The sequence below is a fragment of the Podarcis vaucheri genome (assembly GCF_965113315.1).
Source record: "Podarcis vaucheri genome assembly, chromosome: 3".
Taxonomy (NCBI): domain Eukaryota; kingdom Metazoa; phylum Chordata; class Lepidosauria; order Squamata; family Lacertidae; genus Podarcis; species Podarcis vaucheri.
Window position 1 is genome coordinate 125,328,406 of NC_138761.1, and position 288,358 is coordinate 125,616,763.

The window sequence follows — 288,358 nt, forward strand, 5'->3', positions numbered from 1 at the left end:
AACATGGCTGATTCATTACAAGTCCTCTGGCACATGGTGGCTTATTTTATTGTGTTATGTGTTGGCTGCAGCATCCAGCTGCCAAATTCCCATATGCAAGACTGGTCCTTGGTAGTGCGCTGCAGACTCACTGATTATCCACTTAGAGCCATCTTTATGCAAACTGGTTGCCTATTTGGAAGCTGCCTAGAAGCCGAAAAACTGCTGTCAAACTGAACTTTAAGCAGCTGTGATCCATCAGAGGTTCAGACATGCTAGTCTTGTGATGCTGCTGTACACACTCACCCTCAAAAACAATTCGGGGAATTGAAGATCTTCTTTGTCGGTCAGAATCACATGTAAATAAAAGTTGTCACTGAAATTTCACCTACATTGAAATTCAAAGTGAGCTTGGGGATTGCTTTTGGGTGAAGCCATGTGAAGAGTTTTGGGAGAAGTCAAAAGAATTTCGGGTACACGGTCAACCTCAAGTGAAATTCAAAGCAAATTGGCAGGCTCCACCTCATCTAAAACTTTTAAGGAAATTGAAGGAAAACTGAAAGGCTTTTGATAAAACTAGTGGTTTTGCTTTTAAAATGCGGGGGTTGAGATTTCACCATCTCTGCTATTAACTCTTGAAAGTGGGGGGGGGGGGAGTGGGGAGAAAATCAATTCAGTTTTCAGGCACATAGCTGTCAACTTACAGATTTGAAAATAAGGGACCAGCAGCCTTGAAAATAAGGGACCAGCAGCCAAAATAAGGGACGTGCAGCCTCACCTGTTCCAGGCACTCCAGTCTTCCTGTCCTCCTGCAGTCTGGTCAAACTCATGCTGGTAGCTTCGAGAACACTGTCCAACCAACTTTGTAACCAGAGGTTCAGCTGAATAGAATCTGAATCACATGCATCACAAGGCCTATGCAGCCTCAACTTAAGATGGCTCCCCGGCCTGGCTTTGCACTGCAAAGTTTGCAGCAGCACGTGCAACAAAATGGCGTCCAGCATTCAAAAAACCTCTCAGCTTGCATTAACTAGCCACACACAAGGCATGCAAGCTCCACCCCCCAGTCGTTCTTAGACTCCTTACTGGGTGAGCAACACAGCCAAGCAACACAGTTGGAGCCACCCTCCTCTCAGGCCAGCAGGGAGGGAGGGAGAGGAGCTGCTTCCTTTGAAATTTAAGCAACATCATTTAAGGGACATTTAAGGGACATCTATCAATAAGGGACAGCAGCGGGACATGGCGCTGGAATAAGGGACTGTCCCTTCAAATAAGGGACACTTGACAGCTATGCTCAGGCAGCGCTACCTACATAGTATGGAAACTGAAACACACCCATCCTTTGGCATTCACATTCTCCAAATTTTACAATGAAGTTCTCCGAAGAATGTGTGCTAAGAGACTGGTAGAAAACAAAATTGACAGTTTTGCCCCTCTCTACCTGCCAGTGTGCCAATACCCACCTGTCCTAAAAAGTTAATTACTGCTTTACAGCGGCTCCGATGGTGATCATCACTTTGCAAGGGAGCATGTTAATAAGCCATCTTCTTCCTATATCACCCTCCTGGATCGTCACATGTGTGGCATGCCTATCCTCCGTTCGCTCTTTTATTTAAGTGTTTGTGCGTGGGGGGAAAGAAGCCTCTGCAATGTGCTGAGGTATGTTTTGTCAGACTTCATCAGTTCCATTGAGCTTTGTCAGCACCATGCATGTTATGTCAGTGTGATGAGTCCCAACTCAGCTTGTCAATTGCACAGCTGTCTAGTCTTTTTCTCTCTCCCTGTTTAAAATAAAAATGCTACATGGGAAATATGTTGAAAAAGCATATTACTCTTGAGTCAGAAGAACAATTTGATGGTAGATGAAATTAGTAAGCGTAATGCTTCCTATAGGAACCTGTCTAACCCAAATGAACGGAGGGGCTACTGGAGACATGAAAGAGATAAAAGAAAAATGAAAAAGAAGGGGAGATAATTATAACGAAGCAAAAATTAAGAACTGGGTAACATAACCAAGTTTTTATTCAGAAAACTATAAGCCAAACTTATATCCTGGGTGGAATGCAAATCAGTCAGGATACCTTAAGGAAGAATCAGTTATCAAATGACGCTGGAGAGTTTTATTAATGGCTATAATTCTGTGCCCATAATAATTGCTTACTTGAAATCAAGTGTCTTTTGGGTTGCAGTATCAGTGACCTGGTTTCTGATTTGATCCTGGAATGTCCAACTTTTACTTAGGATGTCCCTTTTTTCATTGGAGAAATGTTAGAGGGAATGGAGTTATCCAACCCCCAAGCCATCTGAAGGCAATCCTGTGTAGGGGAGGGTTTTTTTTTCATGTTTAATGTTTTATTATGTTTATATGTGTGTTGGAAGCTGCCCAGAGTGACAGGGGCAGCCCAGTAAGATGTGTGGGGTATAAATAGTAAAATTATCATTATGGAATGGGATGCCCCTATTTTCATTGGAGAAATGTTGGAGGGTATGCCCTCAGTTTACGGAATCTACATTCTTGGTTTCCCATCTAGAATACTTGGTAGAAAGTAATAGAAGATCAGCTGTCAATGCAAAAACCTTTTTCCCAAGTACACTTGTTTCCCTCGAATTTCTACATTTTGAGGGTGACTTTAAAAAATGAAAACAGATCTGTAAAATATAATAAACACCCTCCTGAAAATTAAAATGAGAGTTACAAGTAAAAAATATTGTAACCCCCTTTTAAATTGCAGGAGAAAAAGCTGAAAATGCTTTTTATCACCTTTAGTTTTAAGCATAGAATAAGTGGGACCTGCCTGCATACTTGTCCCTTCATATATTCTGAAAATGCATCTCCGTTGAATTATGCATAGCAACCCAGACTGCAATTCTAAATGCATTTGTGCAGATGAAGCACCACTGAATGGGAAGCTCAGTCAACGCCAGTGCGTTTAGGATTGCACCCCCAGCCTAATGCACAAATGGGAAAGTAATTCTGGAGATTTCAAATAAATTATGCTTGGACCAGTCAATGAGCACATTTTTTAAAAGCTGTTGATGATGTTCTTCATAATAGGAGAAAAACCTGATGATCCAAATCCAAAGGGGGTGGGGAATCAGAGTTTGTCCATCAAAGAAGATTATGGCTTGCTTCAGAACATTACAGAGCACTAAAATCTAAAGTCATTGCTTTCTTTTGATTGAGCAACTGCTTTAAATCAGTTCGGCGTGTAATGCTAGCAGAATTTATGATTCTGAAAGGGACAGGCACGCTAAATGTTTTAATGAAAACTGGGGGAACCAAGGGATATGCATGTTTGAAATACTGAGCTTCACTTTTTGAAAAAGAATGTTTAAAAGTTACTTTGTTTGCTTCATTTGGATGACTTGGATATGTCAAAACTGGTTAACCTTACAAAACTGGGTTATTTTAAAAAAATATTATTACATCTATATGTAATAATAAATTATTACATCTATATGCCACCTTTTCCCCAAAGAGCTTGAGTTGGTGCACGTGGTTCTCCTCCACTCCATGTTATCCGCACAGTGACCTTGGGAATGAGGTTGAGAGACGGTGACTGGCCCAAGATCACTCTCTTAGCTTCATAGAGAAGTGGACATTTGAACCCTGGTCTTCCAGGTCAGAGCCCAACACCCTAACCCCTGCACCACTGTGATTTCTGACCCACTCCAATAGCCACATCCTTAACCATCCTAGTCAGGTAACAGAAACAGGTTTTACAAGTCCCTGTTGATTTTGTTCTCCGGGACTTAGATTATCTTTAATCTAACAAAATCTTGTTTTTCAGGCATATCAGACTCACTGTTGCCTCTGTTAGATGCACATTCCACCTTTGGCTATGTGCTAGCATTGTGAGGCAGCGCCTGTACTAAAACATCCCATCTGGTCTTGCCATGTAGTTACTGCATTTTGAGCAGAGGTCCTTATTGCTATTAATTTGGTCCTAGGAATGTACTTAAAATTATCAGGCGTTTATGCCACACTTCACTATTGTCCTGGCATCCTGGAGTTTGCAGAGGGACAATGAAGCCAAGTAGTTGGTTTTGCAAGACTGAAAGGACTGCTCCCCCAATTGCTCATTGGCTGGAGGATTTTTTTTTCTCTTGCAGCTTATAAAAAAGCTGCCTTTCCCTGGAGGCATAAAGAGCATAAACTCAGGGAGTCCTACTTGGAGTAGTTTGTGTGGTGTGCATGCCAAATTGACTCTGCCAGAGTCTTTCTCCAACCCACCCCTCTTTCTCTCTTCTCTTGGCTTTGATTACATCTATCTGACCTTGTATCGTGCTGTATATTACAAACTGGCATGCTTTGCTGATTTGTTTTCCTTTATAAAATGCGCATAAAACATTTGACACAAAACAACGTTTTAGGGACCAGAGGAACCCAATGCTAATCATTCTTCCAATCCTCTTATTGCTATCTCTCTCCATGTTATTTCATGTATTACATTTTTTGAAAAGGATGCACAAAACATTGTAGGCATTTATTAAGTTGACATACCTTTAAGGACTAAATTCTCATGCTCTGTTTGTGAGCTTCCAAGAAGCATCTAGCTAGCTGCTTTTGGAAACAGATGCTGAACTAGATTAACTCTTTGTGCAAGGATGAAGAACCGAGGAGGCTCCAGATGTTGATAGACTCCATCAGATCCCTTCAGCACGGCCAGTGGTCAGGCATCGGGGAGAAGCAAAGCACAGGTTGATATTTTGGGAGCCTGAACAGAAATGCACTAAAGAAAATATTACTTCTATGTGTCCTGCTCCCAAGTCCTTGCACAAGAAGAAATTGTAGCATTCTTCAAAAATTCCTACTCTTATTAGAACTGGTTGTCAATACTTCTGCAGCTCTGTAAAAGTGCTACCTCAGCCAAATGGTAGCGATACAGCTCACATTTTCCACGTGAAAGCTGCAATCATTGTGCAATTTCTTGATTCAACATAATGTTGATACCTGAGGGTGATTTTACTGCATGTTGTGATATTTAGGAAAGCAGTATAAAAAGGAGAGGAAACAAATGCAAATTTCACATTAATGTAGCATCAGTCAGGTGGATGACAAGCCAGTAACTAAAAAGTATCTGGCAAAAATCAGTCCATCCATTTAAAGCCTTATGATAGCACCTTAAATAGCCATGACTTTCATCAAAGAATAAGGCACCTACTCCCTTCACAAAGCTACAATTCCTAGTGTAGTTTAATCATCAGTACCTTTTGACTGGGAACTCTGGGAATTGTCACTCTTTGAGGGGAAAAGGAGTATCACAACAACTTTCATCAGCCACAGAAGACAGTGATGGCTTTAAAAGAAGAATGGGCAATTTCATGGAAGAGTTCAATGTCTCCTGTGGTTCCATCAACTGGCATTCAGAACCACAGGAAGGGAGAGAGCTGTTGTGCTCAGATCCGGCTTGGGGGATTGGCCATTGAACCAGGCATCAGACTGGCCATTGAGTTGCAGTAAAAGGTAAAGGTAAAGGGACCCCTGACCATAAGGTCCAGTTGTGGCCGACTCTGGGGTTGTGGGCTCATCTCGCTTTATTGGCCGAGGGAGCCGGCGTACAGCTTCCGGGTCATGTGGCCAGCATGACTAAGCCGCTTCTGGCGAAACAGAGCAGTGCACGGAAACGCCATTTACCTTCCTGCCGGAGCGGTACCTATTTATCTACTTGCACTTTGATGTGCTTTTGAATTGCTAGGTTGTCAGGAGCAGGGACTGAGCAACGGGAGCTCACCCCGTCGCGGGGATTTGAACTGCTGACCTTCTGATCGGCAAGTCCTAGGCTCTGTGGTTTAACCCACAGCGCCACCCACGTCCCAATTGGGTTTTAGTAGATGGGCCATTTTCCTGACCCAGCAGACCCTTTTTGTGTTATTAATGGGAGAAATTCAATGTAGTGCCAAGGTAGAAGTTCTTAAACTTTTTTCTCTGGGCCATGCTTTCTGGGAGGGGGGGGGATTGTTTGCACCACACCAAATTGTTTATTGATAAGAAATACATTAGAAAACAAAAAGCTCTTCATATTCTGCAAATAAATATATATATACTATATGACACTAAAATGTTTCAATGTTTCTTTGTCCTCGAATCTCTCCCCCCCCTCCCCTCCATGTGCTGTTCTGGGGGCTCTCCTGACATTCCCTCCTCCAGTTCTTGGGGGTGCAGGAGGAAGAGGGGGAAATCCACATTGTATTAGAGAAAGCCAATGTGTGGGATTCTTCTAGGACCGGTTAATTTCATCCTCAAACCTTTATTGGCATCGCTTACAAAAATTCAGAATAAATAAGCCAGTGCAATCTCATCGCCATTTCAACAGTACAGTCATTTGCCAAAGGGAAGAAGAGGCGAGCAATCTATTTCATCTCTGTGGGTTTCCAGCAAGGGCAGGATCCTGTAGCACACTTTGGCGACAAAAAAAATCAAATAGAGGAACTTAGCTACTGTCTTGGTGAGCTCCTGGTCTCTCCCCTGTAATAAGAAGCGCATAACCTCCGTCTCTGGTTTCCATGTTGGAATACATAGATGGTCTAAAAATTGTCGGCAGAGATCATCATATATTTTACATTTAAGGGCCACGTGAGCTGGAGTTTCCACCAGGTGGGCATCGTATGGGCAGATCCTATCTCCTTCTGCCATACCCACAAACCTACCCCAAAGGAGGTTAGAAGGATTAGAATTGAACCTAGCCAGCAAAAAAGCCTTTCTTTCTTGCGGGTTAAACAAAAATTGTAAATAATTAAGGTTAAATTCCTGCGCCCAAGAGAGTAAAAAATAAAGACCAGTTAATTGCATCTGACCCAGTGATTGTGTGGATGGGCTACTTGCGGTGCAACACATGCAGCCGCTTTGATTTATGCTATAGGAGCAACAGTTACTGGAGCCCCTACATCACAGAAGGGACTGCAGCCATACAAAAACAGGCCAGCTGCAAGGCCAAACACTTGCTTCCTATGGGGAGGAACAGCACCACATAAAAACTGACCTGTAGGGGGACATTTGGACTTGAAAGGAATAAGAAACAAGATTTGGGCTCCACTTTTAAGTATGGTGGTCTGGCTGGAAGAAACATTGTCCCTATCGGGCCAGAGCGTCTCCGAGATTTGGTGTTTAATACTAAGGACTATCAAAAAAACCGGCAGAGAGGAACTGAGAGAGAATTGAGAGCCTCGGACGTGAGATCTCCAGGCTGATAGCAGATTAAGACTGATGGACATCTGTTGGGGATTGAAACCAGGAAAGGGAATGGGGTGGGGTTTGGGGATCCAAAGGGTGCATAATTATAATCCATCTTTTTTCTTTTTATTCTGTTTTGTTACTAGTATGAAAAGTGGGGAATTCGTGGAAGGGAATTTGGGTCGACTTTAGAAAAAGGATATAAGATTTAAGAATGAACATTGATGCATAAATTTTGATGTTGTAAAAATGGTCTTTTAAATTGAACTAAATATAAAAAGGTTAAAAATTGGGGATAAGAACTTGTTGAATTAACAATTTGAATTGGAATATAAGAAGGGGAGGTGTGGGGAAGTCAGAGAAATATGTTGTAGAAAAAGAAGAGTTCTAAACTGTATATGTTTTCTTTTTTTGTTTTTTGTTTTTGGTTTGTTTGTTTTTTTTGAAATGGAAAATTCTTAATAAATATCTATTTAAAAAAACCTGACCTGTAGCTACCCCACAAACTAGGGATTCAAATTAATTTTTATGACATTTACCTTATATAGCTGTTTAGCAGCTTGAATTTCATACTACTGTATCACAGCTGTCATTCATATTAAAAGTTTGAAAAAAAACGAGACAAATCCTCCATGTTTATTGCTCTGTATAACTCACTCTGCCAGTCTGCTATATTCTGTTCAGCAGAATTCGTTCTTTCGCTTCTGACCCGTCTCTTAAACTTACTCTGTTCAAGCTGCTTCCCATTTTACTTTCCACATTATTCATCTCTGCTTTGCTCTACTGTCAAAATCTCTCTCTGTGCACTTCAGTTATCACATGGCTGAAAATCGTATCAAGACCCGATGATTCAGTGATCTACATTTCATCCTATGCCTGACAATCAGAACATTATGGTTTGGGGAAGCAGAACCAACCAGGGGTTTTCTACATAGATTCCTGCATGAAACCTGACTTTACTGAAAAAGCTGGTTCTTCAAAATGTATATTTACCACCTGTCAAAATCATAATGTGCTTGAATGCATGTGTTAAAATAAGCAGTTGTGAAGACAAGTTTATCTGGAAAAAAAAGTTCTTCAGCAAAAGCATTGTAAAAGCAAATCATCCACTAGCCACTTGAGTATTTGACAATACGCCTGTATAGCACATTTAATCTGAGTTATATGTAGACCCGATTCACTTTGTGAGGAGTTCAAGGTCACACTGAGGTGATTGTTCCACCAGAGAAAGCATTTCAGCTTGCCAGACGGAATTATCCCCCCTCTCCTCCTGCCGCCTGCTGTTCCTGGGGTTCTCCCAATCCCTCATAGCCAATTTTGTGGGGCAGGGAGAAGAGAGTGAGGAAAGACCCATTGTGCAAGCAGAAGTCCTTGGGCAGGGCTTCTACTGATGGAGCTCTCGGGGTTTCAAAGGGGCATCTTTGCTAGCCCTGCCTGGAGATGCAGGGGGCTGAACCTGAAACACCAGACATTCAGAGCATTTTCTCCAATACAGAGCTAGAGTCCTTCCCCTTAAATGTTTCAATAGATGTCTGAGTCATACATGCTGAGTTAATTTTGTTCTTTTCTTTTTTCCCAGATGCAGAGAGTTGTGATCTGGACACCTGATGAGGCAAGCATTCACAAGACAGTTCAGCACACCAGTTTCACCAGAATGCAATGCCCACTTGATGACTTCAGTGGGTAAAAAAAGAGTATATGTCCAAACTGTCATACATTTACAGACTCCCAAATTAATGTGAATTATGCAATAATCAACTAGTTAGGACCACTTCAGATAGCTAGTGTCAAGAACATGGCGACCCAGAGCTCAGGGGATGAGTTAGACTCGGAGAGTGAAAGAGAAATTAACTCTGCAGATGAGAATTGCCTGACAGAATCGAGAGAGGGCTGTCTGGCCCCCCCTTCATGGGGAAGACTCATTTAGCTCTCAAGGGTTGGAGGATGGATGGTGGCTAATGGATTGAAGTTGAATCCTGACAAGACAGAAGTACTGTTCTTGGGGGACAGGGGGCGGGCTGGTGTGGAGGACTCCCTGGTCCTGAATGGGGTAACTGTGCCCCTGAAGGACCAGGTGCGCAGCCTGGGAGTCATTTTGGACTCACAGCTGTCCATGGAGGCGCAGGTTAATTCTGTATCCAGGGCAGCTGTCTACCAACTCCACCTGGTACGCAGGCTGAGACCCTACCTGCCCGTGGACTGTCTCGCCAGAGTGGTGCATGCTCTAGTTATCTCCCGCTTGGACTACTGCAATGCGCTCTACGTGGGGCTACCTTTGAAGGTGACTCGGAAACTACAGCTAATCCAGAATGCAGCAGCTAGACTGGTGACTGGGGGCAGCCGCCGAGACCACATAACACCGGTCTTGAAAGACCTACATTGGCTCCCAGTACGTTTCCGAGCACAATTCAAAGTGTTGGTGCTGACCTTTAAAGCCCTAAACGGCCTCAATCCTGTATACCTGAAGGAGCGTCTCCACCCCCATCGTTCTGCCCGGACGCTGAGGTCCAGTGCCGAGGGCCTTCTGGTGGTTCCCTCATTGCGAGAAGCAAAGCTACAGGGAACCAGGCAGAGGGCCTTTTCGGTAGTGGCACCCGCCCTGTGGAACGCCCTTCCAGCAGAGGTCAAAGAGATAAACAACTACCTGACATTCAGAAGACATCTTAAGGCAGCCCTGTTCAGGGAAGTTTTTAATGTATGATATTTTAGTGTTGTTTTTTTTGTTTCTATGGAGGCCGCCCAGAGTGGCTGGGGAAACCCAGCCAGATGGGCGGGGTACAAATAATAAATAAATAAAAGGGGAGGAGGAGTTGGAAGGCATCCAGGGTGTTGCTAGGCAATCAGCAGATAAGCAGGAATCTGAGGCTGGGTTGAGTGAGAATGGGCAGGAGATGGAGTGTCAGCCTCTCAGTCCTTGATCTAGACGTTGGGATAAAATCAGATGGAACGGAAGAGCAAGAGGAGGAAGGCGGGAGTCTGACGCCCTTCCTGTTGTGGGAGGAGTGAAACTTCAGACTGACCAACAAAGCGAGCAAGGGAGAAGCCGGGCTCGGGATGTGTCTTTTGTAAATAAATGTACATAAACTTGCAGGGAGTCATTAATTCTTATCGGAAGCTTGCTTGCCTGCCAGAGATCAGTACAGCCAGAGTATCACGAAGCAGGAATTTAGGTTATCCTTCTGAAGTGCTTTCTGAAGTTGCTTTACTCAAGAGCTATCACCGTGTACATTATTGTGATATCTCTTGAACTATTTGTCTATTTTTGAGAGACTCTATTCACATGACATGAAAAATTTGGGGAGAGGACAGGAACACACCAGCTAGCTCCGTCTCCTCATTGTCTAACTTAACCAGCTACTATGGATGGAGGGCAAACACCACAGCAGAGAGCCTTCTGTATTCACAGATGCTCCCTGTGTGGCTTAGAACCCCAATCTAGCCAATTTCTACATGTGGACCCTTCACAAGAGTCACAGCCAGTCCACTGTCTACATTATTTGCACTGCTATGCATGGAGGGGAGGAAGGCGATGGAAAGGGCAGAATGAGCATGTCCTTGCTCCTCTCATTCTGCTTCTCCAGGTGAGGAGTAAAAAATGCCTGTGTAGGCATTAGGATTATATTATGAAGCATCTTGTCTTTGTGGGTTGAAGGAATGGATGACATTGGAGAATCCACGTAACTTAGATTTAGAAGGTCGTGATAATATTTTTGGTTGGCATGCCTATTTGTGGTATGAAAAGGTGAAAGTACACAAAGGATTTACAAATCACATAATTGACAAACATTTTTATAGAGTATGGAGATAAATACAAAAAATTATTGGAGACAAAAACACCATTTTGGTTCTCACCATTGGTAAAGAAAAAGAATATGATAGAAGGTTGGACAACATGTTGAAATTTATTAAAAGAAGAGAGAGGAGAGTTTAAATTAAAAGAATTTAAGGATTTAAGTTAACAACATGGATACAATATCAACATTTGAATGAAGTATTTAAGAAAGATAGGAAATGGGGATTTGGGGAACAAATATCACAATTGGAAAGAGATCTATTGGAATGTAATGTTAAAGTGCTGCCTAAAATGTATAAGATATTACTGGAATGGGAGACAAAGGATGAGGTAGTAAAATCTTCAATGATACATTGGGCAATAGATATTGGTTATAATATAGATATGGAAGCATGAAACCAATTGTGGAATATGGATATTACATTTGCAGCATGCTATGGTTTAAGAGAAAAGTACATGAAAATGTTATATAGATGATATCTAACACCAAGTAAACTGGCAAAAATGTTGAAATCAAACTCGAATAAGTGTTGGAAATGCAAAGAGAAAGAAGATACTTTCTATCACGTGTGGTAGTCTTGTAGTAAGGTTAAAGCTTACTGGGAAATAATATATAATGAATTGGAAAAGATGTTTAAAACAACATTTGTAAAACAAAACAAAAAACAGAAGCTTTTCTTCTGGGAATTATAGGGGTAGAACTACCTAAACAGTATAGAGATTTATTCATGTATGCGATTACAGCAGCAAGAATGTTATTTGTCCAAAAATGGAAAGAAGAAGTACCAATGAAAGAAGAATGGATAAAAAAACCTATGGACTATGCAGAAATGGCCAAACTTACTGGGGGGGGGAGAAATCAAGATAACAATTTTTTAATAAAATAATGGAAATAGTTTATTGAATATTTACAAACAAATTGTAAACAGATAAGGACATTGGCAGGATTATTATAATAAGCTGCTGTTTCATAAGTTTATATAATTGAAGAAGATGAATAAAAGAATAAGTTAAGCTAATTTAGAATAGGCAGAAAATAATAAAAATAATTTTAAGAAACCACAGAAAAAGGAGGAAGGAAGTTGAGTTTTGAAATGTTAAAATGACTGTAAAACTATTGAAATTGTATATAACTGAAAATCATTTTTTAGAAAGTAAAAAAGAATGCCTGGGGAACCCCCAGCCCATGGCCCTAATTTGGCATGTCAGGTCTCTTTATCCAGCCCCCTTTCTCCATCCCATTCTTCAGCAATCAGGCCTTGCAGGGAGAGACATCTTTAGCACAGCCAGTTGGTTTAGTTGGCTTCTCTGTCTCAGCAACAAGTGAGGAAACCCAGGGATTTAGTCATGCCAGGCTCTCTGCAAGTCTAGATTGCTTTCCCCCTATTTCTGCTGAGAAAGGGGAGCACAGAAATGAAACACAAAGAAAGCAAAATGAGTGAGAGAATGGGGTGCCTGTATACTTCATCCCCACCCACTGTGGGTGGTGGTTCCACACACTTGGACATGCTCTCCCTTTTCTCCCCTGACGATATTCAGCCCTGTGGAGAGGGACATTTTCTCACCTCCAGGCTAAATTAGATAGTTATGTAGGCATTTAAATATCAAGTAATAGCAACAATGAAAAAATGGGTCTCTCTTGATTGTCAATTGGAGGTGTGCTGGAGGTTAGCAGGGAGCAAGCAGACCCCCTGCCCTAGTGGGCTTTATGTACAATTTCTGGATTTCTTTTGATAGCCCTGTCTTTGTTTTCATTTTCCTTGGGAGAGTTGGATAATTTAAATTCACTTTGATTTCTTTTAGCATTTCCACCTTGGAGTATAAAGCAGTAGGAGTGCAGGAAGGAGAAAGCTATCACTAGGGATAGAGATAGATAGATTAAGTAGATAGATGATAGATAGATAGATAGATAGATAGATAGATAGATAGATAGATAGATAGATGATAGATAGATAGATGATAGATAGATAGATAGATAGATAGATGATAGATAGATAGATAGATAGATAGATAGATATAGATAGATGATAGATAGATAGATAGATAGATGATAGATAGATAATAGATAGAGATAGATATTCTTAAATGCAAGAACCTAAGCTGCCTTCCTTTGTTCATACAATGTCCCAAGTAAACCCACCAAATACAGTTTGTCTCAAAGGACTTTTCAAGTTAATACAATACGAGTGTTAGGTGTGTTTTGAGAGATGAGTTATTTGCACTTATAATATTGAACTAGCGGTGGAATATGGGATACAGTATTTCTCTTCATGCTTACATTTGGGGGATTTTAAACTTTGCCCTCTTGCAGTTTGTTAGAAGCATTTAAGCTCATTTCACCACATTTATTTATTTATTTCTCAAAATTTTATCTTGTCCTTTTCTCCCAAAAGAGCCCAGGGTGGAAAACACATCCGTAATAAAAGCAAACTTTAAAACTTTAAAAACTGCTTAAAAACAATCAAACACAAACATGTAACGAATTGTCTGTGTGAAACAGACGGCATCTAAAAGAACACCATGATGGTGCTTGCCGAATGTCAATAGGCAGGAAGTTTCAAAGTACAGATTGTGAGACACTAAAGGCAGGACTCCTGACGAATAGTACAGACACTGCATTCACTTGTAAGAGTGCAAATTTGCAGATTGATCGAGTTGAGTGCTAAATTTGGCTGCATGTTAGAAATATGGCTAAGTCAAGAGAATGCTACAAGAAGGTAAGAGAAGAGATCCTCACCCTTCACAAACAAGCAAGAGGATACAGTGGTACCTCAGGTTAAGAACTTAATTCATTCTGGAGGTCTGTTCTTAACCTGAAACTGTTCTTAACCTGCGGTACCACTTTAGCTAATGGGGCCCACCACCACCACTGGGTTGCCGCTGTGCAATTTCTGTTCTCATCTTGAAGCAAAGTTCTTAAGCCGAGGTACTATTTCTGAGTTAGCAGAGTCTGTAACCTGAAGTGTCTGTAACCTGAAGCGTCTGTAACCTGAAGAGTATGTTACCCAAGGTACCACTGTACAAAAAGATAGCAAAGGCACTGCATGTTCCTAGAGATACTGTTGGAGGCATAGTTTGCAAGTTCAAAGTTAAAGAGCAGTGGTTATACTACCTGGATGGGGCAGAAAAAGGAAGCCATCTGTGGATTCAAACCCAATTTGTAAGAAGGCAGGCTGGAGAAACCCCTGAATGACTGCAAAAGAGCTGCAGCAAGACTTGGTGGCAGTAAGCACTGAAGTTTCAGTGAGCACAGTAAGGCGTATACTAAACATAGAAGGTTTGCATGTCAGAGCTCCAAGAAGAACACCACTACTGACCCAAAAGCACAAGAAAAGTCACCTCCAATCTGCTCAGAATCATATAAATAAGCCACAGAGGTTTTGGGGTTCTGTTCTGTGGAGTGATGGAACAAAATGGGAACTTTTCAGCCCCATGGATCAGCGCTATGTCTGCAGGAAGAAGAATGAAGCATACGCTGAAGAGAACACTCAGCCTACAGTGAAGCATCAATGATGCTCTAGAGTTGCTTTGCATCCTCTGACACTGGAAACTTGCAGTGTGTGGAAGGCAAGATGGATTCGTTGAAGTATCAGGAAGGCCTAGCAGGTAGCGTCATACCATCTATGAGAAATCTGAAGCTGGGGAATCACTGGACCTTGTCCAAACAGGACAATGATCCCAAGCAGTGCTTTTTTCCTAGAAAAATAGGTGCCGTACTCACTTCAAAGTTGTTACAGTAAGTGTCACACTTTTTAACTGCAAAAAAGAAGTACCAGTACTGTGTACCCCTGTGTACCCTTGAGTACCCCCTAAAGAAAGGATTGTTCCCAAGCATACCTCAAATTCCACTGAGACTTAGTTGCAGAAGAAGTCCTGGAAGGTTCTGCAGTCATCACAGTCACCTGACTTGAACCCTATAGAAAATATCTGATGGGGTTTGAAGAAGGCGGTTGCAACATGCAAACCCATGACTATTACTGAACTGGAGGCCGTTGCTCATGAGGAATGGGCTCATATTCCTCAGGAACGCTGCCGGAAGCTGCTGTATGACTATGCATCCCATCTGCAGCTGGGCATAGCTTCTTTGCTAAAGATGCTTGCCATGAAGGGGCTTAGCAGTGCATGTGAATTTTACCGAGTTTCTACACACTCACAAACCTTTTGATATCCCTCTATCCAAAAAACCAAGAGACATTATCAGAGTTAAAGGACACATTCCAGGCAGAAAGACTCAAGGGGGGGTGCAGAGTAGAATCACTGGCAGAGGAAGAGGGGGGGAGCACACCGCCCCCAGCACCAAGATCCCAGTGAGGTGCCATCGCAGCTCCCCTCCCCCCCCCCGCGCTAGACACCACACCCCCGCAGGTGGTGCACCACGCCCCCAGGATGCATGCCACACACCCCAGGACACATGCCAGCAACACTCGCGCCTGCTCTCTGCCCCCGGTGCCAGAGTTCTACTCAGCTCCACCACTGAGTAGAATTGCTCAGCATTATGGCCAGAGGAAAGCCCCAAGGACCAGAGAGAGAGGACTTGGAGAACCACCTTTGGCCCCCAGACCTGAGGGTCCCAATCCCTGAGGAATATTATCAACAGAACCTGTTAGGGATGGTACTTTGACACAGCCGCATCCAGGGCTTTTCTTCAGCCAGAGTTCCGGCACCTCTCAGGTGGGCGCCATTGCCAGTATAAGAAAACAAGGGAGGTGTTCATCGTGAGTTTCAGCATCTCTTTTTCTAGAAAAATAGCACTAGCTGCATCAACTTCATTGTTTGCGCCACAGCTGGGTTTTTCAGGTTGCCCTGTGAGAAGTAAGTCATTTTGCCCCTGCATAGTTATGATCGCAAAACAGAAACTTAGCTCTTAGTTTTCTTCAAATTAGCAGCAGAAGACATAATGGTGTCTTTATAATGGTGCAACCTTTAAAAAACTCTTGTTCCAGGTTTGAAATTGCATATAGCATTTGAGAGTGATGATGAGAGTTTATTTCAAATTGTACCAACATTGCCACCTAGTGTTCTTGCATCATTTTGAGCTTTGCATACTATTCTATTAAAAGTTAACAAATACCGGTATATTTTGTGAAGCACAATTAGCTGGGAAGAAAGAAGGGAGCAAACATAGAAATTGGACTTTAATATACGCTGCTTGGCACCTTGTCCCATGCCAGGAGAGTGAGAGAAAATGAAGCTAAATGTTCTGATTCAGTTCATCCTTGTGCGGGACTCCACAAAAAAATCATTGAGCACCAATAAGAAAGTGGGTGCAGAAAGCAACACATAAGATCTACTCAAGTCATGAGCCGTATTTGGGCATTCTAAAATCAGGAAATAAAACATGAGGAGATGCAAGCACTAGCACCGCCTGACAACCTCCACAAATCAAAGGGTGATTGTCTTAGGTTTGTGTACACACTATACCTTTTAAAACACATTCAAAGCTTATGTTGTCCTCAAAGAATTCTGGGTACTCTTAAAGGTTGCTGGCGATTGTAACCTTTGAGGGGTGAAGTTCAGTGCCCAGAATTCATGCGGGTGTGTATGTGTGTATGTGTGTGCTGCTTTGCATACCCTCCAACATTTCTCCAATGAAAATAGGGGCATCCCATTCCATAATGATAATTTTACTATTTATACCTCACACATCTTACTGGGTTGCCCCAGCCACTCTGGGCAGCTTCCAACATATATAAAAACATAATAAAACATTAAACATCTAAATAGGCCTTTAGGCCACACAGAAACCAACAGAACTGTACTGGTGAGGTGTGTTGATGTTTTGTTTCCTGTTTTTATTCCACTTAAACATCTGTCCCTTTTCTTACAGTCCAAGTAAGGAATATATTTGTAGTAGTATACATTCCTACGTATGTAGAATACATTGTGAATCAGACACATTCAGATAAGGGAAAAGTCAACAGTATCTCTGTCTACTGTCCAGCCAGTAACACGATCATTGCCAGCTAATTGAAAGGTTTCTCAAAATTCTCAACTTCTAATACTGTTGATATCACACTGATAATAAAAAAGTGTTCTTGATATTTTAAAGAAAATGGGAGGGGGACTAGCTCACATTTACTTGATATATTTACCTAAGTTGTAAGATGTCAGTGAGAAAATGCTCTTTGCATCTGGGTACTATAGGTTCTATAGTTGGAGGCATTGACTGATTTCAGTTCATAACATGTCTCTACCACCATTTGTTTTTTAAACATTAATTGCTAAAAGAATCAAAAGTTTAACAAATATATTGCATATAAAATAGTGGTATGCACTGATCACAAGAACTGGATCAGATCTCATCTGAGCACTTCAGAATACAACCCACCTCTGTCTTGGGGTGCCTTGTAGGCTGCCAAATTTGGTTCAGAATTCATTTAAGCCTGCTTCATTTCCCACCAGTTGCATTCACCAAGAAACTTACTTGACTGGCTGCATATGTTTATTGCCTGCTGTTTTGGGGGGATTTGATGGTTTTATGGTTGTTTTAATGCTAATATTTTGTAATTTTTACTTGTGCAAGCTTTCACTGGAAAGGTGGGCAAGCATTTTTTAAATAAAATTACATAAACAACCATTCAAATCGGCCACACTTCTTTATAAAATGGTTGAATGTTCTCATTTCATTAACATTGTGAAATGCATTTGAAAATTGACAAAGTGACATCAGTTTGACTAATGAAAGAGTGACCCACAATTTTTCCATCCATTCTTGTTTCAAATATATTTCCAATGATATGAAAACATTTATCTAGCAACTGCTGGTGCATTTAGTAATACTTCATGTTTCTGTCTAGAGACCAAAGAGTGCAAATGTTTATGTTGATATTGCAAATAGTACTGATGGCCAAGGTACAGCCTTGGTCCTGAATCTCTTCTGATATTAATATTTTTTCATCAACCATTTATTAATATGGTAGAACCTCGGCTTACATTACCCTTGGGTAACGTAAACTTTGGGTTGCAAAAGCGGCAAACCCGGAACTATTTTTCTAGGTTTCGCCGCTCGTGCATGCGCAGAAGCACTCTACGGGCCATGTGCATGTGCAGAACAGTTGCGGAAACCTCAGGCTCCGACCAGAGCTCCAAAACGGATCCCGTCTGCAACCAGAGGTACTACTGTAAAGACAAACTGATGGATATGAATGTATTTTATTACAAAGCCAATAACCTTATTGTCAAAACTTTTTTGGGGGGGGGGGGTTGGAGGGGAGTTCACATTGGAGAAACTATTTCCATTCTAACCTATCAAATGCCCTTTCAGGATTGAGAACTAGAATCAGGAGGAAGGAGCCAATGACCTGTGTTACTCCCAGCAACTAGAAAACTCAAGAAGACCTTAAGCAAAGTTGCTGGTCAGTTTGAGCCCACTAGCATCTTAGCTTTTAACAGTTATGTATACAGTTAGGCATGGTGTGCATAAAGCGGACAGGAAGATGTCTTTCTCCCTCTCTCATAATACTAGAACTTGGAGACATCTGAATGTTGCAGGATTCAGCACAGCAAAAGGAAATGCTTCTTCACAGAGTGCATGGTTAAAATATAAAATTCTCTCCCATGCGATGTAGTGATTGCCACCACACTGAACAGCTCTGAAAGAAGATTAGAGGACGATTGGAGGAAAAGGCTATCAGTGGCTACTAAGCATGATGCGTCTCCTTCCTTAGAGGTTTTTAAGCAGAGGTTGGATGGTCATCTATCCTGGATGCTTCAGCCCTGATTCCTGTATTGCATGTGGTTGGACTGGATTATCTTTGGGGTCCCTTCCAACTTTAAAGTTCTATAATTCCGTGATTCTAGAACCATGTTTTGCCTTTATTGTCAGAGGCAGCATGCCTCAGGATGTAAGTAAAGGTAAAGGACAGTTAGGTCCGGTCAAACTTGACTTGACTGGTGTGTGGTGCTAATTTCGCTTCAGGCCAAAGGAGCCAGTGTTTGTCCACAGACAGCTTTCCAGGTTATGTGGCTAGCATGACTGACTGAGGACTCAGCTACACTGGCAAAGAAAAAGTGCTTTCTGTGTGTTATAACACTGAGACACCAGGTGGCACTGTGGAGTCCCGTCTTTCGCCAACGTGATTTCCCTTTATGAAGCTTAGAACGCGTTTTCCTGAAATGCATTTTCAATATGTCTAGATCCAGCCTAAACCACTTCTGGCGCATGGAGCACTGTGATGAATGCCAGAGCACAGGGAAATGCCGTTTACCTTCCCGCTGCAGTGGTACCTATTTATCTACTTGCACTGGCAAGGCTTTTGAACTGCTAGGAGATGGGACTGAGCAATGGGAACTCACCCTGTCGCACAGCTTTGAACTGCCGACCTTCCAACTGGCAAGCCCAAGAGGCTCAGTGGTTTAGACCACAGCGCCACCCCCACGTGCCTCAGTATACCACATACTGGTAATCAGAAGTAGGGAGATTGCTGCTGCTTCCAGGCTTCCCATAGACATCAGGTCGGCTACTGTGAAAATAGGATGCTGGACCTGGAAGATGATACCATAGCCAGGTCATTAATGGGATTTAGAATGCTAATAATGATATTGTTATTGTTGTGTTTACTGCCCTGAACTCCTTTGGGGGAAAGGGCCAGGTATAAATTTATAGTAATAGTAATAGTAATAGTGGTGGTGGTGGTGGCGGTAGTGGTAGTGGTAGATTATCAAACTCATTTTGTTAAATCTTTTATATTCCATTTTGTTGCAAGGTTAGCAAACTTTTGTGACAGGCCCATTCACAACACAGCCATGCTCATAACACTTTTCTGAATGTGGTCTGGGTTCCACACTCCATGAAGTGCAAGCACTAAGCACTTTCCTTTGAGATAAAGAAAAGGTGCCATTGATTATGTGACATGTTATGCAAAAACTCCAAATTCCCCACTGTTTTAACATTAATTCAATAGGCCAGTATAAAACCAGCTCGACTACTTATTTCCTTCTTCAAAATATTTGCAATGGAATATGTTATGTCTCAGGTCGATAGAATATTGGTTTCTTATCTCCTCTGAAACATATTCTGGGTCTGAATGCCTAGAAAAATCCAGGAGCTGTTCTGTCAGTAAAATGCCCCCGTCTTACCAGAAATGTTCAAGTTTCAAGAGAACACTTACAGCTACAACCAATTGGATGAATAACACAGTGATTTTACAGTAATATGTTGTGTGCCCCACAGCTGCTTCTGAAAATGTAAAATGCTTAGTAAATCTTCCATGTGGGCGTTGTTGATCTTGAACTGAAGGAGAGTATTCTGCAATGTCCCAGTTGTCATTCCGTGTTTGACAGATTTTGGAATGGGATATAACAAGATGTCCAAAATCATCCAAGACAGAACTTTCTCCTGCAGTAAAAACAAACAACAAAGGATTGGGAGCTTTAACAAGCGACAAGTACAACGAAAAAGGAGGGTTGCTATTTATACATTTGACTTGCTGTTTTTCTTTGGAACAGGAACTAAGGAGGAAAAGAGAGGCTCTCATCAGTGCTTTTATCTCCCACTCAGTACCTGCAAATAGCTTAGAATAGGAAAGTGGAAAAATTACTCCTTTTATTTATGATGGATAAATCACTACAAGTACCTGATTTTGAAACAATTCAGAGATATTTGACCTAGATAATACCCAACATTTTTTCAATATATCAGTCATCTGCATTAAATTTTGAAGCCTTTACCACAGTTTCTCATTAGCTTTGGTAATTTAATTATGTTCGATAAAACATTTTATCCTCTCTCTCTCTCTCTCTCTCTCTCTCTCTCTCTCTCTCTCTCTGAAAGCTGTTTACAATGTAGTATTTAAAAGCTTGGTAAGTAATAGTAATTTAAATAATCCAGAGCTGTTATCATTAACAGCAAACTGAACAATCTATGTGGTGTTATCCTATGTGTGCCTGATAATTTGCATTGAATTCAGTGGGACACTCTTTGCCACTAAGTTGTTTAGGACCGGATGCAAAAAAAAATTGTTGCACCAGAAGCGGTTTAGTCATGGTGGCCACATGATCCGGAAAGCTGTCTGTGGACAAAGGCCGGCTCCATCAGCATGAAAGCAGGATGGGCACTGTAACCCATAGTTGAATTCAACTGGACTTAACCATCCAGAGGTCCTTTACCTTTACCTTTTTCACCTAAACAAATTATCTTCATGGCAGAAATAGAAGCAGTGGCAGCTCTGTTTTTCTTTCATGTTTTCTTCTCCACTCTTCCCAGTAACATAAGCACAAGCTTGTGACCCAATGCAATACAATTAAAAGAAGGAACTGTTGAAATTTTCCCAATTATTGCAAGAGGCAATCACACTGAAGTTGTTCAAAATGTAGCTGGCTCTGTTAACATCTACACCATGCTACGTCATGTAGCATACAGATCATCACTGCTCATATCTTAACAACTTCAAATCTTCTTAAAGCCTGAACTGGACAAGGCATTCAGCCCCCTCCCCCATTCTCCAAACAGTTATTTGGAGTTCTCTGTAAAAGAACTATTCAGCAGGTCGCCATCATCCACTAGCTACTACTTCACATTTTCTGAAGATCCAAGCCCAAGTGGCTGGAAAGTGATGAGCACTTGTTTTAGACAAGGCAAGCCTAACAAAAATTGCTCCTCACTTATTAGGCAGGTGATAGGTACATAACAGCGAGGAAAACTGCATGGTTTTCCCTCTGTAGGAATACAATGGCTCACCCTTCCCCAACCCAGTATCCTCCAGATGTTTTGGACAGCATCTCCCACCATTCCTTACCAGGATGGGGCTGGTGAGAGTTGTAGTCCAAAACATCGGAGGGCACCAGGTTGGGGAAGGATGAGCCATTGCAATCCTACAAAGGGAAAACCGTGCAGTTTTACTCACTATTAAGAGCTATAGACTTAAACAAAACTAACATTAGTCAATGGCACAACTGATACCCACACACTCATAGCATAGACGATGGGCAAACAAGTGAAACTAAATGTGACTTCTTAGTTAAATGGGGTTTCATATGCATAACTCTGGGGTTATGAGTCATACTTTGGTTATACTTTGTATTGATTCAGTTATAGTGATGCTATGTATCAATATTCATTCAGACTGCCATTAAAACAATATGAGATTCCAAACGATGAAGGCTGAGAGAGGGAGAGAGAAAGGGAGAAGGAATAAATCATTTTACCATTGTTAGCCTGTAGAATTTATCTCATAATGAGACATTTTCCTCTGTTGGGTCTTTTAGACTTATTATTATAGTTCCTATTCTGCAGGTCTCCCCTGAGCTTTAATTATAGAATTTAAGTCTACTCAAAATGCCAGCTTTAACGGTCCTATAGACAGCAGTCACATTGCTATCCTCCTGTTGGTCCTTCCTGGTTCAATTTCCCAAACAGTACTATGTTTATTCTATCTTGAGTATTCTGTGTCTCTGTCACTTTTTATGTTCCCCCCCCTCCATTTTTTCAGTTTAATTTTAAAGCTGGTAAATTCATTTCTGAGATTTTTGTATGTAGAATACTCTTTCAATTTCATTTCCTGGTGTTTAAACTCAGAAATAAGGATTTTTACACCAGTTTGAATGTCTTAGTTTCATGCAAAGAATCTAGTGTGGAAACAGAGAATTCTCTGAAAGATCCATAGAGTTAACAGGATTTTCTGGGGAGAAGCAACTAGCATTATACCAGGTAGGATGTGTAGCATGGATATGTACTTACTTATACACATATTTACTGCTTAATCAATAAAGCATATAAGCAGTTTCCATAAAAATAAAACCAGATTTTAAAAAGTTGACACTACTTATTAAAATGCCTTCTCTGCTTTTGAAGCTTGCTGTATTTACATGGGAAATCAGAACTTTTTCTTATTGTTAAATTACGCTTTATTTTAAATAAATGTTACTGCATACTAAAATTAAAGCATATACAAAAGCACATACAACAAGTTGCCTTTAAATTACATCAGATGAACTCCAAGCATTCCTTAGATACCAACAATCATCTAGTTTTGATACGTACACATTATGCTAGACTAAATTGACACCGCTGTGGTGTAATGGGTACAGCACTGCACCAGGGTTCAAATCCCTACTCAGCCTTGAAGCTCACCTTTGGCCAATCAATACCTCTCAGCCTCACCTGTCCCACTGGGCTGTTGTGGGAATACAAGGGAGAGGAGGAGAATCATGGATTCCACCTTGAGCTCCTTGTAAGAAAGGTGGGATATAAATTCATATTGGTAAGTGAATAACAATTCATCGGTATGAACAAAAAATTGGTTGCCCATGCTCTGATGATCTCCTGTCTGAACTACCGTAACCCCCTCCATGTAGGGCTGCCCTTGGAGATGATCCAGAGGAAGCAGCTAGGGCAGAAGGCAGTTGCTAGGTCTGCCCAGTGGGGCAGCCCAATGGGACCATGCATCACTGGTCCTGAAGTCACTGCACTGACTGCCAGTGAACTATGGGGCCCAATCCAGCATTTCAGTACTAACATATAAAGTTGTAAACAGCCTGAGTACTAAAAGAGCACCTTCCTTTGTATCAAGCATGGACCCTATGACAGCCAGGTGAGTCCTTTCAGCAGCACCACCAATGGGGTCTGCCCAGTTGGTGTTGACCCACGATAGGACCTTTTCAGTGGTAGTTCCCCATTTGTGGAATGACCTCCCTGGTGAAGTGAATCAGTCTCCCCCATCACTGACTTTCAGGAGGAAACTGAAAACATTCCTACCCAAGCATCTGATGGCTGGAAGATACTGTTCCTGGCAACTCATATATATGACTGGGGGTTTATTTCTTTTATTAAATGTTACAAATAGTACCAGTAAACAAACCAATAAAATTATTATCTTTTGTCCATGGCAAGATAAAGCATTTTAAGAACACTTTAAAGACAATATGCTCAATTCCTTTTGTACAGCCATTGCAGTACATCTTGGTAAATATTTTTAAATGGGAATTTTAAAGAACAGGTTGTAAATAGTCAACAATTAACAGCCAGCAGTATGCAGTTTGGTATCTCTGAGACATATAGTGTACTTTGAGTTTAATACATTGTATGTGGCAAGAAAGTATCGACTGTCATTTCGGGTATATTATTTAATAACCGTTTTCCATTTGCATTGCAGTTAAGATGAATTGGAGCACATATGAGTGTGGATGGGTGGGAGCACATGTTTAAATCGACCAGATTGTGCTAGACTAGGCTGGTGGGAGAGATTGCTCATTTTATATGCATTATAAAGTCAAACCACACTAAGGAGAAATTATCTTTTACAATCTGTTCATGGGGCAGCTGTAATTTATCAGTTAGTCTTTCTTAAAGACATCTCCACCTTCTCTGGAACTACTTAGGAAAGTTCTGCATGCTCTGAGTGAAGGCAGAAGCAAGCTACTGAAGCTGGCCTGAGAATGTTTTATACCATTGGTTCATCTACAGATGAAGGGCAGCGGTGCTTTTTTCTGGGGGGACGCAGGGGTTCACATACCCCTAAACTTTTTGTGAATCTTTGTACTTTTGTCCATTTGCTGCATTTATTTTTTCTGATTTGAACTATAAAATGGTGATTTTCTTGAGTCAAAACGAGAGTACCCCTAAATGTTTTTTTAGGGGGGGAGCACTGAAGGGCAGTATACAGAAAAACCACAAATAAATATTAAAATGGCTGTTTTTCGGAGTATTTTGTACCAAGTTGTCCACTGCCACACCTGAAATTGCTTTCCAGTGTCTAGTTATGTTACATCTGGACATTTGTAGTAGATGACTTACCAGTATATATGATGTGTTTGACACCCCAGGCTTCTTTGGGAGGAAGGATACAAAACAGGAGGAGGAGGTACAGGAGGAAAAGCAAGGAGAAGAGAGAAAAAGGAAAGTTTCAAAAGAACTTTGCTATACCATGTTGGGCAGCATGGTGGTGTAATTTCATTTTAAGTGGGGTGTGACATCATTAATGAGGTGGGGGGGTAGAAAAACAACACAGTAAACTCTGGAATGCCCCTTGGGTTGTCTCAGGTCTTCTTAAATGCTAAGTGTAAGAAAGAGCTCCCAGTCTAAGGCCGGTATTGCCCAAGTATTACATCAGCCTTTGCTCCAGTGCAACTCAACTTAGAAACATGTACTAACCCAATGAAAGAACAGTGGCAAGAAAAATTGATGAGCTACGCAGAGCTGGCTAAACTGACATACAAATTGTGGGACAAGGACAACTGCAACTTTAAGGAAGAATGGGAGCTCTTTACAACATATCTAAAAGGACAACAAAATGAATTGGACTCCTTGGCAGGTTTTGAATAAACATACACTAATTTATTAGTTGATAACATGGTAGATAAATAATGTAAGGATATGTATAATTTTTATAACATGCAGAGAATAATATGTGCTGAGAAGTCAGAGAGAGGAGCTGAGGGAAGTCTCTGGGGGGAGGGTTGAAAGGGGGAAAATAATGAATATGATATGTTTTGATAATTTGTTATGTGGAACCTGTTAACAAAAACACTTTTCTTAAAAAAGAAACATGTACTAACTAAGCCTTAAATTTAGAATTGGGGGGGGGGGGAGAATGTTAAACAATTTGGTTTCCAATTTAAAAGTGTTCACTCTTCTCTCTGCAGATGCTGTATGACAATATCTGTATGTAACCCTTTGAATCAGATAAAGTATTTTTGAAAGTCTGCTTGATAATATGTTTTCTTAAATGTGTTACAGGATTCATAGTAAATTTCTCACAGAAAATCATTTGCTAGGAAATAACAGAAGATGCAAATTCAGCTAACATTTTTTTTCAAAATAATATAAAAAAGTTATTTCTGGAAATATTCTTATAAATTCTTTTTCAAGACAGCTGGCAAGCATGTACACAAATGTGTGGGCTGCCACATACAGAAGGGAATTTGAGCACCAGCTCAAGACTGGAATCTTTGGTTTCCTTGAATGAAAAGGTCCAGAACTTCAGAACTATGAAGCTGGATTATCCACTGTGAAACGGGGTTGAAAAATGAACCAACAATCTTCAAATTCACAGATGTCACTGAAAATATTTTAGTGGAAACAGCTCAGAACATTGGACATCATTTTAATGGACATTTATGACCAAATTTTCTGTTGATTACAAAACATCCAAGAATTGTATCTAAGTCATACTCATCAAAATCAATGGATTGAAATTAGTATTGGTTAGGGTTGCCATTCTCCAGACATTACTGGGATTTCAAAGGCAGAAGTGATGTCCAGGGGGAATTTCTGGAAGGTGGCAGTTTGTCCTGGACCTTTGGCAAGTAAAAAAAAGAAAAAGATCAACAACTTGTCCTGGTTTTTACTTTTTGAAATATGGCAACCCTAGATTGGTGAACTTAAGTCCACTGGGTCTGCTCTGACTGTGACTTAGGGCTCAACCACACTCCTGCCTGTCCTGCGACTTCCTCCTGAGAAAACCAGGTGTTTACAGCTGAATCGCATAAAAACCTATCGATGTTTGTTTCAATTCAGCAATGAACAGAGGGCTTTCCTGGGGGGAAGCAGTGGGAGAAACAAAAAACCACTCAGACCCAGAAAGGATGGGACAAGGGGCAAACCTCTTAGTCAGATACAACTCAAAGCACTGGTTGTGGTTTCAGTTCCAAGAATGGCATACTGTATGTTGCTGGAAAGGACTATACAGCAGCTCCTTTTTGGTTGGAAAATCCCCAAGGGAATGATATCTTCCTCACTGCTAGTGCTGTGCCTTAATCGGGAGACCTTGAATTTCGAAAATGCACTACTATGGCTGAACTTGTACTATGGCTAAGTCATGTCAGCTCAAATAAGGAAATGTCAAATTATTGCAGAGCAGTAAAGTTCTGTTTCCACCAGCCGAGCCATTAGTATGGCCGTGCGTCACAAGGATGCTGTGAGGTGCCATGTTCACAGAAACCAAGTGGTAGGTAAATTAAGAGACCTCTATTTAAGATTTCCTCCAAGCTTTTAAATAAAATGTTTAACTAACTGACCAATTGTGTCACAGATAACTTGGTTCTGCCCCCTCTAACATAAAGCCTCCCCCCCAAAAAAAAAAATCCTGGTTGCACCCATGTCATAGGATAAAGACCTGATTCAGTGTCAAAGCGTACTACTTGTTTTATCTTTAACGTGCTAATATCCTCTCTAGCTTTTAACTGACATGTGAATTCTGCTCTGTTTACCTGGGCCCTTGGTGGATGATTTAAGGTATTGTGTTTAGTCTGGTCTTCACGTCACCTGTCTGTTTAGCTTATATTATATTTATTTGGCTTTATACTTCGAGAATGTTTTACCTGCTTTTCTATTTGTTTGCAACAATGCACTCTTATTTTTTATATAACATTTTATATTTATCACAAATGTTTTGATGTTCAATGAAGTGGAAATAAGCTGCCTTGAATGCTATTCATGCTAGGAAGGTGGAAATTAGTTTTTCTTTTTGCTTTGTTTTTTGTAAACAAACAAACTTATAAAAATCAGAGTAAAACAAAATACTTTACAGTTTTTTAAAAAAAAAGTTCAAGCAAAAGTTCCATTTAATACTCCACAATGTCTTGAATTTAATATGTCGAAAGGAAAACAAAAAGTTGAAAAGCTTCTTCTGCTTTTCATGACAAAAATAGTACAGTTTCTAGAATAATCTGAAATATTTAATATAAATAAATAAAAAACATATTTTAACATTAAACGTACACAAGCATCAGATTAGCGTTGTCATTCCAGAAGGCAATACTGGAACAACTACTATGTTTTGGCATAGTAGTGTTGTTGTTTTGAAGCATTTACAAAATAGTCACAATAATTTCACAATAATTAGATCTCCTGTAAAACAAAAACCCATTGGTGATAAATAACTTGGCATGAAATTATTTCCTGCCTAATAAATAACTTAGGATGAATTAGGTGCACAGACGAGGAGATTCAAAATGCAGTTTCTCTTAAAGTGAATCCATGTTTTACCCAAGCTTGCAGACACAGAAAGGATGCCCTGAAAACACAGCTGCAATTATTAGATAACTTTCCTTTGGCTATACTTTACTGTCCCTTTTTAAGCAGCTCCCAGAGTTCTTTTTTAGGAATCATTTCTGCAAGAGAACAATCACACAAGGTAGAGAAGGTAGAAAGAGCTAAATATCATTACTTTTAATATGTGATTATTATTAAAAATAATAATAATGGACATAGACTTTGATGGAAATGATTTATGTTTATCTCAGAAAAATGTAGAAAGAAAACAATATCAATCTAAATATAGATCTACATTTACCAGCTTTCAAAAGTGCAAAAGTTAGTTCCTGCAGAAAACTGCCAGGCTGTGTATGATGGAATCTGGAATAGCAATACCAGAGAGCTGTCAGTCAGGCATCCATCCATCTAATTGCCTTCTTACCATCTTTCCATCATGTTTTTTTTATAACTGGTCGCCTCTGGCTAAAATGCAAATCATGAAGAAGAGCCGTCTAGAAAAGCTGCTGCTTTCTTAATTATCTGTCAGCGTATGGACCAGCAGACCCTGGGCCACAGAGTACAGTTATGCTAAGCGGAAAAGCATCATGGGAATTGGAGTGACAGCTCATTTTCCTCCTGGTTTTCCCCCCCTGCTTTCGAATGACAATGCAGAAATGTGGGTTTTTCCCACACTTTCTCTGAACACCTGGGCCAATGCTCAGGGGAACACAAAACCAAAACTGTCACATTTCCAGACATGGTCTTATTGCTGTCACTGTGACAGGATTGTTGACAAATGCCAGCAGTCATCTCAGCATCTTGGGAAATGTCTGCCGTGGTTGTGTCAACAGCCTGACAGAAATTGTTAATGTTTAAACTTCTTCCACTGACAGAACCCTGTCTTGCTGACAGTATTTGTCATATGAAACTCAATCTTTGTCAAACTTGCTTAAAAATTAACACTTTCTCTATTTCTTTTGCAGCAAACTGCCTAGCAGTGCGTTTTTCCCCTTTTGTAATATTATTTCAGAAGAGTAATATTCCACAGTAACTGAGGTCTGCAAAGAATCCAGATGCCCAATCACATGATGGACTTAAGGCCAACTTGTCCTTTTGACCTCTGCTGCAGTGATAATTATGTGCTTATTTCTTGCCCATTTTTTGCCTTAGGAACCAGCGTTCTGAATTATTCAAGAGCTATAAAAATCCTATTTCTTCGTGTACAGCTTGGAAAAATCAATTAAACAGAGTTAGCTTAGCACTTATATAAAAATATGTTGCAAGTTTGTAGACACACATTAACTAACTTCTGTCTAAACTTTGTGTTTTGAAGGTCAGTCTGGTTGGATAGTGAAACAACAAAATCACCTGGAGTTAATAGATAGTTTGACAGCATGGATAATTCCTTGCAGATGTGCTCATAGGTTACACAAGCAGTTAGCTAGTATTGTTCCTTACTAATAAAGTTTCAGTCATGTGCACAGTTGCCTATAAGGATATTTGAATTATTGCAATGGGGCACAGAGTACACTCTCATCTTCACTTATGCTCTAAAGTCCACAGTGCTAGGCATTGTCTTTCTCACTATGGATACAGGTGCAAAACAGATAGTTGAAATGTGGGTTATCTATTTTAGACCTAAACATACATGTTACATTCTTTTCACTGGTGCTGTATCTGTAATGAGTATTACGATTTAAACCTCTCGTTTAAATTGGAATCAGCGAAGGAATCAGTGAATTGGAAGCATCCTGTGCAAGTGTCTGGAGGTGGTTGGAGGGAGGATGGCAGTGCGCAGCCTGGGGATCATTTTGGACTCACAGCTGCCCATGGAGTCACAGGTTAATTCTGTGTCCAGGGCAACTGTCTACCAGAATGCCAGCTGAGACCCTACCTGCCTGCACATTGTCTCTGGTACATCTCTGGTTATCTCCCACTTGGACTACTGCAATGCACTGTATGTGGGGCTATCTTTGAGGGTGACTCAGAAACAACAACTAATCCAGAATGCAGCAACTAGACTGGTGACTGCCGGGACCATATAACACCGGTCCTACAAGAACTAAATTGGCTTCCAGTACATTTCCAAGCAGAAGTCAAAGTCTTGGCACTAACCTTTAAAGCCCTAAATGGCTTTGGCTCTGCATACCTGAAGGAGTGTCTCCTCCCACATTGTCCAGCCCAGACACAGCTTTGTGGGCCTTTTGGCAGTTCCCTCACAGTGAACTAGGCAACTAGGCAGAGCGCCTTCTTGCTAGTGGTGCCTGCCCTACAGAACACCCTCCCAGCAGATGTCAAACAGCTATGTGACTTTTAAAAGACATCTGAAGGCAGCCCCGTTCAGGGAAGTTCTTAGTGTTTGATGTTGTATTGTTTTTACTATTTCTTGTTGGGAGCCGCCCAGAGTGGCTGGGGCAACCAAGTCAGATGGGCGCCATTTAAAAGTGTTGTTGCTGTTGTTGTTGTTTGTTAACTGCAGTTAACAATCTTTAAAAGTGTGCCTGTATAAAAGGGAAATGCGGACTAGCTATAAAGTAAACAAGCAAACCATGTGGTAAAACAGACATTACTATTTACCCTTATGCAGATCAAACCTAGGTTGATTCATAAGGCTTGTAGGATAGCTTTGTCTGACATTGCACAACTCCCAGCCTAAGAAAGTGATTTCTTTGTGTGTGCAAAAAGAAACACAGGAATAAATGAACAAATCAGGGAGTGTTTGAGCTGCAGCTTGCATGGCTTCCAAGCCTGCAAATTTTTAATTGACACTGTTGTGTGTCAAGGTCCCCAAGCCACCCCCTAAAGAAATCACAATTCACACAGAATTTTTGTTTAAGGTTTTTGGCATAATTTTGGCCACAACTTTATGAAAATACATAAATATGAGTGGTTGCTTAGGCATTGGTTCTGACTATCTGTCCCCATCCAGGGACCGAACTGACTTCCGGATTCCAGCGAAAGCCAGTTGCGTGGCTATTCCCCCCCCCCCACAGGTGGAATAAATGAAGACAATGGACACAAAGCTTTAGGTTAATGGGCGTAAATGGCCACAACTTTATTGATTACAGGAAAGAAGGGTATTGGCTTTAGGCATTGGCCCCTAACCGACTATCCGGTCTAACCGGGAAGGGTTAAACACCAACAGGGGGAGCCACCCGAGATGCATATCCCTAGGCGCTCCCCGAGGGGTTACCGCTCGGGGGGGCGCTTTAGGCCCTAGCCTCCGTAGGTTTCGGACGAGGCGTCGCCCCTCGGAGTCCTTTAACGAACTACCCTTCAAGCATTGGGGGAGGTGATGGCGTTCCTCCCCCCCAACCTCATCTGCATGACAATACCCCGGCCAATGCCTACCGCCACCGAGCCGCAAGCCGGCTCGCCGCCAATACCCTCAGACCTGTAACCAATCCCTAACGCCTTGAAAAATATCTGCCAACCAAATATCATTGCCAGCATCCCCTAACGCCTTGAAAAATATCTGCCAACCAAATATCATTGCCAGCATCAGATAGATGCACGCCATCCCAGCGATAAAGCATTTCCTTATCAAACCGAATGCTTGGGTGCTGAATGACCCGTCCGCCCAATGCGGCCACTCTACATGCCACCGTGCACTCCACAATCCTCCTAGCTTTATTCACCGCCACGGGTTTCTCTGCGTCCCGCCAACATCGCCTTTCCAGCAAGGATGACCAAATTATTGTAATGTTTTCATGGGATGCCCGCAACAATTCCAAGTCATTGATAATGTTCCACATCAAGTCCACCCCTTTCCTATAAGCCAAGTCGTTCTCGCCCAACTGGGGAAAAGGCAGGCTGTAAGAGGAGGCGATCGCCAGCCGGCAAAGCTCCGCTCTGGAGACAGCAGCCTCGCTCTCCTGCTGGACGTCCGATACAGACGCGCCGACTCCTGCGCCGATCCTCGCTGCGTTTGAGGGCTCGCCCCAGCTTACTAAGCCCAGTGTAAGGAAGGGAAGTAACGTGAACAGACTAGCGCCGCTGCTCCAAACCGCGTCGGCTCCAAGGGTAAAAAGGGGCGAGCCAAGGGCTGCCCCGACCTTAAATGGCCTTTCGAAGGCCCGCCCCTGCCGCCAGCCGATTGGCTGGCGCTACAGGGGATGCTAATTAGGGAATCCCTGCCTCCCGCGAGGCTGGCGCTAGCCTCGCGGGAGCGAGTGTGGGCGGGGTTGTGATCCCGCAACCCCCCCTCCTCCTGAAGATCGGTAGGGGCATAAGGGAAAACAATACTTGGGAGAAAAAGGAACTGAGACCCAGGACCTCACCTCTCCCCGCATGCTTCCAGGGGCAGGCACTGCCAACTACATCCCCTCCACCAACCAACAATTAACCAATGCCTAACCACAACCTTACAAAGTTGTGATGATTTGCTACACGGTAGACAAAAACCAAATGGCATCAGCCAATCTGCCAAAGGGACAAAATTCCTACCAGGCCCCTGCCCCAAAAGCAGACGACCCCATGACAGGCATATAGCAATGTCAAACACAACAGCCTTAAATTAGGGAGGGTGGGCGGGCAATCCGATGCACTCATCGAAAGAGACTGAAAAAAGCTGCATACCAAAAATATATAACCTTCGGGCCAACCCTCTAAATGGTAACATCAAAATCTCCCCAACAACCCAAATTGGCCCAATCACAGTCATGGCCCTCCAAATGGTCCCGCCCAGTAACCAAGAGGGGGTGTTCTATTAGACCCCACCGCAACATGTGCTCTCCATGAAGGAGAACACGCTTTGTAAAATGGAAAGCATTACTGAAGGCAAAATATCAAACATATAGAAGGACTAGTCTTGCTGAAGAAAAATCAACATGACTTCAACAAGAACCTTTTAAAGTTCTTCAAAAAATATCCTGAACAAACGGAGCACTCATGGGTTAAGTGGAGACATCCTCCTAAGGATTGGTAGCTAGCTAAAGAACAAGTAGCACAGAGTTAAATCTAAATGGGCAGATCTCACAGAGGAGAGAGGTGAACAGAGAGTTCTCCCAAGGATCTGCATTGGAACCCGCACTTTTAAAATTGTGCATAAGTGATGTACACTGAGACAAATAATCCTAACTTCACAAGTACACTTAGGGGTCTGAGCCAGCAGTAATGGACCAGGGATGGGATCTTGGGGTTGTGGTGGATATCTCAATGAAAAGATTGTTCTTCTTTCCTCCTGTCTTCGTATAAAACTTGCAAAGCAGTACTGCTGCTGATACCATATATATATTCATTTCTGAACAACAGTCCAAGTGATGGAGGTTATTGTGTATCATTTCATGTTTGTTATAATTGCAATGATTTTAGCATATACACTTTGACAAGGATCTGTGGTGTATTTGGCGATTGCACACTGATTTTAGGTACAGTCGTACCTCCGCTTACGTATCGCTCCGGTTACATAAACTTCGGGATACGTAAGCGGCAAACCTGGAAGTACATTTCCGGGGTTTTGCCACACGCACATGTGCAGAAGCAGTCCCTCCAGTTGTGGAAACCTTGGGATCCAACCAGAGCTCCAGGACGGATCCCGTCTGCAACCGGAGGTACCACTGTAGTTGTTTTATCTTTTTAAAATAAATTTTAATTATAAGAAAAATAAGAAAACAATCCTGAATGAAACTGCTGTGAAAAAAAAGTGGATTCCACATTGGAAGCATTAGAAAAGAAATCAAAAATAAAATTGTCTCTGTACATTGGTCACTTGGAATTGTACTCTGTACATTGGTCACTAGCAATTAAGTGCTATTGTACTCATATTCTGTTTGTGGGCTTCTCATACCTCAGGTTGGTCACTATTGGAAATAAGATGCTTGACTCGATGTGCCTTTGCTCTGATCCAGGGGCTCTTATATTTTTATGACAAAATTATATTCTTAATATCACTAGTGAAAACAAGACACATCTGTGCAAGTCTTTTTCCCATAAGAAGCAAGCTGACGCCAATAAAAAGAATTGTTGAATAAGAGGAAATAGTGTGCATTTAGTCCATAAGAGTTTAGCATATATTGAATCTAGAAGGACTCATTTTAAAGGATAAGATCTGGGTAAGGTATTTTACTCTAGCTGAGCAGGACAAAAATGTATTTCCAGTATGTAAAGCAGAAACATATCTGAATTAAAAAATAAACTGATCCCCTTCCCATCTGAATATTTGAACACATTTGCTAGTTGTTTGCACTCATAGGCAGTACCTTGGATCTCAGCACTAGACTTGATGCCCCTCATCCATCTCATAAAAAACTGATATCCATTCTTAAACCAGTGGGCTATCTGTGTACTTGGTCTCCTTGGGGATCACCTACCTGGAACTAAGTGGAAAATCCTTCATTCTCCTTGACAGTGTTCAGATAATACAAAGGGGGGGGAGAATGGGACATTAAAAACCTGCGAGAGCAGGAAGTGTGGAGCCGCAGGTCTCCAGCAAAATAATTATCTCCGGGTATTGTATTATTTGCATAATTAAAAAGTTTGGTTGAGTTTCTGACATGCTGTCTCCCACATTAGGGATGTAGTGGGGGGTGCTAATCAGCAGAGGAAAGTGAAGGTTAATGAATTGTTATTCAGATGGTACAGGCCCTGTGAGAGTTGTGGATAATTGACACCATTTGGGATTTAAAGCAGAGTGGAAGAGGAGAAAGATGAGCTGCCGCAGTAGCTAAATGAGGTGGGGAGAGGAGAGGGAACAAATGATAGGTTAGCACCAATTATAATTTTGATGGGCTTATTTTCTCTCTCTGCCCCCCCTCCCCCCAAAAAATTAGCTGGAAGGGGCTAAAACACTGAAAACTCAAAAAACCCAATAGAAGTCAGTGTATGTGACTGCAGAAAGAAAGAAAAGTATTGCCTGGTGTCATTTTGGCTAACAAACATTGATGCCATGCCCCAAGATCACCCAATAAAATTGATTTGTGTAGAATTACATCAAGCAAAAGGAAGCATTTCTCTACACAGCAGATAGCCTATAGAACTCATTAGCACTTATGGTTCCACTAGGTGTAGAACTACAAACAAAACAAACAAACAGACAAACAATGAAGACATTTCTATCCATGGATAGTAGCCATATCAAATGGAGCATCTATGATTGTAGGCAAAGAACAGAGCATAACTATAAAAAATAATAATAGAAAGACTGACAACTTTATTATGGGATAAGCTTTTAGGAACCAGCATATTTGATGAACTTGAAAATGTCCTGTTGCAATGTTTCATTAAAAACAATTGAAGAACAAATGGCTATGGATAAACCACAAAAGTTGCACCTTCTTCCTAGCTTGATGAATGATGGCTAGAATCATTACGTATTACCCTAGGTAAGTGAGACACAACTTATTGACATAGAACAGTGGTCTTGTAAATGATGAAATGTTGGCTTTCAGAATGACAAGTTGCAGAACCCATTTCCTGCAGGTACAGAATGAACACAGAAGTTGTTCGCATCTGAGTCATGTTCAAGGGTAGAGGAATGAGTGGGAATGAGTGGGCATGCTTCAAGTAGCCCCCACATCACATTGCCATGGCACCCACAGATACAGCATGAAATCTGCAGATCTTTTGTGTCAGGCATACATTGCTCCTTCATGCATTGCTGCTCTACACTTGGGTGCCAGGAAGGGTTACTCAGGGAAGCTCACTTTTGTTTAACATCCTACTTTCACTGCAGGAAACCCTTGGAAATCTAGATCTGTGAAGAGGACAGGGGTCGTGGATAGAATTCTCAGCATTGTCTCCAAACAAATGGAAGAAAGCCATTATAGAAAACAAAAGTTTGTGATGTGGATAAGCCCTCAGAGTCTGAAAAAAGGCCTTAGACATCAAGGAGGAGTAGGGCTGTTCTCAGGGCCACTTCCTGAAACCAGCAGGCTTAGCTCATTGATTTCCTGGGAGATTTCTTTGCAATTTGATGGCTGAACGCATCATTAATGCAAGAGAAGAATAAAATCTGAGGGGAAACTAGAAGTCTTTAACTCAACAACCAAGCACCCTTAGTATTCTCAATAGTTTTCAGCATATTCCAGCATGGTGATATGCTCCCTGCCTTATTTCAATTCCTGCTTTGGTCTCCCATAAAAATAAAAATAAAGATTTATCCAAGTCACCTAACTGTGCCTTTGAACTTAAAGGTAAAGGTAAAGGTACCCCCTGACCGTTAGGTCCAGTCACAGACAACTCTGGGGTTGTGGTGCTCATCTCACTCTACAGACCGAGGGAGCTTGCGTTTGTCCACAGACAGCTTCTTTGTCATGTGGCCAGCATGACTAGGCCGCTTCTGGCGAACCAGAGCAGTGCATGGAAATGCCGTTTACCTTCCCGCCGGAGCGGTACCTATTTATCTACTTGCACTTTGACGTGCTTTCAAACTGCTAAGTGGGCAGGAGCTGGGACCAAACAACGGGAGCTCACCCCATCGCGGGGATTCAAACCGCCTACCTTCTGATCAGCAAGCCCTAGGCTCTGTGGTTTAGACCACAGCGCCACCCACGTCCCAATGGCCTTTGAACTTACTCCCAACAAATTCCTCTATATTTGAAAATTTGGCAATCAATAAAGTTCATCTCCTAAATTAAAAATTAGCTTGAACAGCAAACCCTTGCACATCAGAAACAAAGATATAACTTTTCCTTAAGTGCCCTTCCCCTCAACACACACATGACTACAAACTTTGGATGGACCATTTCTGCCTTTTCCTGCCTGTTTACTGTATACCACATTGGACTGGTTCGCATATAATTCTAAGCCATTGTTTATTAAACTATGCATTATTAAACCATGGCTGAGAGTTATGTGAACCATGCCCAGCAGCTCAACTATGGTTTGTTCATCTGAATCTATGCTCTGTCACTATGTGTGAACCCAGCACCCTTCCTTACTAAGCTGCAAAGGCACTAGGCAAGAACAGCTGGTAAACCAATCAAGCACTGGATGTTTGATTTCTGTGGGTCATGTTGTGGTTAACTCATAGCTTAAACAAAGTGGCTTAGCATCGTATGTGAATCAGGCCAGTATGTTGTGCCTATAAAACTTTTTGTTAATGAAGAGCAGACCTACGCTGCCCTTCCTGCTTCACTGCAATATAACAATGTTTCCAGCCCATTGGCAGGATTGTATACTGACTGGCAAAAGAGAATTGTTTTGGTTGGCATGATGGACTAAGGAGAAGACCAGTTCTTGGCTCAAGGCCTGGCTGGCTGTGTGAATGGTCTCTCTAACAAGCTTGCTTAGAAAAAGAAGAATGAGACTTGGGGGAAGACAGCAATTATTTAGAAGCCCATAAGAAGAAAACAAGGGGAAAGAGATAACATATTGCCAGCGAATGATGCATGGCTTCGGGCAGGAAGAGGAATGGCACAGTGCACAGCTGTGTTAAGACTGTGTTCTGAGAGCAAAACAGTTCCCTGCTTTATTGGGAAAACAAGCTTCCTATCATGAAAACTGCTTTCAAAGAGAATTTTGGCAGAGAATGTCTATGAAATGCTGCTTTTTTGCAAAAGAGAGTTATCAACGCATCATACATTTTATGCCTGAACTTCTTTCACTGATTTTTAAAACAATGAATTCATTTATTTGCATTTGTTTGATTGTATTGTGCTTTGGAATGTGTGTTTTCTACATTGCTTCTAGCATTTTTCTGGAGTTAGTAGTTCAAAAATGGCCCCCAAAAAAGAGCGCTTTTTAATAACAAATGCATATACACATTAGGAAATTCAACTTGCATTCTGCATCTGCTTCTCTGCTTCTAGAGAAGTCTTGGGTGTCAAGCAAGACATCAGGGGCAGGGAGCACTGGTTGAGCTATGCCCTGGATTCAACTGAATCCCAAAGCAAATATTCCCACATTGATTCAGCACATAAATGAAGATGCTGACAAGCGATCTCTTTCCTGCTACTAAAAGTTGATTGCGTTGGCAGGTACCAGAAACAGGGCTTTTTCAATTGTGGCCCCACTTCCTACCCCTGCAAACTCTGTAATGGGGTGCCTCTCTCATTGCCTTTAAGTAGCTTCTAAAGACTTCTTTATTTTACCAAACATCTTACAGATGTTGTTGGTCCCTTGTGTTGTTGTTGTGTTGTTTTTTGTGTGTGTTCAGTCCTTTGGGGGCAAGTTGGTTGAGGGACTTAGTGGTTAGTCAACTGCTGATGTAACTAGATGAAGCAGATTATCTACATCCATTTCGATCTGACTTCTGGCTTGGGTATTTTACTTGGTGTTGGGGGCACCATACTACAGTGGTTTTGATCCCACTAGTAGGGCCACACTAGGTAACAGCACTGGGGGACTGCTGTCTGGACCCATAGCATTTACCTTATGGCTCTATCTTGTCCCACATCCACAACGTCTCTATAAAACCACTCAAAGAATCCGAGATTGTTGGAGGTTTGGTGAGCTGACATGTTTTCCCTTTGGCATACCAGGTACATAGTTTGAGGGTTCTCCTCAGTTCCAAGCAGTCACTTAGAGGCCCAAGTGGCTTCAGTGGTGAGGAGTGTCTATGCCCAGGAGTGCATATGCTCAGCTCAGCCAGTTTGATAGCTACAGCTGTTCCTAGACTAGGATAGTTGGGCCTCAGTTATTCATGCTCTTAATAGCCCTCAACAGAAGCAGCACATCCAGTTTCACTGCCTAAGGCAAAACAGGAATGTGCCGTCCCCCTGCCACCACTGCCCTGCCACCTTACTTGGAGCACATGAGATCTCATGAGATTTCAGTGAGCTCTCACGAGTTTTTGCCGGAAGCTGTGAGACCACTTCTCAGCCAGTGGTGGAGGCAGCGGGGCGAGCAGGGCAGAAGCTATATCAACAATGGGGTGCCATTTAAAAGACAGTGCACTACCTTGTTCCAGTGTAAGTCCTGCTGAATTTGGTGAAGCTAAATCCACATCAGTAAGGATAGGACTTCATATTTAGAAACAGAAGTGGAATAGATGCCGTGGCTAAATTAGCTGAGGGGTTGTTTTTCATGTTAAAGGGAGGGGGGAATAGCTCTCAAGCTCAAACCTAATATGCTAAGTTTCAACAAGGAGTGCATTTTTATGACCAAATTATAAGGCCCTGAAAGTCGAGGTTTATAATGGAAAACACTGATAAAACCATAACTATGGAATTGCAATTGCACCACGATGAGGAAATTGGCTTGGATAATATCTCCTTCTGGAATGACTGCTATTCTAAATGATCCCGCATCTCCATAAATCTAAGCTAACTCAGTAATTCAGAATTACTAAGATTTAAGCTTAGTACCGATAAGCAGTAAACTTATGGGCTATTGCTATAATAACCGCTGGTCTGTACTCCTTTATTTCACAGCAGGTGGTCTTTCAGCTGCATTGACGCCAGAATGAAAATACTTCAATCCATTTCGGAACTAATTCTGTAAAGTTGCAAAAAGGCAGGCTGCTAACTTCCTCAGAATTGTGTCTCCTAGCAAAAGGATTTAAACCAAAAAGGGAAAAAAGCGCAATGCACTAGAGTACCGTTCTTTTTACATTGTTTTATACTAATACTGCTACACTGTGACAGCTGTCTCAACATATTACCGCAATATGTCAGGAACAATGCACAGAGGGATATGTAATGTAACTCTAAACATACTGTATTTCTTTGTACCTACTTAAAACTTTTTGCAGATTACCTGATTTTGGGGGGAAGGCTTAACTGGGTGGTGTGTGTTTTTCCTGCAGTAGGAAATAACTCTGCCCTTACTTTATAGCCATAATGCCCACATTGTGGAATTTAGTTTTAAATCAGGATGGACAAATATATCGATCACTTTGCCTCATTTCCACATCAGTTTGTCACTTTAAAAAGAAAACTGAAAGAAAAAGTCCTCACAAAGATTCATAAACATTTTCCTTAGCCTTTTTCCTAATTTTGAACATCTGCATTTCTGCAGTCAGTGTCTCTTAATATAATACCTTTTTTGTTATTGCATTATCATCTGCATTAATATGTGCTCAGTCCCCAATATCCACATTTTGTATGCTTTTCTGACTGCATCACAAAATCTGGACATGTGTACATTTCAAAAGAAAGCTGCATTTCACTTTAAATATTGATCCACATTTTTAAATGTGTTAAAATGGGATGATCTCCTCCTTTCCTGTCTAATGTCTATTATTTATAACCAGTGCACCTCAACCAACAATAACTGCACAATTTTGCTAAGCCTATCTAAATTCTGTTCTTTTAACTATTTTCTTGTTCATTTCCCTTAAATTAATGTATACGTCCCACTTAAAGTAGTAGCATGTTTTAAATAGGGTGGGGAGAAATAAAATCTCCCATCAGACGTATTTTTTGATAAAGACATTTTTGATATACAGTATCAGCTGTCTCCAGAAAATAATGTTATTGGTTTGGGAGGTGGGTAAGCTATGTGCCGAGACCCTTCTAATTCCAGGATCCAGCAAGTGTTAAAATCTAAGCAAGGATTCAAATTGTTGTAATAGCCAGACAAGCTTCTTGATAATGACCCTCTAAATATGGGTCATTAAGGCAACAAAGGAAGTGGTTCTGTAGCAGATAACAAATGGGTATTCACCCACCCCCCCTCAATTCACTGGTAGTTAGAAATGACAAAGACCAATGCTGAGTTGTTTGTGTGTAAACTAGAAGCTGGAAGAAGTAGGTTGAAGCCATTGAGGGAGAGACATGCCTGATTTCTGTTCACATCCAAGGCTGTGACTATGGATGAAGCAAGACTCTCTTGGGGTGTTAATGCTGTGAACTCCTCCACCATAGGCTTAGGTTGCATATATGTGTAAACAAACCATATATCATAAAGACACCACAGTCTCCACTGGCTGTCACTCCACAGGAAACACAAACCCTGGGTAAGTCCCTCTTGCACCGCTCAGAGTTTGGGGTGGCACACAACAGTACATTAGCCCCAAGATGGTCAAGTGACCATTCTGACGTCATTTTTCAGGAGATAACATATGTGCTCCCAGCAGCCAGTACACTTTCCACAATCTGAAATATGTATTGGTAAATGAACATCATTAAGAGCCCCTCCTTAATTAAACAGCATCTGTTCTTGTCTCCCCACCTATACCTCTGTCCTGCAGATAGCAGCTTTGGGAGAAAAGCCATTTAACTCAGGGAAAGAGCAAAGAAGGAAAGAGTTAAACAGACTCTCCAAGTGCCACTTTCCCCATTCTTCAAAGCAGTCACATGGAAATGCCAATTAATCGGTATCCTTTCTAAAAAGTGGGAGATCCTACCATATCACATTTAGGGGCTGTATGAGCAGAGGGCAGTAGTCATATGTTCCAGAATCCTTTTCTGCACTCCTGGGAGATTAGCCATAAGAGCGTGCCCTTTGGGCTGGAAAATGTAGAGCCAACTCCACTCGCACTCCCAAAAGTAAAAAGAAGAAGCTGGGCTGCTTCTTTCAGCCAGCTTTAAAAACAACCAGCTCTGTGTCACACGGTCACTGCCACGACTTTCCCCCTAACCTCCAAGCAGCCTCCATAGCGGTCATTCTCCTTGGAGATAAATGTTTGGGCCTGTCTTCAGCTTCCTCTAGGCACAAGCAGATGGCCACTGCTGCTCAGTAAAAAATGACATGCTTATCTCTTAACATTCCCACTACAAAAGTAATCTGATCACTCCTTGTAAGCAATTTCCCAACCGATCTATTTTTTTTTATCCCATTAAAAGATCTGGATTTCCAACTTTCCATAAAACTTCTTTCCCCAAACAGCATATGCTGTTCCTTCTCTGCTGCTTTCTCATTTTCCTACGCCTAAGCAGCATGAGACATTATTTAAGTGTTACATTTCCAAGTGTTCATGATTCTTTCGGTAAGATGCTCATCACACATCACTCATGCCTCATTTTACAGGCAGATTGGGTAATTAGCATCTTCTGCAATTGGATGACATTATTTGTTTTCCTAATTTAATTCCATCATGAAGGTGATAACATGGCATGAAGCTGTAATGTACTGGTTGATTTATTAAGCTTCTTGTGGATGGAAAGAATTGGGTGAGGAGCATCCATTTGTAAGAAATGGTATTTTGAAAACTGAAGCTTCTGTGGTTGAATGTGAGAAGATGCAATCAAGGCAAGAAGGCGCAGTTGTCTTAAAAGTGCATTCATCTTGATTTATGTGTTTTTAAACATGCATCTTACCTGCAGAGTTTGCAGAAGGCAAAGCTGGCAACACCTGAACAATGATTGAAAAGCGGTTAAATTATACCTCTCCAATAATAATGATGGTGAAAATTGTATTTGTAAAGGGACTTATGCTGTTCAAAGTGCTTGTGTGCATTTACTCATTAATCCTAATGGCAAATCTATAACATAGGCCTGTATTATCGTTTAAGGTGGGCAGAGAGGTGGCTGGGACTAAGAGAACAGCAGCTTGTTTAAGGAGCTGCAAATAGCAACTTCATGCAAAAGATGAGATCTGAACTGGGACTCACTGTTTAATGTTAATAAAGCCAGTAAACCAGTGTACCTCATTTCCACATCTCACCTATATGGGCTCTTGTTTAAAAGGTGATGCACATATTTGGGTTAACCTATGTTTCATTGCTAAAGACATTAGCACAAGCAATTAAAAAAAAAAAACTTTTCAATAAACCAGAAGCGGAGGAAAAGCCAGGGCAGCCATTGTGCCACTAGTCGTCAAAGGAGTGAAATGATTTCTAAAACTGGATATGGAGATTGCAGAGAAGCTGAATTAATTATTTCTGTCAGTCTTTGCTGCAGAAAGTGTGGTGCAGGTGCCCACTCCTAAACCATTTTTTGTTTCGTTTTTCTGGGAGGATATTGGGAAAGGCTCTGCTTGCAGCTCCGTCAGTGGGGACAGCAAACAGGACAGGGACATAAGACGGGGCATTCTCTACAGTGGCACCTCATCAGGCTCTCCCTTGTTGTAGCAACGTTCAGGTGAAATACAAAATTTCGCTTATTTGCTGAGGGCTTTGGAGCATAACTGGTTTTTGAGCTCCATTGGGGAAGCATTATGATCTGCTGCTTTCTATTTTACTGGTGATGATTTGGTTTCTGAGAAGATACCACTGCTTTCAGTATAGCAGGCCCAAGCCTGTGGAACTCCCTCCCACCTGAGATTAGACAGGCATCCACCTTGCTGAACTTCAGGTACATGGCTAAGACTTTCTTGTTCCAGGGGGTGTTCCAAGGTAGTTTTTAGTTTCATGATGATTATTATTTTTGTTTTATTGTCCCAATTTCTATGGGCACCATTTAGAAATGTGAAGTGGTATAGAAATGTCTTAAATAAATAAAAACTGAATGAATTAGAGGTGACAAGAGATGAAGTTCTAGGGCTGGCTGACAAAATAATTAGCAAGTCAAAGAGTGAGTAGCATATGTCAGTCAATGACTCTTGTGAGGTGAGTTGGCGTCTGTGTTACATCTTGAATTGCTGGAGCAACAGAAATATTCTCTACTTGTACTGCATCTGCAAAGCCTACAAGCTGTGTGTGTGTATATATATACCTCTGTGTGGTGACTGGAACTAGGGGCAACTTCCACTATGTGGGTATATCAGATTCTCAACACAAAATCAAAGACCCACACACCCTTTCCTATCTCTCTGACATCTTATACTGTTTGGACTCGGAGATGCTCTGGAAACATTTCTGACAATTCTTGTTATCTGGCCACACCCACAAACAGCTCAGAGCATCTTTTTTGCAGCTGGTGAAAGAGGATATGTCTGCCCGTCTGAGCAGCTTCTTTCTGATTAATATTTGTTAATGGAGAGTGATGGTGGACAACGTGCAAGTCTCTTTTCATAATAAATATTGGTAGTAGTATTACATTCATTGCCCACCCTTCACCAGCAGGTCCCAGGGCGGGTTACAACAATTAAAAATTAAAAATAGTTTAAGCAGATTAAAATCATAGGAATGAGGTGAGCCCTGGAATCACATCTCAGGGTTCAAAGGACTATTTTTACTTGATCCTCTGCATTTGAGGGGGAGGGCTGGGAAGAGAAAGGGAAAGGCTTTTGTGTGCTGCAACTGTAAACATTTCTGTTTATTGTAAAGGTAGGCTTGGTGTGCTTGTTTAGATTTGAGAGAAGTATGAAGGTATTGCATTACTGTTTTTTCTTTAGGTATAAAAATGCTGAGAGAGAGAGAGAGAGAGAGAGAGAGAGAGAGAGAGAGAGAGCGCACGAGTGAGCGCACATCTGTGCATGATGTTTGGTTGGCTACTGTGAGAACAGTATGCTAGACTAAATGGGTATTTGGCCTGATTCAGCCAGCTCTTCTGTTGTGGTGATGGTAAGATGCACTGTTCATACAAAGGATACCTGTTGTGGAATTACCTTCTTAAATACAAACAGAGGTGTCTCGACAGTGAGGCAGGTGCACTCCGTGCATGTTCATGCTGTTTATTTCTGAGGCTTAGTTCCTAAGCATGGTTCCTCTGCGAGAAGAGCTTGTAGTTTATGAGGAGTTGGTAGGGCTAACAGTTAAACCTATTAGACTGCAACATACTTTGGTTGGATAGAATATTGCCTGCATGTTTTTCTTCTCAGTAAGCCATTTAGCCAGATCCCTCCTTGTCTTCCTATGTTTAAAACAAACACACCAAAGGATCTGGAGACCTATCTTTGAAATCCTCCTCTCTATCGATGGCACATTATGTGGTTGTTCTGGTATCCTTTCAATCAAAGGGATAGCCAACTAGCCATGGCTTACAGCAAAAAGGAAACAATGGTCAGAGATCACTTCAGAAGAAGAAGAAGAGTTTGGATTTGATATCCTGCTTTATCACTACCCTGAGGAGTCTCAAAGCGGCTAACATTCTCCTTTCCCTTCCTCCCCCACAACAAACACTCTGTGAGGTGAGTGGGGCTGAGAGACTTCACAGAAGTGTGACTGGCCCAAGGTTACCCAGCAGCTGCATGTGGAGGAGCGGAGACGTGAACCCGGTACCCCAGATTACGACTCTACCACTCTTAACCACTACACCACACTGGCTCTCAGAAGAAGAGAGAAGCTAGCAAATCTATTATGCCATAAGTTTCAGGGGGGGGGGCTTTGCATTTTCTGTTTGGAAGAGAGTATAAACAATCAGAGCTTAACTTATTAAATGAGATTTACCAAAATACAACTAATTTTCAATTATTTGCATTTTTGCCCACTGCCAGTAACCCCAGAAATCATGTCCTCCATCATGGAGAGCATGTGTTGCAGTGAGATCACCTAAACTGCCTCCCTGTTGTGGGGCAGGACCGTTTGGATAGCCACAATACCACATTGGTTGCCCCTTGGTTGCTGGGACAGAATTTTGGCTTGTTGGGTCATCTATTGGCTACCGAGGGGCTATTTAAGCTGCTGCACATCGCTGGGAGCTTTCTCTTTCTTGTGACGTGCATCGGATCACCCGCCCTCCCACCCTATATTTAGGGCTGTTCTTCTGGCCTTCTGTGCCTGTCTAGGGGTCATCTGTTTGGGAGCAGGGGCCTGGTAGGAATTTTGCCATTTGGCTGATTGGCTGTTGCCATTTGGTTTTTGCCTACCATGTAGCAAATCGTCACAACTTTGTAAGGTTGGCGGTTAGGCAGTGGTTCAATGTTTTGCAGAGGGGAAGTGGTTGGCTGCTCCTGCCCCTCTATTGCTGCTGTTAGGGAATTCCATTAAAGAAATCCAGGGACTCGCCTTGCTTTTGTCCGATCCCCTTTCAGGAGTTAGGGCCACACCAGAGTCCCTGGGAGCATATAGGGTGAACTGGAGCCTGCACTCAACTCCGTGCCCTCCCAGAATGTTTTCCCTTACTGACCTCTGGTAGTGTCCAGTTGTCAGTCCTGTTCCTGCCACAGTGAAGGGTCAGGTAGCCAGGAATCAATGCCTAGGCAACCACTCACATGCTGTAATTCAATAAAGTTGTGGCCAGATTATTGCCAAAAACCTTAAACTAAAATTCTGTGTATTTATTTTGGGGGGTGGTTTTGGGGGGTCTTCACACGCAACAAACTAGTCCTCAACAAAACTGCAGTTGTTCTACTCCAGGGCAAGAAACCACCTAGCTATTCTGTCTGATCTTGTAAAACAAATAAGACTATGGGAAAACAGCAGAGCAAATCCCCTTTGTCCCAGGTAAGTGGCGTTGGACTGGGTGAAAGCATCTCTCTACTCAACCCTGCCACCGTTCCTCTGGTCTAGTGCTCCCACTGCTGCTCACAGATGGGTTCCCCACCTACCAGCAGAAAGTCCCCCAAATTCTTGTAAAATCCAAAACGAACTGAACCATGACACAGCATCTTGCATTTGGGTGGTGAATTTTATATATATATATATATATATATATATATATATATGGTTTTGGTGTCTTCGGGTGTCTTCCCGTGTAAGAGTCGGGGTGTCTGTGCGACGTTTCGACGAGGTCTCACTCGTCATCTTCAGGCTAGTGCTTTCGGCTTCTTGTTACTGGAACAGAGCAGAGTCTGGTGTTTGAGTTCCTATAAATACTGTTGAGGGGTGTGGTGTATAGCCTCCAACGTTCTGGGCAGAGAGGAAGTTCCTAGATTAGTGTGCCTTTTCTTCTTTTGTTCTTTAATTACTTGAGGGATATCTTGGGTGATTTCATGAGTGATATTCTGAATATCACTGGGTGGGTCATTAAGTGTAGATTAGTTGCTAAAGCTTTCGTGTCTTGACCTCTTGAGCTTGTGAAGAGTTTTTCTGAGAAGATGGCTGTGCTGCATTTAGTTGTGCTCTGGCTTGGCTTCGTGTATAGGGGCGAGCTATGGTTTTGTGTCTTGTACCAGCCAGATCTGTGTAGGGATTGCAGGGGGGTGCAGCATCCGGAGGTGCCACTATAGTTTGGCTACTGGATGGAGTCTGTAATATGTCTGTGGAGAGGGTCTGGGTTTGGGTCTGGTGTGGTTGATTGGTGACGGCGTTCTGTGTGCCTCTGGTTCTGGTGTCGGTTTTTGTGGGGAGGGCTAATTTCCAGATGTCTGGCAGGCGGGACGTGTCGTCACGCTTGTTCATGTTGTGAGGGTGTTTCTCTATCTCGATGGCTTCCATGATTATTCTCTTGTGGTGATGTTCCATGTTAAAGAGCAATTTGGAATCTGCAAAATTAATTTCATGTCCTGTTTCTTTCATGTGTTGGAAAAGAGAGGAAGTTTTTTCTTCTTTTTTGACGGCATTCTTGTGTTCTGCGATACGTGCATTTATTCGTCTGTTTGTTTGTCCAATGTACGTGGCTGGGCAGACTTTACAGGGTATTTCATAGACCCCTTGGTTTTCCAGCTGGATTTTGTCTTTTGGGTTTCTGAGGATATTGGCTATTTTTTGGTTGGTGCAGAAGGCTGTTTTGATATTGTGTTTATGGAGGATTTTGCTGATTTTGTCTGTAGTGCCCTTGATATAAGGAAGGAGGGCCATGCCATTGTTTTCTTCTGTGTCTTGGTTTTTGGGGGGTGTTTCTTTTTGGATTAGCTTCGTAACCCTGTTTTTCTGGTATCCATTGGCGATTAACACATTTGAGAGATTCTGTAACTCAGTTGTCAAGTGGTCTTTGTCAGCCAGGCGTTTGGTTCTGGAGATGAGAGTCTTGGCTACGGAGTTTATTAAAGAAACAATACCTACATCCCGATGACCTACTTGTGAGCTTCGATGTTGTATCTCTCTTCACTCAAGTGCCCATTAATGAAGCCTTGACAGCCATTCAAAACAAATACAACCCCCCCAAATACATCCTGGACCTGACCAACCACTGCCTAACCAACACGTACTTCATCCACAATGGACAAAGATACAAACAGATAGAAGGAGCACCTATGGGATCACCCCTCTCACCGGTCATCGCAAATTTGTACATGGAACACTTTGAAACCAATGCTTTAGACAAGTCAGAACACAAACCCAAACTTTGGCTCAGATATGTTGACGACACCTTTGTAATTTGGCCACACGGGAAAGAAAAACTAGATAGCTTCCTCACACATCTCAACAGCCTACACCCCAAAATACAATTCACTATGGAAATAGAAGACAACAACCAACTCCCCTTTCTTGACGTCCTAATCTACAAAAAACCTGATGGCTCCCTAGGACACACTATCTACCGGAAAAAAACACACACCAACCGCTACTTACATGCACAATCACACCACCACCCTGCACAAATAAACTCCGTAGCCAAGACTCTCATCTCCAGAACCAAACGCCTGGCTGACAAAGACCACTTGACAACTGAGTTACAGAATCTCTCAAATGTGTTAATCGCCAATGGATACCAGAAAAACAGGGTTACGAAGCTAATCCAAAAAGAAACACCCCCCAAAAACCAAGACACAGAAGAAAACAATGGCATGGCCCTCCTTCCTTATATCAAGGGCACTACAGACAAAATCAGCAAAATCCTCCATAAACACAATATCAAAACAGCCTTCTGCACCAACCAAAAAATAGCCAATATCCTCAGAAACCCAAAAGACAAAATCCAGCTGGAAAACCAAGGGGTCTATGAAATACCCTGCAAAGTCTGCCCAGCCACGTACATTGGACAAACAAACAGACGAATAAATGCACGTATCGCAGAACACAAGAATGCCGTCAAAAAAGAAGAGAAAACTTCCTCTCTTTTCCAACACATGAAAGAAACAGGACACGAAATTAATTTTGCAGATTCCAAATTGCTCTTTAACATGGAACATCACCACAAGAGAATAATCATGGAAGCCATCGAGATAGAGAAACACCCTCACAACATGAACAAGCGTGACGACACGTCCCTCCTGCCAGACATCTGGAAATTAGCCCTCCCCACAAAAACCGACACCAGAACCAGAGGCACACAGAACACCGTCACCAATCAACCACACCAGACCCAAACCCAGACCCTCTCCACAGACATATTACAGACTCCATCCAGTAGCCAAACTATAGTGGCACCTCCGGATGCTGCACCCCCCTGCAATCCCTACACAGATCTGGCTGGCACAAGGCACAAAACCACAGCTCGCCCCTATACACGAAGCCAAGCCAGAGCACAACTAAATGCAGCACAGCCATCTTCTCAGAAAAACTCTTCACAAGCTCAAGAGGTCAAGACACGAAAGCTTTAGCAACTAATCTACACTTAATGACCCACCCAGTGGTATTCAGAATATCACTCATGAAATCACCCAAGATATCCCTCAAGTAATTAAGGAACAAAAGAAGAAAAGGCACACTAATCTAGGAACTTCCTCTCTGCCCAGAACGTTGGAGGCTATACACCACACCCCTCAACAGTATTTATAGGAACTCAAACACCAGACTCTGCTCTGTTCCAGTAACAAGAAGCCGAAAGCACCAGCCTGAAGATGACGAGTGAGACCTCGTCGAAACGTCGCACAGACACCCCGACTCTTACACGGGAAGACACCCGAAGACACCAAAACCTACATTCCTGTACCCGTGAAAATCTACGAAAGCATATATATATATATATATATATATATATATATATATGGGTGAAATGTAATTGAGAATCCACTAGGTGGCACCCAATCATTTCCCTTGCAGCTTCTTTTCTCCCCCTATATAATTTTGATATGCAGAAAAGTTTGAGAGCTGAGAGGTTTTCCAAGGCTATGTGGAAATCAGAACATGGATCTAAAACTCAGCTTTTGCGTATGATCCACATACACGTCAGTATTTCTTTTTCTTTTTTTAATCAACTTTATGAAAATTTAAAAAACAGTTACCAAACACAAAGTGTTGTCTTCCAAGACAAATACACATGCAGATGTTAAGTCTTGTGTCCAGTCATCCAAAACAGACTTAGAGAATCTTTTACGTTGCAAATTCAGCTCGCATCCATTAGGAATACTTCAATCTGTAGCAGTAAGATGATTTCTCTATCGTGGCTGCTGAGATTGAGATGGAAGGGAAATGATATAAATTGAGACCATAGAGTCAACCCCATATTTCTTTCTTATTCCTTTTATCACCCGCCAGTGATAAGTCAAGTGTTCCATAAGTGCTACATTCAGCACATTTTGGGTCCAAGTTTCTATGGTGGAAGGGAAGGGAAGCAACTATTTGCCTTACTGCTTTCATAAGAAAGAAGACTAACTATGCTTGATATTTGGATTAATATAATTTTCCATGGGCAGGAGGACTAATAAGATGTTTCCTGGTAATAATGGATGAAAGCAAAATGTCAGTATTTCTGCTAACTTGTATAAAATTATGGAGGATGGGTGGAGGTGAAGAGTACAGATACCACATGAATGTTATGTAGAGAAGAAGGGGCTTATTTGCAGCTTACCGGTATTTCCAAGCACAGATCTCCATTGCTTGAATGTATTAAGGAAATGGGAAAGATAATCTGAAAGGGCTCAGGGTGCCCAACGAAAAACACATCAGAAACATATTGAGGCCACGCGAGGGGAAAATCCATCTGGGGGAAGGGAAATGCTCGCTCCACAGTGATGTGTGAGTCATTGGAGGTTTCTGTAATACACTGTTGTTCATTATACAAGTTATAAATGGAAACCACACTATGTTTTATTAGCTGTCTAAAAGGAATAACTGTTTCTTTACTAAAAGACAAAAGCCATCTTGTAAAAGTCGAGGGGAGAGATAAAATACTTGCTCCTATAAAACATATATAATGTTCTTTGAGAAACTCGCCTCACGCTATTTGCTCAGTTAAGCATGTCACAGCAAACAAATGAACTCCAATGGTTATAAATGGTGTTTGACGTCATTTAGAATTATTGGAATGTCTAGGATGTGTTATCTACTTTTGCCCTAAATACTTTTGCCTCCTAATAGGGATTTCTATATGGCAGTGTTTCCCATTCTTTTTGAACCCTGCCCGACCCCTTCAGAATACAACGTCTAACTTCAGCTGTTTCAATAGTGGAAGGGGGCACAAAGGACAGGAGTTGCCTGCAGAGCTCTGCACATGCTCAAGTGCTTTGAATGACTTTTCTTTTCCCTACACTGGCTGCCTCTGAGCAGCTCTTCACTCGGCTGCCACTATTTGCTCTGTGACTTTGGTATGTAATGAACGGCATCCACAAGGAAGTGAAGAAAACAAGATTCTGGGAGCAATGGATGCCTGGCTATACACATATGAAGAGTCAACTAACTTTAAAACTTTAAAACTATTCAGATAAAAACAAATTAAAACTAGAACAGACTGGAAGCGCCTCTGTATTATAGGGTCCTGAGCAGGGGACAGCAACCTTTTTCAGCAGGGGGCTGGTCCACTGTCCCTCAGACTTTGTGGGGGGCTGGACTATATTGGGGGGGGGGGTAATGAACGAATTCCTATGCCCCACAAATACCCCAGAGATGCATTTTAAATAAAAGCACACATTCTACTCATGTAAAAACACGCTGATTCCCGAACCGTCTGTGGGCTGGATTTAGAAAGTGATTGGGCTGGATCCAGCCCCCAGGTCTTAGTTCGCCTACCCATGGTCCTGAGGAATGTTGGGTAAAGACCCCTCAATACCTTGCCATTAGGTCTAGCAAGTGAAATGAGCCTGATGATGAAGATAATTATAATTCTACCCCATCCATCTGGCTGAGTTTCCCCAGCCACTCTGAGCAGTTTACAGCATATCTGTGATGGCCTGGGACTCGGGCTCGGACTCGGAACTGGAGGAGTCTTGGTCCGCACTGGATCCTCTGCCTCTGGCGGCATCTGAACCGAGTCTGGGGCCTGATTCTGAAGAGCCCCAGTCTGCACAGGTTCCCCGGCAACAAGCACCAGCTGGGCCGAGTCAGGGGCCTGAGCCTGCCCTGGCTCCAGATGCGGGGATGACCTCATTGCCTTCAGCTGGGAAATCACGTGCAGCTGCTCCACTACCAGTTGGGTCAGGAGAGGCTGAGGCAGCCCCTGGGTCTAGTAACCCACCGACATCTCCCGAGCTGCAGAGACTCAGGTCTGAGAGAAGGAGAGACCTGAGTACTTGCAAGAGGAGTGCTCGCCTTCGGGCAAGACAGGGAGGTGAGTCACCGGGGGATCAGGACCAGCCGTTACCCCATCAGAGATAAAAGGCTGCGGGACCCCGCTCCAGGTTGTGGGAGCAACATTGCTGTTTGCTGGAACCTGCCTATTACCCTGTGCCTGACCTAGCCTGGTTTCCTGCCTTGTCTGAACTGGTTGAACTGACTCCTCGTGGAATCCTTGGATTTGGGACTGGACCTGGACCACGTTGTTCGGGTTAACCCCCGGGCCCAGCACAATATCTAAAACTACAAAGCATCAAGCATTAAAAGCCTCCCAACGCAGGGCTGAATTCAGATGTTTTCTAAAAGCTATGTAATTCTTTACCTCCTTGACATCTGATGGGAGGGTGTTCCACAGGGTGGGTGCCACTACCGAGAAGGCCCTCTGCCTGGTTCTCTATGACCTCACTTCTCGCAAAGAGGGGACTGCCAGAAGACCCTCGCTGCTAGACCTCCATGTCTGGGCTGAACGATGAGGGTGGAGACGCTCCTTCGGGCCAAGGTCAATCTTTTGTATTTCTGTTCTGTAATCCAAATACCAAATCTAACCTGGAGAGAGAGGATCGATATTTGGAATGTCCAGAGGGGAAGCTGTGCCCATCTGAGCTTCAGCAAAACCAAGAAAGAGTCTTGTGGCACCTTAAAGGCAAACAGTTTTATTATGGCTTAAGCAATGGTAGACTAGAGCAGACCCTCCAAGTGTCCCTATTTTCCAGGGGTGTCCCTGATTTAGAAAAGCCATCCTGGTTTCTGATTTGATCCCAGAATGTCCCATTTTCCTTAGGATGTCGCTATTTTCACTGGAGAAATGCTGGAGGGCATGGAGTTATCTAACCCCCAAGTCGTCTGAAGGCAATGCTGTAAAGGGAGTTTTTTTTAATGTTTAATGTTTCATTGTGTTTTTATATATGTTGGAAGCCACCCAGAGTGACTGGGGCAACCCAGTAAGATGTGTGGGGTATAAATAGTAAAATTATCATTATGGAATAGGATGTCCCTATTTTCATCAGATGTCTCCTGAGAAATCTCTATGTGGGACAAGAAGCTACAGTTAGAACTGGATATGGAACAACTGATTGGTTCAAAATCGGGAAAAGATTACGACAAGGCTGTATATTGTCTCCCGGCTTATTTAACTTATATGCAGAATTCATCATGCGAAAGGCTGGGCTGGATGAATCCCAAGCCGGAATTAAGATTGCTGAAAGAAATATCAACAACCTCAGATATGTAGATGACACAACCTTGACGGCAGAAAGTGAGGAGGAATTAAAGAACCTTTTAATGAGGGTGAAAGAGGAGAGCGCAAAATATGGTCTGAAGCTCAACATCAAAAAAACGAAGATCATGGCCACTGGGCCCATCACCTCCTGGCAAAAAGAATGGGAAGAAATAGAGGCAGTGAGCGATTTTACTTTCTTGGGCTCCATGATCAGTGCAGATGGTGACAGCAGTCACAAAATTAAAAGACGCCTGCTTCTTGGGAGAAAAGCAATGACAAACCTAGACAGCATCTTAAAAAGCAGAGACATCACCTTACTGAGAAAGGTCTGTATTGTTAAAGCCATGGCTTTCCCAGTAGTGATGTATGGAAGTGAGAGCTGGACCATAAAGAAGGCTGATCGCCAAAGAATTGATGCTTTGGCCACCTCATGAGAAGAGAAGACTCCCTGATGTTGGGAAAGATTGAGGGCACAAGGAGAAGGGGATGACAGAGGATGAGATGGTTGGACAGTGTTCTCAAAGCTACTAACATGAGTTTGACCAAACTGCGGGAGGCAGTGGAAGACAGGAGGGCCTGGCGTGCTCTGGTCCACGGGGTCACGAAGAGTCGGACACGACTAAATGACTAAATAACTAATAAAATTTTCATCAGAGAAATGTTGGAGTGTATGCTTGAGTCCATCAGATTTATGGAATATATTCCTCAGCTGCAAAGGCATGCAAATAGGGGGCTACAAGGTTACTGAATAGCCTGCTTAACCTGAGGATGTTTGTAAGAGGTTTTATTACAGCCCTATGTATGATTGAACTATTCAGCTTTGTCCTTTAATTTGAAAACTGTGTTGACTTAACCTTTAATAAGAATGTTTGCTTTTTGTTATTTGATTAAAGGTTCCACCCACATTTTCTGCTACATTTGTGATCCACGAATGATACGTTCCATAAAAGCAAAGGCTCTCATGTCTTGTTAAATAACAGGTATATTGTAGAATAAGCTTACATGGGTGTACAGGAAAGGCATTGTCAAACAGGAAAGGCAGCAAAAGGCTGTGAAGTGCCTGTGGCATGTCTGGACAGTTTTGCCCTGGCAGTGACCATACCCCCTCATTAGGAAAATTGTAATCATTATTTATCGAAATTGTATACTGCCCTTCATCTGCAGATCTCAGGGTGGTTTACAAAAAAAATAAAAAATAAAATGCAAAGTACACCATAAAAACAAGAATAAGAACCACAAACCACTAAGCCTCCCCCTCCCCCATCTTTCTCTTTATCGGAGCCCCTGGAGAGCTTCTGCCAGCCCATGTCAGCAATACTGAGCTGGATGAACTAATATCCCATGTTGTGTAAGGCAGCTAAACATTGCCACACACAATATTAACAAATGCAATACAGGTGTATCAAACCTTATAGGAATTGCTCACCATTCATCTCCTGCTGAGGCCCTTAGGCTTTTTAATTGGCTTATTAAGCAAAGCTAGGGGCCAGACTTGCATTCACAACTGCCTTGTATCCAGGCGCACTTCTGTTTCCTCTGCTTGTCTTACCTCTCCTTTGTAAGAGGCAGAAAGGGGATAGAGTAGGAAGAAACAAGAAATAGCAAAATGCGACCAAGGCAGCTCCTGCTTCGCTGTGTGTTTGCCTGTGATCCTCTCCAGCTTTCTGCCTGCTTCCAGGGGAGCTTTTAAACTCTTAATAGCCCACATCTGGCTTACACATTGGTACTTCTTCTCTGCCAAGTGCAACGGCTAGTCAGACTGTAATTTTATACAGCATGTAGCATTACTTGTTTTAAAAGGATGACAGTAAAGAGAATAACCAAAACTGTTCCCAATTATTATGCACTGAAACAAACACTTGATCTGAAGTCCTTTGTTCACTTTTTCTCGTTTTATTTATTCAACAATGCCTAATAAAAGACATTTCAGCATCAAACCCCTTAATTATACCTGAAGATCAGGTGCATGAAAAGTTCCAAATGGCATCAGATCTTCCCTTTTCCTAAAGAGAAGAAAATGCTTGCGCTAGAAGTTTGAGCAACTACAGTGCACAAGGGAACAAAACCGAGCAAATAGATGATGGGATGTGGGTATATTTCAAGAGGATCTCATGAGCCTCATAAGCTCAGGCAAAACAAATGAAAATTCCTAGGTTATTTAAAAAAAGATTTGCAGGATTACCTCCAGATTTATCGGTCTTTTGTTCTAATGAATGGGAAAACTATCAGAGAAGGCCAGAAGGATGTTTAAGCAATTGTTTAACTCAGGCTTTTTGCACTTTGTGATGCTGTCATTGCCTCATGACAAAAACTGTTCCCAGTCATTGAGCAGCAAAACAAACACTTGATTTGAAGTCCTTTATTTCACTTTTTGTTAATTTTATTTATTTCACAATGGCTGCTACAGGACACTGTAGAACTACAAACACTTTAGGTGATTCACTCAGATGCTTTGGGTGCATTTCCCAATTAGCTGGGTGCATTTCCATCTCGTTTTTTTCCTCAGTTCTGGAACCAGGGGGAAAGGTATTGCTGTTTTTAGATAGATTCCCTATAAAATTCTTTATGGAAAAGGAACAGGGTATTTGACTGACTGACTGCTCCTGCATCAGCCTTCCCACTCCTGGGGATGACCATTGGAGGCCCTACAGGGAATATGTATTCATTAGTAAATAAAGATCGATTAGTAATAAATTATGAGTGATTTATTTTGTGTGTTAACTTGTTTGTTAAGCACCATGAATATTTTTTTAACTGAAAAACAGGAGATGTGTGTTTGTGTATAATGAAATAAATTGAAAATAAAGAGAGGAGCTGAGTTGGTAGAGCATGAGGCATCAGTACTGACCCCCTTCCATGCCTCCTCCTTGTGATGCAAATAGGGAAACTTAAATGCCACTTGAAGACACAACAGACAGCCAACCCCTCAGAACACCATGTGCCATAAGTCCATTTGTGTTTGATGCTATCTTTCTGGCTGTTCTGCAGAGCAAGCTCATGGTGGTCATGCTGACATTTAATAGCTATAACATCATCAAAATGCTGCAATCAGCCTCATGCAGAAGATATCCAGCAGATACCTAAATGTGCTTTAAGTCACACTGACTGTTTAGCATTTGCACTGCTCACATTGGGAACGCTGAGCCAAAACACATGATAACATCAGAGTACTGTATGAGTGGGACAATGGTTGCTTTGTTTAATGTTCTTTCATATTAAGCAGTCCCTGAACATTGCAAATGTATATATCAGGGACTCAGCTATATTAGTTTTTTAAAAATTGTTGTTGTAATGTGTTATAACACTGTGACACCAGATGGCGCAGTAGAGCTGAAATTGGAACTCTGAAATTTTCCATTGTGGGCTTTAAAATTGTTTTTTCAGAACATTTTCAGAGTGTTTTTTATAGCTGTGTAGATGCAGCCCAGGTCTAGGCTAGGGCCTTTCTCCACGATGTGCTAATTGTTTAAATGCAAGATTCTAGGTAAAGGTAAAGGTACCCTTGACCGTTAGGTCCAGTCGCGGACAACTCTGGGGGAGCCGGCGTACAGCTTCCAGGTCATGTGGCCACTATGACTAAGCCGCTTCTGGCGAACCAGAGCAGCACACGGAAACGCCGGTTACCTTCCCGCTGGAGCGGTACCTATTTATCTACTTGCACTTTGACATGCTTTCGAACTGCTAGGTTGGCAGGAGCTGGGACCTTTAATAAGAATGGGACCAAACAATGAGAGCTCACCCCATCGCGGGGATTCAAACTGCCAATCTTCCGATCGGCAAGCCCTGGGCTCTGTGGTCTAGACCACAGCGCCACCTGCGTTCCTATGCAAGAGTCTAGTCTAATGTTAATGTTTAAAGTGCAATTCCTTCACAATGCACATCAACACACCCATCTTAATTTACACATGAAGGTAAAGGTACCCCTGCCCGTACGGGCCAGTCTTGCCAGACTCTAGGATTGTGCGCTCATCTCACTCTAGAGGCCGGGAGCCAGCCCTGTCCTCAGACACCTCTGGGTCACGTGGCCAGCGTGACAAGCTGCGTCTGGCGAGCCAGCGCAGCACACGGAACGCCGTTTACCTTCCCGCTGGTAAGCGGTCCCTATTTATCTACTTGCACCCGGGGGTGCTTTTGAACTGCTAGGTTGGCAGGCGCTGGGACCGAGCAACGGGAGCGCACCCCGCCGCGGGGATTCGAACCGCTGTCCATTACAAATTTACACATACAAAGGGATATATGGCATGAAAATCTCTGAACAAGTATGGAAACGAAGTTGGCACTTAAAATGTAGCAACACCAGACAGAGGTAGCCGAAAGCCATTGTAAGTAGAAGCCAATTACAGCCTTGTCCTCTCTGAATTTGTCTGATGCCCTTTTAAAGCTGCCTTGGTTGGGAGCTGTCACATCTTGTGGGAGTGGATTCCAACTCTGTGCTGATTCTCTGGGACATCCCTCCAGCCTGACTTGGGCAAACATTATGCACTGGAAGAGAGGGAGACAGAACTTATTGTTGTTCTTGTGAATGTATGTGACTTATGCAAAAAAAAAGGCACATTTTCCTGGGTAATTCCTTTTTTAAAATAATAGTTTTTATTAAAGGTTTTCTTGCTTTACAAAAGTATGTGCATTGTCTCTTTTTTCAGGTTGCGTTTTCTGCAGATCAGTTACATTTGTTCTGAGACATTAGTGTTGTATGCAGTATATAGGCAATTCCAAAGAAAGGCTCTTGTACAGTGTGCTTATATCTCCTGAAGAGCTATAGCTTTTAGTTTAGGCAAACGAAGACCCTCCCTACAGAACCTACATCAATTCCTAAATAAATAATCTCAGTGTAAGCACCCTTTGACTTTTTGTACACAACTTAAACAAGGGAGCAACCAAACAGTGCCCCCTCTCCTTCTCTATATAATCAATATGGCATGTAAAGAAGGGGGTTATAAGGCCAAAAGGTGGGGACAAACTTCTGAATGTAGAAGGAAAAGCAGAAAGATCCCCGCCACACACACACACCCTACCTCCAGCCACACTAATTGTATGCCTAGGATGCAAAATATATCTAAGTAGCTAAGAAGAAGCAGTGTGCCAACAGATGAACAAACCGCCCTTAGAACAAGCAGTCATAGGGGCAGAAGTGAATATACCTCTATCGTTTGAAGCTCTGAACTATATCATAACAAACATAGATAGGTCCAGTAAGCCAGGTTTGCGGCCCCCAGGGATGAGCAGGCAAAAGGAAACAGAGGTTTCACAACCTGTCCAATTATTGCTTTGATTGATCTCAATGGGGGACTATCACACCACACAACTGTGTATCTGAAGAAGTGTGCATGCACACAAAAGCTTATACCAAGAACTAACTTAGTTGGTCTTTAAGGTGCTACAGGAAGGAATTTTTTTTATTTTGACTATGGCAGACCAACACGGCTACCCATCTGTAACTGGAACCACACAACCAGGCATTGTTGCCATTTGTCACCAGAAAACTAGTGGCTACTTTCCCCTTCGTGTAGATCACCCCCCAAAAAGCCCCCCAAATGAGTAAAAATATCCCCCCTTCCTGGAAAATAATAGCCCATCCCATTATTGAGAGAGGCTGCTATTTCCCCATGTACGCTCACTGAAATCTCCTCCACCAGTAATGCTCTCCCTCTCTCATCACTCTTAACCAGTCATTCGTTGATGTGGCTTGGGGGAAAGGCTAAAGCTGGATGTGGCTAGTCTGGATAAAAGAAGAGTGTTTTCTCCTACTTCAGAGGGTAGGACCTGAACCAACAGATTCAAGCTACAAGAAAGGAAGGAGAACTTTCTGGTGGTGATTGCTGTTCAGCAGTGGAACGGACTCCCTTGGAAGGTGGTAGACTCTCCAAGGTCAGAAGGCCACCTGTCATGGATGCTTTAGTTGACATTCCTGTACTGCAGGGGGTTGGACTAAGTGCCCCTCTGGGTCCCATCCAACTTTACAATTCTATGATTCTATGACACTGATTCCTCTGACCAGCCTGTATGTTCATCTGGATGGAGAACTGTGGGCTTAAATGGATGCTGCCCGCCTTGTTCTTCTCCACTCCTAACCAGCAGATGTAGCTGTGCACACAGAACACTTTCCAAAGGAATTAAAATACAATGTCAAGCACCTGCTCACTAAGGGGACTGAATTTAGTCCTCTTTCATCCTGCTATTTTCAGCAAAGTAGCCTGTAGGCACTGGAAGGCTACAAAAACAATTAGTGACTGGAAAACAGATTTTACAGTTTATTAATGAGGAGCTGAATAGAATGAAAGGTGAAGCATGCAACCTGCAGACCAAACTAGTGATGACTGAAGCTAATGAAGGAACAAACAAACAAATTATTGATAGAATGGGAGACCACTTAGAACAAATGGGAAATAGTAGAAAAGACTGCATTAAGATTAAAAGGATAACTGAAAAAGCAGAAGGAGATAATGTAGTTTCTTATCGTGTTGACTTAATTGTTTCCATAGCAGGAGTAGATTTGGCTAATAAAATTATTGCTGCAGCTTACTATTTAAATTCAAAAATAGTGCATACAAGCTAGATAGAGATAGTCAAGATATATTTCAGAGCATTAACTCAAGAGACATGTTTTTAAGAGTCATCCAACATCTTAATGATATTAAAATTGATGGTAATGTGATCAACTTCCTAGCAGACATTTCCTGTTACTCTGAGCTAAATCAAACTGAGGCTGAAGCATTAAATGATTCACATATTCCATTTGTCCAGTGTAGTACTATCACTAATTTTTCAAATATCCCAAAATTATATTTAATTGACTTAAGTACGGAATATTAGTTGCAAACTGATGGAAATGACAGTGTTGGAGGGAGACTGAGTGTCAGTAGGCTTGACCTGGGAAGAGAAGAGAATCAAAATAGATTAAAGAAATAACGTTAAAGAAAAATCAGTTATCACCTATATTTCCCCCCCTAATATATTGTTAAGAAAAAAATATGATAATAAATAATAAATTTTATTTATATCCCGCCCTCCCCAGCCGAAGCCGGGCTCAGGGCGGCTAACAACAATCAAACAATCAAATAATCAAACATTCTAAAAACATTTCATTATAAAAATTTATTAAAATCAAATTGATGGCAACCGTTAAGCAAAATTCTGTGCAGGTTGCCAGAGGAGGGAGTCAGGCTGCGCCCTGACCCAAGGCCTGGTGGAACAACTCTGTCTTGCAGGCCCTGCGGAAAGATGTCAGGTCCCGCAGGGCACTGGTTTCTTGTGACAGAGCATTCCACCAGATTGGAGCCGCAGCCGAGAAGGCCCTGGCTCTAGTTGAGGCCAGCCTAACCTCTCTGAGGCCTGGGACCTTCAGGATGTTTTTATTTGCAGACCGTAGGTTCCTCTGTGGGGCATACCAGGAGAGGCGGTCCCGTAGGTATGAAATGTTTGAGTCTTAGGGTGAGAGCCAATGCAGTGCAAGCAGGCATCCTCTGAAATGGGGTTTCTCTTTCGACTCCCCCCATCTCTGCAACCTTCTGTGCCCTGCAATCTACTCCAGAACCGATTTTGGAGGCATCTGAGCAGCTGGAGGGGAGAGAAAAGAAACTGGAACTACTGTTGTGGAAAGGAGGCTCCATTGTGCAAATGGGCAGACACTGGATGCCAGTCATCATGTCAAAGGACTTAACCCTTCAGTTAAAAGAATGCAGGTTATGCAGTTCTTGAAAAAGGCAATAAAATATTTCTGCAGACACTCACATGAGAGAGGTGCAACAAGACTATATGAAATCTCCTTAGCTAGTGCAAATCTATGTTTCTTGTGTGACAGCTAAGACCAGAGGTGTGCTAATATATGTTAAAACTTCAATTCATTTCTAATTTTTAGCAAGTGTAAGAGATAATGAGGGACACTGTACTATGAATAAAATAGGTGCTGGGTATTTTGTTTTGTTTGGTTTGGTTTTTGGTTTTTTTATTAAAGATTTTCTTGATTTACAAACGTGTGTGCAATGTCTCTCTCTCATATTTTTCCCCCCATGTAACATTTTTACAAATCAGTTTCATTTGTTGAGACATTAGGAAGAAAAGAGGAAAAGAGATGGAGGGGGGTGCTGGGTATTTTTGTTTATTTATTTTCTAAAATTTAAGTTCCTTTTAATTGTAAAAAAGGGGGGGGCTGATAGTAGATAAGATGCTGGTCACATTATGCACCAGATTCAAAATAAAGTGTCTTTTCCCATTTATTTCATTTCCCTCCAACCTCACTATTTACAGTGTTCTTATAGTAAATATAAATATGTAAGTGAAACCAAGCTTATGGGGAATGTCCATGGTTGGGAAGGAAGATGGTGGGGAGAGGTGGCCCATTTTGGGTGACAGGTCAAGGGCCAAGGCCCATGACACCCCCCACCACTGGGCAAAGATTGGGGTGGCCTGTCACAGTGGCGTCAGGGTGGGATCCGTGTTTCTGAGTGGAAAAGGCCTGCGAGAAATTGGGGACCTGAAGTAAAAGGCAGGGGAGAGGAGGGAGAGAGGGAGGAAGGGAGAAACAGCAACAGACATTGAGCAGTTCAAGTTGATACTGGAGCAGCCAAGCCAGCAGCAGACGGAGCAGTTTGAGAAAATGGAGCAGGGGCAGAACTATTGGTCCGGTGAAATGAAGCAACTGCAAGCAGAAAACATGAGAAGCCTCCTTGGGGAGAAAACTGCGATTGCATGTGAGGGAAGAGTCCTGCCTTACAAAATCCTGCAAGGGGGTGACCCTGTTGGGATACTGATGTTCTGTTCCACCTAAGCAGATGTGTGGAGCTGTTGTATGTCACATGCCTGTTTACATTCCAGAGCAGCTTGCTGGGAACTTCCGTTTGTGTATTGCTTTTGCTTTGTGCTTACTGCTTTTTGCTTGGACACGAAGGGGGGCAAACATGTTTTTCCTTCGTCCTGATGCTGTTTAAAATGCCTGTAAATATCCTTACATATGCCTCTGTCTGCTCTTCCGTTGCAAAGAGTTCTTGTCTCTGCTGGCTTGTGTGCTCAGTCTCTAAAGGTTTCTGAGGCCTGAGTCACAGTTTTGATGCTGTTTCAAGAACCGGAGTTCGCCCAGCTGCCGGCCAGTGAGCTGGAGCCAGCTGGGGGCCTGCCAATTGCCCCCATCTCCCAGGACGCATCCCAACAGACCCAAGACCCCAGCTAGAGGTCCAGATGTGGAAGAGCAACTGAGGGGCATAGACAGTGAAGAAATGCAGTCTGTAGCTGAGGGCGAGAGGGAAGATGGCATCTCGGAGAAGGATGAGCTGTCTCGATTTGGGGAACAGGAGGAACTGGAAGTGCATGTGAGCATCCATGAAGAGCAGTGGGTGACTGCTGGATCGGTGCCAGCAGGGGGGCCAGGAAAAGGGAAGCAGATGGTTTCTGCTGAATAGATGATGTGGAGCTAAGTGGGGCCACACTGTGCTACCTGCCCAGCCATGCAGTGGGGAGCCCAGGTGGCTGATGCCCCTCTGCTTTGAGGGGTGCACTCACGGCACCCTGCAAGCCCAGTGCTGCTTTGAGAGGCTTGCTAGAACAGTGCTGGGAGTGCCATGAGCTGTTGTGGCCTCCAGCTGGAGCAGTGGCATTGGGTGAGATGGCTGGGGGGGGTTGCCCTGGGCGCAGTTTGGGGGGCACATTCCTCATGGCACCCTGCCACAGCATGCGCTGTCGCATCCGTCTCACACTCTCCTCCAGCTGGAGGGTGCCTTGAGAAGGACGCAACAGCTCACAGCATCTTGGGACCCCAGCACTGATTTTGTGGGTCTTGCAAAGTGGCGCTGGGCTGGCAGTGTGCCCTGAATGTGTGGGATGTAAACACAGGAGCAGTCAATGACAACGTTCCTAGAGTGTACATGTTAGAACATGGGGAGGGATGTCAGTCCAGCAAGCAGGTAAACTTCCTGGGGACGGACTTCCTCCGCATGTGACCAGAGGTGGGTGTGGCCTCACCTGTGCAGGTAATGACAAAAGCACAGGGCAGGCAGCCACTCTCTCTCTCTGCCATTTTTCTTTCGATGAGGAAACATCTAAAGATGCCCTCTTGGCTCCCAGCCAAGAGAGGAGATAAGGACTATCTTGCTACAAGATAGATTCTAAATGTATGTAACCTTTTTAAGCTGTCTGCCTTCTGGGATCATATTGTGAACAGAACGTGAGTAAACTCTTCTATACTTTTATAAAGACTGTGTCGTGTCTTGTATTTTAAGAGGGAACAAAAGGGGAAATTACCAGAGTAATTATTATAGAGGTTCTAGCGAACCTGTGCACACGTTACTGTTGCGAACTTAAAGGGGAATGTTTATAAACTCTGCTGATATTTTGGGAACTTGTTAGCACAAGTTGGATAAGGATATGATTAGTCAATATATCCTCTCCTGCACCCCAGAACATTCCCACAGAATGAGCCCCTCAAAACAGGGTGGCATTAGCCATGTCAGCCACCCAGGCTTCCCACTGCATGTCTGGGTAGCATGGCCCCACTTAGCTCCAGTGGGTGGGGGTCTCTCTGGCAGTGCACCTGCCCCCACAGCACACCCACCCTAGACACCAATGGGGACACTCTGCCACTGGTCAAGAGACAATGGAAGAGACTGCAAGCCAGGGCAGTGTGTCTGGAGGTCCTGGGCCCTTGTCAGCCTCGCTGACAGGAGAAGGTGGAGCACCAGTTTGGCTGCAGGAGTTGCCGGAAGGAGGTGTACAAAGCGTCACACAACTGCCTTAGGGACTCCACCCTGGATTTGTGTAGGGTTTACTCTTTCGCCATTTATTCTCCCAAAGATATCCCAGCAAAGGGAGCCAGTTAATAAGGTCTCTTTATAAGCTATATGTTTAATTATGTTTTTAAAAAACTAATTAAGCAATAGCCCTGCCCCCCCAAACTAATTCAGGACTGGATCTGGGGCAGGTGATTGTCAGGTAGCCCCAAGGCAGGTCTACCTGATTCAGGTCCCCTCGATCAAGGCTGCAGGTCAGATGGAGAGGGCTGCACACAGTCTTAATAGCAGCTACAAAAGTCACAGAATCAGATGGATATAAGTATGTGACCAATGATTTGCTGAATGTTCATGATTGGCAAATATGAATTACAGCTCAGAATCCGAAGCAACAATTAATCAACACAACTATCACATTTAATGATCCACTGGGAGGAAAAATGTGACTAAAAACTGCTGGCTTCATTGTACAAATAAAAGCACAGTGGAATGTTCAAAAAATGATCAAAACTGATGGTAATTCCTGCAGAGACTCCTTAATGTTCAAAGTGCAGCCTGAGCCAAGAAACCTACCGTGCCTCATGGCAGAGCTGGTCCTGGAGAATAGAGCTTTGTGAGTTCTGTTTGCAGAACACTGTTGGCAAGCACTTAGTTAACTTAGAAAACTTTCTATGTTATTACTTTGAAGTATGCTTTTGAATTCTCAAACATACCAGCTTAAGTCAACATTGCAACATAATGAAGGCACTCTGTTCTTTCCTCCTGGAAACAAATAGCCCATCACGTTATTGTCAGAGACTGTTAATGTTGTCCCTTGTACGCTCATTGAAATCTCTTTCCCTATTGTTCATTCACTTAAGGAGAAGTTGATTACGACACATGATCTCTCTTTGTGGTCAACTGTTAGCCAATCATCGACTGATGAGGCAAGGCACCAATGTCTTCATTAGCCTAAGCACATTGCCTACATACACAAAGGCAAGAGTCAATATGTGAGCGTCTATCTGGATGGGGAGTTGTGTCTTCCAGTGGGTCCTGCCTCCTATGTAGTAGTGGGAGCTGCACACACAGTTTTCCAAACAGTAGAAAACTGGGGAAAGGGAGAACCGATAGAATAACATGAAAAGGACATGGGTAGTGGATGGAATCCTGAATGGCAGTCACCCTAAAATGTTATGCTGCAGGTCCCGTTTTGAAAGGGTCAATAATAATTATATTTTCTTCATTATTATTTTTTTAAGACAAGCTTTCCACTAGAAATGGATTGTGAGCATGGCATTATAGGCTCCCTGATTTTGAGGCCAGGAATAACCAAACTTTAAGCCCTAAATGCTGACCCAGCCACAGTGTGCATGCACATACACAGCGGAAAAGCACCAAAAGAGACAAATATTTAAATGGTGTAGATTTATAGAAGCCACAAGTCACAGATAAGCCCTGCTTTCTCTGCTTTTCAGCCGTGATCCCGCTCAATCTGTGCATGTTTGGCTGGTTACATTGTTGTACAACTCTGCTCCTCAGGTAAGACTTTTGTGAATTTGCCAGTTTGGACATTCATAGAAGACTTCTTCCCAGAAAATTGATTCCTGTTCATTTTGCTAAACCAATTATTTGAATCACCTCCAAGGACATCTTGTCAGGGAACGAACGACCACCTTTGTACTCACCGTGCAAGGTTCCTTCAAGTCTGCATTGGCCCAGTGTTGCCATTCACAAGCAGAGCCTGTGTATCAGAATACGCCTGTAAAAATCGCCTTAAAACAGGACTGTCATACTGAAGCTCCCAACCCCTAGCAGAGCCAGTGAGCTTCCTACCCAGCAAGCAAGGTGGAGAGCTTAAAAGCTCTTTCCACATAGGGTGACTGCTGCTCCTATTCCAGATTGTATTTCTCTTTCTCTGTTAAGTACAGGGGATGGATGTTGAACTTGCCATTGGGCAGGGGGTTATTTGGGTAAACTTTTAATTCAAATAACAGCTTTCTGTCAGCAAACCTATGTATTAGAGACCAAAAGTTTTCCTGTACATCCCTATCTGGTCACAATTAGAGAGGTATTTACAAAGCAACCCATTTCCTAAATCCAAAGAATCCCCCTACAATGGTTTGGATTCCTGCTTGCCGTTCAGATTCTCTCTCTCTCTCTCTCCCTCTCTCTCTCCCTCTCTCTCTCTCTCTCTCTCTCTCTCTCTGTGTGTGTGTGTTTATATTCGAATGTGTAATAAAGAAATGTACGTGTTATGGAAGAAACCAATAAGGCTTAATGCAGAACTGGTACTGCCCACCTTCATAACTCAGAAGAGTTCAGGTTTTCGTTAGGGCAACATTTTTCAGAGCTCACTGGGAGCTGTCCAGGGTACTGATTCCTTCCAGGACTTGACAACAAACCTGATCTGACCAGGCCCGTCCATTTCCCTCGCAAGTCATAAGCCCCAGCAGAGCATGTCAAGGAAGGGGTCGCTTTCCCGACTCCTCCCTCCAAGCTACTAATCAATCACACGCAGGCACCGGAAGGGTTACCAGGCTTTATCTGGCACCAGCTACAGAACATCAAACAGCAAGTCGAATACCTGCCATGTTCTCTCCCTCCTCCAGCAGTTTAACTCAAAGATTTATAGGGGCTGGGGGATGCTGGCAACCAGCCAGCCCCATCACATGCTCCCACTTTGGGGACTAACTGTTACCACCTGCCTGAAGGGCCCCACCCAGCAATACTTGGTCACAGGATCACTACTTCATGACAAGCCAAACATCACTGGCAAATATTCAGCTGGCCACACTTTCTATGTTATGACTTTAAAAGAGGGCTGAAGAAATGGAAGCTTAAGTGCAAGACATGTACTAGCAGTACATGTGAAAAAGATCTAGGGGTCTTGGTGGACCACAAGCTTAACATGAGTCAACAGTGTGATGCAGCAGCAGCAAAAGAAAAGAAAAGAAAAGCTAATGCTATTCTAGACTGCATCAACAGAAGCATAGTGTCCTGATCAAGGAGAGTAATAGTACCACTGTATTCTGCCTTGGTCAGACCACACCTGGAATACTGTGTCCAATTTTGGGCATCACAATTTAAGAAGGATGTTGACAAGCTGGAACGTGTGCAGAGGAGGGCAACCAAGATGATCAAGGGTCTGAACCAAGCCTTATGAGGAGCGGTTGAAGGAGTTGGTATGTTTAGACTGGAGAAGAGGAGACTGAGAGGAGATATGACAGCCATCTTCAAATATCTCAAGGGCTGTCACATGGAAGAGGGAACAAGCTTATTTTCTCCTGCTCTGGAGGGGAGGATCGGAACCAATGGCTTCAAGGTACAAGAAAGGAGATTCCGATTCAACATTAGGAAGAACTTTCTGGCAGTAAGAGCTGTTTGACAGTGGAATAGTCTCCCTCGGGAGGTTGTGGACTCTCCTTCCTTGGAGGTTTTTAAGCAGAGAATCATAGAATCATAGAATCATAGAGTTGGAAGAGACCACAAGGGCCATCGAGTCCAACCCCCTGCCAAGCAGGAAACACCATCAGAGCACTCCTGACATATGGTTGTCAAGCCTCTGCTTAAAGACCTCCAACTCCACCACACTCCTTGGCAGCAAATTCCACTGTCGAACAGCTCTTACTGTCAGGAAGTTCTTCCTAATGTTTAGGTGGAATCTTCTTTCTTGTAGTTTGGATCCATTGCTCCGTCTCCGCTTCTCTGGAGCAGCAGAAAACAACCTTTCTCCCTCCTCTATGTGACATCCTTTTATATATTTGAACATGGCTATCATATCACCCCTTAACCTCCTCTTCTCCAGGCTAAACATGCCCAGCTCCCTTAGCCGTTCCTCATAAGGCATTGTTTCCAGGCCTTTGACCATTTTGGTTGCCCTCCTCTGGACACGTTCCAGTTTGTCAGTGTCCTTCTTGAATTGTGGTGCCCAGAACTTGACACCTGTCATGGATGCTTTAGCTGAGATTCCTGCATTGCATGCGGTTGGACTAGATGATCCTTGGCGTCACATCCAACTCTACAATTCTTATGATCTCCCCACGGCGTGCTAATTAGGCTTTAGGGGATAGCTTGTATTAATGCTAAGGGGAATTCTTTTCCCTAAGCCTAATTGCTGGGGGGGGGTGATTTTTAGAGAGGGAAGAATCATCCCTCCCTACATACTGTGATCTACGTACATACCCACTTCACAGCAGCTAGGCTTATGGGGAGACTATTATCTTGGTTTCAAGTCTTTTTTTTAAAATAAGGTAACCTTCCATATGGGGGTGATTAGTGAGGTGCATGGCTATTGTTTCTTTCTGCGCACATCACCCCCCCCCCATTTACCCCTTATGACAATTAGCCAGCTTTGGCTGGTGACCCAACTGTACTCCTATCTGGACAGGGATAGCCTTACTATTGTTGTCTATGCTCTGGTAACCTCTAGATTAGGTTACTGTAATGCATTCTACATAGGGCTGTCTCTGAAGATGGTTCGGAAACTTCAGCTGGTACAGAATTTGGTGGCCAGTCATATTACACCAATCCTGGCCCAACTGCACTGGCTGCCAATCAGTTTCTAAGCCCAATTCAAAGTGCTGGTTTCGACCTCTAAAGTCTTAAATGGCCTTAAACAGCTCAGAACCTCAGGACCTCTCTCCATATGAACCTGCCTGGACTCTGCAATCATCATCTGAGGCCCGTCTTCTTGTGCCCCCTCCACAAGAGGTCCAGAGGGTGGCAACATGAGAAGGGGCCTTTTCTGCAGTGGCGCCTCCCCCCAAGGAGGTTCACCTGGCGCCTTCATTATACACCATTAGGCACCATGTGAAAATATTCCTCTTCAACCAGACTTTGGCTGATTAACATCCTATATAGTTTAATATGTGCGTGTGGGAGGGGGTCAGGGGGAGGGGGATTATTGGTTGGTTTGGTTTGGTTCTTGTTCTTATAATGCATTTTGTCTTTTTATCTTGTATTTTTTAGCTGTGAGCTGCCCTGAGATCTACGGATCAAGGGCAGTATAATAATAATAATAATAATAATAATAATAATAATAATAATAATAATATAGTGGTGCCAGTGTAGAGGGCAGAGAGATCAAGACTGGTGTTAGCTAGCAAGGGAGAAAGTGTGTGTGTGTGTGTGTGTGTGTGTGTGTGTGTGTGTAAATGAATGCATAGAGGTGAAGGGTGTTTATGGGCAAGAGAATTATGGATAAAAGGGATGGATCCACATGTCCTGCACACTTTGGGATCTGGTTCCTACCTCACCCCTTACTGGTATGCAACCCACAGCAGAGTAACCCTGAGAAAATCCTCTTTAATTATTTGACATTTAACATGTGGCAATATTGCAACATAATGAATACACTTTGTTCTTTTTTCTGTGAGAATATTCACCCTAGAAAACAAAAGCCCATCACATTATTGACAGAGGCTGTTCACTGAAATCTTTCCTGCTATTGTTCCAGCTGCAAAGTAAGTTTAAGTAGGAACTGTTCAAGCCAAAGATCTCTTCAGATATTGACCATAACCAGTGATTACTAGTTATGAGTCTAAGGACATTATGCACAGAAAAAACAGATTCAGTGCATGTCTGCGCAGCTACCTGGGGAACTGTGCACAAGTGCACAAGTGGTTCCCTTCTCCCTTACAGCAGTGATGAGCTGCACAAACAGAACCCTTTCAAAAGGCTACGCGGGAGCTACAATGGGGATATTTTGTCTCCCTCTTCACTCACATTGAATAAAACAACAGAACCCTTCCTGAAGACATATAATCATGCAATTGAGTAATGTCAGCTAAAACGGAAATCACTACTAATCCTCTTCCTGCTACCGAGACAAATAAGGATACCAAAATGCCGCTTGAAGGCACAACTGAGAACAAAACCTGTACAGCCTTTCAGGACACTGTGTGCTAGAAGTACATCTCTGTCTAGGCTACAAGCTCAGGTCAACAAACTTCGCTGGCTAAAGCATCGCCAAAATGCACCAGACAGCTTAACTAAGAACATATCCAGAAGATCTATCTCTAAAGATCTTTTTCATTGTCACAAGGGCCGACCCAAGGCATCTTGCTGCCTGAGGTGAAGCACAAGATGGCAAACCTTACTTCCATGTACCAAAGCTGGCTAAACTGGCAGCTGAATCTCAGTTCAACCCTGGCAATGGAACAGCACCCACCACCACACCTTAGTGTGGGGCAGGCAGATCGTGTGGCTTGCACAGCTCTGCTGCCTGAAGCAGCCACCTCACTCTGCCTAATGGTAGGGCTAGGCTGGGCCACCCTGCCATTTGATTGGCTTATGCTGCATTTATGAGTTGGGGCAACCCAGTCAAACAATGGGGTACAAACAATAAAATTATGAAGAGGAGGAAGATGAATGCAGCTATATCAGTTTAATAAACAAATTTCTGTCCTACACATTCCTTAACTTATTTATTGTTCAAGTTGAAAGCTAAAGTGCACCTTCTACAAAATAAATGCACATGGCAGTCATTGCAAGACTGCCAGTGGGAGAGCATTTATAGAAGTTCCTTCTTGGAGTTGCAGGTTTTAAACTGAATAAGTTAAAAACAAAGGTTTTAGAGAAAAATTTAACGGCGATTGAAAGAGAAAGGTTTCAGAATGAGACAGGTTTAACAGTGGTTAAGAAAGTGAAATACCTTGGGATTAATATTACAGCTAAAAATGGGAACTTATTTAAAGACAATTACGAAAAATGTTGGACGGAAGTGAAAAAAGACTTAGAAATTTGGTCAAATTTGTTTTTGCTTTTTTAAAAGATATTTATTAAAAAAAATTAAGATATAACAAGAAAAAAGAAAAATAAACATACAAAATAAAAAACAGTTAAAAACACATTAATTTTCAATATCATAACTTCCATACACTTATTTCCTCGGACCTCCTCATACCTCCCTTCTTTGTATTCCAGTTCGATTTGTTAGTTCAGCAAATCCTTACCATTAAACTTTTACCCATTTATGAAACCTCTTTTTTTTCATATCTCTTAAAGCATTACAGCTGGAAACTGCTTAGTTTCTATCCAACATCCTTCTAACATTCATTAATTTTACAATGTTTCTGTAAGTAGTCTTTGAATTTCTTCCAGTCTTCTTTCACCGACTCTTCTCCCTGGTCTTGGATTCTGCCAGTCATTTCTGCCAATTCCATGCCAGTCATTTCTGCCAATTCCATTCTTCCAGGGTGGGTAGATCTTGTGTCTTCCAATACTTTGCAATAAGTATTCTTGCTGCTGTTGTTGCATACATAAAAAAAGTTCTGTCCTTCTTTGGCACCAATTGGCCGACAATGCCCAGGAGAAAGGCCTCTGGTTTCTTCAGGAAGGTATATTTAAATACCTTTTTCAGTTCATTATATGTCATTTCCCAGAAAGCCTTAATCTTTGGGCACGTCCACCAAAGGTGAAAGAATGTACCTTCCGTTTCTTTACATTTCCAACATTTGTTATTGGGCAAATGATAGATTTTTGCAAGCTTGACTGGGGTCATGTACCACCTGTATATCATTTTCATAATATTCTCTCTTAAGGCATTACATGCCGTAAACTTCATACCTGTGGTCCATAACTGTTCCCAGTCAGCAAACATAATATTATGTCCAACATCCTGTGCCCATTTAATCATAACAGATTTCACCATTTCATCCTGAGTATTCCATTTCAACAGCAAATTATACATTCTTGACAAATTCTTAGCTTTGGGTTCTAACAGTTCTGTTTCTAATTTTGACTTTTCCACCTGGAAGCCAATTTTCTTATCCAAATTATATGTCTCCATTATCTGATAATAATGAAGCCAGTCTCTCACTTTGTTTTTTAATTTCTCAAAACTCTGCAATTTCAATCTATCTCCGTCTTGTTCCAAAATTTCCCAGTATGTCAGCCATTTGGCCTCCATACTGAGCTTTTTCAAAGCTTTTGCTTCCATTGGTGACAGCCACCTTGGGGTTTTATTTTCCAACAAGTCCTTATATCTTATCCAAACATTAAACAAAGCTTTCCTGACAATATGATTTTTAAATGCTTTATGAGCTTTGACCTTATCATACCATAAATATGCATGCCAACCAAATACATTGTTAAAACCTTCTAAATCCAAAATGTCTGTGTTTTCAAGAAGTAGCCATTCTTTCAACCAGCAAAATGCTGCTGATTCATAGTAAAGTTTAAGGTCTGGCAGGGCAAATCCACCCCTTTCCTTTGCATCTGTCAGCATCTCATGCCACCAACACTCTCTTCATAGGCATCCTGAAGCCAAGCTTCATTACATACTTAACTTTCTCTAACATACTTCAGCCTTACTATCATACCAAAGTGCAAGGATAGGGAGGTTGGCAAAGAAACGGATATTTTAAAATTCAGGAGCTTGAGAAGTTCAATGTGACATTGTTGTTGTTTTTTGTGTTTAGGGGGATTGTTGTTGTTTTTTTGTTAAATTTATTACCTGCCTTTCACCAGCCGGTCTGGTGGGGGGCATTTGCAACAATTTAAAATTCAGAAATTCAGAAATTAAAAACATGGGCCTTTGGTCCTATTGTACTACCAAAGTCCCATGGCAGTCTCGAGCATGTCTTATAACCATACAAATGAACACAAAGAAGGCACCTCATGTAACTGCAGCAGCTGTACCTTTTTGAACCTCACATCCCTAAAATGCTGTGAGGAATGTGGAATCCATCATTCGCACTAAAGACAGGCTCAAACACGCCACTAAAGAGGAAGAAAATGTTGGGCACCTTTAAGCCCCTGTAAGAGGCATTTGCCAGTCAATGATTCTCAAATTATCTGGAACAAATCTTTCTTCCACTTTTTTGCACTGGAGCAAGGCTAAAAGGAAACACCGAATCTGAAATAATTCATGAAGCAGAAGAGTAGATGTTTGTGCCTGTCCTAACCCTTATAGGTAACAATCCTAAAGTCACTCGCCAGGTATTAGTCTCCACTGAAAATACTGAAACTTACTTCTAATGAAAAGTATATAGGATTGTATTGATAATTGTGCTTTCCCAGGTAAGCATTTAAAAAAAAATCCACCCCACTGTCACTTAATGTAAAGAAAGATAGCTATGCCAGCTCTAGGTGTGATGTACATTAGGGTGTATCCTGGGAATAATGAGACTTTGGATCCACCATTTCCCCTATTTTCAAAAAGGGGAAAAGAGAGGACCCAAATAATTATCGCCCAGTCAGCCTGACATCAATACCAGGGAAGATTCTGGAGCAGATCATTAAGCAAACAGTCTGTGAGCACCTAGAAAGGAATGCTGTGATCACAAATAGTCAGCATGGATTTCTGAAAAATAAGTCATCTCAGACTAACCTGATCTCATTTTTTGACAGAATTACAAGCCTGGTGGATGAAGGGAACGCAGTGGATGTAGCCTACCTTGATTTCAGCAAGGCATATGACAAGGTGCCCCATGATATTCTTGTAAAGAAGCTGGTAAAATGCGGTCTTGACTATGCTACCACTCAGTGGATTTGTAACTGGCTGACTGACCGAACCCAAAGGGTGCTCATCAATGGTTCCTCTTCATCCTGGAGAAGAGTGACTAGTGGGGTGCCACAGGGTTCTGTCTTGGGCCCCCGGTCTTATTCAACATCTTTATCAACGACTTGGATGGTGGACTCAAGGGCATCCTGATCAAATTTGCAGATGACACCAAACTGGGAGGGGTGGCTAACACCCCAGAGGACAGGATCACACTTCAAAACGACCTTGACAGATTAGAGAACTGGGCCAAAACAAACAAGATGAACATTAACAGGGAGAAATGTAAAGTATTGCACTTGGGTAAAAAAAATGAGAGGCACAAATACAAGATGGGTGACATCTGGCTTGAGAGCAGTACATGTGAAAAGGATCTAGGAGTCATGGTTGACCACAAACTTGACATGAGCCAACAGTGTGACGTGGCAGCTAAAAAAGCCAATGCAATTCTGGGCTGCATCAATAAGAGTATAGCATCTAGATCAAGGGAAGTAATAGTGCCACTGTATTCTGCTCTGGCCAGACCTCACCTGGAGTACTGTGTCCAGTTCTGGGCACCACAGTTCAAGAAGGACACTGACAAACTGGAACGTGTCCAGGGGAGGGCAACCAAAATGGTCAAAGGCCTGGAAACAATGCCTTATGAGGAACGGCTAAGGGAGCTGGGCATGTTTAGCCTGGAGAAGAGGAGGTTAAGGGGTGATATGATAGCCATGTTCAAATATATAAAAGGATGTCACATAGAGGAGGGAGAAAGGTTGTTTTCTGCTGCTCCAGAGAAGCGGACACGGAGCAATGGATCCAAACTACAAGAAAGAAGATTCCGCCTAAACATTAGGAAGAACTTCATGACAGTAAGAGCTGTTCGACAGTGGAATTTGCTGCCAAGGAGTGTGGTGGAGTCTCCTACTTTGGAGGTCTTTAAGCAGAGGCTTGACAACCATATGTCAGGAGTGCTCTGATGGTGTTTCCTGCTTGGCAGGGGGTTGGACTCGATGGCCCTTGTGGTCTCTTCCAACTCTATGATTCTATGATTTCGAGGCCCTCATCTAGCACATTTGTTTTCAGTCCCACTGCCTGTGGAGAATCCCCAGTGGTTTGGGCATTTTCAGCCATTGCACTAGGGAGACAGCAGCCTGTGGCTCTCTTCCAACAGTCCCTCAACTGCCCTCCCTGAAGGCTTGTTCCCTAAACAGGCATAAACAATTCATAAAACTGTTACTATGTTGTATAAAGTGTTACAAGAATCCAGAAAAAGTGAGATGCCAGAGCTGATGGATTTGGTTGCATGAATCTGAAATACGATGGTTCCATGTGCTTCTAGACTGTAAACAACTGCAGAAGATGATAGGAGGAAATCAAAGAGGGGGGAAATGCGTAATTCAGTCATACAAAATTGCTTTTCAAAAACTGTCAGCCATGGCAAGCTGGAGGAAGCCACGTTTAAGTGTCAGGCGGCAGTGGATCCAATCCCCACAGCAGGTCGCCAGGAATGGATAAGACAAGGAAAAGTTCTTACCAACTGCTTTTCATTCAATATTCACAGAGAGAGGCTTGGAAATGCAGCCTCTTGGAATAGTGGCGTTGCCCTGAGTCTCCACCCCCTCCCTCTCTCACATTATGCGTCATCCCTGTGGGAGCTGAGATGTGTCCTCTGAGCTCTGAGCTCTCTGCTCTCCTACTTTCAAGGCTCACTGGGTTCTGGGAGGGGGGTCTGGAATGCTTTCTAAAGTCACTGTGCCATCAGCTTCCTCCTCCTCTCCCATTATTTCCCAGCTTTCCCTCTCATCTGCCTCTGAGCTGTGATCCCCCTCAAATCCCTGTTGTAATTCAGAACTGTCTTCCTCTTCAGGGCCAGGCTGGGGAGGCAGTCTCTACCATTCCTCCTCTGCCCAGTCCCTGACAATAAGCCTTATTTATACAGTACAGTCCCCTTTGTTTGCACAGTCCTTACTGTACCAAGTCACGTTTGGGCTGGTAAATATACCATAACAGACAGAACAAAATAGTTCTACAAGTTTTACTCAGGCCATTATGTTTGAAACATAACAGTAATGTATGCTTTCATAAATGACGTTCCCATCAAACCAGGTTTGACGGCAGTAAAATGGGCATAAGCCAAACAGAGAACTATTTTATATTCTCCTTGGAAAATGAACTCAGCCATCAGTATCCTATTCCTCATGCCTTGCAGTATCCATTATGTGAAGAATTCCTTATATTTTCAACACAAAAAGTACACTCTGATTTAGCTGAAAATTAATAATCAATGTTAAGTTTTTTAAAAAATGGATTAGTTTGATATTGTTGGTAACCCAGCCTCTAGTAAAAATGTGTTTGGTTTGGGGGGGTGACTTTTAGTCCAGTTCAGCCACTTGTTATGGAAAGCTCCTGATTTATTTTCCTTTTTGTCTTTTGCAAAGGAAAATCAAGTTGTTCCTCATCTAGCACAACTGTAGGGTTATAACAGCAGCAACAATTTCACAGCCAGGAAAATATCAGGAAATAAAAGCTATTAGAAAAACAAATATTGCAAGAAGACAGTGACACAATTCTCACATCCTACTTCACACAGCCGTTTCTGTGACTCACATTGCAAAGCAGGAAGCAACAAAGGTAGGGGTGTGTGGAGAATATATATATATATATATATATATATATATATATATATATTCACTGAAGCCAGAAAATCCACTCATTTTCAAAGGAAGGAAACTGCCTAAAGGTACAACGAATTCTTCTGAACTCCCTAGAAAAATAAAGGTAAGTTATATTGGGGATATCACCAAAGTTACATTGCTGTGGTGCATATCGCTTAACTCAGACAGCGTTCTATAATTATAATTATTATTATGTTTTTAAAGTACCGTTTTTCCTAGAAGCTCCAGGTAGCGCAGAGCTATAGTGGGGGGCAGGGAAGGGGGGTTTGGCCCTGGGCGCACATTTCTGAGGAGGCGCAATCATGCTCCCCCATAACAGGCACAGAGCGCTGACAGGCACGTTGGTCTAGTGGGCAGGTGGATGGAGGCAGTGGGCGAGGAGCCTCTTGGAGGTGGGCTCTGTTCACCCTCTGTGAGGGCTCTGCATGCGCCCCCCTGGCATGCCCCCCACCTCAGCTGCCCAGATGGGGTGCAGCACTTGCCCTGCCCTGGGCACTGGCAATCCACACTATGCCACTGAGGTGGTAGATATGGTTTTCTCCACTCAATTTCTCTTCGCAACACCCTGATCAGGTAAGCCACTTCCACCTTAAGGAGGAGGTGGGGTTACAGGCTCTCAGGACCCCTCCATGTGCGTGGGATGTGTGTGTGGTCAGCCCCGTGTGACTGGGGGGTTACCGGCTAGTGGTTAACCCTTCCCGGACTCCCTGAAGATGGCCAGGAGTGAGGTATAGTCAGTTAGGTCCAATGCCTAAGCCAATACCGCTCACAATCTGTAATCAATAAAGTTGTGGCCTTTTTTAGCCCATTAACCTTAATACTGGGGCCAAGCATTTTTATTCAACTATGGGGGTGGGGGGATGTCGGGGACCTTGCCACGCATTGTTAAGCTGCATGATCCTGACTGGCCAGTCACCCAGAAGGTTTAGTGGCTGAGTGGGAATTTGAACATGGCGTCCCCTTGGCCTTAACTGAACACTGGGTGTGTGTAAAAGTAAAACAAGTTAGAATTTCTATTTTGCCAACTCTCATTGCTAATGTCAAATCCTACCTGACACTGGCAAGTTATAAACAAGAAACAGAGAGAAGGAGATTATGAAAACTTATGCTTCTTATTTGTAATAAAATTGTTGTTGTCATTCCAAAGTGCCAAATATGGAAACACTGACTTTCTGTCTTTCTGTGACCAATTCGCCATTATAGAGGAAGATGATTAAATGTTTTCGGAAACACACAACATACTTTATGGGAAGTTGTCAGAGTCTAGCCATTTGAATGGAAAGATATGTTGGGAATCACTGTGCCTTTAACACTGCAGGTTGAGTTGTAGCCACTGAGCTGAGCACACTTCATGAAAGGTGCATTTTCTGAAAGTCTTAAAACCATCTCCACTTTCTCGGGCACGTTCACAATTTCACCAACACAGAACTGGAAATAAGAATGACCATGAGACCCACCCTGTGATGTGAACTGCCCTGTAATCTTTGAAGGGTGGTATACAAATTTAATAAATCATCATCATCAGTTTTCAAACTGGATAACCCTGGGGAAGCTTGCCAGGAATTCCATGAGATGATTATTAATAGCAAACATATGTCTCTGAAAGAAAGCTTGCCTGTTAGTAGAGATCACCCCCTCCAATGTACAGTGGTACCTCAGGTTAAGTACTTAATTCGTTCCAGAGCTCTGTTCTTAACCTGAAACTGTTCTTAACCTGAAGCACCACTTTAGCTAATGGGGCCTCCCACTGCTGCCGCCGCGCCACCGCCACACAATTTCTGTTCTCATCCTGAAGCAAAGTTCTTAACCCAAGGTACTGGGTTAGCGGAGTCTGTAACCTGAAGCGTCTGTAACCTGAAGCGTATGTAACCCAAGGTACCACTGTACAGGGGAGTGTTGGGTGTACTCTAAGGCATGCTCTCCAACTCATAAATCGCAATAAAGAGGCACAATAGCCTTGATAAGCTCTACTATACTTCCTCAAATCATCTGCAGCAGGAACATGTTGTGCAACAGGCATGTAAGACCCTCCCCAGCAATCACAATGCTATGGATATTGAGGGTAAAACCGCTGGACTAAGGGACGGGACTTATTTTGCAAAGGAAAGAAGTACGGAGTCTGAATCATTTTGCACAGCAATATTCTGATGTAAGAGTTGTGTATGGCTGAGACAATGGACTCTGTGGCTTGCACTGAGATTGCAGCAGCAGCATGCTGCGTTTGTCTAGAAGGCAAGTCTGTCACACTGTGGTGCCTCTCACTTTATTTAAAAAAAAAATTGTAGCCAAATATATGTGGTTGCACAGGTATAGCTTGTGCTCTACTGGCCTTAAAGATGCCTTAGAGGAGCTTGCCCCCCAGACTAATTTCGCCTTCTAGACTAATTTTCACTAAAGTTCCATGCTGTTCTATAGTATTGTCACCACTGGATTTGGTGGCTCTGTAGCAATGCTGACAAGAGCAAAGATTTAAAGTGGACAATGGCCTGATTCACACATCACAGTAAGCCAGAGTAGGGCTATATTATTATTATTATTATTATTATTATTATTATTATTATTATTATTATTCCTATACCACCTTTCATCTGACGATACAGGGCAGTTTATAATATAACACAAAAATGCATACCATAATAACAAAAACAGTACCTACCTGTATAAAGGTAAAGGGACCCCTGACCATTAGTTCCAGTCGGGGACGACTATGGGGTTGCGGCACTCATCTCGCTTTATTGGCCGAGGGAGCCGGCGTACAGCTTCCGGGTCATGTGGCCAGCATGACTAAGCCGCTTCTGGCGAACCAGAGCAGCGTACGGAAACACCGTTTACCTTCCCGCCGGAGCAGCACCTATTTATCTATTTGCACTTTGACGTGCTTTCGAACTGCTAGGTTGGCAGGAGCAGGGACTGATCAACGGGAACTCACTCCGTCGCAGGGATTCGAACCGCCGACCTTCTGATCGGCAAGTCCTAGGCTCTGTGGTTTAACCCACAGCACCACCCGCATCCCTCCTACACACAGTTTAAATAGTCATAGATTTAATTAGCCAAAGGCCTGAGCAAATATGAATGTTTTTGCCTGGTGCGTAAAGATATGTAACAAAGGCACCCGGTGCGCCTCCCTGAGGAGAGCATGCCACATGGATGTGCTGGTTCCCAAAGAGATGCTTGCACCCATTTGGGGGGCTTTTTAATTTGATACAGGACAGCTGCTAAGCCAAGGTTTGGCTTAGTGAGTCATCTAAACCCAGAATTGTGTTTAAGTTCTCTCTTTATCCATGAGGATGGACTGATATGATTATTTAACTTTTTTCTCCTTTTAGAAAATGTATCTACTACTTACAAGCTTCTGGATACATCAGAAATATTTTTCAGTGATAAAAAGTGACACTGTGCATTGGCACTGGAGAAAAACCTCTCAATCTACTGTTAGCAAGGACTTTTTCTTCATAAATACCACGACAACTTGTTAACTTGGAGTCCCAAAAATAACACAAGTTTTGGTGAATGATCCTGTTCTCAATTTCTTGTTATTGACATTTTGTATCTCAAAATATTTCTAAAGTGTTCTAAAGAGCCTCAACAGTAGACGATACATTTTAAAAATAAAAAAGAACTAAATGCCACTGTCACTCATTCCTATTATAACCCTTCTTTTTCAAAGAGCTCTCCATCAGCAGCTGCAAAGGAGAGCAGGTTCGGTTAATGAAAAATGTCGCCAGCGGAACAAATAACTAGCATTAACCATTCAGAAGTATAGGTTCTCTGATCATCGCAGAGCGCTCATGATGACACAGCAAACTCAGAACAATACTCAGATTCCTGCTTACCTATAATACTTAGTTACAGTTCCCAGCTCAGAAGGAAACAAAGTTCTGGTGTAGTATAAGGAGAGGCCGGACTGGTAGAGGGCAGTCATGGATCACTGCTCTGTGGCAGCCTTTTTCTCTTACCTGCAGGCGGGGGGTGGAGAGAGCGATAAAACATCAAAAGATTTGAATTACTGTGATATGCTGCTTCCTGATCTCTCTCTCTCTCTCTCTCTCTCTCTCTCTCTCTCTGTGTGTGTGTGTGTGTGTGTGTCTGTCTGTCTGTCTGTCTGTCTTTCTGTCTCAAGTAGCTGGCTTCTACATTAAGGATTTATTATGTATATTGTTATAGGATTGGGGTTGTGGTGGTTTAGATGATATCCTTGGATCGCAGCCAAGCCTGTGATTTTTTTTTTAGTGGGAATCTGCTGAGCTTCTTGAACCTCTCTTTTGATTCAATAATGGGGCTGGTAGACATCCATTTGCTTGTTAGACGTGTTAGCCCAGAAAGGATGTGTTGCCATACAGAGAACTGAGATGCTTCCAGGAGGAGTGGGGGGTGGGCCTTTCTCCTGGCTGGGTGTTAGACTATCCCCTGCTTCTTAGGATGACATAAGTGTAAGCCAGGAGGTGAAAGGACTTAGAAAGGCTCCTCTTGTTCTCGGCTGAATCCAAAATTATGGTGTTGGATACTCACCCACCCAGAAACTAACGAGGAGGCAAGATCTGTTACAGTGTAAATGCTGTGAGTCCCTTCATCCTATGCTTGGATTGTATATATGTGTAAAAAAGCCCACATATCCTAAAGATATCACAGTCTCCACTGACCCATACCGCCCAACTGTCCTGTTTTTACTGGGACTTAGGGAATTACAGAAGCTGCCCCGGGTTCTGATTCCATCCCAGGATGTCCTGCAATTTCAGGCAAGGGGGTTCTGCACCTTTGCCTGCTGGCCAGCTGCTGCCGACCACCACACACACGCACACAAAGAGGGTTGCAGCATTCTGAAGTACAATGCCACTTCTGGACATTCGTCTCTGCGGCCCTCCGTGTGTGTGTGTGGCATTGGGCAGGCGACGGCAGCGGGCAGGTGAGTGGCGATGTGCAGTGGCAGGCACAGACACGCACAAGCTGGTAAGGTGGCAAGTGAGCAGCAGTGGCAGGAAGGGGGGGCATGGTGTGAGCTGGCCAGCGGTGGTAGCAACAGTGGGATAGTGAAGGGTGACCCTATTTCTTCTTGGGAAATGTTGGAGCATATACTGACCTTCATTCCATGGAAACGAAACCCTGCATAAGTATTGGCATCCCAGGAATCTCTTGCCACTCAGAGATTAGGCTGCATGTATCAACAGGTAATTTCACATGGAAACATAGCACAAGTGTTCTCCCCCATGGATCACGATAACTCTCAGCCAAGCCCTGTCTTTGTAACTCTAAGGGCTTATCCACACTTCCTCTTGTTCTGCTACTTTTCCCCAGGGAAAACCACTCTTTAGCATACAATCAGAGCAAATAGAAATCAGGTTTCTCACAAACTGTTCTTTGTTCCAATTTGGAGCTAAAGAGCAGGTTTTCCCTGGGAATGGAGCAGGGCATGGGGGAAACTGCTCAGACTTGTGGGTCAAGTGGAAAACCACTTGGACCTGTGCTTTCTAGACATGGGACAGGTGGAAGTGTGGACAAAGCCTTAGACACATGGTAACCAAGACTGCCATCCTTAATTTGAGGACACATGGTTGGGATTGTGCTGTACCACGGTCAAATATTTACACTTTCTCTTAACACTAAATTTTGTCATTCAAAACAATAAATTTTGACTTACTGAAGAGGCCTCAAATGGCTTTAATGATCCCTGAAGGAAATCTCTACTCTAGCTAGACTGCCCAGTGTGCTGCTGTAGCCATGAGTTTTCTAAATCAGGGATGGGTTGGAGCAGATGATCTTTATGTCCCTTCCAACCTGATGATTCTGTTATTCGTGGGGAGAAGAGGGACCTGCCAGATCTTTGAAATTTGCTCAATGAGTAAAGCAGGCTCCCTGTTTCAGAAGGTCAACCAACTTACAGAGGCTTAGGAAAATGGCAAGCAGGGGCAGAGAGCCCCTTCACATAGTTTCAAATTACACAGGTAAGGTGGATGTTTTAGTGGTATAGATATATTGCAGTTAAGATGACAAATGTGTCCTGGTTTCTTTGCTTTTCAGCCATGATCCTGCTCTTTTTGTGTGCCTGCCTGACTGCAGGGCTGCATCAATCATCAGCTGCACAGGTAGGACCTTGGTTTATTTGTAGAATGTGGGGTGTTCCTAAAAGGCAAACTGGTTCCTGATGCTTTTGCTATGTCCACCTATACTAATCAAATCCAAGGAGATCTTGCCAGAGTGGGAAAGCACTTTCACACCCGCCCTTCAAGGTTCATTGAGGTCTGTGCTGGCCAAGCTTGACATGAGCGTGTCTGTGCAAAATAGCCCTAAGCTGCCAGGCAGGTGCCTAACTTGCTCCCTCTTCCTCACTCCATATTCTCTGCTACCTAGAGAGCAAAATCCTGCCCCAATCAGGCTCAAGGGGCTTTCCTGCTGGTGACTGCAGATAGAACCCATCTGCCTTTGCTAGGCCAGCAGACAAGAAGCTAGTTGAGCTTCTTTCAGAGAACTGACTTCACAGCTCTTGCCCCTCTGGTGAGTCACATCCAGAGGACAGAGCACTAACAAATGGCCAAAGGAATTTGAAATTAATTATTCTCATTTATTACATCCAGATTATAGGTTTGTAATCTTCTGTTTTTAACTCTCCAGTTTTTGTAGTATTTTTTTTTATTATTTCTGCTGTATTTTTGTTGTTCCCTGCTGCTGTTTTAGTGTTAACTTATAAATGACTTTCTATTATTCTCCAAAGAAATACACAAAATGTTCAAAAAGGAGGCAAAAGGATAATAAGAGAGTTCACAGGGAATAATATTATTACAGTAATACATGATAAATAAGCTACTTTACAAATTAAATCTACCATGAACACTTTAGATTTATTATAACACTGCTATTATCTTACAAAAACCAAATAAAAGCATGAAATTGATTCCTGTCCTTGAGATCCTTAACATTTATTTGATGAATTTAACTGATAAATTTTAATCACAGGGTCTCAATTGCTTTGCATATATTTATACACCTTGATTTTCTCCCCATCATTGTTCTCAATTTTATTATTCCTAACAGTTCCCATAATTTTCTGATCAATTCTATTTTAGCTGGTTTTCTACTGTCTTTCCTTTTAGCATATAATATCCATTCAAAGGATATATACAAGACTTGTGTCTAGTGCTTTTTAGATACACAATACTTTACAAAGTTCAGTAGATGCATGACTGGGTTAATAATTACGGTAAGCCCACAACTTAAGCAGGGGTTACATTCCAGGGCTCATGCCTAAAGCCAAAATCATGTAGAGTCAAAGCACATTGGGTTCAAAGGCGGGTGGGATTGCCAAAGTCATTTTTTCCTGGAACCCTGCCCCCTTTCCACCTCTGTCTACCTACCTATCTATCTATCTATCTCTCTATTGCCACAAGTTTAAATCTGTATGCACACAAGTTAAACGTCCATAAGTTGCAATATTACTGTATTGCAGATATTAATATTGTGCAGCATGAAGCAATTGGATGCACTGAATCCTTTTGGAACAAAAATTGTCCAGACTTATAAGTATTATTCAAAGTTTTACTAACCAGAACTTCTTCAAAAACAGGTACAAAAACATCCATGTTTTTCATCCAGAAAGTTTTATAAAACATATGCATATTCAAGCATAGGTTCTCCTTCTTAAATATATAACTTCATTACAATCAGCGCTGAAATCAAGGCTCTGTTTTTCCCACGGCCTGCACTAACCTGCATCGAGCTGAAGGCTATGCAGCTTCTTGAGACGCTTCATCATCACATCCTTCCCTGACTGTGCCTGGGAGCAAATGGCCAAGCCAGCTCCCTTTCAAAATGGTGACTTCGCAATGGAATACCTTAATCACATGATTGTTGTTTAGTCGTTTAGTCGTGTCCGACTCTTCGTGACCCCATGGACCAGAGCACGCCAGGCACTTCTGTCCTCCACTGCCTCCCGCAGTTTGATCAAACTCAAGCTAGTAGCTTCAAGAACACCATCCAACCATCTCATTCTCTGTCGTCCCCTTCTCCTTGTGCCCTCCATCTTTCCCAACATCAGGGTCTTTTCCAGGGAGTCCTCTCTTCTCATGAGGTGGCCAAAGTATTGGAGGCTCAGTTTCACGATCTGTCCTTCCAGTGAGCACTCAGGGCTGATTTCCTTCAGAATGGAGAGGTTTGATCTTCTTGCAGTCCATGGGACTCTCAAGAGTCTTCTCCAGCACCATAATTCAAAAGCATCAATTCTTCGGCGATCAGCCTTCTTTATGGTCCAGCTCTCACTTCCATACATCACTACTGGGAAAACCATGGCTTTTACTATACGGACCTTTGTTGGCAAGGTGATGTCTCTGCTTTTTAAGATGTTGTCTAGGTTTGCCATCGCCTTTCTCCCAAGGAGCAGGCGTCTTTTAATTTCGTGACTGCTGTCACCATCTGCACTGATCATGGAGCCCAAGAAAGTAAAATCTCTCACTGCCTCCATTTCTTCCCCATCTATTTGCCAGGAGGTGATGGGCCCAGTGGCCATGATCTTCGTTTTTTTGATGTTGAGCTTCAGACCATATTTTGCGCTCTCCTCTTTCACCCTCATTAAAAGGTTCTTTAATTCCTCTTCACTTTCTGCCATCAAGGTTGTGTCATCTGCATATCTGAGGTTGTTGATATTTCTTCCGGCAATCTTAATTCCGGCTTGGGATTCATCCAGCCCAGCCTTTCGCATGATGAATTCTGCATATAAGTTAAATAAGCAGGGAGACAATATACAGCCTTGCCGTACTCCTTTCCCAATTTGGAACCAATCAGTTGTTCCATATCCAGTTCTAACTGTAGCTTCTTGTCCCACATAGAGATTTCGCAGGAGACAGATGAGGTGGTCAGGCACTCCCATTTCTTTAAGAACTTGCCATAGTTTGCTGTGGTCAACACAGTCAAAGGCTTTTGCATAGTCAATGAAGCAGAAGTAGATGTCTTTCTGGAACTCTCTAGCTTTCTCCATAATCCAGCGCATGTTTGCAATTTGGTCTCTGGTTCCTCTGCCTCTTCTAAATCCAGCTTGCACTTCTGGGAGTTCTCGGTCCACATACTGCTTACAAGGAGTAATTCTACTCCTTGTAGAATTTTAAGCATAACCTTGCTAGCATGTGAAATGAGTGAAATTGTGCGGTAGTTGGAGCATTCTTTGGCACTGCCTTTCTTTGGGATTGGAATGTAGACTGATCTTCTCCAGTCCTCTGGCCACTGCTGAGTTTTCCAAACTTGCTGGCATATTGAGTGTAGCACCTTAACAGCATCATCTTTTAAAATTTTAAACAGTTCAGCTGGAATACCATCACTTCCACTGGCCTTGTTATTTGCAGTGCTTTCTAAGGCCCATTTGACTTCACTCTCCAGGATGTCTGGCTCAAGGTCAGCAACCACACTACCTGGGGTGTACGAGACATCCATATCTTTCTGGTATAATTCCTCTGTGTATTCTTGCCACCTCTTCTTGATGTCTTCTGCTTCAGTTAGATCTTTACCACTTTTGTCCTTTATTATGGTAATCTTTGTACGAAATGTTCCTTTCATATTTCCGATTTTCTTGAACAGATCTCTGGTTCTTCCCATTCTGTTGCTTTCCTCTATTTCTTTGCATTGCTCGTTTAAGAAGGCCTTCTTGTCTCTCCTTGCTGTTCTTTGGAAATCTGCATTCAATTTCCTGTATCTTTCACTATCTCCCTCGCATTTTGCTTGCCTTCTCTCCCCCGCTATTTGTAAGGCCTCGTTGGACAGCCACTTTGCTTTCTTGCATTTCTTTTTCATTGGGATGGTTTTAGTTGCTGCCTCCTGTATAATGTTGCGAGCCTCCATCCATAGTTCTTCAGGCACTCTGTCCAGCAAATCTAAATCCTTAAACCTGTTCCTCACTTCCACTGTGTATTCATAAGGGATTTGGTTTAGATTGTATCTTACCTGTCCAGTGGTTTTTCCTACTTTCTTCAGTTTAAGCTTGAATTTTGCTATAAGGAGCTGATGATCTGAGCCACAGTCAGCTCCAGGTCTTGTTTTTGCTGACTGTATAGAGCTTCTCCATCTTTGGCTGCAGAGAATATAATCAATCTGATTTCGATGTTGCCCATCTGGGGATGTCCATGTGTAGAGTCGTCTCTTGTGTTGTTGGAAAAGCGTGTTTGTGATGACCAGCTTGTTCTCTTGACAGAACTCTATTAGCCTTTGCCCTGCTTCGTTTTGATCTCCAAGGCCAAATTTGCCAGTTGTTCCTTTTATCTCTTGATTCCCTACTTTAGCATTCCAATCCCCTATAATGAGCAGAACATCCTTCTTTGGTGTCACTTCGATAAGGTTTTGTAAGTCTTCATAGAACTGGTCAATTTCAGTTTCTTCAGCATGATTAAGGAGAGTTAAACACTCACACGAACGCTAGCAGAGAACAACAACTCAGAGAGAGCTTCCTTCTAGCTTAGTAGAATTTTCCAGCGTTAAACCCTTTGTGACATACAGTGGTGCCCCGCAAGACGAATGCCTTGCAAGACGAAAAACTCGCTAGACGAAAGGGTTTTGCGGTTTTTGAGCTGCTTCACAAGACGAATTTCCCTATGGGCTTGCTTCGCAAGACGAAAACGTCTTGCGTTTTTTGCAAGTTTGTTTCCTTTTTCTTAACACCGTTAATACAGTTGCGACTTGACTTCGAGGAGCAACTCATAGAACGCGGTGTGGTAGCCTTTTTTGAGGTTTTTGGTGATTTTTTAAGCTTTTCCAAAACTTTTCCGACACCGTGCTTCGCAAGACGAACAATTCGCTAGACGAAAAAACTCGCGGAATGAATTAATTTCGTCTTGCGAGGCACCACTGTACATACAAACATCCTCCACTTCAATGTGCAATTAAACAATTATACTTAACATACTGTACTCCAGTTTGGATGACTTCGTTGATAACTGCAACTACCATACACCGTTGATAACTGATAACTACCATACACCAACCACTTTCTGACTCAGGACACCAACCCCTCATGTGATAATAGTCATTTTTCTTTTCTTTGAAGAAGCAACAATGCCCCCCTCCCATTTACCCAATATTTTACTTCTCCACAAAGTTTCTTTCTTAAATAAAAAGTCCCATACTTCATCTGTGGTTACAGTCTGCATGTTTTTCTTCTCTTTTTCTCTATAATGGAGTATTCCTTGATAATTCTCTTGTAACGTTATTCTTGTTCTTCTCTACTGTAAAAAATAAATGCTATTTTTAACTGTTAATTTATAAGATTATATTTAATAAATTTGGGTCATTGGTTCAAATATGTGTTTCCAAATGTAAACCATTCTGGGCTGAGTTTATTTTCATGTGACCTATCAACTAAAAAAGATTTATTTGCTGGGAACTCTTATCCGCATCCCTGTGTTAGCTTGTCAATAAGGACGCAGTCTCAATTTCTTTTCTTTCTGTTTCACTTTATGTATATAGTGTACATGATTCACATTTTAAAAGTTGCTCCATAAATATGAACACACACACACCCCACCAAAAAAACCCCTATAATGGCTCATTATTGGACCAGGGCGTTGTGCCTTGAGTACTTCCTCCTCCCTTCTCTTGCAAGCCTTGGTGTAAGATTTCTGGGGTTTACTAAACCATTGTTTCCCATTATGCCTCAACCAGAAAAGTGTGGCTTAAGTTGTAAGTGTGGTTAGGCTATGGTTTGCAAACTAGCATTTGGTTGATGCTTAATTCACAGTTTCCTAGTTCTGATGTAATGGGAAACTGTGGTTTAGCAAAGCCAGAAAACTTGCAAAGGGGAATGAGAGAAAGGTAGAGGAGGCAGAGCAGGGGGGAACGCACAGACACAGTCCGTGGTTTATCAGTCTGAGATGGTTGCATCTGAACACTTGGCCACTGTCTCTTTGGTTGCAGGTCTCTGACCATTTCGCTAGTTTGAGCACCATCAATGAAGACCAGAAAAAGGAGATTGTGGACATACACAATAAGCTACGGAGAGAAGTCCAACCACCTGCTAGCAACATGGTGAAGATGGTAAGACACATTTTGAAAACCCAGCAGAAATGTATTCAGGAACAATACTGGCATTTTTAAAATTAATTGCTGGGGGGGGGACCATTTGTTAAGGTAGGAAAATTATGAAACCAGAGCAAAATATAGTGGACAAGATATTGCAACATGGTTTTGTTTTTACCTGTTGCATTTTATCTAGTTAAGTCACTCTGAAATTTTGTTTTTTGTAAAAAGAGGGTAACAAATGTAATTATTGTTAACAGAGCTACAACAATCTCCATTAACCGATGATGAGTACATAAACTACTACACGAGTCAATCCAATGTGATGTAAGGATTGGAGTGGCAAACTAGGTCTAAGGAGATGCATGCTGAAGTCCCACTAAGCCATGAAGCCACGGCTCAGCCTCCTGGCTCTCAGCCTAGTTAACCTTACAGTGTTGTGTGGCTAAAATAGGAAGAAGAACCACATATGCTGCCTTGAGGAAAGTCAAGATACACAAACATAATCAATGAATGAATTTGGCAACATTAGCCATTTCTGGCAATGAGTTTCCTATTAAGTGGCCTATTTGCAATTGCTGTTTACCCAAATTCCACTCTTAAATGCTTGGTTACAGAAAAAAAATGTCAAAAACATTGCTAAATAAATCATCCTTTCTTTCTTTCTTTCTTTCTTTCTTTCTTTCTTTCTTTCTTTCTTTGCAAAAATAGACTAAGATCCAAATGCAGTAACGAAAATGCACCTGATTCGACTAGATAAGTAAGAGAAGCACAGAAAGAAATCCTGGGAACATAATGTGCTTCTAAATACCTATAATTTTAAAAAGGCTTGATTTCCACCATTGGCCATGATTTATTGAACCAGGCTTGTGCCAATAGCTGAGAAATGGTCTTTCAGTGTTTAGCTAGAACATCAACATCAGCATAGTTACAAAATCCACTGGTAATTGATGCATTTCTGGGCATTACTGTTCTATAAACTTGTAAGTCACTAAGGTATTTTTATCTGTACATAGAATTGGAGCGATGCTATACAAAAGACTGCACAATGGTGGGCAAACCAATGCACATTAGAACACAGTGCGGCATCTGATAGAAAACTAAGTAAGTAAAGAACCCATCTTCCAACAAATATGAGTTCAAACAGATTATTTAAAGTGGATTTTTGTTAGAAGACATTAAATCTATTTCATGAAGAAGAGAATAACAAATATTTAATGCAATATTTTTCTTTGAAAAAAATTGATTTGAACTTTTATTTTACTTCAGTCCTATATCAAAAGAAATGCATGTGGCACATTTAAAATATGCCGATTGGCCTTTGCAGCTGAATGTTTTATATCTTCATACCACACTTGAGGCAATATATGCAGGTCTTGGAATCTGCTCCCAAGGTTTGGGGGTTGGGAATGCCTTTTCAGAACTGGAGCCACAGAAGCTGCCCTGTACATACAGACCTATCCATATTTCTCTTTTGAACCAAGCCAAAGACTGTGCTCCTTGAAATGTCTTGCATATACCCCAATAAGTCTTCCAGCAGCCGTAATCTCTGCCATCTATAGCAAATGGTATCCAGGTAAGAACCTGGGTGCTGTAAGTTATACATTTATACATATGAATGCCCGTGAGGAACTACAGTGAAATCATGCAGTGTTGCCATAACTTGAAAGGGAGCCTGACAGAACAGGGGTGGAGGGAATCTCCAAGGGGGAAAGGGGGGAAAGAACACTTTTCTCCTTCCCACCATCCCAAAAGCTGACCCCACTATCATGTAAAAGTGCTGAAGTGCTAAAGTTTGAGATAGGTGTCAGCCCTGAAGTTGAGTCTTTTGTTGGTCTTTAGCAGGGAGAAACTTTCCAAAGAGTATGAAAAGGAACATTTCCCCCTTCCCTTTCCTCTTCTGTCCTCTTCTGTCTCCTGAAACCTTGGGTCAGGAGCTCAAGAAGGTACCATTCCTCCTCCTCCCCTTGTCTCTCCCTCTCTGGGCTCATCCCCACTTCTGCCTGTCCTGTGCCCACAAAGCAGGCCCCCAAGAGGTTTCTGCTTCCCAAACACAGGTCTGAGTAGTTTTTCATTTGTCCCACCACTTTCCCTGAGAAAACCCACCACTCTGCAGAAAAACCAATTGTTGTTTGTTCTGATTCAGTGGTAAACAGCAGGTTTTCCCAGAGGGAGACAGCAAGACAAGGAGAAGTGTGGATGAGGCCTTATTCTCTCTCCCTCTCAGTCTCTCTGCCAACACCCTCAATATTCCATGGCCCCATGCTTCCAATCTTCTGTGGGTTCTGCAAGACAGTGATCGCCGGTCCTTGTCAGGCTATTTTGGCTTGTGCCTATTTAGATTTATTTCCTTTCAATTTTTACAAGTGAGCATACTTCTGTGTACCCTGTATGCAGAAACCTCTGCCATTTAGAGGTGGATGCATTTCACTGCAAAGCTGATAGGCTGAGAAGTCCACCAGCACTCCACGTAAACAGCATTGGTGACCACATGCTTGAGGTGGTAGAGGGTTCTGCCTACTTGGGTTCCACCACAACCAGTAATCTCTCCAGTGACACTAAGCTGGGCAACCATATTGACAAGGCAGCTATGGCAAAGGCTCGCCTCTCCAAAAGGGTATAGGAGAATGGGTTGCTAATGATCAACACCAAGAAGAAAGTCTACCAGGCTTGCATTTTCAGTACACTGCTGCATGGAAGTGAGTTGTGGGCAACTAACACCGGCCAAGAACGACACCTCAGGGCCTTCCATATGTGCTGTGTCGGAAAGATTTGGGGTTGCAAAACCATGTAATGTCAGGGGAGAGACTTCCTGGCCCTTTCAGTACATGGGACTCCATTCACAGACAAGAGCAGTTTGATAGTGGAATGGACTCCCTCGGAAGCTGGAGGGCTCTCCATCACTGGAGGTGTTTAAGCAGAGGTTGGGTGGCCAGCTGTCATGGATGTTTTGGATGAGATTTCTGCATTGCAGGACGCTGAACCCAGTGGTCTTTGGGGTCCCTTCCAACTCTACAGTTCTATGATTCTGTGGTTCTATTACTATGTTTTACGTTTACTGTCAGAGGCAACAGGTCTCAGTATAAAGGTAAAGATAAAGGAGAGGTTTCAACAAAGGAAGAATGTTAAATTTTGTAGGTTTTTTGTGAAAAACCAATAAATAAGTTTTTTTAATAATAAAAGAAAAGAATTAGGGGTAAGGTCATTACAGATTTATAGAAAAGAAACTAAGTCCTAGACCAGGATTGGCAAAAAAAATAAGCCGCGGGCCAGTCCACTGTCCCCCAGACTTTGTGGCAGGCAGAGAAGCTTCACCAGGGGGAGCTGGAATTAGAGGTGAGGGGAGCAAGTAGTCCTCCTCCCCACCCCCCAACCCCCAACCCCAGCTGCTGCGCTTACCTACCCAGGGGCCGCTGCTGCTGCTTCTCGTGGGTAGGCAGAGGGAGTTTGTCTGCTCCACTGGAGCACCAGGGCGGCGGAGACAGGAAGATGAGCGGTGCAGAAGGGCTGGCTCCAGAGAGGGCCTGCTTAAAATGGCGCTCAGCCAGCTCAGCCCAGCCTCCTTCCTCCTCTAGGCAGGGCAGGGAGAAGCCAGGAGGAGGGAGGGAGGAGGCGCCGCCGCAGTGGGGGGGGATGGAATGGCACAGCCTGAACAAATAGAATCCCCATGCCGATCCACAGATAGTCCGTGGTCTGGATCCTGAAGGCAATTGGGCCTGATCCGGCCCATGGCCCTTAGTTTGCAGACCCCTGGCCTAGACAGTATAAATGCTACTTTTCCTGAAGCACATGCAGAAGTAGGCAAGCCTTCAAGTTCTTGTAAATAATTGTTTTTCCACTTGCAGATGGCACATCCTGTGGTGAAAATCTCTTCATGTCAACTTCCCCCAAGAGTTGGACTGAAGCCATTCTGAGTTGGTATAATGAAAAAGATGACTTTCTGTATGCTTCTGGAGCAAAGACGGAAGGAGCCGTGATTGGCCATTACACTCAGGTACTATGACACTGGTCAAGGGTTAAAAAGTTTGAACTATTTATTTACAAATTTAACTAGCTGTTTCAAAAGTGTTTGGAAGGGGCAGACTAGCAAGCAGAGATATCAGTTACTATAGCAGAGCAAATACAGCAAAATATGTCAGTTCTCAAAGCCCAAGAAATGTAACTGAGGATACTGTCAAGAAATTTCAAAATCAGTTAAGCCTAAGCTTGAAATTCAACAACAATATCCAAAATGCATTCGCCTTGCTGAATGTTGCGCCATGGTAAAAGAAACGTTCACTACCTGGCTAACATCTTCATACTTTTTGAGGTTTCCAATTATTTTTTAAAAATAAACTATTTTGCTATCTTAAATTTCTCAAAGCAGTTCACAAGAGTATTTGAAACAAATCACATGGACCCAAATGCCTTTGCAAGGTAGACAGAGATGTTTTTACTCCTGAACAGCTCTTTATGGGAAGTAAGTTTGAATACATTGCACAAACTGCCGATTCTATAGGAGAGGTTTGCATCAATGCATGTCTCTTAGACTGATTTGTGATGAATCATCTTTATTATTTACTAGAGATGTAGGAGGGGAATTCTATTCAGTTTGCATTTAAAGGCAAACCTGTTGCACTGTACATGTTAGGGGAAGGTGGGATCTGTGCAATACAATTGTAGCAGTGAGATAGGATGTGTAGGGTCCATTTCAATACTCCTTAAGGTTGTCATGTTGTGCACTCAGATTTACAGTGTGATCACATTCATGTTCATTTGTGTATCTGCAGGTGGTTTGGTATAATTCACGTCTAATCGGATGTGCTATTGCCTTCTGTCCAGACCAAGAATACCAGTACTACTATGTTTGCCAGTACAGTCCTGCGTATGTATCAACAGAAGAATGTGCTGCCTCTTGCAATGCTGTTTTTATCTTGGGACATAAACATTTAAGTTTAGGGTTAGCAGCCAACCTGTATTCTGTAGCATTGACCAATAGCATTGTACTTTTTTGAGAAATCCTCACAGGGGACTGGAAAGCCAGATTCAGCCAGACTCCATCCTGCTGCTTCCAGTTTCCTCCAAGCTCTATACCAGGGGTCAGCAAAAAAAAATTCATCGTGGGCCGGTCCACTGTCCCTCAGACCTTGTGGTGGGCCAGAGAAGTAGAACAGCGGGGAAGCTGGAAGAAGAAGTGAGGGGGGCAATTAGTCCCCCTCCCCAGCCCCCAGCCCCAGCCACTGCACTTACCTTCCCTGGGGCTGCCACCACCTGCTGCTGCTTTCTTGTGGGTAGGAAGAGAACATCAGCTCCACTCTCTGGCCCACAGGAGTACCAGGGCGGCGGCAGCGGCGGAGTGAAGATGAGCGGCGCGAAAGGGCTGGCTCCGGAGAGGGGCTGCTCAAAATGGCGCTCAGCAAGCCCAGCCCCCTTCCTCCTCTAGGCAGGGCGGGGAGAAGCCAGGAGGAGGGAGGGAGGAGGCGCCACCGCGGTGTGTGCGAGGGAGAGGGAGGGGATGGAATGGGGCAGGGGAGGTGCAGCCCAAACGAACAGAATCCCCATGCTGATCCACAAACAGGCTGTGGGCCAGATTCTGAAGGCCATGGGGCCTGATCTGGCCCGTGGTCCTTCGTTTGCCGACCCCTGCTCTATACCTATTGCCCGCCAGAGTCTGCTTCATGCCATTTATATGTTCTGTCAGTGCATATAAAGGTACAGTAAGGATCCTTTTCTGGTGCATATGGGAATGAGTTTCCCTTCTCTGCCTTCTCTCTTGGCTGCAGCCACCTGGGATTTTCTTCTGCATAATGTGCCTGGATGTGTTCAGTATAATGTGTTCTGCATAATGTGCCCTGTGCCTGGAAGTGGCATGTGAATGACACAACTCCATGAGGGCAGCCAACTGCAGGGGTCAATCCTACACAGTTGGCAGATTTCAATCTTGACCTCCAAAGCGCAAACAAAACATATTATATGCTCAAAGTACTATTGCTGTGTAGTTCCTTTCAGTAACTGCTTTCCTTTCTTTTCAAGGCAGCCTGCAGCATCTTGCTCCTATGTGGTGGTTTCCTCTACTACAGGAGGATAGGAAAATTGTTAAGCAAAACAAATCTATTTAGTTGGATGCAGCACATAACCTGCCACTAGTTTCGTTTACCTATTTGTATTGGTGCTTCCCTACTTGTGGCCTTCCTCATATGTCACTAGGGACTCAGCTCCCTTAGTAAAGAAACAAGGAACTGAATGTGTTTTAAACATGCAACACCAGATGGCGCCAGAGAGCAGTAATTGTTTAAAACTACATTTCTCATAGGAATTTTTTCTTTTGTTAAAATGATCTAATTTCTGACTAATTTATAGCGTTTTCCCCATGTGTTTAAATCTACCCTATGTCTCATATTCATTGCTGAATATATCTTACACAATTAACAGAATAAAAAAATTCCTTCCAGTAGCACCTTAAAGACCAACTAAGTTAGTTCTTGGTATAAGCTTTCGTGTGCATGCACACTTCTTCAGATACCTGAAGATACCATGCGCACTTCTTCAGGTATCTGAAGAAGTGTGCATGCACACGAAAGCTCATACCAAGAACTAACTTAGTTGGTCTTTAAGGTGCTACTGGAAGGAATTTTTTTATTTTGACTATGGCAGACCAACACGGCTACCTATCTGTAACAAAAAACAGGTAAAAGTATTGTCTCATGGCAGTTCACTTGGCTGCCAGCAGGTGCCACTGTGAACTGCAGGGTGATGGCAGACTGAGCTCCCAGAGCTATGGGGCCGTTGCAGCCATGTTGCAGGGTGAGGAAGGGGGCGTGGTAACCCTTTTCTCTAATCGCAGTTATGCAGAGGCTGAATATGATTCCACAACAGCAACAGCAATGAATCGGCATATCCTCAAAAAAAACACTTCACAAACAGCCCTGAGACTTGACATCTCATTAAGAAAAGAAGTTTGGGGCTTCAATCTTAATCTTAGTTTAGATTAAGCCCTGATCTTCAGTGCCTGCCTGTTAAACTTTGGGTAGCAAAGCCCTCTGCTGGGAGCTGGAATGATCTGGCCGAGGTCATGTGGATTTCATTGGATGGTTACTGTAACAGTTAAATAAAATCTGTGAATTCTTTTTGCCCAAAGTAGCTAATATGGTTTGCTTTCTTCACCCCATAACTTCCAAGGCACAAAATGTTCTGTTCTGTTTTGTATTGCTTTGTTTGAGTGTTGTTGATTTTTCTGATCAAACCGGGCCATGACCCACCCCAAACAGTGTTTGTTATGACCCCTGTATGCATCCCTGATCCGGACAGACAGTTGGAGGCTGCAGTGGCATGCAGTGTGGAGCTGACTCTGGCTCAGGGTTCAGGGCAGTCTAACTATGGAAGATGGGGAGACAGCTGCTGCAGATGGACAAGAACACCCAGAGGAGCACCCCAGGTCACTAGGGCCTATAGGGCCAGAGTCTGGACCCTCACAGGCCCCTTCCACCAGGGGCATAGCATGGTGGGGCCAGGGAGGCTGTGGCCCCAGACACACAATTTCGAGGGGGTGCAAACTAGGTGCCCCCCAAGGACCCCCATCCTGCCCTGCCTGCTGCCAGGGGTCTCTGGGCCTAGCCTCAATGCTGTGTCCCTGGCCCCCTCACTAAATGGCTGCCCAGGCAGGGCTCACTCGCTCCTTGCTTGGTGTCCTTGCTCGGACAGAGGGATGCAGGCAAGGGGCAAACCCCAGCATGGCCCAGCCCAGCGCTTCTCTCTGCGGGCATCAGGGAGAATCAGCCACCAAGGGTTGTGTCAGCCAGCTGGGCTCCCCCTGCACTGGGGGGGAGCAGCACAGCACACCCTGCTTGGCTCCAGTGGTGAGGGCTGGGTTGGCGTGGCAGGGTCTGTTCATCCTCGGGGCCCCGCCTCTGCCTGGCATGCATGTGCAGGCACCCCAGGCATCGCCAAACAAGACGATGCCGCTGCGTGCCAGGAGCACACCAGAGGTGAGGTTAAGGAAGGAAGGAAGAGTGCCAGTGGCCAGGGGGTTGTCCATTTAAGGCTCTGAAGCAGCTCTGGAGCCTGAAGGAAGCGCCTGAATAGAAGGCCTCAGTCTGCCCCCAACCTTTCTTGGAGCAAGTTACTCGCTTGGTGCCTAGATGAATGATAGAGGGGTGTGTGAATGTGTCTTGAAAGTAGGCTTTAAGTTAATGGTACTGGCCCTAACAAACACTGAAATGTGGCCCCTGGAAAGCTCTCCCGAATGCAGTGTGGCCCTTGGGCTGGAAAAGATCCCACAGCCCTGATGCAGTGGCCAACATCTGTTTTTGGAGCGGGCATCAACCCCTCTAGCCAGCTGTTCTCTTCTATACCCCACACAGCCCCTTCCCCTCCTAACATTGTGTGGAAGATTGAGCAACTGGTGCCATTTAAGAAAGGCCATCTCTCAAGATAGAAAGAAAAAGATATAAACTGCTGGTTTTCATTTATCATTCCAGAGGGAACATCAAAGGCAAGATTGCCACCCCCTACGAAGCAGGAGAACCCTGTGGGCGCTGCCCAAATGATTGTGACAAGGGATTGTGCAGTAAGTTTGAGAATGTTAAACTATTATGAGGCAAAAAGATACTGGCAAACTCTGAGTGCCCTTAAAGAAGTTTGTGAAATTATCCAACTAATCCTTGTACATGAAAACCATAACCCTTCTCTTAAAAACAAATATTCAACACCAGCTGGTCCCCAGAGTTTGCTATGGTGGAAAACAGGATGCTGAACATTTGGTCTGATCCAGCAGGAGGCTCTCCGAAAGAGTCATTTTTGTTTTGTTTAAATTTTCTCCAGTTTGTAACTCTCTCTCTCTCTCTCTCTCTCTCTCTCTCTCATTTTTAGCCAATCCATGCACGGAAACAAATCTTTATAGCAACTGCGCGAGCTTAAAGGATCAAGTGGGATGTGATCATCCTATAATGGAAAAGTGTGAGGCTTCTTGCAAATGTCCCACACAAATAATATAAGGCTCCTGAATTTCTTACTTATACCAACCATCTCTTTGTATTAATATAACAATACGCTTTGCTAAATTAGACTATTGTTCATTTTTGATTATCACTGATCCATAGACTACTACAGGACAAAACCATTTTATATGTAAATGGTTTCTAATAATTTTTTTACATGTAATTGTAATTGTTTATAGTTATTACAAAAATGAATTTAACATTAGAATTTTCCCCTCTGTCTGATCTGCAGTCAAACTAATAAAGCTTTCGAGTCTGAGAAAACAAAAGAAAATGTTTTGATTTCCTTGTGACTACGGAATGTAGCAAATTGCAGTTTGACCATTTGTGCTCAGGGTGTGGACAGCAACAATCCCACAAAGAAAGAGAAATGGCCAGAACTTTACTGATTACAACTAAGCCACTTTGACCTAGCAGAGGGTGCAAGGATCCAAGTATTGGGCAGCCCGGCTCTGGGCAGAAGCACGCAGCCAATCTGCAGGCTGGGAAATGTTAGTGGAAGGTCAGAGAACTTTGAGTCCATGAGCCACTATTGCCGTCCTGCAGGTCACAGGCATTCCAGGGTCAAAACTGGTTTGGGTCCAGAAGCAACACCCAAACACCTCCTCAAGAGAGTCCCCACTGAGAAGCAGGGAACCCAATGCCTGCAGCACCTGCCAGAAACTAAGGACAACATCATCAATAAATGTAACATCCATGCCAAGAATAACAGGGCTCTGGGGAAGGCAAAATCCCCTCCCCCAATGCCCAGCTCCATCAACCGGGGGGCAACCTTTCTCCATAGCAAAGGCTGAGTGCTGCAAAACAAGAATTCAATAAGTTCAAGCCAGGTGTCACCCATCTTGTATTTGTGCCTCTCATTTTTTATTTTTTTTTTGCCCAAGTGCAATACTTTACATTTCTCCCTGTTAAAGTTCATCTTGTTTGTTTTGGCCCAGTTCTCTAATCTGTCAAGGTCGTTTTGAAGTGTGATCCTGTCCTCTGGGGTGTTAGCCACCCCTCCCAGTTTGGTGTCATCTGCAAATTTGATCAGGATGCCCTTGAGTCCATCATCCAAGTCGTTGATAAAGATGTTGAATAAGACCGGGCCCAAGACAGAACCCTGTGGCACCCCACTAGTCACTCTTCTCCAGGATGAAGAGGAACCATTGATGAGCACCCTTTGGGTTCGGTCAGTCAGCCAGTTACAAATCCACTGTGTGGTAGCATAGTCAAGACCGCATTTTACCAGCTTCTTTACAAGAATATCATGGGGCACCTTGTCAAATGCCTTGCTGAAATCAAGGTAGGCTACATCCACTGTGTTCCCTTAATCTACCAGGCTTGTAATTCTGTCAAAAAACGAGATCAGGTTAGTCTGACATGACTTATTTTTCAGAAATCCATGCTGACTATTGGTGATCACAGCATTCCTTTCTAGGTGCTCACAGACTGTTTGCTTAATGATGTGCTCCGGAATCTTCCCTGGTATTGATGTCAGACTGACTGGGCGGTAATTATTTGGGTCCTCTCTTTTCCCCTTTTTGAAAATAGGGACAACATTTGCCCTCCTCCAGTCTGCCGGGACTTCGCCTGTTCTCCAGGAATTCTCAAAGATGACTGCCAGTGGTTCTGAGGTCACATCTGCCAGTTCTGTAGTGGTTAAGAGCGGTAGTCTCGTAATCTGGGGAACCGGGTTCGCGTCTCCGCTCCTCCACATGCAGCTGCTGGGTGACCTTGGGCCAGTCACACTTCTTTGAAGTCTCTCAGCCCCACTCACCTCACAGAGTGTTTGTTGTGGGGGAGGAAGGGAAAGGAGAATGATAACCGCTTTGAGACTCCTTAAAGGGAGTGAAAGGCGGGATATCAAATCCAAACAACTCTTCTTCTTCTTCTTTTTCTTCTTCTTCTTCTTCTTGGATGCAGTTCATCTGGCCCTGGAGACTTGAATACATCTAAACTAGCCAAGTACAGTGGTGCCCCGCAAGACGAATGCCTCGCAAGACAGAAAACTCGCTAGACGAAAGAGTTTTCCGTTTTGGAGGTGCTTCACAAAATGAATTTCCTATGGACTTGCTTCGCAAGACGACAATGTCTTGCGAGTTCCTGCTGGGGTTTTTTCCTCCCCCCCCTTTTTTTCTAAGCCACTAAGCCGCTTATCAGCTGATCCGATCAGGCTAAAAGCCACTAATAGCGCTAATAGCGCTAATCCGCTAATCCTTCAATGGGCTTGCTTCGCAAGACGAAAAAACCGCTAGACGAAGAGAATCACAGAATGGATTCTTTTCGTCTTGCGAGGCACCACTGTATTCTTGTACTATCTCCTTAGTTATTCTGGGCTGTGTTTCCTTTGATGAATCATTTGCTCCAAATTCTTCAGGTCGGGCATTGTTTTCTTTATCGGAGAAGACTGAGGCAAAGAAGGTATTGAGGAGTTCAGCCCTTTCTGTGTCCCCTGTTTGCATTTCACCATCTTCTCCTCTGAGTGACCCCACTGTTTCTTTGTTCTTCCTTTTGCTACGAACATACCCATAAAAGCCTTTTTTGTTGCTTTTAACCTCTCTAGCAAGCCTGAGTTCATTCTGTGCTTTAGCTTTTCTGACTTTGTGTCTACACGTGCTGGCTATTTGTTTGAATTCCTCTTTGGTGGTTTCCCCCCTTTTCCATTTTTTGTACACATCCTTTTTTAATCTTAATTCAGTTAAAAGTTCTTTAGATAGCCACCCTGGCTTCTTTAGGCACCTTCCATGTTTCCGTCTCATTGGTATTGCCTGACGTTGTGCTTTTACTATCTCCCTCTTAACAAACTCCCAGCCATCATGAACTCCCTTTCCTTTTAGTATTACTGTCCATGGGATCTCTCCCAGCACTTCCCTAAGTTTTATGAAGTCGGCTTTCTTAAAGTCAAGAAATTGAGTCCTAGTATGCTTGGCTGCTCCTTTCCGCTGTATAGTAAACTTCAGAAGAGCATGATCACTCGCGCCTAATGGTCCTTCCGCTTCTACCCCACTAACCAGGTCATCAATATTGGTTAGGACCAGATCTAAAATGGCTGTTCCTCTTGTTGCTTCTCCCACTTTCTGGACAATGAAGTTGTCTGCAAGGCCAGTGAGGAATCTGTTTGACCTTATGCTCTTGGCTGAGTTTGACATCCAACAAATATCCGGGTAATTGAAGTCCCCCATTACTACTATCTCCCTTCCTTTTGCATGCTTGGCCATCTGTTCCAGGAAGGCATCATCTATGTCCTCCGTTTGGCTTGGGGATCTATAGTAAACTCCCACAATGAGGTCTCTGTTATTCTTCTCTCCCTTAATTTTGACCCAAATGCTCTCACTTTGGCTTTGAGGTTCTAAATCTTGGATCTCTTCACAGGTATATACATCCCTGACATATAACGCCACTCCTCCTCCTTTCTTGTCTGGTCTGTTTCTCTGAAATAGATTGTATCCCCCCATTATTACATTCCAATCGTGGGACTTATCCCACCAGGTTTCAGTGATGCCTATTATGTCATATTTAGTTTGCTGTACCAAGAGCTCAAGCTCATCTTGTTTATTTCCCATGCTTTGCGCATTAGTGTACAGACATTGAAGTCCATTAATCATTCCCCCGTGTCTCTTATTTAAGGTTTTTTTCCTCCCACCACTAGGTCTGCGTGCTGTTTGCTCCATTTGGTCTATGACATTTGGATGATCATCTTCATCAATTGATAGACTCCTACCTTCAGGAGCACTGTCTCCCTCCCCCATATTAGTCAGTTTAAAGCCCTCCTGATGAGGTTTCTGAGATTTTTGGCAAAAACATTTCTCCCAACCGTTGTGAGGTGCAGCCCATCGCTTGCCAGAAGTCCATCTTCAAGAAACTGCAGTCCGTGATCTAAGAATCCAAACCGTTCCTGTTTACACCATTTGCGAAGCCAGCTGTTCACTTCCACTATTTTTCCCTCTCTTCCTGGGCCACGTCGTTCAACTGGGAGGACAGGTGAGATGACAGTTTGCGCATTTAGTTGCCTCAATTTCCTGCCCAGAGCCTCGTAGTCTCTTTTGATCTTCTGGAGGCTATTGCTTGCAGTGTCATTGGTTCCCACGTGAACCAAGAGGAAGGGGTATTTGTCAGTGGGTTTTATGATTCCTTGCAGTCGTTCAGTTACATCTTGGATCTTAGCCCCGGGGAGACAGCACACCTCCCGAGACATCTTGTCAGGCCCACAGATCACTGCTTCTGTTCCCCTCAGTAGGGAATCCCCTATCACCACTACACGCCTCCTCTTAGGTTTGGTTGGGGTTCTTCAGTGAGCTGTCCGTTCCAAGGTCGCCTGCACATTCCCTGAGGACTGACTTTGCTGCTCGTCTTCATATACCTGATCGACTGTAATGAGGGAGAGATCCTCAAATTGAGTCTACTCTTCGTCTTCCATGCTAGGGGAGAGGACCTCAAAGCGATTGTGTATTTCTAAACAATCAGAACGAACCCTGGGCCTCCTACTTCTTTGAGTCACGTTTCTCCATATATCTGGCTCCTGTGTTGGTGAACTAGCCTCCTTCTCAGGGGAGTCCCCTGTCTCCTCCTTGGTGGAGACGGTGTGCTCTGTTGCTTCCAAGAAGAGCTCCAGCTCTCTAATTCTTTGGAGCGTAGCTACACGTTCCTCCAGTTGCTGGACTTTGTCTTTTAAGAGGGCAATCAACATAATAATAATAATAATAATAATAATAATAATAATAATAATAATTTATTATTTATACCCCGCCCATCTGGCTGGGCCTCCCCAGCCACTCTGGGCGGCTTCCATAAAAACCAAAAATACAATAAAATATCACACGTTAAAAACTTCCCTGAACAGGGCTGCCTTAAGATGTCTCCTGAATGTCAGGTAGTTGTTTATCGCCTTGACATCTGCTGGAAGGGTGTTCCACAGGGCGGGCGCCACTACCGAGAAGGCCCTCTGCCTGGTTCCCTGTAGCTTTGCTTCTCGCAATGAGGGAACCGCCAGAAGGCCCTCGGCGCTGGACCTCAGCGTCCGGGCAGAATGATGGGGGTGGAGACGCTCCTTCAGGTATACTGGACCGAGGCCGTTTAGGGCTTTAAAGGTCAGCACCAACACTTTGAATTGTGCTCGGAAACGTACTGGGAGCCAATGCAGGTCTTTCAAGACCGGTGTTATATGGTCTCGGCGGCCGCTCCCAGTCACCAGTCTAGCTGCCGCATTCTGGATTAGTTGTAGTTTCCGAGTCACCTTCAAAGGTAGCCCCACGTAGAGTGCATTGCAGTAGTCCAAGCGGGAGATAACCAGAGCATGCACCACTCTGGCGAGACAGTCCGCAGGCAGATAGGGTCTCAGCCTACGTACCAGATGGAGCTGGTAAACAGCTGCCCTGGACACAGATTTGACCTGTGCCTCCATGGACAGCTGTGAGTCCAAAATGACTCCCAGGCTGCGCACCTGGTCCTTCAGGGGCACAGTTACCCCATTCAGGACCAGGGAATCCTCCACACCTGCCCGCCTTCTGTCCCCCAAGAACAGTACTTCTGTCTTGTCAGGATTCAACCTCAATCTGTTAGCCGCCATCCATCCTCCAACCGCCTCCAGACACTCACACAGGACCTTCACCGCCTTCACTGGTTCTGATTTAAAAGAGAGGTAGAGCTGGGTATCATCCGCATACTGATGAACACCCAGCCCAAACCTCCTGATGATCTCTCCCAGCGGCCGCATGTAGATGTTGAAAAGCATGGGGGAGAGGACAGAACCCTGAGGCACCCCACAAGTGAGAGCCCAGGGGTCTGAACACTCATCCCCCACCACCACTTTCTGAACACGGCCCAGGAGGAAGGAGCGGAACCACTGTATAACAGTGCCCCCAGCTCCCAGCCCCTCAAGACGGTCCAGAAGGATGCTATGGTCGATGGTATCGAACGCCGCTGAGAGATCCAGCAGAACTAGGAAACAGCTCTCACCTTTGTCCCTAGCCCGCTGGAGATCATCAACCAGTGCGACCAAGGCAGTTTCAGTCCCATGATGAGGCCTGAATCCCGACTGGAAGGGATCCAAATGGTCCGCTTCTTCCAGGCGTGCCTGGAGTTGTTCGGCAACCGCTCGCTCAATCACCTTGCCCAGGAATGGAAGATTTGAGACTGGGCGATAGTTGGCCATCGTGGCCGCATCTAGAGATGGTTTTTTAAGAAGCGGTTTAATAACCGCCTCTTTCAGCGGGTCTGGGAAGGCCCCCTCACGGAGGGAAGCATTCACCACCCCACGAAGCCCATCGCCCAGCCCTTCCCGGCTTGCTTTTATTAGCCAGGATGGGCAAGGATCCAGGAGACAGGTGGTTGGTTTCACTTGTCCAAGCAGCCTGTCCACATCCTCGGAGGCAACAGATTGGAATTGATCCCACTCAACTTGACCAGACAGAACTCTTGACCAGACAGAACATGCAATTGCTGCAGGTAAAGATAGACTCATGACATGCAAAGCGAGATATGTCAAGCCTTTATTTGTTATAATTGTGATGATTATGGTGTACAGCTGATGAAAACCCCAAATTAACAATCTCAGAAAATTAGAATATTAAATGAAATAAGCAAAACAAGGACTGCAAATAGAGCAATATTGGACCTCTGAGAAGTAGAAGCATGCATATGTACTCAGTACTTGGTTTGGGCCCCTTTTGCATCAGTTACTGCCTCAATGCGGCGTGGCATGGATACTATCAGCCTGTGGCACTGCTGAGGTGTTATGGAAGACCAGGATGCTTCAATAGCAGACTTCAGCTCTTCTGCATTGCTCGGTCTCATGTCTCTCATCTTTCTCTTGGCAATGTCCCACAGATTCTCTATGGGGTTCAGGTCAGGCGGGTTTGCTGGCCAATCAAGCACAGTAATCCCATGTCCATTGAATCAGGTTTTGGTACTTTTGGCAGTGTGGGCAGGTGACAAAGTCCTACTGGAAAATGAAATCAGCATCCCCATAAAGCTTGCCTGCTGTAGGAAGCATGAAGTGCTCCAAAATCTCCTGGTAGATGGCTACATTGACCCTGGACTTAATGAAGCACAGTGGACCAACACCAGCTGATGACATGCCTCCCCAAATCTCTTTTCTGACGAGAGCAGCTTTTGCATCTCATTTGGAAACCAAGGCCCCAGAGTCTGGAGGAAGAATGGGGAGGCAACACAATGCCAGATGCTGGAAGTCCAATGTGAAGTTTCCACAGTCTGTGTTGATTTGGGGAGCCATGCCAGAAGCTTAGCAACAGTACATTCCAGCCTTATCTTATCTTGGTATGCGAGGTATTTCGGCTGTTTCTCCCTCAGTGCTGGCTTCTCTAAAACGCAGACACCTTTTGTGAACCGAAGACTGCCTCTTAACGCGTTCACTTTACAGCCATAAATTTTCCATACCTTGGAGCTCCATTGCTTGGCTCTCACTCCGTCTCAATGCCCAGCCGTTTGTGTAGCTTCTGGCTGCACGCAGACTTATCTCACTCCCTTGGTGCAGAGGATGACAACCTCACAAGATGGTTGTTGGGATAAAACAGGGAGGAGGCAAACTTAAGTACACCACCTTGAGCTCCTTGGGGGAAAGGTGGGAGGCTATAAATGTGATAAATAAATAAATATCCTTTACGTCCAATATTACATAGAAAGCGAAGCATTCTTTATGTGAAATAGCCTTTGTGTGAGGGGCATCGGCAATAATATTCCCAGTTTGCATAGCAACCAACTCCTAGGGGCCGAGGTCCCTTTGCCCCCGTCCCTTACAAAATATTTGAGGGAGCCAAGGTCCCCCATAGGTGATGGGCATAGCCATTCAAATGGTGTGGGGCTTACCTGAGCCCTCCCAATATTTATTCAAGTTGCCACCCCTGCCAGTTGGGATGCTAAAACTGCCACATCCTAAGCATAATTGTTCAGAAGAAAACCCCTCTGAGTTTGAAGGAAGCTGTTCCCAAGCAGAAATGCACAGAACTGCAGTATCAATAACCTTCCATATTTCTGAGGTGGATGGAGAATTTCAGCATGATGGGGTGTACTCACAGTAGCGCTAAGGAGATTGTTGTATTGGGCAAGCAGAAACGCTTCCACTTCATCTCTTCATCAACACAAATGAAATGTTTTTGGGTTGCCCTTGAATCTTCCCACCAGGCTCGCCATCCTCTCCTGCCACACCCTTTGAGAACCACCAAATTAAGGAGTCCCTGGAATTTGAATCCATTGGAGGCATTCTGCTTTTGTTGATGTCTAGTCTGATGGTGGTGTGTTTCGTGTTCTTTTCACTTTCAGACAATCCTTGCAAACGTGTAGATAAATACAGCAACTGAGCTGATGTAGCGAAGTAAGGCAGATGCAAGAAGAAAGCTTTGAGGCAGATTGTCCTGCTTCGCTTTGAGGCAGATTGTCCTGCTTCTTGCCTGCATACCACTGAAATAAAATAGGGGCATTCGTCCTCTCTGTTGAATTCTGCATTCTCATTCAAATCAGGCCATCCGTCAAGACCTTCTGGATGACCCCTTCCAAATGAAACTAGTTAACAGGCTTTTTAAATTGAAAACTCATAAATTACCTTGCAAGTGTGGATTTCTTTATTTTATTGCTTGTCTAATGGGGGGGGAGTGGAAGTTGTTGGCAGTCTGAAGTGTCACCCCTGACATGTGGCCCTCAGACAGTTGCCCAGGAGGTTATATGTGGACCTCGGGCTGAAACCCCCACCTTGCAGTCAGAACCTGGTGTATGCATGGCTGCTTCTGTGGTAAATGTAACTCATAACCAGACTTACCTATTGAGTAACTTCATCCATTGGCTTTGGTGGAGCTTAACAGGATCAGGCCATTATATGCTGATCTGAGACAAGCAGACTTCATAGCTTCTTAGTGAAGATATCATTGCAGGTCATTGGATCCATTTTCCAGCCAGGAACACAAGCGTGTGATCAAGGGCTCAACAGAAATAGCTAAACTTACTCTTAATCAAGTGTGTGTCTACCAAGCTGATCTCAGGACCCCTTGTTCCCAGAGGAAGTGAGAGGCTTAGCATCATTCTATAACATATTACTCTCCATCTAAACTGAGTTGCCACTCTGGTGGGCAAGCTAGAATATATTCATCCAAGCTGAAATCCCACTAAGAAAAGAAGAGATCTTGGTTTAACTTTCCAAATACGGCTGTTCTAAAATCTTTCAGATAAGACATGTATTGAAAGCTGGACCACTCACAAGACTGGTATATGTATGGATATCTGCTATAAGATGCATTTAAATAATCAATTCATGGTGGAAAAAGTGCTTGTGTAAATCACCTTAAGTAACCCTGAATTCGAGATGCTAGAACATTGGGAAAGAGCCCTTCTTAGAAACATGGTATTTATGGGAACAACTTAATTTGCACTGAAAAGTTCATTGCTAATATCTGTCATAACCAAAAGTAACACAATGCACCACTATGTGGACTCAATTCACAATGGGCCAGTTCACGGACAATGGGCTGATTCATAGACTCACCCATCCAGGGATATAATATGCACACAAGGCCACAATTGCACTTCACCTGTGCAATAACCTCCATTTCCCCACTCACTTGTCAGTGGCCAGGGTTATTCTTCCGAAGGAGGGAAGGATGAAGGTCTATGGGCAATGAGACCACCAACCAGAGCCATGACTCCATCACACTGACAAAGTATTTGAGCCTGCTCCCATTTCCCACACCAATGCATCTTGTGTAAGAAAACCAGAATGAGAGGCCAAACCTTAAGACAAGCATAGGCAAACTCTGGCCCTCCAGATGTTTGGGACTACAATTCCCATCATCCCTGACCACTGGTTCTGTTAGCTAGCGATGATGGGGAATGTAGTCCCAAACATCTGGAGGACCTGAGTTTGCCTATGCCTTCCTTAAGATAATATGTGAGATATGATAACGTATTACGACATATTATTGGCTCAATGCTTTAAAAAAAATATTCCAGCACAAAGAAAGTCATGGCATCCCTTGTTCTAGAAGAACATTTGAATAGGAACATTCAGTTTTGAACATTATGACTTGCCACAATCCAGAAAGGACATGTAACACAGTCACTGTATTTTGCTTTTCCTGATACATCCTCATGCTCCCATGAATCCCTACTCTGCTTCAGCAGATTCCAGAAGCACATGCAGAAGAACGTATGTGCAGCAATTATGTCAGGATGCTAAGTGGACAGAAGCAATCACTGAATGCTGGAATGCCACTCAGTATGCCATTATCAACATCACCTCTGGAAAGATCAGCTGGGTGGCATCACTGCATAAACAGATACAAGCTGCCAAGTTATCAGCAAATGAGGGACACCAGAACATTTCCTATCACTTCAGCAGTGCATAAATAGTGCAAGTAGTCAATAGCAGACAGAGCCCAACTATTATCAGGAGGAGGACTTAACCCTTTCCTTGCGACAGTTCTGATCCAGGCTGGGCGACTGACACCTGCTTCCATTGGCTCAAATGGGAGCTTTACTTCCAATATAATTAGCAGGCACCAGGGAGAAATTCACCAGGGAGACTCCAAGACTTTGGCCACCTCATGAGAAGAGAAGACTCCCTGGAAAAGACCCTGATGTTGGGAAAGATGGAGGGCACAAGGAGAAGGGGACGACAGCGGACGAGATGGTTGGATAGTGTTCTCGAAGCTACCAGCATGAGTTTGAAAAAACTGCGGGAGGCAGTGGACAACAGGAGTGCCTGGCATGCTCTGGTCCATGGGGTCACGAAGAGTCGAACACAACTAAACGACTAAACAACAACAACAAAGGGAGAAATTCTTCTGCTATAGGAAACACATAAGTCTGTACCAAAAGAAAGGGTAGCCATTATTATGCAATGCTACCTAAAAGCATTTATCTATGAATGTTAACACATCCAACATTTTAAATCCTCACATCTTCTAAATGAAAAGTAAAGGAAGGCACATCAGTGATCTGATTTAACTACACACCTATGCAAATGAAATGGGGTGTTGATAAATTGGGTTTTCTAAACAGCTTGTGATCACATACTGCAATCTGTCATGATTTAGTGCCTTCAACCATTCATGATGGTTTGCAGTTGGTTTAGACTCTTAGACTGCAGCTGCAAACACATTCTGCTTTGGGGGGGAAATGGGACTTGCTTGTAAGTAAATGTGCTTAGCTCTATGGGTGATGAAATGATGCCATGGGATAAAGAACAAGCACAGATATCAATCCTTCATAAGAAGTTGGCTGGCATGAAAGAGCTCACTAATAAGAAATGCTTTGTTGTTGCATAGAAGATGGTTAATAAATTTCAGGAAATAAATCTTTTTTTAAACAACATAAGAGAAATCCAAAGTTCTCCCTCAACAAAACTGTGTGCTTTACTGTTGGACATTGAGTCACTCTGCAAAGCAGGAAACAGGAGAGGTATATAAGCCGGTGACATCATCCAGTGACATCCAGAACCTTCTTAAATCTGCAAAGGAGGTTATTCTGGTCTCACTGGAAACGAGAAGGTAAGATTGGGGGGGGGGTAGCCAGTTTATACTATAGCCTGCTATATGAAGGTTATTTGCAACTAGAATTGCCATATTTCAAAAAGTAAAACCAGGAAACCCCAAAATTGCTGAGCTTTTTGTTGTTGAACCAATATTTCAATTGACTTGCCTAAGATTCAGGACAAAGCATCGCCTTTCAGATATTCCACCTGGACCTCAATTCCAAATCCGGACGTATGGCAAATCCGGACGTATGGCAGCCATAGCTAAACACGTTAGGTTAGTTCAGGAGAAGACATCTTAATGTTCATATTTCTATTATTCATTCATTTATTTCATAAAATTTATACACCACTTCACGGTTAAAACAACAACCACCACCACCCTGAAAGCAGTTTACAAAACTCTTCTACTGAAGACTCTGCACTTAAGCCAGCTGATAAATTGTGTCCTCCTCCCAGAGAGCACGTGTTGCGGTGAGATCATCAGGACTGACCTCATTGCTCGTGTGGGTGGGAGTGATTGGATAGCCACAATAACCTGATTGGTGGTCCCTCGGTTGCTGGGGTAAATCTGGCCATTGGGCTTGTTCATGCATTAACCAAGGGACCTATATATGCCACTGCACATTGCGTTGAGCTTCCTCTTTTCGCCTCGCGCATCAGATCACCCTCCCTATATTTAGGGTCCATTATGACCTTGCTATGCCACTGTGGGTCATCTGTTCTTGGGACAGGGGCCCAGTAGGAATTTTCCCATTTGGCTGATTGGCTGGTGCCACTTGGGTTTCACCTGCCGCGTAGCAAATCATAACAATTTTGTAAGGTTTGGCAGTTAGGGATTGGTTCAATGTGGAGTGGGGGGGTGGTTGTCACATCTGCCCCTCCAATGCGCAAAAGGTATTCCGTTAAAGGAATCCAGGGGCTCGCCTTGCTTTTGTCCAATCCCCTTCCAGAGCGCCTGGGAGCATTTGGAGTGGGCTTGAGTCTGAGCCTGGCCCAACGCTCCCCCAGGATGTTTTCCCTTACTGACCTCTGCCGGTGTCCAGTCGTCAGTGCTGCCATGTCAAGGTCAGTTGCAGCTAGTCGGGAACCAATACCTAAGCAAACCACTCTGTAATCAATAATTTTGCCAATAACCTTAAACTAAATTCTGTGTCAATTGTCAATTGTGTCTTTATTTATTGGGGGAGGTCTTGGGATCTGCAAGAGCATTACCATAGTCTTCAATGGATATAATGCTAGGGATATATCTAATGTATATTTTACAAATTTCACATTTATACCTTCCCCCAGAAAAACCCTGGGAACTATACTATTCAGCAGGTGCTCACAATTCAGTCTGGAGATCACAGACAGAACTAAAAGACCCAGAGCCCCCAGTGAGAAGGAGATTGTGGTTAAAGCAATTTCAAGGCTGCCGTTTTATGAGCATTTACTTGGGGATTCCCATTCCAGTGGGAATGACCTTTAAGGAACATGTACATCCGAGTTACTACAGGTCAATTATTCCTTCTAAGAGCCTGATGTGTTGTTGCTTTTTTGTGGAGGATTAGTATGCTATAAGATATATTAAACATTTTCTTACATTGGGAGGGTGGGGCAAAAATCTTCAGCAATGAATTGCCACTGTTAAACAACTGGGAGTCCAAAACCCTCTTCCATCTTCTGCAAACTATCCAGAGATCTTCCAGCAGATCCTGATCTGCCACCTGACCAGCCCTGTTCTGGGAAGCAGAAATCGACTTCTTGACTGCTGCCACATGAGCAGGAATCTAAACCAGCCCTCAGGAGAGGGGTGCCATGTCTCAATAAGTACATTCTATATACAAACAGCAAATGTAAGGTAAAACCCCTGCTGTTATTTTGTTTTCAGAGATGATCATTCTCATTGTGTTGCTGAGTTTTGCTGCTGTGTTACAACAACCTGCTTCAAAAGTAAGTTTCTTAGCTACACAGGCATCCATGCCTAACTCTCTCCCAAAACTTGATTGAATCTCGGTTCTTTAAGGATGTTGTGGTTTTCAATTCCACTAAAAGTAATGGCAAGTCTCTTTTTTATTTCAGTAACTGTAGATTTATCCAAAGCATAGGTGCCGGGTGCCCAGGGCTCTGGTGTTGTGGCTCCCACAACATTTTAAATGAGGGAGCCAGGCTTGGTTGCGCATGCATGCTGCCATCATGCCCCTGGCGTGTGTGCGCCACATCACCGCGCCCGCATTACGTGTATGAGTGACGTCAGCATGCGGGGGGGCGTGATGACATAGAGCACACACACCAGAAGGGCGTGATGGCAGTGCCCAGCTTCAGGCACCTATGGTTGCTGGCGCAAGCCGGCACCACTGATCCAGAATACGCCAAAGAGAGTTTGGTGGCACTGCATTACCCAACGGTTTACAACTCAGATTTCATTTCGTCAGAGGAGCCTGACAGAGCCAAATGGGGCCTACAAAGCACTTTTTCATGATTCTTAGAGAAACAGTGGTAAAACTATATTAGCATAAAAAAGAATAATCCTGTAGATAAAGACCAGAGGGATATTACTCGTTCTCTTCCTTCAGGCACATGCAGTAGGAATTGGACCAGCTGAGCGAAATCAGATTGTTGACAAGCACAATGCCCTGCGGAGAGGAGTGCAGCCACCGGCAAGCAACATGCTGAAGATGGTAAGCATGTAGGTCAGGGGCCTTGCAAAGGCTTTCCAGGGATACTACACCTCCTTGCAGGCAGAAAACCTCTCATAGTAATCATCAAGGATAGGACTAGATTCAACAACAGCTTGAATGCCACTTACACATCGTTTTAGAAAAGACAGAAGAGGACAATAAGTGGGCACATATTTGCATATCATCATTTATGTGTACGTCACTATTCTACCATTCAAGCCATGCTCAATGCAATTTACATAATCAGATAAATATAACAAAATTTGTCATAAGCAAAGAATAAAACACATCCAGACATATACAACAAAATTAAATATTCCCCACATAAGTCCTAATAAGATCTAAGAATAAGTATACAAAAAAACCCTCACGGTGGTGGCAGCCGAGGTGGTGGAGAGAGAAACCAACCAGCCAAGTTAAGGCAGCGGGGGAGGCAGCAATGGCGTGCTGAAGTGGCCTGAGTGGGTGTGGGGTGAGCAGGGAAGTGGTGTGGGGGTGGCAATAGTGAAGGTCGGCCTGAGTGGGTGGGGTGTGTGCCCCAGATTTAGGCTAGAAGAAGTTGAAGGGTATGCTATATAATGGCTGGATCTACACACCTTAAAAAAGCATTTCAGGAAAACGTGTTGTAAACCTCATGATGGGAAATCATGTTGGCGAAAGATGGAATTCTACAGTGTCATCTGGGGTCACAGTGTTATAATACATTTAAAACACTTGTTCTGTACTGATGTAGCTGAGTCCAATGTGTCCTGAGTTCTGTGGCCCAAGGCTCACCACCACAACTTTGCCTAAACATGCAGACTTTTCTCCCCCAGCAAGCAGCTGTGGCAGGTGGAATGGAGGCTGTCTTCTGTGAAAAGGAAGGGGCGCTCCTGGCAAGAGAGGTGTAGGAGGAAGGAGATGGGGGAACTCTCATGTCAGACATGTAGGACCACCACCCCAGAAGGAAAGATCAGTGTCTCTAATGTACACCAGGGCTTCACTAGAAGTGAGACAAGGCTACAATGCTCACGTCAGGCTAAATTTGACTTGGAGGGAAACACACCAAAGCACAAGAAATGGCAGCATACGTTTGGAATATGAATAACATTGTGCATCCATAGATTCAAAGCCCAGTGGTTGGGGTGCACTAGAACCCCAGTAAATGGTAATGTGTGCACATCCCAATGAGTAGCTGAGAGCACCTAACTCACCATCTTAACCAGAGTTTGAAAGCTGGCCAGGGATGTGGGTGGCGTTCTGATCTAAACCACTGAGCCCCTTGGGCTTGCCAATCTGAAGGTCAGCAGTTTGAATCCATGCAACAGGGTGAGCTCCCATTGCTCTGTCCCAGCTTCTGCCCAACCTAGCAGTTCAAAAGCATGCCAGTGCAAGTAGATAAACAGGTACCGCTGTGGCGGGAAGGTAAACGGCGTTTCCATGTGCTCTGGTTTCCATCACAGAGTTCCGTTGCACCAAAAGCAGTTAGTCATGCTGGCCACATGACCCAGAAAGCTGTCTGCGGACAAATGCCGGCTCCCTCAGCCTGAAAGTGAGATCAGCGCCGCAACCCCATATTCACCTTTGACTGGACTTAACTGTCCAGGGGTCCTTTACCTTTTTTACCTTACTATCGTTAAGCATGGCTGGCATGAGTCAGGCAAAGGTAATGCTAAACAATGCTTAAGATCATCCAGGGACTGAGGCTGGTTACTGACTCTAGAACAGAACACATGAAATTTTGAAGAAATCAGAGATATATGATGTTCTCCATTTTTAGAGTATGTGTCCATTCACACATTTACTACTTTTTTTTTTCATTTAGAAATGGAATTCAGCTGCTGAAGCGAATGCAAAACGCTGGGCAAGCAACTGTCGATTTGCTCACAGCCCAAGTAACCAAAGAGTTGCTGGCAAGTACATCTGTCAGTAAGCACTGTGCAAAAAATTGAGGGTGATCTAAAATCTAACCCACATCTAATATACATTCACAATTGTTGCACTGACTCCGCAATTGTCATTCTGAGCATAATATTAAAAATACTCGAGGAATCCCACAGAAAGAGGCACAATGGAGAGGAATGTTCCAATTATCCCTAACATCTGAAGTGAGAATTCCACATGCCATTCTCACCAGCCAAGCTTTGCCTCGACACACACTGTGTCCACCTGTGATACATATAACTTTTTAAGCACAGAGGACCAGTACACTGCAGCTTCCTCCTCCCTCAGGTGTTCGAAAGAAGGTGAAACCTGAAACATTTTGCTTTTGAACTTCAATATCTCTGCCTTGTTAATCACAGTAATGGAGGGAGATGGAGATGATAGATAGAGATAGAGATGGGAGATGGGAGATGATGGGAGATGGGAGATGATGGGAGATGGGAGATGATGGGAGATGGGAGATATTGGAGATATTGGAGATATTGGAGATATTGGAGAGATTGGAGATGATAGAGATAGAGATAGATAGATGATAGATAGATAGATAGATAGATAGATAGATGATAGCGCAATACAATAATTCAGTGGCAAGCAGTGAAATTTTTCATAGGGAAAGTTAAGGTAAGAGGTGACAGCTTTCAAGGGCAATTGGAGTGATGTTGCATGTGTGACATTACGATGCCACAATGTCACACACGTGAGCATTGCACCTCCATCCCTAAGCTGGGCAGAAGCTTCCTGGGCTTTGAGAAGGAGGCGCCAGGCCTCTGACAAGATGCCAGGTGGGCTTTGGAAAGGTGTCAGACTTGCCTAGTCCACTGACCACACACCACTGCAATAATTCTAAAACCCCCAGAGAGCGAGTGCCTTTTAGAAAAGACATTTACAGGCAAGCATACATGTGCTAACAACAAAACAGGTGTACCTTTTGCTTTAGAATAATTATTTTGCATTCAGATGTAAGTAGTTTTAACCAACTAGATAACCAGACAGATTTGTGAGTGGGGGGACAAATTCTGCTTGAATAAACAAGCTTTTACCTGTTGCAGCATGTTCTCCTGAAGCATTGCATGACTCCTCTTGTTTACAGAATTTCCTAGGTCAGGAATCATGAGTTTTGTTAATGCTTCCCGTCTCAACTTCTAGATGGCATCTCATGCGGAGAAAATATATATGCATCATCTCACGCTACTCCATGGAATGACGTGATTCAAGCTTGGTACAATGAGGTGAAAGATTTCAAGTACGGTGTTGGAGCAGTCCGTCCAGGGGCCGTAACTGGTCATTACACTCAGGTAACTCAAACACCATTTTGTATCTTTGTCAAGCGCACGGTTCAGCTAGTCAATCCATGCCTGATAGCCCACTCACATCTTGGCTTGCTGCTGCCTGGGACCTCACAGAAGGAAGGAAGGAAACTGAGAAGGGGTGGCTGTGTTCCTCACGTTTCACCCAGTACTTTTTCCATATTTTTCACACAGAAGTTCAGATAATGGATTGTCCTTATCTCTGCTGTGCCTTTCTTTCTGTTTTTTCTTCGGATGCCATTCTCATTCACAGCTTATTCAAACTTCCTTTCCCTGAGGGGAAAAATGAGGGTGCTTCAATTAGACACAACACAAAGTGATGATATTTTGGTTGGTTTTTTTTTAAAAAAAGCTGATAAATGTATGTTTTTCTTGCTCGACATGGAAACAGATTCCAATATGTTTTCTTGTGTTGATGTTCTTATAATCACAGGTGGTTTGGCACAAGTCTCACCTAATTGGTTGTTATGATGCCCATTGTCCTCAAAGCAGCATGAAGTACCTCTACGTTTGCCAGTACTGTCCTGCGTATGTATTATTTATTTATCTGTTTGTTTGTTTGTTTGTTTGTTTGTTTGTCATTTGTTACCCATAGTCTCCAAAGGATTTATGTTTCATATCAGTTTTCCTTTTATATATTACAAAAAAACCCCACAAACCTGAATAAAAGAACTCTCATAAGAGCCACAGGACACTTGGGCAGCACACTAGTACTGTACTAGTACTAGTACTGTAACAAGCCAAGTTACAGGGAACCAGGCAGAGGGCCTTCTCGGTAGTGGCGCCCTCCCTGTGGAACGCTCTCCCGCCAGATGCCAAAGAGAACAACAACTACCAGACTTTTAGAAGACATCTGAAGGCAGCCCTGTTTAGGGAAGCTTTTAATGTTTGATGTATCACAGTATTTTAATATTCTTTTGGAAGCCGCCCAGAGTGGCTGGGGAAACCCAGCCAGATGGGCGGGGTATAAATAATAAATTATTATTATTATTATTATTATTATTATTATTATTATTATTATTAACTCTGCATTTCAATGGCTGCCAACCAACCAGAAAACGAAAGCAACAAAGTCCTTATTACCTTTGGGCTATTTGCTTAAAGAATAAGGAAGCAGCAGTGGATTTATTTTTTTAATGACAAAGTCAAAACCCCTCAGAAAAGAATTTTCTGACATTTTATGGAAACCTCCACGCCCCCCCCCCCCCGCTCCCTTTGGATCCTCCTAAACACTTGAAGACTTTCATTCCGGAATGTTCATTGCACTGAATATTCAGTGAAATGGACTCCCTAACTTCACCATCAGGGTGGATCCAGTCAGACCTTAACCATATCAACTTCCTTATGCCAGCTCTAAAATCCTGGGGAAATCCCGTGCCACCCCAGAGAATATTTGGCAGAAAACCTCAATTTGCCACCCACAACTAGTGTAGAGAATTCTGGGAGACTTACTTCATTCAGCCCAATTTTTTCCTTGTTCATAGGAGCAGTCACAGTTATCATCCTCAGGAGAATAGGCAGGGAAGACACAAAACTAGTGACTTCCCGTTCACACAACATAGATGTTTGTAACCCAAATTACATACAATTGCATTTTAAGGTTCTGTCTTATAGGTTCATCCCCTTTAACATGTTTCTTAATATATTCGGCTATTTTCTGACACTTCAAACCCCAATGTGGTCTTTGCATATGGCGAATAACTTTTTTAATACAGTGGTACCTCAGGTTAAGTATTTAATTCGTTCTGGAGGTCTGTTCCTAACCTAAAACTGTTCTTAACCTGAAGCACCACTTTAGCTAATGGGGCCTCCTGCTGCTGCTCCGCCGGAGCACGATTTCTGTTCTCATGCTGAAGCAAAGTTCTTAACCTGAGGTACTATTTCTGTCTGTAACCTGAAGCATATGTAACCTGAAGCGTATGTAACCCGAGGTACCACTGTAGACTAGAAAGGGTTTCCAGTCTTCTTTAAGGATTTGAAATCTGTGTCTCTTATCAGTGCTGTCAGTTTTGCCATCTCTGCGTATTCCCAGATTTTCATCAACCATTCTTCTTTAGAGGGTGTTCCCTCCTCCTTCCATTTCTATGCATTGAGAATCCTTGCCATTGTAGTCACATACATAAATACCATTGAGGCTTCATTTGGGATTTTTCTGTCTAGTATCCCCAAGTAGGAAGGGTTCTAGCCTCTTGGGAAAAGCCAATTTATTTATTTTTCTTAATTTCATTATATATCACATCCCAAAAGGCTTTCGCCTCCCTGCAGGTCCACCACATATGATAAAATGACCCCTCACGGTCATTACATTTCCAACACTTGTTTGATACATTTTTGTACATTTGAACTAGTTTATTTGGAGTTTAATATTATCTGTATATCATATTGTAATAATTTTCTTTTAAGCCATAAAATGCTGTAAATTTCATTCCTGTTTTCCAAAGCTCTTCCCAGGCAGCCATATCTATATTATGTCCAACATCCTTAGCACAATTAGTCATTGTTATTTCAACCATTTCATCCTTTATTTCCTAGCCTAACAATGATTTGTACATGTTAGAAACTAATTTCTCATCATTGTTACATAAACCTACTTCCAAGTTTGCCCGGACTTTTTCAGTTGAAGAGTGAGTTGGCCAGTCTCCTTTTTCCTGCATCTGACTAGAACAATAAGCCAATATATTTGGGAGGCAGAAGGGGTGGCTGCCCCTCCTTCTCTCTGCATCCCACCCTGGCAGCTGCATTGCAGAGGCAGGAGGGGTGCAGTCCTGCTCAGCTTCACCGCATGGCTGTCTTCCCTTGCAGGGAAGAGGTCTCCTTCTCCCAGCTGCCCAGCCGCTCTGGGAGGCTGACTCTGTTTGACCTCGTCTCCACCCGACTCAGCCAAAGCCCCAATCCACCTGAATGAGCTCAATTCATTTTAGGCTTGGAGCTTCAGCAAAATCCAGCGTGCAACCCTATTCCCCACATTCATTTCAAAAATGTATTCAGTGCTTGTCAAAAAACATCCGAGCAGTTTGAACGATAAAATTAAGGAAAAATTAAGAACAATAATTTACAGCACACAAAAGGTTAATACAACAGTAGACTAAAGGAACTTTCTAAAAAATATGCATAAATAATTGAGAACAGAAAGCACAAATGTATCCCTGTTTGTTTACTTCTTATTTATCTTATTTATCATCCCAGAGGGAACATGATGGGATCACTTCAAACCCCATATAAGTCTGGGTCACCTTGTGGGGACTGCCGTGGCTCATGCGACAATGGATTATGCAGTGAGTAGAAATAACTTCAAATATTATCATAATGCATTTTTGTACTTTAGAAAGGGCACTTAATAAGAATGGATCCCAGTAAATTTGATGGAAGCTTATTCCTGAGTAGATGTGCACAAGATTGTAGACCCCATAACCTTCCTTATTCTGTAGGTGGTTGCAGGATGTCTATGTAAATGTTCTCATGACCTGCACAAGGTAAAGGTAAAGGTACCCCTGCCCATACGGGCCAGTCGTGTCCGACTCTAGGGTTGTGCGCTCATCTCACTTAAGAGGCCGGGAGCCAGCGCTGTCCGCAGACACTTCCGGAACACGTGGCCAGCGTGACGAAGCTGCTCTGGCAATCCAGCACCAGCGCAGCACACGGAAACGCCGCTTACCTTCCCGCTATAAGCGGTACCTATTTATCTACTTGCACATAGGGGTGCTTTCGAACTGCTAGGTGGGCAGGCGCTGGGACTGAACGACGGGAGTGCACCCCACCGCGGGGATTCGAACCGCCGGCCATACGATCGGCAAGTCCTAGGCACTGAGGTTTTACCCACAGCGCCACCCGCGTCCCTCATGACCTGCACATCCACCCTTAAAAACATGCCCAATTTATTCTGGGTTCTGGGCCAGGACTGCTAAAATAATTACTAATTCAGTTCCTACATTCATTAAAACAAACTGCTAAATAATGTTTTACATGTTCTTCTTTTTCTTTTAAATCACTTTCCGTTTTGATCTTAAACTCCACTATGTCAACTAAAAATGAAAAAGTCCCTGGAGTTTGAATCCTTGGAGGTGTTAACTCTGATGTGTTCTTGTCCTTTTCATTTTTAGCCAATCATTGAAAATATAGAGATAAGAACATCACCTGTGAAGCTGTAGTGAAATCACAAGGATGCAATAAATAGGAAATTATGCAAGAGTGTGTCGCTTCTTGCAAGTCCCCCCCCCCCCAAAATAACATAGGAGGTCCCTCTTGGGGCGTTCATCATCTTCGTTGAACTCTGCATTCTCACTTAAATCATACAATCCTCCAGTTTCTTCTGACAGATCCCGTCTAAATGAAATTTCTTAACATGTTTTTGAAACTGAAAACTCATAAAAAGTCTTGCATGCATGGATGTTTTCATTCTTTCTTTTTGCCTAATGGGGGGGTGGGGAGTTGGGGGGTAGGGTCTAAAGAGTCACAGGAGAAATAAAAGGCACACAGATGCACACCTGCAAAAGATCCCAAGAGGGATGCAATGTATGGCTGAGTAAATGCGGATACAGGAAGCCTGGAATGGAAGGGGGACAAAGGTAATGAAATGAAGTGCAACCAACCCACAGCTGCTCCACCTGGGCTCACACTGACATAACACAGGTTGGATCCTAGGCTCATCCTGCAGCTGAAGCTATTTTGCAATACATAGCAACCCAAAACCCTACGCAGCAACACATGCGCACAAGGGTCCTGGTATCCCCAGTGCTTGGAATCAACTAGTGCATTTGAACAAAAATCTCTGAACGACCGCAGAAAGTTGCTGCCATAATTGCTGGGTGAACTATGGGTGAATTAAGTTAATTTGGGAGTGGGACGATTTCTCATTCATATTTATGCTCAGTCCTTCCACCCAGTACTCTGTAGGGGGACTCTCAGACTTATAGCATTCCGCAGTTTTTAAAATAAAAATATTAGTTGTTACATTACCAGGAATGGGAGATGAGAAGCAAATGGTGTTCTAAGGTTTCTTTTGTTGCTAAGGTGACATTGCTAAGTCCATCTTTCCAGGTTTCAAGGTCAATTTATAGATCCTCGTTCACCACTGCATCCAGGCACAGCTCCAAAAACTCATAGTGACCATATGGGTGTTGAATAGCATTGAAGACAAGATCGGTGCTTGGAGCAACTAGCTCAGACCTCTTTACACACTGAGCTTCTCAGATAAACTGAGGTACAACAATAGGTTTGATTCCCCTCCTCCCAAGGTGAGGAGTGGCCTAGCTAAGCCTGGCAGGACAGCTTACTCTATGCCATTAACCCCTTCATGCATCAAGTGGACTTAAGCATGTTGGTTCTACGAGGCTGGTGATCGCACAAGCCCAGATGGGCAACCAAAACATGCATGGGGGGCACACACACCCTTGCTGGAACAGGGTCGGGCGCAACCTGTCCCAATGCATGCCATGGCAATCCAGCCGAAGCCCACTGCCTAAGGCACAGCTTGGTCCCAATGTTTGGCTTTGCCACCTGGTGATCGCTAGAATACCACACTAGGCCACATACCATGATATGTCCCCACTCTGATCCAATTCAGTGATCTGTCAAAAACAAAGGCTGAGACACTAAGGACTTCCTCCCCACCACTAACTTCAAATCACGAGCGAAAGTAAGGGGGAAGTATGGACCAACACAGGGGATGCAAAACTTTAAAAAACCCTTCTTTAAGATATAGGGTGCCTGCCTTTGGGGGGGTGTAATTTTCCATCAGATGTCACAAAGCTGCTGCACTGATTGAGCTGGGGCCCTTTCCCAGGAACAGTGCTTGATGGTCCCAGCATCTTACCCTGGGAATCCCAGAAACCACCCTAGCAGAACCTTTCTCAGGGACAAGTCATGAAGGGATGAGGACCACCGCGCCCCATGCCAAGATGGAGCTTGGGAGGGAAAGCGCAACATCCACACACTCTTTCTCCCCCAACCACATGCTCTCCCCCACCACCGCAACCCTTCGCTCTGCTGGCTCTTTCTCCAGTGCTGCGGTGGCTGGGCCTCAGCCTTCTTGCAGCCTACTCAGCCTTGCCACGGAGACCAGAAGTGAGACACCTACGTCCAGAAGTGTGCTTTTGGATGTGTTGCGCCCGCTTCTGTGAATACGGACGAGGCAAATATCATCCACAGCGGTGGAGGAGCCTATGATGGAGGCTGCTCCGGCCACCCTGGAAGAGGTGGCGGTGGCTAGGTCACACAATCAGGACATCACAGATTTCAAACAGCCGCTGGGGCTGTTAATTTGGGGAAATTGAGTGGTATGAACCATCAGGGATTTGGCTGATACCACATTAACTGTACTCCCAGCAAAGCAAGTTGAACCCCCCCTCCTACCCTGTGGGAACGTGAAGGGAGAGCAACCTGCCTAGCCAGAAGATGGCCATTATCAGTCCTGTCCCTACAGATCAGATAAGAGTGAGCCATAGGTCCACCTCCTTCTTAAAGGTAAAAAAAGGTAAAGGACCCCTGGATGGTTAAGTCCAGTCAAAGGCGACTATGGGGTTGCAGCACTCATCTTGCTTTCAGGCCGAGGGAACCGGTGTTTGTCCACAGACAGCTTTCTGGGTCATGTGGCCAGCATGACTATACCACTTCTGGTGCAACGGAACACCGTGACGGAAACCAGAGCACACAGAAACGCCGTTTACCTTCCCGCCACAGTGGTACCTATTTCATAGAATCATAGAATCATAGAGTTGGAATAGACCACAAGGGCCATCGAGTCCAACCCCCTGCCAAGCAGGAAACACCATCAGAGCACTCCTGACATATGGTTGTCAAGCCTCTGCTTAAAGACCTCCAAAGAAGGAGACTCCACCACACTCCTTGGCAGCAAATTCCACTGCCTTATTTAGCTACTTACACTTGTCTGCTTTTGAACTGCTGGTTGGCAGGAGCTGGGACAGAGCAACGGGAGCTCACTCCGTTATGGGGATTTGACCCGCCAATCTTCTGATCGGCAAGTCCAAGAGGCTCGGTGGTTTAGACCACAACGCCACCCACATCCCCACCTCCTCCTTATGCCATAGTAGGAAACATTCAAAGGCAGCCCTAATACAAAAAGCCTCTTCATATGCCAGCCATTCTCTGCCCACAAACTCAGAATAGGCTCTGTACACGATATTCCAATATCAGGTCCACATCATCTCCTTCTGCCCAGACCCCCTTCCAAGAAAGGAGAAAGGGTCCACAAAAACACCTTTACAAATTCTCTCTTTAGGTGGTGAAAGCCCCAAGAGGCCACTGTTTCCTGAAAAGGCATGCCCTTCCTCCTGACTGACTCCTGACCATCGCCCCACCCTTCAGTGCTCCACCATGTGCAGGTGTGTCCAATGACCCAATAGAAGGTAGAGCCAGCAGAGGAACCAGAGATTCACTCACCGTTGGTCTTACTGAAGGTTATCCAGGGATGGGAACTGAAGCATCAAGTCCCAGTGGCCTCCATGCCTGGTAACTGGCAGAGCAAAGAAGTGGTCACTGTGACACCCCCTTTTTCCGTGGGGTGGACAATGCCAGTGAAGTCTGTCTAGCAACCACAGAAGACTGGCTGGGCCCCCAATGTGGAAAGCTCCATGTAGTTAGGGACCCCAGACAGGTCAATCCCATTTCTGAAAAGGGGCAACTTCTCCAGGGAAGGGACTCACACCTGAATCAGAGGCTGGACTAGCATCTCAAACCCTGGCAGGTGTCAACAGAGTTGGAGATTCCATGCTAAGCCAGCTTCCCTGAATCCAAGGGCCATAGACAGTAGGCTTGGCCTTCTTTGAGGGCCACCTTCTCAGCCTCAGCATTCTCCAGCCTGCCAAAGCAAGCCTGAATTAGTTGACCATTGAGGCCTTTCTTCAGCTGAAGACAAGGTGGGCATTGAAAGTGGTGCTTGGCTGTAGCTTTAGGGGCCTTGACTTTCCCTTCCAGCCTGCTCTGGCTGCCTATGAGTCACAATAGATACCAGGAAGCCAGAGAGGTGCAAAGTGCCTTCCCAAAAACCTTGTAAACAGTGCTGACAAGAGTAACCTTACTCTAAATCCAGTGTGGGTCTGCCAATATGACCCCAGGACCACTTGTTCCCAGAGGGAGTGAGAGGCTTAGAATCGTTTTATAACACATTACCAGTGTGGTGTAGTGGTTAGGAGCGGTAGACTTGTAATCTGGTGAACCGGGTTCGCATCCCTGCTCCTCCATATGAAGCTGCTGGGTGACCTTGGGCCAGTCACACTTCTCTGAAGTCTCTCCACCTCACTCACCTTACAGAGTGTTTGTTGTGGGGGAGGAAGGGAAGGAGATTGTTAGCTGCTTTGAGACTCCCTAGGGTAATGATAAAGCAGGATATCAAATCCAAACTCTTCTTCTTCTCTTCTACTTTCCACCCAAACTGAGTTGCCACTCTGGTGGGCAAGCTAGAAAATATTCATCCAAGCTGAAATCCCACTAAGAAAAGAAGAGATCTTGGTTTAACTTTCTAAATATAGCTGTTCTAAAAATCTTTCAGGTAAGACACGTATTGAAAGCTGGACCACTCACAAGACTGGGATATGTATGGATATCTGCTATAAGATGCATTTAAATAATCAATTCATGGTGGAAAAAGTGCTTGTGTAAATCACCTTAAGTAACCCTGAATTCGAGATGCTAGAACATTGGGAAAGAGCCCTTCTTAGAAACATGGTATTTATGGGAACAACTTAATTTGCACTGAAAAGTTCATTGCTAATATCTGTCATAACCAAAAGTAACACAATGCACCACTATGTGGACTCAATTCACAATGGGCCAGTTCACGGACAATGGGCTGGTTCATAGACTCACCCATCCAGGGATATAATATGCACACAAGGCCACAATTGTACTTCACCTGTGCAATAACCTCCATTTCCCCACTCACTTGTCAGTGGCCAGGTTATTCTTCTGAAGGAGGGAAGGATGAAGGTCTATGGGCAATGAGACCACCAACCAGAGCCATGACTCCATCACACTGACAAAGTATTTGAGCCTGCTCCCATTTCCCACACCAATGCATCTTGTGTAAGAAAACCAGAATGAGAGGCCAAACCTTAAGATAATATGCGAGATATGAGAACGTATTACGACATATTATTGGCTCAGTGCTTTAAAAAAAATATTCCAGCACAAAGAAAGTCATGGCATCCCTTGTTCTAGAAGAACATTTGAATAGGAACATTCAGTTTTGAACATTATGACTTGCCACAATCCAGAAAGGACATGTAACACAGTCACTGTATTTTGCTTTTCCTGATACATCCTCATGCTCCCATGAATCCCTGCTCTGCTTCAGCAGATTCCAGAAGCACATGCATAAGAACGTATGTGCAGCAATTATGTCAGGATGCTAAGTGGACAGAAGCAATCACTGAATGCTGGAATGCCACTCAGTATGCCATCATCAACATCACCTCTGGAAAGATCAGCTGTGTGGCATCACTGCATAAAGAGATACAAGCTGCCAAGTTATCAGCAAATGAGGGACACCAGAACATTTCCTATCACTTCAGCAGTGCATAAATAGTGCAAGTAGTCAATCGCAGGCAGAGCCCAACTATTATCAGAAGGGCCTTAACCCTTCCCTTGCTACAGTCCTGATCCAGACTGGGCGACTGACACCTGCTTCCATTGGCTCAAATGGGAGCTTTACTTCCAATATAATTAGCAGGCACCAGGGACCAATGATGCCATTAAAGAAACAACCAAACCAGCTAGTTTAATCTGTGGAGTCAGCTGTGTTCTACTGCAGACCAGGAAATACCAGACAGACATAGGAGAAACTGCTCTGGAGAGTCCCAGGACTGCAACCTATGCAAACAATTGTGACTGAGAAGCAAGATCCGCTATACTCAATGTGGCTTACTCTCAAATTGGTGCTTAGCACTGAAACCGTACATTCATGCCTGGAAATAGGCAATAAAGCTAATTTCTGCATGTCGTAGGAGTGCTGGGGAATAGATACAATTATTATTTCAGAAGAAAACCATGTCAAAAGGTAATGTAAAGAATTGCACATTTTTCTAGACACACGGGTAATAATGATTATTCAATGAAGAATGGTCTATGCTACAATTAAATCCTAAACTGAAGGCCCATATTGTTAGATCCTCACTTCTGAAGCCCATCCCATATAACTGTAAACTGATCTTTTAATTTTTCTTATAAACTTTTACACACCCATTATCTTTGCTTAATTAAGTATTCTATGTATTTGTTTAAATCTACGTTCAGTTCTTGCTCAGATTTATTTAATAATTATTCATTTAGATTCATACTGTTATGCTATTTATTTAGATGTTTTGCTTATGCTGGTCTATGACCATAATAAAGTATTTAAAATCATCATCATCATCATCACCATAGTGATTAGTATCCACACTGAACTTTCAGGTACTGAAAAAAATACATGAAATGACATTTGCCCACCATCATGATGCTCCTGTGATCTAATCACATTTTATCCTCCTCTTCCTCCTTCAAGTACAAAGAATGTCTTCAAATCATATTGTGGGCGAAGGGGAGATTCAATTGGCAGTTCTGTATTAATCCTGTGGCAAATGTTTTAGCATATTTTGACAGAAAACCATTAATATTTGATGCGTTAATTGTTGTCTCATTTCCTCTTGGAAAAAAATGTGTGATTCCAGGCTGTTAGCAACCTTTACAGATAGCAGCAGAATTTTATGGTTAATCTGCATCCCTGAAAAGAACAGTTCATATTTAGTTATTTACAGTGCTTTTCCGGGGGGGGTGCAGGGGTATGCGTACCCCTAAACATTTTGTGAATTTGAGCCTGGTTTCTTTGAAGTGCAGTATTTCGATATAAGTAGGAAAATGAGAGTATCCCTAAACATTTTTTAAGGAAAAAGCACTAGTTATTTATAGAGTTTTCTTAGCTTTTCAAGAAAATTTGTCTGTTGTAGGAAGCACACAATTTTGTATCAAAAGAAATGGTAGCCATTATTATGCAATGCTACCTAAAAAGCATTTATCCATGAATGTTAACACATCCAACATTAAAAATCCTCAGATCTTCTAAATCAAGAGTAAAGTCAGGCACATCAGTGATCTGATTCAGCCACACCCCTTAACTTTTGTAACCTATGCAAATGAAATGAATCATAGAATCATAGAGTTGGAAGAGACCACAAGGGCCATCGAGTCCAACCCCCTGCCAAGCAGGAAAAATGGGGTGTTGATACATTGGGTTTTCTAGACAGCTTGTGGTCACATACCGCAATCTGTGCAATCTGTAATGACTCAGTGCCTTCAACCATTCATGATGGTTTGCAGTTGGTTTAGAGTCTTAGGCTGCAGCTGCAAATACATTCTGCTTTGGGGGGAAATGGGACTTGCTTCTAAGTAAATGTGCTTAGCTCTATGGGTGACGAAATGATGCCATAGGACAGGGGTCAGCAACCTAAGTCCCATGGGCTACAGGCGGCCCATGGGGGTTGTTTAACCGGCCCCCGAACTGTCCCCGAACTGAGCCACCCACTCGGTGAGTCCCCACGTGCTGCGCTAAACCAGTGCAGCGCAGCACGGGCACTCGCTTCCGCAGCACCGAAAATTGCGTCTGCGCAGGGACAGGCAACAGAAATCGTGGGCGGGCGCACTCACTCACACACACACACACAATCCGGCCCACGGAGGGATCTCCACTGGAGTGAACCGGCCCAGGTGAGGTAAACCTTGCTGACCCCGCCATAGGATAAAGAACAAGCACAGATATCAATCCTTCATAAGAAGTTGGCAGGCATGAAAGAGCTCACTAATAAGAGATGCTTTGTTGTTGCATAGAAGATGGTTAATAAATTTTAGGAAATAATATTTTTTTAAACAACTTAAGAGAAATCCAAAGTTCCCCCTGGTCAAAATTGTGTGATTTACTGTTGGACATTGAGTCATTCTGCAGAGAAGGAAACAGGAGTGGTATATAAGCATAACATCCTCCAGTGACATCCAGAACCCCCTTAAATCTACAAAGAAGGTTATTCCAGTCTTACTAGAAACAAGGAGGAAGGTAAGATTTTGGGAGGGAGGGTGCCAGTTTTATACCATAGTCTGCTATATCCCATAGTCTGCTATATGAAGTTTATTAGCAGAGTTAAACAATTTAGGTTATCTCAGGAGGATACAACTTTTTGATCAAATTTCTATTATTTATGTACTTATTGCATAAAATGTTCTAGGGTTACCATATTTCATGAAAATCCAGACACAAAAGCTGTTGAGCTCTTTTAGGCAAAGTTGTTGAGCTGTGGGGGGAGAGGGGGCAAAGTTGTTGAGTGATTTGCTCCCGGGCACTGTTCCCAACAGCCGGATCCCGGGTAACCCTGTTATCAGTAGGTATGACTATCAAGGAAACCTTCTTGGAAGTGAACTGCACTGGACTTTAGTCACAGTATAGCTACACCTTCACACATTTAAACATCTCCTTGTTTCCCTTTCTTTTTGCCTCAAGACAATTCTACTCATTCTAATCCTTCTGTACTCCTCCATAAGAGTTTCAGCTAGTAAAAGAGTTCAGCTAGTGAACACGTAACATGTGTCCTATTTCCTACTTTATTTTACTACTTGTGATCCTATGCATTCTGGCACCCTGGTACAGAGATGAACTACAGTCACACCATTTTGGCACAAGGTTGTGTCCTTCATGGGTCATCCAGACAGCATCTTCCCCTTTGGGTGCTATAGGTAAACCACAGAAAAGCATAGCCCATACACTTTGAAGCCAGACTCCTTCCTACCAAACAGAAGGAGCTAGAAGACCTGTAAACACCATGCAGTCTCAATGTGATGTTCAAGAACTGGGAGGACAATTCCACACTCTCAAAGATGAGGACTCTCTAAGTATTGTGCTAGTGTCATAAAAACCACCTAAGTGAATTTACCATTACTGTAGAGTGGTCCAGTGTCCATAGATGTGAAGAGAAATGGAACGAATATGGCTTAGAAGCTCTGCCCTAGAGGCAGTCTTCATAGCCAAGTACATCCATTCAGGATATAAGGTAAAAGGTAAAGGACCCCTTACAGTTAAATCCAGTCGCGAATAACTCTGGGGTTGTGGTGCTCATCTCGCTTTATAGGCTGAGGGAGCTGACATTTGTCCGCAGACAGTTTTTCTGGGTCAGGTGGCCAGCATGACTAAGCCACTTCTGGTGCAAAGGAACACCGAAACCAGAGCAGCGCACGGAAACAGGCCGTTAATCAGCTGCCGGCACAATATCAGTGTGGCTGAAAGGACCTAGTTGAGAACCTGTGATTGTACCACCTACGAATTTTAGCATGTACTGGAAGAGATTTCTGTTGCACAACAGATTTAAACAATGGAAGTTCACTTTCTTCTCCTCCTGCTGCAGCCCCATACTTACTCACAGAATCTGTTCCAGGGTGATGGGAGCCCCTCCAGAGCAAATTGAGGGGCAATTCAGTGAACTGCAGGGGAAAAGAAAGGAAAGAATGGCTGCATAATAAAGGAAATTTGAAGGGCTCAGGTGGTGTTTTCCAGTGCAGCCACTATGTCCACTAACCAGAGACAGAAGCAAAATAGTTTAGTGGGGTGGAGTCAGATGCAAAATGGTGACTCTGGATCAGAGACACTTGCCTGCGGCACTCCTATTCCAGGAGGTACAAGTCTCAACTAGTGCCACATGAGCAATTTGAAATTTAAACTACTACTCAGAAGAATGGCACCATGTTTCAATAAGTGTGCTCTTTATCTAAACAGAAACTCTAAGATAATCTCTCCAGTGTTATTTTGTTTTCATAGATGATCCTACACATCGTGTTGCTGAGTCTTGCTGCTCTGCTGCAACAGCCTGCTTCAAGAGTAAGTTGTTTACGTTGTGTAGTGTAGCAATACTGGGAGATGCTAAACAGTCTCAGTCAGTGGGACATGAAAAGTTACTAAAGTTAGCTGGATTGTTTGCAAATGCAAGATTTAGTTGGGCCAACTAAACCGTCACTTTAATAAGCCAAAATGCTTTTGACTGCTTCATCCATAAACACATTGAAGTGAAAAAAGATCATACTTAACAGGAAGTCCAAACAAATGGAATTAACTTGGGTTAACCTTAAAATATGATGGAAGGATGGTCCAGTTACATATCCCACTAAAAGTAATGCTAAGTTTCTCATAGTTTTCAGTAGCTGTGGATTTATCCAGAGGAGTCCAGAGACATCTTAACGCCTCTGCATCACCCAACTGGAGGACCTGTTGATCTGCTCCATGGAGCCAGTGTGGTGTAGTGGTTAAGAGCGGTGGACTCGTAATCTGGGGAACTGGGTTCGTGTCTCCGCTCCTCCACATGCAGCTGCTGGCTGACCTTGGGCTAGTCACACTTCTCTGAAGTCTCTCAGCCCCACTCACCTCACAGAGTGTTTGTTGTGGGGGAGGAAGGGAAAGGAGAATGTGAGCTGCTCTGAGACTCCTTAAAGGGAGTGAAAGGCGGGATATCAAATCCAAACCAAAAAAAAAAAAAAAATGGTCAGAACACGTAAAATACATCCCTTCAATTTTAGTTTACAACTGATGTTTCATTTATGACAGAAGAGCCTGACAGAAGCAAGTGCACACTTTTTAACCATGTCCATGATTCTTAGTGAAAGTATGCTAAAATTACATTGGTGTAATGAAAAATATAATCATATAAATAAATACAAGAAAAAAATACTCACTCTCTCACTATAGGCACATGCACAAGGGGTTGGACCAGGTGAGCGACAGGAAATTCTTGACAAGCACAATGCCCTGCGGAGAGAAGTGAAGCCAACTGCAAGCAACATGCTGAAGATGGTAAGTGTTTTAAAGGTTTACTACGCTTTCTGGCTGGCAGAAAATTGCATGCGCTAGTTTATACATATCTTTTATTATTTATTAATTTATATTCCCTAGTGGCTACTACATGATTTGCAACTATAAACCCAATCTATAATTAAAATACACAATAACATTAACTTATTTAATTCATATATACAACTAAAAGCATTCATTGTCCACTACGTAGACAATGAATATGCATTTTTCTGAGAAGCTAAGTAGTAGCTAAGAGCACCTAATTCAGCATTTTAACCTTGGTTTGAAGTGGTTTACGGACCCTGGTAACTACTGTTACGTATGGTTGGCATGGGTCAGGAAGAATAAACAAAAACGTGCACGCAACCCAGGTAGTATCTGAGAGCACCTAACTCAGCATCTTTGAAAGCTGGCTGTTGCCATTAACCATGACTGACATGAGTCAGGCAGATGTAATACTAAGCCCAAGAGGGAAAAGACTGCACACTTTGATTTTGCTTCATGTATTCAAACCATGACATAGCCTGAGAAGAACTATCATTAAAAAGAACACACAAGTTTTTTAAGAGAGCTGAAAGGCGAAAATGATCAGGCAAATATGAGCCTCTCCATTTTTACATTTTGCATCCAGTCTCATGTTTAATACATTTTTTTTTCTTATAGGAATGGAGTGGAGCTTCAGAAGCAAATGCCAAAAGCTGGGCAAGTAGATGTCAATATCAACACAGCCCACCAGAACAAAGAGCTGCTGGCAAGTAGAGCTTTCACTAAGCATTGTAGAAATAATTTGGAGATCTGAAATAGAATCCACATTTAGTCACCATTCACTAACTCTTCAGGAACCCTGCAATTGTCATTCTGCAGATAATACTGAAAATACTGGAGGAATGCCACTAAAAGAGGAACGGTGGAATGTTCTGGTTCTTTCAAAAATTTGAGGTCAGAATTCCACACTCAGTTCTGACCAGCTAAGCTTTGTCTGCAGGAGCGGAGGAAGGGGTGTGTGGTGGGGGCGGACCACTCTGGGTGTGGTGTCTTCGCTGAGGGGGGTGACATTTGGCACGCAACCCGCCCGCAACTCCCAAGCCTAGCCCGAGCCGTAGGGGGGAGGGGGAGCTGCGCCGCTTTGCCATTGTCATTTCTCCCTTCCCCTTTGTTTTGACAACTCGAGGGAGACTTGGGAGTCGCAGGCAGGCTGCGCACTGAATGTCCGCCATTGGTGACTCGCTCCACCCTCAGCTGCAGGGTGCGCCTAAGTGGCTATCCTGCGCCTGGGAGGGCACCCTCCGCACCCCTCAGGAGTGCACCCCGCCCTGGGCAGCACTGGCATATGCTCCGCCACTGTTTGTCTGTACACACACTTTACACCACGCGTGTCCAAAGTCCGTTTCGGGGGCCTGATCTGGCCCGCTGGTCAGTTTAATCCAGCCCCTGTAGCAGTTTATTTCTGGGGAGAAATCCCCAAAAAACCTCAACAACTTTGGACGGCCCTTTGGACGGCCCTCACGGCCCTTCACTTCATCAAATCTGGCCCTCTTTGAAAAAAGTTTGGTCACCACTGTTTTACACCAATGATGCATACTCCCTCGTTCTCTGAGAATGGTAATGGGACTCACTTGAGTTCCAGCTGGAAAAAAGCCCTGCTTCCACATACTCTATTATGATCTGTTTTTTTTAAGCATTATTTATGGCCACATCAAAGAAACTGACCCACCAACTCCAGGTTCTCTGAGGGGAAGTGGACTTTGTAGCTCTCTGTTGATTTATGTAACTTATTTAGTAAGTGACGGCAAATGTGTTTTCATATTGTGCTGTTCTTGATTATGAGGCTTTTGATCGGCCATTTTTCCCTTATCTTGGTAAACTGCTGTACAGTGTTGCCTCTTTTGCACAAGTTTCTTTAATATTTTTCTCTATATCTTTATTTTTCTTTATATACCTGTGATCATCATTTGAGACACTTCTTCATGTGTCACACCATGAAAGGTCTAGATGGTGTAAATTCAAGATTAGGCCTTTTCTGCAGTGGCTCCCAGTTTTGCAGACTGCTCTACGCAGAGGCTCAACTGGAACCACCATTATATATCTTTAGGAGCCAGGCAAAAACTTTCCTCTATAACCTTAGCGCTATCAGTCAGTTTGGTTTATTGTGTTTAGCAAGAAGCTGTTACACACTTAAAAACAATAACAGAAATGCTAATAATAACAGGAATACTGCACTGCTACTAATAATGGTTAACATTTCTACTCCCCAACGCCTACCTCTTTAACTATAATTGGCCTTTAACTATCTATGGCCTTTTAGAATTGGGTGGGATTTTTTAATGTATTTCTTTTTATTCTTGGTTTTATGGTTTAGCTAGTGTCATGGTGGGGTGGGAGCTGTGTGGCTGTCTTGGTTGGTTGGTTGGTTGGTTGGTTGGTTGGTTGGTTGGAAGTCACTTTAGGTTGCCGTGGGTAAGATAAAGCAACTAACATATTTAATAAATAATAGGAATAATAGGAATATGCTCAGTTGTTTACTCCCTTTCTTGAATTGTTGAAATACTCTGTTATGGGAGTGGAGAGAGAGAGAGAGAGCACACTATACCTTTTGCTTTGGAACTATTGTTGTACATACAAATGTATACAGATTTACTTAAGCAGACAGATTTGCGGGGGGGGGGGGACCAAATCCTGCTTGGAATAAGCAAGTTTTACCGATTGTAACATGTTTCTCCAAAGCATTGAAGAGCTCCCCTTGTTTATAGAATTCCCCGAATCACTAATCATGACTTTTCTTAATGTTAACCGTCTCCACTTCTAGATGGATTCCCATGTGGTGAAAATTTGCTCATGTCAAGTGGCCCTATGCCATGGTCTAAAGTAATTCAAGAGTGGTACAACGAGGTGAAAGATTTTAAGTACGGTGTTGGAGCGGTCCCTGCAGGAGCCAAAGTTGGCCATTATACCCAGGTAACTCAAACACCGTTTTGTATCTTTGTCAAGTGCTTGGTTCATCTAGTCAATCCATGTCTGACAGCCCTCTTGCATCTTGGCTTGCTGCTGCCTGCAGTGGGGTAGGAGAGCTGGAAAAAAGAAATCCATATTTAGACAAATCTAAAATGTCTGGGATACAAATTTTCATGGCCCTCTGGCAGCTATAGTGGTTCCTAGGGGCTTAATTTGGTCAGAATCAACTATAGACTTCAGAATTAACACTAAATGCATTAGTTCTGGTAAATGAGCCACCATAGTTGCTGGTGGGCTGTGAAAATTTGTGTCCTGGGCTTTTTAGACTCGTCTGCAGTAGTGCTATTTTTCTGGAAAGAGAGGTGCTGGAACTCACCATGAACACCTCCCTTAGAATAGCACCTGAGAGGTACAGTCTACCCATGTACTATCTGAAGCCAAAGGGTGTGTTGGTTGCCAGATGTGAAATATATTAGCATTATTTTCAGCTCTCCCACTACACTTCTGGGACTGTGCAAAAGAAAAGATAAAGAAACCAAGGAAGGTTCTTGTGCCCCCAACAGGTGACACATCACATGGCAGGTAGACTGCTTTTGGTTTGGTGGGTCACTTTGGGCAGGGGCGGCCTCTCTCACATATTCCTATTCATAGTTTTCACACAGGAAGGATCATCGTTCTCTCTCCTACACCTTTGCTTCTGAAGGTTCTTCAGGCACCCATGAGGCCATTCCTATTCACAGCTGTATATAGAATCATAGACTCACAGAACTGTAGAGTAGGAAGGGACCACAGCGGTCATCTAGTCCAGGCACGTCCAACAGATAGATCGTGACCCACCAGTAGATCACAGGATGTTTGTGTTAGATCACTGGTAGATCACTGTTCCCCCCAGAAGCTCAACAACTTTGTCTCTTCTAGAAAAAGCTCAACAACTTTGACTTGAAACCCAAAAAGGGGGGTAGATCACTGCCAGTTTTTAACTCTGTGAGTTGATCGCAGTCTCTTGGGAGTTGGCCACTAGTCTAATCCCCTGAAATTTTGCCCAATGTGAGGCTTGAACCCACAACCCTGAGATTAAGAGTCTCATGATCTACCAAATGAGCTATTTCTGAGCTGCTACTGCCAGAGGAAGAAAATGATTGAAATTGTTATCTGGAAATTGTTTATTTCTTTAGTATCGTACTCCTTTTCAAGGTGCTCCTAATTATACACAACACAAAGTGGTGATTGATTGATTTTTGCGGGGGGAGTTTAAATGGTATTGTCAGGTGAATATTTTCCTGGCTCAAAACAGTTAGATTCTAACTGATTTTCTTGTGTGGATGTTTTTATATCTACAGGTGGTTTGGTACAGGTCTTACAAAGTCGGTTGTGCTGTGAACCAGTGCCCTCAAAATTCCCTAAAATACTACTACGTTTGCCAGTACTGCCCTGCGTATGTATCATTCAGTCAGTCCATCATTAAACCTGTTAGTCATTTCTTACCCAAGGTCTCTAAGGGACTTACAACACATTTAAAGCACAAATAAAAAGGCATTATACGATAAAAACAACTTCATTAAGAACCACAGGATGCATGGGCAACACACTAGTAATGTATTAACTCTGCATTTCAATGGTTGCCAACCAACTAGAAAACAAAAACAGCCAGGTCGTTCCTCTTTGAGCCATTTGCCAGGAAATCAGGAAACAACAGTGGATTTTTTTTAAAGGGCTGAGTCAAAACCCCTCAGAAAAGAATTTTCTGGCAATCTATGGAAAACTTTATTTATTTATTGGGTCCTCTGAACAGCTGGAGATTTTCACTCCTCCTCCGGTGAATATTCAGTGACAGGCCCTCCCTAATTTCACCACCCATTACGGTTTGGTGCACCGGTGAATCCAGTTTAACCTTACCTTCATATTGTTGCTGAAGGAAGCAAAGGGTTGTGCTCCCACGCCTTGCAGCCCTTCTCTCTTAGTGCCCATGGCTTCTGTCATCCACCAATATGCACCTGCAGCATATTCAACATTAAGTGAGCCACAGTGCCTCAGAAAAGAATGTTCTCATTTTTAAGCTTGTTGTGAACCAGGTGTGGGAACCACCAACCCAGAGACCTAATTAGCCTTGCTCCCAGCCATTCAAGCCCCGCCAGGTGCTGGATTTTGTCATTTGAAGAGTTAGTTGGCCGGTCTACATTTTCCTGGACTTGAATAGAACAACTCATAGTAATAGGCCTAATGGAACATATATTTGGGAGGCAGATACTGCATCTCCTCCTCTCCCCCCACCCCATTCCTGCAGCTCCACCGCAGGCACAGAAGTCTTCACTCCTGCTCAGTTGGACCACCTGGCTACGTTCCCCTGCTGGGAAGAGGAGTGCAGCCAAAGTTCCTTCCTCCCACACAATGTCCCTTCTCCTGACAGCCCAAACACTCTGGGAGGGCGATCCTATCAGTGCTGTCTCCACCCAACTCATCCAAAGCCCAGGTCTACCTGAATTAACCTTAATTCAATTCAGGCTGAAGGCTTTAGCTGAAACCAGTTCACAGCCCTACTCCTCACATTGCACAATATTTGTGCTATAAGTTCATTGATTAAATAAATGGAATAGAACTTTTCTAATTAAGAAAATCATTTACTGAGATTATACGATCACTCTAGTCAAATATATCCTTGTTTACTCTTTCACTTTCATCATTCCAGAGGGAACGTAGTAGGATCAATTCAAACCCCATATAAATCTGGATCACCTTGTGCGGACTGCCCTGGCTCATGCGACAATGGATTATGCAGTGAGTAGAAATAACTTCAAATATTATCATAATGCCTTTTTGTACTTTAGAAAGGGCACTTAATAAGAATGGATCCCAGTAAATTTGATGGAAGCTTATTCCTGAGTAGATGTGCACAAGATTGTAGACCCCATAACCTTCCTTATTCTGTAGGTGGTTGCAGGATGTAGACCCCATAACCTTCCTTATTCTGTAGGTGGTTGCAGGATGTCTATGTAAATGTTCTCATGACCTGCACATCCACCCTTAAAAACATGTCCAATTTATTCTGGGTTACAGCCAGGATTGCTAAACTAATTACTAATTCAGTTCCTACATTCATTAAAACAACTGCTAAATAATGTTTTAAGTGGGTGGCTTTTTCTTGTAAATCACCTCCACTATAGCAACTAAAAATGAAAGCATCTCTTGAGTTTGAATCACAGGGGCATTTTGCTTTTGTTAACTCTGATGTGTTCTTGTCCTTTTTCATTTTCAGCCAATCCTTGCAAACATGATAATAAGTACAGCAACTGTGACGAGGCAGTGCAATCGCAAGGGTGCAAGGGCAGCCTTGCGAATGACTGTGCTGCTTCTTGCTATTGTCCTACTGAAATAAAATAGGGGGTCCCCCTACGTGATCTTCGTTGAACTCTGCATTCTCATTTAATTTTCATCCTCTAGAATCTTCTGACAAATCCCATCCAAATGAAATTTGTTAATTTGTTTTTGAATCGGAAAACTCATAAAAAGTCTTGCATGGATGGATGTTTTCATTCTTTCTTTTTGCCTAATGGGGAGGAATGGAAGTTGGGAGTAGGGTCTTACAGTCGCAGGAAAAATAACAGACATAGAGATGCAAAAGATCCCAAGAAGGACACAATGTATGGCTGATTAAATGTGAATGGAAGGTGGACAAACGAAATGAAATCAACACAGCATAAGCAGCTGCTACACCTGGGCCCGCCCTGACATAGCACAGGTGAAAATTCTCAAGCCAGGAAGAGAATAAAAATTGATGAGTTAATTGAGTTTAGAATGCACATGATCAGAGCATTTTGTTGCAGTTTATCAAGGTCTGCGAACTGGCTTGTGTACCAAGAATGGAACGTAGCAACCAAAGTACAGAGGATGAGGAAATGTTTGTTTTCTTGGCTTTGTCATGAGTTTCTTCACATCACATTATTTATGTATTTATACACACACACACGGACCCACATTTGTATTGAACTTTTCCCCAGCAACGGGCAAGAAAAGGCTCTGGTGTGATGCTGTAGCCCAGTGAAGCAGTACAAAAACAAGAATTGGCATTAGTTTTATTTGGTTCCTTTGTGGGAGCATAGCACTGGTAACCCATTTTCATCAGTGAGATATTGGAGGGCCAGCTACTCTAAACAGGAAAGATCCCTAAGCAGGTATATTTAGAGTTGTTGGAGAGAGAAGGGCCCAGAAACAAGGGGGGGGCTGACTCTTGTGGGACCAGGCGTCGGGCTCCCCAGCCCATATAAATAAGAGACAAATATGACTGGTTTTGGGGTCAAAACAGGCCACAGTTTCATTGAATACAGATGAAAGAGGTTTGGCTTGGGCATGGGGCAATCTAAATACTTCCGGCCCACCCGCTGGAAGTGACGCGTGGTAAATCCAGGCAGGAGTTCCTAAGACTTGCATCAAATAGGGTGACCACTGTCTGGGGAAGTGCCTTCAGCCCTGGCTTCACTGACTTGAAAGATAATCCAAGCATCTATAAATTTAGAAAGCCAAAACATGAAGGTGATATTTTATCAGATGGCAACAGGTGCTGAGCACCCTTAGCAACAACGGCATGTCTGTATCCAAGTCCCACTAGGGACTCAAGAAGGTAAGGGGCTCCCAGGTCAGCAGAATAAATCAAACAAACTTACTGTACCTGCTGCTAGCCTGACACTGGCCAGAGGAGGACAATCTAACTGTATACTGGAGTGTGTTTGTTTAAGCACTTTCCTCTGTGTCCATACTATTTCATTCACTGTCCAAGTGTGCTGCCTTTCTTCCTATATACATAAAAATGTAAGGTTGTCATCACACAGCCCCCATTGGATGACTTGTAGTGCATGTAACCATGTACGGTATGTATGCATCTCTGTAAAGTGTAGGTGTATAACAACTGACTGGTAGGGGAATTCCTGTAGCTCCAATAAAACAACTGAGAGATGTATGGAGGGAGCTAGTGGTATAAAGCCTTCTTCCCTGAGAGTATGAAGCATGCAAAGTACTAGGGCACACAATAACCCTCAAGAACCCCCTCAAGGGGGGAACTTAAGAGGCTATGGGAAAGTCACACAGCATCTACCTTCCATCATAATTTATGGAACTTCTTCGCCTGTCAAAGGCTATAAAATGTTGACAGGAGCCCCAAACATTAACAGTAACCTGCCCCCAAGAGAAAATGGGTGTGTATGATAAAATTTTCCCCCTTCACCACAGAAAAACCACCCTGCATTATTGGAATGGAGCAGGGAGGACTGAAAACTGCCCCCTGATGGGCTGCACAATAGGGGGAGGAGAAGGGGAATGTAGGGAACCCAGGAGAAACCCCCACAGAGCCTGCAACCACTGAACCCTGCTGCCTCAAAGGGGGCTGTAAACAGCACATTGTTGTGGGGGAAGCTAGCCAGGATGCCCACCCAGCTCCCAGAGGCCATACACCATGGTGATCTTGATGAGGCCACCACACCTGCCACTCACCCCAGCTTCTGCAGCTGCCAACCCATCTCCATGGATTATGATAACCCTTGGAGCAGGAGCCATGAGAAAACCACAGTTGCTGGGCACACTTTAATGCCCCAAACACATCTGACTTCCACCTAGGCCCAACCTACTAAGTAAATTCTTATGATCCTGAATCATTAAGGTTTCAGTGGTGTTTTTCCACCAGATTTGTCCCTGTTTTTGAAATAATCTGAAGGCTATATTTTATTTTATTTTTGCAAATATGGGGGGGGGGTTACTTGGGGATTGCTGTTTCATTTCTGATTTCCTGATATGTTTTTGATGCCTTTTCATTTATTAGCTAATTCAAGCAGTCCATATTGTTTCTATAATGACAAAGTAACCAACAATGTTTCATAATCTCTTTAATATAATTAATTGCAATCAGTGGAGGCAGTCCTAGACAAAGTTTCCTCTTATATTATGAGGCGGGGGGAAGTATAACATTTTGCCTGAGAAGAGACCAATGTTTTTAATGTTCCAAACATAGGTTGCTTTTAACAAAATCTTTTAGTCATAGCAACCTGAGCATATATTGTAGGCTGAACCATTCACAAGATTGGAATGCAAATAGATACCTGCTATAAAATGAATTTTAAACATTATTTCACAGTGGTGAAAATGATTATATAGCGTATCCACCCTAAAAGAGGGCACATGTTGCGGTGAGACCTGGAGGCTGACCTCCTGGTTGTAGGTGGGTATATTGGACAGCCACAACACCCGATTGGTAGGTCCCTCGTTGCTGGGTTTAATTTGGCCAATGGAGTGCAGTCTAAACGGATCGAGGGACATATATATACCTAATCACATGACCCAGAGCTTTCTCTTTCGGCTCATGCATCAGAACACCCACCGTCCTCTCCCTACTATTAGGCCATTTTGCGATTGACCTTGCTATGCCGTCGTGTGTCGTCTGTCATTGAGCCAGGGGCACGGCAGGAATTTTCCCCACTTGGCTGATTGGCTGTTGCCATTTGGGTTGCGCCTGCCGGGTAGCAAATCGTCACAACTTGTAAGGTTATGGATAGGGACTGGTTCAGGTGATAGGGATGGGAGAACGGTCTCACCATCCCTATGTGAAGGGTATTCCGGTAAAGGAATCCAGGGACTCAACCCGAAAAGGGGTTGTGCCCATGCCTGAGTCCAGGGGAGCATCTGGGGAGTGGACAGAGTCTGCTCCTGGGCTTTTCACCTACCTCAGGTGTTCACCCTTGGCTGACCTATGATAGAGCTCTGGGTCAGTGCTACGGTACCTGCAAGGGTGCAGGGAGCTAGTCGAACCAGAGCCCATGCAACCACTCACCTTTCTGTAATCAATAAAGTTGTGGCCTAAATTCTGCCAAAAACCAAAACTAAAATTTGAGTCAATTGTGTGTTTATTTAGGGGGGAGGTCTCTGGGTCTGAACACACAAAAGCCACATTCACTGGTCCTCAGTTGTAAGAACACTTGGAAGTGTTCTTTTTTAGAAATATACTTATGGAGACGACTAATATTTTTCATAGCCAGAATTAACACAATGGGACCACTCAGACTCAGTTCGCAATAGGCCAGTTCATGGACAATGGGTTTGTGGACTTAACCATCTAATAATTTAATATGCATATAAGGCCATGATTGTACTTTAATTGAGCAATAAATCCTCATTCTACACCCTGGCCGCTGATTTTTAAGTGGGAAGGATTGCTCTTCTTTTCAAAGAGAAGTGGATGAAAGAAAGCCCACCAATGCAGAAATGAGACCACCCTCCAGACCCCTGACTCCATAGGACAGGCATAGTATTGGAGCCCAGCCCAATCTTCTCACTATTTCCCAAACCAACCCATACTGTGTTGTTGTTGTTTAGTCGTTTAGTCGTGTCCGACTCTTCATGACCCCATGGATCAGAGCACGCCAGGCACTTCTGTCTTCCACTGCCTCCCGCAGTTTGGTCAAACTCATGCTGGTAGCTTCAAGAACACTGTCCAACCATCTCATCCTCTGTCGTCCCCTTCTCCTTATGCCCTCCATCTTTCCCAACATCAGGGTCTTTTCCAGGGAGTCTTCTCTTCCCATGAGGTGGCCAAAATATTGGACCATATTGTGTTAGAAAACCAAAACAAGAGGCAAAACTTCAGTCTAGTAAGTTAGGTATAAATGACATATTATTGGCCCTGTGCCAACAACTTATCAAGAAGCGTTCAAGATATAGCTTGTTCTAGCCGTATGTTTGATTTTGAGCATTACAGCTTGTAGAAATCAAGAAATTACTTACTGTTTTGCTTCCCCATTGTCATGTTCTACCTAAATAGGTTACAGAAGTGCTGGAAGGGCTAGATTAAGACCTACAGAAGCCCTAAGCAACCCTGTATGTGATTTTTAAAAAAGCAATACGAAACCATAAAATAAAATAATATTTTTCAAATGACATGAAACTTACATGTGTGCTGAAATTAAAATCACTTTTCTGTCTAGATTTTCTGATTGCAAAATTCTGGATGAATTCATCGAAGCTGACTTGATGAAGCATGTCTGCAATGGCGGAGGAAGGGGGTGGGGTGGGGGCAGACCAGCACTTGGGGACAGGGTGACAAAATGTTGGGCGGCACTCAGCGCAGGGCCTGCAGTGCACCCGAGCCACACGTGTCTCCTGGGAGAGACACAGTGGCTTAGGCGCATGTGGGCTCCACGCTGCCTAAATGGTCCTCCCGCTGCCTCCCTCCCCCCAGCTGTAGGACGACTGAGTGGGAGGAGCAGTGGACTCGTAATCTGGTGAACCAGGTTCGCTTCCCCGCTCCTCCACATGCAGCTGCTGGGTGACCTTGGACTAGTCACACTTCTCTGAAGTCTCTCAGCCTCACTCAGCTCACAGAGTGTGTTTTTTGTGGGGGAGGAAGGGAAAGGAGATTGTGAGCCACTTTGAGACTCCCTAAGGTAGTGATAAAATGGGATACCAAATCCAAACTCTTCTCCTTGGAGGCCCCACGGAGTGTGCTGCCCCGGCTCGCCCCACGGGCAGCTGGCCCCGCCCACTGCCCCAAGAACCCGATCCACTTGCTCCGCTGCTGCATGCCTGCTTCCCTACACAGTACAGAAAGGGAATCAAGTCCGTCCTGAGAGTTTTTTATTCTGTTTAGCTGAGAAAAGGGGCAGAGCACTTGTTAGAAAAATACATTGTACACCCTCCGCACACTTGGAAATACACACTGTGTTCCATCATTCCATATTGCATCATTGTGAGAATATATTGTTCATATTGTTCATATATTGTGCATATAGTTTAGAAAAGAAAATCTACCTGGTGCTTCTTCACCTCTCCTCTTCATATTAGCTTCAACTTCAATTACAGCATAGATATCAGAAATTTGTCTTTGAAGTGCAGTGCTGTTCCTATCGCACTGCCATTGGCTTGTTTTTTCATAATTTTCTTGCAGTACTGGGCTTCTTTGCAGTCAGTATAAGGCAATATATCTTTTGATATGTCTTCTGCAGGCAAGTCGGCAGTAGCCATAAAATTTCTCACTTTTCTCAGTGGGACCATTTTTTTTAAGCCTCCTACCTTGTGGAATTCCCTTCTAAGAGACATAGAGCTGGCACTATCAATCCAGGAACTCCAGGACTCGTTTATGGGAAGAGGCTCAATAGCCGGCTCCTGTCAGGAGAGGCAACAATCGGTATCTGTGTGATCCCTGTGATCTGCTGGCAGAGTCTGAAATGTTAATGAGCACCTCAATGCTTCTTTCTCTCTGCAGTTCTGCATCAGGAAGAGATTGCCCTGATTAATGCTTCCGGTTTTAAAAAGAACAGAAAGATGTTAGAAGGCCGTGGAGGGGTTTGCAAGGGTGTGTTTAACTGTACAGTTGGACTTGGGTTACATTTGGTGATAGAACAATATGGGGAACAAGGTGTTTCACTGTGTGTTCCCTCCATCTTAGGAGAAAGGAGTAACTTCAGACACCTCCTCCACACTTGTCACAGCCTGGTCAGGTTTGTGGGCAGCTGTACCCATATCTATAAGACCACAGTCAGATTTATATGTATTAGCCAACTGGTATCAAGTGATTTACTTTTAAAGTCTATTTCAGAATTTTGTAAGTTTAATTTACAATGAACGGATGTCTGTATCATCAAAACAAATCAACTGGATTGTCATATTGTGTCTTGAAATGAATTACAGTGGTGCCTCAGGTTACAGACGCTTCAGGTTACAGACTCCGCTAACCCCGAAATAGTACCCCGTGTTAAGAACTTTGCTTCAGGATGAGAACAGAAATCGCCCCATTAGCTAAAGTGGTGCTTCAGGTTAAGAACAGTTTCGGGTTAAGAACAAACCTCCAGAACAAATTAAACTCTTAACCCGAGGTACCACTGTCGCGTTAAACTTTGTAATGATAATACATTTTTGCTCTTCTGTTCCCAACCACTTTAGGCCTGTTTGTGTTACAACCATAAAAATAAGTCGGGTTCAAGGGGTGTGTCTTCAGCATTCTGTATCATGAATGTGCCAGTCGCACTTCTGTGGGGAAGGAGAGCCACAGCTTAGGGGCAGCCACAGAGAATAGCATGAAACTGACCTCTGCAAACTCAGCACAGGTAATGTAGCCCTTGATTTTCTGTTTCTTCAAATACTCAATAAGATTATATCCATAACTCAGAGGACTATATCAATAATAAGACATAGTTTTGTTACAACACATGATGGGGATCTGATTTCGTCACATTACCGCTATCTACTTGAGTAAGACGCCCTGTGGTTTAGGTGGGGGGAAGTAATAAAAAAGGAAGAGAAAAGTGCGTGGAGTGTAAGGAAGTCTAACAAACATTTTCCCCGCAGTGACTACTTCAGTGTTTTTTTAAAAATATGAAATACAGTGGTACCTCGAGTTAAGAACTTAATTTGTTCTGGAGGTCCGTTCTTAACCTGAAACTGATCTTAACCTGAAGCACCACTTTAGCTAATGGGGCCTCCTGCTGCTGCCGCACCACCACCACGCGATATCTGTTCTCATCCTGAAGCAAAGTTCTTAACCCGAGGTACTATTTCTGGGTTAGCGGAGTCTGTAACCTGAAGCGTCTGTAACCTGAAGTGTCTGTAACCCAAGGTACCACTGTATTAAAGTTTTCAGCAACAAAAAAATCCTCTCATTTATTATTTATTTTATGGTGCCTCTGCTTTGCTATTCCATAAGGACATTCTTAGTCTGCTTATTGGGTAATCCAGAACTGAGCACATGCAACAGGAAATATTTGCAGAAATTATATCTCCACTGTGATGCTAATTGAACATAAGCAAATACTGAAGATTTAAATGGCCGTTGGCGTGTGATAACATCATCTCCAGGAATACCAGCTGAGTGGCATCAATGAATCAATAGATGCGGGAATCAGCAAAGGAGTGGAGCAGGGGAGGGAGGGAATGGGTCCAACTTTCAAAACAAGATGATTTCCTATCACTTCAACATCTGCAGTAACAGGTTAAAAACACTTACCGTACATCCTTGTTTACTAGATTATGGCACCACCAGTGCATTACTTCATACACAGAAAGAAGGAAGGAAGAAACCTCTTTGGTAGCAGCAATAGCTTGTGAATTCCTCTCATTACAATGTATATTGAGTCAATGATGTGTTTAGATCTACCAGCGATAAAATGATGCCACAGGATAAAGAAAAGGCACAGATATCAATCCATCATAAGATGCTGGTTGGAATTTTTCAGGAAATAAAACATTGTTAAAAAGACATGTGACAGATTCAAACTTCTGACTGGTCAATGAGGTGTGTAATTTACGGTTGGACACTGAGTCATTCTGCAAAGCAGGAAACAGGAGAGGTATATAAGCATAACATCGCCCGTTGATTCCATAACCTCTTTGAAGCTACAAAGAAGGTACTTCAAGTCTTCCTTGAAATAATAAGGTAAGGTTTAAGTGTGTGGGGGGGGTGTTTGTTAACCTATACATTAGCCCGCTGTATCCCATAACCACCTACATGAAGGTTGCTAGGAGACTTAAGTAAGATAAATTGTATAAAAATAATTGCTCAGGAGGATGCATCTTATTGATCAAATTCCTACTGAAGAATCTGCACTTAAGCCATCTGTCTTCATTGGCTGTAATGCTGGGGGTGTATCTAATGTATGGTTTACAAAAGTTTACTGTCATGCTTTCTCATGGGAGGTAAAGGTAAAGGACTCCCGGACAGTTAAGTCCAGTCAAAGGTGACTATGGGTTGTGGTGCTCATCTAGCTTCAGGCTAAGGGAGCTGGTGTTCCAGGTCATGTGGCCAGCATGACTCAACCGCTTCTGGAGCAACAGAACACTGTGATGGAAACCAGAGCGCATGGAAATGCCGTTTACCTTCCTGCCACAGCAGTACCTATTTATCTACTTGCACCAGTCTGCTTTCGAACTGCTAGGTTGGCAGGAGCTCACTCTGTCACACAGATTCGAACAGGCGACCTTCTGACTGGCAAGCTCAAGAGGCTCAGTGGTTTAGACCGCAGCGCCACCCGTGTTGTATGTGTGAATACAGTGTGTGTAAATACAAATCTGCATCCGAGTTACTACAGGTCAATAATTATTTCTAACTGCCTGATTTTGGGGTGGGGGTGGGTTTCAGCAAGTTGTAAGCTATTTTAAGCATTGTACATTCATTGGGAGGGTGTGGTATAAATCTGCTAAAATAAATTGCCACTCTTAAACAAGCCTTATTCATCCCTTGCATCCAGAGATCTTCCAGCAGGTTCTGATCTGCCACCTGCCCTGTTCTAGGAGGCACAAATCTATTTTCTCATGTGGAGCCACATGAGCATTTTGAAATTTAAACTACTACTCAGAAGAGTGGCACCATGTTTCAATAAGTATGCTCTTTATCTAAACAGAAACTCTAAGATAATATCTCCAGTGTTATTTTGTTTTCAGAGATGATCCTGCTCATCGTGTTGCTGAGTCTTGCTGCTCCGCTGCAACAGCCTGCTTCAAGGGTAAAGTGTTGTTGTTTTTTGCGTCGTGTAGTGTAGCAATACTGAGAGATGCTTAACTCTCTCCTATCTCAGTCAGTGGGACATGAAAAGTTACTGAATTTAGCTGGGTTGTTTGAAAATACGGGATTGGAGCTTCATCAACCTAAACATTCTCTTTAATTAGCCAAAATGTGCTTCACTGCTTCATCTGTGAAGACAATAAATTTTAAGAAGATCATATTTAATGGAGGAAGTTGATTTCAATAACTGTGGATTTATCCAGAATACATCAGAGAGACGTTAATGCCACGGCATTGCCCAACAGTTTACAACAGCTTACAACTGAGATTTTGTTTATGTCAGATTTCATTTATGGCATGTTTTCACCATGGCCATGATTCTTACGGAAACAGTGCTAAAATTATATTGGTGTAATATATTATGAATAAATGCAAGAGGAATTTAATCACTCTCTCACTTTAGGCACATGCACTAGGGGTTGGACCAAGTGACCAAAAGCAAATTCTTGACAAGCACAATGCCCTGCGGAGAGAAGTGAAGCCAACTGCAAGCAACATGCTGAAGATGGTAAGATAGAAAGAGGTGAAATTCATAGTTCCAGGTACATTGGCAAGTGCTTTGCATGTTTACTACACTTTCTTGCAGGCAGAAAACTTGTTCTTGATCACTTCAAGAATGAGGCTCACAAGCAGATTTGCATTTCACAAGGGAATGCCATTTAAACATCATTTTTTAATTTAAAAAGGACAAGCAGGCACATGATATTTGCATATGCTAATTCATAGGTATAAGTGCGAATTTAGAACTAATCAGTATGATTTCAACAGAAATACAATGCAAATGGGGAACCAGACTGTAACCCTTGTGCCTCGTCAGCTGGCTGGCTGGATGTTCTTAGCTTGTGATAGTAGAGTCAGCTTAAGGAAGTCGTGCCGATTCATGTTAAGCAAGCAAGGTTCCGCTTAATGAGTTGCGGTAATCATTAGTAATAATGGTGCAGGCTCAGAGTCTATTGATGCCGCTTCTCACCTCTGCGCTTTGTGTTCCCTTGGACAGATATAATCCAGCCCTTGCTTGCTTTAACTTCCTACATGTTCTTGTCCAATCAGGAGAAAAAACACCATGTATGCTTTCCCTTCCTCCACTTGTCCATGTAGTGGGCTAGGAATATGCACTTACCTCAGTAGTAACTTAGTAGTAGCTGAGAGTGCCTAACTCAGTCTCCTAGGTAAAAGTAAAGGACCCCTGGATGGTTAAGTCCAGTCAAAGGCGACTATGGGGTGTGGTACTCATCTCGCTTCAGGCCGAGGGAACCGGCATTTGTCCACAATCAGCTTTCCGGGTCATGTGGCCAGCACAGCTAAACTGCTTCTGGTGCAACCAAACACCGTGACGGAAACCAGAGCGCACGGAAATGCTGTTTACCTTCCCGCTGCAGTGGTACCTATTCATCTACTCGCACTGGCATGCTTTCAAACTGCTAGGTTGGCAGGAGCTGGGAGAGAACAATGGGAGCTCACCCCGTTGTGGGGATTTGAACTGCCAACCTTCTGATCGGCAAGTCCAAGAGGTTCAGTGGTTTAGACCACAGTGCCACCCGCATCAGTCTCTTAATCAGGGTTTGAATGATGGTTACTGCCATTAAGCAGGGCTGACAGGAGTCAGGCAGATGTGATGCTAAACCATGGATAAGATCATCCAGGCGTTGGGGCAGAGCCGGCCCTCCCATGAGGCAAGCTGAGGCAACCGCCTCAGGCAGCGGAATCCACAGGGGCAGCAGTTCTGACTCCAAGGAACATGCTGCCTGTCACTGCTGCCACAGAGGCGGCTGTCGTGCCTTCCTTGGAGGACAGGTCTGCCACCACCTTGGTACCCCCCCCCATGCCGCTTCCATAGTGGCCCCTCAGCAAATAGGAGGGACTGCTCATCTCCTCCCACTTCTAAGGAGGAAATAGCTGGGACTTCCCTCTGGGGTCTCCTGGGCTCTGCACCCACCTGGCATGATTCAGAGATGGCCCCTTCCCCCCAGGAGAGCCTTTGATTACCAGCTCAACCATCAGGTAAGGCTGATTTGATTCCCTCCCTTGTTCCCAATGTAGTTCTTCGGTCCCCATTTGCTCCCAATGTTGGTCTTTATCCCCCCCCCCATTTTTTTCTGATGTAGACCCTCATTCCCCCCTCCCTCTTTCCTAGTGGGGGGCACCATTTTGTGGTTTGTCTCAGGTGCCAAGATATCTTGGGCAAGTGCTGGGTTGGGACTGGCTCCCAAGAATGAAAGAGTGATGGGAAAGGACGGCAGTTCTGTTTTCCCTTCATATATTTAAGCCATGACCCAGCCACAAAATAACTATCATTAAAGGTGAACATGGACATACACATCAAGGTTTTGAAGAAAGCTGAAAGGTGACAAGCGATCAGACAGATATTATCTTCTCCATCTTTACAGTATGCCTCCATTCTCACCTTTGCTACATCTTTTTTCATTTAGGAATGGAGTCCTGCTGCGAGAGCAAATGCCGAACGCGTGGCAAAGAAATGTCGTTTTGCCCACAGCCCATCAGACCAAAGAATTGCTGGCAAGTAGAGCTGTCAGTAAGCACTGTAGAAATGTTTTAGAGAGATCTATAATATAATCCACATTCTAGAATCATAGAATCATAGAATCATAGAGTTGGAAGAGACCACAAGGGCCATCGAGTCCAACCCCCTGCCAAGCAGGAAACACCATCAGAGCACTCCTGACATATGGTTGTCAAGCCTCTGCTTAAAGACCTCCAAAGTAGGAGACTCCACCACACTCCTTGGCAGCAAATTCCACTGTCGAACAGCTCTTACTGTCAGGAAGTTCTTCCTAATGTTTAGGTGGAATCTTCTTTCTTGTAGTTTGGATCCATTGCTCCGTGTCCGCTTCTCTGGAGCAGCAGAAAACAACCTTTCTCCCTCCTCTATGTGACATCCTTTTATATATTTGAACATGGCTATCATATCACCCCTTAACCTCCTCTTCTCCAGGCTAAACATGCCCAGCTCCCTTAGCCGTTCCTCATAAGGCATCGTTTCCAGGCCTTTGACCATTTTGGTTGCCCTCCTCTGGACACGTTCCAGTTTGTCAATGTCCTTCTTGAATTGTGGTGCCCAGAACTGGACACAGTACTCCAGGTGTGGTCTGACCAGAGCAGAATACAGTGGCACTATTACTTCCCTTGATCTATCAGCATTCACTTATTCCTTCAACAACCTTGCAGTCGTCAGTCTGAGCATAATTTTTAAAAAGCATATTTTTAAAAAAACACACTGGAAGAATGCCACAAAAAGGGAATAATACAGAGGAATGTTTGAGTTCTTTCTAACATCCAAACTCAGAAATCAGCATACCTTTGCCTCTATACATGCTGCATCTACCTTAGATGCATACAATTTTTAAAGCACCACACAGCAGTTCATACATGTTCATTCCAGATCCTGGAAGTATGTAGTTAATCACTAAAATAATAAATCTTTTGCAGTCACTAACAATTCAGAGATGGTAACATTTTAAAACAAGACCTTTCAGCTTCCACTTTCTTCCACTGAAGGTATTACTTTGGAATTCATCAAAGGATGCCAGCTATTGAGCAATTAATACAGCACAGCTGAGATTAGCCTTTTGGGGCTGTATAATAGATATGTTTAATGTCTTATACGCTGACAGGTTCTAAATTCAGACTATTTTAATTTGCTCTAGTTAACCTATAGGTAGTCACCAAAGAATCAGAACCACATGAAAAAGGAAGCTCATTTAACATTTACTAAAAGTAACTGACAAATGTTTCTTTCTGGTAACACCTTTGAATAAGTTTACTCGTTAAAATTAATTCTTCATTATTTATTGCTTGTACCAAAATGCAGACTCTTCTTTCTTCCTCTACCTTTCATTGCAACTCAGTTTTCCATATCAAATGTAAACCACAAATTCTGCCCACATCTGGGACTCAGCTAGACTGGTAAAGAAAAAGTGATTTATATGCACTGTATGTGTGATATAACATTGTGCCACCAACGTACTGTTCCATTTTTCTCTACCTGTTACAACACTTTAAACTGAAACGTTTCTAGCTAAGAATGTACCCTAATGAAACAAAGACTTCTGTCTCTAAAGAGGGATAATATTGGTTGAAAAAAAGATATTCTTGTATAACAAACATTTAATATAAAGACAAATACCTGGGCAATTATACATCAATCACCACCCTTAGTGTGCCCAGTTCATATTTTATATCCCCCCCCTTTCACCCCATACTTTAAAACTGAACAGCTGCTTCCCAGTTTAATCAGATATAGATAACTCCTAAACGCTAAGCAAGAAACATGGAACATCAAAAGGTATCCCAAATAGAACTATATCAAAGAAGTTATAAGATTTATCATTCCCAATTAAGCAAAGATTCTGTGTTGTTCAAGCACTGGCTCAAATGGGTTACATACGGTAAATAAAATCTCTCCTTTTCGGGTGAACAAATTCTGCTTGAATAAACAAGCTTTTACCTGTTGCAGCATGTTCCCCTGAAGCATTGCATGACTCCTCTTGTTTACAGAATTTCCTAGGTCAGGAATCATGAGTTTTGTTAATGCTTCCCGTCTCCACTTCTAGATGGCTTTTCATGCGGTGAAAATATATATGCATCATCTCACGCTACTTCATGGAATGACGTGATTCAAGCTTGGTACAACGAGGTGAAAGATTTCAAGTACGGTGTTGGAGCAGTCCGTCCAGGGGCCGTAATTGGCCATTACACTCAGGTAACTCAAACACCGTTTTGTATCTTTGTCAAGTGCACGGTTCAGCTAGTCAATCCATGCCTGATAGCCCACTCACCTCTTGGCTTGCTGCTGCCTGGGGCCTCACAGAAGGAGGTGAGAAGGGGTGGTTGTGTTCCTCGTGTTTCACCCAGTACTTTTTTCATATTTTTCACATAGGACGTTCAGATAATGGATTGTCTTTATCTCTGCTGTGCCTTTCTTTCTGTGATTTCTTCAGACCCCCATAATGCCATTCACATTCACAGCTCTATACATTTCTGAGCTGCATCTCCCAGAGGAAAAAAATTATTGGAATTGTTACTTGGAAATTGTTTATTTCTTTAGTGTCATACCCCCATTTCAAGGTGCTCCTAATAAAACAACACAAAGTGATGAAATCTAGGGTTTGTTTTATTTTTATTTTTAATGCTGGTGTTAAATGTATGTTTTTCTGGCTCATTATGAAAACAGTTAGATTCTAACGTATTTTCTTGTGTGGATGTTTTTATATTTACAGGTGGTTTGGTACAGGTCTTACAGAATTGGTTGTTATGCTGCCCACTGCCCTCAAAACCGCTTGAAATACCTCTACTTTTGCCACTACTGTCCTGCGTATGTACTATTTATTTATTTATTGAGCTTGTTAGCTGTTTGTTACACAACGTCTTCAAGGGATTTAACAACACATTTTAAACATAAATATGAAATACATTAGACTATAAAAACGGAATGGAACAACTCTCATAACAGCCACAGGAAGTTTGCACACTAGTAAAGCAGTAACTCGGGATGTCAATGGTTGCTAGCCAGCTAGAAAACAAAAACAGCCAGGTCATTCCTATTACCTTGGGTAATCAGGTGGCAGCAGCTGGTGTTGTGTTGTGTTGTGTTGTGTTGTGTTGTGTTGTGTTGTGTTGTGTTGTGTTGTTTGGCTGAGTCAAAATCCCAGAATAATTTTCTGTCAATCTCTGGAAAACTTTATTTTGGGAGTCCTCCTGACCTGAACAGTTGGTACCTTTAGTCCTGTTAAGGTTTGGTGCACCAGTTTAGCTATGGTTTAAGTAAAGGGACCCCTGACCGTTAAGTCCAGTCGCAGATGACTCTGGGGTTGCGGCACTCATCTCGCTTTACTCGCCTAGGGAGCTGGTGTTTGTCTGCAGACAGCTTCTGGGTCATGTGGCCAGCATGACTAAGCCGCTTTTGGCAAAACCAGAGCAATGCACGGAAACCCTGTTTACCTTCCCGCCAGAGGGGCACCTATTTATCTACTTGCACTTGACGTGCTTTCAAACTGCTAGGTTGGCAGGAGCAGGGACCAAGCAACGGGAACTCACCCCATTGCAGGGATTCGAACCGCCGGCCTTCTGATTGGCAAGCCCTAGGTTTTGTGGTTTAGACCACAGCGCCACCCACGTCCCTTAGCTATGGTTTAACCTTGCCTTAATACAGTGGTGCCTCGCAAGACGAAATTAATCCGTTCCGCGAGTCTCTTCGTTTAGCGGTTTTTTCATCTTGCAAAGCAACCCTATTAGCGCCTTAGCAGATTAGCGCTATTAGCGGTTTAGGAGCTATTAAAGGCTTAGCGGCTATTAAAGGCTTAGCGGATTAGCGGCTAAAAGGCTATTAGCGGCTTAGCGGCTTAGAAAAGGGGGGGAGCGGGGGGAAATCGGAACACTCGCAAGACGTTTTCCGTCTTGTGAGGCATTCGTCTTGCGGGGCACCACTGTACTGTGAAAAGGCACAAAAGGCAGCGCCCCCACTCCTTGCAATCCTCCTCTCTTCGTACCCATAGCTTCCGTCATCCACCAATTCACACCAGCAGCATATTCAGCATTAAGTGAGCCGCAGTGCCTCAGAAAAGAATGTTCTTTTTTATTCATTTGCATATTTATTAAAATAAAAAAATTCCTTCCAGTAGCACCTTAAAGACCAACTAAGTACTTAGTTGGTCTTTAAGGTGCTACTGGAAGGAATTTTTTTATTTTGACTATGGCAGACCAACACGGCTACCTTTCTGCAACTGGAACCATATTTATTAAGTTTGCTCTAAACCAGTGTTGGGAACCTCCAACCTGGCTTCCCTGTTTGACCCACCAGGATATTTCAGCCAAGCCAGGCCACACCTGCCTGCCCTACACCTAATGTCATATAGAAGCAGATGGGGGCAGACAAAGAGCTGGCTCAGCTGAAAGAGATTTTCAGGCACCTCTGTTAGCTGGACCATGGCAGCTGCAAAGCCCTGTTCAAGGGGCTTAACAAAGGCTGGCATCTTTGACAAGCAATGCAGAGCCAAATTCTTCAAAGTTCAGAACCCAGGAAGTTTTACCCAAGAGGGTAAAGGGTTCTCTTGAAAAGTGTATGGAGATACAGGAACCCCTTGATCATATTTTGCCGCATTGCTAGTGGGCACATATGGTACACTCTGTGAATAACGCCCGTGAGATTCTCTTTACTGATGATACAGCCCCAGCCCTTTGGAAGAGGTAGCCAGCTATTAACATTCCTGAGAGATTACATAACACTGGGAGGTCCACAAGATAAAGGGAGTTAATAGCAGATTGTCAATGGTCAGAATAATCTCCACAGAACATTAGAATAATCCAAATTACAACATGCTGTGTTCATTAAGTTCATTTGCATTGGCTCGTTCTGGGTGTTGAGCTGTCACTCTTCCTTCTTTAGAAACAGGGGTGTGGTGTTGTGCAAGCAGCTTAGGTTGCACATAGGAAAATAAAGTAGTTGTGTTTTATTCCCCCCCCCCATGTGATGTCCTGCCTTTCTAGTAATTCTACAGGCAAGACTTCTTCACTCTCCAGCCAAGGCATCCCAGCCTCATTTCCATTCCCACTAGCAGCTCGAGCACAGCATTACTGAACTGACGCCACCCTCTGAATACAAACAACCGGCAACAGCATACCAGGACTGAGCTGCTTTGGGGTTTTTTAAAAAATATATATTTATATAAATTTCATTAAATAAAAACTGTGCACTTTTTTGCATTTCTCATTCCAGAGGGAACATACAAGGCTTACTTAAAACCCCATATAAGTCTGGACCATCTTGCGGGGACTGCCGTCATGCTTGTGACAACAAATTATGCAGTACGTACAAATAACTTCAAATATTAAAGCTTCTCCATCTTTTCTTTAGAAAGGGCACTCAGTTAGAATTCAGAACTCATTGGGCCTGTTAACTGCCACCAAGTTAGTATAAGGGATAGTAGGTAAAGCTGTGCTGATTTCTGCTTAGAGGCCCTACTTCTGGATCTGCCCCAGTGAGCACTGGGAGCAGCTTCTGGTGTGATGTGGAAGTCTTGCATCCAGATATGATACTTCTGCGCTGCATGCACAATGCACTGCCAAAGAGATGCTTGGCCCTGACAGTTTAGCCAGGAAGGAAGCAGGAGATGGGCAGGCATAGATCCACTGCTGCTTATGAAGATCTATATAGATATCTCTGTTACCCGAAGATTACAAGGTAGAGTGGAAGGGATATCGCCAATTATATTCTAAATTTGAATGCTAAAACCAGCATATTCCAAACCTAGTTACTCAGAAGAAAACCCCACTGAATTTGATGGAAGCCGGGGCAGCACATCCCGTTTCACCACTAGAGGTGAAATGAGAAGTTCTGTCTTGCCTTGCTGCCACTCCCACCACCACCTAATTTCTCCTGCCGCTACTGCGCACCCTGACACATCTGCCAAAGGCGGAGTAGCAGCGCTCCCATCAGCACCAAAGCTCTTGCCCCAAATGGACACAATCTTGCCCCAAACTGGCACTGATGGCAGTACCACTTCTCCATCGATGGTGGGGAGGTCATACCACCTGCAGAAAGGCTTCTGCCTCCTGAGTCACAATAACCTTTTATATTGTTAAGGTGAATGTAGGGATTTCTACATAATGTTCCTAAGATGTGGCAATCAAAGCATGCCCAATTTCACAGCATCATAGGATTGTAGAGTTGGAAGTGTCATCTAGCCCAACCTCCTGCATTGCAGGAATCTCAACCAAAGCAGCCAGGGCAGGTGGCCACTCAACCTCTGCTTAAGAACCTCCCAGCAAGGAGAGTCCACCACCTCCCAAGGGAGTCCATTCCACTGTCAAACAGCTCTTACTGTCAGAAAGTTCTTCCTGATGTTTAGTCGGAATCTCCTTCCTTGTAATTTGACTCCATTGGTTCAGGTTCTACCCTCTGGAGCAGGAGGAAACACGCTTGCCCCATCTTACATGTGACGGCCTTTCAGATACTTGAAGTTAGCTGTTAGATCACCTCTCCTTCTCCTCTTCTCCAGGTTAAACATGCCCAACTCCCTCAACCATTCCTCATAAGGCTTGTTTTTCAGGCCTTTTCTTCTGAGTTATGGTCAGGGTTGCTAAACTGTTTATGCATTTAATTATTACATACATTAGAACAACTGTTAAATAATATGTTCAGTGTTCTTTTTTCTTTTGTATAATCTTCAGTTTTGATCTTAAACTCCAGTATATGAACTAAAAATGAAAGCGTCCCTAGAGTTTGAATCTATTGGGGATGTTTTCTTATGTTAATGTCCAGACTGATGGTAGCGTGTTCTTCTTTTCACTTTCAGCCAACCCTTGCAAACATACTGATAAGTTCACCAACTGCCCTGACTTAGTGAAGTCAGAAGGATGTATGAAACAAAACATGCTGAAAGACTGCACTGCTTCTTGCCTGTGTAAGAATGAAATAAAATAGGTCTCCTTTTGGCACTTATGATTTTCGTTGAACTCCACAAACTCACCTTCAGCATCTTTTAATGATCTTTTCCAAATGAAATTTGTAAACAAGCTTTTAAAATTGAAAAATAAATTATCTTGCATACATGGATGTATTTTTTGTGTAAGGTGGGACTGGAAGTTGGGACGGGAGGAAAATTTTCAATTAACAAAATTAGCAGCTGCTACACCAGGGCTCACACTGCATAGCATAGTTAACATCCTATGCTCAATGAGAAACTGAAACAATCACTCCAAAATGCTAGAGAGTTGTTTAAAAACAATTTTAGAAACTCAACTGGAGTGCAAGCCACAGATCAGCAAAGGTAACATGAAGACCAAGAGGCTGCCAGTGTGGTTAAGAAGTGAAATCTAAGGAGGTTTTAAACTGTTCAAATGAAGGGAATGAAAAGGAACACAAAATTTGGCCAAAAAATGGTAAGCAGACAGTAAGGGATCCTAAAAAAAGAATTTGTGGAACAGGAACACATTGCTAAAAATATTAGGACCAACAACAGAAAAGTTCTTTAAATACACTAGCATCAAGACACTGCTTAGGGAGGCAGGTGGACCTTGGGTGACAGGGGAGTCAAAGGTGTACCAAAGGAAGATGAGGGGACTGCGGAGGAGCTGAATGAATTATTTGCATCTGTCTTCCAAACAGAAGATATAGGGCAGATCCCAGCGTCTGACTAACTTTTGCAGTAAGAGTCTCTGAGGAACTCCAACAAATAGTGGTGACAAGAGATGAAGTTAGAGGCATAACAGAGAAAATATAAACGGAAAAATTGCTGGGTCCAGATGACATCCATGCAAGAGTTCTCAAAGAACTCAAATATGAGGTAGCTGATCTTATAACAAAAATATATAACTTGTCCTTCAGATCAGATGGCACACCTGCGGACTGGATAGTAGCCAATGTAACAGCAATTTCTAAAAGGGAGGCAGGAGGATCCTGGAAATTAGTTTCATGTTTCTGGGCAAACTGATGGAAAGTATTGTTCAGAATCATATAACCAAGTATATAGAACACCAAGCCTTGCTGAAGCATGATGCTCTGAAATGGGGGATAACTTTAGGTAGCAGAAATAGGGGCATGTGGAAGGAACAGAAGAACTATGATAAATCCATTCTAGGAAGATACAGGGTTGGATCCTAAGGTAAGTTAAGGAAATTCAAGTAAGGAAAATGTGCCCTTTCTTTCCCTCTTGAAATCCTCTCTGGAAGGCCAGGAAGCTCTCTGTTCAATCTAGGAATTTCCTTCAGCAGTCCCCTATGGCACACCCTCTATTCATAAGACCTCAGAACTTGAAAGGACCTTGGCAGTCATTGTCCAGCCCCCTACTGAGTCCAGTATCCACAAGGCAGGATGCAACTGCAGCACTCCCAGACAGGTGCCTGTTGAGCCTCTGCTTAAATAACTCCAGAAAAAAAGAGCCTACATCTCCTGAGGCTGCCTGTTCCATTGCTGAACAGCTCATACTGTTAGAAGCTTCTCTTAATCCTTAGCTGAAATTTGCTTCCGGAAACTTCTGTCCATCATTTCTAGTTCTTGCCTCTGGAGATAAAGGTAAAGGTAAAGGTACCCCTGCCCGAACGGGCCAGTCTTGACAGACTCTGGGGTTTGTGCGCCCATCTCACATCTATAGGCCGGGGGCCAGCGCTGTCCGGAGACACTTCCGGGTCACGTGGCCAGCGTGACAACGCTGCTCTGGCGAGCCAGAGCCGCACACGGAACGCCGTTTACCTTCCCGCTGGTAAGCGGTACCTATTTATCTACTTGCCCCCGGGGGTGCTTTCGAACTGCTAGGTTGGCAGGCGCTGGGACCGAGCAGCGGGAGCGCACCCCGCCGCGGGGATTCGAACCGCCGACCTTTCGATCGGCAAGCCCTAGGCGCTGAGGCTTTAACCCACAGCGCCAGTTAACAAATTTGCCCCAACCTCATACCCTCCAAGATTTCTCTGATGAAAATAGGGACGTCCCATTCCATAATAATAATTTTACTATTTATACCCCACACATCTTATTGCCAGGCTCTGGTATAAATACTGCAAGAAATATATATAAGTGAACAGTAGAGAAGAGGTACCGTATTTTTCGCCCTATAGGACACACTTCCCCCCCTCCAAAAATGAAGGAGAAATGTGCCTGCGTCTTATGGGGCGAATGCAGGCTTTCACTGAAGCCTGGAGAGCGAGAGGGGTCAGTGCGCACCCACCCCTCTCGCTCTCCAGGCTTCAGGAGAGCCCCAGCGCCAGCCCCACAAGCTCGGGGGACAGAGGGAGGCGGAACACCGCCATCCCGCTGTCTCCCAAAGTGGTTTGGAGGCTGACGGCGGGGAGAAGAGCGCTTCTCCCCGCTGCCTGCCCCACCACTCCGGGGACAGCAGGGAGACGCAGCGCGTCTCCAGGCTCTCCCCGGACGTGATCTCAAGGCGGGCGGCGGGGAGAAAAGCGCTTCTCCCCGCTGCCTGCCCCACAAACTCCAGGGTCGTCTCCCTGCTGTCCCCGGACCTGATCTCAAGGCGGGCGGCAGGGAGAAGAGCGCTTCTCCCCGCTGCTTCCCCACAAGCGCCTGGGGGGGGAATTTTTTTTTTTTAATTTCCCCCCAAAAAACTTGATGCGTCCTATGGGCCGGTGCGTCCTATGGGGCGAAAAATACGGTAGCCCTATTTTCAGCTTCCTTCCTGATGCAAATGGCAGCTGCTCAGAGCTTTTTTCAGCCAGAGCTCACCGGGACTCAGTTCCAGCACCTCTCAGGTGGGTGCCATTGCCATTATGAGAAGGGTGAGTTGCAGCACCTCTTTTTCTAAAAAAAAAGGACAGGGTAGATGAGTCTAAAAAGCCCAGGACAAAAATTTTCACAGCCCTCTGGTAGCTATGGTGACTCTCTCTCTCTCTCTCTCTCTCTCTCTCTCACACACACACACACACACACACACACTGAATGACAACTGTCTCCTCCCACCTGACATCTCACAGTGCTTCCACCAGCTTTAAAGGACGTTTGCCCTGTGACTAACCACAGTGGGATAACTGCTATTCAAGAAACAGAAACATCTCAAGGCCTCTGGTGGACAGGAAACTCAGGTGCCAGGAAACATTACCTTGCCAATCAGATGTTCCCTCTCTTGTCGAGAAAAAGCCTTTTCTAGGAGGGGGGGAAATATTATGTTTGTACTTTTGGATGGCTTTAAGAATGACTATTGGACAGTAAATAGAAAAAGACTATGATACTTCAAGGGCAGTCTTGAAATGAACATGGAAATGGAAACCTTAAACTTGACATCTAGTTAACAAGTAAGGCAGTGGATCTTAACCTTATTTGGGTCATGAACCCTTCTGAGAATCTGATGAAAGCACATAAACACAAAATTTTGCATTCAATTTATTTTATTGCATTGGAAAAATCATTGCTTTTCTGCCCAGTTCATGGATCCTCTCAAGCCCATCCATGGACCACAAGTTAAGGACCCCAGATACAAGTTTAACCAGTGTAACCTTCTCAATGAAATCAAGAGAAGCATCCATCAAGCTGTTTCACTGTACTCAGCATTTTAATATAATTATTTAATAGCCAATGTAAGTGTATGTCTGATATTACTATTATGCTTTTAAAATGTTTAGGAACACTGTAACAGTAAGAAAGTTTTATTTTTGAAATGCTGTATATATTTAAAGTAATGAATCAATGCAACACTGATTAAGCCACGCAATGCTGAATCAATGGCAAAAGTCTTTTTTAATTTTAAAGGAGCATTATAAGCAGAGGTTTAAAGCGTTCAGATTTCCTGATAGTTGAGACCTGGGGAACTCTTGGAATAACTGATGAAATCTTATCTGAATAAATAAAAAATGAGCAGTTTGCATGCTATGTCTGTTTAAGACGCAGTTTGCCAATTCTTTGGGGTCGGTGCCCATATTTGAGGAAACTTTGAGAAAATGTCTTACGGCATATCGCAGCAGACTCCCTGGAAGGTGGTGGACACTCGTTCATTTGAAGCAGAGATTAGATGGCTACCTGTCAAGGACTCTTTAGATGTGATTCCTGCACTAGAGGAGGCTGGACTAGATGAGTCTTGAGGTCCCTTCCAACTCCACAATGCTATGATCCTATGAACAGGGTTGCCATGGAGATGTGGTATAATACAAAAGGATTGCCACAGAAGTGTGGGATAACACAACATGGCTGCCACGGGGGGGGTGTGTGCCATTGCTACTGCATCTGAGAGACAGGACCACAAAGGAAGGCAACTAGACCAGCCACTGCCACACCTGCTCTCAGAAGGAAGCCCTTTGTACCTCTCCTCTGTTCAAAACAGATGAAATGGAGGCATGTTCAGGGGGGGGGGGTGAGCCATGCAAACAGGAACTGAGTAGGAAGAACAAGTTCTTCTGTATTGTGGATTTTTGAAGAGATATTTATGGAGACCTACAGGACCACTGACGACCCCTGAGCAAAGCATTTACTGCTACGCATATTAAGTCATTTTGTTTTTCCAACTATAATTAAAAAGTAACCTATTGGCTGCAACACTTACCTAATTTTTGTACTTTTTATATTTTCCTCATCACTCTCAAAACACTTTTTAGTATAAAGGTTTTATCACTATACTGAGATTCATGACTGCTGGGGAAAGTCTCATTTCCACAAACCCTTTACAGAACAATAAACCTACATTTTGAAAATTCAAAGGATGAGTCCATATTGATATTATACTGTGAGCCCCCTGATTGGACTGTGCCCCAAAATGTGACGTAGAAATAATTTGATAAATGTAGCATAGGACTCTTAGGCAAGCGCTAGGACCGAACGTATAGGTACCACCTCAGTTATTGTCATAGTGCATGCCATACCATTCAATGAAATTATTGTGTGATGATCTAATTTGAGATCTGAAATTTCTTCAGATGGAAAGGAATAGCGAAGACAGAATAAATAAAAGTTAGAAACTACCGTATTTTTCGCCCTATAGGAGGCACTTTTTCCCCTCCAAAAATGAAGGGGAAATGTGGGTGCGTCCTATGGGGCGAATGCAGGCTTTCGCTGAAGCCTGGAGAGCGAGAGGGGTCGGTGCGCACCGACCCCTCTCACTCTCCAGGCTTCAGGAGAGCCCCACCGCCAGCCCCACAAGCTCGGGGGACAGCGGGGAGGCGGAACGCTGCCATCCCGCTGTTCCCCGACTTGGTTAGAAGGCTGGCGGGGGGGGGGAAGCCTGCTCCTCCCCGTCGCCAGCCCCGTAAGCTCGGGGGACAGCGGGAGAGGCGCAGCGCGCCATCCCGCTGTTTCCCGACCTGGTTTGGGGGCTGGCGGAGGGCTTCCCCCTCCCTCAGCCCCGCAAGCTGCCAGAGCGATGCCGAAGCTGCACGCATCTTGGGCATCGCTCTGGGTCGTGTTCTGGGGGCTAGGGGAGGGGAAGCTCGGGCTTCCCCCGCCCCAGCCCCGTGCCTGGGGGGGGGATAAATTTTTCCCCTTTATTTCCCCCCTCCCAAAATCTAGGTGCGTCCTATGGGCCGGTGCGTCCTGTAGGGCGAAAAATACGGTATAAAAAATGACAATAATATCGAGTACAACTATGTTTTGAAGTAACAAGTGTTCACAGATGCTACAAATCTAGTATTTGTATCTTAGAGATGAATCTTGGCAATCATTAGAAGTACAGCTCTTGGCAACTTCCCCCACTTCTAAGCTCTGCTGCACGGATTCACACGGGACTCAGCTACCTTCATCAATTTTACTGTTATAAACATGTAACACCAGAGGGCGCTGTAGGGCTGTGCTTCCTAATGGAAAACATTGCCCAACGGTGGGTGTGGGGTTCTTGTGGATCAAAAGCTTCCATTGCTTCTCCAAGCTTCAGGGCAAAATGTATATCCAGAGGTAGATGATTTTTAGCACTCATAGAGGAACTTTGCATTCTGAGAGTGACACACCCTTCAACCACTATGCAATAGTTTGGGCTTCAATTGACTCATTTACTTAAGATATCACTTAAAATTAATCTCTAGTTTTACTAACATTTAGACTGCCACATTTCTCTTTGAGGGTTGTTGGTTTTTCCCCCAAACAAGTGGTATATAAATTTTACGAAATAAATAGAACACACACACATACAGTGGTGCCTCGCAAGACGAAATTAATTCGTTCCGCGAGTTTTGTCATCTTGCGATTTTTTTCGTCTTGCAAAGCACGGTGTCGGAAAAGTTTTGGAAAAGCTTCAAAAATCACCAAAGTCTTCAAAAACCTCAAAAAAGGCTACCACACCGCGTGCTATGAGTTGCTCCTCGAAGTCAAGTCGCAACTGTATTAACGGTGTTAAGAAAAAGGAAACAAACTTGCAAGACGTTTCCGTCTTGTGAAGCAAGCCCATAGGGAAATTCGTCTTGCGAAGCAGTTCAAAAAACAAAAAACCCTTTCGTCTTGCGAGTTTTCCGTCTTGCGAGGCATTCGTCTTGCGAGGTACCACTGTGTATATATATACACACACACACACACACACACACACACATATATATATATATATACACACACACATATACACACACACACACACACATATATATATATATATATATATATATATATATATATATATATATGGAACAGCCATTGCTTGTTTGTCCCAGAATCCTAAATGCAAAACCTGATACCTACAGCACTAAACAGAGACTTACCAGTTTGCAATCTCTACCCTGGAACAGTGCCTGAAAGCTAAGGCTGTCCACAGGGCCCAAGATTTGCTTTGAATCTATATGCAATTTCTCTCTCTTCCTGCCATGTTCTGTGCTCTCATCACTTCAATCTATGTTTTGGATTCCAAGCTGCATTATATAAAACAGAGCTCTATGGTGTAGAATCAAAAAATACCTAGGACTTGCCAAATTGCAGACAAAGCCTGTCCAGTTGGAGTTTGTGCTGTAACTTTCCTTCATAATCTATATTAGGGCAATGACTTCAGTGGGCCAACTAAAACACCCAAAGCCACAGCAGTTGCATCTTTTCAAAGGGGACTGTCTCTTGCTCTTTCTTAAAGAAAGAAGGTCCATGTGATGTGTATTCTTGCTTCTACATTTTAAAAAAATTTAATGTGGCTGTTTGTGTCCTCCAAGATAGGCCTTCAGACGTCTGATACAGGCCTCACAATATGAGGCTCTCTAGAAAATGGCCTGGAGAGCTTTCTTATGGTTTGATTAAAGCAGGGCAACAAAGAATTTATAAGATGTAAATTTTAACTTTTAAAAAGTATCCTCTGCTGCTGTGCTTTAACAAAATTCAATCCAAATTTCTTCAGGGCTCTACAAGCAACATTTTTGGCAGTCTCGTGTTTTACAAAGCCCATGGACCTAGAGAAAGAGAGGTATACAAAAAACAGAACTATTCTGTACAAAACAAGCAGAAAATCACATGGCCTTGCGGGAGCACTTACTCAGTTTTGAGAAGGGGGATTATATACATTGTGCTTCAGCTTGGGGGGGGGGATACCTCAAATCAGCCTAATTCACCTTGTTATTCAGCCTCTACACACAGCTGAGGCACACCTCTACTAAAATCTATATGCTTTATACTTGCTTATTTTGCCTCATTCCCCTGCCCTTGCTCTATGTAATATCTTGCCTGATTAAGAATTTTGGAAAACACAAATGCTTGCCACTGCTTTGTGATATTTCGATTTGTCCTAATAAGGAATTGCAAACTGGAGATTTTGGAGGGGTTTTTTTCCCCCTTAGGGACCAACACAGCTACCTTTGCTTTTTATAATAAAAGGAGTAAATGAAAGGTGGCTTCAGTGGCCCAGAGAGCCTTCCATCAGCTTTGGCTGGTGGCCCACTATCTGGACAGGGATAGCCTAACTACTGTTGCCTATGCTCTGGTAACCTCTAGGTTGGATTACTGCAATGCATTATATGTAGGGCTGCCTCTGAAGGCAGTTCAGAAACTTCAGCTGGTGCAGAATTCAGCGGCCAGGTTGCTCACTGGGGCAAGACAGTTTGAGCATATTACACCAATCCTGGTCCAACTGCTCTGGCTACCAATTAGTTTCTGGGCCCAATTAAAAGTGCTGGTTTTAACCTACAAAGCCCTAAACGGCTCAGGACAACAATACAGTGGTGCCTCGCAAGACGAAAAGAATCCGTTCTGTGATTCTCTTCGTCTAGCGGTTTTTTCGTCTTGCAAAGCAAGCCCATTGACGGATTAGCGGGTTAGCGCTATTAGCGTCTTATCTGCTGATTGGATCAGCTGATAAGCGGCTTAGCGGCTTAGAATAGGGGGGGAGAGGAAAAAACCAGCAGGAACTCGCAAGACATTGTCGTCTTGCAAAGCAAGCCCATAGGAGATTCGTTTTGCGAAGCACCTCCAAAACGGAAAACTCTTTCGTCTAGCGAGTTTTCCATCTTGCGAGGCATTCGTCTTGCGGGGCACCACTGTACTTCAAAGATCCACCTCTTTCTATATGGACCTATCCAGCCCCTGAGATCATCTTCTGAGGCCCTTCTTCGTGTGCCTCCTCCACGAGATCCAGAGAGTGGGAACACAAGAACAGGCAGTGGTTCCCCATCTGTGGATTGCTCTCCCCAGGGAGGCTTGCCTGGGGCCTTCATTATACACCATTAGTTGCCAGGCAAAAACATTCCTCTTTAACCAGGCCTTTGGATGAATGACATCCTATGTCTTTTTAAAATGTGGGGGAAGGATTATTGGGTTGTTTTTGTTTTGATTGATTGTGAATTTTGTGGTTTTATATTGATTTTATCCTGGGAACCACCCTGAGACTTGCAGATATAGGGGAGTCTACAAATTTAATAAATAAGCCAGTTGAAAACTCACAGCTGATCAGCACATTAAAAATGCTTCAAAAATCTATTTGCACCAGTTGTCTCATTTTCTCCATCTCTTATATTATTATTTGGAACAACAGAATAAATTCAAAACACCAAAACCCACACAACATGGAAGCAGCCATCTATTTCAGTTAGCCTTCATCATCACTGGATTTTTCTGTGGCAGCTTGTTCATTGTTTTCACTTTCATATTCAGGAGCCTCCTGGCCATTGTGATCTGGCTGAGCTTCCATGTCCACCTCCTCTTCAGAGGCTTCCACATCCTCCTCCTCATCACCATCCTCCTCTCCACAAGACTGGGCAGAAGGGAGCTGTGAGCTCTCCCATTCTCTCTCAGATTCTCCATCTCCTGCTTTATTTTCATTATCACTACAGGAGAAACAGAAGAAAAACACTGCCCATTGGCATGCTCTGAAGAACAGCTGAATACATATTATGACCCAATCAGATCACAGCCAGAAGGAGCTATTTTCAAATTTGTCAACTGGTGTGATTTCGTGTTATTGCACTGGTGACAATGTTATTGCATTGTAAAAATTAGTTTCAACTTGTGTAGCATTATGGCTTGCATCCAATGCAGCACTAAGTCACAGGTCCATCAGTGCAAGGATTTATGCTTTGTGCAGCAGGTCCCCTCCACTTTTCCTCCCCACCCATGTGCCCTGCACCCTCAGATACCCTCAAAGGAGGCATCTGCAGAGACAAAACCATCAATCTCAGAATGCTTCATGAACAAAGAAGCCATCAGGCTGCCATGCACGTATATTCAAAGGGTGCACTGGCACAGAAGATCACTGTCCCCCAGATAAAATGGATCGTAAGCCCACAAGAACAAGGAATCCCTGGAGAAGCATGCAAACTCTAAATGCCTGCCCTTTTCCATCTTGACTGTAAGAAGACAGTAAGTGATAAAACCATCACTGTGACCTTTCTTGAGGACATCCTGAAGCAAGTCACCCAGCAGCCTGCTTTCTGTGTGAAGCAATATACAGAATAGCCTTGTTTTTAAAATCAGCACCCCAATATTGGAGCCATGCATGTGGTTGGTCCTCATACTCATGGACCTAGCTCTAGCTCCAAGTGCCAGTCAGTCTTCATAGAATAATCAGCCACAAGCCCAGCGAGGTCAGCTCAATTAGAAGTTATCAAGCTAAAATTACTAATGTTCCAACATGATTGGTATATATGGGATGGTTCAGGGGGTGGCCTCACAGCCCCTCCATTCTAGGGAACACTCCTGAAAAACAAGGGCAGCTATTGTCATGTCCACTAGAGAGCTCCAAGTCTGCTGTTGATCTTCCAAAAGCTGCTTGATTACCTTGCCCATTCCAGTTCTTGCAGTTCTGATGTAATAACCTAATAACTGAGTAAAAAAGGAAATGCACACTTAGTGTAATCCCAGCTAGAGGAAGCATCCGTGGACTTTTAGGTTTTGGCAGTTTGCTTTACTTTGAGTACTTTTACTATCAGTTCTTCAATCCACCAATCAACTGCAGGTATAAGGGCTGTGAATATTTTCACATTCTTTTCAATGGGTGAAATCCAACAGTCCATCTGCCAGTAGAATGACCACAGCTGGCAGGACAGACCTCCCACCATTTCCCATGTAGTCCCCTGCATGCTCCCCAAATGTGCTCTGGAGAGTTGGGGAACCCACTAGACCAGACTGGGATAGCATGGGGGCCAGAAGAGGAAAAAGAGGAAGGGGAAGTTGATGCTGACTCACATGATGCTGTCACCCAATGGAGATTTAAGTCTCTCTCCAGAGAGGAGGTGCAGACATACCACATGCACATGAGGCTTTGGATTTTAGAGTTCTGCGCTATTAGAATAAACTACAGCAAAAGGGGCAGTTTGAGATTAAAGTTGTCAGTCTCCCTCTTAAAACATCTAGGGCAGGGATGGGGAATCTGCATCCCTCCCAATTTTGTTAGACCACGGCTTCCATCGTCCTTGAACCTTGGGCCACCTTGGCTGGGCAGTTGCTGGCAGTTGGAGTCCAACAACATCTGGAAAGCCACAAGTTGCCTATCCTGATCTATGGCAACCACTGGCAGTATTTACCTTTCGCCGTCTGCTGTCAAAATGTCAGAGCCACCACTGGAATGGTCCTGCAAAAGCATTTCTGTAGCTGTTTCACCTTTCTTTGAAACAAACTCTTCACATAGTCCCAGCTCTCGAAGAATACCGGAGTAATGCTTCTCAGCTGCTATTCGTGCATTTTTCTATATTTTAGGAGAGGTAAAGTAAAAGAATAACAAAATACATTAATAAGATACTCTTAAATATAAAGAATATACAGTGGTACCTCAGGTTAGGAACTTAATCCATTCTGGAGGTCTGTTCTCACCCTGAAACTGTTCTTAACCTGAAGCACCACTTTAGCTAATGATGCCGCTGCACCGCCACCGCACAATTTCTGTTCTCATCCTGAAGCAAAGTTCTTAACCCAAGGTACTATTTCTGGGTTAGTGGAGTCTGTGACCTGAAGCGTCTGTAACCTGAGGTACCACTGTATACGGCTGTGGATGTGTACATTGGTTGCCAAACATCCATGACCTCAGAGCATGAAAATGTTGTGGAACACAAACACAAAGCTTTAGACAGTGGCATTTTAAATTTGGTACTCAACACCTCTGCGCCAGCAAACACATTAAATGTTTAAATTACATGTTAAATATATTAAACGTTTAGATTACATATCTGCTCAGCTAGGGCTGGTTCATCCATCTCTGCCCTTAACTTGCAGCCTTAGGTAGAAGGGAAGACATACTACCATAGAGCAATACCATGTGCCAGAAATGGAAGAAGCAGACCTAATGTTGTTGCATTATTTTAAGTAAGCCGCTTGGGATCCTTCTGGATCAAAAGGCAGACTAGAAATCAAGCAAGCAAACGAAACAAGTGTAAATAATCACAGTTAAATTAAGTGGCATCTCCTCTACTCTTCACACTGTGGTGGGTGGATTAGGAATGCAGAGTATAAAATAAGACAGCTTAACTGGGACATTACTGTACACAATTATAACCAGGAAGGCAGCAATCATTGCTGGTTGAGAAAGCACAGACAAATGAAATGAGGCATACAGAAGTGATGCAATGGGAGACAGGAGCCTGGGAAGGTGGCATAACTTGCATCACCTCAATAACAATTCTTGATCATCAGATAAAGAAGAAAGCTGGCACCCCAATATATGAGAGATGTCAATAACCTGTGTCGCTTGTTCCAACAACAGTGGCCTCTTTTTCACTCTTTCTTCCATTTCTTCCAGCTCCTGGAGATATTCTTTCATTCTCTGCTTTTCATGTTTCCTGTTTTTTTAATATACCATGACATGGAAATGGTATGGAATTTAATCATGAACTTTCAGAGCAAAATAAAAATAGAAGCAGCAAGACTAAACTATGTTACACACTTTGAGGGCCTGCTACTGAACTAATCTGATCTTGCACCTATTGGGTCAGGATTTGGAGGCTACATTAGCAGAATACCTGAGTATTTTAAACTTCGATTTATGCATCTGAGCTAGACTTTGATGGGGATCATTTGCCTCAGCCCGGGTGTATATAAGTCTCTGTAGCTTTCTTGCTCTTTCTTTTTGTTTTGTTCTATTTTTCTTCTTCTCTTCTTCTACCTTTCTTTTTTCCTCAGCTGACTCCCTGAATAACAAAATAAAGCAGAACGAAATAAATTTAAATTGAGAAAAGGCTTTATAGACTTTCTCAAGGATACATTTACCCAGACCAAGAAGTAATGTACTTCACACAGATGGCAAATCCCACCCAAATATTACTTCATCTGGTGCCTGTGTCCTGTCTTGGAATGTTGCCATGTTGCCTCTTTTGTATAAGTATATTTTTTATTATTTAAAAATATGTTTTATCTCTTTACCCTTATACATAATCGTGCGCAATTGTTTTTCTTTCTTTCTTTTGAATTGCTGGAATATTTTGTTAGTCTTGTGATACATTTAATAAAAAATGATGTGAATGGGTATGTGTCAATCTCAACTTTTTCTATGACTTATTTTTGTAGATATATGGAATGAGTAAGAAGGTTGGCATAACTTAATATAACAGGAGATCCCCATTATGAACTTTCTTGAGGCTGGTACCAGCCGTATCTCAAAAATATGCCCTGGAAGGCACTGAAGAGACATCCTGAGCTCAAATACCTTGTGTAAATATCAGCACGTGTAAATCTAGCAACTAATAACATCTAATCAACACCTGAATGGATGCCGTCACGATAATAGTAAGGTAACTTTAAGACAGGAAGTAAACAAGGATAAACAGTTCAGTCATTGCTCACTAGATCCTTTCAACTTTTTATTAAGCAAAATAAAGAAAATGGGAAATAGGCAGGAAACTCTGGGAAGAAACAACAGAACAACAGAAATACTAAAATTATAGGAATTGCTCATCTCAGAGCTCCCTTCCTTCTCCATTAGAATGAATTGGCTAAAATTTTTACAAGAACCCTAGATTTTCAATGGTTAGTTAGCTCTCCAAGCTCCAGGAAAGAATTCTTACTTAGCACTCCAAAGGAAACAACACAACCTTTGCTTCAAGGACAAGTCTACCTTCCCCTGCTCCATTTCTTGACTTGCTATTAGTGTGGGTTCTGTGGTGAAATTGTCATGCTCATTTTCTACAGGCTTTTGAGAACAGTTCAGGATTCTTTCACTCACTCTTTGCCTGCTTAAATTGTAATTTTGCTTTCTGAAGCAACATTTATCTATTCTGACACTTTCAATTCATATAATACACCTCTGGTGTAGGAACTTCTTGTGGGCACAACGGATGCACATCATAACTCGATCAAAGGATCCTAAACCTCTCAGTAGTGTGTGTATGAATACACGAGTGTGGGACATGCATGTGAGTTCAGACATGCATGCAATGTAAGAATGTACTTTCTATAATACTCTTACCCTAAAAGAGAGCATAGCCAACCATCCATCCACAGTTCTCTGGAGACATCCATTGCTACAACCACTACATCAGAAGACTGATGTAGGAAATGGTTGGCCCCCTTGGTCTTGTCAGCTGTGTAACTAGGGCAAAGTGACTGGTGCCCCAACACCAGACACAAGATCTGGGAAGAGGGGACGCAAAATCAGCTGCTGACAATGGAGTGTGGCTTAAAACAATTATGGGGAGGAGATGGACTTCCCCATCCGCCACCCCCATTCCCTGAAAGCCCCAGAACAGCACATGGAGGAAGAAAAGGGGGGTTCATTTCATCTGAAATGCTTGCTCTGATGAAATGATTGCCTTACTGCAACACTGAATTCCTCTCCAAAATAGCATGAATTTCACACATTCAAAGATAATCTTCATATTTCATTATCAAAAACCAAAATTAATATGATTAACATGATTATGTTTAGTTGTCTACTTATATGTTGGTAAACAGATACGAAAACCAATAAAAATTACTTATATAAAAAAAATCCACATGCAATTAGTAAAACTATTATAAACAGAGAATAATAGTTTATTAATCCCATGTGGATCGTAGTTTTAACTTCACTTAAGATATGCAGCGATAACTAAAACAAGTATTTACTACCTTATTGCATCAACATGGTTTTATTTTCCACAAGAAACCTGAAATTAAACTAACGACAATTACATCAGTCCAGGCCTGTGAACAGCTCACCTGACTGCTTGTAGTCGTCGTCTTGTAGATTCTGTAATTCTGGGAGATACAGATTCTTCACAGCCTAAAGGAGATGAATTTGCATTCAAAGACCTCATTTGAGGCTTAGCTCTTGAAGAAGCATAGGGCCAGCGTGTTTCCTTTAATTTTTCTTCATCCATTTGAATGTCCTCAAGAATTTTCTCTTTGTTGGATGCTATATTTGGTGTACAGAGATTGAAGGGTTCACAGGCTGTAATGTGTTTCACATTCTTCTGTCTCTGAAGCCGCTTCAGGAATTTTTGATGTAAAATTTCAAAATCTGGGACCTTGGCTTTGGTCTTTGGTTTGTGCTCTACTTCTTTAGTCAGCTCAAGATGATTTTGCTGCCTATTCTTATTAATGCCTCTGTTTCCTAACCTACTGTTAGGGAGAGATGAATTGCGCAGAAGCTCTTCTGATCTCATCTGAATTCTAATATCTCTATAAAGCTCTTTCTCCTTTAGCTTCTCATTAATTTCTGAACTATAAACAAATTTAGGAACTGGCTTTGCTTTGAATACTTTTGCTTTCTTTTCTGATGAAGAAACGTCCTTCAACTGCATTTTCTTCATTTCTTTCTTTTGTGCTTCCCGCTCAATAAACTGAAATGGCTTTTGTGTAGCTAGAAGGATCTCTCGCCTCCTCTCTCTTAGTGACTTTCTACGTTCTTCATTTTGCTGCATAATATCATGATAGAGAGGGAAAAAGACATAAGCAGGCACTGGATGGGCTCGGAATTTCTTTTGACATTCTGCTTCCTCCTCCAATTCTTTCTTCAGCAAGTTATTTTCCAGTTCAATCAGTGACTTTGACTTTATGTTCTGTTGTTTTATCTTAGCTTCTCTGATAGTCATCTGGAAAGGCTCAGGTATTGTGATCTTTGGGGACCACTTTTTTTTCTTCCTCCTGCTCTTCCTCAAAGTCTGTAATTTGGATAAAATACTTTGGTTGCAGTGAGAATAGTCCTCCAAAGATGACCCGTCCCATGAATTTTCAGCTTGCTCCTTACCAAATGTTAGTGATCTGTCTTCACTGTCTTCTAACTCTAATTCTTTATCAGATATATGAGATAAATCTGAATTAAAAGAATTGTTCAAATCAGGCTCAGAAAATGATTTACACATATTCTGAGGTTGAAAAGGGCTTGGCTCCCAAGATCTAAAAGGAAATAAAAACGTGAAGGTTAGTTTTCTGCAAGCAGCAAAATATAACCAGACTGCTTTGATGAATAACAGAATGCAGGAGCATTTAAGTCTAAAGAATCCCACCAGTATAGCAGGTTGGGCTATGCCTTTGTTACCAGAAGCCTGAAAAATAGCTCTCCCCAAACTGGGTGATCAAAAGCGACATAAACTGCATTTGTTCCTTATGATAAAATGTAGAGTTTAGTGAAATATTTGTGTTAGGACCAAGCAACCATAGGCTGGCTGTTAGCTTTATGTCTGCGATCAGAATTCGCATCACTGGTCTCCTGTAAGACAGAGAATAGAAGTAAAAGTAAGAAGTATTCCTATTAGCAAAACTGAACATTAATTTTAGAAGGTGCTCCCTAAGGAATATCTGCACAGTGTTCTAAAACCTTTGGAAAACCCTATGCAAAAGTACTTTGTTACTATGAATAGCTATGATAAGCCACAGCTGATTAGCAGAGCCTCTGCTTTGCATGCAGAATGTCCCCGGTTCAATCCTTGGAATTTTCAGGTGCTGCTGGAAAGAAGCCAACTGGAAACTCTGGAGAGCTGCTCCCAGTCAGTGAGGCAATATGGGGCTAGATGAATCAATGGGTTGACCTGGTATTAAAGCCGCATACTATGTTCCCAAAAATTAATTTCAGTCCCATTTCAGTATTTCTGTCCTAAGCCATGGCTTCAGATTCTGGTGTAAGCAGGAAGCCTGGTTAGTCTAGCAGCAGCTAATGCCACCATCAGACGTAATAGTTAATTGGTGCTAAATCCCCAGGAAGAATTTACACTCCAGTCCAAAAGGATCGAGTGGGGAAGAAAGTGGATGCAACCCTGCCCTCCCAATTGCTTAAGCATAGTTAAGCAATTAGCAGTGTTACACACTCAGTAACTCTGAAAGTTAAATAATTACCTTCCGACATCTATATGTATATCTATATATAACCTATTGTATACCACAATAGTTGAACCAATTCTGACGTTTTCAGCAGGATTAAGCAGTTTATCCTACAATTAAGAATATTTTCAAACAAATCAAGGCAAGAAACACACACACATTCACACAATACTCAGTTCTCTTCCTTGTTCAGCTGTTCTTTCTGAGTTACCTGCAGGGAGACAAGTGTGGCCAGATACAAAAATCTAGAACTGAAGGTTCTTCGGCAGTTTAAAAAAATTAAGCTGTTGGCATATAGTATATAAAACACAGTTTTGGTGATATTATCAGCATGCAGATTCCTCCATAATATACAGGCAGAAACTATTTCATGCAGGGGCTCCGTTCCTGGCCCCTGCACGTGTCAGCAGAGCACACATAAGAACACCCCACCCCATTATGCCCTGTTCAGCCCCCATCCCTCATTCTGCCCTCTTCCAGGTCCAAAAGAGCTGCACGTCAGCAATCATGTGTCAATCCTTAAAAGGGTTGCTGCCTGTAACTGCATATTTACCATCTTCAGAGAAATAATACTACAAAAATAGATTATAATCCATACCTATCATTCATACTATGGGTCACATCCACATTTGTTAAAGGTTGAACATCTTTTAGATACAGTTTATTCCGATACATGTTTTCCAATTTTGCCATGGTCTCCAGGTGAGCGTACTTAAGCTCTTCCAGCTTTAAATAATATTCTTGATTTGAAAGGTACATTTTGGAGAGGTCTATCCAGTCTCTGCAATCGGCTTGTCCAGTACAAAGCTGCTGTCTCTCAGGACTCAAACTATCCTGAAACAGAATATTATTATAATGTTTTCATTCCCCTTGGAGAAATAAGTATAAAATGCTAGTAATTTGGTCAAGTGGTAGGTGCCATCAACTGTGAAACCTGGCGCCTCTCAGCATTGAAAACTGCTGAGAAATGGTAAAAGTAGGGTCCAATCTGCATGACATCATCCTGTAGCCAAAATTGCTCAACTGTAATAAACATTTAAATCCATTTTTATTTCTAATTTCAAGTGAATAATTGCATTTCAGCAACAGATATACTACAACACTATGCACCTTTCTGGTTAGCTGCACGTAAACTCATTTCGACTCCTCTGATGTAAAGCTCATTAAGAGATTTGTGCAGGCTTGGTATACAAATACCATCTGGTTCCTATAGTATTTGTGACTTACAAATTCTCAGAAACATTACCTATGCTAATGTCTTCAATCAAAATGCAATAAGAGAAGTAAAACCATTTAGAATTGATTCCATCGGTTTTCCTTTATTTCATACAATTTATATACCACTTGACTGTAAAAAAGAGAATGCAAGTTAAAGAATTTAGAATGTTTCGAAACTTGCAGTGTTATTACCTTTGCAGTTGACAAATTTAAAAGTGCAAGCTTTTATTCTTAGAACACTACTACTCATTAAACAGCTGGTTTTCAGTCTGCCACCTTTCTTGTTCTAAGTGACAGCCCAGTGACATGATTGGCAGCAGAAAAGAGGGGAGGCAGGAAGACGACCCATGTGTCATAGAGCCTGATCCATCATACACAAAGACACACGGACTTTACAATATGCACTCTCCTTCATGCCAGAGAGGAAAGCCTGGCAAGGTACAACTTCCACTCATACAGAACAAAACTGGACCTACAGCAATATCTGATTGTCGGCATTTTCAGCCCAGCATATAAAAAATGTCATGGTTACTCCCAACATCAGAAAGACCTGCCACCTCCGTTTAAAGCAAAAGTGCACAAGAGCCACATGTTTCACTCGCAGAGTTTTCATTGTGCTAATACAAACACTGCTGGTTCAATGTGTGCCAATCCGGCACTCATTCAAGGCACAAGCATGGGTGATTTTGAGAGGAACTGTCAATCTTTCAGTGTTTCTCTTTCTTTCTTATTAAGCATATTTGGTTTAACAACTGTTTTTCTTAGCTGCTAGCATTTGTGATTTCCAATCATTGCAATCAAAGCTGGAAAAGCTTTGGTTGCTGATTTCTCCTAGTTATTTACATGGTGGTTGTGTTGCTTTTATTTTTTCATACATGTTACGTTAGACGATGTACTGATATATAATTCCCCATGCCCCAATATTTTCCCTTCTCTTAAGGCATTGTGTCCATGGCTGTAAGTCACTTGGCAATCTTCTGGGTAAAAAGTGACTAGCAAGCTTACGTTTACCTTTTTAAGCTTAAAAAATAGATAACAATTTTTGTTTAGACAAGCCTACCCAGGTGCTTAGAAAGTTCAGGTAATTTTAATCTGTTTCAGTATTTTAACCTCTGCAGGTTTTAAACTATGGTTGTGAATTTTTCTTGATTTTATTCTTTTATCTTTTTCTAAAAAGCTCTGAGGTTTTTAACAATCAAGCGGTGTATAAATTGTGCGAAATAAATAAATAAACAAAAACAAGAAGAAGATTTAACTTCCATCTCGCCTAATCCCCCTCCCTGCTCTTTGGCAAAAGAGTTGCCTGCTAATTACTGGGTGGGAGCATTCTTCATTATTATTATTTTTCTTTCTTTGTGGTCATTGCTTGTGTGCGAGTGTGCATAATAGACCTTCAGGGGACAAGGGACTATGAAGTTTAATTAATCGCAATGCGCTTCTCTGCTCCGCTCTTTGGCCTCCAGACCCGCAGCCAGCGCCGCTTTTCCTGGCAGGAAGGGCAAAGGCGCCTCCTGCCGTTCCCTCCCGCGGCCACCAGGGGGCAGCCCTCCCGCCGCCCACTCCGGCCTCCCCCCCCCCCCCGCTTTGGGCCTACCTGCCGCTCGCCGCCCCCCGGCGCGGGCCGCCCGCCCTCCCTCTCGTAGAGCGCGACCGGGGCCCTGGTGCGCGGGTCGACCGGCGTGTGGAGGCAGGAGGCGGCGAGCAGGGCGGCTCGGTGGGCCGCGTCCATGGCTCTCTTCGGGCGGCGCCGCGCAAGGCCGCTGGGCCCGGCTCGGTTGCCAAGGCGACGGCGCTACGGCGGCTCCCGCGGGACACAAAGCCCTCGCCTGACTGCTGGCGAACGCGGAGCCCCGGCTGCTCCGGAAAGGCGAGGCGGGGCTGCGAAGCCGAGATGAGCTCCTCTCTTCCTTTCTCTTGGTATCTCTTGCATTGCGGAGTTGGAAGGGACCCCGGGGGTCATCTAGTCCAGCCCCCTGCGTTGTCCTTGGCTGGGCTCGAACCACCGACTTTCTGGTTGACATCCAGGCGCACTGACCCTAATACGTATAATCTCCCTTGTCTGCCGACTCAATAGATAGGAGGCAACCTGTCCTGGGTGCTTTAGCTGAGATTCTTGCACCGCAGGGGGTTGGACTAGATGACCCCTGGGGTCCCTTCCAGCTCTGCAGTTCTATGATATGTGAGGAGTAAAAGTGGTGAATTTAAAAAAGGAAGAAATTTGGACACTATTATTTCCCCAGCCCCCACCCCATAGTGAGCATAGGCACTGGGCTCCCACAAATTTTTAATGGAGGGGCCACCGCCCTCCCCCAAGTTCCACTCTGTAGCATGTGGGTGCACACATCACATCAGCACACACACACACACACCCCGTGATGTGCCCAAGTGACAGCAGCAGGCCATGTGAGGGATATTATTATTATAATTATTATTTATTTTAATTTATATACACCCTTCAATGAAGATCATCACAGGCAGGGCAGTTTACAGCGTAAAGAACTCAAAATACATAATGTAATAACAAAACAAAATAAAATAAAAAAATTCCTTCCAGTAGCACCCTTAAAGACCAACTAAGTTAGTTCTTGGTATGAGCTTTCGTGTGCATGCACACTTCTTCAGATACCAAGTGTGCATGCACACGAAAGCTCATACCCAGAACTAACTTAGTTGGTCTTTAAGGTGCTACTGGAAGGAATTTTTTTATTTTGACTATGGCAGACCAACACGGCTACCTATCTGTAACTCAAAACAAAACAGTGTATCATGTCCACCTATCAGAATTTCAGGGCGGGGAGGGGGGGCAAATAAGTATTTGTTCACTTTATTTGTATGCAGTTTTTCCACACCCAAAAGAAAATCATGCTCAAAGCAGCTTACAACAAAGAAAACATGAATACATTTCAAACACTAAGGCAATTTAATAATACCGTACAAAAAAAAAAAATTTCAATACTATATAGTAAGATAGAAGCATTCAGTAGCAAAAATAACAAGGGAGCTTCACAGCTTCACCTTAGTCCTAGAAACACCACTGAGATTGTATGTAAATTATGAACCATGCTATGATGTAGGCCACTCTTCATATCTCTCTTTTGTATATTACTCAGTTTGTGTATTATGATTTTCGTTCTTTCACAAGGGAACCAAAAATCATGAATAGAATAGAATCTTAGAATCTTAGAGTTGGAAGGGAGCCCTAGGGTCATCTAATCCAACCCCCTGCAATGCAGGAATCTCAGCTAAAGCATCCATGAGAGATGGCCATCCAACCTGTTTAGAAACCTCCAAAGAAGGAGAGTCCACCACCTCTTGTGGGAGTCTGTTCCACGGCTGAACAGCTCTTACCTTCAGAAAGTTTTTCCGAATGTTTAGTTGGAATCTCCTTTCTTGCAACTTGAAGCCACTGGTTTGAGTCCTACCCTCTGGAGTAGGAGGAAACAAGCTTGCTCCAGCTTCCATGTGACAGCCCTTAAGATGTTTGAAGATGGCTATCATATCTCCTCTTTTCCAGGCTAAACATACCCAGCTCCTTCAAGCACTCCTCATAAGGCTTGGTTTCCAGACCCTTGATTATCTTGGTTGCCCTCCTCTGCACACATTCCAGCTTGTCAACATCCTTCTTAAATTGTGATGCCCAGAATTGGACACAGTAGTCCAAGTGTGGTCTGACTAAGACAGAATAGAGTGATACTATTTCTTCCCTTGATCTGAACCCTATTGAAATTCATTTTGTTAGCTTGTGCCCTGTTCTCCAATCTGTTATGGTCATTTTGAATTTGATTCTGTCTTCTGTACCCCTCCCAGTTTGGTGTTATCTGAAAATTTGACGAGCATCCCAATTCCTTCATCCAAGTCATTTATAAAGACGTTGAATAACAACAGGCCCAGGACAGAACCCTGCTGTACCCCATTTGTGACTTTTTTCCAGGATGACAAGGAACCATGAATGAGTACTCTTTGGGTTTGGTGAGTCTACCAGCTACAAATCCACCTAACAGTTACCTCATTCAACCCACATTTTCCAGGTTCCTTACGAGACTATTATGGGGAACTTTGTCAAAAGCCTTAATAAAATCAAGATACACTATGTCCACAGCATTCCCCTGATCCACCAAGTTTGTAATTCCATCAAATAAAGAAATCAGATTGGTCTTGCATGACTTACTTTTGAGAAACCTGTTCTGGGTTTTAGTAATCACAGCATCCTTTTCCAAATGCTCACAGACTGACTGTTCATCTGTTCTACGGCCTTCCCTAGTATCCATGTCAAGTTCACCGGTCAGCAGTTACCTGGGTCTTCCTTTCCCTTTTTGAAGATGGGGACATTTGCCCGCCTCCAGTGTGTAGGGGTCTCACCTGTTCTCCAATAATTCTCAAAGATAATAGACAAAGGCTCTGAAACTACATCCACGAGCTCCTTTAGTACCATTGGATGCAGTTCATCAGGCCCTGGAGGTCTGAATTCATTTAAAATAGCTATGTGTTCCCTTACTACCTTTTGTCCTATCTTGAGCTGCAGCTCCCTCCTTACATCATTTATTCTGTCATCACCAGGTTGGGCAGCATCACTTTTATTTTGGATGAAGACAGAGGCAAAGTAAGGGTTGAGTAGTTCCACTTTTTCTCTGTCACCCAATAGCATTTCTCCATGTTCCCCATGCAGAGGACCTACCACTTGCTTGTTCTTACTTACTTCAGGCATAGCCAAATAAACTTTTTACACCAGCTCTCTATAAATTTCAAGATCTATTGCCTTATTGGGTTTCTATTGATGAAATACGTTATCGGGGGCAAATCTCCATTCATTCTATGCTGTACAACTATATTGTTACCCAAGTTGAAGAGAGCACTGGATGATAGAGAAGATGTATGGTTACTGCCCTTGAACTGACTTAGCTAACCATGTCTACTTAACTGAAAAGTAGCAATTGCATTGAAAATGGACAATACTGCAAGAGACCTTTCAGAAAATATGCACCTCAGCTTATTGTACAGGTAAGTATGGTTTAACAGCGGTCCTCTGAACCCAATGGCAGCACCGAATTAACGCATGTGCATTCTGCTCTATTGATTTGTATGCAGAGGTCCCAAATAAAACAGGAATTTGGATATTTCTCTAGTTTTCTTTCTATTCCTGCACATTACACTAATGTGCAATCATGTACACGCTTGGGAGTAAGCTTAATTATACTCTAAGTGGTTTACTTCTGAACAGATGTGTAACAGATTTCATTAAGACTATAAAAGCTGTTTTTATTAATTCAGATTATGACATTTATATCCCACCTTTCCTAGCTCAACATGGTTTACATGGTTCTTCCCCTCCAACTCTGCAAGGTCAGTTAGGCTGAAAGAGTGACTGGCCCAACGCCATCCCCTAAGTTTCATGGCAGAGCGGCAATGCTGATCTCCCACACCCAACACTCGAACCACGAAATTTCACTGGCTTTTTCCCAATGGTGACAGCAAGTCTAGGCAGACTTGTTCAGGACAAATTGTAGAGGCAATTGTATTAGTTGTAGGTTCTCTTGTTACAAAGTCTTGAGGCACCTTAGAAGACTGACCTAGATTTATGGTACAAGGGCTCATGTCACCAGCAGCATGAACTGATGTAACTTCTGACACCATTCATTTTAGGCGTTTAATTAAAGCTGAAATGAAAACATGTCGTCTCAGCTGAAGCAAAGATGTGGAATTACAGACAGACGAGAAACACAAATTACTTCCATCCTTATCCAGAAAACCCTTTGGCTTGTCTTCTGTTAAGTTTGACTTTGAGTTTGAAGCTACCATGGCTTACTGCTAGCATAACTATAAACCTAGCATAGGTTATAGCATAACTATAAACTGATCAGTTGAAATCAAGAGTGGCAACTTTGGTTTCTGTGGCAATACTGGTTTTAACTCTAACAGCATCAATTGTTGTAAACTGTGGGGGGCGTGCTTTGTTTAGCTATAAAGACAATGTAAACAAGATATGCCTTGAGAATTTAAGTTTTTATTAATTTAAGTTGACAAGTATACATGAAATGTAACTGGGAGTTATGCAACGTCCAATGAAGGAACTGCATTCCAAACTTGCGACACTGTGCTGAGCTGCACAGTCTGTTTCTTTAGTCATCTCATCGAGTATTCACCTGCGAAGAGAAACAGAATGGTATGGAATGATACTTTTAACCATTACCTTCAAATGTCTCTGCATCACCAACATTCTTTTGTATCATTGTTTGCATCCAGCATTAATCTACACTTTCACTAAATTATTTGTCTCTTTAAATTTGAACAGCAACTTTCATCATTTAGTTACAAATGCAGCATGTTAACTTGCAGATTCACATTGTGATCTAATAGGAATTGTCATTTAACATTTGCTAACTGCTATGAAATACCCATTTGCAGGAATGTTAGCCTTTAAGTGTAACTTACCACATCATCAATCTTAAGAATACTGCGGACTGTTTCTGTCGCCAGGGTCAGAGCACTGATGGAAACCAACAGAGGCTGGACCACCAATTCTTCCAGGATATTGGAAATTCCACCCTACAAATTAAGAATGGAAACCTCAGTTTATAAACAAATTACCAGCATAAATTACATGAAATTATGTATCTCAACATTTTCATTCTGGAGAAATGCACCTCTGTCTCATCAGGTGGCCAATCAACTCACGTAACCATATTCACATCCAAGTTTAAAAGTGTGTTTGAGCATGCTGTACATAATCTCATCTTGTAGGAAAGAACAAATATTCTTGTGCAGTAAGTATATGAGGCACTGATGGCATGCAGCCAAGGAATATATTTAATTATACTAATTCTAGTTGAAGTAGCCTTAAAATAATCAAATATTTTATAGTGCTGACTATGTTAATCTTTACCATTTTTAATAAAACCGCAATAAGCTGTGCAATCAAGTGTTATATATAATTATTTTTGTAACACCAGTAAAATGTCATAATAAGAAGAAGACGACTTATCAGTTGTTACATAGTAGGTTTCCATCAAAGATTAAATTTCACAACATGAAAATAAAAGCAAGCCACTTTTTCTGTTGCTTAACTCTGGGCAATAAAAGGTCACTTTTGATGGATCTATAGAGCCAAATATTTAATTCTTGGTTCCTTGGATCAGTAAGCCACAACAATCAATTATCTCTAGGTACATTCCACTATCAAGCTTCAAAAACCACACTTGACATTTTTCAAACATAAGTAAAGTGAAGTTCCAATGAGTAGCTCTTGCATTTAAGATAAAGTTTTATATTTTGGAACCAACTGGACCAAGATCCGTGTTGAATGAATCCATCTGAGTCTATGTTTAAGTTCCAACTGGACCCTGTATCACTAGATTTGTTTTTATGATACCAGTTTGCCATTTTATGTTAATTTGTATTGCTTGTACACCACTTAGAATGTTTAAAAATATTATACTCAGAAATAAAATAAAAATACGTTTAGCAACTGTCACAGCTGAACAGCAAAATAGGCTTGAGAATGCAAGTGAATTTTATGTCAATGCTGTTTTTACAAAACTGAATATGTTAATTTCAACATTTCATCTGATTTTTTATGAATCAATACCATGTAACTAGAATGCAACCCAAGGGATTCCTCTATTGTATTCCTTTGCAGAGGCTGCCAATTATTATTGAAATTACACTTAGTAGTAGTATTCTGCGCACCTGACTGGGTTGCCCCAGCCACTGCAACAAAATGTTGCAGTGCAGGCAACTGCTGTTCATGAGTCCAGCTACTTCAAACCTCATTTTCTATTCAACCAGCCAAACCACCCCAACCACCAGTCAGCATTTTATGGCCACTATTTTTTTATATATATTTTTTTGCCTTTAAATATATCCTGTACCTGAGCGATCCACAAAACCTTTTGATATCTCTGTTCTGCACAGATGGTACCATTTTGGCTACATGTAAAATTCCACTCACACGCGGAACACCAGAAATAAAGAAAACAAATACATGATATTTTTACTGTTCCTTTGAGTTATGCATAATGCGGTGAGCAGCATACGATAAACTACATAATAAACTCCAATATAAAAAACAAAATTCTATGGCATAATATACAATAATATGTATTTGTTTTGTCTCACCACTTTGCACCTTACCTTTCTGACATTAATTCCTGCAGTTCTCTCGCCTTGTGCATGTCTGTTTCTCAACTCAGTCACAGTAGAAATAGGATTAAGGCCTGCATTTTCAGCCAGGGTGGATGGAATTATTTCCAAGGCCTCTCCATAAGCACGTACACAATAAGACTCCATGCCACTCAAGGTGCGAGAATATTCATCCAAGCGTAAGGCCAACTCTATTTCTGGTGCTCCACCACCTGCAATCAGGGCTCTGAAATTAGAATTTTGCAGTTTGAAAATGTTAACAAAAGGCATTTGTAAAGCTGAATGGTGACTTTACTGGTCCATAAGTCTTATACATTACCTTTTCTTTACCAAACAGCGTATGACACACAAAGCATCGTGAATTGAACGTTCAGCTTCTTCAATTACTAGTTTGTTGGAGCCACGGACCACAATTGTTACCGTTTTTCCAGGGCTGGCACACCCTGTAATCTGCAGGACAAAAACAGTGTCACTACAATATTTAGAGAATTAGCAGCACTGCTCCTATGCACACACACACACACCCCGTCCCACCCAAAGAGTCAATGAAGTACCCCCAAAGGCTAATCTAGATCTGAATGAGCAGAAAGAATTGACTCCAATATCCGGACAATCCCAATGGAGATGAATAAAGTTCTTGATCAGATGGAAAGAAGATAACAACCATGCATGTCCATCAAACCACCTAAAATACTGTGATGCCTGCTTGGGGCTGCTCTTCACATTGTTGGAAGCTTCAACCAGTGAGAAATGTAGCAGTCTACTCCGTTATAGGGCTGTATCAGCAGACGCATATTACCCCAGTGTTCAATTAATGGTCTGCTGTAGAGGCTAACTATGTTATAAGTGGCTTGGCCCATCACAAATTAGAGATGACTGTCTTCCCTGAGTCCTGCTATAATCTCCTGGTACCAATAAAGGGTGGACTATCTTTTTGCCAGGTAAAGATGAGAGCCTAATGAACAATTTTCACAGTAGTCCAAAAGTTATGAAAATACCCCACAGTAAAGCTTCAGCGTAATTTCTTTTGGGAATCAGCACTATGATAGAGGGATCATTAACTCTAAGGTGATGAGGTTTCATTCTGTGTGGAAGGTTGTGTTTCACACACGCTACTATTAGTGTTACTATTAGCATACACAGTCGTACCTCAGAAGTCGAACAGAATCCATTCCGCAAGTCCGTTCAAATTCCAAATCATTCGGAAACCAAGGCGCGGCTTCTGATTGGCTGCAGGAAGGTCCTGCAGCCAACCGGAAGTTGGGGAACCCATGTCAGACTTTCGGGTTCCAAAGAACATTTGCAAACCGGAACAATCACTTCCAGGTTTGCGGCATTCAAGAACCAAAACATTCGACTCACAAGGCACTCGACTTCTAAGGTACAACTGTAACTTGGAACCAGTTTACCTACGAGATTGCCTTACCAAACATGTGCCCACTTGACAACTTCAATCGGTGGAACTGGCACTACTACAGGTGCCACATAACACCCCTTACACATTTGTAAGAACTCAATAATTTAGTGTGGAACTCCCTGCCTATTTATATCAAACAATAGATACACTTTCACTGTACAGTTGTACCTTGGAAGTCTAACGGAATCCATTCCAGAAGTCCGTTCGACTTCCAAAACGTTCGAAAACCAAATCACGGCTTCTGATTGGCTGCAGGAAGCCGTGGAAGCCCTGTTGGACATTTGGGTTCCAAAAAAAGTTCGCAAACAGGAACAATCACTTCTGCATTTGCAGCGTTCAGGAGCCAAAACATCAGAGTTCCAGGGCGTTCGGGATCCAAGGTACGACTGTATTTGTTTTGGGCTCTGTTAAAGACATTCCTGTTTATACAAGCCTAACCAAATGCTTGGTAATGATATGAATTGTAATCTAGTTTTTTAACTTTTTGTATGTTTTAATGCAGGTGGCCCAACACACAGCCCAGGGGCCGTCTGCCACCCTTGAGGCCTTTCTGGCGGTTCCCTGAAACATTTGACCCCCTCTCCATCTCACTTTGCCGAAGCTGGGTAAGCAAGGCGCTGGGCTTTGGGAAGGAGGCAGGAGGGCTCTGACAGTGACCTAGAGTATGCAAAGTTGAGCCTCCCTGTTCTGATGTATTGTATTTTTTAAAATCCTGATTTTATGTTTTTATCTTTTTGTAAACTGTTTTAAGGCTTTTACAATCAAGCAATGTATACATTTTATAAAAATGACATGAAAATTACTTCCTCAAGTGTCATAAAGAAGCAAGCTAAAGAGCTAAACAGGAGTTCTGCTTACCTTTACTAGCTTTCCAGATCCATTTAAATTGACCTCTTCTGCCAGTTCAGCAGATCCCAGCATATCCCCAGTAAACTGATCAATATGAGCAACTGGCTTGGTTCCAATGGTCTTTTCAAAAATAAATCAACACAGGGACCATAGATTAAAAAGGTACGATATAGTTCAATACGCTATACTTTATACTCAGGCTGCAATCCTATATCCACTTACCCGGGAAGAAGTCCCATTAAATTTGGTGGGACTTCCTTCCGACCACTCATGTATAAGCTTGAAGTAAGACAGCTGCATCTTTATACGCAAGATGACACATTACCATTTCCTTGGGAAGAAGTGAGACTAATAGAGCCTACTAATTCTTTCACATATTGTTTCCTCCCACAGCCTACATACCAAGTGTGTAACAAATTCCAAAGCAGCACCAATCAGTATTATGACCAATTTCAATTACCGTATTTTTTGCACCATAACACTCACTTTTTTCCTCCTAGAAAGTAAGGGGAAATGTCTGTGCGTGTTATGGAGCGAATGCCTGCGGGTGGCAGTGGGGATCTGCTGCAGTCGTGAGCAGAGGATCCATGGTTCCCCTTCCTTCCCTCCTCCGTGGTTACAAAGCATGGATCCACATGGATCCTCAGGATTTTTGCATTGGGCTACTCCAAACTCACTGTCAAATCACATGTCTGTGGCCACAGCATGAACCACAAAAATCATATATCCACTATTTCGTTTAGAATATTTTTTTTTCTTGTTTTCCTCCTCTAAAAACTGTGTGCGTGTTATAGAGCGAAAAATGCGGTACTTTTTGAATCAAATATTCACCTACAGCAGAACTAGTTAACAGCTCCTCCTTACCTTACATATAAACTCAATGTCTTCTCTTTCAATATCTTTAATCACCATTATCTTCATTTTGTTCAAGAAATGGAGTGCTAGATCACTTAGAGCATCCCTGAAATCAACACAATGAATGAGCTAGAGAATCAGCCAGACTCACAGCAGCGTGACTCACAGCAGTGATGGGCAAGCTACTCTGATCAGACTCAGAATTTCCCAAGACTCAGAACACACCTTTAAGTATCCTGGGCCCGACTAGATGTCATTATTTATCCTGGGCCCAACTGGATGTCATGAAGTGCATCATTGGTTTGAAGCTTTTCCTAAATCTCTCCAAAAGGCCTACAAGCCCTCTCTCTCTCTACTCCCCACTTTACTCAAATTGAGTCACCTAACATAATAGGTAGTTGGACTAAACATTCAACCACATGTGTGTGGGTGAAATCTGACAGTTGGTCAGAGCCTCAAATGTGGCTGAATGTCTGGTCCACTGGCCAGATTCTGTTGTCTGCCCCTGGTTTAAGGAATACGTTTCAGAGCAAGTCTCTTAAACTTTATCACACCGTGAACAATTTTAATCCCGAATATCATTCATTCTTCAACAGCAAGCACATTACTGGAATAAACATACCGCAGAATAGATTTCTGAATGAGCAGCACATTGCATCCTGTCTTCTTAATTTGCTTAACTAAATTGAGAATGTAAGCTCTCTCTTCACGCAAGACTCTGTCCATTTGAGTGTAGTCAGAAACAACAATTTGGTTATCCATCTAACAGAAGAAGCATAACAAAGCTTAACTAAGCATTTAAATCAGAGATAAGACATCGTGGTTCAACTCCCACCATTCCTTACTATTGGCCATGCTGCCTGGGACTGATGGCAGTTGGAACCAGCATGCTGGCTACCCTTAATCAAAATTTCTATATGTAGTATAGTAATACATAACTCACTGTCTACAATCAAAGCATTCAGTTGCAACCTATGCAGTTGCAAGCTGAAGCTTAGTTTATAGAAGAATATGCCACTGATAACTATTTCTTTTATGCTAATACCTCTTTTTCAGGCTTAAACTGAAGAGATATAGGCAGTTCAGTAGTGGGCCAGTAATTCCTGCTGATTCTTAACAGGAAATCTTAACAAAGATTTTGACTGTTAAAAACAAGAGGGCTTAATATCTGATATGCTGTTGGACCACATAAAATCTATGTAAACAACTGATCATACAAGTCAGCCCACCCCTATTTTAAGTTTTTGGCATGTAATTCTATTCAGAAAGTAAAATAATGTACTGTTAGCATACTTAGAATTTTTAAGAAGTTGCAATCAATGTGTAAAGATAGCTGATAATGATGCAGACATAACAAATTAAGCAAAGCAACTTACATCTGTCTTTGGAGCTGACAAGCAGAATTGAATGAGACCTATCTTAGCTTTTTCAACTCTGGTTATACCACCATTGGCCACTTTCTGGGTGAGGACCAGCCCTTCAACCAATTCACAGTCATCAATTGTGCCTCTAGAAAGAAGTATTGAAAGAGTAAGCTAGCACAATAATAATTAAAAATAAATAGGTAACAGAATTTGTATTTTGAGATTACTACTTACCCAAGCTTTTTAACAATTTTGATGTCTCTAAGATCCACACTGCTAGCTGTATTTGGATCTATCACCTTCATCACAGCTTCCACACTCATTGGAGAAAGCAAACTAGAATACTGTGATACAACCTGCAGGGATTTAGTGAAGACCCACATTTTACTTGGGGGGGTTTCATTGGTTATGCACATTTCCATAAGAACTTCCACCAACGGATGTGAATTTCAATCTACCTAACAGTTACATTAAATTAAACAAACGGAGATCAACAGTTTATATTGTTTCTTTGTAGGACTCACAACAGTAAGTAATTGGCATGTTGTTTTCTTAATTTTTCTTTTCTTATTTAAGACAGAACCAGAGAGCAGTATGGAGGTTGCAATTCCCATTCTGAATCTCTAAGTAAATCTCTGACTCAGCAATACAATTTCAGTGGTGAAGTTAAAGAGCAGCAGGGCAAGATCTAAGGGGAAAGAATACGCAGTTGCAAAGGCGGAATTTTCACTATTAAAAGGCAACATTGCAAGTAAATAATGATGCCACACACATTCAAAGGATCCTGCAGAGGGTGCACCTCTCTTTAAATGCTAGCAAGCAGGATCAGAGCGCCAGTGTGGTGTAGTGGTTAAGAGCGGTAGTCTCGTAATCTGGGGAACCAGGTTCACGTCTCTGCACCTCCACATGCAGCTGCTGGGTGACTTGGGCCAGTCACACTTCTCTGAAGTCTCTCAGCCCCACTCACCTCACAGAGTGTTTGTTGTGGGGGAGGAAGGGAAGCGAGAATGTTAGCCGCTTTGAGACTCCTTAAAGGGAGTGAAAGGCGGGATATCAAATCCAAACTCCTCTTCTTCACCATAAAACATTCCTCTCAAGAAATGTCTGGCAATTCTAAGTAATTGAAGCATTCCTAATATTGCTGTAAGGAGGGTCCAAACTTTGGTCTCAATTATTAGTTAATACAGTTGCATGCAATTTATATTTAAAGCACGAGCTAGGCATGCTGTAACCACGTATGTCACAAGTTACCCACCTTTGAGTTCAGTGCAGTAGCTGCATTGTTAAGTAGGGTTTCTCTGTCACTCAGCTCAACAGGCTGCCCCATGCTGGTCAGGATCTCAGTACCTTTATCCAATGCCTTCTGGAATGACTCAGAGATGATTGTGGGATGAATTCCTAGAAAACAGTTTGATTTAAGTTTATTCAACAACACTTAAAAACAAGTCATTGGGGGGTGAAGTTTCCAGTTGAATTAGCATATAAAATATGCTTTGCAATATTGCACATTAATATAGCTCACATCCACTTATTGCCCTTAATCCTGAATATTAAACTGGTTGACAAATGAACTCTAGCAATAGAATTCCAAACCTTCCATTGCCTTGACTAAAAGAAAACACTAATCATCCATTTTAGCTGGACTCCACCCCCATTATTTTAGAGAAAACACAATGCATGAAACAACACTTTAGGTCTATCATAAAAACGATTGTTTCTTTTTCTGATTAAGATCCAATTCCTTCCAAAAAAACAACAACCCCAAATTATAATAAAATTATAATAAAAGTTTTCTGGAATATTTTCCTTCACCATACCTATCATCATCTATCATCATCATTATTATTACTAACCTCCAAAAACTTTGTATCACTGAACATATACACAAAAATCCATTCGGGGGAGATATGTTGCAATTACCACAGGTATGTAATAGTGCCAATACAAAAATTTAGATACATCCAATAGTCATATCATGTCAGGAGTAGGGCTGGGCAATATTTGATTTTCAACATGCTGATATATCACCAGCTAAACATTGTGATACACTGATATATCATAATGTCAGAAATAAGGATGGAGCCATGTAGAGGCACTGGCTGGCTTCACTCCCCCCCCCCCCACACACACACTGTGATTTTTACATGGCGCGCGCGCGCACACACACACACACACACACACACTGATTCACAATATATTGCCAGGTTAAAAACTGTGAAACTGATATCATGATATGGACTTCAAACTGGCTTTGGATGATATATCAATGTATCCAAAAAATAGTAAGTCCAAAACAGACAACCACCTTTCCCCTTTCCTCCCACTAGTACACATACTTTGGGAAAACAAAACATGTATGCTATACTTAGGACTACACAGGTGTTTATATCTTCAGTTTTCTCTTTCAATTTCATCCTTTTGGGTCTCCATTTATTTCATATGCCAAAATTACCTATGTATATTTTTAAAAGTGAAACCTACCTTTCTGAAGGAGTCTGGAACAAGCATCTAGCAGAGCTCCGGCAATGACAACAACAGAAGTAGTGCCATCCCCAGCTTCAATATCTTGCGCTTTGGATAACTCCACCAGCTGTGTGTTGCCAAATGTTAAAAAATTATTATTATTTGCCCTAAATTGCAAGAAAAAATGCAAGAACAAAAAATAATATTCTGTGATTAACAGTATACTGAATATGCTGCAAAACCTCACTGCAGTAACTCCAGGGAAGTATTAATCCAGTTGAGATCAGTGCTGCTCCCAAACGCAGCAGACCTAGCTTACCACATTTTGAGGAAATTGAAGTTAATACGTATTAGCATCTAATGAAATCTCTCAACCAGTGCTACAAACTGAGATATGAAAGCTAGGAGCTAAATGGCACCATAAAACTAAGTTATGGGTGCAACAACGGAATGTCTAGGTGCTGTTTTTATAACAAGAATGAAAAGCTGAAAATGAATGAACTGCAGCTAAAATATTGTGCGCATTTTCCACATGGTTTAGTCCTTCCCCTGTGCACCCCCCTAATATTCTTAAGAGGGTCTCTTCTACGGGCTTCAGAGAGTAGCTGGAAGTGGGGAGGCAGAAAAAGGTCCTCCTTTTTTTCCACCCTGCAGTTTTAATCTGAAATCTTAGGTGCAATACTGCCCCAGAGCTCAGAAACTGCTCACGCTAATAAAATTCCCTGTCACAAAATGCACCTAGAACAATGGGAGTTTTCAACACCACTCTCAACTCTATGTTAGACCATTAAGCCCAGAACATAAGATTACCTAACTACACCACTTGAAGGAATGTTTTTAAATATTGGTTATGGGTGATATCCAATGTCATACTCAAAGTAGGCACAACTGCGTTTGATTTAGCTGTCACTACTCAATTATATGCTCTTCTTGCCAAGGGGCACTCTGGTCAAATACTGTAATAATTTAATTCATGCCACTCAGCCTGAAAATCCATTGTAACAATCTGTCACAATGAACATTAAATTTTAACTAGAATGTTCTGGCAACGGCCATTTGTCCATTGTTACTTGGAATGGTACACAAATAGCCCTAATTCAGGTTAAAAACAAAAACAAAAAAAAGTTTATCAGGCTTATGTGGACCATAAGCATTTTACAATTACAGTAGTGGTTTTCTGTGGCACTTTTGCCAGTTGTTTCTTCGGGAGGGGCTGTGTAATGTCCCAGATTCCGCAAAAGGATCAACATTATGTGTACTGAATCATTGTAACAGTCCTGTATATTTCTTTTTTGGACAGATGCCGTCAGAAGGAAGAGCTCCACATATAGGTGCACAAAATTCTAGGCCCGATGTTGTTTTCTACAAACAACTAAACAGCAGCTAAAAATTTGGAGGACTGTATGTGCATGATTTGATGTCACCTTGGGGACTGACAGGAAATTTAATTTAAATATTACTTGCCATTTTGGCTGCAGGGTGAAGGACCTGCATCTGCTTCAGAATTGTTGCACCATCATTTGTGATTGTTACATCTCCTTTGCCATCTTGGATCTGAAAAAAACACAAGTGTTGTAGACCAACTCAAGAAAGAGAAAAACAAAACAGAGTGCCTGATTTTGTAAGGCACAATGTTCCAAATTACTACGCTAAAAGCCTTGGCTTGTACCAGCAGTGCCACCTGGCAGCAAAGATTGAGGGGGCCGTCTTATGCTACCTGCACACAAGGCATGCTTGTGATGTTACATGTGCAACATGTGACATGCATTTATGACGCCATGAGAAGGCCAGGCGCTGCTGGGCACCCCGCAGTCGGGAGGCCAGGAACTGCACCAGAGCACCCCATACATTGGGGTGGCTGGGCCCACTCCCTGAAAATACTGAAGGGGCCCAAAAATTCTCAGCCCCTATGAGCCAGCACCTCTGGCTTGTGAATGTGTGAAAACTGGGACAGTGAGGAGGGCTTCTCCAGATGATCACAGTGATCTGGTCTGTTTGAAAAGGGCAAAGCTGGTACATCAAGTACGACAGATACATGCCCTTCAACATCTAAGCACACCTACCTTGGAGCCTTGATTAGGCTATCACTCCCCAAACATGTTTAAAGGCGTAAATCTGTCATTTACATTTCACATGTTTATGGTGGGGGGAAATTGAAATATTTGCACCAATTACACAACTGCCGCAAGAAGCATTAGGTACCCTCTTTGCTATAAAGGTCAAAAAAAGTTTAATCCCACCTTACTCTTTTTCAGGTCCTCTTTATTCTTCAGGCCAAAGGATATGCCCTCCCTTTGCACTATTCAAAATCATGAAGCATCTTGCCACCCAACAACCTCACTTTGTTTGCATTCTCAGCACAATCTCTTTATGTTTGTCTGCCTGTATAGTTAGTGCTAACCAAAATAATTAATTTGGAACCTGCTCCATGACGATTTAATCATAAAGCCTTTTCCCCACACAACTGAAAAAGTTTATGAACAATAAATAACTTCAGGAGAGAGAGACACCACCACAAAAGGGAGAATAAAAATGTTCAGGATGTCTCTGCAGCTTTTAAGTTGGAATATTAATGGCTTTAATTCCCCGGAAAAAAGGAAGAGGATCTTTCATTTATTAAAAAAGGAACAATTAGATATTATCTGTTTGCAGGAAACACATGTGATCACGCTCCACAGAAAAGTGTTAATCAACAAGAGACTAGGCCAAGAATTTATTTCATCGGACCGAGTGAAGAAAAGAGGAGTTGTGATATATGCAAAGGAGAGCCTGTCACCAAAATTCCTTTTTAAAGACGATCAAGGAAGAATCTTGGCAATTGAAGTGCAAATACAAGGGGGGAAATTTTTAATTTTGGAAATCTATGCACCGAATGAGGGGAAATCGGAATTTTACAAGAAGCTGCATGAGACAATGTTGGACTATATGGACTATAACAACATCATTATGATGGGTGATATGAATGGGGTGGTATCTATGAACATGGACAAAGCGCAAAACCAAAATATGACAAAAGAGGGCAGACTACCAAAAACTTTTTTTGAACTAACTGACAATATGGACTTGGTTGACATTTGGAGGACAAAGAACCCCCTGGGAAGAGAGGGGACATTCTTCTATGAAGCCAAAATGACATGGACAAGAATCGACCAAATTTGGATAACTAGAGGACTGGCACCTAAGGCTAGAAAGGTGGAAATCTGCCCAAAAACCTGCTCCGACCATAACGCAGTAAAGATGGAAATGAGACTAACTACAACCGGCTCCTTTAGATGGAAGATGAATGACACCTTATTTAAAGACAAGGAGATTGTTAAAAAGGCCCAAAAGACTCTGAGTGATTATTTTGAAATAAATCTGAAAACTACAGTGGAAAAAAGAGTAATCTGGGATGCAAGGCAGGCGGTTATGAGGGGGTTTCTGATACAACAGAATACGATAAAGAAAAGAGCCCAGAATGAGAAAAAAGATAAGATCTTGGACAAAATAAAAGGTGAGAAAAAGTTAAGACTGAAACCAAAGTCACAGGAGATTCTGAGAGAAATTAAACTCTATCAAGCACAATACTCAAAACTGATAAATCAGGAAGTTGAATGGAAAATCAAACAAATGAAACAAAGGACTTTTGAATCGGCAAACAGATGTGGAAAACTGCTAGCTTGGCAGTTGAAAAAGAGACAAAAATTGAATACGGTTACCAACCTAGAAGTTGAAGGGAGAAACATTCAGAACCCTGTGGAGATCAGAAAATGCTTCCAGAGATATTTTAAACAACTTTATACCCAAGAGCCGCAAAAAGAGATTGAGATAGACCAATTTTTAAGAAACAACGGATTGCCAAAACTATCTCAAGAAAATAAGACAGAACAAGAGATTGAAGGTGCCATTCAGAATATGCAATTGGGCAAATATCCAGGGCCGGATGGGCTTACCTCTAGGTATTATAAGACTTTGAAAGATCATTTGATTCAACCATTAAAAGAGGTTTGCAATGAGATTATGGGGGGGGGAGAAGGAACCGGAGTCGTGGAAAGAAGCTTTCATCACATTGATACCTAAATCTGAAACTGAAAAGACACAACTCAAGAACTACCGTCCCATTTCCCTGTTAAATGTGGATTACAAAATTTTTGCAGATATTTTGGCAAATAGATTAAAAAGAGTGTTAAATGAAGTGATTCACAAGGACCAGGCAGGCTTTCTCCCAGGTAGACATTTGTCTGATAATACAAGGAACATTATTGATATTTTGGAGCTTTTGCAAATGAACACTAATACAAAAGCAGTATTGATTTTTATTGATGCGGAGAAGGCCTTTGACAACATCTCATGGAAATTTATGAAGAAAAATCTTAAAGGGATGGGAGTGGGACGGGGGTTTGAAAACGGTATAGAAGCAATTTATTCAGAACAAAAGGCAAAATTGATAGTTAATAATGTGGTGACAGAAGAGTTTAAGATTGAGAAAGGAACACGACAGGGCTGCCCTATCTCCCCACTGCTATTTATTTCGGTCCTGGAGGTCCTCCTGAACATGATCAGAGGGGACCGGTTGGTTGAAGGAATCCAGGTCGGAGCTAAACAGTATAAACTTAAAGCTTTTGCAGATGATTTGGTTTTGACATTACAGGAGCCAGAATCTAGTACGAAAAGGGTGTTAGAACTGATTCAAGAATTTGGTCGGGTGGCGGGATTTAAATTAAATAAGCAGAAAACTAAGGTTTTGGGGGGAAAACTTGCCAAATTCAGAAAAAGAAAGGTTTCAGAAGGAGACAGACCTAAATGTGGTTAAAAAGGTGAAATATCTAGGGGTTAATATGACAGCTAAAAATCTGAATCTATTTAAAGATAACTATGAAAAATGTTGGTCAGAAATTAAAAAGGACCTAGAAATTTGGTCAAAATTGAAGCTTTCCTTGTTGGGTCGAATTGCTGCTATAAAGATGAATGTATTGCCAAAAATGTTGTTTTTGTTTCAGACCTTGCAGATTGTGGACAAGACGGAGTGTTTCAAGAGGTGGCGGAGAGATATCTCCAGGTTTGTCTGGCAGGGCAAAAAGCCCAGAATAAAATTTAAAATATTAACTGATGCTAAAGAAAGAGGGGGGTTTGCCCTGCCAGACATGAAATTGTACTATGAATCAGCAGCTTTCTGCTGGTTGAAAGATTGGCTACTTCTGGAGAACACTGACATTTTGGACTTGGAAGGGTTCAACAATGTATTTGGGTGGCATGCATATTTGTGGTACGACAAGGTTAAAGCTCACAAAGCTTTCAAGAACCATATTGTCAGGAAGGCAGTGTTCAATGTCTGGACAAGATATAAAGATTTATTAGAAAGTAAGACCCCAAGGTGGTTGTCACCAATGGAAGCTAAGGCTCAGAAAAGACTCAATATGGAGGCCAACTGGCCAAAATATTGGGAAATAGTAGAAAAAAATGGAGACACATGGAGATTGCAGAGTTTTGAGAAATTAAAGGATAAAATGCGAGATTGGCTACACTATGCTCAGATTAGGGAGGCCTTTAATATGGACAAAAAAACAGGCTTCCAGGTGGAAAAATCGAAACTAGAAACAGAACTGTTAGAACCAAAAATTAAGGTACTTTCAAAAATGCATAACTTGCTGTTAAAATGGAACACTCAGGATGAAACGGTTAAATCAGCTATGATAAAATGGGCACGAGACATTGGCTACAATATTATGTTTGCTGACTGGGAACGGTTATGGACCACCGGTGTGAAATTCACGGCATGTAATGCCTTGAAAGAAAATATTATGAAAATGATATATAGGTGGTACATGACCCCAGTCAAGCTTGCAAAAATATACCATTTGCCAGACAATAAGTGTTGGAAATGTAAAGAAACTGAAGGAACATTCTTTCACCTTTGGTGGACGTGCCCAAAGGTTAAGGCTTTCTGGGAAATGATCTATAATGAACTAAAAAAGGTATTCAAATATACCTTCCTTAAGAAACCAGAGGCCTTCCTTTTGGGCATTGTCGGCCAAATGGTGCCAAAGAAGGACCGAACTTTTTTTATGTATGCGACAACAGCAGCAAGAATACTCATCGCAAAGCACTGGAAGACTCAAGATTTGCCCACTCTGGAAGAATGGCAGATGCAACTGATAGACTACATGGAACTGGCAGAAATGCCTGGCAGAATCCGAGACCTGGGAGAAGAGATAGTGGAAGAGGACTGGAAGAAATTTAAGGTTTATCTGCAAAAGTATTGTAAACTGTATGACTGTTAGAATGATGCAGGATATAAAGATAATGTGGCATTAGTGACAAATTTGAAAGGAATATGTAAAAATTGGTATATAAGAACAAAGGTGAAATTCGAACAATATTATGTTAAGCTCAAATAAATGATAAGAAAAGGGAAAAATCGGAGACGTAATAGCTGAAATGTATAATATAAAATAAGATTTGAAAGAAGGTGAAGTATTGCTGAATAAGATTTTATAAACAGGAACACAGAAAAGGGAGATGCGAGGGAGCCATGAAAGAGGGTTATGGAAATAATATTTAAGAAACTGAATTATTTTCTTTTTTATGTCTTTTTATGTCTTTTTTGCTTGTTTTTTGTATGCTTTGTATGTTTTTCTTGTATTTTTTTGGCTTATGGTGTTCTTCTTTTTTTGATTGTGAATGGGAAGTTTGTTGTATTGTTTAAAACCCTTAATAAATATTTTATAAAAAAATAATAATAACTTCACAACAGCTTAGAAAATGGATTACGTAGAATTCATAAGCACCATTTAAAAATTTGCTACATGCACAATATGATAGCCATACACTCAAGACGTACCATTTTATCCATTCCCTTTGGTCCAAGGCTTGTCCTAACCGCATCTGCGACCGCTAAAATAAAAGTGAAAAATATAATTTTTATTTTCCAGCAAACATTGGAATGAACCAGGCAGCAACCATACATGGCAGATCCCTGAAGCTCTGATGCCCATCTAATTATTCTAGGTTGGTTCTGCTGGCTGCACAGGAAAGCCTAGCCATGGACACCACTAACTGATGGGATGGAGCTAGTAGAAATGCTGCCCCATGCATTCCTTGGGCTCTGATCCCATTACAAATCTATCCCTGTCTGGAGCCAAACTCAGCCTAGACATGGGAGGTGATGGAGGATGGGACTGAAAGCACCACCACCTATGGGAATTTCCCTTCTCTCTGTGGACAAGAGGAGCTGTTCCCTGCAGCACTAAAAATGTGTTTGCTGGCATCCTGAGGCATGTCAGGTTGCCAAACGACCTTATGATGCCCCCTAAATTTATCTTCGTCACTTATGTTTAGGTGCCTTTTGAAGTCTTCCAGGTGTCAACAGGCCTTTCCAGGTATGCATGTGCATTTTATGAGATTGGCCAGTTCTTTATGACTTTGTGATTGGTGAATTCTTCACAACTTTTTCTGCTTTTAGTCTTCTTACATTTATCCTGACTTTATGTTTGTTCTACACTGCTTAGATGTTTTCAATACAAGTTAACCCTGTCATCTCCAGCCCAATATGTGAAGGCACCATGGTGTCCATGAAAGCCTTCCTCAGTCCTCTGGGCTGTTACTATCTTACAATGACAACTCTCTTACACAAAATACAGGAATGCCTTTCATAAAAGGTGAAGCTTATTTCAGATCACTGTAATTCTATATTCGTATTTGGGGGGCCCACAGTCCACCAATATGTTCAATTAGATTTATTTTGCTCTGATAACCAAGATACATACCTCCAATTTATTCATGATTGCTACAGCATTATCTATGTACATGGCGCATGCAGTCTCCAACACTAAGGGAACAAGGGCCTGATTTCTGAGTAGGTATGCACATGAATGAGAAACACAGAAAGTGTCCGGTCCCCCCAATATTCAGCAAGCTGTGTGTGCACTATTAATACTGTTTCATCTTTGGAGCTCTTCCGGCTTTGCAGAGATGCCCCCTTCCCTCTCCCCTCACACAGCAAAAGATTGACTTCAGCAATCTTCAGCATGGTTACCTTTGTGCTGGTCCTAACACCATAACTTAGCAGTTCTCAAACTTTCCTCTGGGTCACACTTTTAGAATAAACTGGCCACATCAAGTTTTTTGTTGATAAGAAATGCATTGGAAAACAAAAAGACACAACTGCTATCGGTGCTTGATTTATAACACAGAACACAACCCCTTTATAATAGGAGCAGGAGACACCCAGAAAGTATGAAACAATGCAGAACATGAATCATTCCCAAAATACTGATCTGGTTGGCAACTGTGAGAATAAGATGCTAGATTAGATGGGCTACGGGTCCAGCAAGGCTCACATTATTATTATTATTATTAATTAATTAATTAAATCTATCACCCAAAGTTTCACAGCACAATATTTAATCACTATGTACAAGTGGTACATTTGTAGCTGAAAAATAAATTACTTGCATCACAATGTACTTCTGCAAAATCACTGTCTAGCATGCTTGGTTATTATCCTACTACTGCCATCATCATTATTATTATTAATTAAATTTGTATACCGCCTTGCCTCCTGAAATCTCAGGGCGGCTCCCAGCACAAAAAATGCAGAATACAAAGCACGTAATAAAAGCAAGAAGAAAAACGAAACAAAGCAATAGCCCCCTATGTTATGTCCCCAAGCACGTTCAATGGATTCTGCACAGCCCCGATGCCACACACGGCGCCACCTGCGAAGGAGGGAAGGGGAGCCGCTGCCCGGTCTCCGAGGGGTGGAGGGGCGACGGAGGGCGTGGCGCGGCCTAGGAAGCCCCCCCGGCCCCCTATCAGGAGACAATGGCGCCTTCCGCTCTCCCCCCCCCCCGCGCTCGGCCTGGGGAACAAGGCGCGCTTCCCCCCGGCCTGGGCCCGCGACATTACCTTTCCCCGCCGAGATGTTGCTGAAGCGGATCTGGGTGGGCTTGTCCCTGTCCTGGTAGGAGCCGCGGTTCCCGCCGGAGCTGCGGCTCCCCGCGCCCGCCAGGCCGCCCTTCGTGCCCACATTCTCCGGCATGACTGACCCCGGATGCCCCTCTGGAGCCCCCGATGGAGATGGATTGCGCTGCCTCCCCCCGCCCGCCCGCCAAGCTCCGGCGCCAGCCCCAACCGATGCTCCCTCGCCGACCCGAAAGTTCCAGAAGGCGCCGGGGAAGAAAAGGGCCTTTCCCGCAGTCGCCGAGAATGACGTCATTCACAAAGGCTGTCTATCGCAAATGCCTTTCCTCCGCACCAAAAATAAATTATTATATATATTTTTTTAATGGTTTGCTGTGGTATAAATCTGGAGAAGAGAAGCAGGAGCACGTAAGAAAAGACACCTGACAGAAGCCAAAAACATTTACAAACGGGGGTTAGTAGGAACTGGCGAGTGCGATAGGCACCTACAGGCAGTGCTGTTATGAATTCTGATCTCAGAGTGCAAAATATAATATCGTTTATTTATTCATAAACTTTCCCCCCTTCTAACAGTCTGACAAAGACTTTGCTGTTCCAGAAGGCTTTTACTTATTGCTCTCTTGGTTTTATTTTAGTGACGCTACCTCTGTTACTGATGTTTATTTGGTGTTTATCGGTTGTATTTTTTATTATTTTATTTATATGTCACCTGTAACTCCCAGGAGCTCAAGGTGGCATAAGCAGTTTTATTTTCCCAACAACCCATTGAGGTTAGGCTGAGAGACATCAGCTGGTCCATGGTTATCCAGTGATCTTCCTGGTTGAACAGGGATTTCAACCCTTATCTCCCACATTTTTATAATGGATCAGTTGTTCTTTATCACTTTGAACTCACTTTGTGAAAAAGGTAGATAGAAGTGTTTTAAATAAAACAAGTACAGATTTTGCCACCCTGTGATCCTCAGCTGAAGGGCAGTATATAAATTTAATCAAATAAACAAATATATATAAAGCTTCACAATGCAGGAGACTACAGGTTCCTGATCCCAATGAATTTACAATCTGTAGACTTACTACTTTTACAACATAGCATATGAAACTGTCCTTAGATAAAGTAGTTAAGGTCAAACTCTGCAGATTGGAGCAGCTTGACACAAATACGAGATAAGACTGTCAAATGCAGATTTACCTGAACATATGCCCCACTGAAATTGGTGGGATTTCTGGGTAAACATTCACAGGACTGGGCTGTTAACATTCCAACTAATCATCCAAGTGCAGACAAAACATTTCAAAAGCAGCATATGTTACCAATAAAACATTTTCTCTAAGTAGTTTGGCAGGCGACAACGCATTGTTCCACTGTTTCATGCTAGTACACACTGTTGACTGGTCATGGGACAAAAAGGCAAGTTAGAGCAGCATGTGACCCTATCTGATTTGCTAATACACTGAATAATAGACTAGATATGTAAATTAAATGTGACAAGAGAGAGCACCAGTATTTTCAGTGATAATAACAACATATGAGTGAAAAGGAGACAATTTCCTTTAAATATGGATCCACAGAGATATTTCAACAATGTAGAGAGAGATTCATGTAAGTTTACATGGTTACAATGAGTTGCCTATTCCTTACAAACATACTTTGAATGGAAATAGATGTGTGTTAGTAGCACACCTCTTTTCACATTTATAAAGAATGTTGCCTATGTCTCTTCATCCATGAGTCAATAAGAGTAGCTCAAAAGGAAATGTGTTCTCTACTGTATTTTTCAGACAGGGGGATCAATAAAATATGCCCTTTCCAGCGAAGGCCAGTTTAAGAGGGTTGCCTCATCTGGTCTTATAGGGAGACCAGCTCAGCACCTAGCGAGAAAGTTATTGTAACCAGTGCTTTTTTCTGGGGGGACGCAGGGGTATGCATACCCCTATTTTGTGAATCTAAGTTTGGCCTCATTGAGGGGCAGTATTTCAACGAGTAGGAAAATGAGAGTACAGTGGTCACTCAGGTTACATAACTCTGTGGATAGGTAATACGTATTTTTCCGCATTTTGCCGCTTGTGCATGTGCAGAAGCCTCTGGTTACGGATTTTTGGGGGTGTGCATGGACCCCCGGAACGAATTAAATCCGTATCCAGAGGGTTCACTGTACCCCTCAATATTTTTTTACGAAAAAAGCACTGATTGTAGCATTATTAAATAGGATCACAGTTACCGGTACAATGTGCAAAAATGAGGAAGAGAGTAAGGTCCAGAGGGGCATGGGCTTCTTTGCTTAAGATGGAAATTGCGTTTCCCATGTGACCCTAGATAGCATCACAAAGCCTTTCTCCTGCTACTTGTGGCCTTTTGCACATTACACCGAAGCCCTCCCCGGTCCCATGCACTGCGCGGTTGGTTGGCTTAAATAACTTCCAGACATGCATTAAAAGGCCATTGTGTGTAGCGGAGGTTTCACCGACGACGCCCCACTGCCTTGTCCATGGGAAACCTGCGTTGAAGAGAACACCTTTACTTCAGTGCTTTTTATTTATTTCATAAAATGAATCAGCGCTTGATTGTAAAAAGAAAAAAAACACTCTTTAAAAAACAACCCTGCAAGCTCAAACGTGAAAAAACAATAATGTTTCCGATGTTAACCAACAACGTGGTTTACTATTGTTGTTCTGTTACCATTGTTATTACTACGGCGACCAGCAGGGGTCGCCACCGAGCTAGGCAGGATCGCCCCGCTTACGGCTTGCTTTGTCCCCGCCCGGCCGCCGTCCGAACCAATCTTCCTGGCTGCGGCCTAGTCCCCTCGGGAAAGATGGCGGCGGCAGCGGACCGTCCTCCCGCGGAGGCCGCCAAGCCCTTGCTGGGGCTGCTGAACGGCATCGCCCAGGCCACCTACTACGGCAACGCGGAGATCACGGAGGAGCTGCTGCGGGACCAGCTCTACCCGGAAACGGCACCGCAGGAATTCCGGGCCTTGCTGGCCAAGACGACGGGCGTCGTCAAGGTAACGGGGGCGGGGCCGGCGGGCCAGGTAGAGCTGCCGGGCAGCCAATGGAGCGGCGCCTTGGGGGAGGCGGGGCGGGCGGAAGGCGGGGCGGCGCAGCTGAGCAGCCAATAGCTTCGAAAGAGGATTAGAGGAATCAGGCCGGGTGGCCTAGTGGTTAGAGCGTCAGACCAGGACCTGGGCGATCCGGATTCAAATCCTCCCTCACTAGGGGGGGGGGGGACTTGGTCCAGTAGCCCACTCTCAGTCTAACCTTCCTCACAGGGTTGTTATGTACTGAGTTGAATAGGATCCAGAATGCAGCAGTCTGATTGGTCCTAGAACAATAGGATCCAAAATGCAGCAATCTGATTGGTCCTAGAACAATAGGATTCAGAATGCAGCACTCTGATTGGTCCATAGAACAATAGCATTCAGAATGCAGCAGTCTGATTGGTCCTAGAGCAATAGGATCCAGAATGCAGCAGTCTGATTGGTCCTAGAACAATAGGATTCAGAATGCAGCACTCTGATTGGTCCTAGAACAATAGGATCCAGAATGCAGCAGTTTGATTGGTCCGCAGGAGCCACCCAATCCAGCCCCAGTTGAAAGGGAATCCGCAACCTGATTGGCCTACAGGTGAATCCCGGAATTAGCCAATTCTATACATTGGCGCTGTGGCGGGTGGCGCTGTGGGTTAAAGCCTCAGCGCCTAGGGCTTGCCGATCGAAAGGTCGGCGGTTCGAATCCCCGCGGCGGGGTGCGCTCCCGCTGCTCGGTCCCAGCGCCTGCCCACCTAGCAGTTCGAAAGCACCCCCGGGGGCAAGTAGATAAATAGGTACCGCTTACCAGCGGGAAGGTAAACGGCGTTCCGTGTGCGGCTCTGGCTCGCCAGAGCAGCGTTGTCACGCTGGCCACGTGACCCGGAAGTGTCTTCGGACAGCGCTGGCCCCCGGCCAATAGATGTGAGATGGGCGCACAAACCCCAGAGTCTGTCAAGACTGGCCCGTTCGGGCAGGGGTACCTTTACCTTTACCTTTATACATTGTTTAAATAATGCATATAAAGCAGACAGGTTGGGGAAACTTCCATTCCTCGCTACTATGAGCTGAATAAAGAGCATGAAATCCACTTGACTCCGAGTATATTTCAGGGTTGTTGTGGAGATAAAATGAGAACCATATGAGCAAGCAGACTTATTTATTTGTTGTATTTATATAGCTCCTTTCAGGTGGACCTCACAAACTGGTTTATGTAAGGTTACTATAACAGCATAGCTCAGGGTGGCCCTGGGGGCCGGATGGTGGCGATTCCCACCCTGAGCTATGCTTATTGTGAAGCAGTGCTGCAGAGCAAAAACTTTCCATGAGGTAAAACAAAATCTGTTTCATAAAGTTCATTAGTAGCAATGAATGCATGCCAACTGCAAATAAATATCAGGCAGACTTGGTAGTTTCAAAGTGTTTAGCTTTGTTTACTCAATGGAAGAACAAGAAACATACAAAATTTGCTTACTCTCTAGCTAACCTTTTCCAATGCAAATTACTTTTAATTCATTCCCCCCCCCCCCGAAAAACCCACATCACTGTTGGGGAGGCAGGACAATTGTTTAAGATAATTTATTTTCATAAGTGTGCTTCAGGCTATGTGAAGGACGCAACTAGGACATTCTACCTCTGATGGGTGGATAGAAATTAACATACAGTGGTACCTCGGGTTACAGACGCTTCAGGTTACATACGCTTCAGGTTACAGACTCCGCTAACCCAGAAATGGTACCTTGGGTTAAGAACTTTGCTTCAGGATGAGAACAGAAATCGTGCTCCAGCGGTGTGGCGGCAGCAGGAGGCCCCATTAGCTAAAGTGGTGCTTCAGGTTAAGAACAGTTTCAGGTTAAGAACAGACCTCCGGAACAAATTATGGTAAGTACTTAACCCGAGGTACCACTGTACTGTAATTCATTGTTAAATATTTTGCGAGTGATTTTACATTCTCTTCTGACGTTGCCAAGTGGTAGGGGCCTTCTGATTTCTTCCCATTTATGTAATTTATTTCAGCTTACATATCTGCACACATTATATTTTCTGTACCGTTTTCTGTTTATTGTTACCTGTCTGTCCCTCTGGATGTTTCCAGTTTAATATGTGGCAATAAAAATTTCTTGGGTCTGGGTCTTCTCCGTCTCCCCACAAATACATGTTGCTCACTCCATCATTTTCTTTTTGTGTGCCTTCTTTGAGTCTTACCTTCGTTGACCCCACCTCCCATGACCTAGCAGTGTGTTTGCAAATATAGTTTCTGCAGTGACGTGCCTGACAGAAAATGAATAAAATATAATGATGCTGGGAAAAGTTCTGTGGTGTAGGAGTGTATCGGCGCAAAAAGATTTAGTACTCTTGCAAGAAGAATTAGTAATACTGCATTTTAGGCCTGCAAAACATCTTTTTGGAATCATTTTCAAAAGAACATAAGAAGACCCACCAAGTTCAGCACTCTGCTCTCAGGGTGGCTAGTCAGAGGCCACAGGGAAGCCCCCAGCAGAGCACCAGCAAAAGAAGCCCCTTTCCGCTGTGATCTGTAGCAACTGGTATTTCAGAGGCATTCCTTTTCATGAGGGTACTGCATTTGCTCACATAGTGACCTGATTTGCAGGTCACAGTAAACCCTAATTAAATTAAATGTGGTTTAATGTGAATGGGCAGCATGCTGGCGCATGCCGCTCCGAGGGCCACGCTTCTCCTCTCCTCTGCTCTTGTTGCTACCACGCCAGTGAAGAAACTAGCTAGAATCTGCCTTGTTACTGCCTGTGAAGCTGGGCTCATGGTTTTTTTCCCCCAAACAAATGAGGAGGGGTAAGCCAAGAAACAAACTTTGGCTTATGCTTGCATTGTGTTTGGAGACAAACAAACCACAAGCCTAGACTCTGGCTTGTTTCCTCTCCAACAGGGCAAAGTGAAAAGTGTGGACTTTGGAGCAGCATGCTGCCTATTTACATTAAACCTTACATTAAACAATAGTCCATTTTAATTATGGTGTAGAGTGACATGCAAACCCCACCAGTATTAGGCATTTGCATTCTCTTTCCACTTTAGATGCTGGCCATCTCATTGACCGGTCTGTTTACCATAGAAATTGTAACTGGAATAGTTGGTTGTCAAGCAGTAATGTCTTGTGTATTTCAGACTGAAACTTCACATTCATCCGCAAAAACTATGGATGTATAGTCTAGCCTTGAAAGTTGAAATTATTCCACTTGTTATCCGAAGTACTGTACACCATCCTTACGGAAATCATTTGAGCAGAGGCGACTTCATTTTCTGCCTCTAGGTGGCAATACAATATCAGCTTCAAATACTGGTAGATGGGTCATAGTTCTTGTTTTAAAATTCTGTATTTAAAATTCATGAATATGTATCGTTTCTTAGAACATACAAAATATATTATGCTGACTTCTGCAGCATTTTGTTATTCAACTCTGGTTGAATATTAAACAAGTTGCATAATTAATATGGAATTGTACGTAACCTATAACCGTTATGCAATATCATTGTATATTTTATTAAGTGCTTTTTTAGCCTGCCTTTTGATGATGAGAACTGCAAGGCGGGCTGCAATGAAACGAAGTTAATTGTTGAAAACAACAGTTTTTAACAGATTAAAACCACAGAGTTCGTGCAGTGCCAAAAGCCCACAGAAATAGTAAGGGGGGTTCAGTATGTAAATATGATAGGCAAAGCACCCAGTGGCCATCGTTCAGGAGGGCATTCCACAATCTGGATGCTGAAACTGAGAGGGCTGTATCCCTTGTGCCCGCTTCTGACTTGGATGGTGGGACGTAGAATAGAGTTTCAAGGCAGGCAGGCTAGTCCTTCAGATAGCGAAATCATAGAATTGCAGAGTTGGAAAGGACCCAGAGGGTCATCTAGTCCAACCCTGTGCAAGGCAGGAATCTCAGCTAAAGCATCCAGGACATATGACCACCCACCCTCTGCTTTAATAATCTATCCATCCTCCAACGAAGGAGAGTTAACAACCTTCTGAGGGAGTACGTTCCACAGTCAAACAGTGTTTGCCGTCAGAAATTTCCTGGTATTTAGTCAGAATCTCCTTTCTTGTAACTTGAAGCCATTGGTTTGAGTCCTACCCTCTGGAGTAGGAGGAAACAAGCTTGCTCCAGCTTCCATGTGACAGCCCTTAAGATGTTTGAAGATGGCTATCATATCTCCTCTTTTCCAGGCTAAACATACCCAGCTCCTTCAAGCACTCCTCATAAGGCTTGGTTTCCAGATCCTTGATCATCTTAGTTGCCCTCCTCTACACACCTTCCAGCTTGTCAACATCCTTCTTAAACTGTGGTGCCCAGAATTGGACACAGTATTCCAGGTGTGGTCTGACCAAGGCAGAATAGAGTGCTATTATTACTTCCCTTGATCTGAACACTATACAGTGGTGCCTCGCAAGACGAAAATAATCCGTTCCACGAGTCTCTTCGTCTAGCGGTTTTTTCGTCTTGCGAAGCAACCCTGTTAGCGGATTAGCGCTATTAGCGGTTTAGTGGTTTAGCAGCTATTAAAGGCTTAGCGGCTAAAAGGCTATTAGCGGCTTAGCGGCTTAGAAAAAGGGGGGAAGCAAAAAAAATCGCAAGACTTGCAAGACGTTTTCGTCTTGCGAAGCAAGCCCATAGGGAAATTTGTCTTGCGAAGCGCATCGAAAAACGGAAAACCCTTTCGTCTAGCGGGTTTTTCGTCTTGCGAGGCATTCATCTTGCGGGGCACCACTGTACTTCTGTTGATGCAGCCTAGAATAGCATTTGCTTCTTTGCTGCTGTACCACACTGTTGACTCATGTTAATAAGCTTGTGGTCTACTAAGACCCCAAGATCCTTTTCACGTACACTACTGGCAAGCCACGTGTCCCCCATCTTATATTTGTGCAGCTGGTTCTTTCTACATAAGTGTAGAACTTTTCATTTGTCCCTGTTGAATTAATTTCATTGTTTACAACCTTTACAGTTTTAATCAGCATTTTGAATTAATCCTGGATGCAAATAGTTAGCCAAAAAGATGAAACCGATTGGTGTTACAAGTCCCACACAGCATACGCTAGTTAATAATACAGCTTCTGCACTTTGAGCAAGTCAGAAATTCCAGGTGCGTTTGAATGACAGCCTATGTGCAGTGTAACAGTAGTCTGGTTGGGGTGAGAGCTGGAGATAATGACTTTGGTTAGGTCCATTCCTAATCATTACCCCTGAGAGGATTATAATTTAGAACACCAGCTGAAACTGTTTACAGACACTTCTGGCTACTGATGACCCCTGTACACCCAGAAATGCCAGATCTAGGAGAACTTTCGACCTGCAAGCCTAATTGTAGGGTAAGCGCAATCACATCTAAAGCAGGCCATACAATTCTCTCAAAACCATTAAAGGTAAAGGTACCCCTGCCCATACGGGCCAGTCTTGCCAGACTCTTAGGGTTGTGCGCTCATCTCACTCTAGAGGCCGGGAGCCAGCGCTGTCCACAGACACCTCTGGGTCATGTGGCCAGCGTGACAAAGCTGCTCTGGCGAGCCAGAGCCGCACACGGAAACGCCGTTTACCTTCCCGCTAGTAAGCGGTCCCTATTTATCTACTTGCACCCGAGGGTGCTTTCGAACTGCTAGGTTGGCAGGCGCTGGGACCGAGCAACGGGAGCGCACCCCGCCGCAGGGATTCGAACCGCTGACCATGCGATTGGCAAGTCCTAGGCTCTGAGGTTTTACCCACAGCGCCACCCGCGTCCCACAAACCCGCGTCTCAAAACCATGCATATATTTTAATGTCCCAAGCCCATTAGGAAGCAAAACACGCTGATGTCAAGAGAATGCACTTTCATGTTAAGTGTATTTAAGAGTGTAGCCTAACAGAGCAACCCAAGCCCCACTAAGCTGGGCTGCTGAGGTTAGGCAGAGGTGTTGCTTTTCCAAGCTCAGATGCCCTCCAAAAATTACATGGGTGAGCAGGAGGCCTCCTGGGGCATTCCAAGGGAGGAGGCGAGACTGAGCCACTGTGCAACGGCATCAGGGCCAGATATAGGTTTGATGAGGCCCTAAGCTACTGAAGGTAATGGGGCCCTTTATATGTCCAGCTGTCCTTTGTCAACAACAAATCGTCGCTGTTTTTTGCGTTGAATATATGCTATATGGTAATTTATGGACCTAATAGGTATCTTGGACGTGGGTGGCGCTGTGGTCTAAACCACAGAGCCTAGGGCTTGCCAATCAGAAGGTTGGTGGTTCGAATCCCCGCAACGGACTGAGCTCCTGTTGCTTGGTCCCTGCTCCCGCCCACCTAGCAGTTCAAAAGCACATTAAAGTGCAAGTAGAGGTACCTATGCAGCAGGAAGGTAAACGGCGTTTCCGTGCGTTGCTCTGGTTCGCCAGAAGCGGCTTAGTTATGCTGGACACCTGACCCAGAAACTGTCTGTGGACAAATGCTGGCTCCCTCGGCCTATAGAGCGAGATGAGTGCACAACCCCAGAGTCATTCACGACTGAACCTAACGTCAGGGGTACCTTTACCTTTAATAGGTGTCTAAAGCCATTTCCACATCACAAATAGGAGCCTACACAACACAAAACACTGTTGCTGTATGTAGGCTTTATTTTATTAGTTTTTTATCTGATATTTTGGAAATGTACATCCAGGTTTTTTCCCTTTAATTTTTTTGGGGGCCCCCAAGATAGTGGGGCCTAAGATAGAGCTTGTTTATCTTACACGTAAATCCGGCACTGAACAGCATTGACCTGGAAACAAGCCCACTCATCTCCCCCCCCCCGCCCCACTTTCTGACGTGAATGCCGAGAGCTATGCATGAGGCATTGGCTTCCCCATTCCACAAAGCCCCACCAGTGGAAGGGTGGAGTTTGGATTGCTTCCTAAATCTGTTGCTTCTTTTTTGCTTAGCTTATTTCAGAGATGCTAGATATTACATTGTACATGACTGCTTTTGTTGCCTCTCCCTCTATATTCAGTAGTTGAGAAGCTGTAAGTACCTACAGCATAATGCAACTGAATGATGCAATAGTGGTGAATTGGAAAAGGGAAGGCACAAATAAGAAGAAGAAGAAGAAGAAGAGTTTGGATTTGATATCCCGCCTTTCACTCCCCTTCAGGAGTCTCAAAGCGGCTAACAATCTCCTTTCCCTTCCTCCCCCACAACAAACACTCTGTGAGGTGAGTGGGGCTGAGAGACTTCAAAGAAGTGTGACTGGCCCAAGGTCACCCAGCAGCTGCATGTGGAGGAGCGGAGACGCGAACCCGGTTCCCCAGATCACGAGTCTACCGCTCTTAACCACTACACCACACTGGCTCTCAAATAAGAATGTTAGAAGAGCCTGCTGGGTCACTGTTCTTACACTGGCCAACCATAGACCTGGGGGAAGCTTTCAAGTAGGATGTGAGCAGAACAGTACCTGCCCATGTGCATTTCCCAACACCTGGCATTCAAAGACATCACTGCCTCTTGCAGTAGAAATAGAACAAAGACATAATGACTAGTAGCCACTCATAGCCTTGTCCTGCACGAAATCATTTTTCAAGCTTATATGTTTCTTCCTTTATGAGCACAAAGGCCTAAGGATCTTCACGTGTCAGTGGCACTGTTGCAGGTCTGAATGGGTCTAATGGTATGTTCAACTGGTAAGGCTTTTGTGTGAGGAAGGGGGACGGTCTTGTGATGTGTCTTTTATGGTCCCTATGGACCGGATTCAACTGAGTAGTTGTGCTAGAGGGAGCCAGCACAACAGAGCTCCTTCTATAGCAACTCCCTCTTCAGGCTTATTTTTTGAACAGTGCTTTTCATCCTTGAGAATTAAAATGCTTGTGATTGACCTCTGCTAATTATTGAACAGCAGTTACCAGAGTGCTTCAGCTATCTGACAGAGAAACCACGGGAATTAGGATTGCATTGCAGCTGGAAGCATGAGTTTGCTACTGCACTTTAGGAAGAACACTACTTTCATACCAATAATGTGTAACACATACCTTCATCCTTGTAGTACAGATGGCTCACTAAGCCACGACAAGACTTGTTGTTCTGCAAGAAGGTTATAGTCAGCTCATGTGATGATTTGTTTTTCAAGTTCCTTCAGTTCAGAACGTGTTTCTAAGCAATGGCCGCATTTCTCATTCTGAATCTGTATTATCTTTTATATCAGAGACCTCTCACAAGGTTGACTACTGCTTCAGTCTCTCAATAAAGCTCTCTATATGAGTTTGCACTCCAAAAACCTTTTGTCGGTATCTTGGGGGCTGCATATTAATCTGTACCTATTCAGGTCTGGATGGGATTAATACATAGATGGAAAAATTGGTGCAGGGCAAAGCAGTGTGATTGAATCATTAGCATCTTTCCTGTTGAAATGGATGTCCCAATTTACTAAGTATGGAAATTTAGACCACAGCAGCGCCGGATCATAGTCTGAAGGCTTTCCCCCCACTTCCAGCCTCCGCCTGCGCAATCACCTGATCATCTTGGGGGGTGGGGAGAACCCCAGAACAGTCGTTGGGGGGGGGCGAGAAAGGAGGAGATTGTTCTGTCTAGCAAGTAGAAACGCTTGCACTGATCATAATAGCACAGCATTGAATTCCTCCCTGTATGTACACTGAGTTGAGTTTCCATGGTAGAAGAAAGGGGAAAGAAATGTAATAAATAAAATAAAATGAAAAGAGAAGAGAAGAGAAGCATTACACATGGCTATTGCTGCAAGGAATAAATAATGTGTTGCTTTTCTTAACTGGCTTTGTTTTCAGACTACAGTGGTACCTCAGGTTAAGTACTTAATTCGTTCTGGAGGTCCATTCTTAACCTGAAACTGTTCTTAACCTGAAGCACCACTTTAGCTAATGGGGCCTCCTGCTGCTGCTGCTGCCGCGCCACCAGAGCACGATTTCTGTTCTCATCCTGAAGCAAAGTTCTTAACCCAAGGTAATATTTCTGGGTTATTGGTGTCTGTAACCTGAAGCGTATGTAACCTGAGGTACCACTGTAGTCTGTAAGTAAAACATTATACAGGAAAAGTGATGGTAGAACTAGCATTTGAGCTGGCATCGCTTGTTTCTCAAGAAGAGACGATTTGGGGATCAGCCAAAATACTTAATATGGTGAACTACGCAGTCCTGTTATTCAAAGACTTCCTTTAGCTTTGGCATGCCTTGGTTACAATTAATGCTAGTTAATGAGCAAACAATGCTGGCCTTTGAATGGGCTGCCCAAACTAGCTTGCCCAATCTGAGTGTGGGGCAAAGAGCAGCTGAAAACCGAAGGAACTGACAGGCAGAGTTGATAAGAAATCTCTGGATCAGAAGCAGTTATTTGGTTTTGCTGTTATTTTGTGACACTCCTTCTAATGTTGTACTGCACCTTGAAATATTTTTAGAACGGTGCAGGTTATAAATACACAAATAAATAAATATTTTTATACCCTGAAGACTTCATTATTTGAAAGTACATTTTTTGTCTTCTGCATTCGCTACCTTTTAATAAAGTCTGCACAGAATAGATTTCCATTTTCAACAATCCTTTGCAAACTGCTCCCCCCGTCCCCGAAGACAGGAAATAAATCACTTAAGGCCATTGATTTCAGTGGGTCTACTCTGAGTATGATGAACATGTGATATCACCCATGGGGTCTGTGACTATGCCAAGGTGCTGTGTTCCTTACTTTAATTGAAAATGTTTTATTTCTACTGTTGTAGTGCCTCATTTAATTTGTGGGCTTGTACAGTATGTACTGTGCCAGTTAACTGTCTAATTTATTGATGCCCACTGGCCAAGCGAAGAAATGAGAACAGCACAAAGTGCACTTCATTGTATCTTGTTGATGTAAGAAAGAGCCTATAAGAATATAGCAGTTGTTTTGCTGAATCATACCAAAGGTTCACCTTCTCCGAAAGCTCACGGACGGCATATTCTTGTTTGTCCTAAACCTATTCCAGTCTTATTGAATGAGCCATCGTCTTCAATGTTCCCCCACTCTTTTCTTTTTTGTTAACATAGTCCTTGTCATAATTCTTTACATGTAGGGAAGATATTCCAACTCCATTATTATTGCTTTTCTCTGCCCTTTCTCCTGCTTAATGAAGTAACAGAACTGTTACACACATTGCTTATTTCTACTTAATCGTATAATTAGAGAATAAAGATTTTGAAGACCCTTCAGTTTTTCTCCAGCTTTCACAATTCAGATTCTGGTTGCCTTCTTTTCTTTTCCTATTTAAAATCTCTGTTGAACAACACTGTATAAAATAAATAGCAAAAAAAGAAAATAGGAAACTTCTGAATAGTTGATGCTGTCAAATGAAATAAGGGGTTCAAATTATTATTTTGCTTATTTCGCATCACTGTTAATCTTAGTCAGCTATAACTGACACAGACTAAACCTGAAACAGGTAAATCACGATGTTTACAATGTGTAGATTATTTTAAAATGTATAACTTTGGTTTAACTTTGTGATAAACAAATGTATCTGGCTTTTTAGAATGAATTAAAAAGAACAATATAGCCAAAGTTAAGCATGCTTGTTTTATTGTTTTTATTACTAGGGGCTTAAGCACTATGTGTTTACTCTGGACTGGCCAGGTTTCTTTCACACACTTTTAATGGGGCAATTATGTCTTGCCAGCATTAAAATACCATTCTCCTGTGTTTTCCTCCACAAGTTTAGATTCAGTGCTACTAAAGATAGGAATTCTGTTTTAAAACATGAACTATAGCTACCCTTTAACTTGGCACAACTAAAATGATAAAGTGTGCGCACTTTGAGAACACTCTGAAAATAAGACATACATTTGTGAGTCAGAAATTTAAAGATCTGTTGTCTAGCTACCCGTTTTTGGAAGATGAGGTTGAATTCAGTTAACGGTATCACACATTTTCCCTGAATTGTCCCTCTCTCATGTTTGGATATAAATCAGATTGCCAGGTCTTGAGGGTCGACCTAAAGTTCCAGGGTGTTTAGCATATAGTATGTTCACAACCCTTTGGTGGTACAGTATTCCAACACTTCCTTGCGCAGGAAGCAGTCCTGCAGAATACATCCTGCAGTTTCCTCATATTTCTGAATCAGGTTACAGAATGTAGCAAACCTCGAATGTCTTATTAGATTCTAAAGCACCACCTCCACATCCAGGCGTTACATAAATCAATAAAGACTGAGCCTGTGTCCTCTTGCGCACTACAGGGATTATTGATTGGAGGTAGGCTGCATTTTCCCCATCCCAGGCTCTTCTGCTTAAGATCTTCTTTCTTGACCTCTGAAGTACAAAGCATTACAGCTCTCTTTCTCACAAAGGCAAGGGCTTAGCTGTTTGCCATTTGGAAGAGCTCATTAAATACTTTTCTGAGTGCACTTTCCTTTTCCTTTCCTTTTAGAGGCAAGAGGATTTTGTTATTTCTCTTTCAGTTTTCTAAGCTTTAGCATGAACAGGCTCATCCAGCTGTATTCTATTTAAAGGTCAGTGTCCCTGAAATTCCATAAAACCTTTCTTAATGTAGTTCACAACCCTACAAAATACAGAACCACCTCCAGAGTTGGACAGAATGTTTAAAACATTATAACTATTTCCCTTTTATTGTGTGTGACCTCCCCCACCTCCACCCCCATAATCTCTTTAGCTGAATTATTTTATACTTAAATATGATTACAAGGATTAAAGAGACCCTAAAACTACCGGTAGTTCCTTGTGGTCTAGGAGGGCTTTAAACCTTGTTTTTCAGTAGTGAAAACTACCTTGTGCTGTATAGAAAACGGCTTTTGAAAGCAGGGAGAGTTAAAAGCAGTTTGTGGGATTTTAAAAGGTAGGGAAAGAGAAAAATGTACCGGTGTCTGAGATCACCTTAGCAGTTCTCTAGATGACACGCAGCCCATTTGCACAATTGCTGTATCAAAAAGGTACAGTAAAGGTAAAGGGACCCTTGACCAGTAGGTCCAGTTGCAGACGACTCTGGGGTTGTGGCGCTCATCTCGCTTTATTGGCCGAGGGAGCCGGCGTACAGCTTCCGGGTCATGTGGCCAGCATGACTAAGCCGCTTCTGGAGAACCAGAGCAGCGCACGGAAACACTGTTTACCTTCCCAGCAGAGTGGTACCTATTTATCTACTTGCATTTTGATGTGCTTTTGAACTGCTAGATTGGCAGGAGCTGGGACCGAGCAACGGGAGCTCACCCCGTCGTGGGGATTCAAACCGCCAACCTTCCCATCAGCAAGCTCTATGCTCAGTGGTACAAATAATTTGCAGAGGGAGGTTCTCCTACTGGCTTCTCCAGTGTTTTCCTAACAGAAGACAAGCTGAGCATCTTCTGAGCAGCCAATGGTTCAAGTCAAAGGAGCCCTGATAGTGCCATCGGCCAACAGGAGCCAGGAAGATGGAGTTGCGCGCCTGGTTCTTCTGAGGGTTGCCGCTACTTACCAAGAGGGGGAGGAGCCACCCATGGGGAGGTCAACGTGGTGCAGGAGCTGTGGGAGGAGCATCGCCTGCTGCCGCCATGGGGTTCGCTTGAAACACATTCCAGTTCTTGAGGTGACAATCCTGTACATGCTTAAACCCGGGTGTCGGTGGACACACATAGCACTGCATGGCAGGGACCTTAAATTTTGTGGGTGTCTTAAATCTACTCTGTACTCCCAATTACTTTTCAGTTTTATATAGATAGGCCAGCTTGTCTGCATGTTTTGCTTATTAAATTGGGCCATATTGCATTTCCATCTGGCTGAAACTGAAGTTGTACGTTTGTGCAGTGAAAATTGGTACAACTCTCCATGATACTAAGAGAATGTGGCCTAAATACTTGTAGAGAAAGAACAGGCAACTGTCTCATATACCGGATAAGTTAAACAAAAGCAAGATGGTCGTCAGGCAAAGGAGATGCTAGGACCAATCAAGTCCAGAATATGGCAACCATGGTGGCTTATGTGTATCATTTCTGCCTTTTCCCTTTTTGTTAATGTTTCAGTGGGAGCAATTTGTTCTGTCTTGGAGCAGTGCAAAACAACTTGTGGTTGCTCCTGATTTCCCCAACCACTCCATTTTTCTTGAAGTAGCTGTATTTAAACTATGAAATCCGTTTCAATATTTAACATGGTAAACCTGTAGCGTGGACAGTAAACATTGTTCAGTTGACCAGCCACATAACAAGTGATATTTTTTATAAAACAAACAAACCCAAGAAGATAATCAACAAGTTTTTGTACTTTCTGTAATCAGCAAATGTTGGTTGATGGTTGTGATTTATAAAGCAATTGCATTAACTTAAATAAAGCATTTTTATTAAATTTTTATTCTCCCCTTCCCCCAAGGATTTCAGGCTGGCATGCATAATTCCCTTCTAATATTATCATTGCTGCAGCCCTGGGAGGTAGTTTATGCTAAGAGCGGGTGACAAATGCAGCCACAGCCGGTGGGGGTGTTGCCCCCCTCCCTTCCCAACACTGAATGTCATCACTAACTTGGAGGGGAAGGGTGACGCATTGTAGCTCAGAAAGCCGGACAGATGCAACCCTGTCTGCGGAGCTTCATAGCTGCATCTTCCCTGGATTTCCCTTAGTCCAACACTCTGCCCACTAAGCAATGGCCTGTGACATTAACTGCTTGTTTTCATCGTGGAAACAATTGAAATTAAAGAAGAGAGCCAAGCTTCTCCCACCAGCCAGGTGGCCCCTGGCTACTGCCGGACTGCGGGGCCAGGTGCAACAACCGAAGCTCCCAGGCTGCAGTCTTATTGTGACATTGCAAACTATTAATTAGTAGATATGCATGGCTGCAGAGCCTTTTACTACTTATGTATGTCTAGTTCTTTTGGGCTTGAGGGGAATAAATACCAGGATTTCAATATTATTAAATACCGTATTTTTCGCTCTATAACACGCACCCGACCATAACACACACATAGTTTTTAGAGGAGGAAAACAAGAAAAAAAATATTCTAAACGAAACAGTGGATGTATGATTTTTGTGGTTCATGCTGTGGCCACAGACATGTGATCTGACGGTGAGTTTGAGGTAGCCCAATGCAAAGATCCTGAGGATCCATGTGGATCCATGCTTTGTAACCACGTTTTTGCACCACTGCGGCCCCAGGCAACAGTGGGTGCGTGATTTTTTTGGTGCAAGCTGTAGCCATGGACATGCTATGTGATCTGATGGTGAATTTGGGGTAACCCAGTGCAAAAATCCTGAGGATCCATGTGGATCCGTGCTTTGTAACCACGTTTTAAGTGGGGAGGGAAGGAAAAGCACTCAAGGGCCAAGGAGCACGCGTGGGGTGGGTGGAGAAGGATGCTGCTAATAATGCAGAAGAGGGGTATAAGAGGAGAAGCAAGCAGGCTCTGCTTCTCTCCCTCCTCCCCGGCTCGCTGAAAAACTTTGCTGCTATTTAGTGAGCTGAGTGGGGAGGAGAGAGGGACAGAGAGCCTGCTTGCTTTAAAGGAGCCAACCGGACAGGAGCCGCTTACACTCGTGTAAGCGGCTCCTCTCCTCTCCCGCTTTGCTCCTTTAAAGCAAGCAGGCTCTCTGTCCCTCTCTCCTCCCCACTCAGCGGCTCTTCTCCCGCTTTGCTGTTTCAAAGCGAGCCTCGGAGGAGGGAAGGAAGGGGAACCATGGATCCTCTGCTCACGACTGCAGCAGATTCTCCCCCCCCCCCCGCCACCCGTAGGCATTCCCTCCATAGCACGCACAGACATTTCCCCTTACTTTCTAGGAGGAAAAAAGTGAGTGTTATGGTGCAAAAAATACGATAAATATTGAGGGGAAATAAATATCAGGATTGTGACATCTTACTATGCACCTCATGGCCTTGGTTTGGCCATGTCTCAAGTGTGATGTTGAAGCACTTATGTCCACACATATCTAAAACTTTAGAGCAGGGTGGATAAAAATCAATGATTTTTTTAAAAATCCGCTTTTAAAAATTTAAATCGGATTTTTTAAAATCAGATTTTTAAAATAAAATGCTTATGGAGGAAAAATCTTTCTAAAGATAGTTTTCTGTTTAAGTTACATTATAGTCCAAAGGCTATTCATCAGGAAATAAGGATTTGTTTTAAGTTTTTCATGTGTGCTAAAACTCAGTCAAAGTTTTTGTTGTTGCTTTTTTAAAAAACCGTTTAACCACATCAGTTAACAAACATGGATACATATCCTATAGTGTTATTGCTTTAGTTAAATAAATTGTTGTTAAGGAAATGATTATTTTTCTCCTTCCAATAAAGTACAGCAGAAAAGTTGTCCAAACATAAACAGTTAACTTACTAAACCTCACAATAATTTAATAATTATCTCTCTATATATTTCTAATGGTATAACCAAATCAGTAATTTTTGATATAACTGTAAAAACTTCTCTGAAAATTTATTATTCGAAAAATGAAACCTTCATCTCATTGTCAATATTAAGAGGCTGCCAGCAAGGCTGAAGCTTTCTGGAGGGTGGGAAATGATTTAAATGAAGTCTTACTGACTAGTGATTTAAATCGTGATTTAAATCAAATCCACCTTGCTTTAGAGTATTATTTACACAAGCTTTCAGATGAATTCTGTTTACAGTTAGGTATATCATAATTGGAAATCAAATAAGTGGAAGCTCTCAAGTGTAAAGATGTATTCCTTTCATAACTATCTGTGAAATAATACAGTATTTCCACTGTTCTGTGGAGCTGTGCACCTCTTTGTTCATTACTGTAGTGTGCAGAAAAAACAAAATGTGCAGTAATTGCCTACAGTAACCTCGAGTGAGTGTTGCTATGCTAAATTTAGCCAGAGAGAACTGCAACTTTTTGTCCCTCGTGTCTTCAAAACATGAGCTGACCCGTCTTCTATTTTTAGCTTTCTAAGTGAAACAAGATGAGACATTGAGGAGCAGTCCAAAGCAGCAAGCTGGTTTCCCAGAATGCTTGAAGAAATGTAATAAATAGGAACTCGTGATTTTTTTAATGGAAAGATTAAGGAAGGAGAGTAATTCACATGACCTCTCCAGGGCAACGAAGGTCATTTAAAAGTTCTATTGCTTGTCGTCCATTTCCCATAGGGTCCCCCCCCCGCCCCATTTGGTTCCCTTGAAATAGTTGCCTTTCAGACAACAGACCAAATAGGCTGAATTTAATGCAGTTCTTTATCTGTTAAAAAGGAATCCTCCTTAAGGAATATGACTCTGAATGACTCTGGGGTTGTGGCGCTCATCTCACTTTATTGGCCGAGGGAGCCAGCGTACAGCTTCCGGGTCATGTGGCCAGCATGACTAAGCTGCTTCCGGCGAACCAGAGCAGCGCACGGAAACACAGTTTACCTTCCCGCTGGACCTATTTATCTACTTGCACTTTGACGTGCTTTCGAAATGCTATGTGGGCAGGAGCTGGGACCGAACAACGGGAGCTCACCCCGTCATGGGGATTCGAACCAGCGACCTTCTGATCAGCAAGCCCTGGGCTCTGTGGTTTAGACCACAGGGATCTAATTCAGCTGCATTACTTGACACTGGTATTTGGTTGAATCTACTGGGCAGGTTATTCTGTTTTGCTCTGTCATATTGTTTTTATGATAAGGATAAATGGCGCTGGTTTTATATGAAGCAATACTGCACGGTGTCAGCTGACCTGAGGGCCAGAGGTAGATTTAGGGCAGCGTGACCGGTCCCACCGCACTGAGCGCTGAGCCTAGGGGGCGCTGCAGGCGGCCGCAACTGTGATGTAGTGAATGGAGCAGAACAGGAGGCAAGAAGTGGAAGGAGGCGCCAAGTTTTGCTCTTGCACTGTTGACATTTGAAAGACCAGTCTGCCCCTGTGAGGGCTCCCAGATGTGGCAAGTTAATGTATTGTCAAAAGGACATCAACGAAAAGTGGGTAAAATGGAGTATATTTGCATACAATTTGCAAATGCTAATTTATACGTGTAGATGCAACTTCAGAAATACAACAGTCTCACCATAGTGTGAAAGACTGCGACTAGGTGATCTGCATGCCTGCTCAGTCTGCTCTCCAGGTGATAATTGCTGAAAGCCCCATTTCTGCCTTCTTATGGTTCTTTGTCTTTAAATTGGCCTTGGACCTGGCAGCCCTTCAATTAGAGGAAACCTTGAAATAAAGGACTGAGCTCTGTGAAACAGAATACATGGCTACCCTCCTGGAGCCATGTATTACAAAGTACAACTGTTATAATGAAATAAATCATAAGCATAACTAGGACGCTTATTCCAACTTGTAACGATTTTTTTTCCTAATGGGCAGAGCAATACAGCATTGCAGTTTCTATGTTCAGTGAGGAAGTAATGGGGTCAGCACACTTCCTGCCTGTGATCTGCATTTTTCTGGTTATGAAGATCCCTGGGTGTAAGCAAACTCCTTTTCAGCTCACACAAGTGCTGTGACCTTGCAAAGGGCTTTCAAGAGAATGTCTTTGTTTGGAAAGCCCAAGCTTTCTATAGAACAAAGTGTTACGCTACCTTTAGTACCCATTTGGGAAAGAGTTGAAGGAGTGACTAAAACCACACATACTTTTAGGAGATGAATAATAATAATAATAATAATAATAATAATAATAATAATAAAAAATTTTATTTATATCCCGCCCTCCCCAGCCGAAGCCGGGCTCAGGGCAGCTAACAACACTAAAATAGTGCAACCTACACTTTAAGAACTTCTAAAATATATGAACTATAAAAGCTAGCATTAAACACACTTGCCTGATGTGCTCTGTGGATTGTGATTATTATTATATTTTTAATCTTATAGAATCAAGGATATTTCCCCCCAAAATAGATTGCTATTATTATATTTATATTTTGTCCTTTCTAAAAGGAGCCCAGCATGGATACATTTATTTAGTTGTTTATTTAAAATATTTATATATACTGCTACACCTCATATACCCCCTGCCCACCAGGTCTAGGCTGATGCTGTACTAATGATACAGCCAGGCACAACTCAGAGAAATTAACTCCCCTTCTTCATTCAACTTGTCTCTGTAATGCTAGCCTGGTCAACCTTCTAATCCAGGATCAAATCCTATATCACAGATTATATATATAATTATTTTTTTTTATTGTCCAGTAGTACCTTAGAGACCAACTACGGCAAGTTTGTTCTTGGTATAAGCTTTTGTGTGCATGCACACTTCTTCAGATGTGAAGAAGATTAGTATCTGAAGAAGTGTGCATGCGCACGAAAGCTTATACCAAGAACAAACTTAGTTGGTCTCTAAGGTGCTACTGGACAATTTTTTATTTTTAATATATATTTTGACTGCGTCAGACCAACACGGCTACCTACCTGAATCTATATCACAGATGCTTTACAACGGACTCAACTGGCATTCAGCAGTATCACTTTAGATCCTGGTTGTTGTTGTTGTTGTTAATAATAATAATATTATAATATATTACTTGAACCCTGCCCATCTGTCTGGGTTGCCCCAGCCACTCTGGGAGACTTCCAACAGAGTATAAAAGAACACACGATGCATCAAGCATTAAAAGCTTCCTGACACAGGGCTGCCTTCTGATGTTTATGGAAGATTGAACAATTATTTATCTCTTTGACATCTGATGGGATAGTATTCCACAGAGTGGGCACCACCACCAAGAAGGGCCTCTGCATACAGACTCTGCCTCCAGGCAATACCCCCCTGAGACTTGGCTGTTCCTCCAACTGCCTCCAGACACTCACGCAGGACATTCACTGCCTTCACCGGTTCAGATTTAAACGAGAGGTAGAGCTGGGTATCATCCACATACTGGTGAACACCCAGCCCAACCCCCCTGATGATCTCTCCCAGCAGCTTCATATAGATGTTGAAAAGCGAGGGGGGGGCATGGAACCCTGAGGCACCCCACAAGTGAGAGCCCAGGGACTCACTCATGCTCCTGTACCACTTTCTGGGCATGGCCCCCAACTCCCAACCCTTCTAGACGGTCCAGAAGGATACCATGGTTGATGGTATCAAAAGCCACGGAGAGATCCAGTAGAACCAGGAAACAGCTTTTACTTCTGTCCCTAGCCCGCCGGAGATCATCGAGCACCATGACCAGGGTGATTTCTGTCCCATGGTGGGGCCTAAAACCTGATTAGAAGATATCTGAATGGTCCGCATCCTCCAGGCATGCCTGGAGTTGTTCAGTGACCGCCTGCTCAATCATCTTGCCCGAAAATGGAATATTTGAGACTGGAAAATAATTGAACATTATGGCTGTGTCCAAAGATGTTTTTTTTTTGTTCTGGGAAGACTCACCACCCCATGGAGCCCTTTGCTCAGCCCTGTCTGGCTTTTATGAGCCAATGTGGGCAAGGGGCAAGGAGACAGGTGGTCGGTTTCACTTGTTCAAGCAGCCTGTCCACATCCTCAGAGGTAACAGGTTGAAATTGGTCCCATACAACAGAGTAAGAAAAGTTCTGTTTCAGGAAACTAATAGTGATTTGCTTGTCAGACTCTATTTCTCAGAAAACATAATGAATTTATATTTGTATTTCCTGTTGTGTGTGTAGTAGGGTTGCTTTGCTTTTGGATCTAATATAAAAACCATCTTGTTGATCAATTATTCTTCCATTATGGAAGTAACATTAGAAAGTATTGTTGGATGGCAGGTTGAGAGGAGTTCCCTACCTACCAGGACAGACTTTGCTCGTGTGCTCAAGACATCGATTCCATAAAACATATTTTGTTGCACTGTGCAAAATATGAGCAAGCCAGGGCTGAACTGATACTACCCTTGCTGGTACCTTTTCTGGGAAAATCAGAGGCTCACTATGTCAGGTTCCTATTGGAAGACCGGACAAATGCTAGAACATTAGCAGTGGCCAAGTTTTTATCAGTGGTTGCAAGAACCAATGATCCCTATATTCTGAACAAAATGCATGTTTAACCTGGAGGTAGGCTATATGAATTGTGTATTGCTTTGTAACGATTTGTTGGGTCTCTGGACCGTAATAAAGATTGATTGAGTATTACTATTTTATAGGGTGAGATATGAGAAGGCAGCTGTTTGGAACAAATGGAACCATAACAGATTTATTCTAGGCAGGTTAGCAAACTTTTTTTTTCATTTTTAAGAGCCTTTAATTATTCTTTTTCCTGCTTAAATATAAAATATTCAGAGTTCCACAATTTCACATACCTGCTGGCTAAGACCAAGCAGCTTTCACCGCTCACCGTTCTCATGAGTTCTCTGTGCTTCTCGAAAAAGTTCTGCCTTGTGGAAGAAGAATTGGTTCATGGGGTACATCCGGGGCTGAGGTATGTCACCCAGGTGACAGAATTCACTGTTCTCCATTGTATGAGGCCGTTAAATCAAAGGAAAATGAAGGTAACTTACTTGGATGGGGTTGGGGAGGAAATCAACTCTGAACTCAGAACCTGACAGGAAGTGGCACCTTGCTTGCAGCTACAATAGTAGGCACAAAAGTATAGTGGCATGGCAGTTCACACAGCTGCTTATCGTGTATTAAGAACCAAATAATGTATGTTATGGAAGAGTTTATGCCTTTTCTGTTCACTGTCCGCACTTCCTTGATTATATACTACTGCATTATGTTTTGGGAACTGGTTAACTGAATCCATTCTATGTTTCCTTCTGCAAGAATGAGGAGTGGTAACTAATGTAGTATTATTAGGGACTTGTATTCCATACCTCAGTTTTCCAAAAGTACACTAATACAGACTATGTTTTTAATTTATTTATTTTTTAAATTGTCTACTGGACCATTTTAGTGGGACGCGGGTGGCGCTGTGGGCTAAAGCCTCAACGCCTAGGGCTTGCCGATCGAAAGGTCGGTGGTTCGAATCCCCGCGGCGGGGTGCGCTCCCGCTGCTCGGTCCCAGCGCCTGCCCACCTAGCAGTTCGAAAGCACCCCCGGGGGCAAGTAGATAAATAGGTACCGCTTACCAGCGGGAAGGTAAACGGCGTTCCGTGTGCGGCTCTGGCTCGCCAGAGCAGCGATGTCACGCTGGCCACGTGACCCGGAAGTGTCCCCGGACAGCGCTGGCCCCCGGCCAATAGATGTGAGATGGGCGCACAAACCCCACAGTCTGTCAAGACTGGCCCGTTCGGGCAGGGGTACCTTTACCTTTACCTTTACTGGACCATTTATTTCGTCTGCATCAAACCAACACAGCTGCCTACCTGAATCTATATTTTTTTTGTTTTTGTTTCAGTCAATAGCTTCGGCTGACATGGATTTAAATCAGCTAGAGGCTTTTTTGACGGCACAGACGAAGAAACCAGGAGGCATCACAACTGAGCAAGCTGCAGTTATTGCCAAATTTTGGAAAAGCCATCGAGTGAAAATTCGAGACAGCCTTATAAATCAAAGCAAGTGGGAAAATAGCTTGAAAAACATCAGCTGGAGAGTGGATTTAAAGTCTCAGTCAAGACATGCGGACCAATTAAACAACCCTGTGGCAATAGTTGAAATGGAACTGGGGAAGCATGGACAGGTGAGCAATTTTTATCTTGTTTTATCAGTGCGAAAATGTTTCTTAAACATGGGGTTTAGCTTCCAACCATGTCAGACAACTGAGAAACCGTACAGAAACAGAGCACACTGCCAAGTTGTGGGTGTCTATTGATACAATCTTACAGAGTTTATTGTTTACTCAGGGGTAGAGAACTGGTTCTCACCAACAGAACTTATCTTTATCTTCCCCCATCCTCTGTGGAACAAGAGTGGCAGGTTTGTCAGTCACGTGACATCACAATGATATCAGGTGAAGCGTTTTAGTATGCACAGTTTGAAATCTAGTCAAAGGCACAATGCTTTGCAAGCCCCAAGAATCAGCTGGTTATCAGGACTTGCAAAGTGCTGTGCATGGGCTTTCAAAGTCCCGACAACCAGCTGATTGTTGATAGGGTTTCCAGGCACTACCAATCAGCTGATCACTGGTGTCTGCAGTCCTAAACAAATGTATATTAGATGTGAATATGGTTGAAAAGTGTTTTACTTATTTTCAGGTAAATATATGTAAAGGTAAAGGTACCCCTGACCATTAGGTCCAGTTGCGGATGACTTTGGGGTTGCACGCTCATCTCACTCTATAGGCCAAGGGAGCCGGTGTTTCTCCGCAGACAGCTTCTGAGTCATGTGGCCAGCAGGACTAAGCTGCTTCTGGCGAACCAAAGCAGTGCACGGAATTACCATTTACCTTCCCGCCACAGCGGTACCTATTTATCTACTTGCACTTTTGACTTGCTTTCGAACTGCTAGGTTGGCAGGAGCTGGGACTGAGCAACGGGAGCTCACCCCATCGTGGGGATTCGAACCACCGACCTTCTGATTGGCAAGTCCTAGGCTCTGTGGTTTAACCCACAGCGCCACCCGCATCCCCGAGCCTGCTTCTACACAAATCCTGTTCTGCAATAATTACACATGTGTGAGCTTGCTTCTACACATGTAGAATTATTGCAGAACAGGAGCTGACTCCCAGTTACCTTCTGTGTAAGAAAAACACCATGTGTGAAGACGAGAGACTTTGGTTGAGAGCCTTGCTGTTGCTGTGATGAGAGCTTTACAATTGCGCATACAAAAACCTATTTTGAGATATCTACTTGGCTCTGAAGCTCACTGGGCAAGTCACTCTTTCACAACTTAGTTAGCTGACAGAGCTGTTGCGAAGTTCAAATGCTATTCTCAGTTCACTGGAGGAACAGTTAGGTATATATAAGGATTTAGCCAAATTTTGGGGTGGGGGATCTGTTCTCAGCTTTTTGGTTCTTCTTGGCACCTACTAATGTTAAACAGAAGCATGTCATGCAGCAGCGCTATGGCTAACTCTGCTCAAGATAAAAGTACTGCTTTAATGTATGTTTCTGAAAGCATTACATCTCTTAAATGCATTACCTTCTTAAAGTCATTTTCTCATTTTAGTTTTACACTCATCCCAAATAACTAAAATCAGATCCTTCATCTGATATTCCTTGATCTGGTCAAAGCTAACGATAACGTCATCCTGTGAATTTTTCTCAAGACCTTTATCTCAGATAGTTTATTGTACAAATAGTTTAAGTGGCCTGAATAATTCTCTCTCCCCTCCCTGTATCAGAATGTGCTGGCATTTGTTACCATTACCATGTGCCAGCCATTTTAAGATTGTGTTCTTAGGAAACTTGGCATTCCACAGAAACTGACCAGAGATTCCCTGAAGAGACGCTTAGCCTTGGTGGACAAGCAACCAAGGAGACAGATTGTGAGAAACTGTGGGACTTTTTGTGAAAGGCACTATCTCAGGGGAATGTTGAGTGCATTTTGAAATGCGCACTTAATGGAGAAGCAGTTAGGCCAGGATGGCACCCTTCATGACCTGAGAATGCCCTCAGAATCTGTTTCAGAATCCTTTGCAATGTGTAGGAATTTTTACTGTTATCTCAAAGGGGAAGAAATAGGAAGTTGGAAAACTGTGGTTGTATCAAATTTGTGTTGTTTGAGTTGATTGCCATTACAGACGGATCACATGAAATAGTGGTTTCTACATATATTTTAAGGGGCGCGAGTGGCGCTGTGGTGCAAACCACAGAGCCTAGGACTTGCCGATCAGAAGGTCGGTGGTTCGAATCCCCACGATGGGGTGAGCTCCCGTTGCTCTGTCCCAGCTCCTGCCAACCTAGCAGTTCCAAAGCACGTCAAAGTGCAAGTAGATAAATAGGTACCGCTCCAGCGGGAAGGTAAACACCATTTCCATGTGCTGCTCTGGTTTCGCCAGAAGCAGCTTAGTCATGCTGGCCACATGACCCGGAAAAACTGTCTGCAGACAAACGCCGGCTCCCTCGGCCCATAAAGCGAGATGAGTGCCGCAACCCCAGAGTTGTTTGCAACTGGACTTAACTGTCAGGGCTCCTTTACCTTTACCTTTTTTAGAAGCAGGCTCAGAAAAGGAAGCAGCAAAGTTAGAGGTGTTAAGAGGCAGGAAAAAGCATGCAAAATGTCTTTTAGAGTAGTTGTGGAAGACTTTGCACAGACGTGGAGGAGCAGTAGTGTTTTCCCATTTCCTGCAACTTTAATCCAGACTGTTACATGTCTTTCTTACTTTACTTTTGTATGACAGGTGTAATAGTGGCAATTTATTAAAAATATACTATCTTCCAAGTGAAAACTATTAGAAATTGGTCACCCTAGTGACCAGGATAAATGTAATCGCTTGAGCTTTGTTCACCTTGAAAATATACGTATTAGCTGGAACAGTTATGTAACTGGATAAAGTGAAATGTGAAAAACAAAAACAAAAAAATAATAAAAGGGCAAGGTTCACACTGCTGAGGGAGAAGTGGAATAAAACAGATTTATTATGCTGAACGTTGTTTAAAAGCTGTGCACGATGTCAATGGTTATTTTTCCTCTACATTATTTCTCTACTACATCATCAAACACTGAACAAAAAGAAAATGTGTGTTATCAGGATACAGTTGGGAACAAGATCACCTTGAATATTTTCTGTTGCCACTTACTCCCAACCCCCGCCCATCTCTGAGTCCACTTCTGGCACCTGAGCCTCATTTGTGAGAAAGGTGGCTGGGGAGGCTTTAGTGCATCTTTCGTTACTCCCTTTTGCTCTTAAATTTTTCCTTTTGGTGTATGTATGCTGTTCTTTATCCAGTTCCTTAACTTGCACATTGGTCAGTAGCACCTTTTCTTTCTCCTGTTGCTGAAGGCAAGTGCAGTTTTCAGGTTCCTCAGCTTGTTTCTCTGTGCCACCTAAAACAAGCAGAAAAAAGAGGAAGAACAGGTTTCTTCTGAAAAGGTGGGAAGTTCTACTTTGTAAGTAAGCTTCCTGGAGAAGAGTGACTAGTGGGGTGCCACAGGGTTCTGTCTTGGGCCCGGTCTTATTCAACATCTTTATCAACGACTTGGATGATGGACTCAAGGGCATCCTGATCAAATTTGCAGATGACACCAAACTGGGAGGGGTGGCTAACACCCCAGAGGACAGGATCACACTTCAAAACGACCTTGACAGATTAGAGAACTGGGCCAAAACAAACAAGATGAACTTTAACAGGGAGAAATGTAAAGTATTGCACTTGGGCAAAAAAAATGAGAGGCACAAATACAAGATGGGGGACACCTGGCTTGAGAGCAGTACATGTGAAAAGGATCTAGGAGTCTTGGTTGACCACAAACTTGACATGAGCCAACAGTGTGACGCGGCAGCTAAAAAAGCCAATGCAATTCTGGGCTGCATCAATAGGAGTATAGCATCTAGATCAAGGGAAGTAATAGGGCCACTGTATTCTGCTCTGGTCAGACCTCACCTGGAGTACTGTGTCCAGTTCTAGGCACCACAGTTCAAGAAGGACAGTGACAAACTGGAACGTGTCCAGAGGAGGGCAACCAAAATGGTCAAAGGTCTGGAAACGATGCCTTATGAGGAACGGCTAAGGGAGCTGGGCATGTTTAGCCTGGAGAAGAGGAGGTTAAGGGGTGATATGATAGCCATGTTCAAATATATAAAAGGATGTCATATAGAGGAGGGAGAAAGGTTGTTTTCTGCTGCTCCAGAGAAGCGGACACGGAGCAAGGGATCCAAACTACAAGAAAGAAGATTCCACCTAAACATTAGGAAGAACTTCCTGACAGTAAGAGCTGTTGGACAGTGGAATTTGCTGCCAAGGAGTGTGGTGGAGTCTCCTACTTTGGAGGTCTTTAAGCAGAGGCTTGACAAACATATGTCAGGAATGCTCTGATGGTGTTTCCTGCTTGGCAGGGGGCTGGACTCGATGGCCCTTGTGGTCTCTTCCAACTCTATCATCCAATATTCTATCCTTGCAGCGTAGCCAGGAGTCGCATCTCTCCTACCTTGAAGGGTGGTTGCCAGCTTGTGGGTGGGCATCATCCTGAGTTCCACTCCTGAGCATTTTCTGTGAGTGATGATTTCCTTGTTCTTCGTTTTCAAGGCATTCCTTTTTTCCTTCCTCTGCTGGCACATTTCCTTGGAGAGCCAGGCAAAATGGCATCTTCCTTAAACTAATGAGTGAGTTTCTCCTGAATGTTGGTAGAGGACCAAAGATCACTAAGGACCCCCAACCTCCTCCTCTGTCTATTATTGTGTCTTTTCCCTCAGGGGTGCCTTCTGCCATGAGTCAAGGGATTCCAAGGACCATTTGAATGGCAATGCCCATCAACTCTGGGGAGGCCCAGCCCTCTCAAATATTTTATTAGGAGGGACCAAAGAGACCTCACCCCCTAGGAGTTGGCTCCTAGGCCTGCCAGTGAGAGAGGGTGTCTGTGACAGAAGGAATTTGCAGACCATACCTGTGGGTCACCTACGCTGCCCAGTGTGTCATTTAGCTTAGTGGGAGCTCCCTAGAATGGTGATCTCTAGAAGCAGCATCTCGGAGCCCCTTAGCACGGATCATAAAAGACCACCTCTAAAATGTGTTGTGAAAGCACATGCCCAAAGCAGCTTTGATCATTGAGTAGGTTCAGACAACGTTATTGAGATGTCCAGGCACCAACCAGGTGGTTGCAGAAGAGGAACCAATTGCAAACTGCAGGCTGCAGGCTTTTTATGGGGAGGATTGAGGTTTGTTTGAAAACTCACTGTTTGGTTTTATCCTCCTAGGATTTTGTGGAGTTACTGTGTGAACTACTTAAGCCTTAGCCGTTTTACAAGTGTTAATAACTTCTGGTTTTTTCCCACCACCACCACCACTACTCCCAGGTGAATTGCTGTTGTGTTTTTCAATCTAAGTAATTAAAATACAAGTAATTTTGACTATGCTAGTGTACTATTCAATTTTACATTGCTTTTTTATGATTTTCAATTTTATACATTTCAGTAATTTTACAATCAGGGACGCGGGTGGCGCTGTGGGCTAAAGCCTCAACGCCTAGGGCTTGCCGATCGAAAGGTCGGCGGTTCGAATCCCCGCGGCGGGGTGCGCTCCCGCTGCTCGGTCCCAGCGCCTGCCCACCTAGCAGTTCGAAAGCACCCCCGGGGGCAAGTAGATAAATAGGTACCGCTTACCAGCGGGAAGGTAAACGGCGTTCCGTGTGCGGCTCTGGCTCGCCAGAGCAGCGATGTCACGCTGGCCACGTGACCCGGAAGTGTCTCTGGACAGTGCTGGCCCCCGGCCAATAAATGTGAGATGGGCGCACAAACCCCACAGTCTGTCAAGACTGGCCCGTTCGGGCAGGGGTACCTTTACCTTTAATTTTACAATCATTTTAACATTTTGAAACCTGACTTCCTTCCCCCTCTTTCTGAGGTTCCTTAAATTTATTTTTTATATTTTCTGCCTATTCCATATTAATTTAATTTACTCATTTATTCATCTATTTTATACAATTTTACATTGCTGCTTTGCCATTTATACCCTTATAGATGTTCACTGAACTGCAGTCATCTCCTCTCATTGTTGAGAAGCAAGGCTGCCTGCTTTTGCAAGGAAGGGCTTGTCAGGGAGGAGCAGGGAAGAGTTAGGAGTGAGATAACCTTTGACGAAAGTGTGAACAACAGCCGCTTAGCTTAGTGAACTAGTGAACTTAGCCGCTCGAGCCATTCGTGCCTTGAGACTCTGTAGCATGGCAACCATCTGGGACAGGATGGGCAATCAAACCATGGTTAAGGGAAGGTGCCAGGTTCAAACATAACACCAAGCCATATTTAAAAGAAAACATGATTCATAAGCTAACAACAAATCATAGTTTTAGATGGTGGTTTGTTGGCCAAAACAAGCCGTGGTTAACTGCAGAGCAGGGTTTGGAGACTTGAACAAAGCATAGTGAGGCTAAACAGACTTTGGCTTTGTGCATATGAAGGAAACCAGCAAGAGACAAGAACTCAATAGTAATTCTTGAGATTTCATTTTGCTGCCAATCTTGAAAGACGTCACTTTAGTTTTTCATTAGCATGCAAATAGAATGTGGTGGTGGGTTAATTGAAGAAGCAGAATGAACTAGGCTGAAACTGTTCTGCAGCTGCCAATGTCTCAAAAGACTCAATCGAAGTAGAGTTTATCATGTGATGTTTAGTTGCCTGGCATATCTGACCTTAGGTGAGGAAATGAAGCAAGATGATCATGCTCAAATCCACTCAACCGTCTTTAATATGCAGCTCAGAGAATCTTGACTGTCCATTTCTTATGCAGATTATGTTAAGGATAATGGTTTAATTTCTTGAAATGGGACTGTTTACTTATGTTAAATTACTGTGTATATTCAACTTGGGGTTTTTCCTTTGGCAGTAGCTCTCATGTGATTGGCTGATTGTGAGACACAAAAGGGAGGCATTCCATTCTGTTGTGACTGTTATTCAAGTAGCTGTTGTTTTTGTCTGCTCTCCGTTTCTCTCTGTGTGTGTGAGGGAGAATGCCTGCTGAGAGAGGTTTCTCTGTATACCAGCAACCATTCCTCAGACCATATGATGGGCCGGACTATGTTTCGGGGGGGAAATGAAAATGGGCCAGACTACATTTTGGAGGAAAAAATATGAATGAATTCCTATGCCCCACAAATAACCCAGAGATGCACTTTAAATAAAAGCACACATTCTACTCATGTAAAAACACCAGGCAGGCCCCACAAATAACCTAGATGCATTTTAAATAAAAGGACACATTCTACTCATGTAAAAACATGCTGATTCTCGGACCGTCCGCAGGCTGGATTGAGAAGGTGATTGGGCCACATCCGGCCCCCGGGCCTTAGGTTGCCTACCCCTGCTGTATACTGCTGAGGACAGTGTGTGTCAGTGTGATCTTTCTGAAACAGACAGAGGAAGATCCCTAAATGTTCATAGGGAGAATCATGTGCAGGAGCTGTCTATAAGGAACAAAGTGAATAAGCATGAGATTGTAAATATATTCTTCTCAGTTATATATTATGAAAGTATAGTTCTTTTGAATATAAAGTCTTCCAAGGCAAACCTTTGGTCCCTCTAGCTCAGTGCAGCCCAGTGCCCACAGGAAGCAGCGCTTTAGAGTTCCAGTCCTGTGTCTCTCCCAGCCTCTCTGGAGGGGATTGAACAAGAGACTTTCTGCAGGATGCTGAACTATGGCCTTTCCCCACTGTCTTAAATGTCTTGTTTCCAACGCTTCGTGTATTTAATGCTATAATACACAAAGAGTTGGAAACAAAACATTAAGATTGTGTGTTTTTTAATAAAGCTTTGCTTTGTTAAATGTGCATTCTGTACTTTTTTATATATATATAATAATTTTTATTAACCGACCAATCAAATCAAATTAAATCACATCACATAAATTCCAAATTACAAAGCCGAATTTTTTGTTGGGGGGACTCATATTTCAAGTTCCGAAGGGGATTCCAATCATCTTCTTGCTGCTGCGTTAATATCCACAAATCTGTCCAAATAATGTCCATAATTCTATCCAGTCCTATCTTGCTGTTCTCACATCTCATCTTGTTCGTATATTTTTTATTTTTTATTTATGATCTCTTCTGATAATCTCCTTAAGCAGATAAACACCAATTATAATCCTGTGTGAATTTTTTCGTTCGTCCAATCCTCATATCAAGATGGTTTCCATATATCATCACTTTCATAAATAACATCGCTCTTTCCATCATTAATCTTGCAAAACTGTCGCTCTTAAGTCCCTCTGAGGAGTCACGTCCTCAGCTCTATTTCTCCTCCCAGACTTAAGTCCTCCGACAGCACTTGCCAACATGGCGACGGTATTTTTAACTGCGTCATTCCAAAGCTCTTATACTTTGCACGATCTTCTTAAAACATGCTTTGGTTAGAAAATTTATCTCCACACAGTCATAAATCCACAGCTTAAGTCATTAAAACGACATTTCTGACTTGTGGGGGGGGGGAGGGATTCTTAGTTAATCACATAGAGGAGAAAAAAGGAAAGTTTTTTCCCCCTCCCCCCTCCAGCCCTTTGCCGTACCGAGCCTTGGCGTTTCTTCTCATGATTTATCCTGTTCCTCCGACCCGTCTTGTTTATCAGAGATCTCTTCAGTTAGCAGTCTTTACTCCCCTTTCTTCCTTGAAATATGTGCATTCGCTTCCTCCTAATTGTTTCTTTTGAAGTTCTTGCACCTAGGGGCGCGGATCAGGGACAGCGTCCAGGAGCGCCGAGATCCACAGGAGGGCATTCTGCCTAGTGCCCCCATCCCCACAAATTCGGGGATGGTATAGGGCACAGCAGGCAAGGGCAGCCCCCCCAACCTTGGGGGGGGTAGGGAGGCTATTTACTCCCATCACAGCCTCCTAATTACCTCGTGTGGGTCGGAGAGATGTTATTGTCAGCCATCTTCCGATGCGCCCCTAGTGGCCCCTCCCAAATGTGCATTCTGTACTTGAGGTCCTTTGTAATATTTTATTCCAAAACCTTTGAGATAATGTTTTGGTTTTCTGTTAATTATCTTGCTTTGAATGTACACTTTATAGTTGGCTTTCTTCTGTAATATTTTATTCTGGGTTGTTTTATTTGATGTTTTAATGTAGTTTGTAAACTGCTTGGAGATTTTTTTCTTAAAAATATAAAGCGGCATATAAATGAAATGAATAACAACAAAGTAATAACTTTGGGTTGTATCCTGTGGTACAACTCAGCTCATGGAAAGACTTTTTGTCAGCAGAATGGAGAGGAAAGCAATTCCACCACCAACCTGCCACATCGCCTGGCATCCTAAATCTGTTTTGGAGAATCCCCCAACACTCCAGAGCAATTTTTTGGGTGTGGGGTTACAGGAGGGAGGGAGAATCACCAAAAATTGCTTCCCTCCCATTCTTACCAAGGAGCAGCACTGGTGGACACAACCCATTTCACTCATGCGATCCGTGTCACTTAGGTTAGTTGTTGCTGCCTGTCTGAATTTCACCCAGTGTTTTCTGAACTCTTGCGCTGCCATTTTATAACTAGTTCCAGCTTGTGGACCACAGGGATCTGTGTTTGTTTTGTTTAAAAATAGTGTTCTCAAGTCTGGTTCTCCCACACCGGTGTCAAATTGAAAAAGGAGCCATTCTTATGATTAGCATAGTGGAAAGGTGTGTGCCTCAAACCTGCAAATGTGAGTGGAATGCTTTACTTGTGGGTTGGTAAATTTACTTAAGCATCAGGTGTAAATAAGCAGGGAATACACTAGACATTCTTTAGCAGCTGGGGGAAAAATCAAATATGATGCATCCAAAGAAAATTCAAGGTATTGCTGTATGAGGGACAGGAGGAAGAAAATGTAAATCTTTCCTGTCCACAGACATTTTCATCCTGTTTTCTGGCTTTATGCACCAACTGCAGTCCTTTGTTCAGTCCCCATGTCTTCCTCATACTCTGTCTTATTAAGGTCTAATAAGTACTCTTAAAGAGTCTCTTCCTGGATCCAATTCTGCTTGATAACTGGCGCCCAGCTGCCAAAACCGTGTTTTGGAGGGAAGGTGATCAAGAGGGATTTAGTGATGTAACTATGACTCTATTGAATGGGATCATTTTTCTAGATGCCTTTCGATCTGGTCACGAAAAGGAGTTGCCATTTTTGGCCCATAGTGGCAGGCATAGGTCAGCGATAAAAAACATGGCTCCAGTTACAGATAGGTAGCCGTGTTGGTCTGCCATAGTCAAAATAAAAAAATTCCTTCCAGTAGCACCTTAAAGACCAACTAAGTTAGTTCTTGGTATGAGCTTTCGTGTGCATGCACACTTCTTCAGGGTATCTGAAGGGTATCTGAAGAAGTGTGCATGCACACGAAAGCTCATACCAAGAACTAACTTAGTTGGTCTTTAAGGTGCTACTGGAAGAAAAAACATGGCGTCAGTGAAGTTGGCTCTTTATTGAAAGTGATCCCAGTAACTCCTCCCAGTAGGTCTTGATTCAGTGAGGCAGTTGCAAGGACTGAAGGTCACCAACTTCCCAACACTCTCTAAGGCTCCTTCTCTCCAGGGTCTTTCTCAAGCAGTCACAAATTGCATCTGCACACAACCAATCTCTGCTGTGCTCTTTTCAATTCTCCGCGTGTTTTAGGAGATGGGGTGGGAGGGGAGCTGGTTGCAGCACGAGGGGGGGGGGGACTCCCTGGCTTCTTCAGCAGCCTGCCTCTTCTCTGTCTCCTGGACCCCCTCCTCTGCCACGGCGTCTTCCTGCTCACTGAACCCTGTTGTCTCTTCAGCTTCTGACACCTGTTCCAGTCATCTCCCTTTTCTCCCTTGGACTACTCATTGTGATCCTACCACTAGTCCCCTGGCTCTGAGCCTTCTTTCCTGGGGGTTCCCAGCTAGTGCCCCCTCACACTCCTCTGCATCCAGCCAGTCCATGACACATAGCTATTATTATTATTATTATTATTATTATTATTATTATTACAGAAGAAAATATAGCACTATTTCAACTGTAGCCATATGTGATGCTTAAATGTAAAAGGACTACGTTGATTCAGACATTCTAGACTAGTGTCTCTTACAGTCACTAGGTTATATCCATTGTTAAAAATATTCAGAGTACACCCATTTAAATAACTTATCTCCATTAATTTCAGTGGGTTTACTGTGAGTAAAACATAGCTTGGTATAACCCTCTCTCAGCTTGCATACATTTCATTGACAACTCCTGAGGGAGAACCTATACCCTTATCCAAGGAATAGGTCTTTGATACAGGGAGATGTCTCATTCCGCAAAGTATATACCTGACATTTCACATGAATAATCACCTTAACCTGGGTGCTGTGAAACAAGCAGGGGTTGAATGATTCGCGTTCTGAATGGCACCATTAACCTCTCATTGAGCTGCTGTCTTGGATTTCGGGCAGGACATGTAGATTAAAGTTCAGGAAGAATGAGGCTGAACCTTTGATAGTCTTATCAATATTATTATATTGCTTTGGAAGTTGTTGCAACATACCGATATGTATGTCTGAACTTAATTGCATTGTAAAATTGAGATATAATGTAAAGAGGATGTCAAAAGTATCTACAAATACATTAACTGGATGAATTTGATTTGGGAATGGACTAGTTATGGTTGGTTGGTGCGAAACAAACCATGCTCCCTCATTTAGACATAAAACTAAACCAGGGAGTGTGGTTTGTTTCTTTCTAGCCTGAACAGGAAGGAAAAAACAGTCCACCTCCGTGTCTTCACAGTAAACCACATTAACATTCGTTTGCCATAACATGAAAACTGAGCCTATATGCATCCTTTCTAAGCATGTGGGGGAGGCTAGGGTTACTAGCTTCCATACTACAGAGGTGCTCAAATCATCTTAGCTAAAATATGTATTGGCCCTTTTACTGTGGCTCCTCTTTCAATAACCGAACTAAAGTATGTTTTTACCCTAGCAAACTGAGATTCATAGTAGTACTTTTATCCATAAGTAGATAGGGAAATATGTGTCTGATGGAGATGTCGATTTCACCACAATGATGAATCCTTCAAGAAACGTCAGTTACAGTATATGTGCCTCTGCCTTCAAATGCCAAGTACTCAAACATTCATGTGAAAAAGAAATTCAGGCCAACAAGCAACCCACACTAACCAGGTACACAGACAGGTGGTACAGAGTAAAATTATGTTTCCTGTGTGTATTTTTAAATAGAATCTGTGGTTCTTAAAGACCGGTCTTCCTTCTCTTCTCTCTCCACCTTTTCCAGCTCTCTTGCCGTTTGCTTCCTGTCTGAACCTTGCTCGCCCTTCACAGGCACCAGGAATGGGTAACCACTTTCAGGTCAAGGGCCAGATTCAAACTCAGAGATATCCCTGTGCACTCCCTAAGCCAAGGTGGCCCGACTTTTCATATCAAGTGAAATTTTTCAACAGCAAGAGCACTTTGATACAGAACCCGTGGGCTGCAAACTGCCTTGTTGTATGTCGGGGGGGGGCGCTCTGGCAGGGTATTACAGCCCTCCCACCTCCTCCCCAAAGCTGAGTAAGTGCTAACTCGGCTTTGGGAAGGAGGAGGCGGGACTCTAGGACCCTGTTGGAGCTCTCTTGCCTCCTCAAAGCCAAGTGCCTTGCTTACCCGGCTTTGGAAACACAGCACAAAGGCGGGGGGGGGGGAGCATCAAATGTTGCTGAGGGCCGCATGTTGATTCACCCAGCCAGAAGCTATATAGACGTCATTAAAACATTAATTATTTAATTTAAAAAAATATTTATCGTAATAACTTTTTCTTATTGGTGGAAAATAATACTGGGGAAAGTGAGTTGCAGGGGTCCCTGCAAATCTCTCCTATCCTTTCTGCATGAATTTTCAATGAGCAGAATTCGACTCACGGGAACTCTGGGTTCAAGCCATTATTGGTTGTTCTGTAACTGATCGCCTCTGTTTTCTGTTGTAATTCCTTGGGGGGGGAGGGGTATTGAGGAATTTCCATTTTGTGGTGGTATGACTACTGCATGTGGTTTACGGCAGGATGTGGAAGTTCCCGAAGAAGAAGTTATAATTGTAGATTAAGAATGTGACACCATTCCTTGTTGCATGACTTCCTGTCAATTTTCTGTTTCTCAGAAAACTATTGCTTTTAATAGTCAGCCTTTTAATCCTTAAGCATTGTACTTGTACAGAGTCCTGTAATTTTGTTAAGTATAGATTTGAATTTCCTTTGTCAAACAAAGAATATATAAGCAGTAAAACAGAGCCTCTAGAGCCTGTTGTCATCATTTTACAATTTCACGTGGCAAAGCATCCACTATTTATTTTGGAAAGTTGTTTATTGGTTAGATTTGCTTTTAAGATACCGTAAACAAATTCTGTGAGTTCAAGGAGTAGGTTTTTCATCTGTGTTTAGATACAACTGGACACCATTTTTAATCAAGGTAGTGAACTGAACTTTTCAAAACTGTCCCAATTTTAACCACTACTTTCAGAACTACTCTAATTGTTGTTCTTGTTAGCATTCCTAGCATCACCAGAAATTCTAACCAATGTTTGCATAATGGTTCCTGAGAACAAGGAGAATATTGTCTATATTTAGTAGACTTGGGTGCCATATTGAATCAAGATGGTAGACTGAGCCTTTCAAAACTGTTCTGATTTGATTTTTTTTTATTTGGTTCTTAGAATTCCCAAGCAAAGCCAGGTGCAGGGCTGCTAGTGTTCTATAACTTATTCGTATGCTCATTCTGTGGAGCTAGAACAATAGTAGGCAGCACTTCATAGATGTAAGAATGTTTTCCTGCAAATTACAGAATGGTAATGTTGAAGCGCTTTTGGAGGATGTCAGTTAATAAAAGCTTTATTGAAAGCTAGATCTTTTGTGCGATGCTTAAACAAGTAAAATTCCCCCATGCAGTTTTTTATGCCTTGCTTTCTATGTTAGGATCGCTGTGAGGATTCATTGCATAAACTGTAATTCAAAATAATCTGTTTATCCACAGATATTTCTCAGATTATTGCAAGTTTTTCAGTACTACAGCTGCAGCCTAGGCTCATGGGAGTAGCTGCAATTCTATGCACCTGAATATTTGGACGGGTTACACTTTCAATATAGGACCCCTGTGAAGAGTAGCCCCCATTTTAGTTGTTTAAAAAAACCTTTTTGAAATAGCCCATGCCTTAGCTGTTTTAAGATTATGTTGCTTTTCAGGGCTCTGTAAGGAGTGAATCTGTCTCCCCATAGTCTGAAGGTATGAAATACAGTCATAGCTTCGGGATGAATATTTTTGGGTTGCGCTCTGCAGCGACCCGGAAGTAACAGAGCGCGTTACTTCGGGTTTCACCACTCGTGCATGCGCAGATGGTCAAAATGCCGTCACGCGCATGCGCAGAAGCGGCGAATTGTGACCTGCAGACGCATGGACGCGGGTTGCGTTCGCTTCAGGATGTGAACAGGGCTCCGGAACGGATCCCGTTCTCATCCAGAGGTACCACTGTATGCACAACCAAGGCAGTCTGGGCAGAACGGCTCTTAAACCTTCCTAAACCCATTATCCATACATCTTTTCCTACATTTTCTTTTATATTTATGTTTGGAAGTGCCATCAACTTACTCCTTCCCTAGCTCAGAGCTCCTCTCAGCAGTACCCAGTAGTAGTGGCAGTTCCAGGGGATCATACTTGTACCAAGTCCTTATACTTAACTCTCAGCTGTGCCATACAAAAGGCACCGCAAGCACAGACTTTTCTGGAACTCCTTTTCTTGAGATACATGTTATAGTTCCACTATCCTTTCAGTTCCTCTCTTTCTGGCTCAGACTTAGAGATGTATGTCTGCTTTCACACATTTCTACATGAAGGTTGCGTGGACGCATGTGAAATTTTACAAGTGGAAAGGCTTTCAGTAGAGACCACCTCTTCTAATAATGTGCTTGCAAGTTTTTCCTGTGTGTATTGCCTTTTGGGTGTTTCACAAATAAACAGAAAATATTGAAAAATAAACAGCACTAATAGTGATTCACTGCTTCCTGGTTTCAGGCATCTTGGATGTCTAGCCAGCTCCACGCTGAGAAGACAGTAGAGCTGCAGACGGAACGTGTGGCAGAGGATGAAGTGGTTGCTGTGGCTGGAGTTTGTTATGGTGCTTGAGGAAGTGAGCCACCAGGTTCTGCCACAATTAATGATGTTATTGGAAATCTCATCTCTCTAAGCACCTCCTTGGTGTTGAAAGTTTCATTTATTTACTTAAAGGAAATATACACTACCCTTCAGCCAAATACAGCTCCCAGGGCAGCTAACAAATCATTAAGGAGGAGTCCTTGTCCTTAAGTTGACAAGCTGTGGTAGCCTTCCCCTCCAGATGTTGGACTCCCATCTGCCCTATCAGCATTGCCAGTGTCCAGGATTGTTGGGAGTTACAGTACAGTAAAATCTGGAAGGCAACAGGGTAGGAAACCTGATCTATGGTATAATTCTTAGTGTAACTGCAATTCAAGGTGGGTTTTTGCAGAGGAGAAGAGAATTATTAGTAAAAACCACTATTCCTAATCTGAGGTATCACCCCAATTGAAAAACACATATTTCCATAGATCTATTCATCACAGTATAGTGTGTGTGTGTGTGTGTGTGTGTGTGTGTGTGTGTGTGTGTGTGTATTTGACACAACTTATATTAAACATTTTGTAAGGGTGACAACATCAGCTATAGCCTGTGCTGTGAGAGGTAAGGGAAGCAAGCAGATCAGCCAACCTAGTCTCCCTTGCAGCTCTTAAAGGACTAATATTTTATTATGGAATCCACTTTTTGTTGGGTTTATTTCATCAGGTTGTGTGAGAGAGATAAAACTAAAGTAAAACTTAAATAATGCAAAATAAATAAGACAATCCTGAGCTAGATGTAGTGGTCTTTGTATAAAGCAGCCTCCTGTGTTCTTGGAACAGATTCTGCAGTTGGAAAATGATACTTTTGAACAAATGCTTGAAAACGCAAGAACAAATCTTCCTGAGATCAATAAATCCCATTTCTCCATGGAGAATTCTAGCTGGTTTGCTTCAAATGTTGGCTTCTTCCTTTACTAATTTTATTTTGCCCCATGGCAGACAATTATCAAAGAGCTCATTTAGCTTTTCTGTACGTCTGCTGGGTCACAGAAAAAATGTGGAACAGGACAAAACATTTATTTTGAGGTCTTTAGATGTGAGACCTTTCACATGATGATCATCCCAAGTTCTGTGGGTGTGTATTTGCAGTGCTTGGCATAATGAAAGCCTGTTTTTATTCATAAAGAACTGAAGCCGAAATGTGCAAACACAGCAGTGCTATGTCTGTATGGGGCTGATGGCGGCCCATTTTCCTTCTGATAGCCCCCCCCCCACCTCATATTTCACCTTTAAGTGAGTGCTGAAATGCCCCAAGCATACAAAGCACACACTGCTTTGGGTGGATCTTCCTTTGTTTGGGCGGCATTAACGATTCTAATGACATTCCCCAGCTTCTTCCCTAGAATAGCAAACATTTCCCACTCTTTGCTCCCCCGACCCCAGTCTCCTTCTCAAGGTAAATGGGGAGCCTAAGGTCTGTGTGGGAAAACAAGGGCGTGGGCAGCAGGACTTGGGTTTGGAAGTCCTGCACACCAGCGATGGGAATACTAAGACTGAACCATGGGCGTAGGCAGGGGGGCAGTTGCCCTCCTAAATCAAGTAAATAAATATAAATGCTTAGCTAACTGACCTATGGCATCACAGATATCTTGGTTCTCCCCCCTGCCCAACATAAATCCTGGCTACGTCCATGGGCTGAGCTGAAATGCAGCTATCAGAACTGAAGCGCAGTTCAAGTACGTGCCAATACTGGAGACTGGTCTGTCTTAAAAACATTGACCAAGCAGGCTTAGGCGCTTGCTACCCGACAGCTTGCACAGAAAGGCAACATAGGAACCTTTAAAATAATAAATAAAACTAAAACAGATGATGCCTAGCTGGAGTTGCTGTGTTCAAAATTTTAGAGGCCAGGAACAAAGCATGTGGAAAGGTTATTTGTCATCCTGGCCTAGTTGTGGACTTCCAGGAGCATTTGGAAGAGTGGGACTCATCTTGCTCTTGCCATGCACGCTTGGGAAATATACCTATGCACACCAGAAGCTAATTCTTCACGTTTAGGGAATAAGATCTTCCAGAACATGAATGACTAGGAGGCAGTTCAGCTCAAGAGCTTTGTTATGCAAGTGGACAGGCTACTATCAGTCTGATAGATCTAAAGGACATTAATTTCAAGTGAGCACTGTCCACTTCAATTGTCTGTGGTTCTTGTTGCTATTCTTGTTGTTAATTAAACTTCTATACCACACTTCATCCAAAGATCACAGGGCAGTTACAGTATAAAAACACAGAAATACATATCACAATAACAAACAAAAACACACAGTTTAAGAGGCCGTAGTTTGGGAGAAGAAGAATGTATTTGCCTGGCATCTAAAGATACGTAATAATGGCACCAGGGGAGCATCCCTGGAGAAAACATTCTACAAATGGGGAGCCACCACAGCAAAGGCCCATTCTTGTGTTGCTGCCCTCCAAACATTTTGTGGTGAGGCACACAAAGAGGGGCCTCAGGTGATGATTGCAGAGTCTGAGCCAGTTCATATGGGGACAGGCGCTCCTCAAGGTATCGTAGTCCTGAGCTGTTTAAGGCTTTATAGGTCAAAACCAGCACTTTGAATTGAATCCAATTGGCAGCCAGTGCTTTGCAATCAAGTCACAGTGAGATACCACTGGTTCTGTCACCTCCTTCAGGTCACACCGTAAAATGCCCTGCACTGAGTGGCGGAGGAACCCTCTCCAGCACCCAGGGCGGAGCAGCCCGTAAAGAGCGTGCATGTGCGGCAGGCAGCCCGTATGGACGCCCTGCAAGCAGCAGCCCGTACGGATGTGTGGCAACCGTACGGGATGCCGCACATGCGCACTCCATACGGGATGCCGCTTGCGTGCAGCGGACATGCAGGCTGCCGTGTGAGTGGCATCCCGTACGGACTGCGCATGTGTGGCATCCCGTATGGAGTGCGCAAGTGCTGCAGCCCGTACGGTCGCCGTGCGAGAGGCAGCCTGTACGGATGCCCGTATGGTTGGTGTGCGAGAGCACACTCCATATGGACTGCGTGCACCCTCGGCCACGCTACCGCTGGAGGGGGAGGCAGGGGCCTTCTTGTCACACACACCCCAGAGTGGCTCCCGGGGCTGCCCGCCCCCTCCGACCCCCACTTCGTGCGCCCTGCCTGCACTACTTGGGAAAGCTCCACTGGATGGCAGAGAGTTTTATTTTGTTTTTTAAATGATATTTATTTAAGGTTTAGAAATTACAAAAAAGACAACAAAAAATTTAACAGGACATACATTACAATACATAAAAAGAAAAACACAGAAAAACAATACAACAAAAAGAAACATTAACACTAAAGCACAGATCCAATATTCCCTATCTTTACCTTTCATCTGCTTGTTTCATCGACCTCCTCACACCTCCCTTCTTTGTATTCTAGTTCAATTAATTGTTTCAGCAAATTCTTTCCATCTTTCTCAATTTTTGTTCTATAATTTATCTTAACGGTCTAACCTAAAATTTTTCATTTTGGCCCATTATCAATCAGCTTTTACTTAATTCTTTATTACATTTCCGCTAAAACCATATAACTTCATTCCAGCATCCTTCTAACATTCATTAATTTTGCAATGTTTTTGTAAATATACTTTAAATTTTTTCCAATCTTCTTCCACCGACTCTTCTCCCTGGTCTCGGATTCTGCCAGTCATTTCCGCCAGTTCCATGTAGTCCATCAGCTTCATCTGCCATTCTTCCCTGGTGGGTAGATCTTGTGTCTTCCAGTACTTTGCGATAAGTATTCTTGCTGCTGTTGTGGCGTACATTAAAAAAATCCTATCTTTCCTTGGCACCAATTGGCCGACCATGCCCAGGAGAAAGGCCTCTGGTTTCTTCAGGAAGGTATATTTAAATACCTTTTTCATTTCATTATAGATCATCTCCCAGAATGCCTTAATCTTTGGGCACGTCCACCAAAGGTGAAGGAATGTGCCTTCAGTTTCATTACATTTCCAACATTTATTATCGGGCAGATGATAGATTTTTGCAAGCTTGACTGGTGTTATGTATCACCTATAGATCATTTTCATTAAATTCTCTTTTAATGCATTACATGCCGTAAACTTCATACCTGTGGTCCATAACTGTTCCCAGTCAGCAAACATTATATTATGTCCAACATCTTGTGCCCATTTAATAATAGCAGATTTCACCGTTTCATCTTGAGTATTCCAACAGCAAGTTATACATTCTTGACAAATTCTTAACTTTAGGGTCTAACAATTCTGTTTCCAATTTTGATTTTTCTACCTGGAAGCCTAATTTTTTGTCCAAATTTTTTATGGATGGCACAGAGGTAAAGGTAAAGGACTCCTGGACGGTTAAGTCAAGTCAAAGGCGACTATGGGGTTGCTGTGCTCATCTCGCTTTCAGGCTGAGGGAGCCGGTGTTTGCCCACAGACAGCTTTCCGGGTCATGTGGCCAGCAGGACTAAACTACTTCTGGCTAAATGGAACACTGTGACGGAAACCAGAGCGCACGGAAACGCCGTTTACCTTCCCGCCACAGTGGTACCTATTTATCTACTTGCAATGCCGTGCTTTCGAACTGCTAGGTTGGCAGGAGCTGGGACAGAGCAACAGGAGCTCACCCTGTTGTGCAGATTTGAATCACCAACCTTCTGATCGGAAGCCCAAGAGGCTGGGTGGTTTAGACCACAGCACAAGGAGGATGCAACAGAGCCATCCAAGTATGTCTCCTTTGCTGCCTTCACTGCCACTAGGTACAGTGTTCAACTGCTTTCAGCTGGGGTTTCCCTCCACTCATGTTTGAGCCATTTCCCAGCTTGTTTCCTCACCCTAAGCTCTGGAATATACTAGGGAGCCAAACAGGCTCCACAAAGTGGGAGGCAGCTCAGGGGCAATTGTGTCAACAGCCTGAGCCATTTGGGTGCTCCCGGACTCAGTCATGGCTTTGGCAGGAGCGCCAGTCATATCAGCCAAAGAAAGCCATTGTTTCCATGTTTGAACCAAAGATATGTTAACTTTAAAGTGGGAAAGTTTCCCCCCTCTTTTTTCATGGCATAGGGAAGGAAGCACATATGTTTTTGTGCAGTCTACCTAGCAACATACCCATGAATCTTTCTGGTCTACTGATTTCATTTTTATTTAATCCTGCGGTAGCAGTTATCCTGTAGTAAGAAAGCTGTAATCTCTTGTTTCTTTTACATTGCATATAGCATTTTTCAGTTCTGTTCAAATTTTAAAATGAAGCATGAATGTTGATTAGATCTGTTCTATAGACCTTTCTATATTGAAAAAGGCAGCACTCAAGGCAACTCTCACAGAAATATAACAATAAATAAAAACAAAATTAAAAAGAGCATTAAAACATGGCTGACTTCTATATGTTATACAAAGTAGTGGAAAGCTTAAGGCTTTTCTGTAATTATGTGCTTTAAGCTTGCCATGTGTTACAGAAAAATTGATCAGATATTTACTGGAAATTTGTCTGATGTCAGTTTAATGAAATGAAAGCTTTCCACAGTGTCATCAAAATGGACTTTACCTTTCAACAGATTGATTGTAATTAAAGGGTTTAAAGTGAGTATGCTCTTACCAGCGATGCTCTATAGTCACATGAAGTGAGAGAGATCAGAGTACTGTATGGTCCAAGCCAAATATTAAGAGGATTTTTTGCCAGCTGGTATGAACACATGGCTGCTAATCATTATAAAAGACTTAATCTATATTTTAGGAGAAATTGTTTTCTAAAATTATTCTTTCCAATTAATTATGCAACCAAGTAACAAAATCCTATTTTCTGGTAGGACTCTAGTTTTGTCTAGCATCTACCCGATAGGTGAAAATTTAGCAGCTGTCCCTCACGTTGAGATGAAATGATAGCAAAATCTTCACCAGTTACATTTGTATATGCTGACAGGAAAAAGAGGACAACCACATCCTTAGTTTGGCTGAAAGTTGAGTTCCATAGTAGTTCACTTCTCTCTTTCTGAATGACAATGCAATTTAAAGCCAGGGTTGTTAGCAAGGTGGAGCTGCAACACACCCTCTCCTGATGGCAAGGTTCTGCAAGGACTTTCCCTTGAGGAGACCATCCAGAGGCAAGGATGCAGCAGGGAGGCCTTTTGCCTCAGGTGCCAAATGTCTTGGGCCGGCCCTGCTGTTTATCATACAATCTGAGCAATTTCAGGCACTTCATGTGCATTACAGCAGAAGCATTGGAACTGATGGATTCCGCAGGATTGCTGTAATGATTAAAGGTTTGCCATTATGCGGGGCGGGGGCCAGTCACACAGGTCCTTGGCGCACAGCCTTTGCCTCTAAAGAGATTCTGCATGAGCAACCATGGCATGGTTAGGACCAGGGGTCCCCAAACTAAGGGCCGCGGGCTGGATAAGGCCCGAGCGACTCGTTTATCCGACCCACAGCAACCCCCGCTGCTGCTGCTGCCCGCTCTTGCCGGTGCTGCGCGGCTGCCCACTTCTGGATCAGAGGAGCATCGGAAATAGCTTGTGCGCATGCACAAGCGTTATTTCCGGTGCACATCCGGGTCGGAGGAGGCCTGTGAACATGTGCACAAGCTATTTCCAGTGATCCTCCGACCCGGAAGTGCACTGGAAATAGCGTGTGCGCATGCGTATGGGCACGCGCTCCCCCGCCCTCTGGCCCGCTGCGCAATCGGCGCTGGAGACACCGGCCCAAGGCGCGGTAAGTTTGCTGACCCCTGGTTAAGACCTACAGTCAGACCTTTAAATGTTACAGCAGTGCTATGGGATGAATCCTCAAGTAGTGATGTTAAATTCTCCAGAATAATCTTTTGGGGAATATTCCCGAGAATATTCTCGATTAATGAGTTGTGTACATTTAAAGCAGCTGTGTCGATGACACAGAATTTACAGTTTGTGGAGAATATTCTCCGGAGAATTTTCTAGCAGAGACTATTCTCCGGAAAATATTCTCACCTCACATCACTACCCACAAGAAAATCAGCACTCACACTGCTGCAGGGCACCAGAACAGGGAATTGACCACAGCTGGTCATTTTGATACACTTTGGCCCCCAGAAGCTGCTTTAGGCAGCTTGGTAAGCAGCTAGTAACTCCATTTAAAGCTCTGCAGATACGATGTTTGTAAAACTTTGGGGAGATGTACGTTTTCATTGGGTAGATTATGTATGTTGATAATTTATCATGGGCTACATCAGGAGAGGTTAGTTTTTCTGCTTGACAGTGGCTCATATCTGTAATGAGTAAGGAGTATGTAGATCTTCCAGGAAGATCTGCCTCTTTTCAAAATAAAATACTTTCAACGTGTGTATATATTTGTTTAAGGAGCTAACAGAAATCACTGGGTTAAAGCTGACCGAAAGTCCAGAGGTAGCATTATTATCAATTTACGATGGGGTGGAAGGTTCACAGGCTATGAAGGACTTGCTCACAAATTCATTGACAGCTGCACAAATTATAATAGCTAGGAAGATGGAAGGGGCAAGCAGAATATAAAATGGAAGAATGGTATAAAGAGGTGTGGGATGTAGCTATTAATGATAAATTAACATGTGCCATTAAGGTGAGATGGGGAATACGCAGGAGAAATGATTTTGAGGAGGGTGTTTGTAGAATTTGTACTGTTAAAATGGAAAGGGGTCAAACCATCGCAAGAGGTGTTAAAATTTTGGGAGGTTGGATAGTTACAATGGAATGGTCTCGGTGGTGGGGTGCACATTTTTATTATTATTTATTTATGATTATTACTTTGTCAAAATAGAAGAAGAAGAAGAAAAAGAAGAAGAAAGCAAATACAAAAAACAAACAAACAAACGTGTATATATCTAAGTTTTACATGTGCTCTATGATTTTAGGAAACAGACAGCCGAGTCCTAACAAATAGCTTAATGAATGCTGTTACTTTGATGACCACTAGCTTCAGAAAAGAATTCAACAGATTCATAGCTGTTAGACATGATAGCTAATTGAAACTCTGTGTACAAAGACAGTAAATCCATCTCTCTTTATCAGGGGCAACAATAGATGGAGGCATTTGGCATTGGCATTCCTCTCCACTTTTGACTATGTTGGGGGTGGGAATGGTTGAATTCTTTGAACCTGAAGTTTTATAACCTAAAGATATAAAAGCCAACTATGTTTTCACAGTGATTAAATGTGAAGTTGCCTATGTTTTTGAGCCAGTATGGAATTTTGAAAAAGTGGCTACAAAATGGGATGAACATGCTCACTTGGCCCTTATAAGTAGCAGCGAAAGAGGCTGGCAGTATATTAACCACCACAACACTTTGCACCTCTCTGTTCTGAACAGAAAGGAAGGTGGTTGTCCAGTCCAGGCATGCAATGAGATGTGGGCATGTTGAATCACTTCATTTTTCACTTTCCAATGTTTCTATCTTCAGCAGGCTGCAGCAGAAATGAGAGATTTGTATGCAAGAAGTGTAATTTTCAAAAGTTCAGTGAAAGGTTTGAGAAGAGTGTTTGTTAGAGAACTTAAGCAATCACTAGTAGATGATATTATAAAAGCTGTGCAAAAAATAGCTTAGTAAACACAAAGACAAGAGAGAAAAACAGATGTGGTAACTTGAAGGACAAAGTGTTCAAAATGATTTTTACCGTACTGAAATAATAATTTCAGTTGACTGACAAGAAAGACTATAGATGGATTTTTAAAGGAAGTTATTTTCATTGTTACTTAAGCAAAAGATTTAGAAGAATAGGACACCCACAGACTTGAAAATAATAACCATCACACTTCAGAGCACTTAGTACACAGGTGGAATTAAGAAGGGTCTCCATTTCATATCTTGCATTTATGAAGTGTTTTGTCACAATGGGATCCTAACTGGTGTGTCCCAGGATGAATGTTATTGCAGATAAGCTGTGTCCTAACCCCCATCACAGGGTTGGATTCAGAGCAGCACTTTCACTCTCTTAACCAAATTCTAAAATTCAAAGAAACCAGTATTCCTTTTAAAAATAGCTGAATATTTAGTTTTTTATTTTATATTTAGGTACAATATTATACATACACTTACTTATGTCATACTTTATATATCTAAAATAACAGATTCATCTATTTTATATTGATTCCAATGCAAAAGAAGCTCCGTTCAATTTGGTTGAAAATTTTATTTTGCCTGCATCCTTCCATCCCATAGTTGCTTATATCTCATTACTTTATTAATGATCATTATGTCCCAGATCTTCCTCTTCCATTGGTCAATTGTTGGTAGACTATCAGTTTTCTGTGCCTTTACTATCAAATAACACTCTGCAATCAACATGTGTGGCTAGAACAAAAGAGTCTCTTGCTGTACCTGATGCAGTTTCATCAGCCTTAAAACAACTGAGAGCCTCAAGCTCAAAGGAAAATAAGCTACAATTCTTGTTTCAGATGTAACACTAAGCCACAGATTGTCATTTGTTTCATCCATGCAATAGCAGTTTGCAAAACGAGAAGAGAAAACCACCCAGAAAGACACATTCATTGTAAGCTATTAATTATGCTTTACTGTGATATGTGAACTGGGCACTGGCCAGAGTCTGCGTTTCCAAGTATATAATAAGCAAGTCTTGGATTTTAAGCTTCTTTTTTGTTTATGTTTTCCATCCTCGGGGCAGTTTCATAAGTTCAGTTCACTTTCTTATCCATTATTCAGAAATCTCTAGAAGCAGAACTGTGGTTACTGTATAACTATCACTTGTCAATTCAGACATTGAGCCAAGCAACAGTTTGCAAATCACAGTTTCTGTCTCTGGTTTCCTAGCTGAACACAAACCTTGGTTTGTCAATATAGATCCACTTGCAAACATAGCTGTCCCTCTTGAAAAGCAGATGTTTTATGAATACAGACCTGGACCTCCTTCCTGGCATAGAGGATAATTAAATTGTTGTTCTCTTCCATTGTCTTATGGATACAAAAAATTGGTATCAAAGAAGAAGGCAAACTTCATTGTCTTAATTTCCCAAATTGAAATATTGCAGTTTGTAGAAAAGCTTGTTCTGGGAAAGCTGCTTTTCAAACATGGTGCTAAAGGATTTTTGATGTGCCCTGTTTTATTGGCTCAATTTCTTTAAGACACTGAAAGAAGAGTATTATAGTGTAGATCCCATACTTTAGCTGATCTTACTTTGCGCAACAAATTATGAATTATATGTTTAATGAAAATACAGACCATGAGCAAGGACAGCAGGATCTGTGTGGGTGGGCCCCTAGGCCTTTTGTGTGCTGCGATATTCAGCACAGGTTTAAGAGAAAAGTCCGCCCACACAGATGCCTCCGCAGAACTGAAGCTTCCACTCTTCTTTCTTTACCTTCAAGTTCATTTTCTTTCTTTTTTTTCCTTTTTTCCCCCAGAATATTTATATCTAAAGAGAGCTTGGAAACACCATTGTTGACAGAGAATATCAGTGAGAACAGTCTTCACTAAAACGTGCTCAGTGTATCATTGCTGTATTTTTAATACATTACGTTTTCCATTATTTACTTTATGTGTTTATTTAACAAAATATATTGCTTGACTGTAGATAGAAACTCTAACCAACCGGTTAAGCTGTAAACAGATAAAAAATACCTGCCAACCTCTACATACCTAGATAGGCCTGCCAAAACAAAAATGTTTTTAAAAGGTGCAGGTGCCAGAAAGGGTTCAGCAAAGGTGTCTGCCTGGTGCCAGGAGGGGGGAGCCCCAAAGTGTGGGTTCCAACAGGCTTTTTAGAAGTGACCGCTTTTAATGAATGGGCTGATGCCATGCTGTTTTTACTGTTTTTACTGTAATTATTTTATGTTTTTAAACATATTTTAATATGTATATAGTTTTAATTCTATTAGCGCTTCATTTTTTTTTAACAATTTCCCCCCAATATGTTTTTAGCTTTTGATGCTTTTATCTGCCGCCTTGAATCTCGCCAGGGTAAAAGGCAGGGTATAAAATAATAATAATAATAATAATAATAATAACAACAACAACAACAACAACAACAACAACAACAACAACCAGTGCTGGTCTCTAAGCAGAGGTGAAAGAGGCTGAGACTAAATTATGCTTTTTCATTAGCCTGTTTCAGAGCTTATTCATAACCTCACACCCCAGTGGTTTTAATACACTATGAGGAAAGATACTCTGAAACATTTTCACTTGTGCTTTGCCTAATTACCATACAGCAAAATGTGCTGAGGATTTTTATAATATTTTAGTTTTATTTTTTAATCTCACATCTGCACAAACATAGCTGTAGACCCAGCTCTTAATTTACTAGTTACTGGGTGTCCTTATATAAGCTACTATTTTACAACCTTTGTCTCCTCTGGGGATAATGTATATGAAGTTTATGCTTTGCTTTGCTTTGCTTTGCTTTGCTTTGCTTCGCTTCGCTTCGCTTCGCTTCGCTTATAGAGCTGAATGAGAGCACCAGGGTCATCTAGTCCAACCCCCTGCAATGCCGGAATATTTTGCTCTGTCTGAGTCTCATGCTACACTGACTGAGCTACCAAAGGATTATTATATCATTTTAATGTATGTCCCACCATTCACCATAAGGTCCCAGGGGGTGACAACAATTTAAAATACATCATCAGGATGAGTCCTGAAAGCACACATCTGCCAAAAGGTGCGTAGTGAAGGTGCCAGGGGCATGTCTGTGGGGGACGAGTTCCCCAAGTAAGCGGCTGCCACAGATTGCCCTCTTCTGAGAACTACCAAGAGATCTCCTTTGCACCTTGCCGTCAGAGAGGAGAGGGTCTGCAGGGAAGGAGAAGTCTATCAGATATCTGGGGTCTAAGTTGCTTTAAAGACTAATGTGAGCACCTTGAATGGCGCCTGGAAACCAACCGGCAATCACTGCAGCTGTTTTAAAATAGGGGTTATATGAGATCTATATCAAACCCCAGTCCAGTTATGGCTTCCTTGTGTTGGTCGTCACTATTTCTATTACCCCATAACCTGCTGAGTCTTCTTTCCTGTTTCTCTAGAGTCACATGCAGGGGCTTATACCAGTGAACCTGTGCTATAGGGTGTGAGAGAGGAGTTCGCTATACAGTTGCTTTTCAAGTTCATTAATTACGATCCGCACAAGAGCCCTGTTGGTGGCACCGCCTCTGGCTGCTGCCTGGTTGACCCGTGACAGGGCCTTCTCTGTGGTGGTTCTGTTTGTGGAATGCCCGCCCAGCTGAGCTTTGTCAGTCTCCCTCACTATTAAAAACATTCCTGTTTACTCAAGCATTTGATGGCTAAACTTTGGCAACTATGAAATTAATAACTGCCATCCTGGGCTTCTCTGAGAGGAAAGGGTGGGATATCAGTAGTAGTAGTAGTAGTAGTAGTAGTAGTAGTAGTAGTAATAATAATAATAATAATAATAATAATAATAATAATAATAATGGGCCCCCTTGCTCCTAGGTTTTGGAGGTGTCTTCCAGATCTAAACCAGATTTGCCTGTTCTAGCCTACTGAATATAATGGGATTTAAATTACTCCTTTTCTTTTTTCTTTCAAAAAAGAATTGGAATGTGGTTAGCAGTTTAAAATAAGCATTATTGTTACATACATACATACATACATACATGGTTTTATTTGTATGCCACCTGTCCACAGTTCAAACCATGCACAAGGCAGCTTACAACACAGGGGGGGGGGAATATAACGGCACCGTAACCAAGTACTCAGACAGTAAAGAAAACATGTAAACATATACAACCAAACTGAAGAATTTCCACATAAATTGTTAGGATCTGATCCAAACTTTATTCAGCAGTAACACTGTTATTGTTGTGTGCCCTTCACAATGGGCTGCAGTTCAGTTTAGAGTTTGGAGTGCGAATGAACATGCTTGTAGCCTTGAGAACTATCAATTGTTGTACTAAACAATTAATATTTACAAAACTCTTTATGTTTAACCAACTCCAGTATTTTGTTTCAGGGAAATGCATTTTTTAATGCCAGGTTACAAATCAGAGTTCAGGTTTTCTTGCGCTGGCTCAAGCTCCACAAAGCCAGGAAACTGGAAGTTAGGCTCCCATGGCTTCCCCAAAAACAACAATATCTACACAGCTGTTATATTCTATAGTGAAGAGACTTCAAGCACAATCCCGTCTTGACTCCCCAGCGGCGGACACAGCAGGGCTCTTTGTGTGTGCTTCCAGGAAAACACTTGACAAAATGGAAGTGAAGCCAAGTCATCATGGAGTAACAAAATGAAGCTGTGGCTCTTCTGCCAGAATAATTTTATTCAATTCTAATGTGTGTGTGTTTGTTTACTTAAATGGGAGTAGCACTGCAAATGCTTATTCCAGCTTTGAAAGCATTGTCTCTGTAGATTGCCAGCAGGGTTACTGGCTTACACTGCCTAATTTAACTGTTGGCTCTCTTGTATTTGTTTTAGTTTTAATGCTTTTCCATTCCTACACAAAATGTTCCATCATGCTGTTTGGCTTTAAAGATAAGGACGGTTACTGACAACCACTCCAGTCAGGGAAAATTATCTGTGTTAAGTTGAACCCCTTTCAGTGGGTAACCTGACAGAAATCTCTGAATCTTCTACCTTGTGAAGAATGTGGAAGGGTATTCTGCTGGTTTTATATCAGTAGTATTTGTTTTTCCTCTTACGTCGGCAATGCAAAAAGAACTTAAATGTTCATATGCTAAAATCACAAACAGTAAGTTTTTCTTTCTGGGAGAGGTGAGAACTTTATTTTTGATGAAGTTTTGGGGGGAAAGAGCGACTGCTGTCATGTGGCCGGAAAAGGGCTGTTAGAAAATCAGGGGCCAACCCCTTTTCTCGAGTCGAGTGTGATACTATAATAGTATATTAAATGCGTTGCAAGTTATGCAGCACTTATTATTAGCAGCGAAACTCATTTTCATCAAAAATTATCTGAGGCATGTAGCTAAAAGATCAAGTATTGTTTCCATAATTTACAGTTCTTTCTTCAGCCAGATACAACATCAAAAATAAAAACCACTCCCGTCATCTTCCATAATTGCAGTCCTAATATTCACACAAGTTCGCATTTTGTTGCTGCCCATTTGGAATACTTAGCTAATAGCCTTTGTGTTTTGTGCTCACAGTTACTAATAGTTTCAAAACCATGTCCCATCCATTAAAATCCACAACAGGGGTGGGGGGGGGGGTTAAGGCCCAAGTAATTCAATCTAAGTGTTCTTGGGTGCACATACTTTCAGACTGCAAAGCACTTTACAGCCTTTATCTCGCTAAATAAATGGGCTTGGTGGTATTCCTTCCACTTCTAGAATCTGATAAGGATTCCACATTTTACTCATTCCTCTCCTTTCCTTTCCTATACAAATGGCATTTTTAATTGTTTAAAGAACACAATGAGCTTGCAGGCCCTTTCAGAGTAAAAAGAAGAGCAAGCTTTGCCCTAAAAGCAGCCAGCAAAGGGAGTTTTCTCTCCGTGGTACAAACAGTGAAACTATCCTAGAAGGTTACTTTCACCATTGTGTAGAAACCGCTCAATGGCACATGTAAGCAAGAAATAACAGGCGTTCTTGGTTCAAATATGAGAGAGAAGAATGAGAAGAATGAAAATCAATGACATTGATGTGTAATTAATTTAGAATGGTAAAAGGAAGCAGTGTGTAATTATATATAAACCATAATTGAGTTTTAGGATTCTATGTCAGAGGATGTCATCAAAGCTGAATTGGGCATAATTGCCTTATTAGTCCTCATTTACTTCAAAGAACACTGTGCAAATATTTGCTCAGCTATTGCACAGCTAAGTTCCTTCTCGGGACCTCTGCAGCATTCTTTATATTATTCATCTTTCAAACATTAAGGGTACAATTGTATCTTAATTACTTTGACTTCTTTATGCAAATAATTAGCAGGGGTGTGCACCAACCACCAGATTTTGTTTGAACCCCAATTTGGTGCTTTGGAAAACAGCCCGCCTCAGTTTGATGTAGCTCAGAGTCTATCAAGCTATAATTTTTTCCTTTTTAACAGAAGTGGATGACGGTTGCAGGCCTACTAGCTTACCTAATTACAGGAGCTTTTGTGCTGACCACTTTTAAAGTTTTGGATGTGTGTGTTTTAAGGAAATGCCTATACTTTTTAATCTTGTCACAGAATTGAATAAAATTAGCATAAAGAAGGCTGATCGCCGAAGAATGGATGCTTTTGAATTCTGGTGCTGGAGGAGACTCTTGAGAGTCCCATGGGCTGCAAGAAGAAGATCAAACCTCTCCATTCTGAAGGAAATCAGCCCTGAGTGCTCACTGGAAGGAGAGATCCTGAAGCTGAGGCTCCAAGACTTTGGCCACCTCATGAGAAGAGAAGACTCCCTGGAAAAGACCCTGATGTTGGGAAAGATGGAGGGCACAAGAAGAAGAGGACGACAGAGAATGAGATGGTTGGATGGTGTTCTTGAAGCTACCAGCATGAGTTCAAGAAGAGTCAGACACGACTAAACAACTAAACAAACAAAGTATGCACGGGACCCATTCTGAAGGCAAGAAAATTAAGCGACGAGCAAATGTTACAGTTTTATAGTCAATGAAAAAGGAAGCACTTTGGAAAATTGGTCTGAAAAATGCAGACCTGAGAGGGGTGGCACTGAGTAAGAAATCTGCCAAAATACAAATAAATAGGGACAGACTTTAGTGGTAGACACTTTCTAAAATTGATTTTGGGGGTAGAGAAAAAAAGATTTACTTTCTTGGTATAATAATTCCCTCTGATTACAAGTTTCACCTATCAATCACAATGGAGTTTTCCCACTGCCCCCGTCACCCGACTATGGCAAGCTCCGAGACATTACTTTTGCTTTCAGCAAATGCTTCGTCTGCAGCGTTATTTGATGCCAGATTGCCAAGGTGTCAGAAAATGCTTCCTGCTTCCTGTTTCAATTCATGCCACCTCATACAGAGGTGGAAGAACTGGTGCAAACATCGTCACACTCCCCTTGGGACTACTCATTCCAGTCCTTTCCTTGGTAGAAAAGGGTGATCCACCAAGGACGTGGAGACCCTTTGCCATCACGCCCCTCTTCTCTTGCCCTAGGTAATCTTGGTGGGCCCCTTGAGATGGGGAATGCGAGGTGAGAGCCCTGCAAATGTTCTTTTGCTTCCTTACTTGAAATACATGCAAAGCCCACACTAAGTACTGTACAGCTTTGGGGTAAACAAGATCAACCTGACAGATGAAAAACTTTACTGCAATATCTCCATGCCACGTTGAGAAATTTCTGATTGGGTTGCCAACATACATTTCTGACTTGGATGCAATCCAAACCCTAAAGGATGCAGACAATGGTCTCCATATGTACATCCTGGACTACTTCTTGTTTAGAAGTAAACAATATTCATGAAATATAGTCACCCTATGCCCCTGACTCCTTTATGTTTAAAAAAACCTTTAGTGTAGCATTGTTTGGTGGCCAGTGTTTAAGAAATAAAGGTCTCAAGTCTCTGTGCACATACCAAGTGGCTTGGTGCTCTGGAATGTGGTCATTTTTCTCGTGTTCAGATTATTACCTTCTGTTTCATGGTCTTTCCATGTCATCACTGCTAATGCTGCAAACTTTTGAAGAGGATATTTTAACAGTTTTTATTTATATTGAAACATCCAGCTCCAAAAACTAGCTAATCCAAATCAATTATGGATGACCCGTGTCCTAGCAACACAGAGAGGGGAGCTGTTCCAAGTGATTATGACAAAACTCCCTTTTTCAATAATGTAGAGAAACATGAGATGGAGAATCACAAATGTGAGGGCGTTCACTGGCGCTGGATTTTTTGTAGCTGCCTTATAGCACAATCCTACACATCTCTACTCAGGGAATTACTCCCTATAAACCTTAAAAGCCATGTTAATGAACAGCATTTCATGTTACCTTCCTGTATGACAATTGTAGTGTACTTCTTAAAAATTAATACATATTTGAAATTTGAAACACGCAGTGCAAAGGTAACTTTCCATAAAAAAGTGGTTGGGGATAAATGCATCAAAATGCAGCATTTCTCAAGAAACTACAAGCAAAGTGTGGAATGCGGTAACCACATGCTTACACGACTTCATAAACTAGTAGTAGCACTGCACTGCATGCAAAGTAACTGGAGTGTGTACGCAGCCAAAGTCTCCCCCTCCTCTCTTGATTGCATCTGCTCCCTGGATGTAATCTCTTCTGCAAAGGGCTGAAGCATAATTTCAGGCAGGAGGAGTAATGAGAAAGAGTGGTGTGCGCACCCCTATACCGTAAATTGAGAGGATTGGCTTTCCTTGTCTGCAAAGGAATTGCGGCCAGTCCCACTGAAATTAGGCAAGCCAGGTGACCTTTAAGCACTGTCCACCCACTGCAGCATCCATTCTTCCCTCCCATTCTCCCCCTCCACTGTCATTATCTCGCTCTTCCTTTGCTCTTGGAACACATGGATTCCTCTCACTGAGTGTTTGAAGGTCCCCCTTAACAGCTGCACAACTGGCAGAAATTCAACAGCAGAGTCTACATGTGAGGCTAATGCCGCACTAGTGGGCTTTTTTGTGTCCTCCTTTGTTCTCGTCTTCAGTGATACATATTTTCTTTTTGGGCAGCACATAAGGAACCACCCTACTTAAAACTTTCTTTGTTCTGAATAGTGAAACCTGAAGGAGGGGACAGTTCATAAGCTTGTGTACAATTGTTTTTAATGACTAGCAACGCAAATACTATTATTTGTATTTCTCAATCTTAGAACCCAACATATTACTATGGGATGCATGAAAACAAAGGGGCATTGTATGTGCTTTTGTTAACTTCACCATTCATTCCAGCAGGACTTGTATAGGAAGAATTGCCGGTGGATTCTGCTTATGGTGGGTTAGAACGTATCTTTCAAATTCTTTGTGTGCAATACTTCACACATACCAACTGGAGCTGAGCCTGGAAAGGTTAACTTGAGTGCTGGTAAATAATCCTCCTTTGATTTAAGGGTTATAAATGATGGATTGAAAAAAACGTAATATCATAAAAGCAGTGAAATTAAATTTACTGCACTGTAGCAAATGGAAGGCTTTACTTCTGTTCTTGGACTTGCTCCAGTTCCTTCAATCCTTTCAATTTAATCTCCAATAGGATATGATTGATTCTACATTAGAAGAATTAAAGAACAATTCCTCTTGAAAGACGGATAACTTTCCCCCCCTCCTCCTATAACATAGCCTCTTAAATCATGTAATACCCAACTAATTATGGGAGCACAAACAAAATTCTGCATATCAAATGCTTCTCCCATGGAAAGGAATCACAGATACAAGCCTCACTTTCAGGATTTTGATGCTGCCATTCTGTATCCACTTACTGGGGAGTAATCTAATTGACCTCAGGGTAGACATGCATTTGTTTGCACTGTACATGTCAGAATTATATTTACAGTGGTACCTCGGTTTACAAACATAATTCGTTGCAGAAGTCCATTCTTAAACCAAAGCATTCTTAAACCAAAGCGCATTTACCTAACTGCACAATGGACTAGTTTGTCTCTTCTGAGATTGCTGATTTTATTTGAAAAGAGCAACTTTGGCAATGTCTGTTTGCCTTCGTTTGATGCTACTCATTGTATATGAACTGTGTGTGCTTAGCTGTCATGCTCAGCTACAAAAAGCAAGACACACAGTCTTTTCTGGGGTCTACACACATTTCATATTGGTTTTTTATTTTCGTTTATATTAGCAGCAATGGCTTTGTAGCTACATCTAGGCAAGTCCCATTGAGGGAGGAATCTTAACTGAACAGCAAATAACAAGGTCTCTTGAGACATATATATTCAGGTGAGCAATTTTTCACTCTCAAGGTAAGAGAACACATTTTCCAAAGGCATAGTCAAATTGATTTAAAAGCACCTTTTTCATGTGATGCTTACTGCAGCCTATATTCTCCAAAGAAAGCAAGACCACTGCACATGGTATACAGAGAGGGCATAGATGGTCTGTATCGCTAGTTCCTGAACATTTTGGCCTTTACAGAAATACTCTTTCTGACTGTGTGCCTCTAACTTCCCCTCACTTGCAAACATCTATATGAACAGCCATCTTCCTGCAATACCATGTGTACAAATCCTCTTAGATCAGGCATAGGCAAACTCGACCCTCCAGATGTTTTGGGACTACAACTCCCATGATCCCGAGCTAACAGGACCAGTTGTCAGGGGTGATGGGAATTGTAGTCCCAAAACATCTGGAGGGCCAAGTTTGCCTATGCCTGTCTTCGATAAACCGCTCTGCTGCAATGATGGGCTGTATCCAGTGTTAGTCCTACTTAGAGCAGGCTCATTGAAATTAGAATTGTAGAGTTGGGAGGGACCCCAAGGGGCATTATACAGGCATCCCCCCACTTACACATGATCAACTCACGTTTGACCATGTATCCGCACGGTGCTGGGAAGTAAATAGACTCAAACCAGGAAATGGTGGGAGAGAGCTGGCGAGTCCTTGTGGCTTCACAGAGCCAGTGGGGGGGGGGCAGAAGAAGCCCCAAAGAGGCTGCAGGCACAGTGGGGCTTTTTAAGGCTGCTCAGCCTCCCTGCCTAGCAGCTGACATGCACAAGTAGCGCAGAAGCAGCCGCCACTTTTCCATGCGTCCTCCAGCCGGCTTAGAAAGACAATCATGTGGAAAGAAAAGACTCTACGAGAAAAGTAAAGCTGAAAATTGTTCATGTTATATTTGTTAACCGATATGCTAAATATATTATAGTGCCTGTCCAAAATGGATTACCTACTGAACTTTCAAGTTATGGGGACAGACTCAGGGGTCCCTAAAATATGATTTAGCAAAGGATGTTAGTGTCCCTTCAGAGTACTGTTAAATGTCCCTGGGAAGAATGTAGGAGGCCGGGCAACCTGGCAGGGGGAATGAAGATGCAGTCTGAAGGCTCTGATAAGAAACATATTTGACTGCAGCAAAGCAGACAGCACTTATCAATCTGGGTAAGCAGAACTGACAGGCTTGACAAAAATAGCCTTTCACATTTCCTTGTCTAGGAAATAGGCTAGACTGTGAATCATGGATTTCATTGGCTGCATACATTTCCCAAAAAAATTCTTCTGCTTATAGTTGTATCCGTCCTTTCAAAAAACCTTTGGGCAAAGTGCCTCACCAAAAACTTCTGTGGAATCTTATCAGTCATGGCGTAAGAGGCAAAGTTCTCTTGGGGATCAGGAGCTAGTTAAGTAACAGGAAGCAGAGAGTGTGGAATATGGGCTAGCTCAGTGGGGAGAGCATGAGACTCAGGGTTGTGGGTTCAAGCACATTGAGTAAAAGATTCCTGCATTGTGGTCCCTTCCAACTCTACAAGTCTATGATTCTGTGCGTAGGAATAAATGGACAGTGGAGGGATATAGAAATGCTACTCAGTGTTAATAAGTGTAAAGTGATGCACATTGGTGCAAAAAATCCTAATTTCACATACAGTACATGCTTATAGAGCCTAAACTGGTGGTGACTGACCAGAGTGAGACATTGGAGTCAATGAAGATGTCGACTCAGCATGCAGGAGCTGTGAAAAAGGCAGATTCCATGCTAACTATCATTAGGAAAGGAACTGCAAATGCAACTGCTGCTGTCATTATACAAATCTATGGTGTGACTGCATTTGGAATACAGGAAGCCCGTAACTTATGCACATTTAACTTGTGTGCATTCAGCTTTACGTGCATGGCAAAAAAGTAGAAAATTACTTTGGCAAATTCACCCACCATTGAACCCAAAGTGTTTTGGCTATACACAATTTTGGCTTTAGGTGTGATCCCCGGAACATAACCCCTGCATACGTTGTGGGCTTACTGTACTGTGTCCAGTTCTGGTTGCCTCATCTCAAAAAAGACATTGTAGTTGGAAATGGTTCAGAGAAGGGCAAATAAAATGATCAAGAGGATGATGAAATTCCCCTCCCCACCTTCTCACTATATAGAAGGATCTGGCAACTTCTGTTTCAGTGTATCTGAAGAAGTGTGCATGCACACGAAAGCTCATACCAAGAACTAACTTAGTTGGTCTTTAAGGTGCTACTGGAAGGAATTTTTTTATTGTGACTATGGCAGACCAACACGGCTACCTATCTGTAACTTCCCCTGTGAAGAAAAGTTTAAGCATTTGGGGCTTTTTACTTTAGAGAAAAGACAAATAAGTGGTGCCATGACAGAAGTACATGCAATTATGCCTGGCGTTGAGAAAAGTTTTTCTCCCTCTCTCATAATTCTGGACCTCATGGACATCCTGTATATCTGAATGTTGGAAGAGTCGGGACCGGCCAAATACTTAACTATGGAATTTGCTTCCACAAGAGGAAAGGTTGAGGAAAAATGCTTTCAGTTCTAACATTTCTCTCTTAGTGTGAGGGTTTCAGGCCAAAGGAGGGAATCAAATCCACTCCCCAACTCCCTCTCCCTTTTTACAGTTGAGTTTCACCCAAGTAAGCATTTCCCTAGAACAGGCTTCCTCAAACTCGGCCCTCCAGATGTTATTAGACTACAATTCCCATCATCCCTGACCACTGGTCCTGCTAGCTAGGGATCATGGGAGTTATAGGCCAAAAACATCTGGAGGGCCGAGTTTGAAGAAGCCTGCCCTAGAAGACTGGTTCATCTTCCTCCATCTCCAACCTTTTCAATTTGTTCTAATATATCACAAACAATAGAAAAACTTTTAGTCTCTTTTCTCACCCCCTTGCCAGAGCTAGGAGGACCTGTCGCCATAATTGCCAGCCAATCAGTTTTGCTGAAGCCTGATCCTGAAACAAACCTCCCCTATGACTATCATGACTCTGCTTGGCAGGGGGTTGGACTCGATGGCCCTTGTGGTCTCTTCCAACTCTATGATTCTATGATTCTATGATTCTACGACTCTGTGCTTTTTGCTCTCATGTGGAGCATGGCCTTGGGACAGTTTCTCAGCTAAATAAGCATGGCTTATTTAGCCTTATATGTATAAGAGATATGGAGCAAAACTCATCTTAGGTTATGTATCTGCTCATCCTTGTTTTTCTTCTCTGTTTTTAATGTGAAATTTTATGCCAGAAAGGTTGTTTACCGTTTTGGTTTCACTTGATTCTGTTAGAAAAAAAGACTGCTAGCATGAATCAGTTCAGAGACTATTTAGATAAAGTATGTTAAACAAAAACTGACTCTGGTTTTTTTTTGGGGGGGGTGCTGTTGCCTATACATTCTTCATAGCCAGAATTGACTCAGCAAGGTTGTGTTTGTGCATGTGCGTGTGTGCATTTTAAATCCCTGTATGTATAGCTTTGGTTTGACTTGTTGTAAATGCCGCAAATTCTTGACTATAACTTTGACTTAGAGACTTTTCCTTGAAAGACACAAACAGATAGCTCAGTTTAAAACGTATTATTCTCATTAATATGTATAACATTCAGTCTGTGTCTTTCAGTTTACATTAAAGCAGGATCTGTAACGTTAATGTATGTGTCAGTCCATATTTATCCTTTTATTTTACAGTACAGCATATTTGTAAGTATCAGTAGTTCTGACATGTAAAATAGTTTCTTTGCTCTTCTTGCTCTCAGTGCTGAGGAATGCCCAACATGCTCCTCTGCCAAAATAAGAATTATCTGATGAGCAGCATTGTTGCTTGACTGAAGCTGGCATTCAGGGACGGATAAAATATATATCCTGTAACTAGTTTGCAAGGCGTCTGGTTTGGGTTTCAACTGTCCTGGTATTGCGATTTTCAAACAACAGAACTCTGAAGAGTTCCTCTGAAGCTTATCAGGGACTCTTAAATGAAAAGATGGGGAATGGTGGGCAAAATCCGCAAAGTGCAACCACATACTGGGGATATCTACTGGGGTTTAGCAGCAGTTTCTGGAGCAAAAATGAAGCCCAAGAGGCTTGCTGTGTGTGTATGCTAGAAACCACTTCTCAGAAACCGCTGCTGCACCCAAGGGATTTATGTCAAATGTGTAGGCATTCTTCAGCAGACAGTTTGATGCAGAAACGGTTTCTGAATGTAGGAAGTTTGAAAGCTAACCTTTATGCATATTAGCTTTATGTAAAAACATTGCCAAAAAAAAAAAATTAGGACCGTCACTTTCTCACACTGTATGATTGATCATGTAGACCATGTGACAAGCTCTATCCTTGGCGACTCTCTGTGCGCATCAGTAATCTATACACTTCCTGCGTGTGGTAGACAGTGGGACCATGAAATCTTATGCTGCAACAAATTGGTTTGTCTTTAAGGCCCCACAGGACTTCTCCCCCCCCCCACTGCTGCACCTTTCGTAGGTAGGGGTTGTGTTGCTGTTACATACTCATATGACTTTCCTTTTGGAAGAAAAATCAATATGGATATTTCCTTTCATCATACTGTTTTCACTGCTCCACAGCCATTATTCCAAAGCATTTCTGTGAAGGAAAGAGTCTAGTTTGGAACCAGTCCACAGATGTTCTCATCCAAATAGTCTTTCTTGCTCCTAATTTTTTTCTTTGTTAAGTTTCCAGCACTTTTTCCTAACATTAACATCTTCCTTCCTTCTTTGTTCCAGGAATCTGAATTTTTGACTTTGGAATTTGATGAGATCAAATTGAATCAAATGATGATGAAGCTTTCGGAGATTGAAGACAGCATTACTTCTCTGACTCAGTCAAACTAGCTTTTGAGTTAAAACTGTGTATGGCATAAAATATGTTTTAATTCCTGTTCATTCCTTTGGTCATCATGCTTGTTGTGAAATATTTTAGTTCATTCTTCTGTCATGTAAGAACTGAAATAAAGATGACAAAAAAGTAACACAGGAAAAACATGCATAGACGCTTGCAAAGATCATTCCGCCCATTAAAACAAAAGGATGTAATTGGATTAAAATAGAGTTAATAGCAGAGCTCTGCAGAACAACAGGAGGTATTGCTATTATTCACTTTTGTTCTCCAGCAGTTGAGACCAGAAGAGAGCTCCCTTGCCTCAAATGAGAACGAATGTGAAAGTGAAAAGAATGGAAAGTTATACATACAGATTGTACTAGGGAACGAAGACAAGAGTCCTGGTTCAGACGTGAAGGCCAGTTCAGGCATTTTATCTTAAGCTGACATCGCAGCTTGCATGGTGAAAGGACAGGTGCATGCCCCATCGCTGCACATAATGTGTGGCACAGGTACTCTAAACAGGCCTTCGTGTGTGCATTCTGGCTCAAGCCCCCCCTTCTTTAGGGAGAAATGCTGTGTGGCTCAGACCATTGCACAGCTGGTCCTCCATTGGGGGCGAGGCTAGTTGCATTATGCGCCGGTGAGGCCGAGGCCTAGTCCCCCCTCCAGTGAGTTGTGGCAGTGACTGCTGTGTGACAATAGGCCCAGGAGAAAAATCCCTGTAGTAAATTCCTATACGTACCTTTATTTCCCTTCATATTCAGCAGCAGCTTGTTTGTATAGACAAAGAGTTCATAATTGGAAACCATTGTCAGACTGTCAGACCCTATCAGGAAAATTAAGCATAAGTGTATTTTGGCTACTTCAAGCACGATGCATGAAAGTTCAAAACCCCATGCTGGAAATTATTATCCAGTCATTTGAAAAGCCTAAATAGGTGTAGTTTCAGATGGAGAGCAAATTAACATCAGAAAGACTTTTCAGCATGAACTGTTACATCTCTAGAGCAATGCCTTGTGGTATATTACAGTGCATATTGAAAATGTAAACTGTAGGGCAAAATATTAAAGTGACATGCATATATGAACTCCAGAACCTCTCAAGGGTGACAGTACTGTTGCTTGCTTTCTGTGGATGGATTTGATTGTGGGGTTTTTTTTGGGGGGGGGTTCTTTGGCAGGGTTGCTATTGGGATTTTTCTTTCCCCTCTTTTGAGAACATCCTTCAATATTTTAACTAATTTATTCAGCATGTCAAGTGTTCAGTTTCACCTTACTCCCATTTCTCAGTGGGGCTATCTGCCTCAAGAGGAGAACTGGTTCTTGCCCAGGACCCCCATGTGTGGTCCCATTCCTGCTTTTTCTGACAGTGTGAGAAATAATTTGATGCTAGGTCCTAGTTCTCTTGCCCCTTCCCTCCATATTTTTAATAATATTTTAAACAAAAAACAAAAACATTGCTTATGGGGCAGCAGGAAATACATCTCTTCCCAGAAGACCTGGTTTTCTGAAGGACTACTACTGGATACCAAACCACAGTTTGATCCTTGTTTCATTGTCATAAACACGATTTGATGGTTATTGGAAACATCTGCTCCTACACTACTGTCCTCCTTTGCCCGCAAGTGAGGAAGAGAGTGAAAACTTTGTTTTCACATTGGAGCAATCTGCAGTTCCACATTATGTACAAGCCGTGGGCCAGTCCACCGTCCTTCAGACCATGTGGTGGGCCGGATTATATTTTGGGGGGGGGGAATGAACGAATTCCTATGCCCCACAAATACCTCAGAGATGCATTTTAAATAAAAGCACACATTCTACTCATGTAAAAACACGCTGATTCATGGACCATCTGTGGGCCGGATTGAGAAGGCGATTGGGCAGGATCCAGCCCCCGGGCCTTAGATTGCCTGCCCCTGGTTTAAACCCTGGTTTATATCATGGGTGAGGAATCTTTATGAAACCTGAGGGCTGGAATCCACCGGGAGCAACCTTACTGGAGCCGCCTGGCAATAGTAGGTGGGTCCAGAAGCAAAAAGTAAGGTGGGTTGAAAGATGTGACTCTTATCTTTTATGACCTCAGTCCAGCCATGCAAAAGTCAGCACTTTCTAACCACACACACTCACACCTCCAGGCAAGCAAGAGGCATTGTAGACAAGATAGAGAAGTTTGGATTAATGCCCCAGGCATGAGGTCCTACACCTTTGATTTAAGTGATGGGCTGAATTGGGCCAGGAAATGGGGCAATGCCTTGTGGAATCCCAGGAATTAAATGACTTGATGAGTAGAATTTATAGCAACTGAGTTTTCAGGCATTGCTCCTTGGTCTTCCTCATAACCAGCAAAATAAACAATGCAACATAATAAATGGTGTGGGTTTCCTTAATTTGCACAAACTGGACAAGATTTAAGGTCCTCCCTCCCTCTTAGAGCACAGCATGCACATCGGACAGAATATAAGGAACCAAGCAGCACACATTCCACCTCTTAATCACATCCCTAGAAAGCACATGCTGCTTCGTCATAGGACAAGTGCAGTGGGATATGCACATGGGTGGCATGGCAGCAGATGTCCTTGCGGGCCAAGTATCTGAAGGCACCTTCCCCATCTCATTTTACTTCTCCCTTCAGCACCACAACGACGTCTGGCCTCCTATCATGCAATGATGTTTTGTTTCTGCTGCCACATTTTTGTAATATTAATGGTTAATGATATGTGATCTTGCCTAACAAGTCAAGAACACTAAAACCATTGTCTAACTGCTGAGGCACTTGTGACCTTTGATCACAGAATTATATTGAATGCTCAAATATACTTTGGACAAGAACTGTTTTTTGAATTGAAGGATGCAGTTTAAATAAGCTACATCATGTCAAATTCTTCAGTGGATGGAGCAGTGTGGTGTAAATGAAAGCCGCAAAGAAACTCAAGGCAGATGTCAGGAAGGAGTATTTTACACACTACAAAACCATATTAAATAGTTTACCAGAGGTTTGCTGAGGCAGGAAAGTCAGAATCATTTTAGAAGAAAATGGATGATATCCTGAAGTAACTGAAAAATATTTCTGTAAGTCAGAGAATCACAGAGTTGGAGGGAACCCTGTGGGTCATCTAGTCCAACCCCCTGCAAGGCAGGAATCTCAACTAAAACATCAATGACAGATGGTCATCCCGCCTCTGCTTAAAAACCTGCAAGGAACAACCACAGCCTCGGCCAACCCCAACCTCTCTCACCACCCAAGGAACACAAGTGACTAGCAGGGAACCTGCGCAAGCGACACTGACACAAAACCCCACATATATTAAGCATAATAGAAACATGGCCACCCCACCCCACCCCCACTCACCTTTCCTCTTTCCCCCTTTTCTTCCTAATGTCTCAACAAATGAAACTGATCTGTAAAAAATGTTACTTGAGGGAAAGAGAGAGAGAGATTGCACATACTTTTGTAAACCAAGAAAATCTTTAATAAAAATACATTTTTTAAAAAAAACCCACAAGGAAGGAGAGTCCACCACCTTCCAAGGGAGACCGTTCCACTGGCTGAACAGCTCTTACTGTCAGAAAGTTCTCCCTGAAGTTTAGCTGGAATCTCCTTTCTTGTAGCTTGAAGCCCTTGGTTTGAGTCCTAGCCTCCAGAGCAGGAGAAGGCAAGCTTGCTCCAGCTTCCATGTGACAGCCCTTGAGATATTTGAAAATAGCTATATTTGAAGATGGTGGCTGGGGGAACCCAGTCAGATGGGTGGGGTGAGTACTATCAGTCAACCAGACATTTGGTTGATTGACATCCTATGCCCTTTTAAAACATGGGGGGGGATGATTAGGTTGTTTTCATTTTGATTAATTAGTTTGTGGTTTTCTTTTTTGATTTTATCCTATGGACTGCCCTGAGACCTGCAGGTATAGGTCGGTATACAAATTTAATAAATAATAAAATAAATCATCATCTTCATCATATTCTCTCCGTCTCGACTTTTCCAGACTAAACATACTTGACTCCCTCAACTGTTCCTCATAAGGCTTTGTTTCCAGACCCTTGATCATCTTGGTTGCCCTCTTCTGCACGTTTCCAGCTTGTCAACATCCTTCTTAAATTGTGGTGCCCAGAACTAGACACAGGACTGTGGGTTTGGTCTCACAAGGCATCATATTCGTGCAGAGGGCGTGGGGCGTAACTGGCTTAGCAACCTGAGGCCTTTGGTTTAAAGTAACCATTTTGGCATTCTGTTTGTAAGTTTGCTTTGTTTTTAATGTAAAAACTCAATTAAATACTGATATATATCAATGACATTTGTTATGTCTGTTCAGCACACAATTTTAAGTTTCAAGCCTGAATACCAGCTTATCACCAAAATCCCCATCTGCAAAGCAGAAAGGGAAATGCAAAAGTGCCAACAGTCTGGTTCCTTACAGTTCAAGTGAAGACCTCTCTTCTGCATAGGTCAGACAGGCACTGTAACTAGATTTCTGCACCATCACACTGTCCGTTAAGCATTCAGACCAGTTTCCTTCTGGAGAGTACTCACTGGTCATTGTTCATAGCTGAATAGTGGAGGCAGCACCTCTTTCCAGAAAGTTAGTAATTGTGATAACACAAGAAAATACAATATGCCAGGTACGCCACCTCCAAAATTGCTTGTTTACTGCAGTTGATATGTTACCTTCTGGTGGTGCGCTAAGGCTCAATGAAGGCTGTAATCAAAGCTATAAACACTGTAATTTAGCTTTACAGAAAATTACAGTTCCTCTTAAAGAAACTGTGCACTACAGTGAGTTGACATGCACATATTAATTAGATGGGTTTCTGGACAAAGTTAAATGTCGTGTAATATGTATAAGCATCTAGTTTTTGCCAAACACTAACACAGAATACCTTCACAGTTTAAACTGTTTTTCTGAGCAGTTCATGCAGTTAGGCTGCTTTCATCCTGTAAACAGCTTAACTGTGTTCAGGATTGTAACCTTTGTTTCTCTCTCCTACCAGCTTTTTGTGGCAGTTCAAAATAATCTGCTTTGTTTTTAATCTGCTTCCATTGACAGCTGTATTGAACAGTATCATTTACTTCTGATTTATACAGATAAAGTTGAACGCAAGGGGTTGGGGAAGAAACCCTCTTATTTTACTACAAAGTTTGTGTATTAAAATATTATGGGCTCTATTCTTCTCTCCCCCCCCCCCCGTCCCATTTGTTTGTCTGAAGCTTAGAAATTTCAGCCAAAACCTTTGTAATCTTCAGCTTTGTTCTTCCTTGAATATATCAACCTTTCCGCAACTAAAATCATCCCATAGTTTATTCACCCAACATGGCACTTTGTTGACTGCTACCTTGCCTCTTCTTGTCCTCAATGGTAGGCATGGAAATGGCTCTGGAACATCTTCATCTGTTCTGTGGCTGATTTTGGCCCTGGGAACATCTGCACCATCTTTTGTTATCAATGGATTTCACAGGCATAACACAATGACAGGAATAATTTTCCAGCTGTGAGTTTGGGTTTTGGGGCTAATAATAATGTAAAGAATGTTAGTCATACTCAGAGAAGGCAACTAACTTAAGTCCATTCATTTCACTGTGTCTACTCTGAGTAGAATTGAGTTGGATACAACTCACTGTCTGCTCTTTTAGTCTTCTAGGATGTTCTGTTCTGCATGGAAGATGACTTTCTGTTTTCTGTCCATTTGCCTAATGCATTTTATTTCCTATTTTTTGAAGCATAAAGTTTTATCTGTAAGTGGAATGTAGTTGCTTTAAAACTCTGGATTTTTGAAAGCATATATTAAAAGTACTGGTAGACAATTATCACTGCTTCCCTTTAATAAGCAGTTTAGACGGTGAGGGGTTTTTTATTACTTGAATAAAAAATAAATCCTAAATGCCTCTTGGATTGCTAACAGGAAACATTAAAGCATTTTGACTGATGGATCTAATGCATTTCCCCCAGTTCACACTTGTTTATTTCTGGAACTTTCCTCTGCTTCCCCTCCTGCCTGCCCCAACCACTTCCAGGCATTTTTGTGTTAGCATGTTTTAAATATTTAGAAAGAGTAGCTTAATTTAGTTGAGGGGAGTTGCAGTCATTTCTAATGAGAGCCTTTTAAGGATATAGTTTCATGGGAGAAACAGAAAGATTCTGGGGTGGCTCAGGGATCCTTCCCAGCAGCTGATGGAACTAATTCACTTTCACAAGCTTTATAATGAAGAAGTCGTGTGGATGGTTCTGAGATGGTTCTGCAATGCCAAGAGGAGAGAAAACATGACAGGAACTCTAAACAACTGACTTCAACAGACATTAAGGAGAAATGCAGTATTTAGGGTGTGTATATCACTGACGTTTTCCTGCAGAGGCCATAAGTTTCTAAATAAAAGATGTCAGGGCAAACAGGGACTATCTATCATCTTCGTGCTCTGCGTGTGAGCTCTGGGAGGCATTTGGCTGGCCACAGCTGGAAGTGTTGCTGGACTAGAGGATCTGACAGGCTACTCATTATGTCTGGTGGCTCCTGACTGAGGCTTCCCTAAAGCATTCTTCACAAAGTTTCTCCTGCGATTGTCACCTTTTGAAACCGTGGACTTGGGTGTTTCAACAAGCTCTCTGTTTCTCAAAGATGGATGTAAAAACAACGAACAGGGAGTAGTTCAAGCTGAAACAATATTGAGAAGGGGAAAGCTGGCTAGTTTTGTGGAAAACATTCTTCATTGCCATTACCGCTCCCTACTCAGGCTGCATAGAATCACTTCAAGTGACAGAGATGAGCTATCTTTTTATCCCTCTGCCATATTCAAAATCAGTATGCCTAAATGGTCCTTTTTTTTGCATAGGAGAGCCTAGGACTTGCCAATCAGAAGGTCGGTGGTTCGAATCCCCATGACAGGGTGAGCTCCCGTTGCTCGGTCCCTGCTCCTGCCAACCTAGCAGTTCGAAAGCACATCAAAGTGCAAGTAGATAAATGGCGGGAAGGTAAACGGCATTTCCGTGCGCTGCTCTGGTTCGCCAGAAGCGGCTTAGTCATGCGGGCCACATGACCCAGATGCTGTACGCTGACTCCCTCAGCCAATAAAGCAAGATGGCCGCCGCAACCCAGGAGTCGGTCATGACTGGACCTAATGGTCAGGGGTCGCTTTACCTTTAAGAACATAAGAACCAGGAGTGCCAGCTTGCCCCCTGACCATGGGTGCCCTGGGTGATGGGTGCCCAGCCCCTTCATGGGGAATTTGGTGGGTGCTCGGGCACCCAGGGCCGCAGAGAGTTGGCACCTGTGATAAGAACCCTGCCTAGGTCCATCTAGTCCAGTTTCCCCCTCTAGAATCATAGAATCATAGAGTTGGAAGAGACCACAAGGGCCATCGAGTCCAACCCCCTGCCAAGCAGGAAACACCATGCTCTAACCATTTGGATGCTACTGGGTAGCCCACAAGCAAGACCAGCTCCCCACTAACTGGTGTTCAGTGACCTGTTTCCTGGACATGGTTGGTTCCAGTTGGCTGTCATGAAAAGGAGTCAAGGGTAGACTTCTCCTTAAATTTCTCTAATTAAAACAGAGCACTTCATTTTGTCTGTCTTGCATTCACTCCCAACCAATTTCATTTGGGAACCCTAAATTCTAGTGGTATGGTCAGGGTGGGGGCAGAGAGAGAAAAGCAGTTTTCTATCCATTCTCCCCACCGTCGGGGTTGATAAGAGACTGTGGGAGTGGAGCTCACTTATAAGCTTGCTAACATCTTATTCTGCTCTACGTCATTATTTGAATTCTTATAACACTTCATAAAACAGATGTTGCTTATTTTATTTTATTAGACTACAACTTCACTAATCCCTGACCACCAGGGCTTTTTTAGCCAGAACACAGTTCCAGCACCTGTCAGGTGGGTGCCATGGACATTATAAGAGAACAAGGAAGGCATTCATGGTGAGTTCCAGCACCTATTTTTCTAGAAAAATAGCCCGGCTAACCTCTGACTATATTGGTCGGGGCTGAAGAGAGTTGGTCCACTATCTGGAGGGTGCAGCTTACCCACCCACCAGAGAGGCTGACAAACTGGCTCCATCACAGCCAGTTACTATCTCTACCTTATTTCACAGGGTTATTTGGATTAAACGGTGGGGGGAACCCACTAGCTCTACCTCGAGCTCTTTGGAGGACTGATATAATTGGCATCCATCTGTCTCAAGAGACAATGGTGTGCGCCTCTGGAAGTGAAGCCAAACGGCTGCATTAGCAGAACCAAAGTGACCTCCCCAGGGTGAAGCCTGGCCAGTCTGTCTGGAGGTCCTGGGCTGCCCAGACGACAAGACCCCCCTCTCGGCCTCACTGATGTGGTCCAAAGGAAAGCAGAGCAAGATGCATGGGGTGTTAGGGGAAGGGTAGAACCTCTGGTGAGGGACACGTCCTGCTCCTTCTGTGGTAGTTTGTCCACCTTGGTCGGTCCCCACCCTGCCCTCAGCACTCACCTATGGCTCCTAGAAACTGTCAGAATGCGACAGCAGCAAAGCCCCAAGGAACGGCTTCAAGTAGCTGTCTAAACCTGGTCAGAGTAGCCGATGGGTCTCAAAGCCTTGGTGGTGAGGGACTTCCCCTGCATGCAAGGACAGGGTGCAGTGGACTGAGCAGACAAGACCAATAGCAGACTGATAGAAATATGATTAATAAACAATAAAAAGTGTTGGTTATTATTCTGAATGCATTAGCGCTCTCTCTCTCTCTCTCTCTCGATATATATATATAGCAACACACACACACACACATTATATATAATACCATATCCTCCCATCTTTGGGGACAGAGCTTGGCTGGCAATGGAGAAATCTGCCAAGCAGCTTTCACACTAGATTGACTCTAAGGGGATTCATAAAGAATGACACTTCTAGCTTGTGCTGGCTGGAGGCTCTGCTTTTTTCAAGATCTGCTTTCTCATATGTCTAACATCTCTCATCACTAATTGTGCTGCTCCTTTACAAGTTACATAATACTGCACTGCTGAAAAAGCTTTTGTTTGCTGAAAAGGGTAAAATTTCACAATGGAGGTAAAACACACTAAAAAGGATATGGTTATAATCTCATTCCAGTAGAAGATCCTTCTCTTTGCAGTGCCTTGCCCACCCCCTTCTCCATCAGCCAAGGTTGATCAGGTTGCCATCTCTTCTCTGAAGTGGTCCTCAAGACTCTGAATACAATTGTAATTTGCACATAACATCTCTTCTGTGTATTAGATTTTGAAGCCCTGTTGATTAAAACAAATATACACAGATCTCCAGCTTTTAAAATGTGCTATTGCAAGCAGAGGTGTAGTAAGAAGTACGCTCAAAGGAAAATCCTGGATATTAAAATGACATTGTCTTATCCCATCAATTTCCCTTTGGAAATTTATTTGCCTGCCAGGAAGGGACACCTATTGATGGAAGATTCAAATATGCCATAGAATCCAGCTAAGCTTTGGGAATGGCTGTCCAGTCAACTGTATCAGCCCCAAATGATGGCGTGGGGACAGAGGTTCCCTAGATGCAGGGCTGTATTTTTGTTAAAACAGTTCTGGAAGCAGATCTTTGCTACAGATAATACAGATATTACTGGTCAGCCTTGCTCCCTGATCTGGGGCTTGAATCTATCTGTGCCTTATAGGGAAATGGTGGTGATGCTATTAGGAGTGGCATGTATTGAGATTGCACAGCACTGGATGTACAGTGGTACCTCGGGTTAAGTACTTATTTCGTCCCAGAGATCTGTACTTAACCTGAAACTGCTCTTAACCTGAAGCACCACTTTAGCTAATGGGGCCTCCCGCTGCTGCCGCGCCGCCGGAGCACAATTTCTGTTCTTATCCTGAAGCAAAGTTCTTAACCTGAAGCACTATTTCTGGGTTAGCGGAGTCTGTAACCTGAAGCGTGTGTAACCTGAAGCGTATGTAACCCGAGGTACCACTGTACATATAAGGTTACTCCTTTAACAGGTTGATGGCCTGTGTCTGATCTGTTGCACTCTAAACATCTAAGCCAGCGTGCAAGAGCAGTTTGCTGTTTTTAAAAGAAATATCATTTTGACACAGTGTGATGTAACCTTTTTATGTCAACTGCCATATATATATCATCCCCCATCCCCCTTGTTACGTAGTTGAGAGGTTATGTATCCCCAAGTTTTTGAGTGTGAGAATTTCAAATCTGCAGTTACTTTTGTGATTGGACAACATTTAGCTTGGCCAGTCTATGTTTGATGCAGAAGCACATAAAGTGCTTTTGGGAAAGAATTTGAATTTTACCTTCTGAAAATGTCAGGTAATGCATAAGAATTAAGTATACAACTGCAAGTACTTGGCATTTTTTTAAATGATTTCTGTGCCATTTCGCACAAATTTTACTCACCAAGCAAAACTAAAATATATTAATTTGACCCAAATGTATTTTGCATTTCCACGTCATGGTACAATTTTTTAGCACCTCTCAATTTTGGAATTTGAAAGCTGGAAAATCCAGCCCGTGGTGCCATTGCAGGGCCTGTTTGCCAGGGCCCCCACGGTCTGCTGTTCTCTGGGTGGCCGTTTGGAGGGCCCCCGGGCTGTGGGGGCCCCAGACTTTGGCCCCAGGGCCTCCTTGCCTTGGCAGCAGCTCTGGGCCCTGGAGAAGGAGGAGGCCCCTGGAGGTGGGGGAAGGGAAGAGGCTTGCGCTGTGTGGAAGAGGGCCAGAGAGGTAAGGGGGCAGAAATCCAGCAGCCATGGGGCTGGGAGAGGGTCAGGGAATGGAGCTGCTGTGAGAGGGGACAGGGGTGTGTGGGTGTGGGTGTGAGAAGGGAGAATCCTGAAGCATCCCAGAGGAGGGAAGGGGGACTGGCAGCCATTTTGTGGCAGGGCTTGAAACTCCACCTTTCCGACTTCGCCCCCTGGGCCCAAGAGGCTTTCAGGAGCCTTGGGATTGATGGCTTCCTCGTGTTTTATTCCCTTCCCACAGCTAAAGCCTGTTCAGGTTGTTCTGCTCCCCATGTATAAATGCAGGGAAACGTTGGTGGCGCTGACTTCCCACCATCATTCCTGTGGCCTGTGAGGTTGGAAAGGGCCTGGGGGGCTGGAGGGGCTCCCTCTGTCAGTTTTCTGCCTTTGAGGCCTTGTGCTCTCAAACTTCCTCCACAAAAATATACATAAATATAAATAAAAGAGGGTCAGAGATAAGAAAGCACATTCAATTCACACACCTTTGTTTATGTACTGATGAGGGAAAATAATTCAGATTGAAACATCCTTTTATATTGCAGTGCAGATCAGATCATCAGAAGACATAAGCATTAGTAAAAAAAGAAAGAAAAAAGATGAACTTACTATTTGCTTTTTTAAAAAAGACCTTTTCTGGCCTTTTTTCCGGAAAAATTCAAACTACAGCATGAAAATCAATTGCTTTGGCAGTGTTTGATTCAACACTTAGCCTAGCCAAATCCACAAGACATTTCTGAGACATTGTAGATAATTATTAATTAGCTAAAATTTGCTAAACAACCTCTCTCCAGAAGCTACTGTTGCTGAAATTGTCACTAGTATACTTAATACTATTAACACAAACATTTGGAAACAGGTCACAAGTTTACTAGATCTAATGGCTTTAACTTGATATTTGATTTGATTTATTATATTTCTATGCTGCTTTTTATTCAAATGAATCTCAAAGCAGCTTACAAACAATAAATAACAAGAACATAATAGAACATAGTAGAACATAGTAGAACATACAGCATAAATCATAAAACAATTAACAAATCATCAATGAAACAATTACAATCTATAAAACACTTAACGAAGCAGCAACTAAAAAAATATGCCAAACAATTTCCCTCCCAGATCCCCCTTTTGACCCTGGACAGGAGTACAATGTACCCCCCTGCAGCCCCCTCCCCTGGTTTCCAAACAGGTGTCATTGTGTCAATGGGACTTTGTTCTGAGTAAATGTGCTGAGTGTTGCATTATTGTATGAGGCCAGCTAGTTGCTAGTTCAAATCTTACTTTGATGGAGAATTCACAAAGTGGCCCTAACAGTAAGTGGAAAACCTACATTCTAGGTTGTTCGATAGATTGCTGAGAAATGAGCTGGGCCTGAGTGAATCATAGAATCATAGAGTTGGAAGAGACCACAAGGGCCATCGAGTCCAACCCCCTGCCAAGCAGGAAACAGTGAAAAGTGCTTGGAAGCTCCTAAAACACTTTAGTATTGTGCACCTGTTTGGCTTTCTTTTAGAATCTAGCCTGATTGCATTTTTAGTTTCTGTTCTGCATTCTCATTCAGACATAGTTGAAGATGTTTCCTCCTGCTACTTCCACTTCTCTGCTTTAAAAAGGTCCTCTTCTTTCTCAGCAAGCCATAGCTTATTTCTCACAAGGGCAGAAATGTCTGTTGTGCCTTTCCCCCCAAAATTGAAATTCTATAATATTCTTAATTTGATTACTTACGTCTGTCTTGCCATCCTTAGTCTCTCTTCTTACTGACTTTAAATTGTTTTCTCCGGCACATTTCTTCACAATACAGATGAACCCACCAGCTGAGATGGGATTAAATAACAGGATAACCCACCCCTAGGAAAAATGGTACTGTATTGTAATTCTCTGCTTATTTTAAGAGAGATGCAATTTTCATACTCTTTACTGACCATATTAGGCAGTATGCAATGTGAGGGTCTCCCTCTAATCTTGACTAGTGCCGTTATGTGCCTTCTCCATGTAGGGTCTAATTTCTTACCCCACATTATGCCTCAGTCTTCTCCTGCAAGGCAAGGGAAGAAAGATTCAGACCAAACTTCTTTCTGGCAGTATGCTTGTGAAACGGACAGGATCAGGAAGTGGTGGGCTCTTTATCATTTGCAATATTTTAAGCAGCTGTCGGATGACTGCCTGTCAGGGATGCTGGAACGGTAGATTTCCTGCACTGGGAGGGGTTTGACTAGATGACTTTTGAAGCCCATTCTAATTCTGTGATTATGTGATTGGCTGCCACTAGCATAGGAAGAATAATGTTGGGGGGAAATCAGGTCTAGACTATCAGATGTTACAGGGAAAGGGAGAAAGTTAAATGTGGTTGATCCTTATCTGAGAGATGTTCAAAGATGACGCAGACTTGACAGCACACTCCAATGAATCTCTACAGAGACTCATCGGCCATTTTGCCCAACCCTGCAGGGAGTTCAGCCTTACCCATAGCCTGATGAAGACCAATATCTTAGGTCAGGACATTGCCAGGATTCCACACATCAGCATTGGTGATCACACACTTGAGGTGTTGACAGTTTTGTCTACCTACGTTCCACCATAACCAGCAATCTCTCCATCAACGTTGAGCTGGCAAGGCAGCTATTGCAGTGGCTCACCTTTCCAAAAGTGTATGGGAGAACGTGATGCTAATGTCCAATACCACGATAAAAGTTTACCAGGCTTGCGTCTTGAGCATGCTGCTTTATAGAAGTGAGTCGTGGGCAACTTACAACCTATTTGGAGTGATGTCTCAATGCCTTCCACATGAGCCATGTCAGGAGGATTTGGGGTATCAAATGACAAGACAGAATTCCAAACAAATATGGGCTCACATTCCCAGCATGTTCACATTCCTGTCTCAGCGACGTATATGCTGGCATGGTCATGTCCACAGAGTGGAAGATGTCCCAAGGATGTGTTTCCAGTACCAGGCCAATTGGCAGACCAACTCTGCATTACAGAGATATCTGCAAATGTGACAAGAAGGCTGGTAACATCAACCATGCTATGTCTCCGGGCACTTGCAGACAACCACAATCAGGGCCAAATTCGGGTTTAATGAAACCCTAAGCTACTGAAAATGGGACGCGGGTGGCGCTGTGGGTAAAACCTCAGAGCCTAGGACTTGCCGATCGTATGTTCGGTGGTTCGAATCCCCGCGGCGGGGTGAGCTCCCGTCATTCGGTCCCAGCTCCTGCCCACCTAGCAGTTCGAAAGCACCCCTAAGTGCAAGTAGATAAATAGGTACCGCTTTATAGCGGGAAGGTAAACGGCGTTTCCGTGTGCTGGTGCTGGCTCGCCAGAGCAGCTTCGTCACGCTGGCCACATGACCCGGAAGTGTCTGCGGACAGCGCTGGCCCCCGGCCTCTTAAGCGAGATGGGCGCGCAACCCCAGAGTCGGTCACCACTGGCCCGTACAGGCAGAGGTACCTTTACCTTTACCTTTAAGCTACTGAAGGTAATGGGGCTTAATATATGTCCAGCTGTCCTTTGTCAACAACAATTTGTCACTGTTTTTTGTGTTGAATATATGCTATATGGTAATTTATGGACTTAATGGATCTCTAAAGCCATTTGCACATAACAAAATATGTACATCATAGGAGCCTACACAACACAAAACAATGTTGCTGCATATAGGCTTTATTTTATTTGTTTTTTATCTTATATTTTGGAAATGTACATCCAGTTGTTTTTTCCTTTAATTTTTTGGGGGGACCCCAAGAGATTGGGGCCCTAATCTATAGCTTATTTAGCTTATACATAAATCCAGCACTGACCACAATACCTGGAGATAGGCAATCAAATTGTGCATCCATAGCAGTGACCACAGGAGAAATGACCCCTGGTAGGAGAGAAGAAACATCATAGTCCCAGTGGGACGCCTTCATCTGTCCCAGCTGCAACAAAACAGGTCTCTCCCACATTGCTCTCTACAGCACTCACTAAAATCATCCAACAGCTTGACCCAACCCCAAAAAAGTACACTCCTCCATTGTCTCCCCAGACAGACAGATTCCAACCTCAGTACAGTCCAGCCTCAAAATGCAGGAAATTTTGGTCCTGACACACTTCCTCCTCCTCCCCATTCTGCCTCCAGTTCTCCATCTCTGCATTTACTGCAGCACTACAAATGCATACCACACCTTTAATGTTTAAATGCAGAATAGTTTGTTGTTGTTTTTTAAAGCTGCTGTTCCTGCCATTGCTACTATAATAAACACCGCTTACAGGAGATATTTTAAGACTGGGAGAAAGTCAAAAGATGGATGGAAGATTGGCATGATGTTTATTGGACAAATGGCTAAACAAATTAGTACCTGTACTGGATCTGGGAGTTCAGAAAGTGGAGGCTTGTTCGGCCTGCTTCAGTTCCCTCTGAGAAATCTGCATGCAAAAAGAAGCATTCTGTTCACTATGGTGGTCAGATGTAATACAATTCTGGCAAGACAGAGGCCTGTGGATGATTGGTTATGCTATATGAGAAATATGTCAGTTTCCTGTTCTGGATGAAGCTACCTTCCGTCTGCAGGAGCATGTTTGTAGTCTGGGAGGTTTCTTTGATCCATCATTGTCATGGAGGTTCAAATGACTAGGAATGCTTTTTACCAGCTTCCAGCCATGTGCCAAGTCCAACCATTTTTGGATAGGGATATTTTAGCTACAGTGGATGATGCACTGGTGGCCTCAAGACTGGATTATTGCATTTTATGTGGAGCTCCCCTTTATGGTTGGTCCAAGAAAGCAGCAGGCAAGTGCAGAAGGAGGTAGCATGACTTCTAGCTACTTCTGTTTTCCGACAGTACTGCCCATTATGCTACTGGGCCACATTTAATATTTTGCCACTAGTTTATAAAACCATAAATAACTTGATCTGAGGAATGACCGCCTTCCCTACATTTCTGTCCTGCCACTGTGGTCATCTGTAGGAACCCTCATGGTACTGCATTGCATCAGAGAATCATTCTGTGGCTATACCGGTTAGGTCAGCAGTGGGGATTCTTTATCTTTAACCAGATATTTATCTCCCCTCCACCCTGCAGGCCAACTTTGACAGTTGGGTTGAGACCTGTCAGAGTTGCCCCATGGGGCTGGAAGTGACCAAACAAGACTGAACTCCCCACACATCAGCTGATGCACAGAGAGCTCAGTCCTGCTTTCTGCAGGGATCAGCTGTGTGAGCCACAAATCTATCTCTGCCTGCGCCACACCTGACATCACATATGATGTGCGCACTAGATTTAAGCCTCCTAAGTATTGCTCAAAGGGACGCAGGTGGCGCTGTGGGTTAAACCACAGAGCCTAGGACTTGCCGATCAGAAGGTTGGCGGCTCGAATCCCCGCAATGGGGTGAGCTCCTGTTGCTCGGTCCCTGCTCCTGCCAACCTAGCAGTTTGAAAGCACATCAAAGTGCAAGTAGATAAATAGGTACCGCTCCGACGGGAAGGTAAATGGTGTCTTTCCGTGCGCTGCTCTGGTTCGCCAGAAGCGGCTTAGTCATGTTGGCCACATGACCCGGAAGCTGTACTCCGGCTCCCTCAGCCAATAAAGTGAGATGAGCGCCGCAACCCCAGAGTTGGCCACGACTGGACCTAATGGACCCTTTACCTTTAAGTATTGCTAACAGCTGAGCTAAAGAAGGACTTCTTCTTTTTCATATGTATGGGGTAGGGAGAAAATGCAGTATGTCAAGTAGTGCTAGAGTGATGGAAAAGTTGCACTTGGCCAAATGTGCTAATGTTCACTTCAGAGGCACAAGCTGAGAAAGGCAGGAAAAGGCAGCAAAGACACTTTTGCCAGAATAGTTGCCTGTTCTTGCCTCCTGGTTGGCTGGGGACTGGAGCTAGTAAAGGAAAGTATTTGTCTTCTGAGCAAATATTGTTGAGCGAGAACTTATTATGAATGGTGGCAGATATGTGAGACGGTTGGCTGGGAGCATCTTCTGTGATCCTCAGAGTGCCCTTTCCTGAACTGATCATCCATTGATAGAGCTCTTCTCTGACATTTTCTGGTGCCGCTCTGTTTTACATTATAGTGAAACCAGGGTGTTCTGTCTTATGACAGACCCTGGGCATTTTATAATCCTAATTGAATAACATTAATGTAATTAAAATAGCACAAACAGGATGTTCTTGTTCATTCAGTACAGTGGATCTGGTTCTTTGTAGAAGATTTCACTTTTCAAAGCTTTTTCTGTCATGACAGCTTTGTCATGAAGGAACAGGTTTTCAGTTGTATTTCTGCCTGATCTGTCTTTTTGTGCATGCAAAATCCCAACTTTTCGGCCAAGAATGCAGCTTACTCCACTGTATTTTGCTACATCTTTTCTTTTGCAACAGTCAAAAAGGTCAACTGAATCTACAGCATTTTTTGTCAAGAGACAAATTCAGTAGAACCATGAGGTCAAATGGTGTTAGAGCTAAGCTGGAAAGACCCCTTCCTTTAGCTCAAGGCAGAGAAATGGGGTGGCGAATTGGGCCATTTTTTGCAGCAAGAAGTGAAACTACCCTAAACCATTTCAAAGGGTACTTCAAGATATAGTGCCATTCCATTGTACCCAGCCACTCCCACACCACCCCCAGAGTTCTCTCTCTTTTTGCTCTGTAGAGATGAATGGGGACATCATTCTTAGCCAATGAAACTGTACCAGGTTAATCCAAACTGGTTTGGCCCACCCCTACTGTAAATACAAACTTAAACAAAGATTTTACTATTGAACAAAAGACATAATTTTATCATATGCTTGAAGAAAGCACCCCTTTTTGTTGTGATTAATAACTGGGAGGGGAGAATAGTTTTTCCCAATGGTGGTTTGAATAAGTGCCTGAAATATGATTTAATGCAAGTTACCATTTGCATAGAGCCCACAGCATCACTGATGTCACAGCTCCTCTTCTCCCCAATGTTTACACCATGTTCAGATAGAAACACCGGAGCTCAGTCTGCTAAGAGGCGTTTGCATGTCATAGGAAATGCCCATAGTTCAAGGCACAATGTGAAGAAGGTGGTTTAAAACTATGGCCACAGCTAGTTTTACTTTGGGAAGGGATTAATCAGTAGTGGGTCAACATTGCACCGCACTCTGCCCTCCCAACAGAAGATAGCTGGCCCCAGATGTTGCTCTGTAAAGGTATACCTTTTGTCTCTGGGATAGCAACCATATAAAAGGTAAAGGTACCCCTGCCCATACGGGCCAGTCGTGTCCGACTCTAGGGTTGCGCGCTCATCGCGCTCAAGAGGCCAGGAGCCAGCGCTGTCCGAAGACACTTCCGGGTCACGTGGCCAGCGTGACTAAGCTGCATCTGGCGAGCCAGCACCAGCGCAGCACACGGAAACGCCGTTTACCTTCCCGCTATAAAGCGGTACCTATTTATCTACTTGCACTTAGGGGTGCTTTCAAACTGCTAGGTGGGCAGGAGCTGGGACTGAACAACGGGAGCTCACCCCGCCGCGGGGATTCGAACCGCCGACCTTACGATCAGCAAGTCCTAGGCACTGAGGTTTTACCCACAGCGCCACCCGCGTCCCAGCAACCATATAGTACCTGGGTAATACAGGGATGCGGGTGGCGCTGTGGGTTAAACCACAGAGCCTAGGGCTTGCCGATCAGAAGATGAGAAGGGTGAGCTCCCGTTGCTCGGTTCCTGCTCCTGCTAACCTAGCAGTTCAAAAGCACGAAGTGCAAGTAGATAAATAGCTCCAGCAGGAAGGTAAACAGTGTTTCCATGCGCTGCTCTGGTTTGCCAGAAGTGGCTTAGTCATGCTGGCCACATGACCCAGAAGCTGTACGCTGGCTCCCTCGGCCAATAAAGCGAGATGAGCGCTGCAACCCCAGAGTCGTCCGCGACTGGATCTAATGCTTAGGGTAGCCATTTTTATGTTGTGGACAGAGGAGACCTTCCTCTTGCAGAAATGCAGTGAGCACAGCTGTTTCTGGCACTGGAGATGCAGTGGTAGATCCTTGCCTGCCCGTTTAAGGCACAGAGTCTTGGCTTGTAAAATGGCAGGGGGACCACTATTTGAGTGTCATGGCAAATGACTCATACATACTACATTGGGAGACGTTTGCATTTGTCCTATATTGAAAGACAGGTCACTTATAGGATGTGGGCCCTTTTGGTGGATATGAAGAATTGCAGATAGTGGCTGAGCTCTGCAGAATGCTAGTTTTTCCACGACCTTGCCATCCAGCAATACTTTCAATCAGGGCTGGCTCAAGACATTTTGGCAACTGAGCTAGACCCCAAAATGGTGTCTCTCCTCCTTGCCAGGGAAGAAGGGGTAAGGGAAGAACAGGAACAAATGGGGAAGAAAAATCAATATTGGGATCTTCTGCCCTGGTGGATCCTGCTGCCTGAGGTGGTCACCTCACCTTGCCTGATGGGAGGGCCGGCCCTACTTTAACATTCCTTGGGAGCATACAGAAGCTCTAGGGGAAAGACTGTGACAGATTGGGAAGGATGGTGAAAACATGCTGATAGCAACTCCATAAAAATGAACGTGGCCCTCTTTTTTAGCACTGAACAAATAAGTATTACCCTTATGTATCTGAGCTAGCTCACCCCCTCTCCGCTGACCTTTTTGCATAGAAGCAGAGGCTATTGCTCAAATGCCTTGAACTACATAGATGTGTCTACACTGATTTATTTAAAGTTTCACATCAGAGTGCTGAGTTCTTTCACAAATGAATACTGAAAATATGTGACTGCAACCCCTGGGAAAGGTTGCCTGCCATTCTTCCTATATCGTCAAGGACTGTGTACACACTAAAGCTTTAAAACACATTCCAAGCACATTCTTTCCCTCAAGGAATTCTGGCCACTAAAGTTTGCCTGTCACAGAGTTACAATCCTCAGCAATCCTTAACAAACTAGAAGGCCCAGAATCCTTTGAGGGAAAGAATGTGCTTGGAATATGCTTTAGAGGTGTTGTGTATACCCAGCCCTTGACAATGTACAAAGAATGGCAGGCATGCTTTCTCAAGTGTTGCAGTTGCATAGTTTTCAGTATTCACTTTGGAAATCAGGAGAGCTGGGTCTGCTTCCATCCCTGCCCTGATAAATGTCCCAAATGACCTTTGGCAATGCTTTCTTCTTACATAAGAGGAAAACAACGCATACCTGCTCCCAGGCCGCTTAATGCATGGATACTAATGCAGTACTGTGTGTTGATGATGTCTCTTTCTTCTTATTGCTGTAACAAAGTGCAATAATCTTGTTAATGTTATGATTCTTTAGCCTTTGGTAAAGGAAGATTTGCACAGCAGTTGGTTTGGGGTGGGGGCTGCCAAGTCAGCATTGCACTGGTACCTTGGTTCTTAAACTTAAATCATTCTGCAAGTCTGTTCCAAAACCAAAGTGTTCCAAAACCAAGGCACATTTTCCCATAGAAAGTAATGCAAAATGGATTAATTCATTCCAGACTTTTAAAAACAACCCCTAAAACAGCAATTTAACATGAATTTTACTATCCAACAAGACCATTGATCCATCAAATCAAAGCAATAACCAATGTACTGTGCTATAAAATAAATAAGACAGTATTGTAGATGATAAAATTTTTTAAAAGAAATCTTACCTGCACTGATGATAGTCATTGTTTAGATGGGGGGCTTTTATTCATTTCCACAGTCTCACAATCAATCACAAGGGGCTCGTCTTATACACGGGTAGTGCTGAGGGGTGTTTTCTTAATTTGGAGTCCCCAAAATTATACATGGGGGCGTCTTATGCACGAAAAAATATGGCAATAATGATTTGCCTATCTCAATATTTTTACATATGAACTGGATTCCACTCTTGACTTTAGTAGTAGATAGGTAGCCATGTTGGTCTGCCATAGTCAAAATAAAAAAAATTCCTTCCAGTAGCACCTTAAAGACCAACTAAGTTAGTTCTTGGTATGAGCTTTCGTGTGCATGCACACTTGAAGTGTGCATGCACACGAAAGCTCATACCAAGAACTAACTTAGTTGGTCTTTAAGGTGCTACTGGAAGGAATTTTTTTTATTTTGACTCTTGACTTTGAAAGGGAACTTAGAAGGGTATCTCACAAAAGATAAGAAATAGGCCAGACATTCTCTGTTCTTCCCTTCTGAATTCAGCTTCTCTGGCTTCAAGATGATGATCCATGTTCCAAGGTGTAGCCAGATAGCAACTGCTGAACCTCGCTTGACAAGTTTCCATGACTTCTGCGTAATGTTTTTCTCCCCAGAGTGAGACACGCATTGCCTGGAGAGATAGCATGACAGGATTGTAGCTTTAAAATGAATGTGTTCAAATTCCCCATCCACCAGTCACTTCTCTGTATAGCCTTGGGGAATTCACTTAACTTCTTTCTGTTTTATTTCCTTACCTGTGAAAGAGAGATGGGTAAGCACAGTACTACCACTGGGGAGCCAGTTAATAGCTTTAACAGGTTTACGAGACACAAGCCCTCAGCCAAAAAGACCCTACTTACTTCAAATTAGGGGGATCCTTTCAGGATATATGGGTCCTTTGTGGCTGTTATCTTGAGGTGAACACCACACTTCTCTGCTTATGAAAACAGAAACTACTCAGGAATGAGTAACGGTTCATTTGGTGCCTCCTATCTCTTCTTTTTCTTCTTCATTTCAGTTTCCTTAGCCAGGGCCAGATTATATGATGTGTGACAGTGGGGCACACAAGGTTCACAGAGAGAGAACAGTGAGAGCACATTCTAGCAAAAGAATCTGATCATTGGAAACTAAAAAAGGGATGTGTAGTAATAATAATAAAAAAGTGGCATGATTTGTGCACTTAGAGAGTGACAAAGGATCCTTGATTGTATGTGTAAAACAAAAGCATTCCTTGTTGCATTCCATTTGCATTTAACATTTTTATTATTAGAGTCAATTTTAAAAACTAATTTATATACCACTTGATTATAACAAAAAACTAAGTGGTTTATGAAAATGTTAAATAAAGCATTAAAATTATCAGTGACAACAGTTAAAAACAGGTATTTAAAAACATTATTAAAATCAACAGTAGCTAAAAAGAGATAAAACACACATTATTTCTACATGTCTGGATAGGCTTGTCTGAACAAAAATGTTTTAAGAAGGTTCCAAAAATAGAACATTGCACTAACTGAGTCTTGAAGACACCAGGACATGAACTACTGTGGCCAAGGTTTCCCTGTCCAGGAATGGCTGTAATGGTTACACCAGTCTCATCTTCTAAAAGGCACTTCTAGACACTAAGACTACCTGGGCCTCTAGTGACAATACTGGATCTAAAAGCACTCCCAAATTGCGGTCCTGTTTCTTCAGGAGAAGTGCAACCCCTGGCCAGGGCTGGCAATTGACCAATTTCTGGAAAACAGGAACTTTGATCTTATATTTGTTCTTATTTTGTTTGGGGGTACCTGTTTAGCATTTTAAATACAGACCATAGGTCTGCAGAGGTGTATGGGGTGGTAGGGAAGGGGTAGGACCTCTGGTGGAAGACATGTCCTGCTCCTTCTGCGGTAGTTTGTCCACCTTTAGTCCCCAACCTGTACTCAGCTCCCGTCTGTGGTTCCTAGAAGCTGTCAGCATGCAACAGCAACCACACCCCATGAACCGGCCAGCTAAACTAGGTGAGGGTAGCCGATGGGTCTTAAACCCTCAATGAATTAGGGACTTTCTCTGCATACAAAGACAGGCTGCGGCAGATTGAGTAGATGAGACCAAAAGTGGGTCTAAAGGCCAAGAAGGCAGTTTCTGCATGTGGTGTAGAGGGAAATGAGGGGCAGATGGGGCTCATCAGCCAGGGAAGGTACCCCATCTAAATGAAGGAAAACTCTGATCCTTAATCTCCACTGCCTTGTCAGATATCTTTGGGAGAAGACTAAGGAGTAAATCCTAATATCTAGAGTGGAGTCCCTAAGCTGCCTGGATGGTGCCTTGTATGCCTTGTTCCAGTAACTCTTGCAACCCAACTGGTCCCAAATGTATTGCTCTGCTTTCCTTTGGACATCAGTGAGACTGAGGGGGGAGGTCTTGTCGTCTTGGCAGCCCAGGACTTCCATACACCAGTGGCGTAGTTAGGGGGTGCGGGAGGGGCTGATCACCCCGGGCAACACTGGGCCTGCAGGGCACCCAAGCTGCCAGCTGGAGGGTGCCTGGGAGGAATACTCTTTACCTTGGCACTCAGGTCTGTTCATCTTTCTGTTCTTGCATTGCACCAGGGTGTTTTGTTTTGTCTTGGTTTTTTGATATTATGTCAAATAGGAATTAGTCAATGCCTTTCTTAATGGACTCATTAAATGAAGAGCCCTTTGACCATTTGTCTGAAATTTGGCAGATGTGCTTCATTGGGGGAGGGGGAGGAAAATGTCTGAAATTTTTGTTGCAGCTGGATGGAAAATTTGTGTTTCTCCCCTATATCTTATCATCTGATTGAAGGTTAGTGAAATACAAATGAGAATCCAGCACATGATTCTTCTTTTCCAGATCTTCTGACTACAATAAAGTGTTTCAGATACTAACCACCCATCAGTGTTTCTGGATTAAATGATATTTTTAACCAGGGCCTTGTGGCTTCCTCGGGCACTCCTTAATAATGCTATTACAGATAGTTCTTTCATTATGACCATCTTAGGAAAAGGGGGACTTACTTTTGTAAAAAGGGATCTACATCAGACTTTGCTAATCTTGAATTGTATCTTTCTACCATTGGAAGCATCTTGTGAGTGGAGTTCCATTCACAGGATGCTTCTGCTGATGAGAAGGAGTGAGGCAACACACAGTTTCCTTGTCCCTACAGCCCCTGAAAATGTGCTCAGTAAGGGGAGCTGCAAGCAGAGGGGAGAATCAGTGAAAACTGCCTCCCTTTTTCCGCCCATTTGTTAGAATGACATTTATTTCATCACAAAATTTTACCAGTTTTCATAATTCACAGTTGTTCCAATGATTTCAATTAGAGACTCTACTTCTACAGCCTGAAACATCTATACTTTCTGATATTGGTGACATTTATGAACATTTGATAACGGGATATTAAGCTTTCCATTCTGAAATGACTTATTCCAGAAATACCTGCACACAAATTACAGCTGCCAGCTGCTTTGTGAGTGCAGGGTAAAGGGGAAATATCTTGGAGGACGGGGGGAGGGGGAGTACCCATCATTAATTAGTATAAATATGGGTAACTATCAGCTTCTTGCCATCTATTTAACTTTATTCCTGCCTACTTCTTGATGTGAGATTAACACTGAACATTTTGTGGTTGAGTCAAACAATCAGTGGTGCCTCTGTTTAAACGGTATGAGCAGCTGTTTACTAGCTTAGGGGAAATGATTGTACAGTTCCAAAATCCATTAGCCTCAGTACTTGTTGCATTAAAATGTATTTAGCTGGACAACCATGTGTGACAAAGGTACACATATTCCTTGTGAGGTAGGTGAAGCTGAGAGCGAGAGGCAGCCACCACCCACATTATATAACCCTAGTCTGAATGTGTAAGAATTCAGACCTCTTCTGTGGAGAACAGCAGATCTGGGCCAGTTTCCTTCTGTTAACCAGGTAGCTTTAGGCACAGGTAGCCAACTGTGGGTGAGGGAGACTGTGGGCAAACAAAACCTTATTCAGTCAGCTCCAGGTTTATCATTAAACTTTTTATTAAAGGCTTCAAAATAAGCATGTAGAAGAACAAGAAGCAGCATGAAATTTAAAAATAAACAAGTGTTTTCTAGCTAACCTCACCCTGATATAGATTCTAAGCTAGGTTTGATAAGTTGAAAGTAGAGTCCCTTCAGGCGCCATGCAAACAAGTCATTGCAGGGTACCCTAGAAGGCATTCAAAGGGGTGACAAAAGCACCAGGGGAGATCTCATTGTGTGGAATTCAATGTAGCCCAAAGTGGGTATGCATGCATGCCTAAAACAAGGTTGCCACCCTCTCTTCTCCCTGCGTGACCCCCTTAACCTGTGCTAGGGGTTCCCCAAAACCCTACAGACAGATTTAGGGGGTGCAAGGGTGGAGTCCCATTGCACAAGTGGACCTCATTCTGTGTACACATCAGCTTAAATGAATCCTGCCCATTCTTTTTCTCTCTGGAGATTCAAGAAAAGGGCTGGCCAGGAAGAAATGAATTGATGAATCAGGGGAAAGCCAATTCTTCTTGGGACACCTGGGGTTCATCATGTACACAGAGGGGAATTGACCATTAACACTTGCCAACAACCAAGTAAGCTGATAGAGTACCGGTAGGTAAGAATGGTAACAGTCTCCTCTTGGTCCCTGTCTGATGAGATTAACTAAGAATAAACACTTGTGTTTATTGGGTGGGGTGGGGGGATGCTCAAGATGTGTCTTGTTCATTATAACGGAGTAGAAAGTTTCTGGACTGAGACAGAATTTCTTAAAGTAAAGAAAGTCTGACCTGGTGTATATATTTGAGGCCTGGGAGTCCCAGTAGCCAAGTCACCAGTTCCCTGCAAGTTTGGATCAGTAGAGGGGATGGCATGAAGCTGGTGTCCCGTTCTATTTTTCTGATCACTGCCACTAACTATGCCATACCTTCTCCTCCCAGAAATAACAGCAGGATATTCATACTCCCCTCACACCTACCCCCACCATGCTTACTCCAACATATCCTGCCATGCTCATCACACCACAATTAATTGCTTCTCAGTTCTCCACATCCTCTGCCACTGAGGAGTGACCCATTCACTCCAGGATCACAGATTAACATCCACAAACAAATATGTTCCCAAAACCAAAGAAAGATTTTTCCACACAACAGGGCCACTACCCTGTATCACTATATCATATGAACTATGGATGCAAATTCTGCATTACAGTCCCAGCATCTAGCAGACTGCATCATGCCTTTTTGAAAAAGCCTCCAGGACATCCAATACCCTCAATATATATACTTACTTTTAAATTAATATTTCAATATTAGGTCCAAGGAGACTGAACAAATTGAAGTGAAAACTACCGTCCGCTGTTGTCGACACATTTGAATTCTCTGCTTCGCTCCTCTCTTATTTCTTGTAAGTTACATTTTGTCTTATATATACATTAATGGTTTTTAATGGTGGTGAAAATATGGGCCATTAGCCAAAATAATACTCATTGAAATATGAATTTGTTCAAAAGTGACTGGCAAAATATTTTTTAAAACTGCACATATCTTTTTTATACTTTACTGTATAAAACTTTTATACTTTTAGAAAACCATGTAAAAATGGAGTTTCCCCCCATTATGAACATTTCTCCACCCACCCATGTTTATTATTCTTGTGGTTGCCTAGAAACTTCTATGTGCAACTGAAATTGCAAAGAAATTATAATAGTGAGTTGATGACTACTTGAGAGTGAAAGTATACATTGCTTTATATTAAGATGAAACCTTATTCAACTTTAGTGCCTGACAGACGTCTAGAAAGCAGGAATACTGGAGTTAATTGTTTAACAGTAGACACGACAACTTGTTATATGTCCCCATGGATTGTTATAAATTGTTTCTTTCAACAAAAAGCTCTTACCCTGGGAGGGACATGGAGAATGATAGTCATGTGACCATCCCAAGATGTGGTTAGCTTCCCTCTTCCCAAATATGTTCATTTGGATTCCAGATTTTTTCACTGCTCTCCCTGTGAGCAATGTTTCCTTTGGTCTTTTATTGGAAGAACTGTACTCTCAAGGACAGACCTATCACATGCATGTAGTGTTATATTTATTGTGATTTATTTAAAATATCTTCACCCCACCTCAGCTCAAAAAGGGTTCCAGAGCAGCTTACAAAGATAAAATACAAGAACATATCTGACATTGTGCTGATAATCTAAGATACAACGCAAAAGAAGGCATTGAGAGGGAGGGGAAAAGAAACACTCAGCCACTAGACCTCAGTGAACAAAGTTCTTATAATGACCAGCTGGAAAGGAGCAGTTCAAGAAAAGGAGGAGCCAAAAGTTGCTCATCTCCCACTGAGGGTGTAGCAACACTTGCTTTCTTGCAGCTTGATGGTATGAAATGACTGCTGCCAGATGACAGTGGATGAGGAAGGAACATGATGCAGGTGGTTTAAAGAGATTGCTAAATCCCTTTAGGGTGTGGGGAAATGTTACAGTATTGTTTTCTTAAGTGATCCAGATCCTTTGTCTTCAGTATACTGTATAGTGTACAAAGGTCTCTATTACAGATTTTTGCTTCTAGCTGTTCCAGGCTCTATTCCCAAACATACCTGGACTGCAATGTCACATGTGTGACAGAGAGAGTGCATGGGCAATAAACATATGATAACGGTGCATTGCAAAGTGGACCCAGATTGGTCATGCTTGTGGAAAGTAAAACATTAATGCACACAGGGAAGAAGATTTAAGAGGTTTTCTGGTGCCTTGTATAGCAAGTTGAAGTGTGACATAACCATCAACTCTTTGATTCTATTATTCATGCCATTGCGTGTAATATTTATAGACCAATCAAAGTCAATTAAATCCCATTTGGGGAGAAAGCAGAGGGTTATGCATGGGCTTCTATCACAGTTTCTTCCTAAAGTTTGAAACACATGGTTGTCTTTCTTACAAGATGACTGTAATATTTGATTAGCTTTCCCTGGTGGAAGGCTTACTCTGCGAGGTGGCATCAGCAGAATCCAGGCAAGCCCTCTCACTCTCAGTTTCTATGGCTGTTCCAGATTTGTGTTGCTGCAGAATTGACTCCGTATATGTGCCAACGAAGTACTCAAGAGTCTTGTCAAAGAAAGGACTCAGATTGTGGTCTTGTAAGCGTCCATCACTGATTTAGGTTAAAACTGAATGCTGAAGGCTTTTTGGGTTGCTGAGAAAATAATCATTTCTGAGGGGAACGAAAGGAAGCAAAAAGTGAAGAGAATGCCTAAGCTTTCTTACAACCCAACGTCACAGGGACATGCCTGGGGCAGGCAGTATTGCTGAATCGAGCTCTGTGTCCTTCAGTCATGTTAATCCTTTTGGCTGAGACATTACATAACCATTCCCTTCCATATTTCTGTCCTGTCTGGCCTTTCAGCAGCCTTGGCTTCACATTGGCTTCACATTATGAACATATCCCAGGCTGAATCTGGTGGTGGTGGCTTTCATGCTAAATAAATAGCTTGTAAGCCAAATTATGTTGTGTAGTCAAGAAGAAATTCACCTTTTCTTATGAGCATTTATTGGGGGAAGTCACTGAAAGCTAGGACTATAATTTTCTCAGTTATGTACTATGAAATTTGGAACGCTACAAAACCCAGAAGCTTTAAAAGAACAGAAAGCAAGGCAAACTTACCACAATAACAAAGGAGGTACTGGGGTGGGGGAATCCATTGGAATCCAGTAAGATCTTATTTTGACATGGGTAAATAAGGCAAATTTGTTTGTTTGCAGATGTGGGTATTGTAAGCAATATATAACGTGTGTTCTCAGCTTCAACTGGAGAAAGACTAGGTTCTGAGAGTCCTGTGGGCAGTTTGAAAGAGTGATCACATCTTATGGTGAATATAGTCATCCCACCTTTTCTACTAGTTAACAGGTTTTGCAGGTTTTTGTATCTTTTCATTTCTAAATATCTCTCCCACAAGTTGTAACCATGAGCGACTCATAATAGAACATAACCCTAGAACCACTTCTGAATAAGAAGATGAGTAGCTCTGCTGAATCAGATCTAAGGACCACCAAGTCCAGCATTCTGTTTCAAGCTGTGGCCTTCCAGATGCCTTTGGGAAGCCCACAAGCAGGACATGAAGGCAAGAATTCAAGTAGGCATCAAGAATCTGGTGTTGAGGAATGCTAGGCTCCACCTGCCATGCAAGGGAATAATTGAGAAGGCCTTGCATATACACATAAGAACTTTGCTTTAGAACTGAGTAAGCCACAAGCAGCCTGCAGGGATCTGGCATAAAGAGAAAGCTGTAGGACAGACCTGAAACAGGTCTGATTCCCATTGCTTCACATTCTGTCATATAATTCTTAGCTATATGCACATATATATGTGAAAGTAATCACTAGGAAGCAAGCAGCTACTATAGCAAACAGTTATTTTTCCTGAACTCATTCCAGCATTTGGACCCTGGCCTGTTCCAGCAAGTGGTCAGTTTTGCTTGCACATGCAAGACTGCTAGTTGCAGTGTCTAATGCTGATGCTTTTTTATATACAGATAGAAAATGAAACATGCATTCTAAAAAAAAGTTGCATTCTGCAAGCATATATAAAAGTGCCCAAGTTTGCCTTTTAGATATAAAAGGCATTTTAAAACATGTTTACAAAGAGATCAGTCCCACTGTTGTCAAATGGTCCCCCCCCCTAGCATTGGGAGCCACTTTCACTGAGGTTCCATTATAGAACATGTGTAAGTGGGGATTCCCCCATTCTACCCACCACCACACCCCATTCCACCTTTTTTAGTGCAGAAAAAATGGAGAGATTTGGTGCAGGAAAAAAGAGGATTTGCAGATATGCTGAAAGCATGGGTGACATGAAGAGGGAGAGAAAGAGAGAAGAAGGGCACCCCACAGCACCCCTGACCAATTGTTGTCACCCAAGGGTGCCGAGGCACACAGGTTGAAAACCTCTGGTTTAGACAGATAAACAAGCATGTATCTAGTTATGATGAAGACTGTGTAATTCTTTTTTATACTTTAAAAAGAGGGATCCTCCTACTCTGAAGCATGATTATTTCCTTTTAACAAATGAAAACACTCCCCTTATAATATTTGTATCTGTGCATTACATGAGAAAAGAGACTGCCATTTCCAAGGTAATAGAAGGACATGATACAAATGTGAGGGATAAATAATTACTTGGGCACATCAGGAAATAAAAATTAGCTGCCTCATCACACACTAGTGCTTCTCATCCCATTTCAGCAAATAATAGCACCACACTGCAAGGATCAATATT

General features: G+C 42.9%; 7 protein-coding genes and 3 long non-coding RNA genes across 13 annotated transcripts in view; 6 read left to right on the plus strand and 4 right to left on the minus strand.

The window, feature by feature from the left end:
• Window positions 1–5,521: 5,521 nt before the first annotated feature.
• Window positions 5,522–151,093, minus strand: LOC309528866. Its single transcript, XR_014217937.1, has 3 exons — window positions 150,944–151,093; window positions 150,498–150,661; window positions 5,522–5,647 (listed from the first exon to the last, which is right to left on the minus strand). It is a non-coding gene; the product is annotated as an uncharacterized lncRNA (long non-coding RNA).
• On the plus strand, window positions 75,919–96,994 carry LOC309528841 (cysteine-rich venom protein helothermine-like). The gene is made up of 8 exons (XM_082216567.1): window positions 75,919–76,001; window positions 81,914–81,978; window positions 87,779–87,898; window positions 88,897–88,984; window positions 91,726–91,874; window positions 92,650–92,744; window positions 96,337–96,425; window positions 96,728–96,994. Exons 2-8 carry the CDS (start codon window positions 81,916–81,918, stop codon window positions 96,850–96,852), a joined length of 729 nt encoding a protein of 242 aa, XP_082072693.1. The 5' UTR covers window positions 75,919–76,001; window positions 81,914–81,915; the 3' UTR covers window positions 96,853–96,994.
• LOC309528697 (uncharacterized protein) lies at window positions 110,074–135,581 on the plus strand (the record flags this gene model as incomplete). The annotated part of the gene is made up of 11 exons (XM_082216295.1): window positions 110,074–110,151; window positions 110,872–110,976; window positions 113,093–113,201; window positions 114,046–114,194; window positions 114,640–114,734; window positions 117,393–117,481; window positions 127,996–128,055; window positions 131,828–131,976; window positions 133,314–133,408; window positions 134,660–134,748; window positions 135,227–135,581. The coding sequence occupies 11 exons, from the start codon at window positions 110,074–110,076 to the stop codon at window positions 135,349–135,351; spliced, it is 1,143 nt and encodes a 380-aa protein (XP_082072421.1). The 3' UTR covers window positions 135,352–135,581.
• LOC309528820 (serotriflin-like) lies at window positions 143,283–154,067 on the plus strand. Its single transcript, XM_082216534.1, has 8 exons — window positions 143,283–143,377; window positions 144,382–144,443; window positions 144,906–145,010; window positions 146,932–147,019; window positions 149,074–149,222; window positions 149,740–149,834; window positions 152,235–152,323; window positions 153,814–154,067. The coding sequence occupies exons 2-8, from the start codon at window positions 144,384–144,386 to the stop codon at window positions 153,939–153,941; spliced, it is 714 nt and encodes a 237-aa protein (XP_082072660.1). The 5' UTR covers window positions 143,283–143,377; window positions 144,382–144,383; the 3' UTR covers window positions 153,942–154,067.
• An 8,611-nt stretch (window positions 154,068–162,678) lies between these two features.
• Window positions 162,679–173,561, minus strand: FAM161A (FAM161 centrosomal protein A). Of its 3 annotated transcripts, none has more exons than XM_082216363.1 (7): window positions 173,380–173,558; window positions 171,166–171,401; window positions 168,468–169,646; window positions 166,295–166,462; window positions 166,015–166,114; window positions 164,867–165,027; window positions 162,679–163,171 (listed from the first exon to the last, which is right to left on the minus strand). In XM_082216363.1, the coding sequence occupies exons 1-7, from the start codon at window positions 173,512–173,514 to the stop codon at window positions 162,934–162,936; spliced, it is 2,217 nt and encodes a 738-aa protein (XP_082072489.1). In that variant the 5' UTR covers window positions 173,515–173,558; the 3' UTR covers window positions 162,679–162,933. The 3 variants fall into 3 exon arrangements, with proteins under 3 accessions (XP_082072489.1, XP_082072491.1, XP_082072490.1); XM_082216365.1 differs by lacking the exon at window positions 173,380–173,558 and adding an exon at window positions 171,678–171,827; XM_082216364.1 differs by lacking the exon at window positions 166,295–166,462 and having other exon boundaries at window positions 173,380–173,561.
• A 4,205-nt stretch (window positions 173,562–177,766) lies between these two features.
• Window positions 177,767–196,011, minus strand: CCT4 (chaperonin containing TCP1 subunit 4). Its single transcript, XM_082216385.1, has 14 exons — window positions 195,756–196,011; window positions 193,690–193,742; window positions 188,334–188,423; window positions 186,888–186,996; window positions 185,662–185,804; window positions 184,641–184,762; window positions 184,419–184,551; window positions 183,665–183,804; window positions 183,052–183,148; window positions 182,197–182,307; window positions 180,241–180,371; window positions 179,913–180,147; window positions 178,215–178,328; window positions 177,767–177,925 (listed from the first exon to the last, which is right to left on the minus strand). The coding sequence occupies exons 1-14, from the start codon at window positions 195,886–195,888 to the stop codon at window positions 177,911–177,913; spliced, it is 1,626 nt and encodes a 541-aa protein (XP_082072511.1). The 5' UTR covers window positions 195,889–196,011; the 3' UTR covers window positions 177,767–177,910.
• Window positions 196,012–198,374: 2,363 nt separating this feature from the next.
• Window positions 198,375–259,876, plus strand: COMMD1 (copper metabolism domain containing 1). Its single transcript, XM_082216532.1, has 3 exons — window positions 198,375–198,775; window positions 219,934–220,215; window positions 258,671–259,876. Exons 1-3 carry the CDS (start codon window positions 198,398–198,400, stop codon window positions 258,776–258,778), a joined length of 768 nt encoding a protein of 255 aa, XP_082072658.1. The 5' UTR covers window positions 198,375–198,397; the 3' UTR covers window positions 258,779–259,876.
• On the plus strand, window positions 252,516–255,405 carry LOC309528871. Its single transcript, XR_014217944.1, has 3 exons — window positions 252,516–253,077; window positions 253,843–253,940; window positions 254,964–255,405. It is a non-coding gene; the product is annotated as an uncharacterized lncRNA (long non-coding RNA).
• A 9,054-nt stretch (window positions 259,877–268,930) lies between the features above and the next one.
• Window positions 268,931–288,358, plus strand: part of B3GNT2 (UDP-GlcNAc:betaGal beta-1,3-N-acetylglucosaminyltransferase 2) — a 50,855-nt gene continuing 31,427 nt past the window's right edge. Inside the window, exons 1-2 of one of the 2 annotated variants that reach the window (XM_082216468.1) lie at window positions 268,931–269,035; window positions 284,397–284,487. The gene's annotated coding sequence lies outside the window, so the exon portion shown is untranslated. Of the gene's footprint in view, window positions 269,036–269,416; window positions 269,447–284,396; window positions 284,488–288,358 lie in introns of those variants that run through there. The other variant, XM_082216467.1, reaches the window with a different exon arrangement.
• Window positions 279,499–288,358, minus strand: part of LOC309528851 — a 29,739-nt gene continuing 20,879 nt past the window's right edge. The window contains exons 5-6 of the long non-coding RNA XR_014217918.1: window positions 279,943–280,104; window positions 279,499–279,837 (exon numbers count right to left, since the gene is read on the minus strand). This is a non-coding gene — a long non-coding RNA (uncharacterized lncRNA). The remainder of the gene's footprint in view (window positions 279,838–279,942; window positions 280,105–288,358) is intronic.

Excerpts from the sequence above, each read along its gene's own strand:
- LOC309528820 (XM_082216534.1), top strand. The coding sequence starts at position 144,384 with ATGATCCTGCTCATCGTGTTGCTGAGTCTTGCTGCTCCGCTGCAACAG. Across the intron at positions 149,223-149,739 it reads TAATTGGCCATTACACTCAG|GTGGTTTGGTACAGGTCTTA; the intron begins GTAACTCAAACA and ends TTATATTTACAG. Across the intron at positions 149,835-152,234 it reads TTTTGCCACTACTGTCCTGC|AGGGAACATACAAGGCTTAC; the intron begins GTATGTACTATT and ends TTCTCATTCCAG.
- CCT4 (XM_082216385.1), bottom strand. The coding sequence starts at position 195,888 with ATGCCGGAGAATGTGGGCACGAAGGGCGGCCTGGCGGGCGCGGGGAGC. Across the intron at positions 183,805-184,418 it reads TGTCAGCTCCAAAGACAGAT|ATGGATAACCAAATTGTTGT; the intron begins GTAAGTTGCTTT and ends TTCTTCTGTTAG. Across the intron at positions 180,372-182,196 it reads GATCTGGAAAGCTAGTAAAG|ATTACAGGGTGTGCCAGCCC; the intron begins GTAAGCAGAACT and ends TTTGTCCTGCAG.
- LOC309528841 (XM_082216567.1), top strand. The coding sequence starts at position 81,916 with ATGATCCTGCTCTTTTTGTGTGCCTGCCTGACTGCAGGGCTGCATCAA. Across the intron at positions 81,979-87,778 it reads ATCAATCATCAGCTGCACAG|GTCTCTGACCATTTCGCTAG; the intron begins GTAGGACCTTGG and ends CTTTGGTTGCAG. Across the intron at positions 87,899-88,896 it reads CTAGCAACATGGTGAAGATG|AATTGGAGCGATGCTATACA; the intron begins GTAAGACACATT and ends ATCTGTACATAG.
- COMMD1 (XM_082216532.1), top strand. The coding sequence starts at position 198,398 with ATGTTTCCGATGTTAACCAACAACGTGGTTTACTATTGTTGTTCTGTT. Across the intron at positions 198,776-219,933 it reads AGACGACGGGCGTCGTCAAG|TCAATAGCTTCGGCTGACAT; the intron begins GTAACGGGGGCG and ends TTTTTGTTTCAG. Across the intron at positions 220,216-258,670 it reads AACTGGGGAAGCATGGACAG|GAATCTGAATTTTTGACTTT; the intron begins GTGAGCAATTTT and ends TCTTTGTTCCAG.
- FAM161A (XM_082216363.1), bottom strand. The coding sequence starts at position 173,514 with ATGGACGCGGCCCACCGAGCCGCCCTGCTCGCCGCCTCCTGCCTCCAC. Across the intron at positions 166,115-166,294 it reads TCGAAGTTTAAAATACTCAG|GAAACATGAAAAGCAGAGAA; the intron begins GTATTCTGCTAA and ends TTAAAAAAACAG. Across the intron at positions 163,172-164,866 it reads TTGACAGCAGACGGCGAAAG|TGATAATGAAAATAAAGCAG; the intron begins GTAAATACTGCC and ends TTTCTCCTGTAG.